Source organism: Phyllostomus discolor, chromosome 9 (assembly GCF_004126475.2).
Source record: "Phyllostomus discolor isolate MPI-MPIP mPhyDis1 chromosome 9, mPhyDis1.pri.v3, whole genome shotgun sequence".
Lineage (NCBI taxonomy): Eukaryota > Metazoa > Chordata > Mammalia > Chiroptera > Phyllostomidae > Phyllostomus > Phyllostomus discolor.
In genome coordinates this window covers 37,730,746-38,019,103 of record NC_040911.2, presented here as the reverse complement: position 1 = coordinate 38,019,103, position 288,358 = coordinate 37,730,746, and the positions used below count along the sequence as shown (strand labels likewise).

The following is a 288,358-nucleotide window of genomic DNA, read 5'->3' as shown; positions in this document are numbered from 1 at the left end:
CTGTACGTGGAAATAATACATACACTATGAGGTCAGTGTAAGCAGCAAATACATTTTATGTAAAAGAGTAATATGCAAACTAGAGTTCTATGTAGATGTTTGCCGTTGTTATTCGACACTGATTTCCTCAAAAGTAGAGACACGTGTGTTAATCTTTGAACCTACAGCATCCAGCCCAGAGCCTAGCCCACATCTTCCCTTCATGAGTGTTATTGGATTGAATTGTTGAAGGAGCCACAGTGCCGGTCACAAATCATGCTAGCTGTTTTAACAGAGATCATCCAAAACCGGAATTGGTTCAACTGTTTTTGGAGCGTGGAAAGGCGAGGTCAGAACATGGGTCAGACTCAGAGATGATCGGCACTGCAGGAAGCAGCTACCACCTCGGGGTGGAGGAGGGGCCTGGCTGGGGCTGGTAATTCTGAAGGGATGCCGGGGTGGGAGACCTGGAAGCTGAAACTTTGGGCTTCTGGAATAAACTCCGGTACCCAAGGTGAAGGTTCATTGCTGTGGTTGGTGACCATCAGGGGGAGAACTAGCAGTGCCTTCCCTCACTGCGGTCCTCCAGTCACCCTCTCGCGCCCCCTGTTGGCAGAGCCAGCAAGGATCCAGCTAGCAAAACGGAAACCTAGCTGCGGAGACCCAGCCTCAAGGGGGCCCAGTAGAGGGGAGACTGAGAAGAGCGATAGCGTAATAACCTCACGCGTCTATCTCTGATACATGCGGGGGGACTTGAGCCTGGCCTTCTGTGTGTTTGGCGAGGGTTGGGGGAGGAGGTAGGGGAGCCATGCTGCAGCCAGCAGAGAGTCACATGCACATCCACACCCAGAAAGCTGCTCTCACTCTACAGGCCAGTGCAGCACCCCAGGGGTGCTGGGGCAGGGTGGGGCGGTGGTGGGGTGAGAAGAAGAGAGGTCCTCTACATCTGCAGAAGGCGGGAGTGCCCAAAACATTCCGGCTGGTGCTGTGACCTGGCTCTCCCCGGCCTCTGTGGATTTAAAGACAAGGAGAAACAGGACTGTCAGTGATTTTTATCCCTCCCACTTCTCCGAAGAGACGTTGGTTATGCTGAGGCTACAAGAAAACTAATAGTAAGACTAACTCCCTGGCTCCCTGGCTCAAACCTGAAAAAAGTTGCTTGAGTTTTCCTGTTTAAGTCAGAATTGAAATGAAACTGTTATTTCTTGCATGTCGCCTAAGCTGATGTTGCTGTGGCCCACGTATCGCGTTGCAGCAGACAGACAGAGGACAGATGGTCCTAGGGCTCAGGAGGGGAGGATGAATTTCTACTGCTCCCTGAAGGGTCACCATCTGACACTCAGCTCTGATTGCCCTCCTCCTCCCCTCCCATGAGGAAGGCAAGAATAACTTTTCAGCTGGAACGCTTTTCCAACAGGTTGCATTTCTCTCTCTCTCTCTCTCTCTCTCTCTCTCTCTCTCTCTCTCTCTCATTCCAAGACAGGTGGCACCATTCAAGATTCTAAGAGACAGAATCCACCCTGAGAGGCCAGAGTAAAAGACGACAGTGCTGACAGCACTTTCTACCTCTTTTCAGTCTATCTGCAGGCACAATACGCCTTCCTGCTGGCCCTTAGCTACCTGGCACCCTGAACCCCTGGCCCAGCCCCACCTAGCAGTTCCCAGGCAGAGTTTTTGCACCCTGAATCCTTCACACCATACTCCTGCCCAACCATAACCAATGTCATAACTCAGTCCATCAGGTCTCTGTTACCTGTTTCCCAGGGGCTTGATTGGTTATCTCCAAAGGCAGGGGATGGGAGGGGATGCTGCAATTCAATGTTCAATAGAAACTGGAGGTGGAGCAGTTCTTTGGACCATGGCCATAGCTCAGTGTTAAGTGTTAGCACTACATGGAGGCTGTCACGTGCAGCATGCAGGACACTCCACCTGCGAGCAATGCCAGTCATCATTAAAGCCAACAAGAATCAAAAGAGAATGGGTACAATCAGCCATCTGCAGAAACAGAGCACTTCAGAGTTGTAAACATGGGCCAGCAGTTCTGCCAAATATAACCAGGGCATAAGAGCACCCCTAGAACCAATCAAGAGACCAGAGTGCCTCTAGAGTGTAGGCCCTTTGTGCCCTGAGGACTGGAATGTTTTCAAAGTGACCTAGTTTATCACGTCTCAAATGATTGGCCGATAGAAGGATGGTGCTCTGTATGGATTCTAGAGCGTGGGAGAGAGAGCCAAAGAGTAAAGTATTTGTCGGTGTTTATCCCATGCCATCAATATTATGTTTGACAGGTCAGTATTTACAGGACATTTACTATCTGAGCCAGGCGAGAGTTAAGTGAGCTTTACATCCACTCTCTCATTTAATCCTCATTAGCGAATTATGAGGTAGGTTTATCCATCAGCCTTCTGTGAGTTTGATTTCTGGGAATCAGTCTCCCCAAGCCTGATTTGCTCTGGGGACCCGATGATACTGAGTATCTGAACTTGCAAAGTTAAGAGTTGGGAACATGGGGACTCCACCAACACACAGCCACACCAGGATGCCAGGCTGGGACAGATGGCTGGACGCTCTTAAACAGTTTTGATTACAAAAGAGATCATCTGTTCCAGCCCTTGGCTGACCTGGGCAGCTTATCAAAGTCATCTGTACCAATATGGGAGACTCCAAATATACAAAACCCAGGTTGGGACAGTGACGTGACATGGTGTTGAAATGGGTCAAATGGAAACTCGAACTGTTGCCATCATACATGCTTTACTTCCAAGGGCTTGTAAACAGACACGAGAATGCACCCACTAAAGACAGGGGACTCGTCTCTAGTAACTTGTAGAGGACAAGAGAGGGGATGGGGTTGGGAGTGTGTTGTCAAGGATTGTAACTGCTCAGGAAAGAAGAGGAAACCCCTCTCCCAAAAAGGCATCTTGATGGAAGATTTGAAACTTGAATCATTGACATTATAATCTTATCATAGCATATGAGTATCTAAAAGGAGAGAATTATTATTCTGATATGGCTTTTAGTCTAATTTCAGTCTGAGCCGATCACTCCAAGACCACTGATTGCCTTGTGGCATGTGGAACACCTATCCGCTGCCACATAACCTAAACTAGCAGGGCTGTGGAGGGGCTGGCGTGCTGTTATTGCACCAAGATGAGAGTGGCTGGCTAAGTGGGTCTGGTTTGGTAACTAGACCCTTTATTATAGCTCTCAAAAGGGAAGCCCGGCCCAGCACTTTCTTTGATAGTGAGATATTCCTACCTTCTCCCAGATATGGACACTTATCCAACAGGTATATGTTTATAGTAACAAAAGGATAAAAAATGAGTATTGAAGATCAGAGAAAACTCTACAAAACAGTACATGATTTGAAAGAAATTAAGATAGCCTCCAAATATATACATATGGATGAATGAAAACAGACTCCAGGATATCACATGCACACATGCATAGGAAGACAAAGGAGCCTTTAAAAATACATGTAACAAATATTATATATTTATATTTTATAGATCCATTTCTGTACTCCTTTCCTTCCTAAACACGTCACCTTGAAGTCCATGTTCATGCAGTATCCTGGGGTTCCCATTCACTCATCCCCTTCTTTCTCCTATCCTTCCACAATCAAATATGGGAGATAAGATTGTAAACAATGAGCAGAGTATTTGTGGTATTTTAGTTTCAGGATGTGGGGAGCAGTACAAAAGGACAAGTATTTCTAAGACTGTGTCTCCACACACAGGGATAAAACAGTTTCAATGATTCCAACTGTCTCTTTCAATCAAACCAGGCGTGGTGACCTATCCACACCCCATTGTGATCAGAACATCTAATCCTCCCAGCTCTCCCTGGCTGTGTAGATTAAAAAACAAAAATCAGCATGGTGATAAGCTACACCCTTAGTATTTCTCAAAATCTTATTGCAAGTATTTTAAGAAGCAGTTTCAGAAAGGCGGTAACTGAGTAAAAATTTGGATGAGTCTGTGGGCCAGTGAAAATAATTATGGGCAATTTTTTATTCTTTTTACTGACTTTTAAGTAATTCAGCTCATTGCAGAAAATTCAGAAAACCATAATGAAAATAAGAACCACATTAACCCTCCTTCCACCCAGCTGTGAAGAACTTTTTCAGCCTAAGAGGCAGAGCAAAATGAATCTTCCATGGTGAAGAAACCTAAAATGCCGTGGTATCTGCCCTTTATTCCCAGCGTTTCTCATCTGCAGTCCCAAAGCCAACGTGGACACTTCCTAGGCCAACCCTCGTCTTAGGCACAATTGGGGGCCCCTAAAACGTGAATGTTCAGGACCCCCAAGGAGGCTTCTGCCCAGAAACACTCTTTTCCAATCTGCTCCCCAGAATCAAAACTCAGGAAATAGCAGTTGTTATTTCAGTTAAAATTATCTAAATGTAAATACATATTGCCTTAAACCCAGTCACCCTAAAATGTAAATAAGGACTTTTCATGTTTCTACACAGAGAAGGGACACTGCAGAACTCCAGGCGTCTGGGTTAGGAGGCAGGGTGCCATGAAAGACAATCATTCAGGAATGAGCCGTTCTAATGTTAGGCAGCTCTTCTCCTTAATGACTCTTTTAAAGCCCCAGTAGACCTTATGGTAACTTTAAACATGGCTGTTTTTTAAGCAAAAGCCACGGAGGGGTGCTTGCGCGCCAGTGAAATGAAGCTGCGGCATCTCCACCACCTGGGGAAGCTGGTCCAGCACACAAAAGTCAAGTAATGAACATCATCTCTTTTTTACCTTCTTCTCCTTGGAGAAGAACCCCTTTCTCTCATGCTTCCTAACTGTTAAAATTAATTTAAAGTAGCAGCGAGCCTTATCAGGCCAAGTTGTTCAGTTTCACGTGAGAATTTCTCACCGTCCCACAGCACACAGATCCTCACGCAGTTGTTTCCACGTCTGATTAGACATGGCTTTGGGGGCACTGAACCTCCAATTGATTAAATCCCTTTAATCTTCTTTGGGAAAGAGTCATCCTGTGTGTTTATTAAATAAAATTATCTAGTCTTTCAGATTCTTTTACAATGAACTAATTCCCTTGTTTTCTTGGAATTCTGTGATGTTCCAAAAGCTTCTGGCACGTTTTACATGAGGCTTTTCTAGGTTCTTCTTTAGAAACAGGAAGTTGACCAAAGCCCCAAACACTTATTTTAGTTCCCAAAATTGGGATGGGGGTGTCCAATGAGTTCTAAAAATAGCAAAAGCCCTTTAACACTGAACTTGGTCTTTACCAAAAGAGTTCATGGATTTACATTCAGTCCAGAACTCTCCTGGTCAGGCTTAGAGGCATCTGTACATCCATTAATATTTTTCGCTCTGAAAATATTTCTCCTGGAAAATTGTTTATGCCTGTTCCTTGACAGGATAAATGGTTATAGTAACAACAAACATCTCTGACAAAACAACTCTGTTTGTTGAATCATCACCATATCTCTTTTATAACAAAAATTGGCATATTAGAGTCTCTAGGCCATATCCATCCACTCTGTTGCCTTTAAAAAAATAATTTATTGAGGTTCAACTCATACAACATAAAACTGGCTGTTTTAAAGTGAATAATCCAGAGGCATTAGTACATTCACGGTGTTGTGCAATCACCTCTTTCTCAATCCAAACATTTTTATCATTCCAAAATAAAACCCTGTACCCATGAAATGATTTCTCTCTCTTCTCCCTTCCCTTCCAGGCCCCTGGCATCCACCAAACCTGTCTTCTGTCTCTATGGACTTATTTTTCTGAATCCTTCACATAAATGAAATCATATAATATGCTTTGTATCTGGCTTCTCTCACTTAGTATAGTGGAAGGTCGTCCACATTGTGGCATGTGTCAATGCTTCATTCTTTTTGATGGTTGAATAGTAGTCTATTGTAGATGCATATAATTTGTTAATCTACTTATGGACACTTGGGCTATATCTACCTTCCAACTATAGTAAGTAGTACTGCCACGAATATGTAGGTACATGTACTTGTTCTAGTCCTTGTTTTCATTCTCTTGGGTATATACCTCGGAGTAGAATTGCTGGGTCATGTGATAATTCTACTTTAACTTTTTGAGGATGTGCCAAACCATTTTCTACAGCAGCTGCATCATTTTACATTCCTAACAGCAATGAACAAATGTTCAAATTTCTCCACATGGCAAACACTTGTTTTTCTTTTTAAAGGTTTTATTTATTTATTTTTAGACAGAGAGGAAGGGAGGGAGGAAGAGGGAGAGAAACATCAATGTGTAGTTGCCTCTTTTGCACCCCCAGCTGGGAACTTGGCCCATAACCCAGGCATGTGCCCTGACTGGGAATCCAACCAGCAACCCTTCAGTTCACAGACCGGCACTCAACCCACTGAGCCACACCTGGCAGGGCATTTTTTTTAATTGTTACAGCCATTGCATTGCAGTGTCATTGCCTGTTTTGCAAATTAAGCTTTACAGGAACACATCCATTCAATTACATGTCTATGGCTGCTCTTGCTACAATGGCAGAGACTGTATGGCACCTAAACCTAAAATATTTACCATCTGGTACTTGGGAAAAAAGTTTGCCAAACTCTATTTCAGATTAGCCTTTCTTTTTTTCTGTGTCACTTCTTCCCACAGCTCCCCAAAATAACACCAAATAATATCATTGTAACCTTGGGTGAGTTGGCTTATTTTTAGTCTTAAATGTCCTTACCTAGAAAAAGATGGGGGAGGGTAGCTTTATGGGCCGCTGCTGGAGCTTCAGCCAGACAGGGCCATGCCTTAGGTCTACAGCCTGTCCTCAGGCCCTGCTCCAGAGGGAGAGGGAACCCTCTGACCAGCCCTCATCAGAGAAAGAGCCCAAAATATACAGCTCAAAATTTCCAAGAGAGGAAAGTGAGGAGGGCAAGGAAGAGAAGGAAGAAAAAGGTAAACATGATCATCAATGTCTTAATCATCAGCCCAATCCCTCTAATTCCTTAGTGCAGCTTTGCACACACGAAAAGAGCATTTAGTTAAATGGTTAGAAGGACAACCAACGATGTACTACAATGTCCTCTTATTTATCTGACTTTGTCTCAGTCTGTAGAGAAGAGTCTCATCGTGGAAGGCAAGAGGGAAAAGAAAAAAATTGAGAGGCCGACAGTGCAAGTCTCTTTACAACGAGAGCCTTCTACAGTTGCCCCAGGAAGGGGGCAGAAACCTTATGAAATTAAAAGGGTGTATTTCTTTCTAAGAAGAAAATAGACGAACTTAGAAATCTACGTCAACTACTTTACTAGGCATGGGAAGACTTTTTTAATACTTTTAACCTAGTAGTACATTTATATATTAAAATACTTCACAATAGAAGCATCATTTTAGTCCTGGAAAAGACTTTAGCCATGAACTATTTCAATTTCCAAACCATACAAGAGAGACATGTACTTTTTAAATGGCTTATCACAGGATACATAGTTGGATATTAGCAATAAGGATTGCAAAATCCAGGGCTCTTCCTACTGAAGTTCTTTTTATGACAAACTGAGATCTCATATTGTGATGATTTTAGTGATTTTTAATTGTATAAGAACTTAGGTTGGGATCTGTTTAGTCATTCAGAATAAATGATACAGTATCATTGTGAAAATAAATAAATAAAATAGTTAAAAGACAGGATAGGACAAGTTGATTTTCAAGTTTTCTTTGGAGACTTTATAATAATCTGAAACTATAAGTGGGTAATTAATTTTCAGTTTATACTTTCTTATGCAGTCTCTAACTTGGTCCACTTTATTCTGGCTTACATTAGTGGTATCTTCCATAATTCTCCATGATCCATTCATCAGGGGACAGTAGCCACTTTCTACTTCATGTTCTTTCTCTGTACCAAGTTGCAGTGATTTGGTGGGATTGTCCAGGAAGGTAAGAACCAACTATCAGGTGGAAACTCCTGGCTACTCTAGCAAAGAGAAAAGGAATCCTGTCAAAACCAGTGGCGCCATCAATGGTTTCTTAAATACACAGCTGTGCCCAGGGTAAGACCAAGGACTCTTTCTGTAGCTCCTCAACCTGGGGAGGAGGGAGCAAGAAGAAAACAAAGACAGAGGGAGTGAGGGAGAGAGGAAGAATCGATTACTTAATAGTGTGTCACTCAAGACATGCTGAAGTTGAACACCTTGTGTTAATAACCCATTCACCCCATTAGAAGGCTGTGAGGGTGAGCAAGATACTTAGCAGGCACCTCAATCTGAACATCTCTGCAAAGAGATTGAGGGTGGACAATACCCAAAAGAATATGGACCAGACCCTCCTTTTCAAAATGAAGAAACAGAAGTTAAGTTACTTGTAGAACACAGATGCAACTCAGGTGTCCTGATTCCAATCCAGTGAAAGGAAGTACCAGGCAGAGAGAAAAGCAGATGTTTTGACTCCTGATGTTTGACCTTGAGCAGTTGTAACTCACCAGGGCGAAATATATAGAGCAGCCCGGAAGTAAGGAGGATGTACTGTTGGTTCGACCATTCTGACACCAGAATAAATATTGCCACCTCACCTCAGGAAGGGCCCACCTAGTCCATAGGTAACTGTAAAACATACCTGGGCATTTTTTTTAGCTTGGATCTGTAAGATGGATTGAATGAAGCTGCACCATGAATCGATCGCTATGTTATGGTTTACTCGTCAAGTGGCTGAAGCGTGCTTAGTGAACAAGCTATAAACACTCTGGAGAGGGCCTAGGAGGTTCCTGTCTGTCCCTCCACATGAGGAATCAGTGGGCGTTCTCAGCCAGTGCCCTAGCCTGGCTTGGACTGACCCAGCTGGACCGACTTCTGTCATCAGCAAGTTCTGTGTGTGTCTCCCCTGCAGCCAGTCCTGTCAGTGCCATTCAGCACTGGGGTGACTGCTACCTGGTATGAGACTTGTGTTATTGTAGAACAACCTCTTGTTCTGAAATTGCTCGAAGTTCATTTTTTCCCACAGTGTTATTGAGATTGAGAAACAAAAAGTGTATATATTTAGATTGTATAACATGATTTTTTAAAGGCATACAATGTGATTTAATAGTGTGTCCCTTGTGAAATGATTACCACAACTGAGTTAATCAACACATCATCACCTCACATAGTTCCTCTTTTTCCCAAGCTTATTTTTAAAATCCAGGTTAGCTGCTCTCCATTCCATGCACCCTGAATCTCTTGCTGGTCCCACCCTGCTTCCACCCCGAACTTTTGCACAGGCTATTTCTTCTGCTGGAAGATACAAGTCTTATGCTTCGGCCAACTTCTGTTGAACAAATCTCTCAAGACCCAAGTCAGAGACCACCTCCTCTGGAAAGCCATCCCTGATGCCATTCTTTTTCTATTTTACTTTTACCACAGCATGGATCATGCTTTAATGTGCATTTACTTGTCTCCCTTCACAGCTAGTCTGTGAGAGATTTAAACCTGGGTGCCCCAGTTTGACTCCACAGTGTGAGCCTGTACATTAGAGACACATAATTCAGTCCCTCTGACTGATGCCACACCCGCATAGATGTCTCTTCACCCCAGTCCCTTTTCTTTTCTCCCCTCCTCTCTTTCTTCTCAGGTGAATAGATTGGAGGTCATTGGAACCGGGTTAGTTGACATACTCAAAGTTATACAACTCCTCGTGACATTTATCCTGACTGCTGTTGTGCCCTTCCTGTGACATTGCAAAACAGGAGACAATCAGCATGAAGGCAAAAGGCTGAAATTAATTACTATTCTGAGTAAATGATTTACATGACTTTATTCTCCCAGTTGTAACCATCATTCAAATGTATTAGATCTGATGGTAAAAAAAATATTTCCCTTAGGTATTATTATATTTTTTTAGTTTAGTTAATATAAGTCTGAAGTGCCTCCTTTGTTTGCTGTTATTGTTTCAATTTCTGTCCCCATATTTGCACTATGATCTTAGTTTCAATTAGATGTTGGTGTTTTCCTTAGGCCTTTCTTTGTGATGGGATGGAGGTGGGGAAGAGTGGAGTATCGAGAGTCTGACCTGTCATCTGTGAAGCTTTGCATCCCCAAACACTGTAGCCACAACTCACCGATGACATAGAGGTAGTCAAAATAAGCCCAGGGTGTGTCTCAGCTGCAGAGTGACCTTGAAAGTACAATCACACAGAGCCATCACACCAAAAACAAGCCCTGCACAGTCTTCCAGAACTTTGCTTCAAACTGACTGAGGCCACCACAACTCTAGAACATGATTCCAGGAACAGTGCTTTCTTGTGTCGAGGGGTATTCAGCCCACAGATGATAAGGGAGTCAATGCATGCTATTGAGAAAGTGGGATGTAAGTTTATAGAAGGCAGTGTAGGCAATCAGTGAGACAGGGTAGGAAGAACACTATTTGCAGATAAAAGAATTTTCCAGCTCACCTGTATGAGTGAGTGAGTTCCTCTGAGTTTTAATATCTTTATCCATAAAATGGGGATTAAAGAGAGTTCTCACCAGACACTGAAACCTGCTGGGACCTTGATCTTGGACCTTCCAGCCTCTAAAACTGTGAGAAAATGATGTCCATTCTTTAAGCTAACCAGTCTGTGATACTTTGTTATAGCAGCCCAAGAAGACTAAGACAATGATTAGTTTTCATTTTTTTACAGCTAAAATATACCCAATGAGAATGACAAAAACACAATGTTGGGGGCTGCCCTGCCTGGTCTCAAGAAGCTGTAACCCCCCGTGACTTAGGCTGAGTGAAAGACCTCCAGACCAGGAGCCACTGAAGGAGACAAAACTTATTTCCCTGGCATGAACACTGCCTGTTCATATGCCTCATTCCTCATGCTTGAACGGCAGTCAATGATGGGTAACAATTCTCTTGGATAGAGAATGAACCTAAGACAGATGCGTTCACGAAGGAATGACAGGGACAAAAACTCTCAGGGCTGTGGGAATAACGGGGTGATCGACATCAATCACCAATATTGCCAATGCCTAAGTCCTTGAGAAATCCAAGTCTCCCAGCTGCCTTTGTCTCCTCTGCCCAACTCAGGCCCGATGGAAGTAACAGGGGCCGTACGGTCCAGACCAGAAACGGTGGACTCCCAGGGTAATCAGGCCTAAGACATAGAATATGAAAGACCCTGTGAAATCTGCTTGCTGGAGGATGCTCTTTAATGAGAATATGAAGTCATGGGCAGGAAACAGAACTAAGCTTTAAGTCCTGTAGTCTTTTTAAATGATAAAACCACAAAATCTCTGGCTTAGGATCCCAGTAGGAAATCTGCCAGCACCTTTCAAAAGCTAACTACTTGTAATTTGCAAACTGTATTGGTATTAAGAATAAAGCCCTGCTTGTGCAGGGGGAGGAGGTGCTCCCCACGTGAGGAGTGGCCCTGCTGTCCCGATTCCCCCACAGGACCTGGTTGTCTCTGTGTATGTTTTTAGTATGTTTTGACGAACATCCACAGCCGAGATGGATACTGCTGGCCACTATCCACCACAACACAATTCCAGTGGAAAAGTCTTACTAAGTACCCTTTGTCTCAAGATGAAGGAAAAGTGAAATTTCGTATCGCTTCTCATCAAAATCACCATGCTCTTTAAAGACTGATTCACAAAACCATTGGATGTCGACTTGCAAAGGATCTTACATGTTACTGGTTTAGCTATCCACTAAAATTTCAATTTAATTCCTATGTTGGAACAGCTAAAAACACACACATTGGATTTTGACCACCTGAGGTCATATCCTGGCTTTCACATCTCTTGGTTGTAGAAAGCTGAGAAACTCCAAAAATCTCCAAGTTCCAATTTTCTTCTCTACCAGGTGGAAGTAAAAACAATAGCACGTGCCTCGGGCTCATTTTTAAGGGGAAATAAAATTACGTACCCCAGTGTAATGTCTGGCACCTAGTAACTGCTCAGTTAATGTCAGGTATTACTATCGATCTTAGAAAAGTTTGATGTAAAATACAAAATACTCTGCGATCAAGTTAAAACTAGACCTCCTACGGGGGAGTCAACACCAGTGCTCTGTACTCTGTACCTGCCAGCTGCCAATTAGCTAGCTATTGACCTGTTAAACCAATTAACTGAATATTTATCAGTTAGAGTGAGGGGAGGAAAAGTATTAGAAAAGAATGACCATAAAATTCACTTAAAGAAATCCAGTTCAGTAAATCTTTTCACTCGACACACTGAAGCCACCGTCGAGGTGACCCAGGAAAGCGCTGTTTCTGCAAACATGCTTCCTGCTCCGCAAGCCGAACCTGACGTCCTTGCTGGGACAGTGTGTGAAGCGGGTGTCACTGGAGAGGCTTGCATGGCCAGGATCCTTCCTAAACTGGATTATGCAAAGTGCACCCGAGGCTACAGGGAAAAAAAATATGGCCCAGCTTCCTAAACTACCAATTTTATGAAGCAGAATGTAAACATTCATATGATTTTTTTAAAAAAGACAAAATATGATACTTCCAAGAACTTTCTGGCATATCATATTTGCTTTCAATTGTGCCTTCAGTTCGGCAGGAGCTGTGAACTCTGCTCTGCCAGGGGGCTCTGGGAGAAGAGCTGGGGATGCTCTGGGTTGGAGGAGGAGCCCTGGACCAGGAGACAGTCCTCCAACCCAAATGCTCCCCTGGGTAACCTTGTAGCCTCCCAGTCGCTTTCTCCTTTTTTGCACAGGGATCTTTGTAAGCCAACCAAGCATAGGCCACCTCCCCCTGGCCTAAGGAGTGAGCTGTGTTTCTTATCTTGGCCCCTCACATCCTGGGCCCCCACACATCAAACTCCTTCCATACCTCAGCCCCTGCTGTCCATTGTGCTTTCCCCGTGTGGTTCCTCCACCGTGTCGCCCTCCCAGGCCACTCTTCCCCAAACCTTGGCTCACCTCTGAGATCTCACTCCAAGTCCCCTCCTGTGGGAAGCTCTTCCTACCTCCCCACTTGCAGAGTGCTCAGGACACAGAGCAAGGCTTTCCATGCTAATGCTGTATTTAACTACCAGCATTAACTGCCCGCTTATATTAGATTTCGTTGGTGTCAGGACCTGCTAATTACCATTTCGATCCCAACCAATTTTCTAGTTTACAGAGAAATTTTCTTCACAAAGATGAACCATTCTTTGAAACGGAATCTCAGAAGATTTTATTTCCAAACAGAATTAAAACAGGAAGTGAGAATCTAAAGTGTGCTCCACTGTGACAAAAGTCACATTATGAAACCGAAGTGTTCTCATCTCAGGCAGCTCTAGTCTCCTCAGGGGCAGAATGACATCCCAGGGATCCCATTTGGGACTCCCTTGAAACTTATTTCAAGAGGTTCTTCCTGGCCTTCACTTCACTTCCAGAACGTCTTAGGGTTTGGAAGACCAGAGAGAGCCCCTGCAGACTTGCAGTCAGATCGTGGGAAGACAGGGGCTGCAGAGAACCAGGCTGAAAGCCAGCTGGAGCTTAGAAGACTCAAAAGTGTTTCCTTCATTAAAAAAAAAAAAAAAAAAAGCCTTTGTGGAGGAAGTTCTGTGTCCCCAAGCAAGTTCTAACTTCTCTAAAGCAGCTGCGCTCAGTTCTGCCAGCCTCTTCTTCCAGAGAGGGGGAGAAGAGAGGTGCCTGGCCCCTCCACACCAGGACAGAGTGAATTAACAGTGATTTCTGTTCGTTCTTCTAAATAACCCCCAAAACCCTATTCACGTTTACTCCAAGGTATCAGTAAAACCAAAATCACAGTCACAACATCACCAGTTCCCAAATGTTGCCGCTGCTTCCGGTTCTGTCTGTTCTTGGCCATTTCTTTATTTTGTTGTTGTTTTGTTCTTCCCACAGTTGGCGGTGGACAACGATCAATAAACGAATGAACAGAGAAAAAGAAATCAGCACATCGTCCTGGGAACAGAGGAGTGTGCCAAAGTCAGCAGAGAAAGGCTGTGAGAACCAGAGTTGTTTTCTCCCATTCTTCTAAATATGCTAATGCTTTGTCCTGTCCCGAACTCCGGAACAGCTCATGCATTTTGTTGTTACTGCTTTTGTTTGGTTGTTCACCCAGTCGCCTAACAGTTATTGAGCTGTTATTGTGTTGAAAGTCATCCATTAGCACAGCATTAGTGGTTCTTAAATTTTAGAGCAGCACAGTTCCCCCCCAATGACTTGCAAAGATACAGATCGCTGGACCAAGACCCCTGAATTTCCAATTGTGTACCAAAGGGATGGGGCCCTGGAACTTGCATTTCTTAAAGATTTCCAGGTGGTCCAGCTATTACCAGCCCTAGGAGCACACTCTGAGCTCTGCATGAATCTGTCCACCACTTAATCCCTAAAATGCCCAGAATTTAGAATCTGCTCAATAAATGTTCATTAAACAAAATTGAAGTTGCTTTGAGAAAATCCTGAATTCTGAGATAACAGATTGGCTTGTGCAAATATTTACATGTTTTCCCAGCTGAGACAGAGACATAAGTGTGTAAGGACAACTTTATAGACGGGGTGCTCATTTATAGATCTAATATTAGATTAAGAACAGAGCGTTTTGCAGCTGACTTATCGGTGAGTTGACACAGGTGTGGACATCTTGGGGATTATTAAGAGGAACAGGAAAATCGTTGTATCATCTTTACCACTTGGCCCTGCAGTGGCCACCTTCTCTCCCTCCTCCTCTTTCCCCTCCCTTTCCTCTCCCTTCTCCTGCAGCTTCTACAAGCTTATCAGTCAATATGTGTACAAATACTCTGAGTTCTTTGGAAGAGAGTAACTGTATCATTGCCAAACGAAGTAATTTCTCGCTGTTAAGAAGGTAGACAGAGCAATATTATCATCCAAAAAAAATTTGTCATCTTTACAACATCCTGTTTATCAAACTTCAGGGTAAACAAAAGGCCCCACTGTTTTTGTGACCCCCAAGTCTGCAGTCTCTGGGGACTCGGGCGGGGGCTGTCCAGTTCACTGTTTTAAATAATACTTGTGAATTTATAACGGTGGCTTGTTTTCTATAGTGTCATGGCAAATGTTTCCTTGTGTTCCTGGGTTTCCTCACTATTTTCAAGTTATATTATCGCTGTTCACCAGGTGGCCAACCTGGAGAAATGTAAATGATATGGGAGTGTAGTTCAGTCTCTGTCCCCTCTAGGTTATCTTCCAAAGAGAGAAAAGTAACTTTGTAATTCTTACAACTTTAAAAGTAGGCATAAGCCATAAACATGTTTGCACTTCAGACTTCAGATTATCATTCCAGATAGTAATTGTATGCGCCTTTTAGTGCAACATGTCACTCTGACACCAGTCTAGTTGTTTTTTTAGTGCTTTGGCAAGTTTTTAAAAACTCTTGAAAATATTTATGAGGTAAACACTTCATATATGTGTATGGGGGAAGCAATAAAGGCACCTAATGAAGTGTTTAGAGGCAGATCTTTTTACTATACCGCTGTATCAGGACCACAAATCACAATTTTAGCTACAGAAGCTCTAAATTTGAATTTTAATCTTAGCTTTGGCCAAGTACCTAAGGAGAGGCTGACTTGAAGTCATCCTGTTCCTTGTTAAACAAAATAAATAATCTAGGGGTGGCCATCGACCCCTGGCAGGTTAAATGAAAAAGGAGCAGGCCTCCTCTGCTTCTGAGCACACAAAATCCAAACCAGAATCAGAACGGTGAAGGGAGGAGCCGAGGAGTGTTACCGGCTCCAGGGTCACTCCAGCCTTTGATGGGAGGTGGTAAATGAAAGAAGATCCTAGAAAATTACACACAATCTCCCAATATCTTCCTTTCTTTAAGGATAAATGATAGAAAGGAGAGAGAGAGATGATAGATAGCCTCTTTTTACCACAGTTACTGTTTATTGAGTACTTTTTACGTGCCAGGTGCTGGACCAATTGCTGAATTGATCTCTTTTTAATTGAGATATAATTCACATACCATGAAATTGATCTTTTAAAAGTGTACAATTCAGTGGGTTTTAGTATATTTACAGATTTGTGCAACCATTACCACTGTCTAATTTCAAACAATTGTATCACCCCTGAAAGTGAAGCCTCCGCTCACTGTGGTTTCAGTTTGCATTCCTGTGGTTGCAGGTGTGGGTGGGCGCCTTTGCGTGTGTTTGTCATTCTGAGGCTCTCGTTCCCGAAACCGCCTGTTGACATCATTTGTCCATTTTCTACTGGCTGTTTTATGCTTTTTAGCTGATGTGTAAGAATTCTTCATATATTTTGAGTAATCCCTTGCTAATTGTATTACAAAGAGCTTCTCCTAGGCTGTGGCTTATTATTTCCCTTTATTTATAATGGCTTTTGATGGGCAAGAGACTTTTTGTAAATGTAGTTGAATATGTAAGAAATTTGAAATAAACACAGAAGATTACTGGGCGTGTGTTCTCAATGGAAAATCATGCATTATTTAAAGTATATGCTTCCTGGTTATTGGATTTTAGCTGCTCATTGTTTTGAGCTATTTTACAACTTTCAAGTTGCAGGTACTTCAAGCAATGCAAAATCTTTCTTTTTTTAAAAGTACATTTTGTTGATTATGTTATCACAGTTGTCCTACTTTTTTCTCCCCTTTATTCCTCTCTGCCCTGTACCCCTCCTCCCACCAGCATTCCCCCCACTCCATTCACGTCCATGGGTTGTACAAAGAAGTTGGACCCAAGGAAGCACACACCAATGCACATCATTGTGCATTGTGCATTACATTACCCAAGATTAAAGATAAGGAGAGAATCTTAGAAGCAGCAAAAAAAAAAAAAGAGAGAGAGAGAGAGAGAGAGACAGTTACCTACAAAAGATTTCCCATGAGACTGTCAGCTGATTTCTCAAAAGAATCCTTGCAGGTGAGAAGAGGCTGGAAAGAAGTATTTGAAGTAATGAAAGGCAAGGACTTACATCCAAGATTAGGGTTATCCAGCAAAGCCATCATTTAGAATGGAAGGGCAGATAAAGTGCTTCCCAGATAAGATCAAGTTAAAGGAGTTCCTCATCCCCAAGCCCTTATTATATGAAATGTTAAAGGGACTTATCTAAGAAAAAGAAGATCAAAACTATGAACAGTAAAATGATAACAAACTCACAACTATCAACAACTGAGCCTAAAAAACAAACAAACAAACAAGAACGCACTAAGCAAACAACTAGAACAGGAACAGAAGCACAGAAATGAAAAATCATTCTTATGATTTTCTCTAGATGTGAAAATAAATTCTTTCTGGTGGTATTAGATCAATTCCTTTGATCCACACCCCTAAATATTCCTACCACACCCTGCCTGCAGAAAAAGCCAGCTTCACATCCATTTGTAAATGTATTCCAACATTCCTGTATTCCATGTAAATCTGTTGTTCTCGGATTTCTCCTTTTAATAATTGTAACATTCGCTAAGTTCCCTCATGAGTAATGAAGTAGATAAGAGCATTTTCTATCTGTATGACAGTCTTGATTTTACTTTTTCTGAAAATTTCCTTTAATAAATGTATTAATCTTTTTCTTTACAGTCTGTGTTTTGGGGTCTTAAGAAATTATTCCCTCCCCAAGCTTATAAAGATATTCTCATATATCTTCTTTAAGGTCTATTAAAGTTTTACATTTGTTATTGAAACTATCTGTAGTGGGTTTTGGCTTATGGTGTGAGGCAGCGATGTAATTTGATTTTCTCCCCTGTGCTGAGCCAGTTTTCCCAGCGCTATATAGTAAGCTGTCTGCCTTCCCTCACTAACTGGTAGTTTTAGCTATACTGCATGACGAGGCTTCTTTATGTGTCAGTCTGTCTCAGGGGTCCCCATGGCCCTCTGTCCCAGTGGCCTGCTTTTCCTTTTCCTGCATCCATGTCACAAACCTCCTGCCACGCTCTTTGTTTAAAACCTAGCTGCTGTTATTCCTTCCCTTATCAGCAACAATCTTGGAATCAGCTTATGAAGATCCACAAAATACCCACGGGGATTTTCATCTAAGTTCTCTTAGATTCACAGATGACTTTGGGGATTATTAACTTCTTCAGGATTTTATGTCCTCTTGACCATAAATATGGTAGATATCTCTATTTGATTAGATGCCTTAAAATATTTTTCAATAGACTTTTATAATTTTCTCCATACAAGTCTTGCACATCATTTGTTCGTTTAATTCCTAGGTACCTTGGGATGTTTTGATGTTGTAAATGGTATTTTTCTGATGTCTACTGCTGGTGTATAGTAACATAATTGATTTTTGATATATTGATGTTATGTCCAGCAATGCACATATGTTCTTACAGTTAGAATATTAATGTATGATCCTTCAGCCAATTCTTAGTCTTTCTTGGACACAAGGGACTCATTTCTCTTTTTAAAACTTCCTGCAAAAGATTTTCCAACTTAATACTTTGCAGAGTGTCAGGCACATTGCAAACACATTCAATAAATTTTAGTTAACGAAATAAATAATGGCCAAAGGAAAGCAGCTTCATTTGAAGAATTGTACAATTCTCTATGATCCACAAATTCCATACTTAGCTATGCAAGCATGAGAATATTAGATCTGCATTTCCTACCTTCCAATTTTAATATGTAAACTCTAGTTAAACTAAATATTGAGAGCAGCTATAAAAGAAAGTAGGGGGAAATGAAATATCATAAATTGTTATCTAGGGTGAGGTGATGAGGTGTTGCTAGGCAACTGACTTCACTCCCAACAGTTGTTGACTCCATTCTGCAAGGGTCTCCTTCCCTCCCTCCTCTCCTTCATTCCTCTCTTCACACCTGAGAGATCAAGAAAAAAGATCACTCAGGACAGCGAAAGGTGGGAGTGAGGTGTGAGATGTTTACCGTCCAAATCTCACATCTGGGACAAAGCTACAATCCCATTTCTAAAGTGCACATTGCAGATCAAGATTTATTTTCCCCTTTTGGAGAAGATATGCTATCATTACTTTCAGGTATAATACTACTTCAGATTCTGTGGTTACAGACTTGGATCGTTGAGATCTGGAAGGAACCCCAGAGATGCCGTGGCCATATTTTTGAAACACAATGTCCCCTGATGAGGAACTCATAACAGAATTTTGAATCAGATGGCAGCTTCGAGATAGACAGGATGGGTTCTTCTTTAGTATTTGAAGTAATGTGGGAGGACCACATACATGCCGAGAAGTGTAAGACCAGAGTTAGCTGAACTGTCTGAAGTGGAGACCAACATTTACAGCTAATTAGCTCCATGTGGGTGGAGGTTAAAACCAGGGTGGTTGGCAGATTACTGCAGGAGGTTTGTAGGTGAGAAGAGATGGGACTGGGCATGGAGCTGTAGGGAACACCACCTCTTACAGGACGGGGTGGCCAGAGGAAGACATGCCTGCTAAGGATGCCTACAAGGAGCCTACAAGGATGCCTACAAAGAGACATAAAAGGTGAAAGGGGGTGACCATGGGGACACAAACTATGAGATGTTTTGAGAAGAAAGTGAGAAAGGAGTAAATGCCAAGGAGAGATCAAGGAAGATTAGCAGAGAGTTGACTTGGACAAGATGGCCAGTGGTGACTAAGATGAACCAGTGAGTTCTGCGCTGGTTCCCTGTGTCTCTAGAGTGATGAGGTCCCAGTCTGGCCAGTTTGGTCAAGCCACTTGGCTTCCATGGGTCTCTGTTTGCTCATCTATGAATTGGTCATGATAAAAACCTTCCTTCAGGACTATTCTAAGGATTCCTACAAAGATACCTAAGGTTTTAATGATGTCTCTGTCCTTCACTCCTTCTGCCTTTGTCCTTCCGAGCCCACATCTCACCCTCAGATTTCACCTGACAATCTCCTGCCTCCCATACCATCTGAGCCTCTCTCTGCAAACTCCTTTGTCTTTAAGTTTTCTGTGAAGACCTTCCCATGGGAGCATGCATGACAGGAGAGCGCTGAACTGCTTCCCTCATCTTGTGCTCCCCAGCTCTCCTGCAAAGGCACAGTCCCACCCTCACCCCGAACCTCTGTCTTCCGTTCTGACCATGGCATATATTTCCTGGAAGCTATGAGAACAAACGAGGCAAATGTTTCCTTTGCAATACACTGTCCTTTGAGTGATTCTAAGTGGAGATGTTCAAGTGACCCCTCTGATGTCTCCACCAAAAAGATGCATGGTTGCTAGGAAACCAACAATAGGTTTTAACTGCACCTAGCTTGAAAATGTTCCCAACCTAAAGCACTTCAATTATATTCAGAAGAATTTTTAGCTGCTGTTCCATTATCATCTTTCAAAAATTTAATTTGACAATTATTTATTGAACTTGTACATGCAAAAAACTTGCAAAGCACAGATCTGATCATGTCACTTCTCAGCTGAAAAATCTTCTGTGCCTTCTCACCCACAAAAGAGAGGCAACACTGTTCAATCTGACTGACGAAGCCAGCCTCGCCTTACAACACTCCTTGCTCCAACCTTACCCGGCTACTGCTCACTGTCTCCACTCTCCCTCCTGGGTCTCCTGAACTCCCATTCTGCTCTTGCCTGCTCAAGGCCTTGCCATTCTTCAGAGCCTAGTTCAAGATACTATTAAGTCCAGACAGAATGAATTGCTCATTCCTGTCCACTGATGGTTTCAGGCATGCATGCATGCATGCATTCAACAAAGGTTCTGTCTACTCCATACTGAGCACATCTGGTTTGCCTTCTTTCTTTAGGGCACAGTTGGGAAGTGTTCTGCCTGACTTAATAAATACAGAGTGGGGAATTTTTTAATTTAAAAAGGAGATAATAATTATCCCAGAGTGGTTTTTTAGAAATTATATATGCTCTGCTACCCGATCATGCTTAACAAGGCAATGGGAGGTGTCCTCTTATATTCAGGCTGTGCTCGAATTGTATTAAATTTGGATGTTCTCTACCCAAGAGAACAAACTTTTGGAGTCAAGAAGTTCAGTCCTAATCAAATAAATGGCTTCTTCACATGACACATAAACAGCCCGCCAGCTATCAGCCATCAGGCCTGGATTATTAAGATAGCCAATTTCTGTTTCTCTTTTGACGCATGCTTAAAATTCTCCCTAAATCTCTGTGCACAAACCAGGCCCAGTTTATGCAGCTCCTGCATTTTTACTCGCTGCCAGAGCTCTCTGAAACGTTTTCACTTTGCCTCTCTTATCTATGTTCCCTTGAGTTTGGGTGCTCTTCCCTGTGTGAACTTAAATTATAACCAATTGTGGTGCCAGAGCCTAGTGAGGAAAGCAGAAACCAATTTGAGTATTTGGAAGGGAATTTAATATAGAGAATTCATTACGTAAGTGATGAAAGGGTACAGAAGCCAAACAGATTAGCAGCAGCTGGGAGCTACTAAGTCTGGAAGGGCAAAGGGAGCAGAGGGTGTTGCTGGGCCCAGGATTCAACATCACCTGGTAGAAGCTGGTGCCAAAGAGGAGAAAGAGTCATTACGGGAGATACTGCCACCCAAGGTAAAGAGAGAGGGAGACAAGTATCATGACTGACTCCTCCCCATCTCCTCACTCCAGTCTTCCAGTAGCTTTCATTTGGCCCATCACACCTCCATCAAAGCAGAGGGCAAGGCACCTAAGTGAGGTTGCCTGAAATAGCAGATAGCAGCAGGGGAGAGGCAGAGAATGGGTCTGACAGCAAAAAGGAACATGGTTCACACCCATGAGCTCCAGAGATGAAGCTCAGTCACACCGAGTGTTCCAGTCTAGGTCCAGTCACAGGTCTCATAACCCCATGGGAACAAGCCCTCACTCCCTGGGTACCATGACATATGCCCCTCTCTTCTCCAAGAGGGCTGGACAGATTTGGGAAATACCAAATGATTTAAGTTATGTTTTTTTCTAATTATGCTTTAAAATAATTTTCTAAAGGAGAAATGAATACCTCTGCATTATGACCATGTCCCATATTTATATTTCAAGAATTCATTTCAAAATGAATAAATGTCTTTCTTTTCAACATTTAATAGTCAAATACCTGCTCATAAAAATGTACCTCAGTCCTATTTTTGTCACGTTTATTCCCTGGGGGGTCTTCTTGGTTTGGTTCTATGTTTAGCGGAACTTTTAAGTAGTATGTTGGGAGCTTTAGGCAAATTTAAATAATCTCCTTTAATTAGAAGGGAACTCTTGGTGCACTGTAGGGTTCCTTGCGAGGCAGAGTCCTAGTCATTTTGAAAGTCATTGAACCCAAACATTTAACATACACTCCTGGGAAATTCTGCACATTCTGGGAAGATCTGAACTATGTAGTACAATTGAAATCCGCTTCAAAAAATACCTACAATAAGGGAAAGCAACATTAAAAAAAACAAATTTCTATTCACAATTAAACAGTACTGTTAAAATTACAGATTCACTTTTGGAGACTATAATCATAAAAAATTCTGATCTATATTTAAAACACAATATACAATTCCTTTACCATTTCACATCACCTTTTTATTATAAAAATAATAAATATTCATTATAGAATATTTCAAAAATAAAGAAAAGTATAATTAAAATTTTTGAGAAACTCATAACTACACATCCAAAGAGAACTTCTGCGTAACATTTGTCTGCACACCATTTTTGTGCGTGTGTGTAACACATCCCTGTAAATATACCACACAAACAATTTTACGTCCTGATTCTTATCATTTGCCACTTTATTTTGAGGATTTCCCCATGCTATAATTTTCCCCATTAAAAAATCATTTTAATTGACTCAACCTGTTGTATGTATGACTGCACCATAATTTATTAAGTTGTCTGTTAGACATTTAGGAACAACATGCTATTTATACCTTGACAGGCTGATAGTCTATGAAAAGTAAGTATATCATCTGGAAAAAAGCTGCATTTCCTCTTCCCAGCCTCTGGTTATCTCTCTCTTTGCTGCCTTTGGTTTCACATTAACTGCATTTGAAGGTGTCTCCTTTTGTTATACTGAAGCCTAGGAGTGAGAAAGAGGCCACCATCTAGGAACTCAACCAAAGGCAATAGGTAATCATTAAAGTGATGATTTGGAAAAAGATAAACCTGTCCTTGTTCTTTATAAATTGTGAGTCACTGCTAACATAATATTTGAGAGTACATATATTATTATATTAAAAAAATTTTGAGGCCTGGATGGTATGACTCAGTCAGTTAAGTGTCATACTGTAACCAAAAGGTCGCAGGTTTGATTCCTGGGGTCAGGGCACATACCTACATTGCAGGTTCGATCCCCAGTTGGGGCATGGGCTCTCGAAGCCCCTGGTCTGGGTGGGTACAGGAAGCAACCAATCGATATTTCTCTCTCGCATCCGTGTTCCTCTCTCTTCCTCATTCCTTTCCTCTCTCTCTAAAAGCAATGAAAAAAATTGCCTTCAGATGAGGATAAAAGAATTTCTGAATACTTTTTAAAATTAAATTTACTGGGGTGAATTAGTAAATAAAATTATGTAGGCTTCAAGTGTACAATTTTCTAGCGCATCATCCATATATTACACAGTGTGTTCACCACCCAAAGTCAAGTCTCCTTCCATCACATCACCATATATTTGACCCCCTTTTACCCTTTCCCACCTTCCCCTGTCCCCCTTTCCCTCTGGTAATCACCATAGTGTTGTCTGTATGAGTTTTTGTTTGTATTTTCAGACGCTTAGAAATCCCTGTTAAGTGAGTGATGAATTTTGGACGCCAGAGAGGGGTATACTCTAAGTGCCTGATTTGATTGATTTGGGTGCCTTCCAGGTTCTCTTGTTCTTTTTTGTATTTTTGTAGCAGGCATCAATGATTTGGAGTCACACTGGCCCAGAGCAGTTTTTATGGCCCTAACAGCGGTCTTACGGTTGCCAGAGGGGAGAAGTGTTGGGGCACTGGGTGAAAAATAGTAAAGGGATTAAGAAGTACAGATTGGTAGTTATAAAACATCAAGGGGTGTAAAGCACAGCATAGGAAACATAGTCAAATACTGTAATAACTATTTATGGTGCCACGTGGAGACTGGGAATATATCAGGAGGAATACTTCGTAAGCATATGGTTATCTGACCACTGTGCTGTACACCTGAAACTGATACAAAATAATACTGAATGTCAACTATAATTGAAAAGTTAATAAATAAATACTAAAAGCTGTCTTATTAAACACTTTTATACATTGTTTTATTTATATGATCTTATATGCACTTAAATTTATAAGGAAATAATAATTACCTGGCTGGTGTAGCTCAGTGGATGAACCAAAGGGTTGCTGGTTTGATTCCTAGTCAGGGCACATACCTGGGTTGCATGCCAGGTCTCTGGTATGGGGAGTGTGAGAGGCAATCATACGTTGATGTTTCTCTCCCTCTCTTTCTCCTTCCATTCCCCTCTCTCTAAAAATAAATAAATACAATCTTTTTTTAAAAAGAAACTAATTATTACAAAACATAAGATTGTTATGAGGATTAAACAAGGTGGTACATAAAAGATTCAGTTCAATGACTGGTTAAACTGAAAATGCTCCACAAGCATTACATGCTATTGGTGTCATCATCATGATTTTCATTTGAATAAGACTTACAGCCCATAAAGGAGTTCCACACACAGTTGCACTTTTAGTTGCCACAACAACTCAGGGAGCAGGCAAGGACGAGGATCCTTTTTGTCTCGGGGTGCTTGCATACCACAACTCAAGATGGTGACCTGCTAGTTTTCTGATGGCCATTTAAGTGGCTGTGCTGGACTGAGTTATTATAAACCGTGACTCTGGCCAAGTAGATCAAATGAGTGAACAAGGCGTGGCAAACTCTTTCTTATTCTAGAAGAGACATGGGCTGCGAACTGCAGACTATTTGATCTTAGGTAAGTTACTTAAATTGCTGTCCGTGTCTGGCCAATATTAATAATAATGTCACTGCCCTCTAATGTAGGATGAATGTTATAAGTACAGAGGAGGGTACAACAGTCAAAATTATGTGTCTTCTTAGGAGAAGAACTTAGATTGAAACGTATTCTGACAAGACTTTTCTAAACAACAGAGCCCTTATTAATTGTACGTAACAGTCTAAGCACCATCCCTTTGGAGTGTTTAATGTGAGCATTTAACATTCCCTGCCCTGCACCAGAGCTGCTTACAGCCCAGGTATACAGGAGTCATTCAAACTGTTCCTCACCCAGATCGTTCTTTTTAAAAGCCCATCTAGAGGCAGTAAGTTGGAGGGGAGTTTCATGTGGGGGAAAAATCCAACAGGATAGCCATGATTCAGTGAGAGAGTGGCTCCCAAGTTACTTTCCAGGTCAAGGTCATGACTCCCCACATACACTGAAGAGCTCAGGGGCCTCAGAGTCAATGGTTTGGCAGTTATGAATGCTCTGGGTCAAGTTTAATATTTACACGGTTCATCAATTTGTTTTCAAAGAGCTGCCCCAAAGTCAGCAGGGTTAATGAATTCTAACCACTAGGCAATCAAATAGCCAGCAAAGGCATCCCAAGGGGGGAACAAAAGCAGAAAGCAGGGCACACCATTTGATTGTCCTAATCATTTAAGAACCAGTCGTGACAGAACCAATCATTTCAATCTTCTGTTGCATGTTAACACTCAACCATTAACTGACTCAACACGTGTTCCCTTCTTTTTTAAAATACCTTAATAGATTCCATTGAAAAGAATCTCTTCAGTTTCACGAAGTGCTGGGATAGGAAATGTACATCAGCAAAAGGGTGTACCTTTTCCAAAGTAGCAGGACAGGAAAGGAACAAAACAAGAGGGTGGGTTAATCATGGATTCAGAGTGCCCAGCCTGGCAGGGAGTTTTTCAGGCAAGGCAGAGAGGCAGAAATAGATGTGATATTTGGATGGTGTTAAACTATATTTTGCTTTACCCAAATGAAGATGTGGATGTCAATTGCCTACTAATCACCAAACTAGCACAAATAAAACATGGAGCAGTAAGGAGGCTTGCATGATCCAAACAGCTGCTTAAAGTCTCCTGCTAAAAACAGAGCATCTGATAAATTCTTGATTTGTCTTGGCATTTTTATCTCAGAATATAGAGTAGGCAAGGAAAGTAGCTACAACACTGGATTCAAGTCTAGTGAACCAGAAGGGATGTGTAGGTGATATGAAAGGCTGGGGTCCTGGAGAATTAAGCAAGTGTCCTACCTTGATGCTTATTGTCTTAAAAAAAAGATACCCCAAAAAATTATCAAAAGAGTGTATAAATGAATGATCTCTGTGATTTGCTCCAAAATTATCTAGTGGCAGCAAGAAGAAGGTGGAGGGTGATAGGTGGGGGTATAGAGAGAACAGGATTTTCTATGAATTGAAAATTGTTGCAACTAGGTGATAGATCCATGGGGGTTCATTATATGACTAGTCTGTTTGACATATACCATAATAATAATAATAAAATAAATAACAAAATAAATAATAAATAATTATAACAAAAAAAACACATGACTCATTCCAAGGCAAAAAAAAAAAAAAACGTCTCTAAAAGAAAGAATGACTTCAAGACATGACAAATTTTCAAAGAAGAAATAGTCTATCACTGGGGCACAGCAATCCCATTTAGGGGGCAAGTGTGTGTGAGTGTGAAGTGTGGGGTGAAGAGTCAGCATCTAAAGCAGCGTGACTGAACCAGGGGCCGTTTGGAAATTTGTGGGAGTGGTTTTCCTTGTCATGAGCCCTTGTAGCAATGCTGGTTCTCAGTGGTAGAAAGCCAGAGATGATAGAAGTTCTTTAATCCAAGGACCATAGAATTGCCCTCCCCTGACCCCCAACCCCACACTGAACAGCACCGATATGAGGAAATGAAAGCATCAAAGTGGCCACTGAGGGAACTCTTCTATTTATTTTATCTTAAAAGTGCCTGGGCCATGAATAGGAAGGATAAATAGTAAAGGATGAATAATAAAGACCCACATGGAATCATAAGAAGTAGGTGAAGAAAGCCAGAGACTGAAGGATTGGAAGCTTACCAAAATTTAGAAGTCAACACAATATTAGGATACCATAAGAACAGAGCATTTGTAGGTTTCATAAAGAAGGGAGACTTTCCTATAATCTAGAAAAGGTAGCACAACTAAAGCTAAAAGAGAATCGGAAATGGTAAGAGGGTAAATAGTGAAAAAGTACCACCAGGAACTTATGCCCCTACCCCAATGAGGCTGTGCTGGGACCACTCACCCTGGAAGACTCAACTGTCATCAGGCTCTGGGAGCGATCCTCCCCCCCCCCCCCCCCCCAACATTCAGGAAAACCTAATAAACCTCAGGCCAGTGGTTCCTCCAATGGGTAAGCAAGTCCATCCCCCTCTCCCGCCCCCCACCCAAGAAATAGCTTTCCTGGTCTGACCTCTCTCACTATTGACCAGGTCCTAGCTTTAAGAAGCTTATCACCTGGTGCGGGGGAAGCAAGACACACTAAAACAACTTTTAAGATATCAAAAGACACCATAAGATTTAGTCCTAAATGAAATGCACAGATGGTTAACAGTGCAAATCAAAGAAAGGAAGAATCACTGTGGCTGTGAGCCAGCAGGGGTGCTTTGTGGAACAGAAGGGATGTGACCCTGCTCTTAAAAGAAGGGTAGGTTTTGCATAACCACAGAAAAAAAAGAGAGAAAACACATTTGTGGAAAGTACAGGACTCAGGATTCGGGGGAGGAACGGAAATGAACAAAGGCCTCATCCCTTGACCACATCTTGACAGAGGATTTCAACTCTGACTTCCCTAGCAGGCATGTGCTTGGAGTCTGGCCTTGTCTGGCACACACCCTGGATATTCCGGGGCTCTCAACTTCGTGGTGCACCTACCTGCCTCTGACGCATTGCTGCTGACGCCTTGGGTTTTCAGACTCTCTGGCCGCAGATTCCTGAGATCTCTGTTGGCCAAATGCCACTAGCACCTTGGCCTAATATAAGGAAGTGTCACTGGCCACACCTGAACAGACAGCCCAGACACATTCCCAAGAAATGCAGCAAGCTGGGCCATTTCACGTGGAGAAGGAATCACAATCACAGTCTTTGGGCGCCTTCTTGTAATCAAATCAAAGGGAAACTGTGTCCAAAAATGCTCTTTTTCTCTGTATGTTTTGACAGATTCCTTTTTATTTATTCATTTTTTCATTTTTTAAAAATTAGTATCAAACCTGATAGAGAAATTCACTTAAGTGCATCATAAATGATAGCCCAGAATGTTTTTGAATAGTATTTACTAAAATGTTGTACCTACAATCAGCTTAAAAAGAATTGATCCATCAGCTCTACCAAGAATCAATGAATCTACGAGTCATTGCGTAAACTGTGAGCAAAATAAACCTGCTGTGTAATTCCTACACTTGTTGGGGCTATAATACTCATGGTAGCTTGAAACAAAACATTGTTCTTTGTAAATGTGATTTTTAAGAAACTACATTTCATATTTCTTCTATACCTTAAGTGTCTGCTATTCACAGTCCTATGATTAAGGAAAAAATTAGAAATTGTACTTCCCAGTAAAATGCCAACCACACACAAAGTAGGACGACAGTTGGCTACACAGAGAAGACGCATTAGTGCCCATGGAGGCGGGGCGGGCAAGGGGAAGCACGACACAGCTTGTTGGTGTTTACAGTCTCTGCCAGCACCAGGTTTGGGTTCTTGGGTCATTGCTTGGGTCATCTGAAATCACGCTGACACAGACGTGAGTGTTCTGAATATTTGAAGGGGGTGTGTGTGTGTGTGGCTGCTATTGCTACACTTGCTGGTGTACATTTCCCTTAACGAAGAGCTTTTGAGAAGCTGTAAAAATTTCTTAATAACAAAGGCATGTCTCCCTCTAGAAAAACTGGAGATGCAGAGCAGTTGGTACTGTTCAGGCATATGTTCAATACCAAATATTTGGGGCTGGGGGAGAAATGCTGGAGAGGGTCTATGAAGACAGTTTTCTAGACAGTCTCTAGGAAGACCAAGACCACAGCTTGGATGTACTGCTTTCAGGTAATTATAATGAGTTTTTTTTTTTTTTTAAGATTTTATTTATTTATTTTCTTTAGAGAGGGAAAGGTGGGAGAAAGAGAGAGAGAGAGAAACATCAATGTGCGGTTGCTGGAGGCCATGGCCTGCAACCCAGGCATGTGCCCTGACTGGGAATCGAACTTGCGACACTTGGTTCACAGCCTGTGCTCAATCCATTGAGCTACGCCAGCCAGGGCTTTATAATGAGTTTTTATAAGGACTGTGCTCAGCTCTTTATTCTGAAGTTTCAATCTTATCCTACTCCACATTTTAATCGACTCCAATTTGCTCATACCAACATAAATCAATGAAAGGATTTTGTCTGAACACTCAACTAGAAAGAATAATTTTCTTTTCCAGAATCTGAATAAGACACAAAATAATGAATCTAGCACAGTCTCTCCTAACCTCAAAGATTCCTTAAGTACTCACTCAAATGTCTGTCGATTGATCATTATGCAAAAAGCTGATCAAAGATGAATATTAAAAGTGAATTATAAAGTTTATCCTTATTGCAACCAAAGCACATGGAGTTTCACTCATTGAAAGCAAGTGTGCTTCTGTCTAACATCTTATTTTGGTTTCTTAAAATTCTCCGGGTACATTTAAAGAACACGTCAATGACTTATTTTTGCATAATGAACACACTTTGATTCTAAGAAACGAATTATAGATATAACGTTAATTTCATCTAGCATACAGTATGTGAACATGTGTGAATAGCTGTGACTGTTAGGGGCCTACCATTGGCTTGTGACATCAGCCCCTGCGGGATCTGTCTCCTACTCTGGCTGCGGAAAGCAGGGCAACGAGCTGAGACAGACGCACAGCCGCCCCGGGCCAGGCTGGGAAAACATTCTCTGAGCCTGTTGTCTGCAGCCCGGCTGCTTGTCCAGAGGTCCTGACACGGCCAGCCAGGCCACTGCTGGACCCCAGCCTGCTGAGTCTGCCCCCCCATGACAGAGCCAGGCACATTGCAAGAATGCTGCCCAAAATGACTCACATCAGCTAACTTTCATTTAGCTTTAAAAAACAAAACTGAAAACCTCAAACAAATAACTAGTTATATTAAACAGGCTGTTTAAAACCATTTTCCTGCCTGGCTGCTGTAGGTCAGTGGATTGAGTGTGGGCTGTGAACCATAAGGGTTGCCGGTTTGATTCCCAGTCAGAGCACATGCCTGGGTTGCGGGCCAGGTCCCCAGTGGGGGCCACATGAGAGGCAACCACACACTGATGTGTCTGTCCCTCTCTTTCTCCCCCCCTTCCCCTCTCTCTAAAAATAAATAAATAAAATCTTTTTAAAAAAAACATTTTTCTTTATCAGCTTGTACATGAGTGAAATAAGAACAAAGACAGCCAGAAATTTACTAAACGTGCCCCCTCTTGCCTCATTCTCATCTCCTCCTGCTGGTTTTTCCAGTGTTCCAGAATTCTCAATCCTCAAAAAAGAACACTTGTAACAGAGGCAGAGGCGTGCTGGTTTCACTCGGACCACATCTGACTGAAAATGAGGGGTTTTTTTCTCCACACCAACCAGTTCCCCAACTATCCAGACACAGACTAGGTACCCTAAAATGGGATTTGATTTTGACACTATCAAGAGTTAGTGCAGAGCCCACAGGATTAAGGGCTCAGTCCCACAGGATGGCCCCCAGGTGAGATGCCAGCCACAAGCCCCAGGCTGTCGCTGGCACTTCTGATCAACTGGCTATCAATTTGGGGGTTCTCACAACCCCCTCCTCAGAGTTAATAATTCACTAGAACAGTTCACAGAACTGAGGGCAACCCTTTACTCATTATTTCCAGTGTATTATAAAGCATTCAACTCAGGAAGAGCAGAATGGGAGAGAGGCCTAGGGCAAGGAATGAGGGAGGGGTGCAGAGTGTCACTGCCCTCCCTGGGTGGCCGCCCTCCCAGCACCATGGGGTGTCCACCAACCCAGCAGCTCTTCAAACACTGTCATGGCTTAGGGGGTGTTATGGAGGTTTCATTCCATAGGCGTGACGGGTTGAATCATTGACCATCGATGACTGAACTCACTTTCTAGCCCCTCCCTCCTCCAAGACAGCCAACACTTTAATAATGCCTTGATTTGTCTGGATACCAATCTACATACTGAAGATATCTTGGGGCTTGCCAAGAGTCACCTAATTAGAATGAAAGAGGTTTCTGTCACCTAGGAAATTCCAAGGGATTTAAGAGCTTTCAGGGACTGATGGCAAAGACCAAGTACATCTTTCTCAGTGTAATCACACAGGTTTGTTTACTGAGTATGGGGAGGGGGGACCCACAGCTCTTTTGTTTTTTGCTTCAGTACCCTAACCCACCTCTGAAGCTTGCTGGCAGATGACAGCCTTCACGGCCACTAGAAATAATTTTGTTTTACGTCGCATTGCTTTCTAGAAGCTCCTTCAGTTTAACCTCCCATTGAGGCTCTTGTGAGCCAATTGTCTGTTGATTGGTCACTATGCTAAAAATAGATCAAAGATGTGCACTAAAAATGAGTCAGGAGGTTCAGGCTTACTCAAGCTCCAAGTGCATGGAGTTCACACATTTAAAGCTGTCCTTGGTCTACAGATCAAGACTGTTGCTCACTGTAGCTGGTCTTCCCACTGGTCACCAGCTTCTCGGGAGGTCAAGCCAGGAAACTGCTGTGGGCATTCAGCTGTGTGGGAAAGTGAGTTCTGACTCTGATGGGCCCAGCAAAGTTGGGGAGACCAGCCTAAGGGGGAGGAAGGGGGAGAAGACGCCACTCCCCTTGGACTGTTTCCACAGAAACTCTCAAGTCTCCTTTCCTGCTCTTCCCCCTCCCACCCCTGTACTCACCAAAATGTCTTATAGATACTCACCTGAAAGTGATTGACTTCACCTTGACTGGTGTAGCTCAGTGGCTTGAGCACAAGCTGCGAATCAGGAAGTTGAGGGTTCAATTCCCAGTCAGGGCACACACCTGGGTTGCGAGCCAGCCCCCAGTGGGGAGCACATGAGAGGCATCCATACATTGATGTTTCTCTTTCTCCTTCCCTTCCCTTCCTCTCTCTCTAAAAATAGATAAATAAAATCTTTTTAAAAGTAATTAATTTTGAATTTTACATAATAATAACTTCTAGAAACTAGGTCATATATTTACATATACATTTTTAAGATACCTTTTTCTCAGTGCCTTTGAAGTAGTTTCAGCTATCAGAGGAGCTGATTCTTCCAGGTTCATAACACAGCCTGAGCTCCACACTTAGGTTATTGGTTCCCACCTGAAGTGTCAGTGAGAACTGGGGGGAGGAACCAAAAGCTAGAGACCCTGGAGCAGATGTGGGCTTTGAACCACAGCAGGGCTGGGAAACATTCCAAGAGCAGAGGTCACAGATGTTCCCGTGAAGATCTTTAAAAAAAAGCACCAGGAGAAATAAAGAAACTGTGTAGCCAGGGCTAAGCCTCACACAACTCCAGAGGGCACCACTGGCATAAAAATAGTGTGTGGAAGCTGCCCCCCTCCCCCACCCAGCCTTGTGCAGATCCAGGCCTCTAAGAACAAGAATGCTTTTTTGCACAGTGGGCTGATGATTCTCCCGAGACACACACCACAGGGAGCTTCCTGGGAGAAGGGCTGTTTACTGTCCTGGGCCGGAAAGCAGATCCAACGCCCATGAATTCAAGAGGACACGGCTGTCCGTAACATGACTTAATTCTCTTCCTCATCCACTCAGGGTCCTCCCCGAGGGCCTCCCTGTACTTTGGAAACAGCCCAAGCTTTGGAATGAGGAAGTCTGAAGACTGGTTGTGACTCGAGGGCTGTGTGGCTTTGGGTAAAGTACTTACCTTCCCTAAGTCTGGGGTCTTTCCTCCGTCAGTGAGTGAACTGTATGCAATAATACTCAGCGTAATCCACTCAAGGAGAATTCTGCCTTTCCTCATAGATTCCGGACCTTTTTGTGTGGGGTAAGGGAGGAAAACGAGAAGGGCCAAGGTAGGCTGATTTGATTTACATGGGAAAGAACAAAATTACTACAGAAAGAAGAAAGAACCCATTGGAAAAAATGAGAAAAGGAGTTAGAGAGAAGAGCCAGAGCAGGCCAGTCTTGGGGAAAATTTGGGAGCGTGGAGGAAAGGAGGACAAAAATGCATGGGCAGCTGTAGAACATGTGAGCTGTATTTAGGGAGAGAGAGTTGGAGAACTTTGTATGGTCATTTAACTGCCCCTTAGCATTTTTAAAGATAATTCTGTTAAATAAGCAAATAGTTTTATCAAATAGGTCATTGAAAACCATTTTCTTCATTAGCTTGTCCAAGAGTAAAGTAAGAGCAGAAACACACAGAAGCCTATTAAATAAATGGCCTCTCCTTGGTTCATTACTCACCCCCAGCTCCATACTCAAGCAGGTCAAGGACTGGAACGCACCACCAGGGACCTGGCCCGTACTGGGTGTGGCTGCAGGTACTGGGCGTGGCTGCGGGCCCAGAGCAGACAATCAGGTGCGTCACTGAGTCTATTGTTTTCTGTCGCATTTCCAGGTTTGAAGCCTGAAGAAGGTCGAGGGAGAATTACTGCCTCTTTGACTTTGTCACAGTCACGGGTCCCAGGAGGTATGATGGAGCTGACCACTCTCTGGGAACCTGTGAGAGGAGCCATAAGCTTTCTAGAAGCAGCTGTATAGAGCTCATTTATGTCATTCAAAGCTTCCTGAATCCAAAAGAAACATTCATAAATTTTAAGACGTTTTCCAAACTTTTGAAATTAGCAATAATAAAATGGAAACAATATCGAGAGCTGAGAGAAATGTTTTCATTTATACTTATGGACAGATAGAATTCTACATAGTGAACTCACAGGTTTTAGTATTTGATACAAGCATGTAAACACACATATTTTTACAGCTTCTTCCTTTTTTTCTGTCCTGTAATATTCACTTGTTTTAGTGGTCCCCAAAGTGAAATGGTGCAGTTTTATGTAGGCATTATTTTTGGAAATAGAGTCTGAGAAATTCATTATAGCTATACCGTTGGTTTACGACTTTTAATTTTAGACGATTCCCATCAGATGTCTTTGTGTGATATTTGTTCATTTTCATAAAACTGAGAGCTAAATAAAGGAGAAGGTAAGTAAAGTTTGTTCCCCTCTTATAATCCAACATCTCTCATCCATCTCATTTTCACTGTGCTGCAGAATGTTGTCATTTACTTAACTGCCATGCCCACATGCACCGCACAGGACTGTCTGTATCATCCCTTTATTTCTGATTGAAGAAAAGAAAACAAATCAGTTAGGGCATTTGCCCATGAAACTGAAACGTTCCTGAGGGGGAAGGAGTGGCACTTAGATAAATGAAGCCCTCCACTGCCAGACCTTCCGGCTGGAGCACACAGGACAGGAAACCCGATGCACACTCACCGACTCTTCAGGATGCAAAGCGCCCATTCCCACAGTCCGAAAGGGTTACTGCAGGACAAGCTGCAAGTGCAAACAGCCACCCAAATTCTTCCTGCCCCTTCTGTTCTCCGGAGAGAGGGGGCTGCTGTGAATGCGTGCCCACGGGGCCTGGGGTGTTTTCAGAGGAAACAGCCGGAACTGGCATTCCCATCTGTACTTCAGGGGCAACTTCCACTCTGCTTAAAAAGAAATCCTGGTATTTTTTCCTGAATAGAAAAGAATGTAAGTTAGTGTAGAAAGTTTAAAAACATTTAAAAAGAGATGAAAAACCTAAAATCACAGAATCCTAAAATTCTTGGTGTCTCTCTGTCTAGTCTGCTATGAACATTTAAGTTTATGGAATACATATATGGTGAAAAATTAAATGACCTTTCATTGGTTTGTAAACTAACTTAAAGATTACCTATAGAACATAAGTATGTTCCCACTTCATTAAATATTTCATATACACATCTGAAATAGCTATATAACTAAGAGTAGTGCTATGACTTATTTAACCAAGTCTCAATTTTCTGCTATTAAAACCAGTACTTCATGGAGGCATCTTTGTATACAGATCTTGGCAAACCTCAACAATAAATATTTGGGCATAGCCCCGACTGGTGTGGCTCAGTTGGCTCAGGACGCCACAGAGCAAAAGATCCCTGGTTTGATTCTCAGTCAGGGCGCACGCCTGGGTCGAGGGCTCGATTCCCGGCTGGGACATGTGTGAGAGGCAACTGATCAATGTTTCTCTCAAACATCAATATTTCTCTTCCTCCCTTCCTCTCTCTTGAAAAATAAATAAATAAAATCTTTTTAAAACTAAAATAAATTATTTGGCATAAATTTGGGAATGTCAAAATCCCGGGTCACAGAGTGTGCCCATTGTAGATATTTTGACATGCAACTTCAACCATCAGTCTTCAGTCTCCCTAGCCTTGCCGGCATTGCTTGTTGTCTTCACAAAAGTACTTTGCCAATTTGATAAAAGACAAATGTTATTTCAGTGTGGTTCTACTGAGAATTTCTTAGTAAACGCTAATGATGTTGAAGATTTTTTCATCTATCTATTAACTTTATATTTTTTGCTTTGTTTTGAGTATTTATATCCTTCTCCTAATTTTCTTTTGAGTATTTGTTTTTTTTTCTTACTGATAAAGAAAACCTCTTCTGATATTAAGGATAGTAACCCTTTAATAATACAGGCAAATTTTCCTGACTTACTATCTTCTTAATTATATTCATGCTGTGTTTTGATCCACAGCAATGTTTCATTTTTATGCAGTTGAAACAATCAATCTTCTCTTTTTTTGTTTTCTGATTTTGGCTACCTAGGCTTTAAAAAGAGTTCGCTGAGTCCCACAGGCTTTGTTAATAAATCATAATGACATAGTGCCTTATAATACCTTTTCTATTGTTGTACCAGGTGTAAATAATAACTAAAGGCCAGGATCAGCTCTTATACTCACATTCTTCTTAAGGCAGGGGTGTCAAACTCTTTTTCACTGGGGGCCACATCAGCCTCGTGGTTGTCTTCAAAGGGCTGAAATAATTTTAGGGCTGTATAAATGTAACTACTCCTTAACTGTTAAGGAGTTGAAATTACATTCAGCCCTTTGAAGGCAGCCGTGAGGCTGATATGACCCCCAGTGAAAATGAGTTTGACACCCCTGCCTTAAGTGATCTGTATTTAGTTCTCCGCAATCCATTCATCACAAACATGTTTTAGCAGCACTTGCCTCCTCCCACCACCACATCAAAATTACAGCTAAACTACAAAACAACCATTATTCAGAACCTCCTGAAATGTGATTGACTAGAAATCCCAGAACTAGGGAATTAAATAAGAAGTCATATTGAGATTGGTAGGAGGGGTGGAAATACAGAATGGGCTGGTCCCACACCAGCATGTGGTAGATAAAAATTGGGAGTGATATCTCAGCTGCAGAGGTCCCCCATGAGGAGTGAGGGGTCCCAGACCCACACCAGACCCCCTACCCAGGGTTCCAGTGCCAGGAAGAGAAGCACCCAAACTTCTGGCTGCAAAAACCAGTGGGGACTGAGGCTGAGGGAGATGGAGGGCTTCTGGATTCCCAGGCAGTTCCTCTTAAAGGGTCTGTGCCTGGACTTACTCCAATTCACTCCCTCTGAGCTCCAGCACTGGGGAAGCAGCTTAAAAGGCACCAGGGATACATGGGGAGGAGCTGAATTGTCTGTCATCAGGGTGAGAGCTGGCGGACAGCCTTCTCTCAGACAAAAGTGCTGGCAGAGGACATTTTTCCTTTGATGAGCCCTCCCCAAGCAGAGCTAACAGGTAGATGTCATATCTGTGACTCTGTCACACTGGTTCACACTATTTTCCCTGTCCTGCTGATTCCTTGCAAGCTCACCCACCTGGCTTTCGGGACCACCCAAGCAGTTTCCAGTGGCTTTTCCATATGAATGGCCTGTCTTGGTTCATGCTTTAGATTTTCCTAAAATCTCTCAAACAAGCAGCATCCGGCCTGTGTGTGCCTGGTTCCTCTCACTAAGTGGTCCCTGATTTGGCACTAGCAGCAGCTGGCCATGGTTCACAGTTTGGTCTTACCTGGGCACCTCCAAGCCCAGCACGAGTAACAGCTGTCGGCAGATTACTCTGCAGGTCATGCCGGTTGTCCCAGACAGAACACAGGCAGAGGCTGACCTTAGGCTGCACTCCTGGGAGGCCCCACAGCCAGTGCCTCCAGTGGACAGCTTCAGATCGTGTTGACACACCACCACCCAACCACCTCCAAATGTGACACACTCAAGGGGCAGACTCATGCAGGCACCAGAGTCCCACTGAAGTAAGTCCTGTTCTGTGGGGCGGACCCCTGTACAGCTGATTCTCCATGGTGGTGGGAGGTCAGTGGTCAGTGGTCGCAGCCAGTGCTTGTAGCCAGTCAGCCAGTGGTAAATCCCTCCAATGACATGCCAACAGCAGTCAAGCCTCAACTACAATAGAGGGGTGTACACAGCCCATAAGGGGGGGCACACCTTGAATATCCAGCTTAGGTGATCAGGGACATTTTCTAATCTTTTTCTAAAGTGCCACTGGACTTTATAGAACACCTACTACTTTAGGCCACGCTACCAAGGCTGGGAGATATAGCAACTATACCTAATACATAGAAACAAACACAGGGAGGTTGCCAAAATGAGGAAACAAAGAAACAAGACCCAAATGAAAGAACAGAATAAAACTCCAGAAAAAAAACTAAATGAAATGGAGACAAGCAATCTACCAGATGAATAGTTCAAAACTCCAGTCAGAAATGAAGGATACACTAACTAAAATAAAGAATATTAAAGGGAATCAACAATAGAGTAGATAAAGCCAAGAATCAAATGGGCAATTTGGAATATAGGGAAACAAAAAAATACCCAATCAGAAGAGCAAAAAGAAAAAAGAATCCAAAAAATGAGGATAGTGCAAGGAGCCTCTGGGACAACTTCAAGTGTACTGACACTCACATCATGGGGGTACTGGAAGGAGAAAAGAGAGAGCAAGAAATTGAAAACATATTTGAAAAAATAATGACAGAAAACTTCCCTAGCCTGATGAAGGAATAGATGTATAAACCCAGGAAGCACAAGCATCTCCTCTGGGGACAAGATGAATCCAAGAAGGCCCACACCGAGACATATCACAATTAAAATGACAAAGATTAAAGGCAAATTAAAAGCAGCAAGAGAAAAGCAGTTAATTACCTACAAGAAAGTTCCCATAAGGCTGTCAGCTGATTCCTCAACAGACACTTTGCAGGCAAGAAGGGACTGGCAAGAAATATTCAAAGTGGTGAAAAGCAAGGACCACAACCAAGATTACTATGCCCTGCAAAGCTATCATTTAGAATCGAAAGACAGATAAAGATATTCCTAGACTAGGAAAAGCTAAAGAAGTTCATCATCAGCAAACCATTATTATATGAAATGCTAAGGGGTCTTCTTTAAGAAGAAGAAAGGAAAAAAGATAAAAATATGAACAATAAAATGGCAATAAATACATATCAATCAACAACCGAATCTGAGAAGCAAAATAAATGAAGAAGAACACAAACAGACATACAGATAGAGAGAACATTCTGACAGTTGCCAGATGGGAAAGGGGTTGGGGGAATGGGTGAAAAAGATGAAGGGATTAAGAAGCACACTTCGTTTTTTACAGAATAGTCATGGGGACATAAAGCACAGCAGAGGAAATATAGTCAATAATATTATAATAATCATGTATGGTATCAGATAGGTGCAAAATTTATTAGGATGATCACTTAATAAGGTATATAAATGTGTAATCACTGGGGTGTATACCTGAAACCAATATAAAAATGTATGTCAATTGTAATTGGGAAATTAAAAAAATATTTTTTTAAAAAAGCCATGTTTTAATTGAGGACCTACTATATCCTGGGGTTATTAAATATAGATGAAATAGACTCTGGTACACAACTGCTTCTTCACGAATTCCATCAACTGGTATTAAATAATTAACACTTGTGAACAGTGCAGAGACCAGAGTGAGAAGAGTAATGAATCAAAAAGTTCCCTGCCCTTTGAGAAGTTTATAGTTCAATTAATTCTTAGGGATTAAAAAGAGGTAGGATTTAAATGAAATAGGCGAGTACTATAATGGTAAGGAGGAAATTTAACTACCGTACTTTTTGAGGGGGTAAAAACTCTCAGTGCTCCCATGGTGAGGAAGTGAGCCTTTTAGGTGGTGATATAGAAGCAAGCATTCCGTTTTTCCCACTCTCAAGGAAAAGAGAAAGTGGAACAGTCAACCTAATTTCTCCCTGCAGTACTATAAAAAGGATGTTACCAGCCAAATATGCTTATAATTAACTCAGAATTCTCAGAGGAGGGGTTCAGTGAGGGGTTTAGGGGAAAAGAGTTAGCATTTCTTTATGTCTCCTTTGCATTTACATTTTGCTTGTACTTTTTGTGTACGGACAATTCTCTTACATGGTTAAGTCTTCTCAGATGGTGTGGCTGCTTGTATCCCATCTCTTGTGTTCTTCTTACAATGTGACACTAACAGGCTTCATTGAGGGGTGGAGCCTGTTTCTTGCCCTCAAACCTGGGTGGACCTTTATAACTGCCTAAATCTGTACGGGGTGGCAGAAGTGCTATATCGTGACATCCAAGGCTAAGTCCTAAAAGGCACTCCTAGCTGAGTCTCTCTTCCTCCCTAGTGATGCTTGGTCTCTGAACCCAGCCATCACACTGTGAGGAAGTCCAGGCCACATGGAGGGGCTGGATGTGAGTGTCCTCACCAATAGCCCTGTCCAGGTTCCGGGCCAGTAGCTAGATGAGGGAAGGAGTTGAGGCTCACGAGGTTACTGATATCTTGAGATGATTATTGTAGCTTCCGGACACTTGACTGGTGTTGGGGGACTACAGACCAGGCATGGAAGCAGGGTAGGAGGATCAGAGGCTCTAGCAACAGTCCAGGAAAGAGGAGATGTGTCTTGGGTCAGGGTTATACCAGTGGAGTAAGTGAGACGTCATCCTGTTTGGGAAATGTTTTGAAGGTAGAGCTGATGGAGCTTGCTGATGGATTGGATGGGGTTGGAGGGAAAGAGAGAAATCACTGATGATATCCAGGTCTTTAGCCTAGCAATTGGATAAATGATGGTGTCATTTATTGAGATGAGGACTCCCAAGGGAAGAGCAGCTTTGCAGGGCAGGGTAGGTCAATAGTTTGATCTGGAGAATGTTCTATGAAAAGCCTGCTAGACATCAGAGTGGAAGTGCTGGGTAAATGGTGGGATATGTAGGTCTACATCTCAGAGAGAGGCCTAAGCTGGAGATGTAAATTTGGGGGCCATTGACATATAGATAGTATTCCCAATACAACTGCTGTGTAAGAAATAACCCCCAAACTTAACTTGAAACAGCTATTTTATATGTCCATCACTCTTCAAGTTAGGAATTCAGGGCAGGGTGGAGCAGGAATGTTTAGTTTCTACCCCACAATTTGTGGGTCCGCAGCTTGGAAGATGTAAGGGCTGGAGGCAACATGCTATCTGGGGCTGGAATCACCTGGGAAGCAAGTTTACTCACAAATCCAGCAGTTGAAGCTGGCTATTCCATGCAGCCTTAGCAGAAATCGCCAACTGGAACATTACAGTGACTTCTCCATGTGACTCGTGCTTTCTTACAGCATGAAGGTGGCCATGGGGTAGTTGGACATACATGGCAGCTCTGGGCTCCAAAAGGGAGTGTGCCAATGAACAAGGCAGAAGCTGCATCGTCTCTCCTAACTTAGCCCTGGAAGTCATGCAGCACCATTTCCACCTCATTCTATGGGCTACAAGTGAGCCATCGCCTGCTTAGATTCAAGTCAGGCTGGGGAGGATGATGGTCATATGAACCCCTTCTCTCCATGGAAGGAGTGTGAAGATTACATTGTAGAAGAGCATGTAGGATGGAGATATTATTGTGACCAACTATGGAAAATACAATCTACTACAGATGGTATTTATTTAGAACCTTGTAATTGGATGAGATCACTTAGGAATCGAGTGAAGACAGAGAACAGGTCCTGGACTGGGCCCTGGGCATTCAACATTTTGAGAGTGGAAGGTGGAGGAGCCAGTGGGCAGAAGGAAGCCTGGAGCAAATGCCATTTCTTGCCCTGTCTGGCACTTCCTACTGTAACTCCTTAGGGAGTGGTGTCAGGACAGGACAGGTTTTTGCATCAGCATTGATTGGAAGTCGGAGCCAGAAACAGCCCTCCCCAAGTGGGCACTGCCTGGTGCTCAACTGGGCACAACTCCTTGGGCCTACCACAATGATCGGATGGTCGGTGCCCCTCGGTCCTACAGGTGCTCATTCTTCCATAACACAAGGTGGGGTGGGGTGGGGTGGGGTGTGGAGAGTGGTGGAAATAGTCCCCACTGTGGGGCAAGCCGAATCAAAGCTTATAGAAAAGCATGTCTGCCCCTTCTTTAAGAGCTAAAAAATTCTTCAACTTACTCAACTCAAAAGAAAACACCCTCAAAACAAAACAAAAAAAACCCTTAACATCCAAATAGTAGCATCTGGATTTAGGTTTCACTTCACTTCAGTTTTCTCTAACAATAGTTGTTGAAAGTTGCTTTACATCTTGGAGAATTTGTTAAACTAAGAGAGCCCAAAGGTAACTTGTTCAGCTCCAGGAAACTAAATTGTTCTCTAAGTGGCAGATCCTAGGAGACAATCCAAAAAATGAAGTCCTTTCACAAAGACCCTACCACCTACAATAGTTAAACACTCCGTGCTTTGGAGTTGAAAATTCTATAATTATACAGCTGTCTTGCTGAAATGGGCTCTGACCTCTACAGAGTTACAAAAGAGGCACGTGCTGTTCCTTTACTGTTGTTTTTGCTCATGCAAATGACGCCCTATTACACCTAGTAATGCTTAACTACTAAGTTAAAAACTACATAGCAATTTGGACCACTCCAGGGCCCCCTCACTGTTTTGTGGTTTTATGCATTTGGAATATTGTGTGCAAGAAGACCTGCCCTGGGACAGGCAGCAAGAAATATGTAATTAGAAACACTTCCCAAGGAAATTACGGTAACAAGTGAAGGCTTGAGGATTTCCGCGGGAGCCTGGAGTTGCAGATATTCATTATAGGTACTTGGGAGGCACAGCTGCCCACTGAAAACCGTGTCTAATTGCTATGCAGCTGGATGCAGGCACGGAGGACAGCCCAGAGCCAGAAGTGGTGTCTATGGCAACACACACTGCTCCATTTTTCAACTTTTCATTGCACAAGAAGAAATTGCTTAGTTTCTCCCCCTCCCCAACCCTCATTTTCCCCTACCAGTTTCAGAGTTTGTACCAGCAGTGAATACCCTCTAGGTCGAATATTCCTGGTAGCTAATAACTGGCTGGGGTAAGTGTCTTTGGCTTTTCCTCCAGTACTAGCAACTCCAGCCAGTCATTAGTAATTGCTCCAGGAAGCATTTTCCAATCAAATTATTGTTTAATCAAAACAAAGAAAATGAACTCTTATTGCTGTCAACAATTATCAGCTCCCTCCGTGGGTCTAAATGGAAATAGCGAGGTTTTACCTATAAGGAGCCTTCTCCTTATAGGAGTCAGTTAAGGACTTTCTCTTAAAAAGGTGGGGGAGGCTTTCTTAGATACAGCAAAGTTGCTTGGAATACCCTATAGTTGCTTGAAGTACAAGGCGGGAAACAGCCCTCCCCGAGGACCCGTGAGGACTGTTGGCTGTGAGTAAGGAGGAGGCTGACCCGCAGGCAGGAAGACCCAGGAGGGTCACACATGCACCACCCTGGGTCCCCAGTCTTTCTTCTTTGTCAGTATCCTAACCCTGGTGTTAAGCCAAATGCCCCACATGGTCCTATGGGAGTGTCTGAGGGGAAAGATTGCTTCCCTGAGCAGCAAACGTGAAATCTGCATGCACAACAGCAACCACGCTTTCTGAGGACTGCATGCCAGGCAGGAGCTGTGCCCACAGTTTCCATATGTGCTCTCTGGTGAACCTCACAGTCCCCCTACGAGAGAAGCACAATCACTATTTCTGTGTCACAGGTGGAGAAACTGAGACCCAGAGAGGTTCACTTGGCCAAGATTCACCACTTTGGCAGAGCCAAAACTTGATTACTGTAGCTGCAGAACCAGCTCAAGCTGGTCCTGTCTTGTTTCTAACAAGACCCCAAAGCAAAGTTTAAACCTTGGACGCACCACTTGAGAGTAACAATTGTGAACATCATTTGTGCGTATACTGTGACTCCCTAACTGCTTCCCTCCACGGAACCGAAGGACTGGGCCATCACCATCACCAGAACCTGAAAGTTCGAACTCTTTAAGAAGGGTTTGTAGTCCAGGAAAATCTGGTGCTAAAACCCCTTAAACCTGGCCCTCAGGCCTGGATCTGGGAGACAGATTTGAGCCTTGCTTCTCTCTCCTTGCTGGCTGACCTCACAATAAGAGCTTTTTTTTTTCTTTTCTCGAATGTTGTCAAAAGCTGGTGCTAGCTAGTATTGGCTTCTATGGGCCTCAGGCGGTGAACCGTTGCTTGGTAACATTTCCATCAGAATCTTAGTTTTTTCATTTATTTTCTAAATTTTATTTGTGGAAAAATACATATAACATTTACCATCTTAACCATTTTAAACTGTACATTTTAGTGGCATTAAGTAAATTCACATTGTTTACAGTCATCACCACCAATGGTGCCTAAAACTGTTTTCATCTTGCAACAGTGAAACTGTATATCCATTAAAATAACTCCCCATTCCCTCTCTTCCCCACAGCCATCCCAGGAAAGCATGATTCCATTTTCTGTCTCTCTGAATTTGACTCCTCTTGTTGGTGGAATCACACGGTATTTGTCCTTTTGGGACTGGCTTATTTTACTTACCATAATGTCCTCAAGGTTCATACACATTGTGGCAGGTGTCACAATTTTCCCCCTTCTAAGGCTGAATAGTATCCCATGCTATGTACGCGTCATATTTTGTTTGTCCGTTCATCCGTGGATACACAGACACTTGGGTCGTCTCCACCTTTTGGCTGTTGTGAATAGTGCTGCTGTGTTTTAACTCGTCATTGCTAAGATATGTTGAGACTGAGAAAAATGACTCAAAGCAGGGCACACAGCCCACAGGCTGCGTGACACACCCCAAACTCCTGATCAGCCGAGTGCCACGGGGCCCATCGGCCTATTCAAGAAGGCGCCACCTTGCTGGCAGGGAAGACAGGTGTTTGAGGCCAAAACCTCCTGTAGGTGGGCCAGTGGGACTGCCACAGATCCACTCTGGCACACCTAATGAGAAACTTCGGTGTGTAATTCCAGTCTGTTTCCCTGAGGCTTATGTTCCAGAGCAAACAAGGTCCTCCAAATCCAGACAGCTCAGTCTGCACTTGACTGGGACTCCCTAGCTAGACCAGAGCCTGCCAGCTCGTCGGCTTCTTCCACTTGGTGATTCTCAGTGGGCCGGGGATAAGTTGCATTCCCCTCCTGAAGTTACCACCATAGGAGCTTTGTGAAAATGTAAGGGGCATTTCTGGTTTTCATAACGATCAGGTTGGGGACACTGCTGATATTTAATATGTGAGGCCAGAGACATGAGGCCCCTGCCATGGGTGAGGCAGTTGCCCACAAGAGAGAAGTGCATCCTGAATCACTTTCAAACATCTCATTAAAATGTATCTTGTAAGCAAAAAGGCTCATTGTAATTATCTGAGTCTAAAACCTAATTATGTTTTACAAATGCACACAAAGTAATTTTGCATGGTTTTTATGTGCACCGCATTTTCCAGGAATGCAACGATCAATTACATTGAGGGAGATTGTATTTTTTAATATTTGGAACTTTGCTACAGTTGTTCATCATTTTGTAAAGTCACACTAATGACACTCATAGTATTTGAGTTGCAGAAAAGTACATACGACTTTATCAGCTGCATCTGAATCGCCACATTCAGGAGAGTCTACATTTAGGGACAAGAATCCAATTTATTTCTTAGGTCATCCAGTGTAGTCCTGCCCCACATTTACATATTGAAATATACAGTGTATTCTTATAAATGTCTGTTCTTTTCTACCTTCATTATTTTACACTCAGGGCCTCAGACAACCTTTATTTTTAAACACTATGTATGTTGGTCAGTTGTACTAGACCACAACTCATCGCCCAAGTATTTGGGGGGGCCAGATGTGCTTCAGAACTCAGAGTTTTTCAGATTTTGGGAAAGTAGCATGGTACACATACATCTATTATGTGATGCCTCAGTGGGGTCTGGGAGAGCACCCATAGCAGCCTATAATCAAGCACAGCAGTATTTCTACAGCAAAACACATACATAGACACATGGAGTGGGACGAATGGTCTCTATGTACCTTCAGGTTCTCTCAGGGCAGGTTTTGCTGGCAAATGGATGTTGCTCCTAAACTTTAAAAAAAATGGATTATCAATATTTTTTGGATTCTGGGTAGAGATTGTTGTTATTATCTATGGCTCTCACTCGGAAATAATAAGGGGGCCGTTGTTAGAAAGGGGGACTGGATCTGATCCGCTGAGAGCACAGCTCCGCCCACCCGCTCAAATCAGTCTGCCCTTGCGCGCTCCACTCCACCTGGTCCCTGAGGTTCTCCCTTCCCAAAGCACCGCTCTAGGTTCCAGTGACTGTACCACGCTGTTCTCTTTCCCGTCTGTCAATTCATGGACCTTTATAAAGAACCCACGACAGGAAACTGTGATCACACCTGATGGCCCCAAGGTAACCAGCCACGTGTGACTGCTGCTCCGACGAGGGCAGATAGGAGACCCATGAGCTGGCCTGGGTAGCCTTCCCTGGCCCGGCTCCTCATGCTCCAGATAAGCTGTTCTCTCTACTTGAAATGCCGGCTCGTACCCGCCTTGTCCTCTACCTGAAGACTTCCTTCTTTAAGCCCTGGGTTAAATGTTACCTATTTATGGGACATCCCTAAGGCTTCTGAACAGCATTTGTCTCTCCCTCAGGTGAAACCCTGCAAGTCTTGGTATGTTCATTCCCAAAATATAATTTTTTGAGTGCCTACTGTATGCCAGGCACTGGCCCAGGTTAAAGAACATGGATTTCATGGGATGAGGAAACCTTGGATTTCATGGGTCCCCAGAGCCGTGTTTAGGGCATGAGACACTCATCAGCCTACTGATCTTGCCAGTGGAGGGGGGTAGCCTCCAGCTCCACTCCCAGGAACAGTTCCATTCCCACAGAGACAGGAACTCACATTTGCAGGGCAGTTACTTGATGTGCCAACGCTCCAAGCTCTGCTCTCCTCAGAAAGGGGACACTTGCTGTGCCCAAAGGACAAAAGCCCAGGATGAATGAGTGCATCTTTCTAGAATGTTAATTTTACTCTAGTTTTGGGAGGGAAAGTTACTTAGTGTAAGGTGAGTGGTTTAAAACGCTCTTTTTATGTTAAATCAATCGTGCATATATTATGGAGCAGAATGCTAAATTAACACACATTTTTCTTAATTGAATTTATTATTTCAAGAGGTAATACATGTTTCTGAAAAAATTCAAAAGGTATAAAAGAGTTAAGAATAAAAATTGGCATCTCCATTTTCCAACTACCCAGCTCCACTCCCTGGAGGCAACTACTATTCCCAGATTCCCAGGATTCATCCAAGAGACAATCTATACATAGTACAAATAAAGAGCTATGGATATGAGTTGCTTTTTTTGTTTTAAGTAAAAATGATAGCATGAAACACACACTACTTTGCAGCTTGCTTTTTTCAGATCTTTCAGATCTTTATTCTACATCTTGGAGGTCTTTTCATTACACATTCATAGAATTATTTCATTAAACAGCTGTGCAATGTTTCACTGTATGGACGTGCCAGAATTCATTGGCCACCCCTATGATTGCTCTTTCTGGTATTTCCCTACTGCAAACAATACTGCAATAACTATAACCCTAATTTTTCTTCATTTGGACACGTGATAGTAGATCTGTAGCACAAATTCCTAGAAGTGGGGCACAGGGTATACTGTGTGGTCCAATCTGTCTTTGGAAAGGTCTTCCAGTCTCTCGATCACTGTATCAGAGTATCTGTCTCCTCACCCCTTAGCTAATACACAATGGACAACAATGTGCTCTCGAATTCTGCAACCTTGGCCAATCTGACGAAGGCAAACTTGTATCTCAGAATTTTTATTTATTTTTCTGATATGAAGAAATTTGAATATCTTTCTTTTTAAATGTTCAAGACCCATTTGTACCTCTTATTCTGGGAGCTCTTTCTTAATAGCATACCATTTTTCTACTGGATTGTTGGCTTTTTCCTTAATACCCAGGATCTCTTTAAATATTAAGGCAATGTGCCTTCATGGTATGCATTTCAGACACTGCCCTACAGTATGCTCGTCTTTTGATTTAGTTCCCCCTCCTCCTGCCGTAGTCATTTGTGATTTTTTTGGTTTGGTAGCTGAATCTACCTAAGCTTTTAGAAAAGCTTCTCCCCTATGTGAACTGATTTTAAAAACACTCTTTTATGAATTCATTTCACCAAAACTTTACCGAGATCCAACTCCGTGCCCAGCACTGAACGAAACAGCAGGCACACACGCTCTGAGCTACTTTGCTGAGGTTTTCAGCACTTTTCCTAAAGACTGTTATGGTTTCATTCTTGTGCTTAAATCTTTCTTTCATTAGGAATTTAATTTGCTGTAAACTGTGAGGTATCTACTCCTCGCCCCTAACTGACAACCTAGTTGTCTCAACATCACTGACTGAATAATGTATCTTTTCTTTACTGGCTTCAGATGTCAGTTTTATCACGGGCTGAATCCCCACAGATCATACATTTCTTAAGCTAAAAAGAAGACCTTAAAGCAAGGCCCTGCTTCAAGTTTCAACAACAGCCCCCTCAGGCTGTTAGCTCACCCTCTTCTGTCTCTAGAACTTGGTGGGAAGACTTAGGATCACATCTTTTAATCCTCTCTAATCTTCACAACAATAAACTCCAAGGTAAATCGTGTATCTCCATTTTCCAAGTAAGGAAAATAGGCGTAGAAAAAAAATAAGAAAATGCCTCACCAGGGTGGACCTTCTATTGTTTTATCTGCCCTACACTTCCCTTCTTTGGGGAATTGCCCACCCCACACACCCCATCCATTGCTTCCAGGAGTGGAAGCCTGTTCGTTGAGACCCAGCCAAGCTGACTGGTCCAGGACCTACTCCACACAAGCTTTGCCAGTCATGGTCTTCCTTTGTAAATTGAATAGGAACCTAGAGGGGCCGCATTCCATAAGTTACAAAGGTGGAAATCTGTCTGAGGCACCTTTCTTGCCTCCTGTCCCGGAGAACAGAGGAACCTAACATCCTGAGGGAGATGAAGGAGTGTGACTCAGGCAATGGAGAAGGTGAACGGCCAAGGAAGGGAGTCCCCAAGGGTTCACTCCTACAACTGTGTGCCTGCCAGGCTTCAGCTGTATTCCTGCTTCTGTGTTTTCTTAGATACTTCTGAATCCTTAGGATAAATCCTCCTTAAGCTGCTTTGACTTGGATTTCTGACACTTGCTATCTAAGAAGTCTTAGAATGCTGAAATGGGGCTCATCCTGGAATGGTTTATTTCCAAAACCTTCTCTCTCGGTATATTGCAAAAGGTGGGCAAAGTGTTGTTTCACCTCTGAATTGTGTCTCAAAGGACAAACTGAGTGTGTGATTATGGCCAGCTTAGGGTGCTCGAGGCCTGTGTCCTCAGCCATTCACCCTGAGAGGTCATCTGTCACCACATTGGAGGATTGTGCCACTACAGACTCAATGCCTCAACTTCTCTTTCAATCTGATACAGTTCTGATTTAGAAAAATGAGATCTTCTTAGCCTTTTTATTGGGCCACTGCCTGATGGTGTAGAAAGGAGCTCATGCCAAAATTCAGCCAGCCTTTTTTAACCCTCTCATTTGTTCTCTCCTCCCTTGGGTATTGTTGATTCTTTCAGAAGCTACAGGTGCCCCTCCAGCTTGGAAATCTGGAAACTGGTTTCTCCTCAGTGTCTCTCTCACTTGACCCTTCTTTTCCATTCTCACTGCCAATTCCAAGTTCTATTGCCTCAGGCCTCAGTTGTAACAGAGTCCTAACATTATTGTCCCTGTGCTTTTGCATGGCCCGAGATGCCCAATCTCACATGTGAACTAGAGTCCAAGTTCAAATATCACCTTTTCTGTGGGGCCTCTCTGACCTCCTAAGATTAGGCCATTTCCTGCTGACACAAACCTGCACCCTAAGATAATACAGAAGGAACTATCCCTGGATAGAGCGTGTGACCAGAGGCACATCACCATGCTTAACTTTGTTAAGCCTCTGTCTCTTTTTCTGTCAGAGAGGATAAACAGCAAAACCGTGGTGAGAATTCAAAGTATGTAGGTAGAAATAACCATTTCAGGGCTTTCACATGAAAGGAAATCCACCTTTGTTCCCTTTGCTCTCTTTGCAATATTTTCAGCTCCTGCAGCCTGAGACCTTGCCTTCCTCTAAGTGCCTAGCAGAGAGCACGGTGGAAAGCAAGAGCTCAATGAGTGCTGGATGAATTAACATAAAAACGGAAGAATAAATAAAAACCCTCACTACTCCTTCAGGCTCTCTCTTCAACCCTTTATGCATATTCGTATTTGCCAAATTAACATTTCTTCAGTTTGGTCCTCAACACCCGCCATTTCCTGTTTAAAAATTATCTATGGCTCTATAATGCTGTATGTTCAAATTCCTTATTTCAGATTCTAGGCCCCCATGATTGTGTGCTATATTTGTTTTTCAACTTCATCTCCCAATATTCACTATAATCTTTTTAATCTAGCTGTCTGGAAACTTATTCATTGCCAGCCACTTTCCAAATATCTATTCTTTTCTTATCACCTTCATTCATAGAGTCCCTTTACCAACAGGCATTTTCTTCTCTGCCTAGCCATGTCCTGCCTGTCTGTGGCAGAGAAAGCTAATTGCTTCTTACTATCCCTCAAAATTTTTTAAAATGTATCCAATAATTCCATCATTTAAAATTTAGGCATAAGTTCTTCCAAGATTTATTTCCATTAATTTTAAAAATTTTTAAATTGTTGATTGAGAAGCAATTATTTCTACTTAGATAAGCAAAAAGCAGCAAATGGAAATCACCATAATCCTACCAGCCAGTGATTTAACCTTCTGATCACATGTAGCCTTAGACACATATTAGTGTTTAACAATTCCATTCATTTTTTTTACAAAGTTGAGATATTGTGATTGATCTGGTTTCTGTTCTACTTCATTTGGTTAGCATTGTTTCAAAAAACATTTTTCATGTCATTAAGAAGGGTTGATAAAAGAATTTTTTAAAAAATAGAAGCACAATATCCAATTGAGTAAGCCATAATTTGCTTAGTTTCCCATTGTTCCATATTTAGGATTTTTTTTTCAAGTTTTCCTTATTTAAAAAAATGTTTTGTTTATTTATTTTTAGAGAGAGGGGAAGGGAGGGAGAAAGAGAGGGAGGGAAACATCAATGTGTGGTTGCCTCTCATGCAGTCCCCACTGGGGAGTTGGCCTATAACTCAGGCATGTGCCCTGACTGGGAATTGAACTGGTGACCCTTTGGTTCACAGGCTGGCACTGAATCCACTGAGCTATACCAGCCAGGGCAAGTTTTCCTTATTTTAAACGATGCTATAATGAATATTTTTGTGCATAAATCTTTGGCCATGTTTCTCAGTAGCCCTTTAGGATTATTACAGTAACTATATTCTTGAGTGTTACCTTGTAGCAAGCAAGCATTTATGGCACTATTACTTCACTGAATCCTCATAATAATGCTATAAGGTAGATATTTTCACTCTCATTTTACAGATGACAAAACTGAAGCTCAACATAGGTACAGTAACATGCTCAACACACTCAAAGCCACGATAGTGGGGCCAAAATGTAACCTGACCAGGATGATTCCAAGCTCATGCTCTCAGTCATGAACTTTTTAAGGCTCTTGATACTATTGCCAAACGACTTTCCAGAAAGGTTGTTTCGATCTACACTTCATCATCAGTATAAGAGCATCCTCCTTCTTTCAAGCAACTGCTAGGCACTTGCATTTCACTTTCTGTGAGCTGTTTCTTCATGTACCTATCAGTGAAGGTTACCATGGACTATCAATTAATCCAGCAGGCATGGGGGTGATGTGTCCCCAGTATCTGGCCATGCCCATCCCATTCTGATGTGAGGATGACCTGAACAACTGCAAACACTATATAATAATGCTTTTTATGCTGGAGACACAGAGCCCACTAGGCCTGCCTATTTGTGCAGAGTCTAGTGGAGCCTTCATCTGGGAGTTTGTGCACGTGCCTGGGGCCCACCTGGAGCCCCCAGAACTCACCATCTTGTAAGAACCTTCACTGGCATCAGACCCTCTTGTCTTCTGCTATATCAGATGGTTTCTGTTATGAGTGATATCTACCGTCATACCTAAGCTAATTTTCAGACTTCATGGTCTGCTACTTCTTTTTAAAGGGTCAGCCATTATTTGCAATTTTTTCCCTTTGTTTTTGAAATTGACCCTCAAAACAATTCATGCATGCAAAAAAAGCTTTCAGAATAGGCTCTTGGAACAGGCAGTATGAAAGTAAATGGAAAAAAACCCTTGGCTGATCAAGAGGAATTGCATTTTAAGTTTTAGTTCTCTCTGCCTGAAATCCATGAGGAATTTGTTTGCAGAACTTCCTCTCTGAGAAGTGCCCCCCTCCACCCCTTCTTTATCTCCAGGCTCTTGCCAGACGCCTTTCCCTCAGGCCTTACCTCAAATAAAGAGCTCCAGTTTTGGGTGTTTTTTTTTCATATTTTGAAGACATTTATATTCACAGTAAGATCGCTCACTTAATCAGAATCTGCCTTTCATTTTTATTCAAATGTGACCGAGCTTCTGTTTTCCACTGTTTTCACTGTCAAGGCTACAAGGCTAAAGGCCACTCTTCGTTTTATCCTTTTTGTAGCAAGGTGGCCTTGTGCCCATGAAGTTGCTCAATAAATAAATAGTAAGTTTACTATTTTTTGATCAGTAAATAAATAGGTGGAAAATAAGTGCATCTGGAGTAATTCAGGAAGTAGATTAGGATGGTATATAACAACAGACACTTTTTTAAAAGTACTTTAAGTTTATAAAATGCTTCTCGTTCAGTCTCATTTGTCCCTCCGAATAACCTGCAGAGGAAACTGGTGTAGAGAGGTTAAGAGACTTGCTCTTGACACCCAGATCCTCTTCCTCAAAAACTTCTATTACGTCCATTAGAGTTGACGCTAAAATACAAATATAAGATTAAATCCAGAGTTGGCCTCCTCCCTTAAAACATCCTCACCAGCAGAGGGCATCAGAACACATATGGGTCTTAGAATAAGGTCTGCACATGGGCCCAACCACTATCAGAGCTAGGTAACCTTGGGCAAATTATTAAATTCTTCTGAGCCTCACCTGCAAAATATTGTTGTTAATGCACTCCACCTCCAGGGTGGCCACAGGGTTAGAAACGTTCTGCAGCTGGCACCCAGTAGGTAAACAGTAAATCATATCTGTCATATCCCTAGTAAAGATCACATTAGCAGTTTGAAGGCAGTTATTAATGCTTCTTTGATGCTTTAATAAATATTTTAAATGAATTTGCATATTTGCATTTAAAATAGGCAAAGAATTATATCAAATGGGTGACAAAATTAATATTTATGAAGAAATTTTAATACTCAATGCTGACTGACAAAAGAGTAAGGAATCAGACTGAAACTTTTCTAGATGAAAAGCCTTATGAACATGATGTGCTGCTTGCCCCAGGACCTATTTAACCTAAGAAAATAACATTGAATGGTAGCAAGGCTGAGAAAAAGCAAAGGATGTCATCACTGCTCCCTATAACAAAAAATTGGAAACAACCTAAATGTTCAATGTACGGCACAGGTTTCATAATTATAGCCTCTCTTTCAAATTGAACATTGTACAGTCATTCGTATGATGCTACAGAAGAACATTCTAAATGGAAAGATGATCACAACTCAGCAAGCAAAAAATCACAAGGCATGAAGAGCCTGCTTTTGCTTTTGTTTAAAAACACACACAGGACAGAAATCAAAATTTTAAGTTATTTTCATAGGACATGAGATTGTTAGTGATGTTTCCCCCCCCAACTCTTCTTTGCTCATCTTATTCTCTAAATGTTCTGCAATTAATATTTATCACTTGCATAATAAAAAAATAGTGTTTTCCTTTACATGTGTTGAGTTGTTCTCTTTCACTGAACACTACGTGCCGGCACAGTCAGCCCAGTGGTCACAAAAAAGAAATTAATTGTAATAAAGCAGCTTGGAAGTTTCTATGTAGTTAGTTAAACAAAGTAATTAAACTTCTAATGAAATTTCACAGAGCCAGTCACCAACCATTGACTTAGCTGCTGTAAGGCTTCTACCATAAGCAGACAGCAGGCTTCACTTTTTCAAAAGGCCTAAGAGTGGCATAAAGTGAAATATCAACATTTGTTCGTGTAAAGGGCCAGGTGCCATATTTGTCCTGAGCGAATGTAACCCGAAACTCCCCCATATCTCACCCTCCAGGTTGGCTGCACGTCTGAACAGGGTGTATTTGCTCTCCATTACTCAATGTACTCTCCTGAACTTGAAATGGAGTGGAATTTCAATGTAGAGTTACCCATTAGCCCCAGGGCTAAATTTAAACCTTTAATTAAATTAATCCATTGATCTCAAACACACTGCTTCTCCCTCAGAAAAGTGTTGAGAGGTTTCTTAGATGTCGCAGAGCTTAACTCAGCGTGCGGGTCCTCATTGCATTTGAGAAGTCGCCCAAACAGCATTGGGAAGCCAGCACAAGTTTTCAGCTCGCTCCAGCCCCCTCCCCTCTCACTGCTCGGGACTGCCAGGGCGGACACTGCTTTGGGGTGGGGCTGGGGTACCGCGTTCAGCGATTCTTCCCAGATCCAGAGCTGCAGCTCTGGGCAGGAATCCACATTTTCAAAAGACATGATAAGTGCCAAACGGATGTTCTCAAATGAATGACAGAAAGTACATGTTGGCCCCAGTTTATATAAGAGGAAAAAAGATCACAATCCACAAAAATCTGCAATGTAACAAGGGGAGAGGGGTACGAGGCCATCTTAGTCTACGCGTGTCTTCACAGAAAACGAAGCACGCTTCAGGACCGAAGTAAAAATCCATGTTGGCCTTTGCTAAGAGATAAAAAGTGGCAGCCCCATCACGTTTGGACGCGTACGTTACTCTGGCCCGTCGAAAGACGTTCACGCGCCTAGGTTCCGGCCGCGTCTGTATCACAGGGGCTGCATCCTCGGCCTGAGAATGAATGAGACACAGGCTCAACGGTTAGCGACAGTTTTAAGGTGGGACAGTCCGCGTAAGGGGCTGGTGACCTACCCGTGTAACTATTAATAAGGACTTCTCGGGGCCCAACATCAGCGCGGGGGCCAGCTAACGAGCTCGAGGGCCAAGTCTAGGTGTTGCTCCAAACACTGACCTGCAGACCCACAATTCTCCCTGGACCGTGTCCTCGCGCCTTGACCCAAGGGGCTCTGCTCGGACCCCCACCTCCCAGCCTGACAGAGCCGAGGAAAACGTGCTCGCCTCCCGCGTCTGGCTGCGGCGAGCCACGGGACCCAGCAGCTCTCCCCAGGAAGCTCAAACGACCAGGACAGCCTGGTGGATCCCCTTGACCGCTCCACTTTCTCTTCCTCCTCTTCCTCTTCCTCCGGCCCTTTGCCTCCCGCAGCCAGTCTCTGTGGCCGCCGCCTGCGGCTTTGTTTTCCTCCCAGCTTTCATTCCCCACACGTGATACTGTGTTATTGCAAAGAGCGCCCTGGAGCGCGAGCGCGGGGCGCGCGCACCTATAAATACGGACACCCAGGCCAGCCGCGGGAGAACGCGGGGGCAGGGATCGCCCGCGACCGAACGCCTGGGCGGCCAGCGGGCCGACAGCGAGCGAGCGAGCCAGCGAGTGAGCCGCACGCGTGGGCCGGGGCGGCGGCGTCCTCCGCCCGATTACTGAGGGGCCAGCATGGCCCGCCCGCTGGGGGGCCGGTCCGCCGCGCACGCCGCCCGCGCCCCGTGCCCTGCCCAGCCCGGGTCGCCGGCGCTCGCGCCCGCGGCTTAGCACTCGGGCGCCGCTCGCTTGTCCCGGCGTCGCGGAAATATCGCCGCAGACGGACACAATGGCGGCGGCTGCCGCCACCCCCAGCACGGCCGCCTGCAGCAGCAGCAGCAGCAGCAGCAGCAGTGGCGGCGGCACCGACGCCGCGGGCACCAGCGGATTGCAGCAGCCGCCGCCGCAGCCCCAGCCCGCCGCCGCCGCCGCGCCGGCCCAGCCGCCGCCGCCGCCGGAGCCCCCCAGGAAGCCGCGCATGGACCCGCGCCGCCGCCAGGCTGCTCTCTCCTTCCTCACCAACATCTCGCTGGACGGACGGCCGCCGCTGCAGGACGAGGAGTGGGGCAGCAGCGAGGACAGCGGCGCGGCCAAGTCAGGCGCGAGCAGCGCCTGCGGCGCGAGGACTCGGCTCAGCCAGCTCGCTGCAGCGGAGCGGGGAGGCTGCAGCGCGCTCACGGCGGCACTGGCAGCGGGATCGGGTTCCTGCATCCCTCAGCCCTCACCGCTGCCGACCCTGGTCCCCGGTGGCCTCGGGGCGGCCCGGGTGCTCGCGAGCCCCCTGGGAGCGGGCCGGGCGTCGGGGGAGCAGCTACAGTCGCTCCGGCAGGCGCCTTTCGCCGCCTGCGCTCAGCCGCAGCTGCCCGACGGGCAAGAAGAGTTGGAGGAGGACGATGCCTTTACCAGCGAGCAGGTGCCGGCGGCCGCTTTCCTGGGCTCCGGCACCCCCGGGAGTGGAAGCGGCAGCCGGGGCCGCCTCAACTCGTTCACTCAGGGAATCCTGCCCATTGCCTTCTCCAGGCAGACCTCTCAGAACTACTGCTCCCTGGAGCACCCGGGCCAGGGGGGCAGCACCAGCGCCTTGGAGCAGCTGCAGAGGTCCCGGTGAGTCTGCGGGACCCGCCGCGCGCCTACCCCCACGTCCCTCGTTGCCGGCTCTTTGCGGCGCGACTCTGGTCGCTCCCACCTTCCCGAGCCCTTCCGGATCCCTGAGCTTCTGGCCCGAATTCCAAACCACTAGGGCGCGCGAAAGTGGGAGAGTCCCCAGGGAGCGTGTGTTCACACGTGTGTGCACAAGACCAGCACTTGCAAAGCAGAAGCACCACGGTCTTGCAGTGACTGGGTCCCGAGTTAGGAGTTGCGGGAGCCCATTAAAAAGTGGCGCCAAACCCGTTGCCAGGAGGAGATCTCGAACTTGCAGAAACAGTCCGGGTCCAGACGGGAAGACGCGTTCTCCCCCACTCTAGGCGAGACCCGATGGGGCGCAGAGTCGAGCAGTGGGTCCGACCCGCAGCTTAGAGGCGTTTGTAAGCCCGAACTTGTCGCAGGCACGCGGTGAATCCCTCCTGAGAAATTCCTGCCTGCGCCCAGGTATTCCTGTATCTCAGGAAAACTTGGCGTTTTTCTTTTACTTTCCTCAAATATTGTAAAGTCTTTCTTACAGTCCCTTAATCCAGGGGGTGGGGAACAGGGAGAAAATAGAGTTTGGGAATTCTTTTTTCCATTCCAAGATGAATTTGCTAGAGTTAGTTAAAAGCGTGTTGTGCTTGCTAGTTTATCTGCAGGTATTAAGCACTAGCAAAAACATGAAATGTTGGGCATTTGCGTATTGCTCAGGAAATAGCTGGAACTTGTCACCATATATTCAAGGGACAGCCGAGAGTTAGTCCTGTGTCAGACGGTGGGACTGAAATTGGAAGAGGACCGGAGTGGGAGGGTGGGGGATGGCTGGCCTGTTCCCTGGGAGAGGGTATTCATCCGCCCCGAGGACTTAATAAGGCCTCCTATGCAGTTAGTTACAGCCTTGATTCCACCTTTGCCCAGTTAGTTTAACCTGAGGCCTCAGTTTCCTCTATTGGGATGGGACCTTACTAATATTTTGCAGGCCTCAAGATGAGAAGGGAGAACATTTTCTGTTCGGCCTTCCGTCTTGTAGTGCTCATGTGAAAGCTCAGGCACGCTCTGGCCTAAGTCAGAAGGTGGCCTATTGGAAAACTTAACTTCCTCCCCCAAGGGACAAATGGGGAAGAACAAGCTGGACTCATCCAGAAGTTTGCTGAGTCTCTTTCTTCCCAAGTGGGTGAAATCATGACCCTGCTCAGCACGTAGCATGGCAGTGTGAGTGCACACAGCTGCAGGCAGGGGTGAGGGGCAGGCCAGCAGCCTGGTAACTGTACTGATGAATTATCAAGACTGGGCACAGGTGACTGTCTGTCCTTGGCATTTCTCCTCAGGGCACACATCTCCCCATTAGCAGGTGAGTGAATGGGAGGGAAATCCCTTGTGTTCTGGGTGAGTGGTGCGCACTCAGCAGTTTCTGGGCAGCTCAATATTACCACCTGACATCACTCACTGGCTCACAGCATGTATAGTTTGAGCATAAGCCCAGCGAGTCCATAGGGTCATGACAGGAATTGTAATAAACATACATGTTATTTTAAGCCAGTGTGCAGGGCCAGTCTGTGCCTCCTGGTAGACAGATGTGTTCTTGTGGGAAGAGCAGGGGATATCAGATTACCTCACAATTTGTTTCCAAGGATCTCATTTGAGGGGTTATGGAGGATCTTGCATGCTAGTACTTCCGATCCAAAGAATAGCTAGAATTGAATCTCTGATCCTTTCATTATGAAGCCCGTGTGTGTTCAATCTTTCCTGCAGCACACACACTGAGACGGGTCAGCCAGTGCGCGGCACCGTATTTGACCATGTATAATGTGTTCCTGTGTATAATGTGTGCCCACATGTTAGGCCCAAACTTTCAGGAAAAAGGGCTTTCATTTTACTTTTTTAATCCAATTGTTTGTTCATTTATGTTTAGATACTTGATTTTTGTATTATAAAGGAATTTGAGCATTTATTTTTTAACATATTATGGTGCAAGAAATTTTATGTAACCAATAATTACAAAACACAAGAACAGATACAAGGTATTTCAGGTACTACCCATGTATAATGTGCATCCTTATTTTTCCCTCAAAAATTTGGGCAACAGTTGGGAGCATTACACATGGCAAAATACAGTATTTCCTTACCTGACAGTCACATTCATTTTATTAGTTTGTAATTTTCTATAACCGACAAGTTGATAGGCATTTAAAAAAAATTTACAGCTGTTCAGAGAACAGCTTCAAATTTAATGTACAGAGAGGAGGTAAATGGGTAAAACTTGATTTAAGAAAGGCCTTGAAGAGCTAGCTCGGCCACCAAGAGTTGGTGTGGAAATATCCTAGGGTGCTTTGTTCCCTGCGCTGTACCACTTTCAAGAATTTTGTGAGAAGCAAGTTGCTTTTATGATTACTAAAGAGTTCTTTAACCTGCCTGGACAAAGTGGTGTAGATTACAAACTCATTCAAGGAGGCCCAGGGCCAGCTTAAAGAATGCCACTTGCTTTCCTGGTGTGCCTCACTTTAAGAAACCTTGCTAGACTGGCTAGTCCCACATACTCCTTCATGGATGTTCTCCTGGCATGTTGTTTTTAAAATCAAATTATGCTTTCCTTGGATTTGTTTCTTGCTATTTAAGCCTTGCTGCTCAGAAGTGCGGGCTCTCTGACCTTCCTGGGAGCTCTCAGCAATGGAAATTCTCATACTCCACTCTAGATTGCTCGAGTCCAAATCTGCATTTTAACAAGATCCCTAGATGACTCATGTACAGTTGGAAGTTTGGAAAGCATTTCCATAGTCTATCTGAAACCTGCCTTTTTTTTTAAAATAAACTTGAGATTTTATAAATTGGGTTTGTTATGGATATATAAAAATCAGAATTACCCCATCTGAAATACTGAAACCCTTTCTTTTTTTGTTATGTTGTCAATCTGGACACCTGTGAAACCAATCGCAATTATTGCTTAGACTTTCAAACTTTGAAATGCGACACAGAGGGAAATTTCTGTGCCCAGGCCTGGCACAGGTGTGTCGATGGAATGGGGATGACACAACCTCTGTGCTCTGGGCTGGATGCTTGACATTTATCACATTTAATCCTCACCGCCAGGTAGGTTCTTTCACAGACCCAGTTTAGCCTCTTTGTTTGGGCCCTTTTCCCGCCCAGCTTCGCTGCTACTTGCCATTCTCCGTTGTAATTTCTGGGGAACCCAGGACCGTGGGCCTCATGGCTGTCTCTGGCCCTGAGAAGCCAGCATGCTGGGTTGGCTCTTAGGCTAAGTGTCAGAGGTGGGAGGTCAAAAAGATGCCTTCTAGCTTGACACCCTGTTGTGTTTCTCTGCGTGGGCTGTGAGCTCCACATGAGAAAGGTGTTAATGGGTGAGAGGGCATGAAATAAGGTGTATTTCAAGTTTTCCTAGAGCTTCTGAATGACAGACAGCCACCCAGAAGCCCATAGAGTCTAAGCCAGTGATGGGAGGGGCGCCTGGTGACCAGGGTATTATATTTAAAATGACGGGAGGGTTTTGCATCTTAGAACACCTGAGTTACCATTGTGCTCTCCAGAGAGTTAGGCCTTAGAAGGGCGGAGGTCATGTGGTACAAAAGAGCCCCAAATCTTGGGTTTGATTTCTGATGCCACTGTGTGACCCGGAGCAAGTTAATCAGTTTTTCTGGGTCTGTTTCCTCATGAGAGACTCGGCCTGTGCCTTGGGCTCTTTCAAGTGCTAATGGCACTTACCATTTATTATTGAAAGCTGACTGTGTGTTGGGGCGGGGTGGGGGGGGGGGGGGGGGGGGTAAAAATAAATGCTTTATACATATCTGGGCTTCTCAAATGTAAATGTGTTTAGAATAACAAGGGGATCTCCATGAAAGGCAGATTCTGTTTCTGCAGGTTTGGGAGGGACCTTGATTCTGTATTTCTAACTAGTTCCCCAGGCTGCAAACGAGCTGCCCTTTGAGAAAGCAGGCTTTGCATGTACTTTCTTCCACTTGTAAGGCCAAGAAAACCAGGGCTCAGAGATGTGAAGTTACCCACTCAAGGTCACTCAGCACTGAGACACAGTCCAGGCTCGCTTCACACCCCACTGCTTTACAGACTTGGAGCTTCTACCTGCCCCCTCTTTGCATCGCCCCACTTGGGGTGAAACCTGGGCTAGTGCCGTGACTGTAGTCTCGGTCTTTACTGAAAAGAAAAATGTGAGCTCACTAGGGGATCAACAACCAGAGTAAGAGGGGGAATTGGACAATTTTTCCTGACTTTGTCACCACTTTGCTTAGTGACTTGAGGCAAGTCACCACTCTGTACGCTCCAGCTGTGAGCCACCTGACCCATCTGGATTTCAGAAGCCTATAAAAGACTTTGAACTCCTCAGCAGTAAGCAAACCCAAGTTATTGTTCAGACATTTTTTTTCCAGCAACATGAATTATGGAAACCAAAGCTGCTGCCACCAGAGGCCAGCCAGGCTCTGCCAGGACGCTCACCACCGCCCCCCCCCCCCCCCCCCCGCCCCGCTCAGGGTGGGCCGTGCCCTGCCAGGGCTGGGGCGAGTGGCCCGAGATTCACCCGCTGCCCTCTTCCTGGCAGTCACAAAGCCTGTAATGGTGTGGGTGAGCTCAGAAGGGGAAATAAATCGGAAGCCTACTTACTGCTGGCAAGTGCCCAGAAAGGGCAGCAAGTTCAAGTGTGACCTTCTGCCCTCCAGAAAGGGCAGGGAAAGCTGCAGCATGGTTCTGTACTATCCCCAAAGCTGTCCCAGGAAGCTCTGTCTGCCTGGACTGTTTTCCGTTGGAAGGAGAGTTGTGAGGCAGGGAGAGGACCAAGTGCGTGTAGCCTTTAGAACACACTGGGAAGGAAAGGTAGGTGAGTCCAGGTGAGGTGGCATGTTAGAGATCAGGAATGCCAGACCAGGACCTGGCAACCCTAGATTCTGGGCCTGAGCCTGCTGTGGCTAGTAAGCCTGGACAGTCCTGCCTCACTCCCTGCCCATTCCCAGTATCCTTGCGGAACTGAAGGGCCGGCCAGGACAGATGAACACTGCAGTTCTTCCGGGCCCATCTGAGTCCTGTGGCGTGCTGCGGAGGCTGGGCGGGTTTAGCCTGGGGGTGTTGGGATAACCTAACTTTAGAATCAGACGCAGATAGGTGTTAAGTTTGTTCCATGTGGCTTTGGTTGGCAGCACATGCACGAGGGATTGAATGAATGAATGGGTTTCCCGTGGTGTAAGGGAGATCTTTACAAGACACCTTCAGCTGTGCACCGTCTGGCAGCGGGGTGTCACAACTGGACTGACAACTCGAGGAGTCTGTCCAAGCTGGAAGCCACTGCCTGTGAGGCGGTCAGTCCTCAGCCGCCACCACTGGCATCCCAAAAGTGATTTACAGGAACTGCCTCTGTTGCCAAAGGGCCTTCAGGTTTACAAAGTACTTTAGTGGACATTGATTTCAGCCCCGAGCAACATGGAGGGGCAGGAATCCAAGGTCACAGAGTGGGCACAAAGTGACGTCGGTGCTTTGTTACACGCATCAGGCATGTTGCAGAGAAAATTCTAGCATTGGGACTTTATGCCGTGTATCATTTGTTCAGTGAGCATTGAACATAGTGAATATCAGTTACAAGTGTCGCTGGCCAGTCACACAGACGGGAAACGCGCTCCCTGTCCGTGTCGGGAGATGTGCATAAAAAGGCTGCTCATCCCAGGGAGGAGTGCTTGGTTAGTGGTGAGCTCCATGTCTGAGCCCCCGACCAGGGCAGAGATACCTCATGCTCTCCCCCGTGGGGCCTGGCTCAGTGCCTTGACACAGTATTTTTAGCTAACAAATACGTCCCAGGCATTATTCTAAGCTCTTTCAGGGGCTTAAGCAAGTTCATGTGTATAACAACCCTCAGACAGCACAACTTTATTACCCCCATTCTTAAGCACAGAGAGGTTAAGTGACTTGCCCAGGGCCCCTCAGCCCACACGTGGGAGCTGGGTTCAAACTCGGGCACTCTGGCACCGGAGTCCGTGTCCTTCTAAACCACTCCCGGTGCTGAGGTTTGTGAGTCAGGCTCATAAGTGCTTGTCAGACTGGCTTCTGCTGAACCGGGCAGAAGGTGGCCTAAAGAAGAGCAGTCCTAAAGGCACTGCTCACCTGGTGGCTTCCTTGTTTTGGTTTCTGCCTTTCTGTCATTCAAGGTGGACCTCTGTGTGTGAGGACCCTGGGGACAGTCCAGGGTACACTGAGTCTTCCGTGACCACAGTGCTCAGTGCTGCCCAGCACCTGGCCTGCTTCCCCTCTGCGCAGCCACACCTCTTCCCTGTCACCCGTGTTGCCTGTTTCATGCATCTGGTGCTTCCACGCCTCTCGGTGTTCAGGTCCCGGTTGAATGGGAGCACGGGCCTGGTGCCGCAGGGGCTGTGTCTGTGGTTCTGGCTCTGTCACTCACTTTGTGACCACATTCTCATCTATGAAATGGGAACAATAACAGCTCCTTCCTGGGCGAGTTTGCTTTGTTTGGACCCTCCGTATCTTCCCAGCTTCCCCCTTCCCCCTACTGCCCAGGGGTCCGCAGACTGCGGCCCACCCATGGGCCAGTTGTGGCCACTGGCTGTTTATAAATAAAACTTTCTGGGAAACAGCCTGCCCGTTCATTTCTGTATTGTCTTTGGCTGCCCTTGTGCTCCGAGGACAGAATTGAGTAGTTGCGGCAGAGACCACATGGCCCGGAAAGCTTAAACTATTCATTCTCTGGCTCCTGGCAGGAGAAGTGTGTAACCCCTGTCCTAGTCCAGGGCTCTGTACCCCCGAGGCGAGTGCTGGTCCCGGCCAACCCACCCACACTGTCCTTGCCTTCTGGAAGCTCCTGGCTTCTGTTTGGACCCGCCAACACCTTCTCCCCCAGCTGAGACCCACATCTGATCCCATCTGTTTTATATTCCTTGTATTTCATGGGAGGCAGCCGTGGCCACCCCTGGACCACCACTGCAATCCCTCTCATCCCTTGGGGATTATACCCATTTTAGAGCTATGGAGACTGAGGCTTATTAACAAAACATGCCCAAGACCTCATAATTGGAATCTAGAGCTAGATTTTGAACCTGGCTTCTCTGGCTTCTAAGCTGGGTTTTGTCTAGACCTGGCTGTGGGCTCTCGCTGGCTCCTCGGGACTGAGGAATCTATGAGCTGGTTGGTGAGCTGAAACCAGTCCCGATGGGAGGATTTACACCACAGGAAGCAGCCAGCTTTACAAGTCAGGTCATTTTCTTTCCTCCCAGAGAGCTGGTTTACCAGCACACGTATCCCAGGGCTACACCACTCAGCTCTCCGTTCCCATTTCCCCTGAATGGGGGGCGGGGGGGGGGGGCTGTGCAAAATGTCACCATCAGAGGAAAAGTGTTGAAAACCAGGTGTTTTTATAAGACTGTTACTTCGCAGAATTTTGTGAATTTCCCCATTACCTATATGCTACCTCAAAAAAATCTAACCCACTCAAATTTTATCCTACATGCAATTTTAAAATCCAGACATTTCATAGACATTGCGGGGTTAGGAAAGACTGCTTAGTATTACATGTAGGAATCAAAATCATTAGCCCTTACTCTTCTTTACAGACAGCGTAATGTTGTATTTTTGTTTGGTTTTTAAAAACCTCCAAGAACATACAGTCAGTCAGAATTTGTTGTCCCCCCCCCCCCTTGTTGGTGTTAGCATTTCAGATAATTGCACACTGGTTTATATCTAACAGGGTTTTCATTAATGTGGTTTGGGGTTTATTGCTGCACATTCAGTCACAAAGACAAAAGCTTATAAAACAGACCATGCGCATGTTAGAAGTGTAGGACTTGGAACATTATAACATTGTGTGGGTATGAAAGGGCCCTGCCTTGGCCCAGATTTAGAGCCAGGTGTACTGAAAGGAAATCCAAGTTAAATTGCTTGATACATAGGAGACAAGCCCTTCAAGTAGAGACGAATTAAGTCTTCAAGCATGCCACAGCTTTCTGTGCGCCTAGCACACTGAGTTTTATTTTAAAGCACTTTACTCATTGACCCAATGATTTATAAAGCAATCTGTCTGCTTTGATCATCCCAGGAAGGGTGGGAAGGGGGAAATGTGAGGGACTGGAGGAGAGGCAAAGTCTGTAGTTTTTTGCTGAACAACAAACACTGGGACGGCAGGGGGTAAATGGTTGATCTGAGGTTGAAAGGCAGTCTTGAAGTATTACGTTTTATTCAGTTGAAGAAAGTTGGTCTTGCAGAGAGACCAATGAAGAAGGGAATGAGATTATAAATACCCAAGGTAATCGTGTGGGTCATTGAGGAGTTCAGTTTATCCATCACAGAACAAACATCTGATCGTAGAAGTTCTGTTAACTTGTTTGGGGCTTTGCAGAAATTTACAAAGTGCTTTCATATATACTATTTCATCAAGTCATTTCAAAAAGGCACCGTGGTAGCTGTCTTACAGGTTAGAAAGTCAAGACCACGAAGAACTGAGTGACGCATCCGCGGTTGAGTGCTCCATTCGTGGAAGAGCTGGAATTTTGAAACCTCTGTTTTCTAAGTATAAGTTGAGAGGCTTCTTTAAATCAATTTTTTGTTGAGGTAGCATCAGTTAATAAAGTTATATACATTTCAGGTGTACAACATTATAATTTGATATCTCCATACTCTATTGCATGCTCACCACCCAAAGTCTAGTCTCCATTTGTTACATTGTATTTGACCCCTTTCCCCATTTCGCCCTCCCCCATGAGTCTTACCCTCCGGTAACCACCAGTCTGTTGTCTGTATCTATGACTTTGTTTCTATTTTGTTTGTTAGTTCATTTGTTACTTTAAGGCAAAGGTTTGAAAACAAAAAACTTTACCATAGCTGTATCACTTAAGAAAAACAAAGAACTCTATTAGGTGCTGTAAAAGTTTATTCTCCTGCCCCCAGTCCTCCACTTGTACATTAGCTAACCTCAAGAGAACAAAAAATGGCAGGGCCTCATCCGTTTCAGACCTGGGGACTAGAGCCATGCAAGGGCAGTATGTTAAAAGACAAAGAAATATTGTGCTATGGTCTTGGCCAGCCAGCACCGTCTCATCAAGCCGGATGCTGATTTTCATGTGATAACCCCTGGGGCAGGCCAGCAGAACCCGGGTCTGGGGCCCGAGATACGGAACATTTACCCAATGACAACAGCTCTCTCCAAACAATAGTGTGGTGTCAGGTCCTCCTTTCCGGCACCGTGCTGCTTGGCCTCCTCCTGAGACAGTTGGGTGAACGGGGTCAAGAGTAGAAAGCCCAGCTTTGGACTCAGCCTCTGCCACTTAGTGGTACCTTTTGGGCAACTCATTTAACCCCTCTGAACCTCAGCTTCCTCATCTGTAAAACAGAAGCAATAATTCCTGCTTCTGGATGTGTTGCAAGCATTAAAATAAGAATGGAGCGTGCAGCACCCAGCAGAGGTCTGGCCCTTGGTGGCTGATCAATAAAATTGTAGCTGTTAATTCTGTTCACAGTTGCCTTGTGCCCTATACTGTCCATCAAGAAGCAGTTGAGAGACTTGGCAAGGGCAGCCGACATCATCAGGAGGGAGCTGTTTGTTTTGGTGGTGCTAACGCTGTGGTACACTGAACAGGTAACTTGCTGCATTGTTTTAATTTTCAATAGTAGTGAAGTAAAATCAGAGCAGCAAAGGAAAACAGTACCCCCTCCATTGGGTGCTACATTGTGCCCCAAGTTACACAGCCTTGACCATTTCAGTTGTCAAAACAAAGGTCTTAGGGGCAGGAAAGCGAAAAAAGGTGAATTCATGTGTTCAGCGCTGTACCCTCAGAGCAGCAAAGCTGTGAGGGCAACAGTGGTGGCGGGTGTGGCCCACCCGTAGGCACACAGAGGAGGCTGCCCTGCCCGGAGGGTCTCTGCAGCCCCGCTGGGCATGCGTGAGGGGAATGGGCCTCTGAGGACAATTCTGGAAGGGGCACCTTGGCTCACTCCCTGTGCAGAAGCTATGGCTCTCATTCTTTGGTCTTTGTGCTGCCGGCCTGGCCTCCTTGTCTCAGCAGAATACTCCAGAATGTGAGGGCTCCTGGGGACACCTGGGGCCCATGTGGCCATGGAGTCCCTCTGGCGAGTAGGTCTTACCTTTCCCCCTCGCTTCCCCTCCCTGTCCACAGGTTCCTCTGCATCTGCCCCCCACCTCCTCTCTTTGAACTTCTGGTTAGACAGTGGGATTGTCCAGGGCTCCCAGAGGAGCCTGTTTGGCATCGGGTAAGTGGCAGCCCACACCCTTCTGTGTGCCAGGTTGTTCGCATACCTGTGTGGCAGTCCAGGGGTTCACAGATCACTGGGGCCAGTACCTGTCTGGAGGAGAAGGAGAACAGCAGCCTGAGGCAGCCAGGCTCCCAGGCAGCGGGAGTGGTCAGGGCTCTGTTCCTGCGGTGAGAGCTGGTGGCCATCCTGGATCTGGCCCTGGCCCTTGAGCTGGGCCTGTAGGTCGGCACCCCCAGGACTAGGTTGTAGAGATGAGCTTTATCTCAGAGGCAGGAGGGAGGCTTTTGAGGAGGGTCAGGCGTGAGCAGAGCTGGGTTTTTGAAAGCTGGAGGCAGGTGGGGTGGAGGAGGGAGAACCGTGCCTTTTGGTGTCCTAGTTGTGGCTTCCGAAAGAAGAACTCGTGCACATCCCAGATTTTCTGTTCTACACATTTTCTGTTCATCTACTTTTACACACATAGAGTTTCAGAAAGAGTTTCATGTGGTTCATGGATGCCCGTGAAATTCTCCCTGAGGGAGGGAACGCAGCAAGAGAGCTGGTGTGGGGGTCCCAGGGAGAGGTGTGGGCAGCACAGAGGCCTCACGGGCACTCGGCAGCCACACAGGTTCCAGGCACAGCCCTCAGCGGCACCACGGCTCGTAGTCCCTGAAGTCTGTGGGTCACACAGCTCTGCAGCTCTTGCGTGTAATGATTTGAATAGTGTCCTCCAAAATTCACATCTACCTGTGCAGATGTAATTAGTTAGGATGAAGTCATACTGGAGTAGGGTAGTACCTAAAGCCAAAGTCCAGTGTCTTTACAAGAAGGCCATGTGAACACACAGAGGCAGAGAGGGGGACACCTTTTGTAGACGGAAATGGAGATCGGAGTGATGCATTTGCAAGCCAAGGAATGCCAAGCCTTGCCAGCAAGCACCAGCATTGGCAAGAAGCAAGGCACCATGGAATCTGGTGGGGGGGAAACCCAAACGCTGTGCTGAACAATTCTATTTTTGTTCCGTTCTTTGCCCTGGCTGTAGACCAGTCATTCTCGGGATGTGGTTGCTGGACCAGCAGCACCTGGGAGCTTGTTGGGAGTGCGATTTCCCAGGCTCCACCCCAGACCTGAACTAGCCCTGGGGTTGGGGCCTGGCAGTCTGACAGTGCAGGCCCTGAGGTACATCTGGGGCTTGTTCAAGTTTGGGAACCACTGCTGTAGACAAAGCCCCATGCGTCTCAGGCTGTATTGTACCTCCTGGAAGATGTAAACAGTGTGTGGTGTTGCATGAAATATTTTTATTTTGCTTCAAGACATTTATTCTAGCACAAATCAGTGGAAAATCATCTCCTCATGCAGGTCTCTGCCAAGAGCCCAGGTGCTTCAGGTTTGAGGTTGCACACACACCCTCAGAGTCAACATTCCTTTCCGGCCCCTCCCCTGTGCCCGCCAGCCACGCTGCTGGTCTGGTGAACTTCTTCTAGACGCAGCTTCAGTGAATTTCTCTCACGTGAGCTCTCCCTGCCTCCTGCCTGGCGCATCTCTGCTCTCATTTGTGCCCTAAAGCATTTTTGAAAGGATTTTATTTATTTTTAGAGAGACGGGAAAGGAGGTAGAAAGAGAGAGACGTAGATGTGATGCACGAGAGAAACACCGATCGGTTGCCTCTCTCACGTCTCGGCCCCGCAGCCGAGGCCTGTGCCCTGGTGGGAAATCGGATCGGCGACCTTTCCGTCCGCAGGCCGGCACTCAGTCCACTGAGCCACACCAGCGGAGGCTAAAGCATTTTATGTTGGCCTCTATTTTAAGTCTTAGCAGTTTTCTTCAAGTGTTCCAATAGATGTGTTGAAAGCCTTCTTCCATGTGCCAAGGACTGACAATATGGTGGGACACCAGAGAGGTGGGGTTCCTCCCATCACAGATCTTGGGTATCTACTGTGAGAAATGGAGGGGGGAAAGGCAACTGGGGAGAAAAAAAGGCACATGAAGTAAATTAGGAAGAATGCTGTGGAGGGAGCTGTTGAGGTCTGTGAATGTCTATTAGACGTGGTAGCCGGGAAAGGTTTTTCTGAAGCAGGACATGGGTTGAGGCATTGGGAACCATATGTCCTGGGACCCTGGGGTGGGATATGCTTACTTTAAGGAAGAAAAGGAAGGCCACGGTCATTGGAGCATCGTGAACTCAGAGCCAGAACTGGGTGGGGGCCACAGCACACCGAGCCTCGTGGAACCTGGCGGGGAGTTCCCACTGTGTCATAAGTGCAGTTGGAAGCCCTTGGAGAGCGTTGCAGAGGAGGGGTGTGCTCTGGCTTCCCTGTATGTCCCACTGTGTGGTGAATGTACTGGAGGAGGACAAGCATGGATGTGGGGAGACACTTGGGAGTCTCTTGCTTCTAGGGAGTGTCCTGCTGAGAGACACGGTGGCCTGGACCAGAGTGGAGACAGCCAGGGGATGACTCAAGATGCATTTGGGAGATAGGATGGACAGAACTTGTAGGTAACTTGGCTGGTCTCTGCCATTACGGTGCTTGTTTTCACCGGAGAGAGAGACTCCTGACTGATTTCCCCAGCAACTGTGAAGAAAGCAGCTGTGCTGCGTGTTGCAGAGGGGAGGCCCTTGGTCCTGGTGGAGTCATGACAAGCGCCATGGCAGGCTTGACCTGGCTGTGGTGGGGAAAGGCTGGTTCTTGGAGGTGACTGCTGGCCTAAGGCCTGCAGGATGAACTGGGCTGGGAGGACTGGTCAGACTGCAGCACAAGCCTGGGTGGACTTCCTAGTGGGAAGACTTCCTGGAAGAAGCAGACAAAGGCCAGCGTGTCTGCAGCACAGAGAGTGAGGAGGGGAGCGGGTGAAATAAGGGCCACATTGAGGAATTTGATCTGAGTCATGAGAAGGTGGAAAGCCATCAAAGGCTTGTCAGCCATGTAGAATCAGAATAAGACTTGTGTTGAAAGGTTTGCACCACTGCTGTGTGGAAGAACCGGCACAGGAGGGAAGACGCAGAGGGGAGGACACCAGAGAATCCACTGCAGTGCCCCAGGCAGGAGATGTGGTCACGTGGACAAGAGTGGCAGTGATGGGGCTGGGGAGAAGTGGGCAGATTCCAAGAGATTTGGGAGGCAGTGGGATGGACTTGGAGATGGATTGGCTGTGGAGGATGGGGAGATAAAGGCATCAAGGGAAATACCTTTAGTGTGAGGACTGACTGGATGGCAGTGCCATCCTGTGGCAGGGAGGACAGTGTGGCCCAATCTAATGCTATGAGTTTAAAAAATAACTACCTAGAAGAAAAATTATGTAACTGAAGATTTCATTTCTTTATTTTTTCCTAACCTGGTGCCTTTATTCTCTAAATAACTCCAGGTGACGTATCTATAGGGATATAAATATCCTTTTTAAAAAAAGATTTTTATTTATTTATTTTTAGAGAGAGTGGAAGGGAGAGAGAAAAATAGGGAGGAAAACACTGATATGTGAGAGAAACATCTGTTGGTTGCCTTTCACATGTCCCCTACCAGGGACTGGCCTGCAACCCAGGCATGCGCCCTGATCCGGCATCCAACTGGCGACCTTCAGCTCACTGGATGACGCCCAACCAACTGATCCACACCGGTCAGGGCATAAATAAATTTTTGAGTAAGGACTTGCATATGGACATGTCCCCTTTTCTTCCAAAGTGGAGAATGATGTTTTTGCTTAAAGAGAGGTCATCTCAAGTTTTATACTCATTTCCAATTTTTCTTGGCCTAAAAATTTTAATACCTTTTAAGGTAAATGTCGAACGTATCAATTTCAAATAAATACCCCAATTCAGATTTGACTCATTTAATTTTAGTTAAAGGCATGTAAATTCTCTTCATTAAAGAAAAAAGTCCTTGAGTGAGGTCATGAGATATTTCAATCATTCCCTAGTTCAGCTTGCAAGTATTTGCAACTAATTACCAGGTGCTGAAGTCTGAGTGATTTTGAATGTGGAGAATAAAGATGGATTCTCCGAGAGAGGAAAACACTGGCCCTGCTGAACTGCGTTAGAGTCCGCTGCAGTTCACTGAAGGAGTACCGAGTCCGCAGGATTTCGTGCTTCAGAGTGAGGTCGGGATGCAGGCTTAATATTCCGGCCGCAATTGCATCTCCTCCTGGCTTCATTGGTGGTTTTTGTCACATGGTAGTCCCTCCTTGTCTATGGGGAATATGTTGTAGGACACCCCCCTCCTCCACAGTGGATGCCTGGAACTGTGGAGAGTACCAAATTCTATATTCACTATGTTTTTTCCTACATGTAAACACCTGTGATAAAATTTAATTATTAAATAGGCACGCTAAGAGATGAACAGCAACAGCTAATAAAAAGTTGCACAAATGTGGTCACTTGTTTCAGGCGACCCTTGCTGAAGTCTCCCTACAGGCTCAGTGCCCTCTGGCGCCACACATTGCTGCCTGCAGAACATGTTTTCCGTTCCTGTCATCCAGCACGAACTCAACTAAGCCTTTCCCGTCTTAACTCAGCACTTACCTGTCACATGCTGTGGCTGCAGCTTTTGCAGTTGGAGGTGTTCCTGCAAACCTAGCACACATTTGCCTTTCTTCACAATTTCATGGATAGAAGATTCATGCTTGCCATAGATATGAGCACCCTCAGCATGTGATTGTTTTTCTTAAGTGGAGAACTTCCACCTTGTTACTGAAAGGAAACACTGTATGGCTTCTATTGGCATATTGGAATTACCAGCATCACCACTCTTGTGCGTTGGGGCCATTATTAAGTAAAATAAGGGTTACTTGAATACAAGCACTGTGATACTGTGACAGTCCTCCTGATCACCTAGCTGGTGGCTGCTGAGTGACTGATGGGCAAGAAGTGTCTGCAGCCTAGTGATGCTGGACAAAGGGACGGTTCATGTCCTGGGCGGGACAAAGATAATGAGGGTTTTTGTCACGCTACTCAAAATGGCATGCAGTTTAAAACTTATGAATTGTTTATTTCTGGGATTTTCTATTTTAGGACCCCTTTGACTGTGGGTAACTGAGACCGTGGAAAGCAGAACCGCAGCTAAGGGGGACTATTGCAATGGCATGCTTGGTGGACACTAATGTTATGAGCTAGGCAGCCACATGGAAACTGCTTCACACACATTCCAGAGCTGCTGTTTCCTGAGTGCAACCCTAGGTAGATTCTGTAATCTTCATGAGCCTCGGTTCTCATAAGTGGGGGGGAATAATATTTCATAATGAGATACCTCATAGTACGACTGCCAGGATTAAATCTGATGACTTCTGTGAAGCACTTAGCACAGTACTGGGCACGCAGTTGGTTCTCAATAAGTATTTACTATGATGGCTGTATCCCAGGTGCTTTGCAGGTACTCTGCATACTTCGTAGGGGCTGATATCACCACATAAATGAGGGACTTGAACTGTAGGGAGTTAACTTTTCCCACCAAGTCACCGCAGAGCGCCGTAGAGCTGGCATCCTGTCTAACCCTGAAGACCACACTCCTGCCACTGTGCTTTACTGCCTTTGACACATGCAGCATTTTATCCAAACAAGTTTTGTGACCCTCTTGAGAAAAACAGGCTCTGTTTTAGGATCCAGGTGCTGTTTCTCACACGCACACTGCTTGACACTTGCATTGTCTAAGAATGTGTGCTAATGTTCGTGTCGTTTTCCCGTGCGGCCCACGTGTGCCTGCGGAGCTGTCGGAGGGGAGCTGCTGTGTGTATGTAGAGGGACTAAACCAGATTTTGTTTTTATTTGACCGTGTTCACTCCAAATGCCAGTGAATAATCGAACCCCTGCGATTTGGAAGAGATGGGAATGATATATTGAAATCCACCCACCCAATCGGTATTTCACAGAGCTGGAAAGAATTTAACCTGTACAGCTTATTAAGAGGTGCAACATTTGTTATGTGTAACTTTAATTCTTCTGGAGCCAGGAAAATAAAAGTCAAGGCTGGAATATAAGGTATGTGCAGGCTGGTGAAATCTGGATTAAAAAAAAAATATTTACATGAGAGTTCAACTTTGATTTTATATTGTCACAAATTAATACCAGATGCCTGCATTTCAGACAGACTCCCAAGCTGATCTGAGAGTGTGAGTTGGAAAACAAATTACTTTGCCAATTGGAATGCTGATTGATATTTTAGAAGTTTCTTTTTGTTTTCAAAGGGAAAATAATGCATATTACAGGCCTAGCAAACAGAACTTTTATAAATGGCAATTAACAGAAGATGCCCAAGGGAGGAAGTCTCCAGTTTCTTTTTATAACCCTGGCAAAAGTAATTGAGGTGACATTTTATTAGCATTGGCATCTCCCACTTGCACTGGGAGCTAGTTCAGCTTTGTGTAGCTATGTCCAGAACTAGTAGCTTCATTTCCAGTTTCCTTCAACCTCAGGTCAGAGGAGAAACACAAGAGCACTTCTGTCTGGGGCAGCTGGCCTCATGTGGTCTCCATGTGGCAGGACCCCAGGCTAATGGGGGAGCTCGCACATTTTCCCCTATGGTTTAAAAAAGTGGCTTTTAGTTTTGAATCTTAGGCTTGGTCTCAACAGTGTTCCTTTATCTGATAGGCCACTTTTTTTTTTTTTTTTTTTGCTGGCATTTGAATGACTCATTAAATAAGGTTCGAATGACCTGACACCTCTGCTGCATTCCTTGAATGCTTTCTAATAGGTGCTGCTGTTTAAGAATATACGCTCATTTTCCCACTTGAGTTGTTGGAGCATTGCCCAGATAACGGGGAGAGTCGAGTCTGAATTCTGGCTTAACATCTTGGAGTTCTCAATCGAGAATTGACATTCACTCGGTCGGACTTTGGTGAGAAGCACTCTCTGAGGCTCAGGCTGGAAAAGAGGAATGTCAGAGCCGAGTCGCTAGAGGAACCTGGCAGAGGACAGGAGTGAGGCTGCTCCACGGCTCCCAGGCCTGCCCTGGCATCTCCAACAGTAGCCAGGCCGTAGGCTTCCAGGTGGATGGAAAGGGGCCTCAGAGGGTCTCGGAGTGGTGAGGCTGCCTGCACTCCTGAGCTCCACGCAGGTTGAACTGAAAGGATGAGAGCCCTTGCCCCAGCACTCTGGGGATAACGTTGGCCACAGGCTGCTCAGCTCTGGACGGAGACGAATGGGGTTCCAAGACCGCGTGTTCCAAGGACTTCTATTACACTGACATTTCCTCTTTAAAGCTCGGTGTCTGAACTTTGTCCTCCTGGTTAGCTGCTTTTACTGCAAGAGAGTGAATTTGTGTTACAAATTTGTTTAGCTTACAGGGTCGACTCTCGTTACTCATGGTAGTTATGCTCTATAAAGTTGCTGTGAACACTGCTGACTTAGCTACAGACCCCAAATACTGAACCACTGCTTCTAGGGAGATTCAGGGTTCAGTTCCTGTGAGCCTCTGGTCACATTTTCATCAACCAAGCAATTAATGACCTGTTTTCTGTGTGTTTCTGTTTACAAACACCTTATTCAATCTAATGTTGTTAATTCACTGACCTTGAACTCACAGACAACAGTAACGCATGCCTGCAGGAAGCTTCTCTGGTCACACTGCCTGCTTCTTGCACTTAGCAATGCTAGACAGCACCTCAGCGCTTTGCCTGGGGGCCATTTTAAACAGCAAAATCACCAACAAAAAGCACAGAAGTGCAAAGAAGTATGCCACTAAAAGTATCTCCAAAAGAGCACATGTTTGCAGCATGAGAACTGAAACAAGAAGACAGAGCCTCGTCTTGTCATCCAAGCCATTTAAATTTTTCTGTGTTCTGCATGTGCACATGTCCACAAATGACTGAAAAAGTGCCATACATATTGATCTGGGAGTTGCAAATAAATTTTAGGAAGTAGGAGAATTTGCAGCCATGAAATCTGCAAATAATGAGAATCCAATGTACAGTAGTCCCCGCTTATCCACGGTTTTGCCTTCCGCGGTTACAGTTAACCACAGTCAGCTGTGGCTTTCAAATATTCGATTGAAAAGTCCAGATAAACAATTGATAAAAGCAAGTGCTGTGCTGAGTAGCATGATGAAATCTCGAACCATCTGCTTCATCCCGCGCGGGATGTGAGTCATGCCTTCTTCGTCCAGTGCATCCACACTGTAGACACTCCAAATATTACTCGGTCAGGAGCCGCCGTCTTGGTTATCAGATCGTGTCGCAGTATCAGAGTGTTTGAATGCAAATAACCTTTGTTTTCCTTAATAACGTCCCCAGAGCTCAAGAGCAGTGATGCCGGCAATTCAGATATACCAAAGAACAGTGGTAAGTGCTTCTGTTAACTGAAAAGATACATATGTATAGGAAAACACATCGTATGTGTATGGTTTGATACTATCTGCGGCTTCAGGCATCCCCTGGGAGTCTTGGAATGCATCTCCCACGGACAAGGGAGGACGACTGTAGCATTCAGGTGTTTCTTAAGTATGTACTGTGTGCTGGAGGCTTCCCAAGACTGGGATGCCTCGGAAGGACAGTTTTCTGTTTTACAGAGGCCCTCCCCATTCATTTTCGTATTTATTCCTGACAACACCCTTGAGGGCGGAAGTACTGGCTTTATTGCCTTCCCTTTATTGATGAGGACCAACGTGACTCAGGGCCTCAGCAGAACGTGAGTGTGCCTTTCCGGCTCTGAACGCCATTCTCTTCCCCTAAGCTGTGCAGGTGGGCATTGTTGCAAAATAAGACTAGTGTTTTAAACAACAGATTTTGAATGCCGACATTGTATTTTAATACTGTTTAAAAAGTTACCTTTACAATAATTTATTTATGATTTACTTAGATAAAGGCAGCATAGCCTTGGGCTGGAGCTGGACTTAAGTTTGATTCCTGATTTCATTGCCCCCTACCTGTGGGACTTTGGAAATTGTGAGTAAAATAAAGGCTTTCTGACTCTTGGCTTACTTATTTGTAAACTAAAGATAGTATTAACACACAGTGTGTGGGGTTAATGTGAGAATGATGTGAGTTAGTTTATATTTAGTGGTTACATCCATGCCTGGTGCACTGGAACTCACCCCCCGCCCCCACCCCAGCCCTATGCACTAGCCATGATTACCCTAGAGCATGATAGGTACTCAGGGAGTGCTTGCCGGTCCATCAGTGCTGAATCTAAAAATAAGGGAAACAGTGAAGTATGGTTGTAATTGCGCAGCTCAGAGTCAAGAGGAGATTTTGCAATTTTCCAGTCCTTTTGATCCATTTGGGTCATGTAGTTCAGACCTGGAAAATCTGTTTCTGAGCCGTGTTCATCCAGTTAGATGGTCAGCAGTCAGCAGATTAAACAGACTTTGTCAAGTCTCTGTCATTTGTGATGAGTGCACAGCTAATCAGATGAACAAATATCAGTGGGCACCTACTGGGTGCCCGGCAGCCGGCTGGGTGTTCACAGTCCCTGCCTATGAATGGTCAAGTAGCAAAAGACAAGAATGTCAGGTGTCGCAAAACAGAGTATACAATTAAGGCGTGTAAAGAGCGAATTGCTACGTCACCCCCAAACCTCTATCTTTATAGCTACTAAAGTGTATTTAAAACCGCCAGAATTTCCCTTCCTTTCCTTCTGCTCGGCATCTGGTAGAGACGTTCGCAGGAAGCCACTGCATGCCCCACGGGGATGGGGAGAACACAGCATGTGGAGGGTCCCCAAACCAAAGTCATCCCCGGGCCCATCAGACCTGTCACCTTTCCAAACAGACCTCAGGCAGCCAGCCCAGCTCCTTGGTAATGCCTTCCATGTCACCAGCAGGAGATAATTACAAAGGACATAAGAGTTATTTCCACATCTGTGTAATTACGATGTGGCAGTAATTTGGAAAATCGATTCTTTATCTTCTCTCTGGAAGCCTCACTCTTGGGCAGGCGGGTTACTTTCTGCATTTCTCCTTCCCTCCACGGACCCGGTCTCACAGTTGAATGTCACAAAATTAATCTTTTTGTGGGATGTTTCAGTTAGGAACAAGGACATAGGGCAGCAGACGGTGAGAGCAAGGTAGGAAATTCCTGTTTGTTTTCCAGAAGTGGAGTTTGGAATTTTCCACCCCTGGTGTGGGTCGGGGGTGAGGTACCTGTTACTTGCTTACAAAAAACTGCAGATGTAAATTCCTATTTGTCCTATCATCTAATATTAAGCTTTGCTCTGCCTTACCTGGCTACATTCATAAACATAAACTGGATAGGGTTTTCTTCCTAGGAAATTTGTATTTCCCTAAGAGGAAAAAGGTGCCTTTCCTATGAGCAAGTACTTGGTGACACATTTTAAGTAGACCATTTGCCCTAGGTAGTTTTTTCCACTGTATACACTTTTTATCAGTAAACAAGTGATTCTTTATTCTCTCTGTGTTTATTCAGCCCGAGGCGACGGTGCAGGATACAGTGCTAAATAGATTCCAGTCAGATGATGCTGGCTGTGCGAGCTTATAAAAGACATCTGTTTAGGTTTAAAAATAAATAATTAAAGCACACAGACAAAGGTTGTTGCTGCTAGCCTGATTAAAATTAGTCTGCTGTTACAGAGGCTCTTTATATTTTTCTGAAAAAGAATTTATGGTTTTTAAAATTTCATCTAAAGATAAAGGTAGTTATCTAGGTAGTTAAAATGGTAAAGGTTTGAATTATTTTCAACTCATTGTCAAGTTAGACAGTTGAACTCCCCTCGCTTGGTGGTAGGACCCTTTTGTGTCTCTGGAGAACTGTAAGGTTAATTCTTGTCTGTGGCTACTCTGAAATTACCTAAATAAGATAAAATTCTCCCCTGCAAGGACTTTCAAAAAGATGTGCTGATTTTCCAGTAACCGTTTTGACAGAGGATGGGTTACTAGAGTCTTGAATTGGGAAACGGGGTAAGACATAGGCCAAGTCATCTTCCAGTTTTCTTTTATGAGACCCTGTGCCCAGGTACAGCGCTGAGCACATGGTGTGGAGCACGAGGTGGCCATGCCGCCGTGGGCCATTGTGCTGTGGCCTCCAGCGGGCCCTTCCTGGGGGGACCTCAGGCACATCTGCTGTCTGCCACCATTACAGCAGACTTGGCGCTGGAGGGGAAGGTGGTCGTGGGCATTCCTCCCAAACGTTTCCCAGATGTACTGGGCGGGGGCCATATGTCTTGTCTGGTCTTCATCCTGAGACACCCTTGCCTGTGAAGGTCCCTTTGAAATACAAACAGGCCTATGGGCTGGAATAAAAATCTTGCTTTGAAAAAAAAACACTATTACTTTATCTGTCATGTCTCACCATCATACTTTCTTCTAAACTACTTTAGTTTTGTGTGTGGGCTGTGCATTTTCTGCTACACTTTTTAAAGCACCTGGGCCTGAATGGCCAGTTGCAGAAATAGAATTGATGTTCTTTTCCTGTTAGGTTTAAATACAGGCTAAGTTCCCCTGCAAGACAGGCATGACGTCAGGGAAAGAGGGGTTTCTGGGTGCTAGAAATCGCTCTGTGCCCCCATAAGCCAAACTAAGTATAGGGTGTAAACTACCACACTTAAGCTTTTATATGACATAAAGTTTACCATCGTAGCCTTTTTTACGTCTACAGCCCAGTAATGTTAAGTGTACTCACGTTGTTTTGCAGTTAATCGCCAGAACTCCTCATTTTGCAAAATTGACACACTATATACCCATTAAACAGTAACTCCTCATTTCCACCTATCCCCAGCTGCTAGAAACCACTATCTACTTCCTGTCTCTGTGAGTTGGACTCACCTAGGTGGAATCACAGTATTCTTTTATAACTGGCTTATTTCACTTAGCATAAAGTTCTTAAGGTCTGTCTATGTTGTGCAATGTGTCTGAATTTCCTTCCTTTTTAAGGCTGAGTAATACTCTATTGTGTGTATATGACACATTTTGCTTATCCCTTCATCTGTCAATGGACATTGGGTTTTTCCACCTTGTGGCTCCTGTGAACGGTGCTGCTGTGAGCATGGGTGTGCATCACGCCAGCGTCCGCCCTTCTTCCCATCGTCTAGAAGCAGTCTCATGTGCGGGTGACTTACAAGGGAAAGGGAAGGCTGGTTTGAATGCAGTGTTTCCTCATTAAACTTGATGCCTGAAAATTCACATTTCAGGGAAATGAGTGATTTCCTGTCTTTCAGAAAGAAGCAGTTCTAGGGATATTTTGAAGTGTGTGCAAGCAACTAAGAAATTACTTAATCATAATGGACTGTCTTATCAACCTTTTATTGTTTTGTTTTTGTCTTCCTACCTGTTTTCTTCAATGAGGGTGCCAAATGATCCTTAAATAATACCTAGAATACCATAACAGTACATATATACACGTATACATATTTATGTCTCTCTATATAATATGAATGCATCACTTTTTAAAACTCCGTTTTTTGGTAACAAAAAGGAATACCTGTGTGAAACATGTAGAGAAAACAGAAGTTCAGATCCCTCATAACCCTCCCGTCCAGGTGACCAGGTGACATCTGGTGTGGGACACGCACTCATGGGTGGGTTGGCCGCTGTGTGTGGATACAATATATAGTCTCTCTCTTTTTAAATACTAGACACCAAACCATATGTACCATTTTGTAAGTTTCCTTTTTTCATTAAATAATGCCTGTTGGGGCCTGGGCAGCGCCGCCCTCGCAGGAACACGCTGGCTTCTCCTGGTGGCGCTGGGTGGGAAGGTAGGTGTCCTCAGGCTCTGTGTTGTGTAGGATTTCTCTGCTGAATGTCTTCCAGAGGAGGAAGAGTGGCATTTCCCTTCACATACAGTAGAAAAAACAGAGTAGAAGTTAGCTCTGAATGACTTAACTAGGATGGGGGATGCTGGAAATAGAAACCAGATCGCTCACTGCCTGGTGCTTGATTCACTTGATAAAAACTAATCTCAAGATCACTATCAGCGGAAATTATTTTCCCTAATCTCCTGGGAGTATGCTTTAATAATTTTATGTTTGCTTAATGGTTATTTCAAATTCATGTCTTTTTTTTTTTTTCCACTCAAAAAAATGAAAACTTTCCAGGCTTCTTTGAGAGACTTTCTGAATCTTTCCCAGAGCTGGAAGCCTATGTGGACAAAGCCTGGCCCCCCGCCCCAGGCTGTCTTTACTGCCCCAGGAGGATCACCGCGTTTCCAGGGGCCTAGCTGTAAACAGTCCATCTGCAGGCCATTATTTTCAAAGGCTGCTTGGAAATGCATGGTCTGTTTATTTACTAGATGCCTCGTTTGTCATAGTTTGATTAGCTCGTTCAAAACATGCTTTAAAGCTTAACAAGTTACCATCCTTATGGAAATCATATTGGTTCAATTCTTCCACTTACAATTTATACAGTGTTAATTGTCATGAGGTTTTGGGGTGCTGATTGTTCTGGTTTGTTTAGCCATTTAAAAGGTATTTATTGTGCACCTAACATGAGTTACAGCCCTGGATGTAGGGAGCCCTGGCTTACTTACTAGGAGAGCCAGACAAGAACATCCACCAGGACAGTGCAGGGCTGTGTTGGCAGACCCATGCCCAGGATGTCATGGCAGCAGTGAGGGACCCTGGATGCAGAGGGGTGACAGGGAAGAGAGGAGGAGCCATCCCATTGCAGGACCATTGCAGCCCAAGGTGCACCCCAAGGGAGCTCAGAAGGTAGCTTTGCCTTCTTGGTGGGAAGGATGTGTCTGGGGCATGGAAGAGACTGGACGTACAGGGGCTTGTGCCCTTTTCCCCATTCCCACACTTCAAACCAATCGGCCATTTCTCACGAACACCTCAGACGGAGCGGCAGTTCTTTGGATAGCACGTGTGGCTATGTGGGGAGAAGGGAGAGAGGCAGTCCCTGGAACTGTCTCCCTTCACACTGGTGGAGGCCCCAGGGCCACCCAAGCGCAGCCCTTGGGGCATTTGACGAAACTGACCTCAGTTTTCCCTTTCAGAGTTTAAGAAAAAGAAAAGAAATCGGTGTGGAACTTAAACAGATATTTGCCTACCTGTGTTCATTGCAGCATTACTCACAATCGTCAAAAGGTGGAAGCCACCCAAGTGTCCATCAATGGATGAATGTCTAAACAAAATGTGGCCTTGAAAAATGTGGTACTTTTCAGCCTTAAAAAGGAAAGAAATTCTGACACATGCACAGAATGGATGAACCTCAGGACATTATGCTCAATGAAATAAGCCAGTCATAAAAGCACAAATACTCTGTGATTCCACTTTATATGAGACACCTCGGTAGTCAAATTCATAGAGACAGAAAGTAGAATGATGGTTGCGATGGGGGAGTTACTGTTTTGCAAAAATGCAGCTTCAGTTTGGGATGATGAATTACTAGAGATGGATGGTAGTGATAATTACACAACAATGTAGGTGTACTTATTGTCACTAAATTATGCACCTAAAATGGTTAAAATGGTAAATTTTATGTTATGTGTATATTTTATCACAATGAAAAAAGTTACTTTAATGGGAAAAAACACAGGGCATAAAGCAAAGCTGTGCCCCAGGCCAGGGCCGACTGTTGAGCCTGGAGTAAGAGCTGCTAGCTGTCTACTCCCTCTCGTCAGGAGAAACGCCCCCTCCACAAGCCCTCCCTCATCATGAGAAGAATGGTGGGATCTGCGTGCATGCCCATCCGTACCCCAGGGTTCCCCCGCCAGGTACCCGCGGTATATGATGCCCAGTATGCTCCTGTCACCTGAAGACGCGATCTAATGATTAAACACATTAAACTTGGAAGGTCGGGTATTTTACAAAGAAGCTGTGGGGGTGGGGGGACATAGTTATTTCTAGTGTTATTGGGGCCTTAGAGTTCCAGGAGTGACGACGCTTCCCCCAGCCCAATCCAAGGTTCCAAAGTTAATTTTATTTTTAGACTTGCCATTCCTTCCTGGTTGGGTAAAACTTACTTATTTCTTTGGCAAAATAACTTTCATGTGAAAACAAGCTTTGAAGTTGTTTGAAGCTAAAACAGGTTTCTTTTAAGCATAGCAGAAACAGAAAGAGCTTCACTTCTTTTGAAAGAGACTCCTGGAGAACTCATCAGAATTTGAAAGGACTATGGGACAGATGTCCTGTGGCTCAGATGAGGACATGAGGGGGTTTGAAGTGGCCTGTGACCTGCAGAGGCTCTCCTGAGATGCCTTTCAAATCCCATTGGTTTTTTCCCTAATTGGAGCCAGCCACCATGTGGGGTCATGGGCAGCTGTGGGGCAGGTGGTTGCTGCCTCGGCTTGGTGGTGGCCCAAGTGGGGCAGCCAGCCCTGTGGGAGGGAGGGACCACTGAGCAGCCTTCCTTCTTCCCTAAGAGGCACATGTTAGCTGCCAGTTCTGGAAGAAGCTGGATGCAAGTATAGGGGAGGAAAAGTCATTTCTATTCTATCTTTCCAAGTTCTTGCAGCTGGTTTAATATGCAAATATACATGGGACATGAACAGGAGAAAATGACTAAATTTGTTATGTACGTACAGGGGTTTCACAAGAATATGAGACAGGACTGGATGAGGCAGCTAAAGTTTCTATGCCATCTTGTGCTAAGGAGAAAAGGGGGAGTGTGTGTGGTTTGGGATTTCAAAGGACCAGAAGGCAATTCACGTGGGGACTGAAAGCAAATGTTTGGTAGATAAGTGTGTGCTAGGCCATCTTTAAAATGGGACAGAGAGGACTTTTATGAAATGGGCCTTGCTAGGTTCCTCCCTATCACACATTACTTCATGGTGCACTATAGTTACCTGTGATTGAGAGAGAATAGTGAGAAGCTAGGAGAATTCCTTGGCCAGTGGACTAGGGAAACCGAGACAGATAGCAGGACACAATAGCCAATCAATTTATAGCCAGATATAAAAGGTCACCTCCCTAGAGATAACATCTAGGCCTCAGCTGTGTTTCAACTTCAGACCCAGAAAAGCAGCAAGACCAGGTGGGCAATGCCAGAACCAACTGTAATGACTAAAGACCCCCAGCCCTGTCACTGACCAATCAGTGCAGACCATGACCCTACCTGGAAAGCTAATGAATGTTGTGCTGAGACCTCCCTGAAGATTCCTGCCTACAAGAAAGAGATACAAGCCTCAAGGAAAAGGACCCAGTGCGCACTCTGTCCCCCTGGGGAGCAGCCCACACCATTCCCTGTCCCTCCTTCTTCCTCCACTCCTTTCTTCGCAGGCATCTGTCTCCTGAACTCTAAGACAATGGGCAGCTGGCAGTTTGTCCCAAGCTGATTCCCTGAACCCATCCCCAAAGCCCCCTTTTTCTCTGAGTCCCCAGTGAGCTAAGGCAAGTCTGGGCTCTCTGTTGCTTCTGCTATGCCAAGTCCTTCCTTGTTTCACTGTCCCCAGCTTTATAATAAATGCATCCTCATAGTCTCCTGGACTAGTGCTGGAAATCTTTCCTGCATGAAGCCGAGAACCCACATGCTACAGCTGGCCCTGGGCAGAGCCGCTCAGGGCCGGACCCCTGTCCAGTAACATGTTGATAGCTCCCTTTCTGGGGCAGGTCCTAGAGGGAAGGAAGGTTAAAGGTTTTTCCAAGTCTGTCATTTCTTAAAAGTACCAGCTTGAAATAGTCAGTATATTTTTTAAAAGGCACATTTTGGGGTGACAAACTCCATTTCCCCTCACAAAAATGAATCTCTTTATCAAAGTGCCACCTCAGACTGTTTAGTATAGAAGTTGCCGAGTTCCTTATCTACTACCTCCTGGCTCTGTGGCCTCAGGCAAGTTACACACCATGTTGGAACCTCTGTTTCTCCATCTGTAAAATGGGAGCCAGAACAGTACCAGCCTTACAGGGGCAAGAATTAAATGCAAAGCTGTCTGCAAAAACCTTAGGAAGGTGCTTGGTATGTGTGCTGTTCACAAAATGGAAATATAAGCTTGTAACTAGTGCCTGCTGGCTTCTTGATCTATCTGGTCTGAGCCTTCCTGGGGGTCTTGGTGGTATTTGAAGGAATGTCAAGCATGCACAAGATGAAGGTCCCCTTTCATCCACATCTTTGCTCTGACCTCCGGAGGGTTGGACAGCAGGGTAGCTTCCAAGCTTTCTGCTTGGTGTTTCTGGGTTCCAAGACCACACACCCAAGGCTTCTCAGCAGCATGTTGATGGGCCTTGGGTCTGTTTATGCTCCCTGTGCTTTTTATTAGTTTAAAAGCAGAAGCCAGATTGCTGGGGTTTTATGGACCTGGGAAAATGAGCTCTTGATGATTATGAGGCATTAAATTGTAAAGCCAGTTTAATAGGCACAGTCCAGCATTGGAGTGAGCCTGGCACATCCTGACACTTGGCAAGCTTCAGTGTCAAAGGACACATTTCAAAATCCAGGAACAGAAATCTCTTAGACAGAGCAGGGAGCAAGGACCCATTGGAGGGGCCTCTCCCCATGTGTGTCAGTTGCAGAGATGAGTGGGTGAAAGACTGGGGGCTCATGGGCTCGGCTGACACATGACCTGCACAGCCGGGCCCTGTGTGTTCTTGTCTGGATCAGCGGTCTCCCCAGTCCACCCCCACTCTGACACCCAGGAAGTCTTCTCTGATTTGCTCCTGCCCTGAGGCCTGGGATCTTCCCTTCTTGCTCCCACACCACCTCAGACACACCTGTCAGTACACTCTCCATGTTTATAATTCTCTCTTAATGTGCCTCTCCCACCAGATTGTTCTTGAGGGCGGGCCCTATGCTGTATTCATCCTTGATTCCCAGCACCTTGCGGTGGGTGCTTCATAAGTGATGGGTGGGTGACTGTAGGCTCAAATGAATGCTAGTTCATACTTCTGGTGAGCCCTGTCCCAGGTGGTGGAAGAGGACGTCCATGTGTGTTGGACCATCCCGGCATGTGCTCTTCCCATCAGCCCTGGGTACCTTTATTCATGCCTCCGTTGCTTGGCAAACTTTTACACAGTCTTTCTGTTTTATTATTCTTTATTTTCCTTTGGTCAGATCAAAGTGTTATTATTTCTGCTGCCACCTTTAAGAATCTACCCAGTTTTCAGAGAGGGCCCTCACTTCTACTCTGCTATTGCTTTGACTGACATCCCTCATCTTTTTCCAACATCCCTGCCACCCACTAAAAGCGTAGTCACCTGGACTGCACGGAGCAGAGCCAAAGGCCCCACAGATCCTCCCGGGGCACCCATCCCCAACATGCGCCCTCCCTGGAACTCCGGTCCTCCACATCCCATTAGCCTTGCATCCCTGGTGGACAGGGCACCACTCAGAGCTCAGCTGCATTCCAAACTCTGGCCTGTGAGTATTTAACCAAAGTCCTAAAGCTTTTAGAGCTGTGTTTGCCGTCTCCATACTAGGTCATGAGCCACGCAGAACAGGGACCAAGTTTTACATTTCTTTATTCTCCTAACACCCAGAAGAACCGTGAATACTTGTATAGATGTAGTGGTAACAATGACAGTGACAACTTGCTTCAAGTCACATAACAGAAGCAGAATTGGATCCATAGCCCTGCCCTGCTGCCCCTCTTAACACTGTCTTTTGCCTGGTAACAGTGGTTCCTCATCTTTTCTTGGGATCATACAGACTTAGAGAAGAGGAGGAAATGGCAGAGGTACATACATGCATGTTTTGCACCTGATTTTGGAAGGTGCGCAGAATCCCTTGGAAGCCCAGGGACTGAAGTTTGCAGATCCTCCCCTAAAGAATGACACCATTGAATGTCCTTAGAAAAATAAAATGGTAGCTGATTGCATTTATTTTTGTTTATCACTTTCTGAAAACATTGGTTGAAAACTGTATATGAGGTCTGTCCAGAAAAAGTCCAGCCATTGTTAATATAATGAGAATGGTGTGCACGACATTGGTGTAACCTGACAGCCAAGGAGTGTGGACTGGAACGTGCATGTGTGAGCAATGATGACTTCACTCTGCTAGTCAGTGGGGGCAGTAGACACCATTGAGTGAGCATGTGTACTGTGTGGCCATCACATTTAAAATGACTGGGCAAGGCAGGGCAATGAATCTGCATAAAATTTTGCATTAAGCTTGAACATTCCACCATGGAAACTATTTAGATGATTCAGAAGGCCACAGCTGTGGGTAACTGGTGATTGGCAGCTTCATCACCATAACGCACCCATTTGTGCATCACATGAGAAGTTTTTTTTTTTGCAAAATATTAAATCACCCAGGTGGCTAAGTCCCCTTACAGCCCAGATTTGGTGACTTCTGGCTTTTCCCAAAACTAAAATCACCTTCGAAAGGGAAGAGATTTCAGACTATTAATGAAATTCAGGAAAATACAGCAGGGCAGTTGATAGTGATTGGAAGTACTGTGTGAGGTTCCTAAGTGCCTGCTTTGAAGGGGACTGAGACATCATTGTCCTATGTACAGTGTTTCTTGTGTCTTGTATCTTCTTCAATAAATGTCTCTATTTTTCATAGCATATGGCTGGATACTTTTTGGACAGAGATTGCATGCCCCACCTTCCAGGTTGTTAAGAATACATTATTTTCCACAATAACCATGTCGTATGACACCCAAGCCCTGATATTAAGGTACCATTCAAACCTCTTGGATAGGCTTTTGCCAAAGAATCCAGTCAGCAGTTGAATCCACATTACATCTAAGTGAATATTCATGTGGTTTTAGGCACAGTTCTCCAGCTGCAAATGCGCTTTGGAAACCTTTCCCGAACAGCCTGAACTGTGGTTGCTAATTACGTGTACAGTGAGGCAGATGCACTAATAATATATTTTCAAAGTGCTCTGAGCAAGCTGTTAAAAAATTAAACTACCTCCCCAGACGCTGACGGAAGCTCCAGGAAGGTGTATTGTCTCCTATCCTCTTTGACGCCTGAAGGCACTCCCTGGTTCTCTCCTAGAAAACAGTGATTTGCGGGGGAAGTTAGGGAAATTGACATCTCAGAGCTCCACAGAAACAACGACTGGATGAGCGCAGTGAGGAGGTTTCCTCTGCGCCCTGTGGGCCTGCAGGAAGAAAGGGGATGCACAGGTGAGCTGTCAGCAGGTGCTGGGCAATGCAGTGCTTCCCAGGCAAAGTGATGAGCCAGCCTTGCCCTGTTGAGGGTGTGCCCCCATTCACCACCTTCTGTTCTCCCCTGATGCCTGCTGCTGAAAACAGCCCCTAAAAAGACCAGTTTGACTGGCATTAGAAAGGAAAGGGACTGGCTCTGCAGCAAGGTAGGCTGGGTCCTGTGCTTGCTCTCCCTGCACGCAGCTCTGGTCCAGGCAGCTCGGTCAAGCTCTCAGTCTCCATAGCTCTGGTCAAAGGAAATGGAAGCAGAGCCATAGTTGTCAGAATTATGTTATCTAGAGCTCTAAGGATCTCAGCAAGGGCGTTAGGAGCTCTACAAATGGTTGATTCATTTTTACTATGTATTTTTCTAAAATTTAATCTTATATAGATTTTATGTATCATATAAATATTTGAACAGTTTGATCAAATGGAATTCATACAACATTAATTTCAAATATACTATTCAGTGGTTTCTAGAGTATTCAGAGTTGTGTAGCCCTCACCACTCTCTAATTTTAGAACATTTTCATCACCCAAAAAAGAAACCCCATGGCCATTAGCAGTCACTCCCCGTCCTCCCACACCCAGCCCCGGGCAGCCACTAATCTACTGTCTGTCTCTATGGATTTGCATTTTCTGGGCAGTTCATGTAATTAGAGTCACACACTATGTGGTCATTTGTGACTGGCTCCTTTCATTTAGCATGATGTTTTCAAGGTTCATCCATTTTGTATCATATGTCAGTACTTCTGTCCTTTTCTATTGCTGAATAATATTGCATTTTATTCATCCACTTATCAGTTAGTGGCCATTTGGGTGGTTTTCACATTTTGGCTATTGTAAATAATGCTGCTGTGAACATTCATGACAAATTTTTGTGTGGGTATCCTTTCATTCCCCTTGGATTACATCTAGGAATGGAATTGTAGGACACATGGAATAATTTGATGTTTAACATTTTGAGGTATAATTTATATATATATATATATGTTATGTACATATGTAGTTATATATTGAAGTGTTTTAAAAACTTCTGTGAAACACAAACTCAGTAGTGATCTATAGCAAACCCTGTCACACTGATGACCATCTATACGCTAATTACACATCATCTAACTTATTCCACCAGAGTAAGTTGATCTTGTGCAACTAAGCTTCACCTGCCACATCTATTTAATTGAATTGAGTCCTGAGATGTTTAAAAATGGTTGCCATGGGCACCTGTTTATCTGTGTCAATTGGGATTATCTCCACACTGTATAGCCAAGACCAAAAAATAAATAGATGCTGAGACTGACCTTAGACTCGAAATGTCTGTCGTAACTCCTGGTTTCAGATTCATTCATTCATCACACTAGCTTTACCGCTCCAACAGGGGCTGAGTTATATGTAAACTTTATACATTCAGCCTTATAAAATTTATACTTATTCTAATCTTTTTTATGTTTTGTAATAAGCTTTAGTTTGAAGGGAAAAAAATTTGCTGCTTAAAAAACAATTGAGCAATTGAACTTTATGAGCCCTGCGGTCCCAGCTCTGGTTTTGGACCTCCGTCTGCACGTGGGTCGGGCCTCTGCTGGCTTGCTGAGCCTCATGGAAGAGTCTCTCAGAAAAACGTTCATCTGACTCCCTGGAGCAGTTAAGATCCATTCTTGCCCCTGTGGGCCAGCTGTAGACAGTTGTCCATGTTGTACTTAAGGATTTACTGAGCACCTGCTATGACAAGGTAATATGCTGGTTATTGATGGGGATTTAAAGAAGGGAAGTCAGTACTGTGTCTTCAAGTTCCTCGCAGTTGGGTTGCAGACACAGGGTGTAAAATAAGGATAAAATCAATCATTCTGCAAGTATCTAGATATGAATATTTTCAAATACAGTAAAGTTACCAAGTATAGGAATTCAGAAAATATCAGGGACAGCTTTGCAGAGCAGGGGCACCACACTGCTCCTAAGGAGGCGGTAGGATTTGGGTGGATGAAGCAGATTCTGTGGGGGGGGAGGGGGTTTATTCCTGAAGATTTGGTCACCCTTGGGGCATTCCTTACCCCATAAACCCCTTATGATGCCAGTGATTCAGCTGCACCCATTTAGTTTACAGTAACGGGAATAAATATAGGTGGCCGAGGAGAAACAAGGCATTTTTTTAAAGTTTGCTTCCAGAAAGGAATGAGGTCATTGGGACCCTTGGTAGGAAAAGGGACTCTGTCAGCTGAAGCTGGATAGACGAGGAAACATCAGTCTTTGCTTCCATAAGCTGCTGTGGAGCCTAGTTTGAATCTGAAAAACTACAAAACAAAGATGGATGAAATCCCATCTGTCTCAAACTTGCTATAAATTATTACACGCTGTTTCTGAGCTGTCAAAAACCCTTTTCTTCGGGAGGCCCTTTGGAACAGAGAAAGGTCACAGTAGAAACCCAGGGAGAAACTCAGGGGAGCGATTATGCTGGAAGGCAGCCTCCTGAAAGGCCCCATTAAATACCTCTCAGAAGTAACCAGCCCAGCCAGACTCCTCACTGGTTCTAATCAGCTCCCAGTGACATCTCAGCTCTTTGGGACTGGGAAGCCAGGGAGAGGAGTTTGGCTTTCTACCATCCATCTCATCCTTGTGTCACAAACCCCATAGAGCAGTGCACAGTGAGCCCTCATGTTGCTTTCTAATGGGGAATAAATGTGTATCCATCTGGCTTAGAAAGTTTTCAGCATGCAAAGCATTCCTGGAAAGCACCAGTAAGTCCCAATGACTGAGCATTAAGGTGAGGTCACCAAAGCCCTTGGCCCATTGTCCCGGTGGGTGTTTAAGAGGTGGTGGCCCCACCCTGAGTACAGAGAAGAGGGTCCAGTATGAAACACGCTGCCTGAAAAGGCTGGGGATGGGGGAGGCCATGGATGCATCAGACCTGACTCAGGCACCGGTGGGCCTTCAGAAGGCTCAGGAACAAGTTGCTATCAGCCTGTCTAAGGAAGCACCTCCAGCCGACTGCATCTGCATCCCCACTCCCCGTGTAAGCCCTGCGGGTATATCACACCTCCCTGTCCTTCTGGTGTCAGAAGGAACCACACTGCATGTGTGCATGCATGTGCACACACTGATGCAATGTGTACATACATATGTGCCAGTCTCCAGCCCCGCCCTTCTGTGCGTGTTCATTTGGCCCTTGGGGTCTCTCCAGATCCTTCTAGAATTGGCTCTAGCCATGTGATGGGGGCCTGGCTGTCTCCTGGATTTTATTGGCTCCTTCCCTGACTGTGCTTGAGGGAATTCCTCTGTGCCTTGCACAGACTGGGTGTTCCATCCTGTTCAGCCCCATCCTGCTGAGCATGTATATGAGAAGTCCTTCTGGGTTTACCTTTCAAACTGTCCACACTGGTCTGGTCAGTCCTTTTCTGTGCTTTTTTTAACTGGGGCCTCTTCCAAGTTTTAAACCAGGTTCTCCTTTGAGCTCACTTGTGCCTTCCTCTGCCTCCCACACACTCCACACCTGGTCTGTCCCGACCTTGAACTCTGGGTCCAGGTGCTGGATTCCCAGCCACCCTCCCCACCTGGCTCAGGGAATCCCTTTCACAAAGAACACTGCATGTTATTCCTTGAATTCTGATGCTCACCCAGAACATGCACGAGTTGGCCCCAAAGTCCTTAGACTGGTTCTATTAGATCAACAGGGTTTTGTTTTTTGTTGTTGTTGTTGTTCAGGATGAAACTTCATTTTATTTTGAGTGCTTTTCCACTGCTGGTATGTCCTTCCCATCCTCACCCTGTCTTGGCGTGGCCACCACTACTCAGCACCCACCCCCTGCCCTTGCACTGGGCATCCAACAGGCTCTGTGGCAAGAACAGTGTCATTTACCTCAGCAGCCACACAAAACCCTAATCTTTTCTGGATCCTGATTTTTCCCCCCAACCAGTACAACTGCTTTTAGTTTCTGCTCTTCTGCACATTTGGTCAACGTGCTCCATCCAGCTGCAGGGCCCGGCACTCCCCGGGGATGAGGCTGAGCGGGAATGAGAAGGCAGCGCCGTCACTCAGCCCCTGTCCTGGGGCCAGCCCCTTCATTTGCTGGGACCCTGAAGATGGTCCAGGAACCTGGGCAGGTGTCTTGGGGGTGGCCAGGTTGCTGCGTTTGCTGCTGTCTTCCGACTTCCCCTCCAGTCCTTCTTGGGAGAGTTTGAGCTTGTTCCCAGGGGGCTTCATTGAGGGTCTTCGAAGTGGGCAGTGGCACGGTGTAAAGGGCCTTTTGCACGGTAGGGAGGGCGGCAGTGGGCAGGGTGAACAGGGAGGTCTGAGGAGTGAATTCCTGGCTGGTTTTTAACTTCTGTTAATAAAGCCGTAAACACTGAGATGACCTCACGCCTTGGTTTTCCAGAATTTGGCGAGTCTGATGAGAAACTTGAAATGAAAATAAACACAGGCAAGCCGAGTGCCTTTGTGTTCTCTGTAAACACGGAGGGTTGCTTCCCTGACCTGCGTATAAAAATGTAGAAACAGATCTTATTTGAACAGCTGATCAGCAGTTCTTGGTGTATTGATTTTAATTTGGTTTTTCCCTGATTCATCAGCTGGAGACTTTAAAACAGCCAGATTCAAAATCAGTTTCCTAGCATTATCTCTATTCCTTGATCTGTGCATCCCTCCTTTTCTTAAAGATAACCCTGGTTTTCTTCCTTTTCAAGGAAGACTCCTGTGACCTGCTCGGGAGTTTGGATCGCTCCTTTCTGTCAGGACCCTGGGTGTGGATCTGGGTTTAGGCACACAGGGGGCCACGGGGAGGGGAGGTTTTTCCTTGCACAAGCCAGCCTGAGGTGTGCCCTGTGCTCAGAGGCGTTGCGGCAGGGTGCTCTGCGGGCCACTGCAGCCTGGTAGCCTGGCCCAGCCCATCTGCCAGCGCAGTGTCAGGCCCCATGGCTCTCCCCTGGGATTTCCTCTGCAGTCAGGCTAACAAGCAAGCATTGCCAGGTGAGCAGGTAAGGGCCACACTCAGTTTCATCAGCAGCTGTGTTGCTAGACAAAGCTTTAGATCCAAGGAAAGCAGAACTAAGCACGGATCTGAAGAACGCGTCTTCAGGCTGAAGCCAAAGGCATTTTCACTTTAAGACTCGCTGTAGCATCTATTAAGAGGCAACAGCTGACTTTTCATTCTTCATCTGTGGACACATATGTATTGCTGCAAAACAGCTTGCTTCTTCAGTGAGCACAGTCTGATTTGACTTCTGCTAAAAGCGCATCTGGAATCTTGGCTGTGAGATTTGCCAAATCATGAACAAAGTTATCATCCTTTAGCTGCTGGATCTGGAGAGCAAGCTCATAGTGCTGTGGCCTCAACAGCTCACAGCCATGTGAGAGAAGCGACAGCTGTACCCACGGCGTGTTAGGGGGACATTTGGCCTTCAGAGAGCCTGGTATATTTGAAAACCGGCATTTTCACCAAAGATGTATCAATGAAAGTATAATTCTTGGATGTGCAGAGGTTGTTCTCGTTAGGGCTCCTGTCAGTACTAGGCTTCCACAATAGGTCAGCCTACAAGTTACAGATGTGCACCCTGCTCTTTAGGACCACCTTTTCCACCTGAGTTGAACACTACTTCCAGAACACAAGACGACATGCCTGTGACGTGGGGCTAGAAGAACCAGGGGATGGGATGTTTTGACATTTACCAGTGGATTTTCCTATCTGCCAAAAAGGCCAGCTCTGCTTTCTAGGCTGATAACTCTCCAGCCCTTTCTTGCTGGGCCCTGGTTGGGGCACAGGAAGCTTTGCAAGTAGAAGTCAGAAAAGGAGGCTCAGAGAGGGAGCTCCCTTCAGCTCTGGATTGAAGTGGGGCTGCTCGCTGTCCAGCTCCGACTCCTTGCAGAGGCCCTGCAGCACCCACTACCAGGTCTGCATCCTGATAGTTCTCCAGCCCCTGGAACAGTCTCAGGCCACTGCGCCCACACCTGCAGCTCCACACGGTGAAGGCTGCTGGCCCTGTGAGCACCAAGACCTGGCCTCGAGGGTGAGGTTGGAGCCCTAAACCTACCGGTGGTCCTTCACCTCCCCCCCTCAACTGGAGTTGTGAGCAGTCAAGCATGGCCCCCGTATGGGGACTGCTTTTCTTGCTAGCTCACCCATGGCCAGAAATTGTGGAGTGAGCAGGGTGCCCAGCCCTGGGGATGCTCTCTTGGCTGCTGTCCATCTGAATCCCCATTCTTCTGTCTTGCTTAGACGCTGCAAGTGTCCCCGACAGTGGAGCCAGAGGCCAGCTTTGTTCCATGGCGGTGTTCTCCCCAACAGCCTTTGTTTTTAAAGAAGCAAACCCTTCTTTTCCTTTTCACAGTTTTAATCACTGAAAGGGTAAACACCAAACTCCCAGAGGGTGCTCTCTGGGCACCAGGATTAGCAGATCATTCCCTCAGTTTCTATTTGATGCATTTCCTGGCTTGATTTTTTTTTTTTTTGCAGTGAGACATAAAAATTCCATTTGGAAATATGAATGTTTAATAAATTAAACAGAAGAAATCCATTTTAAGCAGATTATACCTCATACCTGTGAACTGCTCAGCTGTGCTTGGAGAGAACTCTCCCTCCTCCATGCCCACCCTTCCCACTAGATGAGGGTTTTCTGCCCACCTGTCCTTCTTGTTGTAATGAGGTGTTGGGAAGCTTTCTGTGGATGATTTCTGGGCTTCTGGTGGCCAGACTGGGAGCTCCTATCCTGAATAGGGGGGTCCCACTAGGAACTGAGTGTAGAAGAGCATCGAGTACAAGATCAGGAGCTCTCGGGCAAAATCCACAGACACCCATCCGCCCGGTGAGGGAGGTCATTAGTGTATTCACCCAGCCTTGTGTGAGCACCTGCTGTTTGCGAAGCATGCTCCATCCCTAGGGCTACACAGGCGAGGCAGGCAGTGTCCCTCCCTGTGCAGCTCACTGTCTAGTGTGGTTCAGTTCTGTCTGGGGGAGGGGGATGGCCAGTGGGGGAAGGACACGGCAACAAAGCACATAAATTACAAGTGTGTGGGTATCATATGATTAGGTTAATAAGTTATTTTTATGGTTGGGTTTTTTTTGGTCATAATAGCCGTCTGAACGGGTCTGAGGTCATCACAACCTCAGCTCACCCATCACCTGTATGACTGAGATGGCCGTGAAGCCGCACTCCTTCGTACCTACGCAGGGGTCAGCGTGCCCCAGCAGGAAGGGGGCTCCTTGCCTGGAGAGAACTGGAGCCACACAGGAATTTTCCCTTTTGTGAGGATGGCGGTGGTAGCGATGGTTGGCCCAGATCGCCTTGGGCCCCTTCTCACTCTCAGAATTTGTGTTTTGCTCCCAGAGATTTTCAGGGTTCCCTGGGGCTTCCACGTATGTGCAGCCAGGGTGCAGAACATGTATGAATTTGACGTCCTCGCTTGATGCCAAGGCCAAGGGGTCCTCTTCCTTATTACACGCGTCCTTCCTCACTCTCAGACTAGAGGTGTCCCCGGACAACTGTGTCCCCTGAGGTCTGCTGCCCCACGTTACCCCGTAAGGGGGTTAGCCGTGACCAGTTGGCCCTACTGGACTCATGGATGACCCTGCCCTGGCCTCACTGGTCAGCAGGGATAGCGGCGAGCCAAGTGTCCGGCTAGGGTGAGGGTCTTCTGGCCTTTGCCCCCCGCCCTGCCCACTTTACCCCTGTCTGCAAGGTGCTCCGCATATTAGGTAAAGAAGAAATGTCCTTCTTCTGGAAGTACTGATGAAGGTACCCAGAGCACAGCTCCTACCTCGCCCCCACTCTCCTGGGGCCCCCAGAATGCTGTCAGCTGGGACAGTGACAGCTTTGGCCAGCTTTCAGGATGGCCAGGCTGCAGGCCCCATTTTCTCTAGTCAGCCTGTGCAGGTGGTCCGTCGCTGCCCCTGCCCTGAAAGTGGAGCCAGGGAGACTCTTGTGCTTAAGAGACACTTTAGAGATCCTGGCCCCAGGTCCTGCCTTACCTAGTCCTCTGTCACTACCGTCACGTGCTTTTCTATGGGACTTTTTCCTCTCTCTTTCTCCCAGTGACATTCCCCTAAGCTTCCAGTGTCCATGGATTTATTGTAACTACCCCTGTGCCCAGCCCAGGGCCTGGGAGCACACAGTGACTTGTACTCACAGAGGAACCGTTAGCCCTACTGATAAATGGATTAATTTGGTCCAAGTATGTATATCCAGATACACAGACTTGTCCATGGATCATGATTTCCTTGCTCAGGCACAGCTGAACAATTAAAAGGTAATACTCTGAAACAAGTCTGGAGGCTTTAAGGAGGCCGACTTACACATGAGTATTGAACGTGAACCTCAGAAGTGCCGTGGCCAGTGTGGAAGAACCCAAAGGGTGATTGTCAGAAAAAACGGGGAACCCGAGGGCTCAGTCTGAGGACCAGACACAGACACCTCATTGGGTGATGTCAGCACATACTGCTGTTGTTTTGAGGTCTGTGGGTCTCTTACTGGATGTCTGCTTGGTTAATAAGGGGGCATGATATTTTGGTTCAAGGCTAAGTATTCTTGTCAGTCATGAAAATATGCAGACCTTTGCTTGCTTGCTGTGCCTGATGATAAGGAGTTTGCGTGGTAATGGGCATAGTTTCTGAGGCAGATCGTGGGGTAAAAAGTGCCTGGTGAAGGTTGGCCACCTGCCCTTAGCCTTCCCTTCCACTGCACGCTTTCTGTGGGTAGAAGGCAAAGGGAGAGGTTGTTGTATACCTTGGAAGGCCCTAGCAAGGTGGTGGGGGGCAAAGACGAGCACCACTGTGTTATCACCACAGGCATGACCTCGTGGCAGCAAACAAGTCTTTATCTTATGTAGGAAGGTCAGGTACGGCATCTCTGTTTCCATAGTGCCATTTGATGAATTCTTTCCTTAACAGTTGAGTGCTGGCCTGTGAACCAAAGGGTCCCCAGTTCGATTCCCAGCCAGGGCATATGCTTGGCTTGTGGGCCAGATCCCCACTTGGGGACACGGGAGAGGCAACTACATATTGATGTTTCTCTCCCTCTCTCTCCCCCACCCTTTCTCTAAAGGTAAATAAATAAAAATCTTTAAAAGAAAAAGAAAAGAAAATTGATGAAGCCCTTGAATAGTTTTCAGAAATGATCTTTCTGATTGTCTTATTAAAAAATAAAACATGAAGCAAAAGGTATCAGGGTAGATGGTCAGAAAAGGTATACATAAAACAAAACAAAAAAACCTATTTTATATTTTTGTTTCCCTTGAGAACACATTAGAAAACATAGCTATAATTGCATGTTCTTAATCTAAATTTTGTCAACTGTAATACAAAATAGGCTTATCCCTCTAATTTTAGTCCCTTTTTTTTCAAGGTAAGGAAAGACCCAGTCAGATTTTTACTGTCTTCTCGCCTCAGCCAAATCACATTCTATGAAATGATGGTCCTTGTTCAGATGAATTCGCTGTAAAGTTACTGCCGCCCCACCCTGATCCCGGGCCCAGGTAGTCTCAGTTAACAGGGGCCTGTTCTCACCCCAGTCTGGTGAGAGAAGCTAGAGTGAGGGGGTTTTAGCAGGTGTTTGCAATTCTTCAGCAGCCGGAAAGAGTAAATGTATTGTCTAAGCAGGCCCCAATATTTATTCTTAGTGGTCTCCGAGAAACTCTCCCAAGGAATAATGTCTTCCTTGTTTCCAATTGCTTTCGAAATCATGGCCATCCAGAGACCATAACTTTTCATTGCTTACTAATGTTTTTATTGCATCCTAATTGAGATTTTATTTAATATAGCTTTAAAATGTAATATTTACCAGCTAATCTGGTGCAGGCCATAATAGTTGAATACTTAACAGTAGTATCTAATGCTTGAGAAAATTGCACAAAGTACCTCAGTTGTATATAATAAGAGGCACTTTTTTTTTTGGTCTTTTGGCAGAAATTGCTGCATAAAAAGGATCAGTCACTTCCCTCATCACCACGAAGCAGCCCTATAACTAGGGAAAGCAGGACGGGCCTGGCATTCAGGGTACAGGCTGGGAAGATGGCAGCCTCTTAAAGACAGTTCTTGTCTCATCTTATTTTTAATGGACTTTATTTCTTAAGAACAGTTTAGAATTACACAAATGCCTAATCTACTTCACAATGCAGTTTTAACTCCCAGATTCCGCCCCCTCTCTCTGCAGACGTCGCCTCATCTCCCAGAGATCGTCCTTGGAGACCCTGGAGGACATTGAAGAGAACGCCCCGCTGCGGAGGTAAGTTCCTGGGATTGCTTTCGTATGTGTCGAAATGGCTTGCTGTACAAGATCACTGCCAAAGTTCACTTTTTTTTTAAGTTCTTGATCTACAGAATTAAATTTTGAAAATGACCTTCTGATCCCCAGACTCATAGTTTGGAAATCCTCACCCCAAGGACCCTTAAAGTTAAAAAACTATTAAATTCTATTTACACATTGGATAGCCAGTTTGCATGGACTTTGGGTGCTATTTTCCTTTCATTTTTGAAAGCTGCTGCTTGCTAAAGAGTCCATCGTGGCCCAGCTGTCCCCAGTGCAGTGACACAGCAGGCACAGTGCTGGGCTTCATCAGAAGGTGCCCACGGTGGCACTGTGTATGGCCAGTTGCTGGGGAAACTCTATCAGGAAAGGTGTGAGTGCTCCCTGAGGGCTAAAAGCATTCCATTTCTCCCTTGGGATTACAAAAGTGCTTGCAAGGCATCTTTTTTTGGGGTGACAGTAATTGCTGAGCTGTGCTATGCTTCTGACTGGCAGCCCTCCATCCTCCAATCCTACATCTCTTCGCCGGCCCCATGTGGACCCCGGTCCAGCCAGGCCAGCCTTGGAGCAGGACACAATACCCATACACTGCATCCTTTTCAGTCCTCACTGCAGCCCAAGCCAGGTGGCCTGTGTGGGGTTGGGGGGCTCCTCCCTGCAGAAGATGCTAAGGCAAGATGGGATGCTGGCTTTACAGGGCATGTGGAGTCCCCATGTGGACTCATACCAGCTCCTCGGGGAAACCCACATCTGTACCCCTTGTGCTCTGGCTGCTGGCCAGGATTTGGGAGTCCCAGGCTCCTTGCTTGGAGCCTTGGAGGGTGCTGATGTGGAGGGAGGAATCTCACCCTGGAGCTGGCTCCTTCTCTGCCAGGAACCTCACTCCCAGGTTCTAGGTATTATGCACAGACCCCTGGGATGAAGGATGGAGCACAGAACAGGCCTGGGTCTGGTCACGAGTGTCAGGTGACCTTGAACCTCATCACTGACTTTATTCCAAAGAGAAAGCCAGGGCCGGACAGTTTGATTTCCACCTTTGAAGTCTTTCTGAACACATTCATAACCTCTGGGCCCATCCTGGGGTGACTGGCATGTAGCTGCGTGACAATTGTGGTGTGGGTGCAGGTGCTCTCCCATCTGCCACTCTTTCGAATGCTGGGAGCAGGGCTGTTTCCTTGAAGGAGGCCCACAAAATGCTGCATTAAAAGTCAAATGAGGGAGCTGGCTCTGGTCCACAGTAATCAGCAAGAGTGAAAGAGAAACGTTCTCAGGTGGCACCAAGTGGCTTTGGCATTTGAGCAGGTCCCGCAAACGGAAAAATCAATGAGTAGAGCTGAAAAGCCCCTGGTGTTCCTACAGACTTGGAGAAACCACAGTTGTTAGGGCAGTGTGGCAGCTGTGAGCCAGGGGAACCGGGTAAAAGAAATGTCACTCCCTCTTTAGGGACTCTAGGTGGTTGCAGAAGCACCGAGGAGACACTGGGCACCGGGTTCCTGGTCCCCTGCCCCATCACCCCTGTACCTCTCAGGATCCGCCCAGGCTGGCCCTCTGCTCCTACCCCTCATGCCTCTGACTGCACGAACAAGCAGAGTGAAAATGGCTTCTCCTCTTCAACTATAACTTCATCCAGCTCTCACAGACTACTATGTGTAATTTCCAACAAACCTTGTACAAGTACAGCTTTTAAAAATAAGTCAGAAATCAAGGGACTATAGACAGTTTAAGAAGTCTTTATTTTCCCTAATGGACTTTTTTTTTAACATTAAAAACAGTTTAGGAGTCAGGGGACTATCACTTCTTGGCCTGATTCTTCTACTAACTGGTTACGTGGTCTTGGAAATTTGCTTAGCTTCTCTGGGGCCTCAGTTTTCCCATCTGTAAAATGGGAGCGGCAGATTGGCTGATTGCTGAAGTCCTTTCCAACTCCTCCAGTCTGTGAAATTAATATACCATTACTTACACTGAAATATTTGAGGAACCGGGGTGGGAAGGCAATTAACCCAACTTGCTTTAAAACTCAGTGCATTGAGCAAATGGCTCCAAGGCATCTGTTAAAAACCTTTTGCATAAGTAAGTGTATCTGTAATCAGTGCTAACAAGAAAGAGCCGATCCTTCATTAAAATTGTTTATAATTTAATTGTATCCTAATTTAATTTTGCATCACTTAAAATGTATGTTTTTAAATGGATATTTACACATTAATTCAGGCACTTTCAAAATTAATTCCTTCTTTGCTTAAGCTGCCACAGCTTGAGGGCTCAGCCTTCTAGTTTCCTTGGCAATTGTTGCTAACGCCACAGTGCGTTTCAAGCATTTCTGAGGTTCCCTGGTGGTTTAGTTGAATGCTACACACACACACACACACACACACACACACACAGAGGAAAAACAGCTCCTGGAAGGAGGAGCCCATGCAGCTAGAATTGGATGCTGATAGCAACACACGGCACCTTTGTTAGGTTCTACTTTTAAGAGTCTTGCTTTTCCTTCACAATTTGTTAGTAAGTTTCCTGTGTCTACTTAAAACTCCAGGAAGGAGTTTTTTCAAGGAGAGGGTTTACAGACCGAGCTGTTTCCACCTGCCTGGTGGTTACCTAATGCCCTAGAAATGAGGACCTAGGACTCCCCACTAGGTGTCTAGAAAACCTTTAGTTCATCTGCAGCAAATGTGACCGCCATCACCACCTGCCCCAGTTTTCCAGCCTGTCTGGGTTGGTGGGTGCTGGCTGGTGCTCTGTTAAGTGATTACTGCTCCTTCTCCTTCTCCTGCTTTGGCTGACACCTCCCTACAGCTCTTTTGCTGGTTTCCAGTTCCTGCAGAAGCCTGGGGGATTTTGTTCTCAAGCCTGAACGGTGGCAGCACCTCTCTCTGCAGGCACAGGAGGCAGGGAGCAGCTCAGGATCATCCCTCGTCTGGTCTGGGATTGCTACCAGCTTCCCCGAGCTGGAGTAGGACTGGGAAGGTACCCTCACAGTCTGGCTCACTGTCCACGGCCCCAGACTGGCTGGTCCAGGAACCTCTCCTTGTGGGCAGAAGTGGGGTTAGGATGTGCAGACACTCCTGGACACTTGGCCCTGTCCAGAGACTAACAGAAGCACACCTTTACACTCTCAAAGGTTCTCCCCTCTCCAGTGACTATGTGTTTCTAGAATCTTCTGTGTGTTACAGAAGCAGTTGGGGACCTTGAGAGGCTTGCAGACTCGAGCATTCATTTCTGGATGTAGAGCTGAGGCAGTTCGGGGTTCTGGGTCTGCTCCAGAGAGCTGCCCCGAGAAGGCAGAATGAGGCTGTACCAGGGCTGTCCAACCTTTTGGCATCTCTGGGCCACACTGGAAGAATTGTCTTGGGCCACACATTAAATACATTGCAACACACAATCACAAAATCTCATAATGGTTTAAGTAAATTTACAATTTTGTGTTGGGCTACATTCACAGACATCCTGGGCCACATGTGGCCCATGGCCTCAGGTCAGACATCCCCGGCCCTCTGAGCCCAGCAAGACTAAGTCTGGGTTTAGAACCCTAGAAGAGGGGTGGGATTGGTGGCTGCTGCCTGCTATTCAAACCCTGCCTGAAGTCCACAGGAAACATCTACTAAATGCCCTCAGGCAGGGCTCTGCAAGTCTTTAACTGAATCTATTTAAAATTAAGGACTCAGGACCCTTAATAAGGACTGCAGCTTTAACAACAGAGGTGCAGGGAGTAACAAAATATTCACCCTTTGTAACTAATGTTCTATTAATGATCACAACATCTGGTGTGTATATGTGAATATTTACATGTATGTACATATGTAGGAATATGCATATTTGTATTTGGCCATGTCACATGACAGTTTATGAAGCTCTTGTGCACATCATTGCATTGCATCTTCACAGCAGCACCTGGGAAGGAGTATTACTAGTGATAAGTCAGGGTCCGTAGTGAGTTTGGGGGTGGGGGCTGGGGGGACCGTGGTGTCTGCTGAAGCATCTCGCAGGGCCACACAGGCTGTGGACCCTGCCCTGCTGTAGTGGACATGGCCAGAAAGGGTGCCTTCCCTCCTCAAGACCCAAGGGCAGGAGAGCCCCCCTTTTCTGATGCAAGTCACCGAGTATCTGATGTTATGTCTTTGTTTTGGCTGGCACTAATTCACTTCAGTGTGATTGTTTTCAAGTTAAATTACATTTGAAGGGGCTATTTCTTATGAAAAAAATAACTTTCAGTGCCCTCTGGGAAAGGGCTTCTAGAAAGACTGAGCCTTGCTAGAGGGCGGGTGAGGAGGTCTGGGGGGATGCACACACTGCGGTCTGGACCAGGGGCGTCGCCTCGCTTCCCTTGGACTGGGGCCTTGGGAGATTGTAGAGACTGGAGCTGCTCTGCAGGTCTGTGGCCCAGTCCATTCCCTAGTCCTGTGCCCGACCTGCCCCACACCCCACCTGCCCTCACCTGCACCTCCTTGTCAGGTCACCTTGTCACTCTTGTACTTGAAGCTTCAAGTTCGACACTGACTGAACTTGGAGAACAGCCTCCCCGCCCAGACTGCACTGTGGCTTTGGGCAGCTGGGCACAGCTCTCTGTCACTTCCCCTCTGAAATGTAAGTTCTCAGGTCCCCACTTCTGATGGCTCAATCAGCCCTAGGGGCCCACGGTCGGAAAGGTTTGTAAGTAATGAACTTCAGTAGCCAAAACCAAAATAGAAAAGTCACAACTCCCTTTTCAGGAAAAGACTAAACTTCAGACTCTTGTTGGTTGGAGTTTTAGGTTTTTGGGTTTTTTTAATTTTTTACTTCTTATTGTTGTTGCAGCTGTGTGACTTAGAGTTTGCCAGGTAACTCTGAGAAAATCCCCACAAGCACGATCCGTTCAGCCCCTGGTCAGGGTGTCGGTCCTGCCATGCGAGCACGCGCCCTGTATTCCGGTGGGGGTCGGGGGGGGGGGGGGGGAGGACTGAATCCAAGTCATTTGTGCAGCAAGTATTTATTTAAAATTTATCTTAAAAGCAAAAAAGAAAAGCAAAAGCCACAAGCCAGGTCTCTGATTCTCATTCACAGTGAAGCTGTGACTTCCCGGTGCAGTGGAGAACGGAAGGTAGCTCAGGCCAGAGTTCTGCTGCAAACGAAAAATGATTCAGGGTTGTTTTTAAACTGAATTTTCCAGTGTTGTTTCCCCTCTAAATTCTTTAAATTTATAGTTTTCTGTTTCCATTACCTGTGTTGATACAGGAGAATTCTTTCTGAGATGACAAGAAAGAATAATGTCTTCGGTATCCGGGTAGGTTATGTTATTATAACTGAGGACAATAGTTTTCATTAGCTGGCTTTTCAGATACCCATATAAATTATTATCGGTATTATCAAGGAAGTTGTCTGTCGTTGGGTTTTTTTAAAGCTTCCTTGCTTCCAGCCATATTGTCCTCATTATCCTTGGGGTGACTCAAACCATGTGTCTGGTCTTTCCTTCCTGTCTTTGTGTGGAGATGTCTCAGCTATCCAGCCAGCAACTGACTGTATTTTTTAAATGACTTTGTTTTTCAGATGTCGAACTCTCTCAGGTTCGCCCAGACCAAAGAACTTTAAGAAGATTCATTTTATCAAGAACATGAGGCAACACGATACAAGGAATGGCAGGTACTACACTGGCCGGAGCTGCCCGTCGCAATTGTGGGTGGGCGTGGGTCCCGTGGGGAAGGGAGGCGGGGACCGTCTGAATGACCAGACCTCAGCCAAGTGCAGCCCACACTGCTGGGATGAACAGGATCCCCTGTCACCGTCCCAAACAGACTGTTTCCACCCCATTCCTGCCAGATCATCCCAAGAAGTCTATAGGAAATAATGCTTCCTAACACTGACCAAAGGTGAGATTTTTAGATTAACCACAAACTGAATTTTTAATAGTATTCAAATATATTTTTATAGAAAATTTTGAACAGAAAAACAATTGAGGATTTTTATGTTTTGTTTTTTTCCTTTTTTTCTGCTTTGTTGGGTTTTGTTTTCCTTTTTTCACCAGAGCTTTGTGCTTTGGTCAGGAATTGTCCCATCAGGTCTGTGCTTGAACTTGGGTTTTGTGTTAGCTTTGACGGCTTTAGGAGAGTGGAGTCATGACTCTGCCAGCAGATTCCTCCTGGGCACTGACTCATTCCAGGGCTGCTCACATGTGGGGTGTGTGTTTCTCCAGGAAAGTGCTAGCAGATGAAAATTATTATGGTTGAAAGTTCTGTGACCTCAATGTTAAAACTCTCCTGGTGGCAGACGCATGCGAATCATTGTTACGGGTGAGTTGGTGACGGAGCGGCTGAATCCATCCACGGCAGCCCTGGGCAGCACTGGAACGGAGCTCCGAGACCTCTCGGGTCCCCTGCTGCTCTGGGCCCCTCGCGCCCCTTAGGGACACCTTCTGTCTGTTAATCTGTGGCCTGGATAGTGGCGTTCCCTGAACACGAGAGTTAGAGACACCACCCAGAGCGGAGGACCTCTGAGAAAACCACTCCGTTTGATCTCCTGATTCACACAAGACCACTAATGCTCTAATCTCCACCAGATGAAAATTGCTACAAGGTCCTTAGACTCAGGGAATGACTAAGGCCCAGTGTGTTTCACTCGGTGTAAAACACACTGTGCAACGTGAACAATGATGATTACAGTTTTTAAGATTTGTTTCCTTGACGTTTATACCTCCTTTTTAAACCTTAGTTGAATAGAGAACATAATCTTATGGCTATTCGGTGATTTTAGAAGAGCAAAATTGAGCTTTCTCGTCAAATAATTTTTACATAGTCAGTGTATATTCTTATTTTAAGTACAGAGCTTTTAGTTCAGATGTACCCAGCTGTCATTTGTTAAACAGAATATTCTGAATCTCTCTGTCTCCCCCTTCCTCTCACTGTTACAGTTCTTGTGCCTCACTCATTTAACCACTGCACTCTTCTTGTCTTTTGTGGTTCTTAATTACTGAATCCAAGCCTTACTTATGTCATGTTTAGTATAATTATTCATCATTAATTTACCTTTGTGTTTTTACCCATGATCTCTTTAACCATAAAATGAGCATAGAAAGCCTTTCATTGCTACATGAAATCAGTGACGAAGACAAAGAACTGGGCTGCATGAATAGAATTCCCCACCTCCAAAGGCTGTCAAGGGTACTAAGTTGGATAATCACTTGGCAAGTTTTGGCAGTGAGAGGATGAGCTAATAAAGATTTGGACTAATGGGATTGCCAGTGTCCATTACAAAGCCACCTTCCTCGGCAAACCCTTGACCCAGGAACAATATAAACAGTCCGCAGAGCAGGCAGTCGCTGGCAGTTTTGCTGAAGAAGTTTTGGAGGGAGCCAGAAAAGACCATTAGCTTATCTGAGGATCTGAGAACTGGAATTAAGGACAGGAAAGCAAGCTCTCTGGCCTGCTGTGGGAACCACAGGCTGGAGGCTGTGGGGATGGGCAGTTGTAACTGCCCAGGTGAGACGGCTTTTCTCATGCCAACGGAGGATGAAAGGACAGGAGGTGCTCCCCTACCGCCTCTGGTTTATGAGCAAGGATGGATTGTCCTTAGATGAAAGAAGGAGCCAGGAAGAAAATACCATTTCTGAGGTGACAGAAGGAAATTGTGGTTGAGCAGATGAATGGGAGGATGTGACCCAGCCTTTCGGAAAGGAAAGGAGAATTGTCCCCATGGGAGCAGGTGGGAGATCGCCCCATGGAGGTGGCTGGGGACATGTGGACGAGCTCCGCTCCAGCAGTGGTGGGTGGGAGGGGTCCTGGTGTAGCTTTCAGAAGTCCCGACAAAAATTATTTGACAAGAGAGCTCAATTATGCTCTTCTAAAATCACTGAAGAGCCATAAAATTATGTTCTCTATTCAACTAAGGTTTAAAAAGTAGGTATAAACTTCAAGAAAACAAGTCTTAAGGTGCAGTGGCTGGGGAAGGGTCTCCGATTCCCCCCTCCGGTGTCCGGAGGCATATACACAGCTCCACACCAGAGGACACTCCTGCAGTGAGTGTCGGAGTCCCTCGACTAGGGTGTGCTGCCCATGTTGGGGAGGAACAAGGCTTTCTGGAGAAGGCTGGAGGTGTTGGTCAGAGATCTCAAAGGTCTGGACTGAAAACAGAATCGTCTGAGTACTGCTGTGTTTGCCTCTTCTTGCACCTGGGGAGAGAGACTGAGAGGAACCTGATCCAGCCCCTGATCCACCCCCGACTCCTGCTCCCTCACACACTGCACCCAGCTCCCAAGTCTCCTTGTGATCCCTGACCAGCACAGACTGACCTCTCAGGCTGCAGGTCACCCCTGGCCTGCTTGCTGCTCCAGCTCTGAAGACCCTGGTGATGAGGCTCCTCCGTTCCCCAACCAGCTGACCCTGTGGCAAAGGCACAAATGTCGAGGAGGATTCAGGCTCCCGTCTCAGCAAGGACCAGAGGGCAGCTGACATGCCGAGAGGGAAGCATCTGTTTCGATACTCAAAACCTGACCTGACTGTGAGTGTTAAGTGCAGTATAAGATTGGAAGGGAAAAAGATGCTAAAAACTGTGAACCAAACACAATAAATGACAATCCTCGTGTTATTGGAAAAACAACAAAAAATGTAAGTGAGCCTCATGATTGTATAGTCAGGGTAGCTGCTCAGAATAACCCTTGAGGCCTCAGCCATCCCTGTGTTCACCCAGTTCTGTCTGCAGCATGAGACAAAGCCCAGCCGGCGTGTGAGGTGGAGGTGAGCCTCTGCAGTGGAAGGCGTGGTACTGATGGAGGATGGAGTCCACTTCAAGCAAAAACAGTCTTCATCTGTTTAGAATCAGTGAATTTCACGGGGCTGGATTGGGGACCTGCTGGAAGGCTTTGTGTGTGGCTGTCGTGCAGAGAACCAAGCTGAGGTGTGGTCTGGAGCCATGCTCTGGGCCAGGTGGAGCTGAAGGGGGAACGAGGATGCCAGTGGCGGGCTCAGCATGAACGCTGCAACTTCACTGTTACAGCAGACGGGTGATGAGTTCTGTGCTGGCCCTGCTGGGCACTGTATCTCCTAGCCGGCAGGCGAGGCAGCAACAGGAGCTGCCGCACTCCAGTTCTTTTTCTGCCTGAACACGAAGACAGGTAGGCAGTGGGAAGTCACGTCACACTTGGTAGTTGGAAACGAAAGTAATGCATGGCTGGGTTTTAGGAAGACAGATCTCAGACAGTTCAGACTGAGAAGGGGATTCTTGTGGCAGCAACCATATTGTCAAAAGGAATTATAAAGTTGGGAATGTCATAAGGTAATAGTGGGTGTATTTATTGAGTGCTTGCAAGGTGACAGCTCTCAGTACTTGATAGGCTTTGTTTCATTAACTCAAGTCAGTGTTTGAGTAAATGAGTGGAAAGACCTTTCGAATGAGTTTCAGTGTTTAGAACTATATCTTGAAAAATGGAAAGAATTTAGAAATATACATATTCTTAAAACAGTCTTACGAGGAAGCTGTTATTATTGTTGTGTTGGGTAAAATAACATCCCCACTTCACCCCATGCTGCCAAAGATGTCATGTCATATCCCCGGGATCTGTGAACCTGTTAGGTCACGCAGCAGTGGAAAGTTGATGTGACTTGTGGAGCTGGGATTGCTGATCAGCTGCCCTTAAAGTAGCAGGATCATCCTGGAGTATCTGGGTGGGCTCGCTGTAATCATGAGGGTCCTTAAAAATAGAAGAGAGAGACAGAAAGTCTGAGTTAGGGTGATGCACTGGCAGCTTTGAGGATGGAGAAAGGGGCCGTGGGCCAAGGAATGCAGCTGCCCCTAGAAACTGGGACAGGCAAGAAAACGATTCTCTTCTAGAACTTGCAGTGGGAACCAGCCCCACTGCTGCCTTGACTTTAGCCCTGCGAGACCCATTTCGGAGTCCTGACCTCCAGAACTGTAAGAAAATAAATTTGTGTTACTTTAAGTTCCTAACTTTGTGGTAATTTGCAGCCGTAGGAAACTAATGCACTCCTCACCCCAGTTTACAAGGGCGGAAACTGGAACATGTAGCCAGAAAGTGGGGGGTGGACTATGGATCCAGGCATCAGATTCCAAAGCTCCTCCCCATAATTGAAGGGTGGGGTAGGGAATTAAAATTCATTCACTGTGAGACAGCATGTTGTAGTGGATTTTGAGAAAACTCTCCATTGAATTCTGATTTTAAAAAATCATTAGCACAAGGCCAAGGACTGATAAAAGAATGGAAAACGAGTGAAAATACTGTGAGGAAGACTCAAGTCCAGAATGAACCAAAGGTTGATAGAAAGGAAAGAAAATTGGAACCTTTGTACTTTGCTGATGGGAATGTAAAACAGTGTAGCCATTGTGGAAAGTAGTTCCGTAGTCCCTCGGAAGGTTAAATATAAAATTACCATATGACCCAGCAGTTCCCCTGCCAGGTGCACACCCAAAATAATTGAAGAGAGATTCAAACAGATCCTTGTAGCCAATGTCCACAGTACCATCATTCACAATAGCAAAAGGTGGAAACAGCCCAACTGTCCATCAGCAAATGAATGGATAGACAAGATGTGGTACGTCTGCGAAGGAATGCTATGCAGCCACGAAAAGCCAAGAAGTGCTGATACGTCCTGCAGTGTGTATTACTCTTGAAACATTGTGTTGACTGAAATAAACCAGACACAAAAGGTCACTTATTTCATGATTCCATTTACACAAAATGCCCAGAATAGGCAAATGCACAGAGCAGATGAGAGGGTCCCAGAGCCTGGGAGTGAAGGGCATTATTGCTCACTGGTTGTAGAGTTTCTGCATGAGACAGTGGCAGAGTTTTGGAGATAGTGGTGATGGTTGGTCAGCATTGTGCATGTACTTAGTAAGACTGAATTGTGCACTTAAATATGGGTAAATGGCATATTTTATGTTATATATACTTTATTCCCATCGAATCAATAAAATGCCAATGATAGCCATGGGGCTTTTAAGGCCATATTCAGAAGAGAGATGGAAGGGATGATGAATTTCTAGGGGTTGATGGTATAAGGACAGAATAAGTGTCAGTTTCTGGCCTAGTTTTAGATTCTTTAACAGGTAGAACTATGGTATATAAACTTTAAACAAAACAATGTGCTGGGCACACAGTAGGTGCTCCATAAGTATGTGTGGAATAAATGAATGAAGAAACCTTTTAAGTGAGTTTCAGTCTTTAGGAATTGATCCCAGGGAATAGAAAGAATTTAGAAATACAAACAATCATTAAAACACCGTGGAGAATAAAAGTTCTAAGTTGGATGCTAGACCAATATGGCTTTTAAAAAAGTCAAAAAGAGAACAAAGTCGTAGCAGAGAGTAAGCCCTAATAATTCCCGACTAGCAAGCCCAGGGCTGATTGCTGGCAGAGCTCTGGACTGGATGGTTGAACAGGTGGTTTGGGTGCTTTTAGAAAAGAGTAGAGGTTGCTAACCACCAATGTGACTTCCCTGGGAAGCAGTTACGTTCGCTCCATCTGCTTGTTGATGGGATGACTCGGATTTCAGCAAAGTATTCGACTGCTCCTCGTCAAGCGAATCCCCATGGGTTGAAAGGCGAACAGTGGGCTGGGCGGTGGTGAGGCTGGAGAACCTGCAGGCTGCTGAAATGTGTTAGCCAATGGTCTGAAGCCCCAAGGGGAGTTTAAGAAAAATAGCACGTGGTTTTGCCTTGAGCATTGTCTCCTCTTTGGAGGGAAGGCCAGTACGCCTCGCTGCAGGCCTCCTGGAAGGGCCGATGCAGATGGAGAGGACAGTGTGTCACAGGAGAGCCGGCACTCAGTCACTCCAATGGCTGGAAACCCGAGGCCCAGAGCACCGAGACTAACTTCAGCAGGGATAAATGATTTACGGCACAGGATGGAGACTTTTCAGGAGCTCATGTGAAAAAATATCTTGGAATTTAGATCACCCGTGTGTTCCGGAGGGGCGTCTGCAGGTGTAACCACAGACTGAGCTGATCCAGCTCGTACGGTCACAGACACGTTGCCGCTTTGCGCCCAGCCAGGGTCAGTTCTGTCCGTCGTGTTTTCATCAGCATGAGGGGCACATTTTAACACACTGGATGTGTGTTGGGGTGGCCCTATTGCAGTGAACTCCGATTTTCTAAGCCCCTCCCCTCGGGGAGGTGGGATGGAAGATGCATAACAAATGGGAATAGCCAGACCTTCTGTCTCAGTCCACTGAACCACCTGTGTATAAACAGCCATTTTTCTGCAAGGAGACGTGTACGTGCAGAGAGAAAGTGCCCGATAAAACAGTTCCTGAACTATGGAGAGTGCAGTGATACCTGCGTTTTGTCCGTTCAGCACCTACGCACTGACGCCTGCTGTGCTGGGCTGTCCTAAGTGGGGGGACGTGTCTGTAAATAAAGCAAACAAAGGCCCTGCTGAGAGGAGTCACCGGCTCCTTGGGAAGGCAGATGATAAACAAGTAAACACACCCTGTCCGAGATGGGGTAGGTCAGCTATGGAGGAAACCTGAAGTGGCCGAGGCTTCCTTTGAGCAGAGGTCTGGGGAGGCAAGGAACTAACCCTGTGCAGGGAATTACATTCAAGTTGGGTGGAACAGCAGTCACGCAGCCTCTGAGGCCAGAAAGTACAGGGTGTGCTTAAGGAACTATAGAAAGGCCAGTGTGGAGGAGGAGAAGGAGGAGGTGAGTTCTGAAAAGCTGTGGGAGGGTGGATTGTGAAGGTGTGTGCTTTTGTTGTGAGCGAGGTGTGAGCCATGAGGGTGCTGAACAGAGGACTGTGGTCTGGCTTCGCCCGTGCAGCTGGATGCTGCTGAAAAGCTTGCAGACTGCATGTGCTTGTTGCTGCTTTTCAACCTGTGCAACATGTAGGAAATAAAACGAGTCACAGAGGGAAGGTCTAGGGTTTGGACAGAATCTCCCCTTGGTGGTTATGTTTCAATTCTCTGCTTGGTGAGAGGATCTGGGACCTTGGGGGAGACCAGACCTAGGTCCCCACCGGTGGTGTGCAGCAGCCTGAGAAGACACCATGAAAACATTATGAACCTTGGAAACATTGTGGGGACTGAAATAAGCCAGACACAAAGTGGCAGTCCACTCAGGGCCAGGGCCACACCACAGGAACCAGCTACCAGTGCTTTTCTGAAGAGCAGGCAGGAGAGGGCTCAAGAGGGGACCTCCTCACTTCTGTGACAACATGCTCAGCTTGCTACCTCCCTGAATTGTGTCTCCCCAAAATTCTTATGCTGGATTCCTACCCCTACTACCTCAGAATGTGACCTTATTTGGAGATAAAGTCATTGCAGATGTATAGTTAAGATGGCATTGTCCTGGAACAAGCTTGGCCCCTATATGATGATGTCCTTATAAAGGGGAGACATATAGATACCCCCCATACACACAGAATGCCATGTGGCCGTGTGAAGCTTAGCGGTATGTTGTCACAAGCCAAGGTGCTACCAGAAGCTGGGGGGGGGGAGGCTTGGAACAGATCCTGCCCTATAGTCTCCTTCAGAGGGTCCTGTCAACATCTTGCACTTGAACTTTTGGCCTCCAGAACTGTGAGACAGTCTATTTCTATGTGTAAGCCATTCAGCATGTGGCACTTTGCTGTGGCAGCCCCAGCAAACTCACATACACCCCTATCCTCTCTCCCCACAGCTGTGAGCTCTGCTGCCCTAGTCCCTCCCCTCTTCTCCCTTCACTCCCTATTGCTGGGGAAGGGCATCCACACCATGGTCTTAGTCACTGTCACCACCTTAACCAGTCCCAGGCCTCCTGAGCCCCAGGACCGGCTCCCTCCCAGGCTCAGGTGGCCTTTCAGGGGCTCGCCTGCCAGCCTCCCCGGTGTCCACAGCCCTCCACCCCCGCGCCACCTCCAGCTCTGCTGAATTATTTACAGTAATTACCTGGTTAAGGGGAGAGGTTAGTAAACACTGGAAAAAAATACCCACAAAAATTACATATGTAGTTTCAATTTTGTGCTTTAATTTAAGGCATATTATTGATCATTGAACGGGGGGGGGGTGAGGTTTGTTGTTTTTTTCTTTTAGATTTTATTTATTTATTTTTAGAGAGAGGAGAAGGGAGGCAGAGAGAGAGAGAGAAACATCAGTGTGCTGTTACCTCTTGCACACCCCTCCACTGGGGACCTGGCCCGCAACCCAGGCATGTGCCCTGACTAGGAATTGAACTGGTGACCTTTCGGTTCACAGGCTGGCACTCAACCCACTGAGCTGCACTGGCCAGGGCAACAGTTGTTTTTTTGTTTTGAGGGGGTTTTTGATGCCAGGCCTTTACTTTGCATGTAGGCCCACAGACCGGGGTCTGCCCCGTGGTGTCAGCCTCATGTTCCATCACACCCGCCCACACTGCCTGTCCAGACTGGACTTCTACAAATGACCAGGAGTCTAACTGCAAAATTCTTTTGGATTTTTATAATTTTTCGTGTCTTTTATAGTTAGTTAACTTGCCCATACCTCAAATGCACATTTTGGTGGGTGGTGACTTGCCTCATTTGAATACTTTTTAAAGCATTCAGCATTGTGTTTTATAGAAACAGCATTTCTCCCCTCCCCCACGTCTCAGTAGTTCATGCAGTCTCTCATGAACAAGAACGAGTGTGAGTAGCGAGGACAACTGGTGGAAACATTTTGGGGTCATGTACATCTAGCCGTTGTGCACAAGGGCCAGACTCACTGAGTTCTAGAGGACAGGCTCCCAGCCTGGGCCGGAGTGTGCCGTGGGTGTTGGTCAAACTGACCACAGAGACTCAGGAGGAGAGTTTTACTGGATGCTCAAGTTCTTGAATAGGTCTTCTGCTCCTCCTCCTCCCAGCCTTGACTCATACCAGTTCCTCTGCCAGTGTATCTTCTGCTTGTAGCCTCATTGCCGTGTATCCCTCCTGCCTCGGCTTAGCTGTCACTTCCTCCAGGGAGCCAACCTTGCCTTTCTCAGGCCAAATTAGCTGTCCTTCAATGTGCTCTATCTGTAGTGCCCTCTGCTGCTCCCGACCATCACACCCCTGTGTAAATGTCTGCCACCTAGCCATAAGCCTTGTAAGGATGGAGCCCTTGTCCGTGCAGTTCAATATCCAATTCCCAGCTCCAGCACCATGTCTGGTATAGAGTGAGTGCTCAGACAATATCTGTGGAAGGGCGGGAAGAGGAGAGGAAGACCATAGAACTTGTTTCTTGGAAATATCCCTCCATCCCCTGCATTGTAGGATGAGGTCCCCCTTAGCAGGCAGGGAAGGCCTGTACTGTCCTAGTGGTAATCTTAGCCATCATGGGAGTGGCTGTGGAGATGGTGGTGCTAGGAGCAGTCATGATAGGACGATTGACGCCTCCTCCTGATGATGATGCCACATCTTATGTCTGTGGGCTACTTAGCATAGATCTACACGAGCATTTTCCCACCTGGTTTGTGCCTGCTCTGTGCCCTTAGCCTCCTCGCTCTGATGCCCTGTGTGGGCTTGCTCAGCTGTGTTGGTCATGTTCCCCTTCATCCTGGGCCCCCCATTCCCTGTTCTCACCTGTTGGGGTCCCACTCCTCCTCCAGGACCTGGCCCAGATCCCCAGCGCCTGCCTCAGGCCCGAGGCCCACCACCTACTCGGGCCTCTAGGTCCCTCTGCTCCATGGGCTCCTTCCCCCCACACAGCCCCACACACAGGAATATTACCATCTCTACGCACCAGCGGTGCAGCGCGAGAGCACAGAGCACCTGCCAAGCAGGCGATGTGTGAGACTGAGCAACTCTGCGAAGGAGTGACGACGTGCCAGCTGTGTTTGCTTCCTAGGGCTGCCCAACAAAGTACCGCAGACTGGGTGGCTTACCACAACAAAATGTGCCCTCTCAGAGTTCCGGAGTCCCGAAGTCAGAAATCAAAGTGTCTTCAGGGTCACACAGCCTCTGAAAACTCTAAAGGAGGATAATTTCTGGCCACTTCCAGTGTCTGGTGGCTGCCGATAGTCGCTAACATCCTTGCCTGTTGTGCACATCACTCCAGCCCCTGCCTCCCTCATCCCACAGCCTTCCTCCCTCTGTGTGTGCCTGGGCTTCTCCACATCGCTCCCCTCAATACGTCCAGTCACCCTACCCTGGTATGACCTCATCCTAACTTGATTACATCTGCAAATACTCACTTTTCAAATAAAGCCACAGTGACAGGTTCAGGAGGTTAGGACTTCAACGTGTCTTTTTAGGGGACACAGTTCAGCCCATGACACCAGTATTTTTAAGTGTGTTCTTTCCTGCTTCCTGGGCCCGTAGGGGATGAATTACAGAATCAGAGAGTGCATTTCTAATTGCATGCTCAGTACCTAATGTGCACTGCCCCCCCGCACCCTGCCCGCCCCTGGAAACCCCTGGGCCATGTCCATGCGTCGTTACACTCAACTACCATCGTTGTGAATGTGGTTTTGTGTGTTCTGACTTTGAAGTTGTTGCTTGTTTTCATGTCCTTAAGAGAATATTCCTGGTCTAATGGAATATTCCACCTGGAAGAGCTCGAACCTTCTCACAGCCAAGAGAGGCTCCTCAGGGTTTTGGAAACAGAACAAGATGCCAGTTTTTGGTGTAAGAGCAAGTACTTACGAGTCCTGGATGGCGCTGGATGCTGTCTGTTTAGACACGGTCAGCACCGGGCTGAGGGGTTGGAACCAGATTCAGTGAAAGTGGTCCGTGGCGCTCTGTCCACTGTGGGGACCCCCATGCCCTTCCTGGCTGTTCCGAGCACTCTGGCGTCTTGTCGGCAGAGCGCCAGCCTTGTGGCCTGAAGCTGCAAGTTCCCTCACACCAGAAACATGGAAAGGAGGCTGGGCTGGTGAAGAAGAAAGCTGGCCGGTGTTCCAGCTGCAGGACACGCTCAGTGCTGCCTGAAAGGGTTTGGAAAACACCGTGGACCCAGAGGGAGCCCTGTCCCTGTGGGCAGCAGTACTGGGAGCCTTTTCTTTCACTTTTCTTTTTCCTGCTGACAGATTCTTGTGTATGGAGATGTGACCTTTATGCCTTTAAAGACCTGTCTCTCTGGAATTACTTCTTCTTTTGAAGCTATAATATTTTATGTCCTGCTTTCTGGTCATCTTGACTCCAAGGAATCCCTGACTGTCGCAGATGGGGAGAGCTGTGTGGGCTGCGGCATGCCATGGAAGCATAAAAGACAGTGGCTGCCGTGGCTGGAAGTGAAGACACGGAGGTGGTCAGTCTCAAGGCCCAGTGGAAATGGCGTCTGGCCATCTCACATCATCTTCGCTAGCATCTGATCTACTTCTTTCGCAAATACACAGTGCTCGGAGGAGACCAACAAATGTGATTTTCTTGTGCTTGTCCCTGATGTTCATTAAAGAGCAAAGCTGCAAATTCCCATGAACCCTCCCAGTTCTGGACACCGTGGTTGGTCTTTAGATTCACACTGCTCAGAGTTGCCGCCACAGCCGTAAGAAGCAGAAGACTCGAGCTTGCCACATGTTAATATTTGCCTTCTCTGGCTAAGGCTTGACATCCCTCCCAGATTCCAGAGCCACTTCAGGAAAAACGTAGGATGTGTTCTCGGCAGCTCCATTAGCTATTTCCAGCTCCTTGTGGTGTGAATAGCTGCAGACCCATTGTGGGGCTGCTAGGCTCATCTATGCTCTGAATTGCTCCTGTGGTCCTTGCAGAAAGTGAGAGGCTATGGGATGGCAGGGCCCGAGAGTGGAAGGAAAACGCCCAAAGATGTGGTGCTCCTTGCTGACTCGTCCCCCATCCAGCTGCTTGAGAATGGCCAACCAGAGAAGTACCAACCCCACTAGCATTGCTGGGAAGCATTCCATATTCATAGATGCTAAACTTGACCTGTACATTAGAATAACATGCTTTTCTGAATGAGACTCATGTTGTCAACCTCTCCTAGACCTAAATGGTGAGGACCACACAGTGCGAGCAGTCATTTAGCAGAACAATGCAGCTCATTTACTAATGGGCACACTGTGGTTAAAACTTTGGAAAGAATGCTTACATCTCACAGGCATTTATAGTCTCTCATTTTCTTGTTCTATTAAAATGTCTAAACAAGTTTGGTGTGTGGGAAGGAAGGACACATTAGCACTAAGTAACAAAAAGTCAGTACACTAAGCCAGATGAGTTTGTTCAACACATTCCTTCCTCTCTGTTGCAGAAGACGTGCTTGTTGAGTGACTTGGGGAAGAATGAGGAGTTCCAGGCTTTTCTCCTGGGTGGATGGCAGGGTTTGGGGGAGAGAGTAGGTGTGAAGAACCTCTTTCCTTCCATCTGGAAAGGGGCCCAGGCTGAGCAGAGTGGGAGTACAGAGCTACCTCGGGCTTCAGCAGCTCCGATGTCATGGCTGTTGCTGTGATCAGTCACCCTCTGTCCCCACTCCATGCTCGGCCTGGTGACCCACTGATAAGGCTGGAAAGCCACCCTCAGAAACCTGGGTGATGGAAGAGTTCCTGGTGTCCAGGGTGCCCAGTGCAACCCACAGGAGCAGACTTTGCTGTCTTAGAGAAGAGCAGAGCGTCAGCACACAGAGGGGTAATAAAGTCCGTGGCCAGCCATGCCTGCTAGTGCATCACTTTCATCACATCACTTACTTGTGTTTCCTTAGTTCAAGTATTTAGAATCTGGCTCCACTTACTTACTAAGTATTAGCTATTATTATGTCTGCTGGAGTAATTTGACGTGGGCATTGCAATGTCAACTCATTGCTGGTTTCCATGAGTGAGACCAGGGAATCAGGCTGGTGTTTGGCAGGCTAGTGTGCTCACAATTTACTTAACCCTTGGCCTTCAGGCTTTGGTGGCCCACTCTGGTCAGGACACTGTGACCCTGCAAAAGTGACCAGGGCTTTGGTCTGCGGTGTCTGATGAGAAATGCCTCCCTTGAGAGGGGAGAGGCACCTCCATGTGCATGCTCCATGTTTGTAGACAGGCCGTGCGTGTCATCCTTCAGCCACCTTTATAGCACAGCCTAGCACGTCGGAGCACGCCTGTGTGTTGTAGCACAGAGGCCTGAAGAGGTTCTCCGTCTAAGTACTATGCTGGTAAAACTTGCCTCAACCCAAGGAGACAGTCCCCAGTGAAAAGAGTCAGTAGTTCCTATCCATTGAATGCATATTTGCAGCATTCTAAAGGCTGTCCTGTCCTCTTATTTACTCTTTGCAACATTCCAGGGACATAGTTACTAATTTTATTCTATCTTTTATATGAGGAAACTGAGGCTCAGAAGAGCTAGTAAGCTGCCTGAGTCACACAAAGGTGTCCACAGTGGTACTTGAAGTCGGGAATGTTGCTTTGGTCCTGTGAGCCACTGTGGACTCGACTCACTATGGAATGAACAGGCAGCCGCAGTCCTGTCTCCCCGTGATGGGTACTCGGGTGCTTCTCTGAAGCACAGCGCTGCCCAGACTGTGTTTATGGAGGGGCTGCCACGCACTCAGTCTTGGACTGTCCTCTAGAAGAGGAAAGCAGCAGATGGTTAGCAGCCATGTGATCAGTGCTCTCCTGAAATGGAAGTAAGGCCGGGAAGCAGCACCCAAAAACAGGGAATGAGTAACTCAGTGAAGGGGGAATGCTTCCTGGGAAGGTGACTTCTGAACTAGGCTTTGAGGCATAAATAGGAGTTCACTGACTGAACCATGTAGGCACAATAGGCAACAGAAATTGCATGCAAAGGACAGAGGTGCGAAGCAGCAGAGGATTTTAAGGTGGGGTGTGCAAGTACTTTAGCATGATGGTTCATAGGGCACAGGAAGAAACACCGAGTGTGTTAAGACCAGAGAGGAGAAAGAGCCAGAAAATAGAGGGCCCGTTTGCTAAGACAAGGAATCTGACTTTCTGCTGAGTGGGTAAGCAGTTTAATATCACAGTTTTAAAACAAGGTCAGAATCCCCAAACCCTGATACAATCAGTAGTGCTGTTTTTCCCCAGTCGTATTATCACAGTTATTGAAAGGAAGGAAAGATCACAAAAGTCCGTAAGCTTCGTATCTCATACTGTCCCGTTGCTACTGCACTGAAGAATGCTGTTTTTTAATTTCCACTTGTTTCTCCATTTTTTCCATCAGTAATTCTCTTTCGCAAATGTTATTCTCAGATGCCAGGATAAGTACTTTTGAGAGTTTTTTAAAAGTCTTTTTAAATGGCCTTTGATTGCATAAGAGCATCATGTAGAACCATTTCCAGTGGTATCTTTATAGCAGGAATGGAGGCTAGGACTGATTATGTAATTGTTCCCTCGATTTATTCTCAGAACCTAACACGCTGCCAGCATATTAAAAAAAAAACTAATGATCATAATGGCATCTGAGTATCTTTCCTACTCAGTGCTTTCTGGCACCATTGCTCTCGCACTGTGTGCTGCAGAGCAGAAATCAGTGGTTTAAATGTGGCGTGGTGTTGGCTCGGCACTGGGTGCACGGGACTCCAGAGCTGTGTCTCTCCATCTTGCATGTGTAGCCCACCGCCAGCAGATCTCACCGGAGGAAGGATGTGTGTGTACTCAACAGAGACCCTTGCCAGTGTCTCGCATGTTAACGTTTGGATAAGGAGAGGCAGCGTGTGCTGCTGTGCTGAGGTTGCATTTGGCAAGGAGCTCAGAGCACCATCTGTCAGAGGAGGTGGTGGGAGTGTGCAAATACTGCTGTGAATTCCATGAATGCTTAATTGCTGGGGGTTTTTTTAATTTAAAAGTTTTTGCATTTAGTTTGTTTGTTCTTTTGCTATTTTTTAGAATAGTCCTTATCAGTGGCAGAAGATCCTTCTGTAGTATATTTTCAGTGCTGCCGTACCGTGACAGCGCCCACGTCGGGTATGTATATGCATGCTTGCTTTGCAGTTCTCTGGGTGAAAGGTTATGATGCCCTGTGTGTGATGATGTGCTGCCCTTGCCATTCCAAAAAACCTTGCCTTGCTTTGACACTGGATATTCGGTATTTATACATTTGAAAGAAAAAAAAATTTCTACCACCTTTTCAGCCAGAAAGCTCCCTTGTTATTTCATGTGTGCATGTGTGCGCACAAATGTGTGTCTTCACCATACTTGCCAGCTGTTTCTAAATGTGCATTTTGTCATCTCTTCCAAAACTGTAAAGCAAGAGCATAGAGGGCCCACCCCACTCCACAGGGCCATGTCAACTTTTGGAGAAAGGTAGGTCAGAAAAGGAATTATGCAAACCATTTGGCAATCCTGCCTCTTTGTATCTTGGGCTTGGGGCTGGAAACTGACCAGCAAGCCAGAGCAAATGTCAAAGCAGAATGGTACCAGGAGCAGATTTAGGTGATTTGCAACAGGCCAGAGGAGCAATCACCTCTCTGGATCAACAAGTGCCCTCCTTTTGCTCTGGACAAAAGTAGGTAAGTGAGGCTCTGACTGCAAAGCCTCTCCCTCTTTGTTTCCCATCTCCGAGCTCTGCTCCCTCACCCCTCATCTGGGGCTGGTTGTCAGGCAGCTGCTGATCTTTGGGGCAGGATGCCGGACATGTTGTAGGATGTTGGCTCTGGCCTCTGGTTGTTGTGACAGCCATACCCTGTCCACCTGTGACCATTGCCCCATGGGAGGGCAGTACAGCCCCGCCCCTGGCGAGGATTCACCATTTACATTAGTCCCCCCTTATCCAGGTGAGTGATACATTTTAAGACCCCTAGTGGATGCCTGAAACTGTGGATAATATGGAACCCTGTATATACTGTGTTTTTTCTTACACATACATACCTATGATAAAGTTTTATTTATGCATTAGGCACAGTAAGAGGTTAACAACAATAACTAATAATAAAATAGAACAGTTACAACAATATACTGTAATAGAAGTTATGCAAATATGGCATTATTAAGTAAAATAGAGGCTCCTTGAGCATAGGCACTGTGATACTGGGACAGTGGACCAGCCCACCAAGACAGCTACTGAGTGACTAGCGGGTGGGGGTGGGGTGGGGTGGGGGGACGCAGCATGGAGACGCTGCAGCACAGAGGGATGACTCACATCCAGGGTGGGGCGGGGCATAGCCCAGCGGGATGGTGTGAGATTTCATCATGCTGCTGAGCATGGCACACAATTTAAAACTTAGGAATTGCTTATTTCTGAAATTTTCCATTTAATATTTCTGGATCACAGCTCCTAAAAGTGCAGAAAACAACAGCATAGATAAGGGAGGTCCACTGTGTTTCGGGAAGGGTCACCTAGACATTGTCAGTAGATGCATCTATTCTGCGGTTGTCCCAGATGAAAAAGCAAAGTAAGTGTGAGGGGTCACAGGCTGTAATGTTTCACATCTTGGACATGAACAAACGCCAAGTCACCACTCTTTCAGCTTCTATAGATAAGGAAACCAAGATGCAGAAAAGTGAATTTTCTATAATAAAACACATAGTCGGAGCCTTTATAATACCTAACAGAGAACAGAACACACCTGTTTCGGCAGCATTTGCTACTTAAGTCCTCATGTAATAAACTGTGAGCACAACTCAAAATATTGTAACTGAGCAGCAGGGTTAAGAAATGTTCTGCTTTTAAATTTTTTAATGAGCAGTTATCATACTTATTAATAACTGCCATTATCATAATTAATGACTTTTTAAACTAATTATTGGCAAACAGCTATGCCCAAATGATAAAAATTTTTTTTGCTAGTAAATGTATACATATATATTTTAAACTACTTTAGTTCACATACATATTAACCAATATGTTTTCACTGTGGAAAATTCCTCTACTTTTACACTAAAGCTGTCTCTGTGACCAGGACAGAGTCGTAGAATGGGGGGGGGGGGGGGGGGAGGACTTCGGTGACCACGTGGTGTGGCTTCCTGCTGCGCAGCTCGCGGGGGGCGGCCTTAGGCCCCGGGGAAGCTGCCCCGCTCCCCAGCAGAGCCTGCAGCACCAGAACCCAGGACTCGGGCCGCCTGGGCCTGCGGACTTTGGGGTTTCTAGCTTCCAGTTTTCTGGTGTGCTTTCGCAGGTGGTCTAGGCCGCATGTGCCTGATTATTCCAGACAGGCGCAAACCTCCCTGCTGCCGGGTCAACGTACAGTTCCAACTTCATCACAAGAAAGTTTTAAAAACAGGAAACTCAAAAGTTCATCCACTGTGTACTTGAACCTCCTTTACATGGAAAGCATCTATCAAGATGGCCTTATCTCTTTCCGGTTTGGCTTTCTGGCTTCTCAAGCTGCCCTGGAGCTTCCCAAGTCCCGCTTTCAATCCTGCCGTGCCTCGCTCCCTCCCTCACCCCAAGGCTTTGTTCTTGGTTTTAAACTGAACTTATTTTGGCTCCTGACATCTGCTGAGCAAAGCAGAACAAGCCAATCTTATGAGAGGTTTCCTCATTCATTCATTCATTCATTCATTCCTTTGTGCATTTGGTCATTCAGCTGGGTCTTCTGCCCCTGAGGAGCACAAGGCCCTGGCGGAGGCTGGCAGGGTGCAGAGATGAGTGAGACCTGCTCTCCACAAGCATGCCATCCAGCCAGGAAGCCAGGCATGCAAACTGCCAGGCCAAGACAACCTCAGGGGCGGAGGGGGCCAAGAAGCACCACAGAATGCTTTAACTGCCCCCAAATCTTTATCAATGTTCAGGTTTACAATAAATCTGTAGTCCTTGGTGAAAGCCAAATGTGTGCATGTAAAGTTTTATGATCCTCCCTCACCCTCTAAGCACATTACCATCCCTGCCTGCCTCCTATGTAGAAATCGGGTGTGGGTCTTAATCAACCCGGGGTTGAGGACAATGAAAAGTTTGGGGTCATTTTGTATGCCACCAGATTTATACTGAGCTGACCATAGGATTACTCACAAAGTGATTTTTAGAGTTTCCTCTTGAAGCCCACTCCCGATTGCTTAACTGGCCTGGCCTCCAAACTGTCTTGACTTACAGAGACAGATATTTAAGAACAGAGCGTATTTCCTCAGGTTAGCTGATCGTGTGGTAACCTGCGTGTGAATGTGACATGTATAGTTGGTTGGGTGAGCTGAAACTCAAATAATGCTTACAGGATGGCAGGCACTGTTCTAAGTGTTTTGTATACATTTGTTCATTTAATCTTCACAACCACCCCGTAAAGTAGGTTCTCCGGTGATTGTTTTACAGACGTGAGGCTGCAGCAGAGAGGCAGAGCAGCAGTGGCAGAGGCAGGGGGCAGGCTGGCTGCAGGCTCTGCGAGGTGCAGTGTTCTGTGCTTTGTGCCGGCTGCCCCACAGGACAGTCCCTGAAGCGCTGATGCTCACTGCATGTAGAGTGTATTTCCTTTCCCCACTGCCCTTTTGGGGCCGGGCTTGCTGGCTTGAGACCAATGACAAGCAGGTGGCACCAGCTGACAGGCGTGCATCTGGGTGATGACAGAGCTTCATGCATATGCCACAGGAGGGTCACCTCCTGGATGGTGGCCTTCCGATGGCCTTGGGGGTTGCGGGTTTACACTGAAGCGTGAGCACCTCCAAGAGCAAACCCCAGGCATCTTTGGGTAGAATGCTGGGCGAAAAGTAATCTGTACAATTTCTGCATCAGGGTATTTGTTCGTTATAAGTGGGAGGGAATGAGTTAGAGTTATAAAATAGGGAGGTGGTCACATTCTCTAGGTGTTGACACAGTGGGGACAACCCAGCTGTGCATGGGTTCCATTGGTTCTGGACCTTGAAATGCTGCAAGCTTTCGTCTCCCCCACACCTTCCCACCCAGCCACTCCCACACAGCCCCACCAGCATCCCAGGGAAGCGATTGAGGGACGGGGGAGGGTCTCCCTCCTGCCTTTACACCATGCGTGAAAAATACCTGTCTTTGAGAAAGTGTGCAAAACAGTTACCTTAGAGAGTGAATATTCAGTGCCAAATGTGCCTTCACTTCACAGCAGGATTCATGACAGAGCTGTTTAAAATAAAGAACTTCCTTTCTTTCTTAATAAGCTTTCTTATTTTCTTAAACTATTGCTTGATTTACAGCTTGCTTTTCTCATGGAATTATCCGTTAGATGAAATGAGGTGCTTCTAACAACTATCCTTTCTTCCTGTTCTTTCACTGTAGGAACTCATTCTTGCCTGTTGTGTGGTGGGCAGGGTAGGGGGCACTCAGACAATGGCACCTGGCTGCTGCAATCTCTGAGACCACACCTGGCTGCTCCAGTCTCTGTCCAAGCCCCTGCAGAGTTCCCTGGCTGTCAGCAGTTTGCTTACCTACTCAGTCGGCTCAAGTTGTCAGAACACATCCAAAACCAAGCATCATGTGGTCAAAATGTAGCTAACACACAGCCCCATTTTGAACAGCTCAACACACGATTTTCTTTGTACATATACTGGTTTGCACATATGCTTAAAGCAACAGACATCTTTGGACTGAATCTAGTCTAGAGTGAGAAGAGGGTGGTTTCCCCAGGTCAGTACTGGGTGGGTGCTAGTGGGGACCCTTATCCTGTCACTGGGGCCCTTCTCAGTGTCTGGGGGTAATTGAAGCCCCTGCCTTGGGCCTCCTTAACACATGCACACACAACATGGTCCTCACTGTCCCCCCTTCTGTGTCCCAGCATGGCCATTTCTAATCCCATGCACATGTGGGACGATGTTGGGACTTACTGGCACTCTTAAATGAAGACTGGCTGCAGGCTGTGTGTACTCCTTTCCAGTAACACAGCCTGGAGTCCCACTAATCATTACCAGGAAGGGACTGTACTTCATAACAGCAGGCCTATGGGCTGAGCTCCACGAGCAACCACCACTTCCGAGGATGTGGAAGCCTTCCTGGACATAAGGGCACTACCATTTCTCCTTGGGGTGTCCCAGAGCTGAGTGATGCAAAGATATTTGACATGGACAATTTGCCTGGTAGTGCCGTTCGCACGAGTGCATTGAAAGGGAGCACCCTTCAGCTCTGAGGATAGACTTTTAGAGTTAGAAGGAACTTGGAGACTGTCTAGTCCTGTGGTTTTCAGACTTTTTTTTTTAGCTGAAATAACCATTCTTCCAGCACAAGTGTACATAGAACAGCAGTAAATAAAATAGCTAACCACAGAGCTATTCCAGAAAAGCGGGAGTGGGGACAAGAAGCCCACTCTTTCTCCATCTCTCATGACCCCAGCTGGGACACCGAAGTTCTTATCCCTGCCTGCCGTTGGTGCCGATGGGCCTCTGAGGCCTGGGAGCAGGGGATTGCGTGGGAGAGAGCTGAGAGGCAGGCAGAATCCTTGGTCCTGGCACATTAACCAGCCTTGCTGGTCCCAGACTTACTCATCTGTACGATTGACTCTAATGTCATTCTCGGGGGGGTTGAGAACATTAAGTGAAACATGACATGTGAAAGCTCTCAGCACCCTGCCCCCTATGTGAGGTCCTCATGAAATGTCACCTTTGGTTCCATTTATGATCAGTCACAAGAGCGATTTCATTGCTCTTTCTAGATCTGCTCCAACACAGCTAATCTCCAACAGGTTCACGATGACTTGGCCAGCTGTGCATTTCTTGACTTAGCCAGCTGTGCATTTCTACAAACGAGGGGTCCTTCTTCGAATCTGCATGTATTTGGTATTTAAATTGGTTTCCTCAGAGGTACATGTGGAGTAATGAAAACCTGGAAAGTACATACAGTGAAAGGAAGATAGAAATTACTGAGCCCCACCTAAACAAAGCCATCATTAACCTTTAGGTCTACTTCCTCATGGTCTTTTTTTCTCCCTAGTGATTGTACTTTGTGTGGACTATGGAGAAGTGATTGTTTTGTTTTGATCTTTCTTGCTGGTGGGAAGAAGTGTGGCCAAATCCCACCTTTTAAAACAAGCTAATGGAAGCGGGTTACAAAGAAGAGGAACAGATGTTGCTTGTCTTTTTCACTATAACTGTAATATCAAACCTTCCCATAGCTGTAAACACTCTTCTCAGATTAAGCTTGTAAATTATACCATTTTCTGGGAAGAGTCCCAGCCTTAACCCAGCTCCTCTTCTCTTAACTGACAGTTGCCAAGGCCCATCTGAGTCTTTTTGCCTTTTAATCACATTAGTCACTGCCTTCTCTTTTCTAGTGTGGCTTTGTGGTTTGGCTTGGCGACCCTCCACTTACAAAGTGAGTTGCAAGCAAGTTTCTCGACTTTTCCTAACTAGGCAGACCCCACACCTAGTCCACACCTCTAGCTAAGACCACCACCCCCTCTTGCTCCCAACCTCCACCCATCCTCTGGGCTGCCATGGACCTGGAGTGGAAAACCTACGAGCTGAAAAAGAATCTATGGGCTCAGAAACAGAGGAAAGAAATCGTGAAAAACTGCAACAGCTAAGGAGGATGGATCCTGGAGTCCTGAAAAGAAAAGGTTTGGAGAGTGAGTTAGAAATAATGCAAACTTGACCTCCTTTAAAATGCTGCTGAAGGTCAGCCCCAAACCAAGATTCACCTTTCTCCTACTTCTTCTCCATCTACTACCCTCTAACCTGTTACTCCTATGACCAGACCTCTTGCTTGGACTCTTGGGCTAATGCAATTACATTATAGGCTAAAAGGGCATTGGGTGGGACTGACCTCCATTTATAACTTTGTGTCAGTGGGAACATGCATTCCCAGTTCCAGCCGGCCAACTTAAAAGCTTTTGGAATGCAACCCACTGGTGAGTGAGACACTGCAGGCATTACATTGAGGGCCAGTCCCAGGATTGTCTCTGTGCGTATGGGGGCTGACATGAGTGCCCAGATGTCCTTTATTCCTGAAACACTTGGGCATTGGTAGGTATTTCTGTCTATACAGGGTGGGGCAAAGTAGGTTTACAGTTGTTCGTATGGAAAATAATATAATTAATGAACAATAACACAAGAATAAATTGCATTTTGTGTACTCACAGCTGTAAACCTACTTTTGCCATATAGATCCTATTGGAAGGAAGTAGGAATGAATCCCGTTAACTCGTGGTTGGGGATTATATAAAATAACCAGGCTAGCGAATCCAGCAAAATAGCTTCTGTGATGTGTGTGTGGGAGGTACCAGCCCACTGAGATAAGTGTTCCTCATTGACTGAGTGTCACCAGGTTGGTTTATGGCAAATGTATCGGAGACCGTGTGGTGAAGAAAATGGCTTCCCCGTGGAGCCCGAGGCATCTCCGGGGGCATGTTCTAAAGTAGCAGCTTCCATGTGGTGTTTATGTCCTCAGCTTTTGGCGTTGGGGCGTTGCAGATGAGGTCATCCTCTTGGGTCTATTTCCTGAGTGCGAATCACTTTGTGACACAGAGAACAGCTTCTGCTATTCTTAGGGCCTCCGAGCCCGAAGCACCCCCTCCCTGGCCCGGGTCCGTCTCCCTTCCTCCCACCCGCTTTTCCCCAAAACACCTCTTTTTGTTGTGGAAAATTGTACATTGACAAATCGTGTTTCTTTCCTCACACCAAGCATATTCCCACACAGACAGATTCTGGAATGATCTCACAGATGAATCATGCCGTTACCGGCTGTTTATAGGAGCTGCCTTTAGACAAAGGCTTTGGTGTGAGCCACGTTATTAAGGCCCCTTCATTGTCTGCCAGTTGCCCTTGGGGGACGGCTTATCCATGAAATGCTAAGTGTGAGACTGGGAAGGACCAAGACTGAAAGCTGCTCTGATTTCACTTTTTCCTGCCAGCCCTCGGCCTTGCCCCATTGAGTCTGAACTCTAGGGGGCGCCGATACAAGCAAACAGACCGCGTCCACGATGGCAGCTGGACCTGCGGCAGGGACAGCAGGACTTCTGAACTGACTTTAAACGCTCAAGCTCGAGTTGTTGAGTTCCAGTGGACGTGTAATCTCTTCATTAAAGTGAGCTCACAGGTGGCATTTCCTTTCCTAATCCAGTTTTCAAACTTTGCTTTCTGTGTAGTAAATCTCTCTTTTTAAGGATCTGCAAATCCTGTTAATATTTAATTAGCTTTTAAATTATATGCACATCAGAGTATTCAACCTATTATTGTCCTTCAAAGAGCAACTGCCCGTTGGATACTCCAGCTGGCGTCCCAAGGTCTTGAGTGAAGAGCACCATTAGAGAAACAATCGCCAATGGAAGGGAGTCAGGCCATCCCTGTCTTGGAAGCAGAAAGCCCTGGAAACTAGTTAATTGGTCATACACACACTTTTTTCACCTACTTCCTAGGTGTTGATTATTTAAATCCCATGTCCTTTTTTTATTAAGAGGAATATTGGCTCATTAACCATAAGCTCCCTTAGGAAAAGGTCTCAGCTTGAACTTCTCGTTGTCTAATAGGAAATCTTGTTTGAACAGTCCCATGCATTACAGCTCAGTGAGCTTTCAGAAAAGGAAACGAAAGATCATTTTGTCTGTTACACAAGATGAAATCAGGAGTTGGCTATTGTGTGGTTACTAGCGACTTGGGTAACCCCCTTTGGGCACCCAGATATCTAGATTGGCCGTCTGCTCTGACCAGATGACTCCACAGCTGTGAAATCATGTACATTTGCTTTATGCCGCGAGAGTCAAAACCGAGACAGAGGTCCAGGGGGTTTCCAACCATGAAGTTACATGCTTTCAAGGAGATCGACAAGAAGTGAACTGCAGTGCTGTCCTATGAAGGATGGGTTCACACCCCCCAAAAGAGCCAACCTGTGTTTCTGCTTCTTGCTTAAAGGTTTAACTGCTGCTTGGCTATCTCCCAAATGCATTTTCACCTCCTGCTTTAATCCCTCCCCCCAGTCTTCTGAGACACCCCCCTGGACCTCCTTAAACTATCTCCCATCCCTCACACTCCCATCATCCAACTTTTGTATAAAAGAAAGAATTTCTCTGTGCTGGGTTTTCAAAGTGCATTTGTTGCTTATGGCCTCTTTAAAAGTTAAGGAACTTAAATAGGATGAGAATGAGCTCCTGTAACTAAATAAGTGTGAACTGTAGTGTCACCTGGGGCCGTAGATGAGAAGGACTCAGACCCCTGGTCCTGTCTGTGCATCTCCCCAAATGAGATCATTTTCTGCAAACTGACTAACAGTGTTCATCTTTGAGCTCAAGCTACAGCATGTAAACCTTTATGAACACAATTTTGGACAATATATCTACATATGGTATTTGAACTTGCCTCCAATCCATTTTTAGAAGGAGGTGGAACATAAATAAATTAGTATTTGAACTCAACATGTATCTGGGAAAAAAGAATCTTGTAGGCTTTTCAAAGAAATTGAAAAGCCCATCTTCAGTTTGCTTTTAATTACTTTCAGCTGCAGGTCCCGGATCTCCGGCTCTGTCTCCTGGCACTAGAGGGTTAACACCGGCATCTGAGCCAAAGAAGATATTTCTATTTTCCTACACCATTTTAATGAGAGTTTAATGATCTTAGAAAGAAGCAGCAAGATTTTATCACTACTCCAGTGGAACTTCTGCTTCATTCTTTTCCACTGGATTTTTTAAACACTCTCTCTGGGTGAACCAATGTCACCATTCAGAGTTCCTTTTTGCAGGCGACTCCCACCCTCTCAACTCCCCTGAAAGTGGGACATCAGGGGTCACGGTCTCTTGCTTGCTTTACACTCACATGCAAGGCCTGAACAGTTACCTTATCTGTAAACTAGGTGAAATTGTGGTTTATGAAGAACAAAATGGGCAGGTAATGGCAATGTCACGTGGTTCACGTTACTACAAGTTTTCAGCAACACAACAGTGCTTAGCTAAGGGTGACCCTAGAGGAACTTGTGAGCCTCTTTGTGAAAGATCCCAAGAGCCTTGAGATACACAGCCTCAAAAGCTGTTCAAACAACGGCAGTTTGGGAATAGATGAGATGGGTTTCATTGTCCGCGGACACGTGGCTGCGCCTGTGGATGCGTGTGCACGTGTGCTCTTACTTCAGACCCACCAAAGTGGCAGCCGCCAAGTGAGAGGCAACTTCTGCCTGATCTGAGACAGAAAAAAGTGGGGAAGCGGGCCCTTATGAAAGAGCCAGTTTTCTAGAGCAGCCGTGACGTTTAAGCAAAGTGCATGAAGTGTGAATGGAGCAGATATGAGGGGGTCAGCGTTGGTTTGCAAGAAATGTCTCGTTTCTATTTTTTTAAATCTACTTCATATGAACTACTAGCCTCCCACCCCTGAATTTCCAGAGGGAACTTCAAACTTATCACTAGGCATCCCTCCCACCACCCCTCCAGAGTCTCCTGAAATGCCTTGGATTTGGGGGGCACACACCAGTCATTGCTCATCGGCGTGCTCTGGCACTGCCCTGCCCTCACAGCCTTTCTTTGCAGAATCTGCTGTGTGTCTCCTGTAGGATGTGAATTTTAATCATGGCTGGGATTCTTGTTCGCAGGGTGCTGATGGGCTGCAGGGCCTGGGTCCCCTTTCAGGTGGACCCCGCAGTCATCATTTCCCTCCCCACTGTGCTGGCTCCATCCACCGGGTCTGCCTCTCTCCTACCTCCTGGGGCTCCCAACATAGTCTCTTGGGTGAGCTGGGGCCTGGCATTCCCCGAGACAGTGGGCAGAAACGGCCTGGCCACTTCTGGGAAGAAACCTGGGAGATGAAATCCAAGTCACTAAATATATTATCTGTACTATCTTATACGTTAATGGTAGCTAAGGTCCTGACAAGTGAGCACTAAGGCTTAGTCCAATACAGTGGCCACTCTCCGTATGTGGCTATTTAAGTTTAAATTAAATAAATTCGGTTCCTCAGTCAACGCGTCACACTTTAAGTGCTCAATTGCCACCTTTGGCTAGTGGCTACCACATTGGACTACTTGGAGAAGTTCACCACAGGAGGTTCTGTGAGTAGCCCTGAACAATATGTGTGTTTTCTAGTAGCAGTTAAAGGTGGACCCACTCCTCTCCTAGCTTATTTTGGTACTCAGTTTGGTGATTTAGAAAGTACAGTGATAGAAATGAAGAGCCAGTGGGAAGGGGCGGCTGCAGTAAGCAGACCAGTACATTAAGTCTTGGGAGATCAGTTCCCATGGTTAGGTGTGACAAAGCTTCACCCATCATGAAGTGTGGTCCAAAGCATCCCTGACGTACTTGGACACTCACCAGCTCTAACAATCTCTGTTTCTTCTAAGTAGGGTTTGGGGTTTATCTCATGGAGAGGGGTCTTGGATATGATGTGAGCACCAGAAGTATACTCTTCATTATGGCTCCATTTGCCTCGGAGGAAGCATCAAGAAGGGGAGTGTGGGGTGAGCACAGCTGGCTTCTGTGAACTGGGATGTGTACATTCAGCAGCTGGGGCCGGCTGGCAAAGGCAGGGCTGCCCACAGAAACGATGAGCCTGTGAACAAAGTGAGGTGGGTGAAAAGGGACACGATGGAAAACACCCACGTCCCCTGTCGTCTTTATGAGACAGCACCCACGAGACGGCGATGCACCAGACTCTCTTAGCTCAGTGAACCCTTGTTTACCCATCTCTGTGTATCACACACCATGTAGACAGGATACAAACGTGGACTGAGACTCCTTTGGCCTGCAGCCAGCACTCCATCCAGAAGCACTCTTTAAAAAAAATTTTTTTATTTACTAAAGTATAATTGACATACTTTATTATATTAGTTTCAGGTGCAAGGAGGCCTCTATTTTTAATATTGTTTATAATACTCCTTATATTTTTAATACTCCTTATTTCTTTTGGTCTTCTCGCCCCATAAATACATTCCTTGCTTTTACATTAACTTCAGCCCCAAATAGCATTCTCAGTCTGGTGAGGTGGAAACAAGGAGACAGTTGTTTGGAGTTGGGAATGTGAGGCACGTGCTTGCCGGGTTTGGCTTTGGGCAAGCAGGAAGTCCGTGGAAGCGAGCTGTAGGTCTTTAATGAAATGCATGGTGCTACTGTCTCTGTGTCAGCTCACGTCCTGGTCTTCTCCCCATGGGGCTCCTTGCTTCTAACCCAGCTCAGCTGTGTTAGCCTCATTGCCTAGATCTTGCTCAGTAGGCTTTTCTCCTCGTTAGCGCCCTGATGCATTCATCATCTCTGTCCTTTATTATTGCTGGAGGAAGTCTTTTGAGAGCCAGGTGGCAGGGCACCAGGGCAGGCCGTCTCTGGTACGTGTGGTCCTAGTTCTGGAGGCCTTGCTGAGCCCTGCTCTGTCCCAGCCCACTTGGTCCTTCCAGCTGCAGATTGGAGGTCAATAATGGGATGCAGGGCTTTCTGTTTTCACCACATGTTTATCAAGTGATGTGACTGAAACTGCCCTCAGAGCGCCCAGTGAATGTGGTCCCCAGCAGAGGAGGCGCCCTCGGGAGAACTCAGACATGTTTTGAGAGCACGTCTGTGGCTCAGAACATTTTGGAGCTCTTGGTGGGATGATCTGCACCTTCTACTGAAGTGTTTACAGTTCTGTGCATTACTCTCCTATTCTGTATTGTCTTTAAGGGGTGAGTTTGTATTTGGCATTACCTGAAGTCATTTACAGTCAAATCTGGTCAGTGGGAGGGGAAAGGACACTGATTCAACTATTTTTATAAAGTTTGAAGACTGGGATGGGTTGGCTAATTGCCCTTTTGTTTGTCTGTTTCTGCATGACTGTAGTGTCAGTTCCAAAAGGAGCTCCGTGGACATTTTGAGCATGGCAGAACTGTGGCCTTCCAAGGTGATGGCCTTCAAAATGCAGTCTTGCATTAACTGATGTGGCTCAGCTGGCTGGGCGTCATCCCACACAGCAAAATGTCGCTGGTTTGGTTCCCAGTCAGGGCACAGTGCCTAGGCTGCGGGTTCAGGCTCCAGTCAGGGTGGGTACAAGAGGGAACCAGTCAGTGTTTCTCTCTCACATTGATGTTTCTCTCCCTCTCTTTCCCCCTCCCTTCATTTCTTTCTAAAAATATAAGTAAAAAATTCTTTAAAAAAATGCAGTTCTCACTGGGTACAGGTCTTAGGCATTTCTTCCAAAAATAGTTATTAATCACATTCTGCGTTATAGGATTAGGGAGCCAGTTTCATGGCATGCCCATAGATGAGGCTGATTGCTCAACAGAATCAGAGAATCCTGTGTTCCTCCGTAGAGGGTGTGGAGGGGGTAGGATTCTTGTCTCTCTCCTCTCCATTCACCTGGCTCCATTTTCACTCTCTCTTTCATTGGTTACTTTACCTTTTTATATTTTCTTTGTTCTTGATTAGAGACTACCCCTGAGTTCATAGAGAAGACAGCCCCCAAGTGTGGCCCCTCTCCAGGCCTCGCAGCAAGAACACTATGACCTGAGGTGGCTTTGACTAACAAGCACTGTGTCACAGAGACAGGAGCTGGAAGACAGTCCTTCCCAGATGGGGCTGCGACTTAGAATCACCTGGGGAGTGTTTAAAACTCGTGCCTCCTGGGCTGTACCAGAATCAGCCGAATCAGGATGGCTGGGGTGGGAGCCGGACAGCAAGAGTTTGTCAAAAGTCCCCTGCTGATTCCAACGTGCAGCCAAGCTTGAGGACCTCTGTAAGGAGAGAGGGGTTGTCCCTGAAAATATGAGCAGTCACGTCTGAGCAAAGCCTCAGCCAGCCCATCGTGCATCTTCAAGGCAACCGGGCGTACTAGAGACATCATTGGATGCAAAACCAGTCTCTACAAACCACTATCCCAGTGGCCTTGCCAAGCCATCGGCCTACTCTGGGCCTCATTTTTCTCATCTGTAAAATAGGATAATAATAATAGCAATGCCTGTCTGATAAGAGCATCTTAAAGACTGAAAGAGATGATGTGTGAAAGTCCGTAAATTATGATGTGTTCTGTAAGTGCTTATTGTTAACACCGTAGGTTTGTTGTTGTTGTTGTTTAATAGAAAGATACTCATTTTCTTTCTCTAGGTGGCCTGGCAAGGTACCTGGGGTGACTACTGTGGCATTAATTTTTTCATTACCAGCAATAAATCTGAGAACATCTTAGGATGAGAATTTATTTCTCCTGTCTAATAAATGGGGAGTCAAGGAGGGGTGGTCTCCCCCAGATTTAAAAAGAAGCCAGCAGCTGGTGCCCAGGAGAACCATCTATCCACTGTGCCCAGGGTGTGCTCCCTCTGAGATGGTTCGATGACCAGCTAAGAGAGGAGGGACCTTGCTGAGCAGGAAGGGATGTTGATGACCCGCTGGCTTCTGAGCCTGACTTTCCTCTTCGGGCTCTCTGCTCATTTTGATGTCATTCAGATCAGAGTGGGTGGAACTGCCCAAAGATTGCCACTGGCAAGTCCCAAAGAGGAACAAAGGGAGACCCTGACGGCCAGGGCCTTTCAGTCATTTTGGTCAGTGTGACTGGTGCCTCGTGTGATGAGCATCATCATGTCTCTTTTGGGTGCAAGCAACAGCATTTTTGCTTTGGCTTTTCCTCTCCAGGGATTTGAAGTTGGATGGAGTGAGACAATCAGCAGGTGCCGTGAGCTTGAAAGAGGTCATTGGCCTTGAAGGTGTGGAGCTGGGAGCTGACGGGAAGGTAAGGCCGTCTGGCTTCCAGTCAACCAGTTCGTGCCAGTACCACAAGGGCCAGGGGACAGAAGCAGTGTGGCAGACCCCGAACCTTCCTGGTGGTGGCGGAGCCAGCTGTGGGCACCTTCCTGGGCCTGCGAGGCCAGTCTTCCTGCCCCACCCCCAGCCTGCAGATGGAAGTCCATCGAGGCTGCGATTAAAGAGCAGCTCTCCCTGTGCTTTATACAGTGGAAAGCGAGATGCTGGCCAGTGTCTCAGGCACATGCACACGCACACGTCCACATGCATGTTCTGGGGTGGAGTGATAATAGGTAGTTTGCACATGCTTTAACTGATGGTGTCAGCAAGCAACATTCCCACTCCCAGGAAGTACTTTGGCTTCCTGTGGTCCTGAGAAACTAAGAGCCCCTCGGCCTTAGATAGTGACCCTGAGCAGCAGGGCTACCACATTCCTCTTTCACCCACAGTTTACTCAACTGCTGGGTTGAAGTCTGAGGAGTGAAGGTTGAAATGTGAACTTGACCTCTTGTGCTGGATCCAGGCAGTCTTCATAAACCCTCCCAAAGCCATTTGGTGGAGACCATGCGCATGTTTCTTTGGGAAAGCTGTCCCAGCATAGTTTGCATACAGGTGAAGCTGATGGTGGCAAGTTACCTCCCTGCCACCCTCCCCCAGGACAGCTTGTCGCCACTGTGCCCAAACGACATCAGCCCTGAGCTCACAGCACATGAGCCATGAGTCCCCAGGCAGATGAAAAGGAAGATACTTGTGCTGTTTTCATTCTTAAAGGTTGGGTGTTTGCACAGGAATGAGAGAGGACAGCACAGTGATGAGCATCAAGGATGGCATCTGCCCAAGGGCCACAAAGGAACTGCCAGAGGTCGCAGTCCCTTATCAGAGACTCCTGGGGCTTCATGTGTCCTGGAATTCTGTGCTTGCTGGTTTATGAAAAGTAATAACAGTTTGTGCCTCAGGTATTACACAACATCCCAACAGCTTCTAAGATTACACATTCTTATCAAACACACTTACGTTTCGGCCATATAACTTGAGTATTCTCACCAAGTGGGATAATTTAAAAGCACAGACGGCCAGTTCTGGCACAAATTTGGCACACAATTTCATTTCATCAGATCTCATTGATTTTAGAATTGCAGATAGGAGACTATAGACCTGAACTTAGGTAGCAACGTAGCTTGGTCAGAATGTGAGACTAACATTGCCTGGGAAAACATCACTTGCCATTTTTGTCTTCACCTTTTAGACTGTTTCTTACACCCAATTTCTGTTACCCACAAATGCCTTTGGAGCCCGGAGAAATACCATCGACTCCACCTCCTCCTTCTCCCAGTTCCGTAACCTGAGCCACCGCAGCCTCTCCATAGGACGGGCAAGCAGCACCCAGGGCAGCCTCGACACAGGTAACCTGGGACCTGGCTGGGCCTGGAAGCTGGCGGCAGGAGGTGTCTCAGTGTACAGTGTGGCTTGGGCCTCGCTGTATGCAGACTGGAGGACAGGGGTCCCTGGAGCGTGAGCTCATCCCTCAGGTGATGTGACTTTGGGGCACGCACAATTCCAGGCTATGCAGGCTCACAGCCGGGCCCCAGGGTGATCTCTCTAATGCGATGCCTCAGTCGCCAAGCCCGGAGCTCCCACAAGGAGCAGTGCCAGGGTCACTCATCTCACCGGACACCTGCTTCTGGCCCACATGTTCATAGGGCTCAGGTTTGATTGTCTTCAAATAATTGGGCCAGGAAACCCAGGATCCTATGTGAGAATTTCCCTTCTGATTCTCACCGTGGGTGAGCTAACTTGGCTACTGAAGGAAAACTTGAATGCCTCCAGCTTTGCCTGTACAAAGCTTTGGAAGAATTGGCATGAGGGAAAAAGCTCTTTAGAAAGCAGTATTATTGCTGTCAGAGAAATTCCAGGTGAACGTAAAGTTCCTCATGCCTGTCCAGGTGCCGAGTTCAGAAGACCGTCCTCGTGTTCCAGCCACCTCTGGCCATTCACAGCTGCTCGCATTGGCACCTGCTTTGGGTTGTGTTTCTGTGGACACAGTAGTCTGTCCAGAAGCATCCACACCAAAAACGTGCTTCTCATGTGGCTCAGCACCTCATGGGTCCTCATGCAGGTTTAGAAAAATGAGCCTTTTCGGCACCACGTTTTGTAATCTGTGAGCGTTCACTGCATTTTTCATGCTCTGTGAGGTTTTGTGCTCTCCCGGGTCAGGGAGATTAACACATACTTTTCTAAAATGGAAAAAAAGTCTTAATGTTGAGGATGTGGTGCGCTCTTTGAGGGGAGGATACACTTCATTGGCATGCAGAGACATCTACTGAAAGTCAGAGCAAGCGCCCCGGACTGTGACTCTGAGCTAAATGCCCTGAAGCCAGCCGTTCTTCATTCTAACTCTGTCCTTGGCATTCACCCAGCTGCTTCTGCTTCGGAGAGCCCGGGGCTCCTAATTATCGCTTTGCGTGTGATCCCTAGGCAGTGACCTGGGAGACTTTATGGACTACGACCCAAATCTCCTGGACGACCCCCAGTGGCCTTGCGGCAAGCACAAACGGGTTCTGATCTTCCCTTCATACATGGTGAGTAGTGATGGACAGCTGATTGGTTCGCTCCCCCCTCATCCTGCAGGGAGCAGCTTGGAAGTGGCATGCCCTAATAGAGGGCTGCTCTGCCTGAAACTCAGGGGCTTGTTTAAACACTGCTCAGCCTGGAGACCTTCTTGAGGGCTGTCCAGTCCTCACTAGGATGTTGCTTGTCCAGGATTCTGCTGGTCACCTGGTCTGCATACATCACGTTAGCTACTAGCCCAGGGTCAGGGACCCTCACCTTTGAGGGGGCTCACCAAACTGGTATACCCAGAGACCCCCCACTAGGAGAGGACCTGAGACATCACTGACAGGGCTGAGTTCAAGTTCAGCCTGTGTGGAGTTCCTCAGCGAGTGTAGGCTTTTACATGCACTTTGAACAAACGTTTGACACTGGGCTCAGGATGGCAGAATTGTCTCCTGGGAAAGTGAAAGTAGGACATTGTGGGTGTTACATGCAAAACCTTTCCTTGCTGTTTTTATTTCTTGGTCTTTTCCTGTTTTTCCCTCTGTGTCATTTTGCTTTCTGCTTTCGGCCGAACACTGTCACCCACCAGTCTGGGCTGCTGTCTCTCCAGACATCCATGGAGCCTGGCAGGGCCCTGTGTACTTTCTTGGGGCAGGCTTGCCCTGGCTCTGCGGCAGGCCGAGCCCGGGATGCTGTGGGAGGAGAGGAGAGTGGGGCTTGCAGGGAGACCTGCCGCCCCGGGCCTGCCATACCTGATATCAGGTGGGAGAGCACCGGCCCAGAATGCCCCACCACCTCCCTGCCAGGTGGGAATAGCTGAAAACATCTCATGTGGCTCCCTTGCCCCTCCCAAGCCTATGCTGTTCTCAGCAGCCACAGCCCCAGCAGTGAGCAGAGGGTCCCTTTTCTGTGATTAGCTCTTCTGTCTGCAGAAGCCAGAGTGGGACCCAACCCTACGGGCCCAAAAGGCACCTGAGCACTCAGTCAGAGCTGAGACTTCCCGCCAGTGGGGGTCTGCCCTCCAGCCTCTCCCCTCCTGGAACATTTGGCAAGTAGCTGACATCAGAGAAACACCAGGCAGAACTCAGGCCCTGGCTGGTTACTTTCAGCATATATCCCCTTGTAATGTGGCAGATTGCTCAGGGGTCGCTCTGATGTGCCACATTGGGTCAGAATGAGTTACCAAAGGCATGTAGTTCTAAGTTGCCTCCTGTTCCTCACTGTCCCATCCTTATGCCCCAGATGCTAACTCAGAAAGCAAGACCAGAGCCGTAGATAGTTATTTTTTTTCCACTTGTGACCCATGAGATTCTTTCTTTCTTTCTTTCTTTTTTTTTTTTTTTTGAAAAAATTTTTAAGATATTTTATTTATTTTTCGGGAGAGAAACATCAATGTGCAAGAGAAACATCAATCAGTTGCCTCTTGCATGCCCCCAAGCAGGGACCCGGCCCACAACCCAGGCATGTGCCCCGACAGGGAATCAAACCAGTCACCCTTTGATTCACAGGCCAGCACTCAATCCACTGAATCTCACCAGCCAGCGCTACTTTGTTTTTGTTTTTTTAAACAGAACTTATTTATGTAAGCTAGCACATAATAAGTGTTAATAAATGGCCAGAATCATTACCCTAATGTGAAGGAAGGAGCAACGGAAAGGTCATGACTTGTGTAAGAAGAAGGATTCTTTATGCTCACAGCTTTATTTATCAAAGTTCACTTTATTTATTAAGTAACTTGGGCAGGAAGCTGTGGCTCGGGGAGCCGGAGTGAGGCTGTCACCGTTGACAGACAGGAAGTGGGGTGTGGAGGCCAGCACTCCTGGCTCAGAACGTTTCTCACTTCGCGTCTGGATCCCACATCCCGCAGCATTCAGTGGCAGAACTGCCGACTTCAGGACTTGAAAATGATTCTTGGGGTCAGCAGTTTAACAGATTTCCAGGTGCCCAGGAGAATGAGAAGGCACACTATTTGTTATTGACATTGCGGTTTCGTGGGGAGCTTGTCCACCATAGACAAGCAGTGTGTGGTGGTAACTCTGACTCCTCCTTTCACAGGCCCAGTGTCGGGCTGCTGCCAGGTCTGGGTTTTGTTTTTGTTTTTTTTGTTTTTTCTTTAAAATATTTCACTGTGAGCTCCAAGGTTCTGGGCTATAGCACACACGTGTGCACCTGTGCACAAGGGTAGTTTATCTTCCATGTTAAGTGACTTGCCAAGTCAGCATATATGTCCTGGCCTCCTCGTTCTGTGTTCCCACACGCGTCATTTTTCATTTCACCACATTGAAGCTATAGCCCATGCTTCCTGTAATAGTCCATTTTTCAGAGAATGAAATTGCTCACCAATTGCATTTGCCAGGTCAACTCCGTAAGGCCCGCATCTCCTTCGCTTCTGGCCACAGATATTAGCACATTGAGAAATGTAAGAGGCCCATTCATCAGCATTCTTGTCTGAGTCACTGATGTGCGTGCCACGTGTTACAGAGAACCTCAGACCTGCTCTCAGGAGACCTCTTCCCTAGAAGCAGGCATGGAGCACAGGGCTGTTTCACATGCATTTTACACTGGCAGGGGTAAGAGTTTGGGGGTTTTGTTTGTTTGCCTGCTTTATTTTGTGTTGGGTAATAGGTGTAGAATTTGTCCAGTCATCCAGTACTGACTGAGGTCCTACTGTGTGCCAGGCCAGGTGCTTCTTTATGCGGTGGAGATTACACCAGCCACAGTCCCCACTGTCCTCAACCTCGTAGAGTGAGTAGGGAAGTCAGGCCATAAACAAGTAGAGAAACCACTGTTGTCACAAGCAGATGTAGTCATGCAGGAGCTGACGGGGGTGTTGGAGGTTGGAGCCGGGCCTTAGGAAGCTCCTCCTGAGGAAAGGGCCCTGAACACAACTGCTGTGGAGTGGCCCTGCTGGGCCTCGGGGGAGAGCCCGTGTGCGAGACCTCAAAGTGTGAAAGGGGTTCACTGTGTAAAACAGATACTTTTAACAGTAAAAGTCACTGCCGTTCCCTCTGCCTGTGTGTGTGTGCGCGTGCGCGCACACACACACACACACACACACACACACACACACACACAGAAAGTCGGGCCTATAGAATGATGATCCTGACAAACTGTACCCACTATCCCAACCCCAGGTGCAGGGAGCTGCACTTACAATAGGCACTGATGGCCAGGGTGGACAGAAAGAATGACAGATTATTCAGCCCAGGCTGTTGAAGGTCCTCTTCGAGGGTCAGTGGTACATCTTGGCCCTACATCTGCCCAGACACGCCTAGCTCAGACTCTACTGGGGTTCGAACCCTCATTGTTGGCAGGGCGCCCCCTGCAGGCAGACTTCAGACCCATGTGGAGCCTGTGCAGCCCCCTCTCCGGGTTCTCTGCTGAGACCTTTGCTTGGAGATTGGGGAGGGAGTGGCATGCTGGTTTGAAGGGGACTGTCTGTGCAGCACAAGGAGTCTGCTGAGGTCCTGCTGCTCTTGTCTGTCTTCCTAGGCCCCCAAGTTGGCCAGCCCAGTGGAGGCCTCGAACCTGAAAACCGGGGCTGTTGTCTGGTGTGTTGGGGTGTCCTGTAGCTGTGGAATTTTAGTGTGAGTTGTCCCTGTGGCCTCTGCAGAGTCAACTGACCCTGAAAATGATGAGCTATTCCTTTCACCCCGTCAAATCCTGCTGCAGCTGTTTTTTTTTTCCTTTTCGTATTAAGGTGTAATTTATATATAGCCAGATGCACCCGTTGTAAGTGCACAGTTCCATGAATTTTGCAACCTCCTTCCTGAGCAAGATAGAGAACATTTCTATCCCCTTAGAAAGTTCCCTCCTGCCCGTCCCCTTTGGCTCTCACCCCCTCCCCACCAAAGCAAGGCTGTTCTGACTTCTGCTGCCATAGGTTCTGCTTATTCTAGAACTTCATATAAATGGAATTATATACTGTGTACTCTTTCATTGTTTTGGTCCATCTTATCCCAAACGACTTACTATCTGAGACTCACTGTGTAGCTTGTATCAGTAAGTTTTTTTTAATTGCTAAGTAGGATTTCTTTGCATGGCTACACCATAGTTTACATATCCATTGTCCTGTGGATGGACATTTAGGTTGTTTGCAGTTTAGGGATATGATGAATATTGCTTCTACAAACATTCTTATATAAGTCTTCTTGTGGACAAATATTGTTATTTCCCTTAGGCAAGTAAATTTCTAGGAGCGAGTTTTCTGAGTCGTGGTGTAGGTGATGTAGCTGGGTGTGTATGTTCATTCATGTTTGCTCTCAGTATATGATAAAAGGGCCACAGTTGGGGCATGCCTTAAGGTGGGAGGGCTCCAGAGGTGAACATTTTTCCTTGAGACTCAGAACGGATCCTGTCATTTATACAGATTGAGTGGCAGCCCTTTAAAATTGGCCTGGCAGTCATAGTTCCCACCGTGCTTTTTGACTTTGATCCATGCAGGTGACTCCCACCGTTAGCCAGTGTGGAAGGGCAAAGGTGACATTTTGAACAACAAAAAAATGTCCTAGGGCAGGTATGGAAACCAAATTGTCACAGCCCCTGTGGTTTGGCCTCAGAGTTTCTAGAAGGCGAGCGCAGAGCGTGAGCGGATGTGGAGCCTCCTGGCTGCATGCAGGTCCCTGCAGGGCCTGCGCTAATGACAGCATTCTTAGGGGCCGCGAGGGAGGGGAGGCTCGTGTGGGACCTGGACGCCGCCTGCTCTGTGTACCGCCCGGCTCGTAATTAAAGTTTCACCACAGACTGGTTATTTGTCATTAGAGCCTGGCAGCCGAAGTCGGCTGTGGTTTCTTCCCCCACTTTATGGGTGCAGAGAGCAATTAAGAAGAGAAAAATGAGTGAAAGCACTGACTGAGAGAATGTCAACAAAACTTCCTTTCCCAGGAAGAAATCCCTCTCAAACTGTTTTGACAGAAGGAACTCCACTAACAGCCCTTCTGACATCTATAGGTACATAAATCTCAAGAGGACATCTCTTGGACTGTTCTCCATGATCAAGTGCCTGTTCTCAGATTCACTTAATATTACAATCTGAGTACTCATAGAAAAACCCTTCTTTCTACCCCGTACCTCCCCAGTGTTGTGGGAACATATCTTAGAACTTAATTTTTCAGACAGTGTGAGATGCTGAGCAGCAGGAAATAGAAGACAATAAAACACAGTTCAACCTACCATATGGTGGGCGATTGACACTGCCCCTCCCCCCACATATATTCTTCATTTTCTTTGAATGTTGTCTTAATGACGTAAGCACTTATTTACCTGTCTGCAGGGTAGGCTTATGAAGAAGTGAAAGCAGCTGGAACCCCCGCAGGGCCCTCAGATTTCGAGGTGCATGAGCTCATTCCATTCAGGAGACCCTTGTGAAGAAAAGTCATACCACATGACAAAAACTCCATGGGTGGGCCCCCCGCTGAGACCTGAAAGGGCTCTGGCGCTGCCCCAGTGCCGGGGACAGTCCGCCGAGCACCGCACGGGAGCTGAGCTGCAGGGTCTCTGAGGCCTGCTGGCTTTTGGTGTAAGTGTTAAACATAAAGTGCCTTAATGCCTTACTGCATTAGGATGGGGTTTTTCCTGTTGTCTTTTTTTTGGGGTGGGGGGGGACAGCTTAATTGGATATAATGCACATATCATATAATTCACCTTTTTAAATGTACAGTTCAGCAGTTTTGGTATATTCACAAACGTGTGCAACCACCACCACAGCTGCTTTCAAGGGCCATTTTCATCATCCCCACAAGAAGCCCCGTGCACCCTTATCCTCAGCCCGTAAGCCCTAGGTAACCCCTCATCTACTTTCTGTTGCTGTAGACGCATCTGTCCTGGCCGTTTCATAAAAATGGAATTACACACTATGTGGTCTTTTGTCTGGCTTCATAAGATACTGTTTATGTGTGTTGTAGCACGCATCAGTATTGCGGTGGGTTTTTAGATCTTTCTCTTGTAAAAATAATACAAAATGAAATGTTAGCTTTAAATTTTACCTAAGATGTTGCAGTATCCACTCCTTTTCTTTGAATGTCTCAGACTTTTTGTAATCATTTTTGTGATTTTTAAGATGACACTTCATATACAGTTCATTGGCTCACGCTCTGAGCCCACCGTTTAAGAAGCATGCCTTCAAAAGCGCATCCAGCCCTGGCAGGGTGGCTCAGTTGGTTCAAGTTTTGTTCTCTATACCAAGGATTGCAGGTTCAATTCCCGTCAGGGCGATGTGCCTGGGTTGTGGGTTTGATCCCTGATTGGGGTGCATGCAGGAGGCGGCCAATACACTCTCATATGGATGTTTCTCTCCACCCCCCTTTCAAAAGTTGATAGACACATCCTCGGGTGATAATTTTTTTAAAATGTGCGCCTGAACTCTGTCTAGGTGCATGTGAACTCGGGCCACGTTCACCCAGCGGCTTCTCAGGTGGGTGCAGAGACTACTCCAGAAGTGTTTGTAGCGCCGGGGAAATATGTGACAGATATCTGAAACTGTGAACGCCCTTTGCATCACCTGTTAAATCCACATGGCCTTGCAAAAACCTGAGGCAGAGGCAGTTTTTCCTGTGTTTCTCTTCTCAGTTTTATTTCAGTGAAGGAAACTGAACACCTGTTCCCCTGAGGAGAGGGGAGGGAGAGCGAATCTAGGATTCTGTATCTGGAACCCGGTGGGTAGAAATAATAACAAGTGCGGCCCAGCCCAGGCAGACTGCCCATTCCCATCATTTCCTTGTGATTTACGGTCCTCTTAGGGAAAAGGATTAAATGCCCAGAACAGCTAAAATGCCCAGCTGTTCGTGGTTAGATAGATTTAGTCGAGGGTCGCCGCTCTGCTTAATTACCTTAGGGAGCATGTAACATCTGTTTTCCCAGCGCCTCGCTGGGCTCCGAGCTCGGAGTGCCGATGGAGGAGGCCGGACAGGTGCGGCAGGAGCAGATTAGCTCTGGTTGCTCCATGGCTGTTGGTGCTGGAAGGAGCCACACAGATCCCTGTCTTGGCTCCCTCCTTCCTTCCGCAGGCGAGGAAACGGAGGCTTAGGGAGGTCACCTGCCTGCCTGTCCCTGGGCTCCATGCTGGCTCCAGGCACTGGAACCCAGGCTCCTTCGGAATGGTCCTCCCACCAGGGACCCCTCTGACCCAGAGGGGAACAGTAGCAGAGTCTACAGCAAGCCTGTACCTGTTCAGAGCTGCTCATAAGAATTCCCCAGAAGATGTGGGGAAGGAAGGAGGAGAGACTAAGCAGGCCCTGAGGTAGAAGTACCTTTTATGTTGTTTCTATTCAAATCAGATCAGCAGCCTGTCAGCTCTGAACCCCTCGTTGTTCTCCATTGTTATTAGGGTCTGTGTACCTCCCGCCTTCCCCCAACACACACCCCTGCGGCCTCAGTTGTCTCCTCACTAGCCCCAACCCCCTCCCACTGCAACCCCGCCCCAGCCCAAGAGGCCTTCGCTTTTCAGCATCGAGACTGTTATCATGGACCAGGATGGGACCCGAGTTCAATTCTGTGGGGGCCCCCTGCCTACTCTCCGAATGAGTCAAACCTTTATTTGTTTTTAAAGCGAAGGATGTCTCAGTGTCTCCACAATAGATGTGGTAGACAGTTGTGGTTTCACCATCTTTTCCTGTTATCTCAGAAGGGATTCGTGGTGTCCGCGCCCACACTGGCCCTTCTTTTCCTAACTCTGCCTGCAGCGGGGCAGGCCAGTGGGGCTCCTTTCTCTGTTGCGTCTCTCTGGACTCTGCATTTTGATAGTCTCCTCTCAGCCAGCCTTTCCCTCTTCCCCTTTACACAGCTGTGCACACACAGCTTTCCTGCAGCCAGCAGCTGCAAGAAACTCATTTAAGCGATCTCTCACCACAAACACAGAACGGCTCCCATTGTGACAACACAGGCAGGGCTGGAGCTGCCAACCCATCACACAGCCTGGCTCAGGTTCCGGCCACTGCCGGGGCTGCAACCAGCCTTGAAACTGGCAGATCTCATGGCCTGGAAGTAGGTGGCATCAAAAACAATGGCCACTCAGTCTGTCCCAAACCAGGAAGGAGCTATAGCCTGTTTATTAGCGCTTTGATTCATAGTGACATAAGTGCATTGGCAAATTGTAGGCATTGCAAGTCTTTATAAACCGTACAATTAGACTGAGAGATATCTAGAAAAAAGCAGTGGCCTCACTTTTAATTTATTCTGTCTCAAGCCAGAATGAAGGAGTGGCCGGGGGCCCAGGGTTATCCCACAACACTCTCTCAGGATGGTGGGGACATCCAGCTTCTCCAGGATGCCCTCAAGGCAGAGAGGACCATGCAGAGGAGTTGTGGCTGCTCTGTTCCAGGAAGTGTTTCTAGGAGGGAACTGCAGCTGAGCACAGCAAGGACTGTCATCCCCTCTGGAGTCTGCCTGAAGCGTGCACGGCCCTGGGCTGAGGGTGATTCTTCCAACACCCAGAGCCTGGCTCGGATGGGGCTGGTATGCGGCAGCGGGCTCCGGGTGCAGGGTATATTCGAGACCCTGCCTGAGCCAGGGCCTGGGGTCAGCCCGTTGCTTTGGGGGCTGCACCCCCAGCTGCCCTGACTGTGTACCCGTGCCGCTGAGTGTGAGTAGGTCCTGGAGCAGCCTTGCAGATCTGGTGCCCCCTAGTCATCAACAGAAAATGGATGATGGAGAAGCCAGATGAAGATACTGAGGCACAGAGAACCTAAGCAGTTTACACTAGGTTGTCCAGTTGCTTTATGGTAGAGCCAGGATTTAAACCAGGGGCCAGGCTCCAGAGTCTGGGATGTTTCTCTCAGAGAAGTAGAGACAAAAACCAGACTGAGGGAAGAGCTGTCTCAGCAAGCAAAGGGGTCAGGAAAGAAGAAACGTGAAAAGTGTGCCCTCAGACCGAGGCCAAGGCCAAAACCTGCTCGCCGGGGCAAAGCCGGGCTGGCCCGAGTACAAGGTGGCTGCATAGCAGCACTGTTACAAGCCGGCACCACTGCTGGGGGTCGAACTGTGTTCCTCCAAAAAGATGGGTTGAGGTCCTAACCCCCAATACCTCAGAATGTGACCTTATTTAAAAATAGGGTGTCTGTGTTTATGAATTAGTTAAGATGAGGTCATGCGAAAGTAGCGGGGCCCTAATTCAATATGGCTGGCGTCCTTATAGGAAAACACAGGGAGAAGATGGCTGTGAACACAGACACACAGGGAAAGCCCGGGCGAGGCAGAGGCAGAGACTGTAGTGCTACGTCTCCAAGCCAAGGGCTGCCTGGGACCACCAGAGGCTGGGAACAAGCAAGGAAGCCTTCTGCAATCTTTAGTCTTCAGAGAGAGCGTGGCTCTGCTGACACCTTGATCTCAGACTTCTAGCCTCCAGCACTGTGAGACAATCAGTTTCTGCTGTGGAAACCACGCAGTCCGTGGTACTTTGTTACAGCAGCCGCAGGAAACTGATACAACCACTTCCACATTCTCACCAGCCTAAGGCGCTCAGACTGCCATCCACAATTTACCTCCAACCTTTTATTGCCCCGGTAGCTGATCTACCTTACTCCCAAAATAGACATAAGCAAACAGAACAGACGGTGTTTTGATGCACTTGCCTCAGGTATGAGCAGTGACAAGCCTCCACAAGCAGTCAGCATGCACAGTCTCTTTTTCCAGATGCCCTTGGATTTCCCAAAGCAGCCACCCTGGGAGTGGTGGGCCCAGCTGGAAGCAGCTTCCCTGAGAAGGTCCTTTCCCCTGCCTCATCTCCCTGAAGGCTGAGGAGCCCAGGGCCACTGGCCACTTGGAGTTGAGGGAGTGGGGAACCTTGACAGCAAGATGAAAGTTTGCTCCTCACCCCAAACTGTATTGTGGCTACTTTAGGAAACACTCAGAGTGGCCAGATGACAGCCAAATAGATAAGAAAGAGGAGGCTCAGGCTGCCAGTAGGCCTTCTACTCAGTGCTGGGAGCAGCCATAAGGACGTGGCCCTGTGGCTGACAAGTCCACAGAGACCACGGGGCGGGGGGGGGGGGGGGGGGCGAATGCCACTTTCGTGCCTCTGGGCAGCTGAGCTGGGGTTTGAAAGAATTCTGTCATTTAGAAGATGAACTTGAGGGCTTGGCCATCCTTGAAGCTGCCATGGAGCGTCAAGCTCACTAACCATCTCTTACCACCCTCTCTAGGGGCTAATCTGGAAACAAATATACACGTCCGCTCATCCCTGTGTCAGAAAAAGAGGCCCCAGGTTCATACCCTAAAGAGTCAGGATGAGGCTTCTTGTAGAAATAAGGGTCTCCTGCAAGACCCAGGCTGGGCCTGAGCCCTCCTTGCCCCATCTCCATGGCTGCAGACTGAACTACATTGTTGGTGCTCATGAGGTCAATCAGAAGTAAGAACTGGTCAGGAGGTAGCATGCTAGGGCCCCAGGGCAAGACGTCAAACCCTTGGGAACTGATGACACAGGTGCCTTTAGGAGAAGTAGAAGCTCTGTGTACACCCATGTCTACCCAGTGGGGTACAGTTATGATAGTGGTAGGTGCCGTCAGTGAAAGTACTGTGTGCGTCAGTCACGGTTCAGCATCCCCTGGAGCTAATTTAAGAAGAAAAGTGTTTATTACATACGAATACTCAATAGATCGTAGAATCACTGGGAAGTCTGAAGAAATAGCCGGGAATGACCCCAATGCCATGCTGCAGAGCCAGGCCACCACGGGGGCTGCACCAGTCCCCAGCTCCAGAGGAGGCACTGGTGCCTCCTCCAGGTCAGGAAGCTGCCACTTGTAGCCACCAAACAGCAGAAGTGCAGCCTCTGCTTCACTTCTGCCTTCTCACGCTGGTACATTGGATGGGAAGAATTGACGTTGTATTTGGAACGCTAGCTGCAAAGGAGCCAAGAGGTACAGAAAGCGTCCTGGAAGGGGGCCAGATACCCAAACCATGTGTAATGAAGGGGAGTGTCTGGAGGGCACCCCGACCCCCAGGGTTTAGGGAAGATGATCCTGCGGAAGTGGGTGTCTGTCAGCCAGACAAGGAGGGTCTGATGCACATAAAAAAATCACCTGGGCAACTTCACGGCACAGGGAGCAGGGGCCCGGCTCAGACACTGACTCAGTGGGACTGGGCCGAGCCCAGCTTGCTGCCGTCTTCCCCTGTGATGCTCTCGGTAAAACTCTCCAGTGTCCTTTAGGTACATTCTGTTCTGCTTGATCCTCGAGATAAACTTATGAAACAACCCGTCAGGTATTCTTACACTGTGCAGAGAAGAGGAAGGTGAGGCTCAGGGAAGTTAAGCTAGCTTCTCAGAGGTGACTGATGTGCTGGAGTGGGAGCCTCTGACCGCCACCCCGACCCTGCTCTCTGCTGCTCAGTTCAATCTGATGAAGAGGAGGAAGGCAGAAGGCAGTGGGCATGTGACCTGGGAGACCCGAGTCCCAGCACCGGCCCTGCCCCCCCTCCCCCCCGCCGAGTTCCCCAGCAAGCCTCTTCAGCTCTCTGACCCTCTCTTTCCTTATCTGTAAGGTGAGGTGGCATTTGCAAGAAAATTCTTGGCTGTGGGAGCCTTCTTTCAAGAGAAGAGTTGCATGTGTCTAAATATAAGACAGAAACAAGCAGAGCAGCTGTGGTTGCCTCAGGGAGGCATGCACCCCTCTTTGCCCCAGACATCCTTGCCTGGGGCTCCCAAGGCTTCAGACCCAGCAAAGGGCCATGCCCCTTTGCCTGAGCCTTCTCACATCATTGCAAACCTCATGACCTCCATCAGCACATGATGTTGGAATATGTGCCAACATTTATGAGCACATATGCAGGAGGAGGGTCCAGGAGGAGGCCGTCTCTGGGAGTCCAAGGTGTCTGGAGGTGGGCAGGGGTGGGAGAAAGGGGAAGAGGTGCTGGGTATTTAGGAATTGACTGACTGAGTGATGGGCTGACTTGAAGTAAGCATGTGAGATGTGGTTCCCCCATCCCGCTGCCTATTTCCTGCATGAAAAATCTTACATCCTGTTCAACCAGGGGAGGATATTTGCTTGAGATGAACTAGAGCTGTTTTGAAAAGTGGGAAGAGCAATAGGCCCACCTTGGAGGAGAGCAGAGGCATCCACTCTGCTGGACCTTGGCAGTGAGTGGCTCTGAAATCCCATGTGCCCCCTCATGGGATTTCCCCCCACCCCCGGCAGAACAGCACTCACGCATGCATGCACATGTACATGTCTGCACGCCGGTGCTGCACAGGGGTATTGCCCCCTCTCTGCTCCTTGTCAGTCAGGTGCCAGCACCTCACAGCCCGGACCAGCTCAGAGAGCGCCTTCTTGAGCAGGCCTGAAGGAGCCAGCTCCAAGGAAGAATTCTAGGCATCGCACTCACCGTGTCCAGCTCCACCCAGAATTCGGGGAGCTCTAAGCAACTTTGGTGGGATCATATGAGTTAATGCTGCCGTTTGCCTTCATTCACCAGAAAAGCAAAAAAGGTGCTGTTGAGATCAGTGGGAATTTGGACATGCAGACTCTTTGCCTGTTCTTGGTCATTAGCAGATGCCAGAGGCATCATTCCATGTGCCTCTTCTAAATGGTGTCCAGCCAAGGGTCTGCTGAATGTGGGTGTGCGCGGAAAGCCCCTGACTTCTTGAGGAAACCTTCGATGCGCCTTCTAGAGCAGGCCAGGCTTTGCCTGAGAAGAGGCCAGTAGTGCTGGCCGCCATGGGAACGGCCCTTCTCTCAGAATCTGCGGTTTCTCCTTGCTTTGTTGTTGCCTAATGAAGATCATTGCCTACAGCCAGCCAGATGAGGCATTGCTTTAGCCTCAGCCCTTGAATGGTGTGCTCCCTAGCCAGGAACCGTGTCTGATTCAGAGTTAACCGGGTGCCGCAGAGAGGAGCAGGGAAGACCAGAGTACTCAGAAAGGGCTCCAGGAAGCCAGTCACCGAGGATGGATAGAATTAGAAAGGGACAGGGGACGAAGAGGAAACTCAGGGTTAAAGGACTATTAATAGCAGCTAACATTATATACATGCCATGAAATGTTACTCAGTCTCAAGGGGAATTCTGACATACGCTGTAATATGGATGCATGAACCTTGGGGATGTTATGCTGAGTGAAATAAGCCAGTCCACTAAGGGATAAATACTGTATGATTCCATTTGTTTGAGGTACCCAGAATAGTCAAAATTACAGGGGCAGAAAGTAGATTGGTGGGTGCAGGGGGGCCTGAGGGGAGGGAATGGGAGTTGTTTAATTGGTACAGCGTTTCAGTTGTGCAAGATGACGGCAGTTCTGGGCACAGATGGCGGTGATGGGAGCACAATGTGAGTGTGCTTAATGACACTGAACTGTTCACTTAAAAGTGGTTAAAGTATAAGTTTTATGTGTATTTTCCCACAATTAAAAAAAAAGCTAACATTTGTTGAGTGCTTGCTGTGTGCTAGGCACTCCACAGAGCACTTAACTTCTCACGTGGTCCTTGAAATAACCACACGAAGGAGGCATGTTACTGTTTTCACTTTGTGGATGTGGCACCTGAGTTTGGGGGTCATTACATACGTCTCCCGCAGCTGACGACCAGTGTTGGTCAAGTGCAGATTGCACCCAGGTCCGTGTGAGTCAGACTGAGTGCGGAGGACAGGCTGAACCATAGGAGCTGAATGGGGGGCTCCCCTCCCTGCCAGGCACTGACTCGTGAAGGTTGAGAGGCCAGTGTCTCTGAATGTCACTGGGCCCTGCTAAGAGCAGAGATTTGGTTTCCCTCTACCCCCGAGGCCGTGGCCTTGTTCAGGCTGCAGGATTCAGCGGAACCCTTGTTGGGGAGCTCTCCTGGGTTCCCCATTACGTGGTGGTATTGGAAGGCACCTGTTGGCCATAAATTGCCCATAATTATTGCCCAGGATCCTTATTGTAAGGAGTGACCTGATCTGTTGCCTGATCTGTTACAGACCACAGTAATCGACTACGTGAAGCCCTCAGACCTCAAGAAGGACATGAACGAGACCTTCAAAGAGAAGTTTCCTCACATTAAGTTAACACTCAGCAAAATAAGGAGGTATGTGGGGATCGACATCCACTTGAACTTGCCCTTCACTCCCCTCTCCCAGTACACATTAAACTCATGCTTTGTATGATGGCTCAAGTGAAATATGGGCACATTTAGCAAAACGAGGCTCACAAGATGCTGGCTGTTCGGTGCCTCCATGTGAGAGCCAGGGGCAGCGGGGCAGAAGCAGATCTCTGGACCTGGCTGACAAGGATCTGCGGGAGGTGTCATCAGTGAAAGAATCATCCCTCACCATCTGCAGCTCACCAGTTCAGTAAGATTTATGTTATGGAAAACTTGGAGAGAACAGCTAACAGTGGGTCCCTGCTTTCTCAAATGTAGACAAAACAAGCAAGAAGAGTTGGTATCACAGGGTTTGAGATAACTCTTTATCCACTCGCCCAGAAGTGATAGCCAAGCCCTATCTTTGAGCATCGGCAAACCAGCCAAAGCACAATCAGGCCCGTGTCTCCCCTGCAACGGAGTGGACCCACACTGCGGTGACTCATGTCTGCTAGCCGAGTGGTCCCGAGGACGGGCCTGGCTTGGCCAGAGAGAGCCTGGCTTGTGGTGTCTGCATACCAGGCCAGCACAGCACAGTTTCTGTGTGTGTGTGTGTGTGTGAATAGGGGCTAGACTGTATACAGCAACATGATGTTGGAATATGTGCCAACATTTATGAGCACATGTATCTTAATACTGATTTGATTCTGGCATGTTTGGTTTCAGAAGTCAAAGCCATAAGAAAATGAAGTATTCACACTTTGTCCACTCACTGGGCAGCTTTCCTCAGCTCTCTGTTTGCCGTGCTCTTAGCTTAACCCTTCTTCTTACTACTCCTGATGTAAAGAATGAACATAACCGATGTTCAGCAGAGCTAACACCTCGTACCTAACTTATTTTTCTATGTTTGTCTCTCTGGAATGACTGTAGTTCCTTGTATAGCTGTCCTCTTTCATTTTTGACAGCTCTCCAGGTTTCCAAAGAGACCCTCAGACACCCACTAGGGTTCAGTGTGGTCCCCTGTGTCCCGTGTCAGCAGGGTCTATACAACGTCGCTGGCAAGAAGAGTCTGACGCCAGCAACCTGAGTCTGTTCCTCACACATTATGTAACTGTCTCACTCGCAGGGATTCAGTCCCATTCCACATCACCCTTCTGGGAATGAGAACGGAAATGCTTGCTAGATGAAGCAGACTTTTTCTTCGGGTTCGCTGAAACTCCAAGTTCTAATAACAGTTCCCTCCTTCCTGTCTTTCTCTAGTCTGAAGCGAGAGATGCGGAAGCTTGCTCAGGAGGACTGTGGCCTGGAGGAGCCCACAGTGGCCATGGCCTTTGTCTACTTCGAGAAGCTTGCCCTCAAGGGAAAGCTAAACAAACAGAACCGGAAGCTTTGTGCTGGAGCATGTGTGCTGTTAGCAGCCAAAATCGGAAGTGACCTCAAAAAGCATGAAGTCAAACATCTAATTGATGTAAGTGGCCCATGTACTGATGGCTGGGGTTGCCCACGCTCCAGCCCCATGTTATTCTCACAGCCACGGAAACCACCGTGATGGCAAAGGGTCACGTGGGTGGTGGACCTGCAGGGTGTCCAGCAGACACTTTGGCTCAGCAGACCTTGGCTTCCTGTGACCTTGGCTGCCTTCTCTTGGCGTGAGGCTGTGGGTATCCCCTTTCTTTTCAAGGACAGCCCCATCAAAGTAAGGAAACACTGATCTCCGTAGGCGAATATATGAATGCCTGTTTCAAAATACTGTGCATTCATAGAAATTTTGAGTTACTTGGAAGCCAGCAGATTAGGACACAGTTGCTAGTGAAGAGACAGTTGGTTTCAGCTCCCAAGATGATAAGTGTCTTAGCTCACACTGCCACAGCAAAACGCCATCCACTGGGCAGCTTAAACAACAGACATTTATTGTTCACAGTTCTGGAGGCTGCAAGTCGAAGATCAAGGTGCCAGCTAGTGGTACTTTAGTGTCTGGTGAGGACAGTGGCTTGCAGATGGCCTCCTCCTCCCTGTGTCCTCATGTGGCAGAAAGGGAGGGGCACACTTTGGTTTCTTCTTAGTAGTCACATCACGAGGACTTCATGCCTGTCAGCCCCTCTGCACATAATCACCTCCCATAGGCCCCACTCCCTAATATCATCACACTGGAAGTTAGGGTGTCAGCATGTGCATGGGGTGGGGGGAGACACAAGCATTCAGTCCCACCAGCGTTGGGGTCACACCAACGTAGCAAGGGGTCACACCAGGCCATGGGGTCATACAGGGAAGCACCAGCGTTGGTCAGGGGTCAGAGAGAGAAGCATGGGCAGGAGCCTTATTGTGGTTTCTGCAGGAAGCCATCGGCAAGGCAGGATAAGCAGGCTTAAGACTGGCTAGCTGAATAATATCAGGGCGCCCTGGGGCACAGGGCCCGATTAGTGGTCTGGTCCCTGGCCCTGGTGATTAGGGCGGGTGGATAATGGCCCAGCAAGTAAGGGCCTGTAGAGTAAGTAGGTGGCTGGGGCGTGGGTTCATGGTTGTTTCGTTTGCATTTGAAAAGTGTACTGGCAGGGGAGTTGTTCACTTCCTCCAGTAACTGGCTCACCCTGGGAGGGTCACTCCCCAAATGTCCAAGTGTCAGAATACAGAAAATAAAATGCATGGATACTACAATGCCCCGTATGTCTTGCTGTGCAGCTGTCTTCAGTAGCAAAGGAGAAAAAGCAGAAAGGGAGCTACTGTAGGTACTCCCTACATAAGAAAGAGCATTCTTTTTCTCTTGTTAATTTGCCATTTTAATTATTTTTAAGCATATGGTCCAATGGCATTAAGTATATTCATATTGCTGTGCAGCCGTCACCACCATCCACCTCCAGAACTCTTTGATTTGGCAAAACGGAAACTCTGTCCCTGAAGCGCTGGCTCCCCTAGCAACCACCGCTCCACTTTCTGTCTCTGGTTTTGACTTCTACCTGCCTCCCATACTGGAATCCTACAGTATTGGCCTTTTTGTGTCTGGTTTCTTTCGCTTAGCATGATGTCCTGAATGTCCATCCATGTTGTGGTATTATCAGAATTTCCTTCCTTTTTAAGGCTGAATAATATTTTGCTGAATGTATATACCACATTTTGTTTATCCATTCATCCATCAATGGAAGAAAGAGATTCTTTAGGTCAAGACTTTACTGATTTTAAGAAATGGTGCAGATCATCTAGCTTGTACCGTAAATATGTTTAGGAACATGGAGATGACCTTTCGATACCAAATCTAAGCCAAAAATCAAATAGTTTTACATAGATATTTGCTGAACTAATGAATCTTTAGAAGTAGCAAATATTCACAAAAATTGTAAGTTTTATTATGCACATTTAATCACAGTCAAGTATTATACAACCCAGCAAAGGCTGATAGTATTGATGCAGAATATGAGGTTTGTCCAGAAAAAGTCCAGCCATTGTTTATATTGCAAGAATGGTTTGCACAACATCGATGTAACCTGGCAGCCAAGAAGAATGGACTGGAATGCACATGTGTGAACAATGCTTTCACTGTACTAGTCAGTGGGGGCGGTACCCACCGTTGAGTGAGCATGTGTGCTATATGGCTGTCACATTCAAAATGACTGAGCGAGTAGAGCAACGAATCTGCATTAATGATTCAGAAGGCCGCAGCTATGGGCCACTGGTGATTGGCAGCTTCATCACGACAACACACCTGCTCATGCATCACGTCTCTTGTAGAGTCTTTTTCATGAAACTACCAAAATTACCCAGGGGACTCAGCCCCTTACAGCCCATTTGGCACCCTGTGACTTCTGGCTTTTCCCAAAACTAAAATCACCTTTGAAAGAGAAGAGATTTCAGACCGTTGATGAGATTCAGGAAAATCCGATGAGGCAGATGATGACAATTGGAACTGTGTGAGGTCTCTAGGTGCCTACTTTGAGGTGTCATTGTCCCATGTACAGTGTTTCTTGTATCTTGTATCCCCTTCAATAAATGTCTCTATTTTTCTTGTTGTGTGGCTGGATACTTTCTGGACAGGCCTCATACAACGATAATGTTTTGACAAGCTACTTGCTGTAGCAATTAACACAAGATCCCATCCCAGGTATAATCTGGATGCAGTCACCAGACTCTTTTAGTGAGGTTGTTCTTTTGTTATTGAACTGCTGAGTTTAAGCCAAAGCAGAATGTAGCGCAGCAAAACTGAGGCCTTCCTACCCACTCTCACCCTGATCATTCTCCTCCCTCCCTAGCCCAGCCGCCCCTACAGCTGCGGGGACCGAGGGCCGTGCGGGAGGGGAGCCCCCAGGCACAGAGCCAAATGCTGGGCGCTCAGCTCATGCAGATATGCTCAAGCTGTGTGACACTCCGAAAGTGAAGTGACCTCACCAGGCAGGGTCCTCATGTACCAAACAAAAGACCAAGCTGTGTGTAATATGCTCACGCAATTCCACTCTTTCCCTGAGGCTGCTGCTGTCAGAAGTGATTTGCTGTGGTTTTGGTCACAAGCTTGAAGAGCCTGGTTGTAACGGTAGAGTTAGAGCCCAGCTAAGTGTGAGTCTCGGTGCTCTCCCTTGCTGCCCATGCCGTTGTGGACAGGTCGCTTAACCTCACGAGCCTGTTTTCTCATCTGTGCATGGTGATAAATGTAACATCAGCCTTGTAAGATCGTGGAAAAATTCCATGAAGTCATGGGATGTGTGAGACCCCTGCAGGCGGTGCGTACTCGGAAAGGTTCGACTCCTTCTCCACCAGGGCCAAGGGCTGGAAGCATAGCTGGTGCCTCCACAGTGTTGCCCACAATTGGTTTCTCTATAAACACTCACTGGCTGTTGGGTAGAGACACTGTATATGGAGAAAGCTTGGGATTTTGATTTTAAAGCTAAAATACTATTGGTTTTCTTTCATTCTGTTACAGAAACTGGAAGAGAAGTTCCGGCTGAATAGACGAGAACTGATTGCCTTTGAATTCCCAGTGTTAGTGGCCTTGGAATTTGCCCTTCATTTGCCAGAGCACGAAGTCATGCCCCATTACAGACGGCTGGTCCAGAGTTCCTAGCACAGGCCCCCGAGGAGGGTCGGGGCCCGCTTCCTCTGAGCTCGGTGGAGCTGCACTCACTACGAGAAATGCAAAAATAGAACTGAACAGACCAAACTCTTTTCGTCACACTATGTTTTTGTGTAGAAACGGCACCAGAAACTTTTCGGGGAGTCTTCGGTTTGGCTTGCAGAGGTGAGCTGTGAGCTGTTTACTGCTCAGCCAGGGGAGGGGAGAGACCCGTGCTGAAGACACAGAGGCCCTCTGGCTCTCGACTGGCAAGTTCCTAGCCGTCTGCACCCCAGCCTTCCTCCCGAGCACACACAAACCTTGCAAACGCAGTCTGCCACCTTCTCTCCAGACCAACTCCAACTCCAACTCAGAGTGTGACGTTCCAGAGCATAAAGTGGAAGACAATTTGCGAAGTTGGGGGGAAGCTTTTAAAAGATGCCCTCACCGTGTCAAAAGAGCGTGCCAATCCATTTTTGTATCAGCTGTTGAAGTGTACTTCCCCCAGGGACATGTGGCTGAGCGAGTGTGGCAGTGCGTGCGTCTGAGGTGCCACAGCAGCCCTCGACCCCAGAGCCAGCGCACCCTCTCAGACCTGACCTCCGCCTGGGGTCTGGAGCCAGGCTGACCTTCGGCAATCATTTCTAGATAATCTGCAGATAACCATCACTCTCTCTGTCCCGGATTATCTGACATCCCCTGCCCTTAGAATATGACATTGTTTCTGTTACTTCTTCTACCCACGGGACGAAAGTTCTTGGTGTTGGATGGGTCTCGCAAGAAGGCGTGGCACGTGCGCTCTGTACCTTCCTGCCCTCACACCGTGTGCATATACTCAACCTTCGCACTTTCCCACTGTGGAGACCGCTGGGGTTGCACTCCGCGCTGTGTGTGTATTCCTGTGCTCTACGTTAGAGTGCATACTGAGCACATTTGTTGTGCTCTCTATATATTAAAAAGTGTTTTATAAAAATTGAGCATAAGGGCAAGACACGTGGTTAGTGTTTTGAGGCTTTTGACAGCTAGGACCAACTGCATCTTGAGCTGAGGTGGCGTCCACTGAAGAGGCAGTGACTCATCACTACATATGCAGGTTATTATTATTGCAGAACTTTAATTGTGACTTGTACTGACTTGCTGGGACCACGTGTGCGTCACCACGCCATCACTTTGTAGCCGCAAGAGAGAAGTGCCCACTGGGGTTCACTGGACTGAAGGAAGCCTGTGGCCATGTAATAAGAGAATTAAAGTATCTTTTTGTTTCTATATACATGCGTGTGTGTGTGTTTAGACACGTTTCACTTGTCACCCCTAGCCCTGCATTAGCAATTCATCTGCCCACTTCAGATTTCACACACAGACTGGAAGCTTCTGACATCAGCCAGAGAAAGGGCGATGAGGGGCTGAGGCGATGAGGTGCAGCTGTAGTGAGGGGAGCCGGAGAGAATCTGAGTCACACGGGGTAGATTCAAGGAGCTGCTGGGGAGACAGCAGACACATACTCGCCTCGTCCAGAGCCATAGATTTAGGTGAATTGAGTCCTAAATATTTTGCTAACGAATTTCCTTAGCTGGATTCAGTTTAAAACAATGATTTTGATGAATGTGATTTCTTCAGCTAAATCAACCAATATTTAAGGGGCACCTACTGTGTATGAGGCAGGTTTGGGAAGAAAGCACAAAGTATTCCAAGCCTCTCCGTCACCTGCAGCCTCTCTGTCACGTGCAGCTCTCTGACAGCCCACCCAGCTCCCTGGTGAGCGCCTGGTGGGTGGAAAGCTTCTGAGAAGCAGGGCCACTGACATCTAGAAATTGCCCACAGGACTCCCTGCGTTGGTCTGCCGTGAGTCTCCTGCCAGGCTCCAGGGGACAGCCGATGGATGACACAGGCCCCCAGTGCAGGCGTGGGGAGGACACCCTGTGTCCTTCCTGTGTCTTCAAATCAAGCTAACATTCTTCAGTGTGGGCCAGTTTGTTTGGTTTTGTCTTGTACTTGTTAGACTTAAGTTGTTCATTGTTTTAAGAATATTGATCTTAAATTTTACACTCTATTTTGGCCTGGGGATTTGTTGAGTGAGGAGTTTTATTGGTTTTAATTTAAGTTGGGGGAGTTGCTGAGGCTGAAAGATTTTTGTCCAGAGGTTTCCTTTTGTTTGACCATAACATGAGCTTTCTGAGGCGAGAGAAGGCTGAGACAGGCAGGGTGGAGGGGGTGCTCCCTGCCAGAGCCCCTCAGTGATGTGTGCACCTCGGACACGCCCCAGCCTTGGGCTGAGCGGGGAGTCAAGGAGGCCTGAGCCTGTGTGGAGAGAAGGGGGCCCCTCAGCCCTCTTGTAGAAGACCCTGAGGCTCTGCCCTTGCAGCCCACCCCCCACTCCGAGGGCAGCTTCAGCTCCTGGCAAGCTTCACTCCCTGTCAGGCCTGCCCCGAAGTCGCTCCAGCTCCCCAGGCACAGATGTCTGCGGGGAGGCCCTGCCCAGCACATGCCCCTGGGGACAAACTCGTCTCGCTCTGCCCGACTGGTTTCCCCAGACTGTCCCGGGGGTCCCACGGCTCCTCTCTCTTAATCAGCCTTGACTGTTAAGTCAGGTGAGACTTGGGAACAGACCAAGCACAGGCTGGTGGCGCCCCCCCTTGGGAGGAAACAGGGCAGCCGCTGCTCTGTCCTGAAGCAGTGGGCCCGCTGTGTGCCCTGCTTAGGAAGGGTCAGATCCCCTCCCCAAGGGAACCTGCCCTTGGGGCCTGAGCTTGGGCCAGCCCAGTGACTCTTAGTATAAGCCACTGCTTCCCCTTCTTTTCCTATGTTAAAGCAGGAAACCCACACCAAAGCTGTTCCTTTTCCTCACTGTAGGGAAGGGCGTGTTTTGGTTTTGATCAAGAATCACGCTACTGTAGTTTGTCATCCTCACCCAGCAGGCCCATTTTGGGTGATCCTCTACCCTACACAAATCACTTCATACTACAGACCCTGTTTTGCTGATGTGGGAACAGGGGGCTTCGGGGTCCTTTCCTCTCTTGCTGTTGCTCCATCCTGTCCCCTTCCTTTCCCCAATAGCAAGTAAAACTGTTTACTGCCCCTGCTGCTGAATTCTTTATCTCTTTCTTAGGCATTTCCTGTTCAGTGCTCCAGGCCAGCCCTCTCCCTCCTAGCCCGGGCTGTCTCCACAACTCCTTGGAACCTGGAGCCTCGGGCCTCCCAGCCCCCACCCTGCAGTCTGCAAAGGCAGAGGAGGTGGAGGCTGGAGAGCATGCACGTTTGAGCCAGGAAGTTTCGTTACCTGTTACTTGTGTTATGTCCAGCTACAGAGGAAGTCCTTCAGAGAAGGGTCTGTGGAGGGGAGCATCCCAGGGGCTCACCTCTAGCAGAGGCGGCCAGAGTTCACATCCCAAGGGCAGTGGGGCCACTTGGTTAAGGACAGTGCTGGCCAGGGCACAGAAGAGCCTATTAGGAGAGCACTGAGGGCCAGGGAAGGGAGGAAACATCCAGACAATGAATCTGGAGTCACATATTGTTAAACAAGCCTAAAAAGGAGGCTTCCAGTGTGCAACTGCAAGGCAGAATGGAGGTAAAAAGCTATAAAAAAAGAAAATGATAGTTGATGAAAATGATAGAAGTTCCTCTTCCTGCCAAAGGAACCCAATGCGGAATGTGGGAGGGCTCCCTCAGAGAGCCCTGTCCTCATAAGGGACCAATTTGAAATAGATACTCCGGAAAGTCTGCGAACTCTTGGTTCAGACCAAGGATTGTTTGAACCAAGCCTGTTGAGGACGGTGCTTGCTGGTATACCATCTCACAAAACCATCAAGAGTTCATGTGCCCCTTGAAAAAACAAATACAAACACAAACAAACAAACAAAAACTTGTCCACATAAACCTGACCCTGAGGCAGCCCTCCTCAGGGTGCTGGTGGTACTGAGGCCCCCTCCCCGCCAACTGGCCCTTCATTCCCTCGGAACCCCAGAGTTCTTGGGGGTCCTTTTGTGAGGGACCCCCTGAACAGGAGCTGCTCATGAACGATGACCAAAAAGAAAACTCAGTGGGTCCAGCCGGGAGGCTGGTGGCCTTTCCTGCCAGAACCACTCACTATAAATTAGTGTTTTTTAAACGCTGGCTTAAGAAAAAGGAAAGTGGTGCCTCTTGAGGCATCTCTGAAAGTCCCGGGTGAAACCTACATACTGTTTTATGAGATTCTAAGTCAGATCTCAATTTTTCCTAAGGCAGCTGCCTTCTCCCATGAAACCAACTTCCATTTTTATTTGCAAAAATAAAAACAAGACACAAATGGAATAGATTACTCTCCCCTCTCCTTCCTTTTCTGTGTTGGAGAGAGTGGCAGAAGCGGTTTTCGAGGAAAGCCAGAGGGGCAGAGGTTTTTCTGGGAGGAGCGTGCAGCCAAGAGGCAGGAGAGGGCCCGGGGCAGGAGGGACAGGTTTCAGCAGCGGCCCTGAGGGAGCCTGGAGGTAGCGGCCCTGGGAGAGTGCAGGAAAGGGAAAGGGGGGCTCCAGAGCAACAGACAGACCGTGTGGCCTCAGCCAGTCACTGAATGGTGCTTGCCTTCGAAGGGGGCCTTCCTGCCCCCCACCAGGGGGGTTCTGGAGGACCACGCACGAGATGATACAGTAAACACCTGAAGGAGCTCAATAAATGGAAACAATTATTACTATTACTTCCCATGAACTTTACTGACTTAGCAGGAAAATATAAATGACAGTCCCTGCCTGACAGAGGAAGCCACTGGAGCATAGATATGGCATCTAGGGCCAAATGGGGAAGATAAAATAACACATTTGAATTCCCTGGTCTAGGCCACCCAGGGTCACTGTGGAGGCACAGCCCTACTGGCCCTGCCTGCCTGGGGTGCCCAGCTAAGGGGGTGCTGGGAGGCAGGCTGGAATCCAGCCCTAGCTTCACTTGACAAGTCATGCTATGGCATAAGCCTAGGGAAAGGGACGCTTTTTGATTGCTTCACTCAGAAGGGACAGCATTGTGCTATGCAGCTGGAGAAAGGTATGTCTGCCCCTGAACCTTCAGAGGGGCTAGGTGGTGGAGGGGAGGGAATGGCAGAGGGCAAGGGGAGAGGGAATGCCTGGTCCCCTTATGAGCCCAATGTGATGAGCTGCACCCCCCACCCCCCACCAGTCCCATGGTGCAGCTGGATGCTGGACGGACCCCTCAAAGGACTAGTAAGCCACACAATCTATGGCCACGGGTGAAGAGGGTATGAGGGTTACTTTAAATGCTGAGAAATGAAACAGGTGCAGTGCAAGACGATCAGGGGTGGTCAGGAGCTGCAGTCCAGAGGGGCAGCAAGACCCAACTGCCCCGGCCACTGTTGCAGAGGGGAGAGGGTGCTGGAGAGGCCAGAGCAAGGGGGTTTGAGCAGGGGGTGGAAGGTGCAGGGATGCAGCTCTCTAACCAACTCTACCCAGTGGAGGCCTAGAAGGGGGCAGGGTAAGGGCTTTGGAGAGGCCCATGAACACCTGGAAGTCATGTGCCACATTGATTTCCAGAGCCCTCTCTAGCTCCTGTCCCTCTTTGCCGCACAAAGTCACTTTCAAGCAGGACAAACTGCTGGGGAAAGATGAAGTCACAAGGGGCCTGAAGCCAGAACCTCACTCTCTGAGCTTCACACGGGAATGGGTGGCACAGCTGGGCTGAGACACCTGGGTCCCATCGCTGGCCTTTCCATCGCCACAGTCTCTGCATTTCCAAGAGAGGGGCTTCTTGTCCATGAACCTTCGTAAGTCCAGCTGGAGTTGCACTTGGCCCTGGATCTCTTGCATGCAAAATTTAAGGCCTCACCCACCACCAGCCTGGCCCTAGCTGCATGGACCACACCAGTCCTGGGCTGCAGACCGTGGGGTGGGAGGCTGGGAAGGGCTGAGACCACCTGTTCTTGTCCTGCAGTGGAACCCCAGATGTGGGGGAGTTCGGATATCAGGACAGAGATGATAAGAATGCATCTTTCCACAGCAAGTTGCCAAGTGCCCTGATTCCATTTCCTGCTCCCAGGAGATTCTTAGGTTCCAGGCTATAGTCTCCTCCTGTTTTCCATGGTGTTTCTCTCATTTACTCACACCCCACCCCACTGCAGGCAGTGGCTACGGCTCCCTAGAAGGGCCACTCCACTCCTGTCCCCACTGCTGGGCAGATGGGGTGCAACTCAGACCCAGGATCTGGGAGAGGCGGCACATGGACTCTGGATGCCTGTTGCTGCCTTAACCCAAATTACCCCCAAGTGCTGATTCCGGGAACTCAGTGGGGAGATTATGAGGCTCCCGTGGAGCCCAGGCTTCCTCCTGGCCACCATCACCAAAGGAGAATTCCACACCCTGGCCAAACTCACCTGGACAGCGGTCCTTGCAGGTGGCCCTTGAAGAATCCCCAGTGTGGTGCCCGGCCAGACAGAAGTGCCTGTTGGCTTTGCCTCCTCCAGTGTCCTCCCTCCCAGAGGTTTCCCATGGGCGGTGTCAGGAAGTGTCACACTGGGTGAGCCGGGCTGCCTAGCCCACGTGCCTGGGCCCCCAGTCTGGGGCAGAGCATTCTGACCAACGACCCGGAGAGCAGGAGCCCCTGACACTCTGCCCTACAACTGTGTCTGCACAGGGCCTGACACAGTGCCTCATGTCAGACAAAGGTGCCCCAACCGCCACCCGTTAGCGAGATGACTGAATCAGAAATGGCATCAAACATGCTGCTGGCTCCCTCGAGACTCCCCCTGAGAACCCGAGGTAAGTCTCTGGGAGAAGAGACATGGGCCCGCATGTTCACTGGTACGACTCCACCTTACCCATCGCCATCCTCCACAGGCGGGAAAAGCAGCTGGTTTCTCACCACACCCTGCACCCCCCATGCCTCTCTCCAGCCATCCCGCCCACTGCCCCAGTGCAGGCTGAGCACCACGGGCAAACTCCGGTGTCGTTGGAGTTTGCTAGGGCCACCACCATGGAGAGGGAAAGGTCAGACGGCCGAAGGAGAGATCTGGGGTGGGGGTGTTCCTGAGAAGACAGGAGGGATCCTCCCCCGTGAAAGGAAGGGGAGAGCCGTGCCAGGGGGAGCAGCGCGTTTGGAGGAGTGGGAAGTGAAGGCTCCGTCTGACAGCTTCTATTTCCCTTTTAAGTAAAAGGCATGACCCACTACATGGGGGAGGGAAGGGCGCAAAGCAAACGGAGAGAGGGCTTTGGAGAGAGTGAAAGTTTGATGCCCTAGGACAAGGTGAAATTTATTACCTGGTGCCCCAACCAGGTTGATCAGAGGAAACCTGAGAGTTCCTGGAGGCACCTGACAAGTGACAGTCCTTCTGCATCCCTGTCGCTTCCCTTTTCCCCATCTACTTCCCCCACCTTCTTGTGCATCCACAGTCTCTGATGCCTCTTGAGGAGACCTGGCTACCTCAAGGGCCACTGCTGCCCGACACAATAGCCCCCAGGAGCTGTCCCCAGTACACCAAAGGGCCAGAGCAGCAGCGCAGTGTTCTCAAAGTAGTGAGAGGAAAGACGCACTCTCACCCTCAGTTCACCTTTGATTCTGTCGCTCATGTCCCCCAGGATCCTCTTGAAAACATCTTCCTTGACTTACGTCTGGAGCAGTCCTCTCACCTCAGCCCTTAAAGCATGAGGCAAGTGTGTGTGAGTGAATGTGTTGTGAGAGTGTGTGGTGTGTGTGTGAATGTGTGTAAGGTACAGTGAAAGAAGGCAGAAAGTGAAATTTTAGTAATATTTTGCATTTTCCTCATCATTTTCTTTACCTCATCAAGTCATGGAAACAGGCTGCCTACAGACCTCAGGGGCCGCCAGACTGTTCTGGCCCCAAGGCATAGGTCTGATTCCAACTGACCTCCAGCCAGGGCCCCTCAAGCCAATGCTTATTTGCCAAGCTTTGGACCCAGGAGTGGGCAGGGCACCTTGGGGTTACTGCAGGAATCGGAGCCCTGTCCTCTGAGGGCTGGGGAGAAAACCTGAGGCCCATAGTGACTAGAGGGCGAGCACGCTGCGGGCACAGAGTACATGAGAACAGCTGGACTCGAGGGCAGAGAGGAAAATGCAGAGTGGGGTGCCCGTAGCCCCCGCTGAGGAGCTTGGCCAGGAAGAGTGATTTGTTTCCTTTGGAGATTTGGTGGGCAGGGATAAACATACCCCAAGGCAAGGTCATATGTTCCAACTCTTATGGGGGGGTGAGGTGGGGGTGACCAGTAGTAAAGAAAGTACAATTCTCATATCCCTAGTGGGCTGCTTTTCAGGTGCCTAAAACCAAACCTTTGGGGAGAGTAAAGGGCTTAGAGACAAATGGACAAGTAGGTGATTCCACGTATATGAGGGACCTAAAATAGGAGAGTCCATAGACACAGAGAGTGGAAGAGAGGTTATCAGGGCCTGGAGGGGGCAAGAGTAGGAGTTACTATTAAAGGGGGACTGAATTTCCATTTGGGATGGAAAAATTCCAGAAATAGATAGTGGTAATGGCTGTACAACAATGCGAATTAATGCCACTGAACTGTATACACTTTATAATGGCTAGGATGGTAAATTTTAAGTTAGATTTACTTTACCACAATTAAGCAATACCTACAGGGCTGGGGAGGGTAGAGAAGCTGTGGGAGAACGACAGGCCCGGGAGGGGTGGCGCCCAGACTGGGAGCAGAGTGCTGGAGTCAGGCTCCTAGGTGCAGGGTGTCATGGAACTCATATTTCAGAGTTCTTTAGCCTCCATCCTGGTGCATTCACATGAAGTGACCAGAATATAGGACTTCATCGTTCCCCAGCTGGTGCTATCCAAGCGCCAGCCAGCCCCTTCCCATGAAGGGGCCATCCTCCCTTGACTCTCAGTTGCTGCCTCATGACTGTGGGGTCCAGGACCCCCATGGCCAGCTGTGGCTTCGTTCTCTGCCTACCCGTCCTCAGGAGTGGCAGCCAAAGAGACAGGACTCTCCCTCACTCATACTACAGGGACCATAAAATATAAACCCTGCAGGACGTGGGGTATTTCACAAGATCCTTCTGGTCTACCTCTCTTAACATTTCTTCTCTGTACCTGCTATTCTTTGACATACTATTTCGGCAAATCAAATCACCTCAAATCTTAGTGGCGTAAACTGAGACATTTATTATTTCTCCTGAGCCCCAGGGTTGAGCCGTGCATTCTGCTGATCTAGCCGAGCTCACCGATCTCAACCAGGCTCATCCTGTGTCTGTGGTCGGCAAGGGCAGTCTGGTCTAGGACAGCCTTGCAGGGAGGATTTAGCTCTGCTCCATTTGGTCTCCCATCCCGCAGCAGCTGCGTCCATGCTCGTCCTCATGGCGGAAGAGCTCCCACAAAATGTGCACCAGACAGAGAAACAGGCCAGGAAAACTTTACCCAAGACTATTGCAGTTGGGGTCAAGATTATTAACACAGGGACCAAGATGACATTTGTAGTAGGGGACAGAGATTAAACTGGGAATACACCTGAGGCATGGGGGATAGGTCGCCAGTGGGCCAGATGAGGGAGTCTGTGGGTGGAAAAGCGTCAGGAGGAAGTTGGTTTGATATGGGGTGGGGGTGGGGGGAGTCTTGCTAAACTGGCTCGACAGGAATCTTGTTGAACTGAGCTCAGCAGGCCAAGAAAAAGGCCTAGTCAAGAAGAGGGCTCAGAGTCCAAAAGCGTGGAAGTGTACAAATCTTCGTAAGGCCTCAGCTCAAAATTGTCAGCATCACTTCCACAGCCTGTGTGAGCCCAACAAGTCGCAAAGCCGGCCCAGGCCCAGCCATGGGGAAATGGCCCCATTGCATTGCAAATGGCACGGGCACCAGGAGCGGTGGGACACTGGGGCAGTTTTGCAACTGATTTCCTACTTGCTTCAGTGGAAGACCCTCTTACACTCACCAGGACTCCAGGATGTAAACCCCCTATGCTCCCTGTATCCCGACCTATTTGGTAACCTGGCTGAGCACGGAAGGCTTACCTGAAAGGAGTAGACTGGAAGGCAGCAAAATTGGAGCCCAGGCATCCAAGGGACTCAAGTACTGATGAGGTTCTCAGGACAAAATGGAGGCAAAGAGGGTAAGATGAGAAATAATTGAATACAACACGTATAAGTCAGAGAACTTGGTTTTAAGAAAAAGCAAAAACTGGAGCATCACACCAGCACCGAAACAAGGATTTACTAGAAAATGTCATCATAATGCTGCCCTGACTGGTGTGGCTCAGTGGATTGGGTGTTGTCCTGCACACTGAAAGGTTGCTGGTTTGATTCCTAGTCAGAGCACATGCCTGGATTGTGGGCCAGGTCCTTGGTTGGGGGCGTGCAAGAGGCAACCCTGCTTTCTCCCTCCTTCCCCTCTCTCTAAAAATAAAATCTTTTTAAAAATGTCATCACAAATCTGATAATGGCCACCACGGCTTGGGTATCCAACACGTGCTAGGCACTGTGTTAAATGCTATACATTTCACTGTGTTTTGTCTTTTAAACAGCCCTGGTATTATAACCTCCATTTTTACCAATAAGGAAATTAGACTCAGAGTCCAAGACCACAGAACTGGAAAGTGTAGCGGATTTAAAATTCACTAAGGTCAACGCTCACTGAGTACTCTCCATGCGCAGACTTTGTGCATGGACCCCGACCTCAAGGAGCTTACAGTGTAGGAGGGCAGCAGACACGTAGAGAGGTCACTTCTGCGCTGTAGGACACTGTGTATAAAGAGGGCAGGGGAGGGGCACTCAGTCAGGTCTGTCCTGCACTGAAGTGTTAGTACATGCCTTTCCCACTGCACCAGACTGACTCCTCACTGGCTGTTTCTCTCAGGGTTGCCTTGGCTGCTAGTAACAGAGACTAGAAATAATGAAGGAGACCCTGATTATTTTCTCTCATTTAAAAGGGTTGGAGGTGGGCAGCCTGCAGCTGGCACGGTGGCTCTACTGTCTCATCAGAGACCAGGCTCCTTCCAGCTTCTGTTCCAGTATCACTAGACCACAGCTTCCAACTTTAAGGTTGCCTCAAGGCCAAGATGCCCCCTCCCACTGCCTCTCTTGGAAGTTCCCACACCTACCTGTAGGTGCCTGGGGTCCCTTACTCGCATGTCCGGTTTTTCATGCCCTGTGTTCAGAACACCCTCTCCCTACCCCCAGGCAGAGATGTGGCTGCTAAGGAAGGCAGCCTTTGCTAGAAGTATGTGAACTACCATATTTTGCCATGGATAATATGCTCCCATGTACAATGCACACCCACATTTTTTGGCCCAAACTTTCAGGAAAAAAAATTTTTGTTTTAATTTTTTAATATATTTTATTGATCATGTTATTACAGTTGCCCCATTCTTTTCTCCCCTTTATCCCCTCCACCCTGTACCCGCCCTCCCACCAGCACTCTCTCACCTTAGTTCATGTCCATGGGTCATACACAGAAGTCCTTTGGCTTCTCCATTTCCCATATCATTCTTTACCTCCCCATGTCTATTTTGTACCTACCATTTATCCTTCTTAGTCCCTGTACCCTTTCCCCTATTCCCACCTCCCCCTTCCCCACTGAAAACCCTCCAAGTGATCTCCATTTCTGTGAATCTTTTCCTGTTCTAGTTGTTTGCTTAGTTCATTTTTGTTTTTGTTTTTTTTTAGGTTCAGTTGTTGATAGTTGTGAGTTTGTTGTCATTTTACTGTTCATATTTTTTATTTTCTTCTTTTTCTCAGATAAGTCCCTTTAACATTTTGTATAATGAGGGCTTGGTGGTGATGAATTCCTTTCACTTTAGCTTGTCTGGGAAGCACTTGATCTGCCCTTCCATTCTAAATGATAGCTTTGCTGGATAGAGTAATCTTGGATGTAGGTTCTTGCCTTTCATGACTTTGAATACTTCTTTCCAGCCCCTTTTTACCTGTAAGGTTTCTTTTGAGAAATCATCTGAGACTGTTAAGGGAACTTCTTTGTAGGTAACTGTCTCCTTTTCTCTTGCTGCTTTTAAGATTCTCTCCTTATCTCTAATCTTGGGTAATTTAATGATGATGTGCCTTGGTGTGTGCTTCCTTGGGTCCAACTTCTTTGGGACTCTGAGCTTCCTGGACTTCCTCAAAGTCTATTTCCTTTGCCAGATTGGGGAAGTTCTCCATTATTTTTCAAATAAGTTTTCAATTTCTAGCTCTTCCTCTTCTCCTTCTGGTACCTCTGTGATTCAGATGTTGGAATGCTTAAAGTAGTCCCACAGGTTCCTAAGCCTCTCCTCATTTTTTTGGAATTCTTGTTTCTTCATTTTGTTCTGGTTGAATGGTTATTTCTCCCTTCTGGTCCAAACCATTGATTTGAGTCTTGGTTTCCTTCCCATCACTGTTGATTCCCTGTGCATTTTCCTTTATTTCACTTTTCATAGACTTCACTCTTTCCTCTTTTTTGCAACCATACTCAACCAATCCTGTGAGCATCCTGATTACCAGTGTTTTGAACTCTGCATTCTGTCAGGTTGTCTATCTCTTCATCACTTTGTTGTACTTTTTCTGGAGTTTTGATCTGTTCTTTCATTTGGGCCATATTTTTCTGCCTTGGCTTGCCTGTTACATAGTAAGGGGCAGAGCCTTAGGTTTCACCTGGGCTGAGTGGCTGCATTGTGACGCTGTACATGGGGGAGGGGTCTGAGAGGAAACAATGCTGCCTGCTCAGCTCTCCCCTGGCTTTCAGTCACTTTCCCCACTTCCCACAAACAAATCAGGCCCTTCTGGTGCTGATTCCAAGGTGGGTGGGTTTGTGTACATTCTAGGACCCTGTGGGTCTCTCCTTCAAACTCTCCTGTGAGGCTGGAGCTCCTCCAACTGCCACAACTCCCACAGGGTTTTCTAGTGAGAGGCTTTGAGGCTTTATTTCCCTGCACTGGAACCCTGGGTTGCATAGTCTGTCTCACTCCCCAGTTTATCCACACATAAATGTGGGGCCACCCACTCCACCAGCCACCTCCTTGCCTCAAGTCCTCTCTGCCCCGGCCGCCTGTCTCTGCCCCTTCTACCAGTCTGGATGAATATTTCTTCTTTAACTCCTTGAGTTAAAGAGTTCCATACAGATCAATTTTCTGGCAGTTATGGTTTTTTGTTTTTAAACTTGTTGTTATCCTTCTTTTGGTTCTGTCTGGAGGCAAAGTGTATCTATCTATACCTCCATCTTGGCCAGAAGTCCTCATTTTAATTTTTTAATTCGATTTTTGGGTCGTTTTATATTTAGATACTTGGTTTTTTATATCGTAAAGGAATTGAACATACTACATTACAAGAAATGTTATGTAATGAGTAATACAAAACACAAGAACAGATATAAGGCATTTCAGGCAGTACCCATTAATAATACACATCCTTATTTTTCTCTAAAAATTTGGGCAAAAATGTGTTCATTATACGCAGCAAAATACGGTACTTAAAAACCTGAGTCTAACACAAAAGGCTGCATATTGCACGATCCCACTCCTCTGAAGTGTCCAGAACAGGCAAATCTGCAGAGATACACAGTGCGTGGCCTGGGTCAGCAGGAGCTGGGAGTGAGGGATGACATGGGTATGGGGGTGGGAAAAGGGGAGGACAAAAATGTTCTAATTAGGTAGTGGTGATGGTTGCAGAATTCTGTGAATATACTAAAAGCCACCAAATTATAAACTTTTATTGGGTGCACTTTAAGGCATGTGAATTATATATATCTCAATAAAATTATTTTTTAACTTGTTTTATCCTCACCCAAGGATGCTTTTCCATTGTTTTAGAGAGAAGAAGGGAGAAAGAAACACCAATATGAGCAACATCCATGTGAGAACAGCATCGATGGGTTACCTCCCATACACACCCAGACTGGGGATCATTCCTGCCTGGACCAGGGGTCAGACTGGCAAGCCAGGCATGTGCCCTGACAGGGAATTGAACCCATGACCCTTTGGTTATGGAATGACACTCCAACCAAATGAGCCACACTAACTAGGGTAAAGCTGGTTTTTTTTTTTTTTTTTTTTTTTTAATTTCAGGCTGTGCATCTTCTTGTAGGCTCAGGGCCTCCTTGGGAACAGGGAATGTGTCTTTTCTTAGGTCCACACTCACGTATAGAAAGTCGCCAACACTGCTCTTGCCAGAACGAGGGAGATTCTGCCTCAGGGACAGCTTCCCACTCCTCTCTCTGGGATGCAGAGTCTGCCTACAGCCTCACCTCTTTGAGCAGCCCCGCTTCCGAACAGAGGGGCCGGCTTCTTTAGGATGGCGGATTAGCTCTGCTGGAGGAAACAAAGAGTAGTCCCAGTGGAGACTCGGCGTGGATGTGCTGAAGGCAGCAGCGAGGAGACGAATGAAGGAATGGTGAGCCGGCAGGGACAGAACCCAGGGTTCTATCTCCAACTTAGAGCCCTTTGTACTAGGCAGCTTCCCTTAACTTCTCTGTCATGTAAATCCACTGGCCCAGGAAAGGTGACTCCATTAAATCCCCCAATTTCCTGGGCTTTGCTGTTCTCCCTGAGGTGCACTCAGATGAGGTGACAGGTGTGGAGACAAATGGGCACAATAGCCTTGCCTTTGCCAGCCCCGTGGGCCGTTTCACACAGCAAGAGGGCAATAAATGACTCGAATGTTCCTCTGGGCTCAGGCAATTACTTAAATGGGATTCCACCCTCAGCTGCCAGGAGTGGGTGAGACAGTTCCTTCAGACCCCTCCCCCGTGGGTCCTGGATGGAGCTGGATGAAAGCTCACAGCTACTGTCTGTCTGACTGAGGGGAGCCAGTTGGGCCACAGAAAACCAGCTCACAGTAGGAGCAAAGAGACCCTCGTTTCACCAGAGAGCACGGGAGGTGCTGTCTCTGGAATGTGTCCAGGACAAAGGAACCTTCGGGCAAGCTCCAGAATGGGCTTGGCCTTCCCTGGGGTTTGCTGCCCAGAGCAGGAGACCCAGGAGTGTCCTTGTGGGCAGCAAGCGATGCGGGGTGGGGGGGCGGGTTGAGCAAACTGCCCTGGGCCCTGTGAGAGGCCGCCCCGGGGAGAGGGGGCACCTAGCTCCTCTGGTTTGCTCAAAGCCCACAGCCCTGGTGGGGATGGCAGGGGCAGGGTGGGGGGCAGCGAGGTGGCGGAAAGTGCTCACAGACAACCCATCACCTGGGGAGGGACCAGGGCAGAGGGGTTGGATTCTTGGCTTAGCAGTGGTGAGCTTGGGGAGGTTTCCTGTCCCTCCATTCAGGGCATGAAAAGCCGATGACATAATGTGTGGAAGGCACTTGTGCCCTGTCTGGAGTGTCACAGGTACTCACAAATGTTCTCTGCCATTCCAGTGTTCAAGTCACACCCCAGCTGGCCCAACTTACCTCCTGGCCTCTCACAAGCCGTGGCTTTGCCACTCCGAGGTCACAGCCTGAGCATGGCCTGACTTCCTCACCTCCACCTCTGCTCGCTCGGGTCCCTTTCCACTTTCCTGGGCGGGACAAACCACCACAGGAGCTGAGAGGCAGGGCTGCGTGGTCCAATGGCCTCCTTCGAATCCTCCTGCCCCTTCTAACTGGCCAAGGACCTCAGGGAACTCACTCCCCCTCTCTGCCTTCTCCTCAAGTGAGGCCAACAATCCCTCCACTGGAAGGTCCTGGTGAGGATTAAGTGAGACACACAGGAGAGAAGCAGCACGTTGGGCAACACTGCATGGCCCACAGTAAGCTCACCGCTGGCAGGGACTTCCCTCCTGGCATTTCCTTGGGAACCTGTCATGCGTGTCATGCCCTTGGAATTGACCAGGAGGGCGATTTTAAAGTCTGCACATCACCTGTCCCACACGAGATTAAGGTCATCCCACAGGCAGGGCCAAGCCTTCTTTGACTGGCCGATGCCTGCCCAAGGCCAATTCGTTACCTGGTTGACCTGACCTCCCCTTCTTGGAACTGGTGGGGAGAGAGGGTAAGGCAGTCCACTGTGGGGATCATTGGCTTCACCCTGTGTTCCCCAGTGAGGTTCTTAACCTGGAATCCATGGCCCTACGGGTCCAACAGACTTCAGGGAGAATAAATCCCCTCAACTGCATGCTTTGTTTTGTGTGTGAGAGAGACACTGTACATTTTGGAAAAGAAATTCCAAAATTCCATCCTTTCCTCAGATGCTCAGAAGAACCTGCATTTCCCTTCTTGGCTTTATTTTCTTAAAAGCACAAATTCCATTATTTACAGTATTTGTTTATTGTGTCTCTAACCCTAGAAAGTCAGCTTCAGGAGCACTTGCCTTGTTCATGTTTATATCTGCAGAGCCCCATATAGAGCCTAGCACACAGCGGGTTCTCCTCCGTATCTTTAAAATAAATGAATGAGGAGGTACTCAGACCCAAAGGTGCAGACACTGCCCTGAAACTGGGCTCTGGGCAAGTCGCGGCCAGCCTGCCGGGTCCCCTTTCCTCAGGGCAGGCCCAGGGCTGGCGGCCAGCTGGACTGGTTCTCCTGGCACGAGGGGCTCTTCAGGGGAAGGGCTCCGAGTGCTCAGATCGGATCCACTTGAGAGGAACCACATTCAAGGGCCTCTGCTCTATTGCCTATTGCTGTGTGACAATTTTCCCCAAAGCTAGCAGCTTAAACAATTTTACCGAATTGCATGATTTTGTGGTCAGGAATTCATGGGAGCACTGCTTGGCCGGGTGACACTTCTGTCTCACCTGGCACTGACTGACGTCACTTGATGGGACTCAGCTGCCGGATGGGCTGTTCCTGAGGGTCCAGGGGGCCTTCCCTCACAGGCGTGGTGACCCGGTGGGGCAGCCAGAGGGCTGGGCTCAGTGGGACGGCCTCCTGGCGCGCCTGAACCCTGGTCTCTCCCACATGGCAGCCTCAGGAGGGTCAGACTTTCGCAAGGCAGCTCGGAGTTCCCAGAGGCTGTTCCAGAAAACCAAGGCAGATGCAACAAGGCTGCTTTTGATGGCCTTGGGAGTCATGTAGCCTCACTTCCACCACATCCTATTGGCAACAAGCAAATCACAGAGCCAGCCCAGATTTGAGAGACGGGGATAAGAGCTACACAGGGGCATGAATACAGTTGGGGTGGGGGTGGAAGCACCTCTGGGGACAAGCCACCACAGCCTCCCTCTGTGCTGGGTGGAAGGACACAGCCTCAAGTCAAGGATGCTAGAAGGGCTGGAAGAAGCCCAAAGCCTCACACCTTTGACTGGCTTTCCCTGGAACAGGGATCAAAGGACCAGTGACCCCCAAAAGTCTCAACAACTTGAACCTCCAGCTGATTTCATATTCTATTTCAATGCTTTGTCCCAGGCAACCGCTCAAGCAAGATACCACGTTCCAAGCATTATTAACCACATACTGTGCTCTTACATGCGTACTGTTTCACCCAGATGTGTGACTGCTTCCTTTCCGGGACGTGCACATCCAGTGAAGAATGGGGACGCCTCACCTGGCACTGCTGTCCAGGCTGCTTCAACCTTCAAACCCCTCAGCCCTCTGAGCAGGCCAATCCCCGGGACACCGAGCCTGCGTGCTCCGCAGGGGCTGGCTGTTCTGCAAGCATTTAGAGTGACAGTTCAGGTGGGAGCAGTGCCATTCCCAACTGCAGGCAGCGGGGTCGGGGTCCGGTCTCAGCAACAACCGAGGGGAGGTGGTGGGGGGAAGGGCTGGGCCACTCTAGGAAGGCAGCTGAGACTCAGGTCACAGACCCTGCCCTTCGGCAAAGGGAGGGAAGGTGGCCTCCAGGAGAAAAGCCACAAATGGACTCACAGATGAGAGCACTTCACATGGAAGCACTTACTGCAGAACTGACCACCCCCTGTGAAACACAGGGGCCTTCATTTCTTCTTAATGGAACTCTCTAAAGTGAACATGCTTAATCAGAAAGAGCTGGGTTCAAGTCCTAGCTGGGTCACCCTGGAAGAGTTATGAAAACTCTCTGAATCTCCTCAGTAAAATGGAAATGTTGTTTGCCCCAGCATTGGAAAGAATCAGTGACGAGAGGCATCGGAAGTTCCCAGCACAGCTCTTGGGACATAACAAGTAACCAGTAACGAACTTAGGTACTATGACTGGTCGGTAGCCCCCAAACTACATCCAGCCCTGCCCCCATGCCCCTCCCTGGGCCCGATGTGGAAGGCCTGCTCTACATGAGCACTGTCCAGCAGGAATATCGTGTGAGCCAAGTGTATAAATTAAAGTTGTGTAGCAGCCTCCTTAAAACAGGTACAAAGAAGCAGAAAAAACTAATTTTGGTGATATATTTTATTTTACCCCATATGTCAAAAATATTATTTCTATATATGTAATCAGTATGAAAATGAGTATATTTTACATCCTTTTCTAAAATCTTCAAAATTGGTGTGCACTTGCACTTACAACACATCTGGACTTGGACCCGCCCCCGCTTCAGTGCTCAGAGGCCACACGTGCCCCTGCGGTTCAGAGCGGTCTGGACGGAGGACTTGGGTGGCCCCCCGACCAACAGATGAGTGGCCTGGATGTTGGTAGAAGCCTGGACCCATGTTTAAGATGAAAGAACTCCCTCCCCAAGGATGACAACATTTTCTGCAATTCCCTCCTGCTGGGGTTAAAGAGAAGAGAAAGGCAAATTACCAATAAGTAAAAAAATATATGGTTTATTTTCCTTATATCCATAGTAGATTAATAACAATGCACAATCATACACAACCTTGCCTCTCTCGACAGAAAGCACATTCTTCATTTCTACAAACGAGAAAACAAAACACCCTGGCTTTGACTTGCGGCCAACAAGGCCTCAGGTAACTGGGACCCAGAGAGGACATGACCAAAGGGATCATCCAGGTAACTGGGAGTGCTGGGGTGACCTGGGGATTGCCCGTCCAGGGGCCCTGAGGCCCCGAGAGCTCCAGGAGGTGACAGCGACGATGTGGCTGCAATGCCCGGGGCCAGCCCCTGGTTTTGCAGACCTCTGGGCTCACTGCCCATTCAGAGCTGAGCATGTGAGCTTGGGCATAAGAGGTGGCGGTTGAAGGTTGAATAAAAAAGCCCAAGAAGAGGTAGAAGTTGAAGGAAACATGATGAAATGTGGAAGAAATACCTTATCTATATTCTGCCTCTTGCTAATGTCAAAGTAAAAACAATGGGGCTCTGGAATATGATTTTTAAAAAATCAAGCAAACAAAAACAAGAGCAGCAACAATAACGATAGCAACAAAAATCCCTGGCTAGAGACTCTCTAAAAGAAATGCCCACAGCTTTTCAAAGTGTTGGGAGGTCAGTCCTGCTGGAAGCAGCGGGCTGAGCTTGTGAACGGCACACGGATCTTTCCAGCCTTAGGAATCTCCAATCGCATAACGGCTGCTCAGAGAGACTGGTATGAGATGCCAGTCGGACAGATGCCACGTGCCACACATGGAAGAGAGCTGGCCTCAGTTATACAGAGAGGGTCTTGTGGGAGCAAAAGGACAATGAAATTTCCAAACCCAAACTTTCTATTTGATCCTCAATTTATAGGAAGTCGGACATCCCAGGTGCAGAGCGAAAGGAAACTGAAACTCCCTACGTGCAAAGATCGCTCTGAAGATCTTTACCGAAATGGCAAGCAGAGGTCAGGAAAGGACAAGGAAATTAATTTGACGTACGCAAATTCCACATATACAAATCCATTTCTATTTGTTTCATTTTCTCTTCTTCTCTCTACACGTTGGAGAAAACGTGTGGAAAGAATGGCTGCTGACTGAGCTGATGCCGCTCTTCACAGGGCAGAGGATGGGCCAGGCTCACCTCCCAGGCACTGGGGGATCTCTCCATCGGTGATGCGGGTGAGGGTGTCCAGCACTCCAGGGCCTGGCCCTGCCTGGAGAAGGCTCACTGGAGTTCACTATCGCCTACATCTCAAAATGACTGGCAGAGTGGTAAGGTACTCAAAAAACCTACTCTGCAGAGAAGTATTTGGAGTTAGACATTATTTTCTTAAACCTCCACTGTGGGTTCACAGTCAAATAACCATTTCATGCAAATTCATTTCTTTTGATACCCATAGAGGCAAGGTTTAGAGTTTTAATCTAATTTGTAATCAGGCCTGAAAAATACACTTCAGTATTCAATGGTTTGCAACTTACTCTAAGATATTGGTAATCACTAAATGGGTTAAAAGCTTTTTTGGGGGGTGTTAAAAGCTTTAAGGAATATAAATATAAATGTGCACATACCCATATGTTAAAGGGCTGTTTCTGTTTTCACCTGCCCAGGGAGGGCATCATCAGTGCTTACGTACCCTAGTCCCTCTGGTGATCATTTAGTATCAAGTTAATTGAATGGCAGGTAAAAAAAATAAGTGCGCAGAATTTAATACAGCACAACACAATAGAACACACTACCACAAAAAGGCTTCAGCACTCACTCTAGAGTAATAGTGTCCTTGCTGGCTTCGTACCCCGCCGAGTGGGAGACCTCTTGAGGAATTCGCATGAGTGGGTGCGTGAGGGCTCTAGACAAGCCAGCATGAGAGCAAGGAAAGGACATCCCCAGGAGGCTCCCACAAAACAAACACAAAAACAAAACAAAACAAAACAAAAAATGCAACCACATACCTTGGGCTGCTACCACAGAGTGAAAGCAGTGTCTGGTGAAGGGTGTTTAATGAGGAGGCCTGCACGTCAGTGGAGGTGAGCGGACCCGGCCCCCCTCCAGGGGAAACCCTGCATCTGTTTCTGCACGACTGGGAACAGCAGGGCTCTGGTGAACCTCTCAGAGGGAAGACACAACACAGTCCAGTCTCTGCAGCAGCCCAGAGACCCTCAGAACGTTCCTGACGCAATGAGAAGCAGTGGTCTCACCATCCTTGTATTCTTCTTTCTAACACATGTAGCAAGGACCTCTGCAGCCTGGGCCTGTCCTCTCTGGTAGGCAGCTGGTGGCTCTCCTTCTCCTGCGGTCATCTTTAGGCACCCTTCCGCTCTGAGAACACCAGCAAGGCCTCTCCAAGTCCACTGAGCAGGAGGCTGCAAAAGCATCAGGAGGTCAGCTTTTCACTCCCTAGATTTGGGTGGCTGCCTGGTGCTCACATGCAGCAAGGTGAGGGATGCCCCCTCATTCGGCTGCTGGGGCTCTCATCCCACTTCCAGGTCACGCCCAGGAACTGCCCAATCATCCAGAGTAAACTCAGCCATGTGGAGGGAGGGGAGTGGGCTGCAAGGTGGGTTTTGATCCTTCCCTAGAGGAAGGAGGTGATGAGTCCACTCATCTAACCAGGGGAGGGGACTGCGCTTCGGGTAATGCTCTCTGTGCAAATATCAGAGGGGGCTTTCCACAGAGCAGCCTGGTGCCTTTTGCTAAAGAGGGTTGAAGGCTATGAGAGCATGCAGGTATCCATAATCACAGAATTAGTCAGGTGACAGTCTCTGAAACCCTTTGATTAATTTAGACGAACTGAACATTTAAAGATGAAAAGACCAGGGGGGAATCGTGAGTTTCCCACCAGGGCAGAAATAAACATGGTCAGGGGGTTGGAAATGAACAGGGAGTGGAAGAACTGAAGGTTGTGTGAAAACAAAGAGCTGAACATTTTAACACACCTAACACATAATACACTCAACGGTCTGGACATTTTCTATTTTAAACCTCTCAGCAGACAATCTGGTGTCTGTCTGAATTCCCTGTCATTCTTCCCAAAAAGCACTTCTGAGGATGGGGTGATCAATAAAGGATTATGACGGAGAGGGGACCCCCCAATGATGAAATGCTGTGGTTCAGAGGAGCCAGGAGGAGCCCTATTAATTCTACCCTCTTCTTCCTTCCACCCACACACAACACACATGCGTTCAGGCTACGACATCTTTATTTTTCTAACATCTGTCTGGGGTCCTGAATGGATGAAACACACGCAGGCTGTGCACGGCATCTTCCCAGTGAGAGACGTCACCTATGCAGGTGACCTTGACGTGTAGATAACTTGTACCGTGTACCACTTTTAGTATAGGAATGAATTGAGAATTCATTTTATATTCTAAGTATGAGAATATAAAAACAATAAACCCATTCAATAATGGCACAGGTGTTTATTAGCTGTGTAATCCTGTGCATGTCATTCAGCTTCAATTTCCTCATCTGTACCACAGGAGAGGTCACACCTACCAGTCTTTGTGAAACTTAAAAGGATACACCTGAAGCAATCTACCCCTGAGCTTGCCCTATAATGGACAAGTAATAAAATATTATTTTCTAGTGGACCGCCCTCCCAGAGCAGCACCAGCCCTCTCAGCTGGCTTCCCAACCTCTGCTTGAAGACTTCTGGTGAGGGGCAAAGCCGGCCTGTCCCGCTGCTGAGCAGCTCTAGCTTTGGGACTCCAGCACGCATCTATGGCCGTCTTGCTCACGGACAGCCGCAGGCACCTGGCTCCTCCTGCCACGAGGAAGCCCATTCTCTCACTGACCCAATAGCTACTTCTTACAGCCTCACCTGTGAGTCCAAGTTCTGTTCTCTGGAGCAACAGAAAACAAACTCTACTCCTTCTGTCAACCCCACAGAGTGGGAAAATCCTGAACCACCAGTGTCTCCTCTCCCTGGTGACTGACAGCTTCTGGGTATGGGCAGAGAGCAGTGCCGTCAAGAAGCCGGGCTCTGGGGGAGGGGGCTGGGAGGATGTTCCCCCACTCAGGCCAACAACTGGGATGGGAAGGATTGGGGCGTGAGAGGGTTGTATGCCTAGTGCTCAAGCTCCAAGTCAGAATGTACTTTCCGTTTTCCTACAGAAATACCAGAGCAACAGTAAGTCCATAAAATCTCTTTAACACATATTTAGTTCATGATAATAATGTAGGTGAAGCTGGTGTTACGTTATGAACCGAATACACTTCCGAGGACTTTCTTAGATCTACAATCATCGTTCATAGGGTTGTTTCTGTGCAAAGCTGGGGTCCAAGTTCCAAAAGACCATATTTTGAAACACGATGCATTTGTGCCTGTGCCTCGTCTAGCTCAGGATGCAGACGCCGGAGGATTCGCTCTTGTGAAAGGGAAGCCACAGGCACTTTTCCTTTCAGGCAGGTCTGCTGTTCCTTCAACACCCCTTAAAGGAGGTACCCACTGCACACTGTTGCCTTGAACACTGGAGCGAGCACAGAGTCGCCGTGACCTGAGGAAAGGGCCGCAGAGCGTTTGGGGTTTGGGAGAGTTTTACTTCTGCGAGTGTGCCAGGTGGGGGGCTCCCTGTTTCCTACAGTTTCCACTAATCCTCCTTAATCACTGGGGAGGAGAACAGGCCCGGGCTGGCTCTCTGCCACTCTTACTCCCCCAGTCTTAGAACATGCTGAAGTGTAATAACCTTGCATTTCATCCCTTTGGCTTAGCTAGTTTCTGAAACACCAAAGCAGCTTAGTGAATGCTAAAATGAAAACAAACCTTGGTTCAGTTGACTGTTAGGAGAGCCAGGGAGGTGAGCTTTGATGTTGTTTTCTAAACAGCAGGAGAAGCCGACATGGGGTGCAGGAATCTTAATAGCATCACAACTGTTTAAGTCAGAGCGTTACTGAACTGTTTGCAAATGCTGTAATCCCCATCATTCCCAAAATGAACAAACTTCATGTAACTAAGACATAAACATCAGATTGCAGAGCATACCCAGCCAGAAATACTCATCACTTGCTTCTCTTCCAGGCGGTTATTTTCAGTGTCTCTCCAGTCCTCTCTTTCTCTCTCATCAGGAGCCAAAGGCCTCATCTCAATTGTACATTTATTTATTATTGTGGTTATTCGAAGAATTCCAACCGAACCCACTAGACAGAGGACAGAGACATCCTTTTCCCAGCTGTGTGCCCAGCACTTAATGTAGCACCCGATAAATATTTACTCAATGAACAATGTATGAATGAGAAAAATGGCTACATAATAAACCCACCAAGCTTGGGGGAATGGGGACAGGGGGACGCATGGCAAGCCTGACAAGCTCAGTGACCAAAAGTAACCACGCAGGATGGTCTGATTCCTAACCGGGCAAGTCATGGGGGTAGTCACGTCCCAGGCCTACAGCTTCCTTAGCAAAGGTCAACCTTTACCTCAAGTGAGCTCCGTCCATTATCTTATGCATCTAGGATCACATACCTTTGAAATGTCAGAGTAATTTTCTCGTCTAGACCCCCTGAAGGCACAACTGCCGGCACCAGAGCAGGAGACCACAGAACCCCTCCTTGCTGTCTTGTTCCCCATCTCTGTGTGCTGCAAATGTTCACTAACCACCCCGTACCCGCTGATGCAAAAGAAGCACGTTACTCCATTTTGCTTTTTATCTAATCCTGGAAACTTCCTCGAGTCGCTTTCTCCTGCCTCCTCAGTCTGCCTTCGGTTGATTTCAATACCTTCCTTATGTTTGTTTCCTCCTTGGATTCTACTGCAGAAAAGGAACTGGAAAACTGCCACTCTCCAGAGACTTTCCCCAGTCCCTTGACATCCTGCTTCTGGGCATGTCCCCAAAATTTGGCTCAAATAAACTCTTGTGAAACTTTTCTATAGGTTTGGATGTTCTTTTGTCAACCGATGGAATTCTTATACTTGCTCTTCCTTCTCCCATCTATATTTCAAACTATTTTTGTTTTTTCCTCTTTCCCTCACCAAAATGTATTTGCCTAAAATAATGTGCAGTTCCCTCGGGGATGTACTGAGTGACAGTTCATAACCTGATGAATTATTCCTGAGAGGTAATAAGCAATAGTTATTTAGAAGGCCCTCCTTAGCTTTCTAAAGATGAAGTTACAAATTTTTAATTCAAATGGAAAACTAGAATTTCAGATATTGTGATCCTAGATGCATTTTGCAGTGTATCAGGAGAAGTTTCTTCTTCACCCCTAAATTCACTCCTCCTATAAATAGTCTTGGGCAGTCTCTATGCAGTCCTTTAAACGAAAGGTATAAGACAACTTTACTCAAAGATGATATAAGGTCATTTTCTAAAGACTCTTGGTTTTAGTGAGGTTTGTGCTAGGACCAAGTTCAAGTTATCCTCGTATTGATAACCCATGATCAATGGCAGGGTCGGCTGAATGACTGGCGAGGCTAGATTGATCATGGAATCCTGGGAACAAAGTGATTGTGTTTCAGTCATTCCTTTCTCTCTTTGTCCCTAAACCATTCCAAAGACAAGAGTGACGCTCTAGCCTGAAAAGGATTCAAAGAGGAGACACATACAACTCATTCTGCTTGAGAGGGACACTGCTCACAGTTCAGAATTGTTCTTTTCTCTCGTATGTACTAAATCCTCTTTGCTGACATTTTGAAAGAGGAAATTCATATTGATACATACCACAAAACTCTGTTAATTAAAAAATGAATAATTAAATATTAATCTAGATATTTAAATTACTGGGCTTGCCATAGATTGTTTTTATAAAATTAAAAACAAGATCATTAGCTGGATAAGAGCAGTTGCTTTTAATTAAAGATGTTAAAAGACCAAAATCAGGCACTTAAATTCATAATTTTTCTTGGGTATATATTTAGAAGGCTGGCCACTCGTTTATTCAGCAAGCACCCAGTACTTGGTGGAGACACGCAGAGGTGAATAAAACACGGTCCGTCTCCTGGAGGTGCTCCTGGGTCCTCCTGCATCAGCAGGAGGCCGGAGCCACAGAGCAGCCTCCACCCATTCCAGCCACTGCTGCCTCGGGGACATGCCAGCCCAACCTAACAGCTCTTCCACATTTTCAAAAGAAATGTAGAGGTCTGGACTTTATGGAGAAATCACCTGATTTCTAAATGTTGACCAATTAAAAATTTGAAAGGCAAAACACAGGAAACAATAACTATCCAGGCAAGCAAAACAGGCCCTGGCCCAGGGCCTTTGTGACGCCTGAGCGGTCTAAGCTCCCAGGAGACAGGGAGCAGCCCCGCCCTCGCCCAGGGCCGAGAGCTAGTCACCCAGTCTCGCTTGAAAAACAACCAGTCTACGGATAATGCAGACCAGCTCTGTATAAGACAGAAAATCTGAAATACAGTCTGACACTCCTCTTCTGGTGGTTCACTTTGTGGTTGGAAAATTCTTGGAGGCTGAAAACACGCCATCCTTAAACTCAAGAGTTCTCAAAAATCAGGAAATTCCAAAGTCAAGGTTCCTTTTGCAATAATCACACATTGCTGTTTCCTTGATTTGGGTGCACACAGCCTTTCTCTCCATTTTGTTCGGGACATTCCATCAAGTTCACAGGATGTGGCACAACCCAGAGACATGGCCCCTCACAGACTGCTGCTGATCGCGCAGACCTGGCCTTTCCTCCCCGCTGCAGCGCCCTCTCCTTCTCACTTCTCACACTCAGTTCCACACCTGGGCTGGGCTGGGTTTTGTTTCGTTTTTTTTTTTTTTTTAGTTCATTCTGTAATGCTGTACAAAATGTGGGAGATGAGGGCCTATTTGTAAGAAAGAAAACTACTGTCAAGAATGTAGACCATTACTTATGAAGGTTAAGACACAGAAATTTGGGGAACAGCAGTTTCATGAATGTACCACAATATCTTGACAGTGGGGTTTTTGGATGTCACTGCCCACCATTTGTGTCACATCTTCCCAGAAGGACAGATGAGGAGGAAGAGGAAGAGGAGGGGAGCATGGATTAGCTTCCTGCCGCTCAGCCCAAGCTCTGCTTATAAATCACTGTCTCACCATCAGCACCTCCTGCCCCTCCTTCTTTCCCTGCCTTCCTGGGGCCAGAGGAGCCAAATCTTCTTCTACTCAGAACCTAGCTAAACCTCTCCCTTCCACATAAGGTCCATTTTCAAGTCAGTTCTGAGGCCCTGGTCACCCTGCGCTCCCTCCCAGCTTCAGTCTTCACACTCATTGTGCATTCAAACAGTTACTACCCCACCCCACAAATTACCTTTATGAGTTCTCCTTCCCCTGAAAACTCTGTAAGGGTTGGGCAATGTCTTATGCTTCTTAATGACTTCACACACTTTGCATAGAGAAGTCACTCAAGTATTTTTAGCTGATTGATAGAATTATTACTTATAGCATTAAAAATCTAAGACAATGAGGTCTTTTTCCTAAAAATGTTCTACTGGAATTCTTAGTCTACCAGGTCAACCCCTGAACAAGAAATAGAGCTGTCTTGTCTTAGGTAACACTGCTTCTCTTTGCTGTCAGACTATCTAGATGCTCTTTATGGATGACCATACTGGTAGGAGAAGGAACATTTAGGTCAATTTTTCTTCTGCCTTCCTTATGACCCGCTTCTACCTGACATTATCTGCACTGCCAGTAAATTCTTGGTGCTTCCCAAATCAGTACCAGAATGGTATATGGCAGGTTATGAGGCCTTGGGCACATACACTCCAGTTTGAATATTGGTCCAATCACCTAGTAGCTTTAAAATCTTGGAGAAAATCACTTAAATGTCTCTGAGGCTCAGCTTCTTCATCTTTACAATGGGGATAACTTGGAGGGTTGTGGTGAAACTCAATGAGACAATATTAATGCAAAAATGCCTGAAACATAGTAGTTGCTCAATAAATGGTCAGTTATTATTATTAAAAGGAAGTCAAGATCAGGAAAAGAGAAAAGAAGGGTATGGACGTATTTCCTAATTTTTCTTTTTCTTCCACTTCTTCTCGGGTCTGGAAATGCCCCCATTAGGGGCTCCCAAGAGAGGATGAGAGTCCTTTTTCTGAATTCTGTAAGCCAAAAGATTCATTTCCGTCAGCCTGGGGTGGTTCAGATCCGGACCTGCCTTCAGGCAGGAGGATGAGCAACTCCAGGCACCGCAGGGGCAGTGATTTTTACTTTAATCCAAGAACAGTTCCTGAGACATATGAGACCCTCAGTGAATATCTGTTCAGTGAATGAACACCTTCCAGCTCAAAGCCGCATGGGATGCAGAGTTGCTTCCTGGACGTCCTCATCATGGTATCCACAGAGCCTGGTCCTACCTCTCACTTGCCCTGCAAGAATCTGCCACTGATGTTTAAAAATAATCCTGTAGTTTCTGTGGCTGTGACACACATCAGAGGCTTATTCACAAGAAATCCTGGGAGCCCAGAGGCTGCCATGGACACAATGGGCCCCAGCACCAGCCGTCACCAAACAGTACTGAGGCCTTGAGTCCAACAGATGACAATTCTGCAGGTCCAACTTGCAGACAAATGCAAAAATGGGCGGGGGGGGGGGGGGATCAGCTCTCAGGACTGCTCTGATCCCAAGCGTGAAAAAAAACACCAATTTTCTAAAATTACGCCTCATTGGAGCAAAGCTAAGCAACAAAGTGCACTTTCTTTCCATAACACTGGTAGAGAAATGTAAAAACCAATTCTAAAACTTGTCTATACTTCAGTTTTGAAGTGTCACTCTAGAGGGTGGGAGTTGGGGGGGAACCTGCCAAACAGTATCTCAGAACTGGAGTGGAAACAAGCATTATCTTCAAGTGGCCCTAGGCTTGTTTTTCTTTCTAAAACCAAGGATAGGAGACAGTAAGCAGCCACAAAAACACGAATTACCCTCTCAAATGTACTGCATTAGTGATTCGGGCCAGGCGGCAGGCGGCCATGGTCACAGGGGGAGGAAAGCTGCGTGCATGTCTCCAGGCCAGCAGCCTGCAGGTGGGGCCAAGACTCAGCCAGGACTGAACCATTCCCAGGTGACAAGGAAAGCACCATTCTCTGTGGTTTCATTTTGGAGACAGCAGAGCCCATCTCATTGGCATATGCATCCTTGCATCAAACACTCCATTTCTCTCACAGTTAAACCAAACTGTTATGACTTCTGGCAAATGGTGATAGTGGGAATGGAAGACAACAGCCCTCTACTTTTACTCAGTGCACGTCTGCATTGTTTCAAACATCTCAGAAATAGCACGTATCACTATACAGTTGGAAAACACAGCATATTCCCCCAAATGAGAAGTTTTCACACTTTGAACTTGCTGTGACTCCCCCTTCACCTCCTTCTCCCTGGCTGAAGACAACCAACAGCCTTGGTAATGACGGCACTGACTGGTCTGCAATAATGTTCCAGGGCAAGTAACACTCTGGGGTAGATGGATCTTAACTTGGTCAGCTCCTCAGTGAGCAGAGCCTGCGCAGAGAGTTCAGAGGTGGAACACACGGGATCGCCTCATGCTGTGCCCGGCATGGCTGGGGCCACCTGGCCCTGCAGCAGAGCCACAGGAGGCACAGGGCCCTACCAAGCCCAAAGGACCTATTGCCTCTGTCACAAAAGGGAGAGCTCCGAGGTCCGTTTTTATTTTTTAAATCCTCACCTGAGGATATGTTTTCATTGACTTAGAGAGACAGGAAGGGTGGAATGAGAGAGAGAGAGAGAGAGAGAGAGAGAGAAACATCGATGTGACAGAGAAAAGTCAATTGGATCCCTTCCGTGCGTGCCTTGGCCAGGGATTGAACCCGTAACTTAGGTATGTACACTGACTGGGATTTGAACCCACAACCTTTTGGTGTACGGGATAATGTTGCAACCAACTGAGCCACCCAGCCAGGGCTCCACGGTCTGTTTTTAAAGAACAAGACGAGGAGCTCCAGTTGGGCTGTGGTGCTATGGCAATAATGCATTCGAGCAGCTTCCACATGTCCTTGTTACTAGTCCACCAACTGCCCTTTGTGAGTCACAGGCTCTGAGGTTACACTGCAGGGTCATGTGGCCTTTTCCAGGAGGTGTGACCTGAAGTTGTCATCGCAGTCACCACATCTATCTCCTGGGTATCCTCTCCACAGCCACTGTTCCATGCAGCTGCTTCAGCCATTCTTCTAAAGTGGCCACATGCTCAAGTCAGCTGCCATTGAATACCCTTCACCAGCTCTCTCCTGTATCCAGCATGGGGTACTAAGCAGACCACAAAAAGCAGGGCAATGGACAAGCAAGGGAACAACTGTCAGAACTGCCAGGAAGGGAAGAAACAAGGCGACAGGAAGTAGCCAGGGGACTTTACACAGAACGTGGTCAGGGAAGGCCTTTCTCAGGTTGCCTGGATGTACAGACCTGGAGGGTGAAAAGCTGGTGGACACCTGCAAAGCACTCCAGGCGGGAGTGTGTCCACCATGGGCAAGGCACAGAAAGGCTCTCCTCTCTCCTGACCTCTGGGCTAGTTTAGTTAACTACCCACTGATATTTCAACTCTCAGATGTAATGGGCATCTCAATCTTAATATATCCAAACCCACTCCTAATAACCCTTCCCCACCAAATTGCAAAACCCTGTTCCTCACATATTATTCCCCATCTCAGTGAAAGGCAACTGCATTTTTCCACTGCTTGGGCCAAAATCATAGACGTCATCCCAGACTCCTCTTTTTCTCTCAAAACTTATTGCCTTTACTCTCAGTACACTATGGGCACCCTACCACTTCCATTGCTGTCAGCCTGGTCTCAGCCATCTTGTAACTAGATTATTGCCAGAGCCCTTATTTGGTCTTTCTGCTTCCTCCTGCCTGCTGTATGATCCAGCCCCCACACAGCAGACGGAGGGATGTGTGGCTCTGACCACATCCCCTCTCACTCAAGGTTAAGCCAAGACCTTACAATGACCTTTAAGGGCCTACAGGGTAAGCTGCCAACTACCTCTCTAGCTTCATCTCTTGCTGCTCTCCCTCTCATCACACTGCTCTGGTAACATCGCTTTTCAAACAGACCTAGCACACTCCCTCCTCAGGGCCTTTGTATTTGCTGTTCCCCTAAATTATCCCATGACTCACTTCTTCAGTTCCTTCAGGTCTCTGCTCAAATATCAGAGACAGAGGCAGTGCTGTCTTTGAGCAGACGGGTGAGGAGTGCGTTCTAAACAAGGATGATCTGGAGCTTGTCCAAGAGAAAATGAATTGAAGGGTTAAAGAAAAAACCCAAACGCAGCCATATACATGACATAGTGGTTCACCAGTAGTGGTCACTCTTGTGTGGATGAGTGGCTGTGAGGTGTACTGGTAATGTTCTAGGGCTCTGGTAGGTACGGTACACTCAGCTTGTGGAAAGGCATCAAGTTGTATATTCATAATATATGCACTCTTCTAAATGTATATTTAAAGGCCAATAAAATGTAAACCCAACACACACAGCCCTTCTTCAACATTTGAAAGCAAAAAATAGTATCCTGATGAAACCCAACAACTAATTTTCATTTTCTCGCCCTATGCAAATAGACTTACCACCCCACGGTAGCACTGGTCAGGATCACATCAAACAGCAGTATGGATAAACCAGCTGTGATCACCTGCAGAAACAATTCCAACAAAAGGTCATCAGAGTGGCAGGACTTCGGTAACTGCCTATAGGGCCATTTTTCACAAGCTTAGCTCGTGTTAGCTCAGATCCCCAGCATTAACATTTCTTTCCACTTCACATCCTTTTCCCCACACTTCCTAGTCCGCTGTATTTACTGTTGCCTCTGAGCCAAGTGTGTGGTGTGGAAAATGTTAAATCCTAGTCTATTTTGGAGGTGGGAATCTTCAAAGAAGTATTTCATTTCCAAACCCTTCAAAAGAGGAGGCACAGGGCCAACATCTCACTCATCTCCCTCCAGGGCAGGGCACAGTAAGAACACTTATTTCCATCTTCTCTCAGGCTGTGCGGAATTAATTCCTAAGGTCAGTGGTGCTCATTAACCTGTTCCCAGCTCCTCCAGATAAAACTATCTGTCAACCTGCCTTTGCCTTCAGCACCGTCCTTCCCCTGTCCTAATGCCTCGGTCTTTTTGGCCTGTGTCACACATTCTGAGAAACCAGGTGCTTCCCAGGGAAGAGAGCAATTAAATCATTAATTATGTGTGAATATCTAGAAGATAGGGAATGGGGTCGGGGGAGAGGTTACTCCCACATCTTTCTGAGCTAGAAATTACAGAAAAGTGTCTTAGGAGTATCAGTAACAGGATTCCTGCACTACTTCTCAACTGTTGGCACAGAGAATGTAAGTAAACCAAAGATCCAATTTTGCCAACACTTAGAACGTCTGCTCAGAAGATTTTTTTTTTTACCCAGACTTCTGCATTCTGGAATGCCAAACAGCTCCCACTGGGAAGGTCACCCTGAGGACTGGCTAGCTTTTGTGCAAAAAGAAGTGAGAAGCAGGCTGCACTGGGATGGGTCACTCAAGCTGGGTGCCCTCAGAAATGTCAACCACCGCCTCACTCAAGGGGACTTCACGTGCCATCATAGAGATCTCTTAGGTTTCCACGCAAAAGGATGGACAGAAGGAAGGAGAACGTTTATAGAGTCTTGTTGTCATTCACTTACGACCTCAAAAAGAAGTCTCAAAATATAAACCAGGAACTCGGGGTAGGTAAACTTTGTGTGATTTGTTGCCTTTGTAGTTTACCCATTTGGGGTCACTTTCTGTTTGCTTCCCTTCACTGATTTGCAGCCAAAAACTTTGACAACAAAAAAGACCTGTGTTGTCTTCAGGAACAAAAAAGAAGTGGCAATAAGGTCAGAGAATCAATTGCAAAGCAAAGCCCAAAGGACAAAAAAAGAAATTTTTCAAAATGCTGGGTGGTGGGCTTCATCTCAGAAAGTATGATGAATGGCACCTGTCCCTCCACCCCACCTTCTTTTTGGTTTATTTAGGACTTTTGCACCTATGGTATACATAAAGTGGGCTGAAAATTTTATTGTCTTGCAATGCAATTGTCTGGTTTGGGAAACAAGGTTAACTAGCCACATGAGTTATTTCATCAGCTTCCCTTATTTCCCAGTAAAGGGGTAAAGATGATCTTTACTACAGAAACTTCTAGGTGGAGGCGATTGTTGAGAGCCACTGTCCTAATCAAGTCTTCTCTTTATTTTTATTCCAGTTTGCCATTTTCAGTTTTTTCAAATATGAATTTCATTTAGGTTTTCCAACTTATTACATTTAGCTGTTTGGAAAAATCTTATTTTTATCTCACTTGTACCATTTTTATCACCTTCCCTTTTATTCTTAATTGTCATTTTACCCTTCTTTTCCCCCACTTTCCTTAATCTTAACCAAAGTTAGTCTTGTGAACTCCACTCTACTTTGGAAACTTCTTGGACATTTCCTGGGATGGTGCTAGTAGAGATATACTTCTTGGACTTGCTGAAGAAGGAAGGCTCCATTCTACTGAAGGGTGTTAGTGATGTTGGAGCCTGGGGTAACGGCATACTTCACTCAGTTTCTGAAAGTTTCCTAATTCTTCACCGTTGTTTTATCTCCTTTACTCCTTTTTACCAGCTCTTTTTTCTCTTTCCCCTTTGACTTTGTTGAGGAATACTTGACAAACATAATTGTGTATCTTTAAATATATGTGATTAGGACAATGTGATGATTTGCTACACATATATATTCAAGACCTTTCTGATCCATTTCTCTCATTATTCTCTGATTGGCTCTTTCATGACTTTCAGTCCAGTTTGTGAAGCTCACGCCCCTCAACACCCTGAACAGTCACAGCCTAGGACTTATGCCTCTGTTCCTCTGTGAGTTTCTTTAGCGTAGGAAAAACTTCATCTGCTGTGAGACAGACAGCTGGCCTGCTTGTACCTATTGACTGCACCTTTTGCCAAGAAAAACACATCTTAAAATTTTCAGACCAGCCCTTACTTGAAAATAAGGTTGGTTTAGTAGTCACACTGGTGCCTTTGCCATCTGTTGCTTCCTGGAAATGTTTGTATAGTCTCCTGACTTTCTCCCGGGCCACCGTTTCAAACTTTTCTAAATTTTTCTCCCTCAATGAGCAAATGTTCTGCTGTCTGATTCACTGAAACTTCACAAATAGGCTTGTCTTATTTCCATAGAGAATGTATAGTGAATTTGCACAGTCCAGCTCCTGTGGAGTTAGATGGGCCATCTAGTAATCTATTTCAGCAAGAACTCATAGTTTCTTAGGCTTCTCTACTGTATTTTCATTACCAGCCTGAGCAGTCAGCTTTTTGGAGTCTCTCTCTCTCTCATACACACACACACACACGCACACACACACACACAAAGTCGTCCAAGCTCTACCACATAAGAGTGAGCAGCAGCCAACAACATCTCGCTGAGGGGCAGCTGGTCGGCCAACTTACCCACTTAGTAACTTGTACTCACACCCACTCACTGTATGAGAGGTTCAAATTCATGCCTCAGAAAAGTGACAGATTTCTATGAGCCATGGCTGGCTGTCAGGGTTGCTCAAGAGAACTCCAAGGTGAGAATGATAAACCTGCACATGCCAAGAGCCCACTCCACTTCTAATTCCACTGAGGAGCAAACAAAAGCCAGGGGAGGCTGAGTGTGAAAGTCTGGGTACAGAATGTCTCACACACAGTCACCTAAGGGTGGAGCCTGAGAGGTGGAAGGGACTCCCTACGCTCAGAGGTGGGGAAACTGCAACCCAGAGATGGTGTGTGATTTGCTCCAGCGGCCTGGCTCCTTCATGCAGTGAGCAGCAGGACCAACGCCCCGACTCTGAGGTCAGCCTTCTCTGGAAGCCAGAAACTCACGGGTCTGCTGAGCTGCATGCAGATTTTTGGTGGGGAAAAGAATTCACTGTAAACAGGGACTCAAATGGGTATTTGTAACCCCATGTTCATAGCAGCAATACACTATCCAAAATGTGGAGTAACCCAAGAATCCATCAAAGGATGAATGGACAAGCAAAATGTGAAGTATATGCACAATAGAATATTATTCAGCCTTAAAAAGGAAGGATATTCTGCAATATGTTCAATAAATGAACTTTGAGGATATTATGCTGAGTGAGTTAAGCCAGACACAGGACAAATACTACATGATTCCACCCACATGAGATCCCAAGAGCAGTCAAACTCAGAGATAGTAGAATAGAGGTTGCCAGGGTTGGGAGGAAGGGGGAGTTAGTTGTAATGGGTGCAGAGTTTCAGGTGGGATGATGGATGTTCATTTCTGGAGATGGATGTCAGTAAAAGCATGAACTTTCTTTTTAAACCTTTTAAAATCTGTTCATGAAAAAACTCCACCGAGTTACTCTTAGAATTTGACATTCAAGAGACACAAAAGTAGCAGCCATTACTACAAATTGTTCTTGTTTACATAAAGCATTTTTTTTAAATACAAACTTTTCTCCAAAGAAGAAAGAGCTTTGCGGTTTGAGGAATGTCTCCTTCGCACACGCAGATCTGAATAACAAACAACAGGACCTTCCACGGGTGAGGGTGCCAGCAACGCAGAACAAAATACATTGTGTCTGCAGTGGGGCTTTGAACCTCCTGGCTTTGTCAACGGATGTCACAACCTCTGTGTTATTTAAACAGAGTTTGGTATTTAAAGCAGGTCGGGTTTGTTTTTTAAACATTCATTTCAATCCTAAAACAAATTTTCTGTTTGTTTAAAAGAAATACAGGGGAGTGGATGTTAATGGGAACCTGCCAGATAGTTGTGTCTTTGGGGGAGAATCAGAGATTCTGGCCTGTTATTTGGTGCTAAGCTTTTTGTTTGTTGTTTTAAATACATATGAATTTCTTTAAAAAGTGACTGCAGCATGCATAGCAGGCCCTTCACTGTAACTGCCTCAGTCAGAGGCAGTGCCTTCCCTGCCTAGACCGGCTGAAATGTTTCAAACACAGTTTCATACCATCGTCTTGCTTTTGCTCAGCAAGTTCTCTCTGCCTGGAATAATTTCACAGACCTCCCCAGGTAATTCCTACTCACCTTTTGAAAATCCTTTTCTAGAAAACTTTTCCTGAACCTGGCCTACCCACACATCGAGGGGATCAGGCACTTCTGGGGCCTCCCATAACTACCTGCCATTGCACATGCCAACTACTGACCTATGTGGCCCCTGCCCCCCGCCCCGCTCAGGGTGCGCCCTATCTGTCTCTGTGTGTTTGGGGCCAGGGTGCGCCCTATCTGTCTCTGTGTGTTTGGGGCACGTACCATGTACAAGTGCCTGATGGTTGCATAACCCCAAGGGTCACAGTATCGTTTATTTTAAAATTCCTTTCCATGTATTAGGGATGCTTGGAGCCTAGATCTGAGAACTATGGGGACACTCCCTTTGCCCCTAATCTCTGCTTTTTTGACCATCACCTCCATGAGGCTAGAAAGAGCTCCACAGAGAAGATGGAGATGAGCTTTCTGGTTCCTAGTCCAAAAATGCCAGGGAAGATTCTGATTGGCTCCTGGATCAGCTGATCGTGGCCTGGGAGGCAGAGTCATGTAAGAACATGGAAACTCACCCTTCAACTTCATAGTTGGAATGGAGAAGGGAACATTTCCCTGGAGCAAGGCAGGGAAAGTGCTGGGCAGACAGGACAAGAGATGTCTTCTATTCCATTGCCATAAACATCACCTGGGAGCTTGTAGGAAATGCAGAACCTCGGGCCCCACCGCAGTCCTGCTGGAACAGATCCCCAGGTGACATGCACACATTAAAATGTGAGGAGTTCCGCTCTACGCCCTCCAGAGCCAATGCTGTCTCCCCACCTGCTCTGTCCAGCTGGCATTGCCTCATCTTCTGGGAAGGGCAGACTCTGGCTTTCTCACGGGCTGCAGAGCCGGAGGCGAGTGTCAGACTGTCCTGGAGTCTGTCTGTGTCGCAGAGTCACATATGAATGTTACTAACCCAGCCTTCCTTTTGGGTTAAAGAGTAAATCTAATAAAAATTTAGGAGCAGGCTCTCTTCCCCCCCCCACCCCAGAATCTAAGGAACTATTCCAAGTCCACCAGAAAGAAACCACAGCTCAGGCTAAGAACTCTATTAAGCATTTAGAAAATACTCAAAGAACCCTCATTACCAATTCTATGATTTATTAACATAACCAGTGTAATTATTAATTGGAGACAGCTCACGTTAAACTCTGGGTATGGTTGCCTGGTGTGGTTGGTATCACCTCATTGAAATACACAGCTAGCTATCAATTCTGTCAGGTATCAGGAAAACAACACTTACTATAAACTCAATGGGACTGAGAACACAGAGAAACAGAAAGAGATGAGGGTCATGTAACAGAAGGATACGTTTCAAACCTACAGAAAACTTAGATGACTTTTTTTCAATTACGTTTACTTAGATGACTTTTCAACAAACTCTGACATTTTACAGAAGAAGAAACAAGAGAACAATGTTAGAAGAAGTGTGACATGAATATCTGGTTCGTGAAAAGTGAGGGAGGGAAGTAACCAACATTTGGAGAGGGCCTAAGAGGTCTATGGCCAACCCCTGGCTCTGCAGCGTCACAGGTATCGTATGCGCTCAGGTGCACACAGAGGGGGCTCGGCCCTGTTTTCCCGATGAGGACACTGAAGCTCCCAAAGGTTAAAAAACCTTCTCAAAGCAGTCACAACAAGGGAAGAGTTGGGGCTAACACTCAGGGTGATTCTCCTTTTCCAACTCAAAACTACCCTTGTGGGTAGCTTTGCTTAATCCTGGTGATTTCACCTTGAATTCAGTAGTTCTCAAACTTGTGTGCACATCAAAATACCCTAAAATATTCTGGAAAAAAAACAAACTACTGTTCCATATCAATCAAACTGGCATATCTTATAATGAAGCCTAGGTATTGGCATTTTAAAAAAAAGATCCCCTATTAATAATTCTTACAATAAACAAGGGTGGAGTCCATGATTACTGATGTATTATTAGTCTGAGCAGAAGTGTCCATCAAACTGCCAAACATTCTTAATAGGACAGAGCCTGGTTACAAAGGCATCATCATTACTGTCACCTTTATCACCACTCTCATCATGGGTCTCATTTGCTGCACCTGTAACATTCCCAGCGGCAGTGTAGGAGGGCTCCAATTTCCTCACACCCTTGTTCTTATCTGTCATTTTCATTATCACCATCCTAGTGGGTGTGAAGCAGTGTCTCGTTGTGGTTTTGATTCACATTTCCCTGATGAGAACATCATTTCACAAGCATACTGGTCATTTATTTATCTTCTTGGGAAAATTGTCTATACAGATCCTTTGTCCATTTTTCAATCAAGTTATCTATTTTTTTACTATTGAATTTAAGAGTTCTTTATAGATTCTAGATACAAGTCCCTTATCAGGTATATGAGGGGGCACCAAAAAACCAGAATTTATTTATAAAAAGTTGTGTATTTATTCATACATGTTTAAAGTTCAATCACCTTCACAGTACTCTCCATCTGATGCAATAGTCCTATTGAGACTTTTTCCCACCGTTCAAAATAGTTTGAACTCTTAGATTTTGATGGCTTTTAGTGTTTCTGATTTCTTTTGTTTTACAAAACAAAAAACATTGGCAAAATGTTTCCCTTTGAGGACTTTTTTCATACAGGGAAACAAAAAAAGTTGCTCAGGGCAAGACTGGGTGAATAGGAAGGGGGTCATGCCATTTTTGGTCCAAAAACTAAAGACCACTCAGTGCAGTGTGGGCAGTTGTGCTCATAAATCACCCATCACAGAATGGGCAAACACTTTTGAATCTTCAAAAAAACTTCACTGAAGCCAAACACAGCCTCTCACAACAACGCCAGCTAGTATGCTGATCCAGATGAGTCTCTAAAACACTAACCTCATGGGGGAGGCCCCCCAGAGGATCTCAGTGTTTTTGGATCCCCCCTCATATGATTTGTCTGTAAGTTGTCTTTTCATTTTCTTAATGGTGTCCTTTGCAGCACAAATGGTTTTAATTTTGATGAAGTCCAATTTATCTATTTTCTTCTTTTGTTGCTTGCATTTTTTTGTGTTAAGATCACATTCTGAGTACAAAGGAATTGTCTATCGCTATTCCATCCAACCCCATAACTAACATTATACAGGTATTATACATTTATATCCTGGTTTCCTTTTTATACAGTCATTCATTCATTCTACCTTTAAATGTTTATTTTCTATTTTAAAACATTACCCAAATTATGCACTGCATTATTTGATTTATAATGAGTTTCTAATGTGATTTTAGGAAAGACACCAATATCGTGCATGCTATGTGACATGAATCTGAGGTTTTGTGATTCAACAGATATCCGGAGATTAAGAGATCTAATAGGCATACACAGAAGACCCTCAGATAACATCATTTCATTCTACATTGTTATAATGTTGATGAGAAAAAAATTGACTCCCAGCTGTAGCCACCGCCTGTGGAGTTTTCATATTCTCCCCATGTATATATAGGTTTTCTCTGGGTACTCTGGTTTTCTCTTACACCCCAAAGATGTGCACTTCAGGTGTACACGCATGTCTAATCGTTTCAGTATGAGTGAAATGTGGTGTGGGTGTGAGTGTACCCGGAGATGGAATGGCATCCTGTCCAGGGTTGGTTCTTGCCTTGTGCCCTGAACTGCAATAAGCAGGTTGGAAAATAATGGTCTTACTTGCTTTTATTAATCTTTCTTGAATGTATATATAGCTCCTATTTACTTATTTATTTATTTTATTATCTTCCTCGTGGCATTAGATATCACCTTTATTGTACTACAGAAAAAAAATGGAAAAAAACATAAGATTTTAAAACCATTTATCTTATTTTATTTTTTATTCCCACCCAAAGAATTTTTTCCCATTGTTTTTAGAGAGAAAGGGATGGAGAGAAACATCAATGTGTGAGAGAAACATTGATTGGTTGCCTCCTGTACACACCTGGAGTGGGGACCACACATGCCCAGACTGAAGATTGCATGCACCTGGACTGGGGATTGAACCCTCAGCCTACATATGTGCTCTGACTAGGAATTGAACCTTTGGTTATAGGATTGCTCCTACCAACTGAGCCACATCAGCCAGGGAGAAGCCATTTTTTGTGTGTGAAATGGTTATTAACAAGTATAGATAAGCTTACGATTCCAATTAAAATTTAGTTCACAATTATTTCAATGTTTAATATTAGTAGTGTTTGGGGTCTTTATTTAGAAGTTTGCTGATGTTTGGTGACCAAGAATATGCTGTAGGAACTTAACTCTTGTATACATCAATTAGTCTGAGGTAAAAACTGGTTTCATTATATGTCATTTCACTTAAAGTTGCAGTTTCCAAGAATCTATTGACAATGTTAAGTGAGGATTTACTGTATATTTAATGAAAAAATCTAGAAAAGTGTATGTACTAATTCTTCCAATAGACTCATAGTAATTTTGAAGAGACTGGTGACCAGTTTTTAAATGAAGGAACAGAGGAATAAAGTGTTTAGGTTATCTAATCTTTCCCCCAAATTTTAGCACTTTAAAGATGTCATTCCATTGTTTATTGGTACTCATAGTTTCACCTGAAATGTCAGTTGTATTTTAAATTTAAGGTAATTTTTTCTGTGGTTGATTTGAAGACTTTATCTTTGGTTTTCAATAGTTTGACTGGGCTCTGACTTGGAGTGTTTAGGCATGGTTTTATTTATGTTTTTTTGTTTGTTTGTTTGTTTGTGGGTTGATGTCTTTCAGCAGATTTGGAAAATCCTCAGCCATTCTCCCTTCAAATATTGATTCTCCTCAATTTCTCTATTTAGCTTTTAGAACCTCAATTACACATATATTAGACTTTTTAAAACTATTTTCCACATGTCTCTTATGCTTTGTTTTCTTATTTCCATTATTTTTCCCTTTTCATGCCTCACCAATCCAGCTACACAGTGTCCAGGCTGTTCTTAGATGCATCTAATAAGTTATTAATTTCAGATATATTTTTCAGTTCAATAATAACTATTTGATTTTTTATAGATTCCAATTTTTCACTGAAATTCTCCCATGATTTAATATTTTTTCCTCTGCTTTTTAAAACATATTATTCATAGTCATTTTTAAGTTACTGCTGGAATTAATATCTGGATCATTTACAATTCTGTTGCTATTATTTTTTCCACTTAGTCATATTTTCCTGACTCTCCACATTTCTATAAATTTGATTATATGCTGGACATTGTGTATAAGAAAACTGTAGAGGCTCCAGCTGATAGTTTCAGCCAGAAGTGTTGCCCCTTTCCTCTAATAGGATGATGGGCTCAATCTAGTCAGTGATTGGATGAACCACAGATGGGCTGCAGCTTTGGTAAGACTCAGTCCTTCTGTATTTACCTTGTCCTTCAGTATGACACTCAAAGACTTGTGTTTAAAACCTTGCTGGATCTTTATGTCCTCATCCCAGAAAGCTCTACCTTTCAGAAGTTTTTATCTTAGCTTTTCAGCCTCCCATCCCACAGAGGTTCAAAATCTGGCATTTGTACATGTGCTTAGAAGATAAAATCCCAGCCCCCTCTTTATAGCAAGATTTTATCTCCTAAGCACCTCAAGGAGGTAAGAGTTTTCATGTCTCCTTTCTGGGCTGGCCTGTAGCCTCCTGAACTGCCCCCAAGGACTCAGCAAATGTCTCATGGAAAAATTGCATTTGCCTTTGGGACTCCTCTAGTTTCCAATCTATCAAACCAGTTCCACATAACTGCCAAAAGCTCTGGTAGTCTCTTTTTCCTGCAGAATATTTCCTCTTCTTGAACCAAGCCAAATCTTTAGCCCATACCCAGTACCAACAAATACCCTCCCCTTTTTCTACCCCCATGGAAAAAAATAGCTTGTGTTACTCAGTATACCTAGTAAGGGTTCTTCTTTTTCTAGAAATTTACTTAATTTAGTTCTCACTACTGTCACAGATCTCCAGTTTCTTTTAAAATGATTTCTGAAATTCTTCCCACCCCATTGTTTTAGTTAAATGTTGGTCTGTCATAACATATAATATTCTACTCTGAAATAAAATGTTTCCCTTCAACATGTACATGAAAAAGTAAGACCCAGAGAGGTGGTTTAAGCCACCGTTTTTCAATCAGCGTTGGCCATCCACTATTTCCCTACAGCCTCCTTGCATGTCATACTGAGGCAAGGAAGGAGCCTTTACTACATTTGTTCTGTACATCTCCCTGGTTAGTGACAATCTTGTTAACTTATCATTACAATTTTAATTAGCTTTGTTTTTTATTTTTGTCTGGGACTTTATATATAACAGCCTGGAGCAACAGGACTTTTTGATGGGTACAGTCCCTTTCTCTTCAGACCGAGTCTCTGATATGATGCACCTGAGGGTGATTACTAAGGTAGGCTGGAGGTGAGGAGAACATTCAGTTTCTTCCTATTCTCTCTGCCTACAGGGAGGGAAACTCTTCTGCCTTCTATCCTTTCTCTCTCTTCCAAGTTCATTCAATGGAAAGAGTTATTCCTCTACCTGTATGTTTACTGAGGCTCATTACACTAGTTAATGGGACTCTAGTGCTTTAAAAGCAAGAACCAGACTCCACATGCTTTCTTTTTTCTCTTGTATCCATGAAATAAAATTATCTTCTGTCTCTGTCTCCACCTGTTGGAGGTGGAAGTGGAGGATGGGGAGGAAGCCATACCTCCTATAAAAGAAAAAAGCTTTTAAATCTCTAAACCAAGGTTGAGTTATTCAACTCAACTTTTTTCCCACTTGCATATGATTCCTTGTCCATATGTTCTCTTAGTCTATATCCAAAGAAGGAAGAAAGAGTGGGTAGTAGAGTTCAAGTACCAAAACTCTGAACACTTTAACACATACTATGTTCTGACTTTTCCTACCATCTGACACTGGCCCTTTGGTTATAACTTCAGAATTCTATGAACCTTTAGAACTTTCTTTTTTCTCTTGGACTTGCGATTTTTCTGGAACAGTTGTATAGAAGGTGTTAGCTGTTTCCTGAGCTGGGTGTTAGGCTTTTCTCAGTACTACTCACATTTCTCAAAAGGCCACAGCAATATCACGTTTGCCAAAGTGATATTTTCCGGTACCTTTGGAAGGTTTCTTCCTTTTATCTCTCCTTGGGTATACCACTTCAGCTCATCCTAAAATACCTGACTTGGGTGGATTTTGTTTATTTGCTATTTTCTTTAAATAAAGAGGTTATAAACTTGCCAAGTATTACATCTTTGCCAAGTAGTATAAACAGCCAACTAATGTAGACAGCTATTCAACTGCAGAAGACAAATGGGAAACTTGGCACCATTCTATTTTCCCCTCTAACTCAATTCATTGACAGCCTGGTGTGGAGTCAATAGATTCTTCATTCTAGTACTTTTCACTTTCTCAGCTTTCTGGGTTTCATTTTATTCAGTAAATGTACTGATCCACTGTCAAATTTATTCTGAGAATGATGAGTTTCTGCCAGTTATTTTTTAAACTTTTGTCCTGCTAATTAAAATGTTGTATCAGTCTTCTAAGTTAAGCAGTACTCTTTCTGGAAAGGAAGGGCATGTGGCTAAGGTATTTTTATTTTCTAAGTTGTTTTGATTCACTTAGAGGGTAGATCTAATCTCTGTAGCTTATTTTTAGAAATGAAATGAATTTAAGCTCAAAGGAGCTTTAAATAAAAGCACCACAATTATACTTACTCCAAGGCTGTGAGGATTTTTTCATCTCTTTTTGATATAACAATAACTTCAATTTTTGTTATACTTAGCAATAATAGAGGTGAAAGAATACATTTGCCATAAGATATACATAAAACCTTGAAATGTTCAAACATAGGAAATGTGGTGCTACCTGCAACCAGCCTCCTTCCTTATTCCCAAGAATTCCTGAATTAGTATCAGTTGGGAGAAGTGAGCTCATGATGTCAAGGGCAGTGTCCTGGCTCTGGCTCTGGTCACACTCAGTTTAACATGACCAGAGAGAGAGAACTCCTTAGAAATGTGCAAAGCTTGCACAAGTCTCACTCCACCAGCTTAGTTCCACTTAATGGCTTACACAAACCATGAAGATTTTCTGAAACTTGTCACTCAACTTGGCACTCACTGCAAAATGTCAGTAAGTCACCTGTGAACTCTTCTGCTATGGACTGAATTGTTTCTCCTCCCCCTCCCCAACTCATATGTTGAGACCCTCACCTCCAGTGTGGTGGGCCTTTGGAAATTAATAGGGTTAAATGAGATCATGAGGATGGGATTAGTGTCCCTGTAAGAAGAGATCAGAATGGTAGGTGTGCATTCGTGCTTGCACTCAAGCGCTCTCTCTCTCTCTCTTTCTCACTCCCCCCAGCCCCCGCACCATGTGAGAACATAGCTAGAGGGCAGCCATCTGCAAACCAAGGGAAGAGTCCTCACCAGACACTGACTCTGCTGGCACCTTGATCTTGGATGGCCCAGACTCTGAAACTGTGAGAAATAAATGTCTGTTGTTTAAGCCACCCAGTGTGTGGTATTTTGTTTAAGCAGTCTGAGCTAAGACATTATTCCTTGCTCTTTTGGAGAGTTTTAAAAAATGAAAGTTAAAAAAAAGCAATGAGTAACTGTTTCAGAAGTGAAACTGACTTGGAAGTAAAAAAGGATAAGGGCCTTGAGTTATTGCTGTAATGACGGTGAGGCCAAATTATGCTCACTGAATACCACACTAGGCACCAGAGAGGCAAAAATGAAAGGCAAGAACCTGGCCTCCCAGCACCCCTATGCTAGCTCAGCCAATTCTAGAGGTCACTAAGCTAATAATTTTAGTGTAATATGCTAAGTGCTAAGAGATGGGTATACTCTGAATGTTATGGGAAGAAGGCCCACAGAGAGATGGTGCCTGTGCTAATCTTGAAGGACAAATAAAAATCACCCAGTGAGGAATGGTGGAAAGGGCTTTCTACATTGAAGGAACAACATTAATAAGCTCAGCAATCTCTAAACCGTTGAGTATTAATGAAGCATGAAGGGTAAAGCAAGTGGTGGCCACCATTAAAGCAGAAGGAAACCTAATGAGAGAAAAAGAATCAATAGCTGGTGGGGGGCCAGGGACAACCCTTTCCTAGCAAGTTACTGAAAAAGTCTTATGGAGAATCCTACTTACTTCAAGACAGATAGGCAGCTAGTCCCAGGACAACTGGGCTTGTAGTTTACCAGCACACCAGAGGTAATGCTTGACTTGACCTTCAAAAGAGCTTAACCCAATCTCGTGCACACCTGTTCTCATGCCATGGCTGTGGGCCAGCACTCAGAGCCCTGGGTGTCCCTCGCTGTGTTACAAACTCAGAGAGTAACTTCAGGCAGGCCAAGGCCCTCTCTGGATTTCTATTTTTTCCTCTATTAGACAAACGAATCATCTATAAAATATTTCTCAGGGATTGAATTGTTTTCTCTCACAAAATATTTTTTTGAAGGTTACAGGGGCAATTTTATTCATTACCTGACTTGTTCCAGTAAGAATTTTCAAGCTTAAAAACATAGTTGTTACAATGAAAAGATGCTCAAAGTCACTGATCATCAGAGAAATGCAAATTAACACCACAACGAGATATCACCTCATATTTGTCAGGATGGCTGCCATCAATAAATCCACAAACAACAAGTGTTGGAAAGTACGTGGAGAAAAGGAAACCTTTGTGCACTGTTGGGGGAATGAAGATTGAAAAGAGTATGGAGGGTCCTCAAAAAATTAAACAGGGCACTGACTTACAAGCCAGTGATTCCACTTCTGAGTGTATCCAAAGAAACCCAAAACACTAATTCAAAAGAATGTGTGCACCCCTATGTTCACTGCAGTGTTATTAACAATAGCCAAAAGTGGAAACAACCCAAGTAGTCATCAAAAGACAAGTGGATAAAAAAGCTGTGATATATATTTGGCCTGTCCAGAAGGTATCCAGCCATGTAATATAAAAAATAGAGACATTTATTGAAGAAGATACAAGAAACACTGTACATAGGACAATGACACCTCAGTCACCTTCAAAGTAGGCACCTTGGGACCTCACACAGTTCTCCCATTTGTCATCAGCTGCCCCGTCATATTTTCCTGAATCTCACTGATGGTCTGAAATCTCTTCCCTTTCAAAGGTGATTTTAGTTTGGGGAAAAGCCAGAAGATGAGGGCACCAAATCTGGGCTCTAGGGGATCTGAGTCCCCTGGGTAATTTGATGTTTTGCCAAAAAACTCTGCACGAGACATGATGCATGAGCAGGTGTGCTGTCGTAATGAAGCTGCCAATCACCAGTTGCCCATAGCTGTGGCCTTCTGAATCATTAATGCAGATTCGTTGCTCTACTCACTCAATCATTTTGAATGTGACAGCCACATAGTACACATGCTCAGTCAATGGCATCTACTGCCCCCACTGACTAGTAATAGTAAAGTCATCATTGTTCATGCATACACATTCCAGTCCACTCTCCTTGGCTGCGATGTAAACTATTCTCGTTATATTAACAATGGTTGGACTTTTTCTGGGCAGACATCATATGTATATAAATAACTTGGCCATAAAAAAGAATGAAAGCTTACCATTTGCTTGATGGACTCAGAGAGTATTATGTTAAGTGAAATAAGTCAGAGAAAGACAAATACCATATGATTTCACTTATGTGTAGATTCAAAGGAAAAAAACAAAATTGAAACAGACTCATAGAGAACAGACTGATGGTTGCCAGAGGTGAGGGTGGTTGTGAGACTGGATGAAAAAGGAAGGTATTGAGAAGTACAGATTGATAGTTACAAAATAGTTGCAGAAATGTAAAGTACAGCATAGGGAATATAGTCAGTAATATTGCTATCACTATGTATGGTGCCAAGTGGGTACTGGAAATACCAGGAAGAACACTTTGTAAGGTATCTGATTGTCTAACCAGTATGCTGTACACCTGAAACTAATAAAAAATAATACTGAATGTAAACTGTAAATTACATAGACAGTCATTACAGACAAAAATACAGAGTCCAGCACAAATAACGCCCTTTGTTATTACAAAATCATAAGCATGTAATTCTGCAACATAATAATATCACGCTCAAGCACACCATATGACATTTTAGGTGAAATGTTCAAATTGCTGTCCATCTTATGCAAGACATTCATATACCCTACCAACCACACTCAAGCAAGCCTTACTTCTGCCAGACCCTGTATATCAATTAGAAGTAGATAAGAAAGATGAAGGAAAGGGGAAAACAAGGATAGGGAGGCAGATATGAGGCTATGACCCCACATCCATGCCAGGGATGTCTGCCTACAAGGCGGGGAGAGGGCACAAATTTGGCTGCACACTTTCCAGCAGCCAAAGCCAGGAAGGTACATGATTGGTCACGTACTGGGTGTCCCTAAGAGAACCTGCAAGCATGTCATCTTGTCTCTATTCAATTTATAGGGTGTACCCCTTAGAAAATATAGGAAGCTAAATATAGAGAAATCTGAACCATGGTCTTTGCCTGGCTTCCATGACAGGAACCAGAAAGCCAAAGCGCAGGGTGCAGCCCACCCCTTCTCAGTTGCAGCCAGAAGCCCATCAAACACCTCCCTCCATCAGGAAGACAGTGCTCATCAGTGGCAGCTTTTCACTAAAGAAACGGTAAAATGTGTGGTCCAAAGCACATGCAAAGATTCTGAAGGCAATGAGCATGCACATTTCGGAATTCCCTGGCAGTACCCCAAAGAAGCTGGTTTATTCATTACACAGTAAGAATCTGCTGGTCACCGTCTTGTGCCACAGTGGCAGCAATACCCCTGGGGGGCCCTGCCACATTTCACCAGGTCATCTCCTAAGCATCTACTCCACGTGACAAGACTCAGACTCTGGTCTCCAACAGAGAAAAACCGACATTCAAAACTGCTCTGGACTGCCCTTGGGACCGCTCTCAGCACTTCAAACAACGCTACCACCATGCCAGCCCTCTCTCTGGTGGTGTCAGAGGTCACATCCCTTCATACTCAGGAGGTCACCTGACCCGGAACCCTGTTCTCTCTCCCCTAATGAGACCCACCCCATATTATTTCTATCTTCTTTCTTTCAGATATAGGTGTCTAGAAGTCAGTCAACTCTTTATGGCTCAAAACCCTCACACCCAGGTTTAAGGTCTGTATAAGCAAAAGTATAACTATTTCCATGACATTTCGGGGGTACAGTGCAGTCTATCTTATTTTATTTTTCAAATTTCACTTTAAAATAGGTAGTATAATTATGGTTCTGAAACCACGAACCATAAAACTATTCAGTGAAGCACCTTCCTGACCCCCAGTCCCCACCTGCTCAGTTCTGACTTCCCGCAAGGGCTAGCACGCTTCTCACAGATTAAAGTTTCTTTATGCTTATGTAAGTAAATATGAATACAGATTCTGTTTTTCTTCCCACTAGAGCTAGCATATTACATACAGTTTCAGTCTTTGCATTTTTCACTTAGTGATATGTCTTGGAGCTCTTTCCCTGACTGTACATAGAAAGCATCATTGATTTTTTTTTTCAGTATTCCGTTGACCAGATGGCCCCCAGTTCCTGCTGGTGAACACTGGGATTATTCTGTCTTCTCTCCTATAAATAGTGTTGTTTAACAACACTACACATATGCCATTTGGGGCTGGTGGGAACACATGTAAATGGTACACTCTCACAAGTGGAAGTGCTGGGGAAAGGGCAAACACACATGTGAGCCTAGTCAGTCCTGCCAAGCAGCCCCCATTGGACTGAGCCAACTGGCATTTCTACTAGTGAGGGGCAGAGTGCCAGCTCTCTCCACAGCTTTGTTAGCCAAATTTTTTTGTTTATTTTTTTACCCTCACCCAAGGACATTTTTTCATTGCTTTGAGAGAGAGAGAGAAACATCAATCAGTTGCCTATCACACACACCCTGACCAGGAATCGAACCCTTAACCCAGGCACACACCCTGACCAGGAATGAACCTGCAACCCTTCAGTGAATGGGACAACCCATTGAAGGGCCCAAATTTGGTTTTTTAAACTTGGAATTACCCCTCCAGACAGAGGCCCAGCCAGTGGAAATGCAGCCAGGCTAGAGGTGGCAGGGGAGTGGTACCATGGCTGGGTGCTGGCCACGGGGGCCCAAACTGCAAAAGCAGAAACAATGAAAGGCACCAGTGGGCCCTGGGGCAGGCTCTCCCATGCACAGACTCATGGCTATGGGTGCCTTGACACTTAAGGACATACCTGTAAGCACCATGGGGTCAGGGCTGTGGCCATCTGAATCACCCCTGAGTCCCCAGTGCCCAGCAGGGCCCAGAGCCTACAAGTGCTCAGTACATGTCTGCTGAATGAATGGGTCCCAGCAGAGAGGCCAGGAGCTCCTCCTTCTCATCCACCAAAAGGCACGGGCCTGGGCTAAGAACAGAACATGTGAGGTGCAGAGACAGGGCTCCTCCCTGAGGTTCCAAGCAACGTACTCCCAAGATGCACAGAGGGAGGATTTTACTGATGGATTTCATTTGGGATGTGTGTGACTTTACCTCTTCTCTCACGTGAAAAGGTTGTCACCAAGAGAAAGCAGTTGGGGAAGAGGGTGTTCGTGCATCTGTTCCAATGAAGACACCACAAAGCCCCTGTCACACTGACCTCCAGGTTCACTCAGATGTTCAGTCTTCTCCTTTTCAGTTTCAGCCAAGAAATGTCACCTCTGCAACTAGTTAAATGGGAAGATATAAACGGGTAGCTAGCCTTCATGCTGATTTCCCCAGGTGAGGGACTGAGCAAAGGACTACTAGGATCTGGAAAGAGCAGGGCCACCACCTGTCATCTGCCGACCTTCTCAGAATGTAAGGCTGGGTCAGCCTGTGGCATCCAGGAACCCAGATTACATATACAACAAGCCTCATGTGTAACTGTAGGACTTCTGAGCCACATCACCAAAAGAATGCACTGAATTAACTCCGGTTTGCTCAGGATCTTGGCCAAGAGCTCCTGTTAACTGCGTGCAAATCCGTGGCCTGCCCCTCAGCTGCCCCCTGAACCTGCCACGGCCCTCCGGGACTTCGTGGTGTGTTTATGAAGTTGGGGGAATGTGATCTGCCCTACAACCAGGATCTCAGCTGCTAGAATGTGCATACTGTCGTTGTTCTGCAGCTGCCAAAGGGAAGACACGGTCTTTTCTGCAAACTGACCACCGGAGGCCTCTGAGTTCACCACAAAGGCGACGACTGTGTGAGGCTTGGGAAGGGGGGCTGTCGGGGGAGCAAGGGGGCTGCTGAAAATGAACTCCTGGGCAGCCCAGGCAAGGAGACAGGGAAGGGCAGGAGAGGCCTCGCTACAGAGCCAGCTTCTTTCAACCTTCTTCCCTTTATCAAGGCCTGCCACTCGTCAGCCACTGCGCTACATGCCCGTGCCTCTGACAGGCCTGGTGCTCTGCACTCACAGGTCTCAGGCCTCTATCCGGCCGAAAGGCTCTGTACTGGGCAGCTGTATGTCATCCACCTCTCTGGGCCTCAGTTTCCTCACCCACCCCAAGTAGGGGGAAATAGCCCCAACCTTGTTACATAAAAACCGACAGGTAGAGGATGATCCTATTTCCGTAAAAACAGACAAACAAACCCATTTACATGTATACAGAGAAAAGTCCCAAAGAATACCTCAAAACATCCACAGTGGTAGGATCACCTAAGCTTTTTCTTTTCATTTAACTTAGCTTTCTAATTTTTCTATAGTAAGCCTTTTGAAATGTTTTAAGTGAAAGGAATTAGACTAGTGATTTCTAAGGCTTTTTTCTGGGGGATCAAAATTTAAGTCATAGATCAAAATTAAAGTTACAAATTAAGAAAAGAGTCATTTGCTTCAATAATGGAGAACACACCCTATGGTTAAACACCTACAGGAAAATTCAATACCTACCCAAGGAACCACGCCATTCACATTCCCACAGCCAGCCGGCCCAGCTGCTCTGACGGTGGTCCTAAGTCACTCCTGACAGCGTGGTTCTGCTCTGCCCAGGCGGCAGGGTGAGCTCCTTTCCTTTCATCTGTTTCACGTTGGTCTCCGCCAGCCTCCCAGTTTCCCGGAGGTGTTTTCTATACTGTGCGGTTACTCATTAAGGAAAATTGTAACAACAACATGTGGGGGGAGTCCCTGGGGATAACACAGACCATCACACTCAGCCTCTAAGTGTCACCCACATGACAAAGGAGACCCTCCACCTCTGAGCCTTTCCAAGAAGACCCACTGGGAGGGGCACCTCCTACAGTCAAGACCAGGCTTCAAGTCCGAGCTCCTTTGTTCTGGCTTAGACCATCACGTAACATCTTTGCTTCCTCTTGTCTAAAGAGGTAAGAGAAGCACGTAGTTTGGGCCACACAAGATCATGCTAAGAATTAAATAAGAAATGGTCTAAGCACCAACCACCCAGATCCTCACATTGGGAATGCACCATGTTACCTGTGACCACTGTTCATAATTTTATTATTTCAGGTATTCAATAAGTATTAAGTAGATCTGAATCTAAAATCTGACTGGTTAATGAGCTGCTGCCTATGGAGCTAAAATCATATATGTTTTGCCAATAGCACAAGAGAGGAGGGCAGGGTTTCTGTCTGCCAGGAATCAGGAAGGCACCCTCATGCTGCACAAGGCTGGCCAAGGACGCCCCTCACCCTCTCTCTGCGGCAGGAGCAAATGGCCTGACCATCGAGTGCGCGTTAGTCTGCAGGCCTTCCAGCGGTGGTCACCACCCCTAGCGCCTCGGGCATCTGACCTGTTCCTCCACCTCCACATAAAGCTTCTCCTCTCCTCACCACCACTGCAGCCACAGTGCATGTTAATATGCACATGCATCCAAACACACTGGGACTAAGGGAGCCCCAACTTGGTAAGCATGTTCTAAACATGACCGACTGCCAGCTCCAAAACCATAAGGCCAAGGCAGCCTGAGAGGCGGGAGGGAGGTGAACCCACGTGGCAAGCCTGAGAGCGCCCCCCAGGGAGGCTGCTTGACCGGGCTCAGCAGGAGGGCCCAGCAGTGAGCAGAGTGTTCATTTGTTCAAACCGCAAGGCCGGGGAGCATGGCGGCTCTGCCCTTTTCCTTAATTAGTTCATCCCAAAAGGGAAAAGTATACCTGACAGGGCATGGGCCTCACCTGTGGAGCATAAGCGCAACAGTAAATACCTCTGCAATGCTACCAGGAAGCCTGAGCTCACTGTCTTTACCTTGTCACTGAGCTGAGTATTTACTGGAAACCCTCTCCAACCACGACATTCAACAGAACTGGTGGCCACTGCCCAGACGAGCAAGACACCAGCTGGTGGGTTCTTTCCTTCCCGTAGTGAGTGCAACCCCAGACCATCTGCAGTACATGACAATGTCAAAGCCAGAGGTAGGTTGGGGGCTGATGGAGAAGCTGCTGTGCCCAACACCTGGGCCTTCCCAGTGCTGACAGGAGAGGAGGTTCAGCACTGTGGGCTGTGCTTTCTGAGGACGGTGCCATTCCAGCACCAACATCGTATTTTTGAAATTGAAATAAAACATAATAAAGTGCACAAAGGGCCTGAATCTTAAGTGCACAGCTAATTGAATGTTTACATCTGTAAACAGCCATGTTACCATCATTAGACAGACATGGTACCTTCCAGTGTCTCACAGGGCTCCTGTCACACTACTTCCCAATCAGCACTCCCCCAGCCCGAACCACCCGCGTGGCTGCCTGCTCTTTCCTACTCCCGTGCAGTGTTCTATAGTACTACGGAGAGATCGCCGTTTATTTCTCCTGGACTGCTGTATGGACTATTTCTTCTGGTTTGAGGCTGCTATGAATAAGACTACCATGGATATTCTTGAACATGTCTTTTTAAAAAACAAGTCTCACTGTTTTTTCAAATGCACATAAGGCAGCAGTAGTTTTTAGTGTATTCAAAAGTCAGGCAACCCTCACCTGTATCTAACTCCATCACAGTAAACACGCCCTGTGGTGGATGCACGTCTCCGTTTCTCTGGGGCACGCACCAGGGGTGGGACTGCTCGGTCACAACACAGACCCCATTGAGCTGTAGTGTTTCTAAACCGGGAATGTCATTCCACGTGTTCACCAACACTTGGTACTGCCAGTCTCTCATGTTTTAGCCATTGGATCCACACCAGATTTAATGCCCTTTCTGTCTCAGTTCCCATTGTTTTACCACCAACCTCGTCCATACTGAAAACTGCGCTTCCCTACTGAAGACTTAGCCGGCAACCTTTAGGGTTGATGCTTCTGTCACCCCCTTTATCTGAAAGTGAAGTGCTCCTGTGAAATCTTTGAAAGGCCAAAATGGCATAAAGTGAACAGCGCCCCCACTTTCTGAAAGTTTGCCACTTAGCTTTTACAAAAGACCTACATTCATATGGTAACAGCTTTTTCCATAAAAGTGAAAATCCTCTTCTGAAGAGAAAATCTCCTGACATGGAGGTAAAGAAAAATGGTGGGCATTTTATCTATCAAATGTTGCCTGATCACCAACCATATTATGGTCCTAACATAACGACATACCCAGAAGTTTATGCAGAGATCACACGAAGCCCCAAACAGGGAATAATGGCTTAAAATGAGGCAGGAAAGAAATGAGGTGAATTCTTCTGGGAGACCAGTGCACCTGTGGGCCAGCTTCCCCGTGCACCCCGCCCCCTCAGAAGTCACAGGACAAGACCACACGTGGAAATGTAGCCAAGGACAGCCTGTTCCCCATAAAACCTCCTGCCCCAGCACCCTCCAGAAAAGCACATAAACAATCAAATAAAGTTGTGAACGCAAATTACCAGCTAACTGCAGTTACACGGTGTCAGGCAATGCACTGTTGACTATAAAAGGGTTTTTTTTGTCATATATTTGACCAATTGATGGCGGCTATTCTGGAGTCATACAGACTCGCACAACCTGCTTGTATTTAACCATCTGGCCTTATAGTCAGACGCAGTCCACTAGTATAGGAACAAAAACATCAGAAAACTTAACCTGAAGAATGACTGGGTCAGTTCAAAAAGCTGATGCAGAGTCAAGAGAGGGGAAACCAGTTTGGACTACCTTTTGTAAGAGAGAAATGTTGAACAGTCAAAAATGAGCAAATTACTACTTCCACTCCAGGTACACTTCAGAGGATGAAACAGGAGAACAGTGTGGGGCGGGGGCCTGTGGGAAACCAGGCCACCAGGATCACAGTTTCATACCAAGTAAGTATCTACTAAGTCTTTCAGGTCCACATGTCGTTTTTTCTAATTATGTGTCAAAAGCTAGCGTCCAAGTAATAAACATCTTCTCTTCAGATTCCCCGGTTACTGTCCCGTTTTATTAGCTTTGCCTATGGCAGCTCATTCTCTCCCGACACAGGCACGCAGTTCCGCCCATGGCGCACCCTCTGCTTTGGGCATGTACAGGACCCGAAGAGCTATTTGCTGGCTAGCTGGTGTCTGGCCACACCTTGAAGAACTTAGTTCTAGGGTCTTTATAAGGAAAAGTGGTCTCAAACAGTAAAGAAGAAGGGCATAGTTGAGGGCAGTTGAAGGTCCTTCATGAGATACATGCAGAATTCCACCTTTCTCAATTAAAAAAAAAATTATTTTCATCCGAGGACATTTTTTCACTGATTTTAGAGAGAAGCATCAATTGGTTCCCTTTGATACACATGCACCAGGACCAGGCATCAAACCCACAGCCCAGGTATGTGCCCTGACCAGGAATCGAACCCCAACTTTTGGTTAAGAGACAACGCTCCAAGCAACTGAGCCGTGCCAGTCAGGGCCCAACTTTCTCAATTTCTGATATGGGGGCACAAACCTGCCAAGGTATATAAAATAAGATCAGCGTATTTAAACATTCACTCAACACTCCCTTATTCAATACTATCCTCCAGTAAACTGAGTACACATCAATTCATCCCCGAAAGGAGACCTTCTAAAACTTTTCCAATTAAACTTTACGTTGCAAAAACCACTTTAATTTTAGGTACTTTAAATTATCTTGGATAATAATAGTGCCCATAAAAAACCTTGCAGTCAGGAAATTTACAGAAATTCCAAGTATTTCCTCAAAAAGTAAACTAAAGCAAATTCATTCAGGTCAAAAGTTGTGAAACCCAGAATTGTTATCATATTTCTTGCAGCACAGAACATTGTGATGATCAATGGCACTAAAAATAGCCCAGAAAAAAAATTAAGAGTTCATAATCAGAAACAAGAAAAACAACCTATCCAAAATAGCAAGATGTCTATTAACATCACTCACTTCCCCATGAATTATTTTGACAATAGGAAATGGAATTTAATTTTTTTCTTTAATCCAAAACTGTATTTCCCTTCTCATGTGCCCTCTGGGAAAATCTTGTTCACAAACGAATAATTCCCAGATAACTAACTTCTGTGCTGTTTCCATACGGCTCAACCACAACAGCGCTGCTCCCTGACTTGCCGCCTCCCGTTCTGCTGCTTCCACAGCGATGTCACGGAAAGATGGCGGTGTGCTGTCATTGCTGCCCAGCCTGTGACTGCAAAGGAAATTATGCTGCTGCCTCTAGTTTTTAATTTTCCATGAAAAATTGTTCTCCTTGCCACAGCTGCTTAGACTGTGAAAAAGAAAAATGATTTAATTAGGAAGCAGCCATAATTAGATTTTTTAAGCATACTCTTTCAACATAAAAGTTACATCACAGCATGGCTTCACTGGGTTTAATAATTTACTTTCCTCAGACCATTCCAGGACACATGAAGGTGCTGAGTGACAACTGAAGGAAGAAAATAAAGAAAATACTAAACTGCTACACGGAGAGTTATATCTTCAAATGAGTTTTTAAATGTAACAGGAGGAAGGGGTGAGGAGTCTTATGCAGCTGAGAAAATGAGAAGAAATATGAACAGTGAACTAAAGAGGAGTAGTCTTCTCTTTTTTGATTAACTTTTACTATCCAGAAAAAGAGCAAGTTTCTCCACACCCAACAAATGGTGACAATGATGATGAGAATGATGATGATGAAGGTAATAAAGGAAAGGAAGTCTAGTGCTCACCTGGGCAGCACAAACACTAAAACTAGAACGATACTGAGAAGATTAGCATGGCCCTGGAAAGGATGACTCATAAATTTGTGAAGTGTTCCACTTGTTTTTGTAACCACGTAGGGTACAGGTGGCAAACACAAGGCCCACAGGCCAAATCGGACCTCCACCTTGTTTTATCCAGCCTGGCACCTTGTTTCTACCTGGTGGCAGTGCTGAGCTCCTTGCCCCTAGTTAAGGAGTATTACACTTATACAGCCCTAAAATGACATTTGGCCCTTTGAAGGCAACCGGGAGGCTGATGTGACCCACGGTGAAAATGAGTTTGACACCCCTGATGAAAGGTGATGGATGTTAACTAAACTTATTGTGGTGATCATTTCACAATGTCCACAAATATCAAATCATCATGTTATACACTTTAAACTCATATGATGTTCTATATCAATTACATCTCAATAAATCGAGACAAAAATAATAGTAGTAAGAGTAGGAAGTAGAAGGGGAAGAGAACTAATACTCTGTTTAGCACAGGCATGGCCTAGTGAGAGCGAGATGTAATGGGCATTGTAACGACACTGGCAGGGTTTTTCAATAGCCTTTTTTGTGTGGGGTGGGGAGGAAGGCAAGGGTGTGAGTGCCACACATGATCAAGTGCCAGGAATTGAACCTACAAGAAGTCTAATTCCACAACCTGATATATCTGTTTACTTGTCATCTCCTCAGAAGTTCCAGGTATGATTCCGTGTTATATGCTTTAGAACTTCCCTACAAATGTATCTAAAACAATCAGTGGAAAGTGAGAAATTACGTTATTTGGAAATCATGGAATCTGTGATTCCACATTAAGAAAGAAGAAACTAAGCTGCTGTTTCTTTTTCTTTCTGTCGTTTAATTATACCAAGAGTTTTACCAATGGTCTTGGAGACATTTAAAAATTCCAAATATTAAACTCTAACTGACAGTGGTTTTATAAGTTCATCCTATACTTGAACATGTTTAATTTTATCTTGTAAACTAACAGAGCCAAGAGTCCTTCGTAGTTCAATATCTTGGCAAAAGCTCCAGAGAAATGTCAACATGTTCTGAAAAAAAGGAAGACATTAGGCCATGCTCCAAAGACCCGGCACAACAGCCTGAGGGATGGGCAGTCAAAACTCAGAAAAATCCCTGTCCAGCTAGGAGTTCTTCACAAGGATAAATCAAACAGATGTTGAAACTTACCAGCAGAATCTTCTCAACTTTTTTAAGAGACACTCACTCCTATACGGGAAATACAGTGCAGTACAGCAGACATGTTACTACACAAGGAGGTGTTGTTATGGAGATGGTTTTAAAGGCTCCCAGGCAATCCCAGTGTGTAATTAAGGCCAGTGATGGCAGAACAGCCAGCAGGGTAGTCTCCATGGAAACCATCAAACATACTTTTTCACAGGCACAGCAACTGTTCTGAATCAATGGCTCTTTATATAGGTTTAAAAACATTGTGAATGGTGCATCAATTGCCTCTTTTGTTAGACAATGTCTGGTTAAAAGACCTGTGAGAGACCCTGTTCTCTTGCATGCTGGACTCGGAGCACTGTCTAAAGTGGGCAGTCCACCACTAATTCACCACCTAGAACCAGTAAATACAAAAGGTAAATTCAGACTCAGGAAATCACTGGTTAATTTGGTGAAAGAATTAAACTAGTGGTTGACACTGCCAAGCAGGGCCTACCAACTGCCAGCACTCACTATTCAAAAGCTGTCTAAATATTATTCAACACTCTCAGTAAGACAGACATTATTATTATATGTGTGTACAGATGAGAAAATAAAGTATACACTAAAGAGTGGCTGACTCAGGATTTTAAGTTACATCAAAATCACACGAGGGCAGACTGCTCTGTGCTCGTCCAGCACTTCCTCCCGCCCCAGCTGCTTTCGCACACATTATCCCGTATGTGCTGTTTCTGTCTTCATGCATTATGGAGTCCAAGTTCTAGAATATTCTGATTTTGTAATACTCTACATCTTGCTCCTGTTCTCCTCACTCCACTTCTGCACCCACCATACTCTCCAGGTTTGAAGACTCACAAGGCACCAAGTCTCAGAAGGCTTCTCCATCTTCCACCTGGACTGTGAGAGCTGCAGTCTCTCCTAGGCATCATTCCGTAAGCATGAATTTTGACTGTCCCTGTTCTAAGTAAAGACAGGGGCACATTTGGTAATAGGGATGGAAGAAGGTCTGATTGCTGAATGGTTTCCTACTTTATTCCATGGTTCTATTAAACACTTAAATCTGGTAAATGCTTTGATAAGCAGGCACTGGTAATTCATGATATGGCTCCTAGCAGATCATCATTATATAAAATCCTGCAATTGACTATAAATGCCATCAGCATTTAGTATTAAATATCAGACACAGCCATGGCTGGTGCAGCCCAGTTGGTTGGGCACATGCCTGGTTTGCAGGTTCCATCCCGTGGGGCACGTGCAGAAGGCAACTGATCGATGTTTCCCTCTCACATCAATGTTTCTTGCCCTCTCTTTGTCCCTCCCTTACACTCTCTCTAAAATACAAAATAAAATAGATTTTAAAATCAGATACAGATGACACTGTTGGGCTCATTAGAATCCTTCTAGCCCAGACTCCTTGCTTCATGGATGGAACAACCGAGGACTAGACGGCTTCAGCCCACCAAAGACAAACCATGCGTGCTCTCTCTGTTCCTTTTCCCCGAAATCCCAGTCTCCTGCCCTGCGCCTCATGGAGATGCCTCCCTCCTGTCTATCACTGCCTTTCTCAGGAAAAAGGCTTTCCGTTTTCTCTAAAACTAGCTACCCACACTCCTTCCACCTCCCACTGAAACGTGTTCTCCCAATTTCCCCTCATTCTCTAACATCTTTAAATATTTCTGCCCATGGGGGTCTTCTTTTCTAATTTCAAGCATGCCAAGTCCTCTGTTCCTAGAAGAGACACCATCTTCACTAGATCCGGCTATCCCCCTGCCCATCACCAATCACAATCTTCTAGCCACTTCTTACGTGTCCTTCAGTATTTATGATCCATCTTCTGCCCCACCCACACCCCTACTCTCTTACTAAAAGTAGTTCCTCAAAGACTAGCAATGTCCTTGCTCTAGTCGTTTCTCATTCTGGATCTCTCTAACCTCATAGTGGCATTTTGCTTTTTCTCCTTAAAATTCTCCCTGAGACTCCACACTGAACTTACCTGGTCCCCGCTTCTACCTCTTGGCTATTCCTTCTCTTTCTTGTTCATTATTGGTCACCAGCGAAGTCCTAGGCCCCCACCCTGCTCTCCCGAAATCCTTTCACTCTCCCAGTGAGCTCGTTTATTTATTTATTTTATGATTTCAATCTGTCTCTCTCTAGGTGAAGAACATGCAAGTCCTGAGTTCTCGCCTACATTTTACCCCACATTTCCAACACAGCACGGCTCCATTTAGATGTTTTTCACCATGCACATTTGTCAGAAATGGATTGCACCAGCTTTCCTCCCCAAAGATGTTCTTTCACAATCACCCCCATTTCTGTCTGAAACGCTCGCCATGCATTTCCCAGGGCTCTGGCTGCAAACCCTGGAGCCATGCATGATCCCTGCCCATCACTCCCTGTATGCGAACTATCATTACCTATCATTACCCATCCCCTGCTCTAAAGTGTCCTGGAACGATGAGTCTATCTAGTTCTTGTATCACATCAATTATGGGATAAATTCTGTAATTAAAATGTATTTTCCTTCAAATTGTTAGACTGACAATTTGAAGGAAAATTTGACCTTTTATCTTTATCCTTGCCATCACTACCTTGGTTCACCTCCCTCCCAGATGCTTGGAACTCATTTCCATTTGTTTTAAGTGCAATCACATATCACCCTGCTTGAAGCATTACCTTCAGCCAGTCTCCTTCAGAGGGTCACAGTGGTCTCTGTGGCATGGCTCACAGGGCTTCCCGTAATCTGACTATGAGCCCAGTTTGTCCTGTATTCCCCTCCTCTGTATGGCTCCCCACCTGCACATCCTGACTCAGGGCCCCTGTCCCCTTTCCTCTCTCCCACCTTTCCCAGGCAACCAGCACTGACTGGGGCCAGTCCAGTCACTCTGCGGCTTCAATTCCCTTCACCTGGCTCTGGAAGCAGTGATGCCTGGCTCAGCAATGGTCTCACCTTGTCATGCTGACCTCCTCTGGATCGTAAGACACCTTACGCAAACATTTCACCTACCCAGTACATCCCCCCCCACCCCACAACGTTCAGATACTCCAAAGTTTCCAAAGTTTTCTCTAATAGATGTTGACTGATGGGTAGAACCTTGTCCAAAAAGGCCATTCAAAGACATTTCCACAGAAACAGGGTAAATCGAGTATACCTTAAAATCCCACCGAATGCACAGCTGTCTCAGGCAGGCCATCCACCATGGCAGTGTCAGAGAAGGGCCTGGGAAAGGGGGCAAGTGAGGCACGCAGGGTGCAACGTTTGAGGTGGCACTCATTCACTCTCAGCAGACCCCGAGAATCATACCGCACGCAGACGTCCAACTGCTCAGCCCAGGGAGCGACAGCCACCCTGGTCCTGGCCTTGAAAGATGAAACTCCAACAATCAAAAAACAAACTAAACCTAATCAAGAGACACGTCCTAGGCAAGCTACCAAGAATTATTTTCCCAGGGTCATACAAAGAACAGGCTAAGAGTTGGTTTTCTGGTCTGCCATGGCCCTCGGGATATGAAATGGTGGCAGCAGCTATGGCATTAGCTTAAAGGAAGAAAGCTGTCTTTCTGGGGAGACATTTCTGAAATGGGGAACACACACTGGATCCTCGAGAGCCTAGTGGGCCGGTGCTGCTCTCTGGGGATGCGTCTCCCTTGCTGGCTCGACCTCAACATAAACTCACTCTGGCCTCAGTTGCCTCTTCCCAACCGATGCTGAGGACTGCTGTCATTCTGCAGGATGAGACAAAGCACTACTCAATCCAGAAAGAATTCTCATGAAAACTTAATCTGCTGGAAAAACCCACTAGCAGAGAAATACAAACTCTTACCACATCTTCCTTATATGTCTGCACATTTCATTGCTTTTCTCTTAAATTCAGTCACTTTTTTCCTGCATCAATGCTTTTCATTACCAGTGGGAAGGGATCCCAAGATAGTTAGATTTCACATAGTTGACTTTACCAAAATAAAGGGAGAAATTTAAAAAGGTTGCTAAATGTTGCTATTTTTAGATTCTTAGAATTTTACTGAAATTCCAAGGAAGAAAAAACAATAATAATAGTGATAACAATACACAGTGACTGAGAAGGCACTTTCTTTTCCTTGCTGAGCATTCTGAGACCCAAGAACGGGACCAGAAAGATGGGCCACAGAGAGAAGCGTGCTGCCTTCTCTCAGAACCTGGAAGTGATGGAGCCGACATGACACCTCCTTGGAAAATGGTGGAGAATGGATCCTTTTGGTGAAAGGAAGAAGGTACCCCGGCTGACTTCTGAATGACGTCCCTGCCTGTGTATCTATCAGTTTTTCACTAAATCCAAATTCTCTTTTGTGGCCAATGGAACATCCTTCTGAGTCACTTTCTTTTTTTTTTTTTTTAAGATTTTATTTATTTATTTTTAGAGTGGGAAGGGAGAGAGATAGAGAGAGAGAAACATCAATGTGCGGTTGCTGGGGGTTATGGCCTGCAACCCAGGCATGTACCCTGGCTGGGAATCGAACCTGGGACACTTTGGTTCCCAGCCCACGCTCCATCCACTGAGCTATGCCAGCCAGGGCTCTGAGTCACTTTCTGAATATGCTGGCACCCAGTGGAGTCACCATGACATCACGGAGAAAGGCTGTACTGCTAAATGCCACTATGTTGCACTCCAAATGCCAGCACATTTTGTTTGGTATGTAGGTGGCCCAAAGAATGGGTACATGTTATGCCATTGAGGATAACAGAGTTTATTTTTAAATAAAAAAGAAAAAGGAGAGAGGGTGGAAGTATCCTGAGGTACTAAGGCTAGACGAATCCTTAATGGCTCATTTTATCCAATGTCTCACACTTAAGAAGGATTAAAAATCCTTCTATTTTTTTAATCAACTACAGAGAAGGTAATTATAAGCCTCCCTCAGAGTTTAAGAAGAAAAGAAAAACTACGACAAATAAAAAGAAGACTCGTGAAACTAGTGGCCAAACAGGCAAAGCCATGTACATAGGAAATGTCTTAAAAGACAAGATTTAAGCACCATGCTTCAAGTACTACTACTTTACAACTTCGGGAATGATTTACATGGCATAAAACCCACCCCTGTAAATGCAAAATTCAATTACTTTTTTAAATGAACAAATTTAATAAATCAATTTAAACGACGGTGCAACCATCACCACAACCCGGTTTGTGGACACTTCCATCACCCCATCTGCAGTCAGTCTCTGCTCCAAGTAACCATCAGTATGCCTTCTGTCTCTGCAAATTTTTCTTTTCTGAAAAATTTCACATAAATGGAATCCTATGTATTCTTTTGTGAGCAGCTTCTTTCCCTTAGTGTAATGCTTTTTGAGGTTCATCCATGTTGTGGCAACATATTAATAGTCCATTCCTCTTCGTTGCTGAATAGTATTGCATTGTATGTATATACTACAGTGTGTTTATACATTCACCCGTTGATGGACATTTCAATTGTTTCCAGTTTTTGGCTACTAGGAATAATGCTGCAATATGTATTCATGCTTAAGTCTTTTGTGACATATATTTTCATTTCTCTTAAGTACATTCCTAGGAATAATATTTCTGGGTTGTACAATCAGTTTGTGCTTAATCTTTCAAGAAAATACGAAGCCATTTTCCAAAGTGGCTATACCATTTTACCTTCCCACCAGTAATTTGAGGGTACCAGTTTCTCCACATTTTAACCAATTCCTTTTTGCCTATTTTTTAAAAATTATAGCCACCCTGTGAATTATAGTGCTATCTCGTCATGGTTATAATTTGCATTTCCCTAATGACTAATGATACTGAGTTACCTTTCATGGACATATGAACCATTCATACATGTATCTTCTTTTCGTTTATTGCCTAAAGAAATTACACTAGCCCAAGTTAAAAGCAGACCCCAGATGGTTATGGGGGGTTGCTTTGAGGTTTTCAAACTCATGACAAGGGACAGAAGGGAAATTCTACTCATTGCAAGGAAATCCTCACTTATGCTCCAGTGAGCCCAAAGCACTCAAAGCCCATGAACTTTCAGCTGGTCATCCTTAGCCAGTCCAGTCTCTAGGATGAACTGGCCTATGTTCTTAGGCTGGTCACCCTGTAGCTGAATTAATTCTCCAAGTTCTGGATGCTCAGTAACAGTACCATTGCAGGCAAATTTCTTCTTCACTAGTTTCTTTTATCACAATCATTAGCAATGGTCTTCCTGCTGTTTCTCTTTTGAATTTCTATCTGGATATAGTCCTCACTGCCAGCAGGAGGCAGATCATCACTCTTACCTGCACCAGCAATGGCTTCAGAAAGCTGCGGGGGAGGGGTGGGGTGGGCACAGAGAGAGCTCCAGGAAGAGGCTGCTGAGGCCTGGAGCAAGCGGCTCAGTGAGTGGGACCTATTGAAGTCTTCTGACCATTTCAAAATTGGGTTGTATTTTGTCTCACTGAAGTGTAAGAATTCCTTATATATTCTGGACATAAGTCTTTTACCAGATATGTGATCTGCAAATATTTCCTCCTAGTTTGTGGCTTATCTTTTCATTTTCTTAAGGGTGCCTTTTGAATTGCAAAATAACTTCATTTATCTATTAAGATAAATTAAGTGGAATTTTATCAATTATTTTATGGCTCATGCTTTTGGTGGCAAATCTAAGAACTCCGTTTAAGGTTCTTCCCATTTTCTTCTGTGAGCATTCTAATTTTAGCTGCTACATTTAGGTCCATGATCCACTTTGAGTCAACAATGAGAAGCAAGGGGCTAAGTAGGTTTCTGTTGTTTTGGCCTATGGCAGCGATTTTCAATCTTTTTCACCTCATGGCACACACAAGCTAATTACCAAAATTCTGCAGCACACCAAAAGATATTTTTGCCATTCTGACAAAGAAAAATAGGTACAGTTTTGATTCATTCACATTGGACAGCTATTGTGTTGGCTGTTGTCATTTTTTATTTGCCAATCTAAGGTTAATGCCCCTGACTAAATAGTCAGGTATTGCATGTTTTGAAAATTCCTGTGGTGCACCAGTTGAAAATCGGCCCATGGATATGACTATTCCAGCACCATTTGTTCAAAAGAAACTTCTTTCCCATTGCATGGCCTTGGCACCTTTATCGGGAATCAACAGATCATAAATGCCCATCCTTCCGCCAGTTCCACAATGTCTTCATTGTTCTAGCTTCATAGTGAGCTTTCAAACTGTGAAGTGTAAGTCTCCCCACTTGGTTGTCTTCTCAAAATTGTTTTGGCTATTGCATCACCAATAAATTCCAGGATCAGGCTGTGAATTTGTACAAAGAATCCTGCAGGGATTTTGATAGGCATTGAATTAAATCTATCAGTCAATTGAGAAAGAATTTTCATCTCAATTCATCTTAACAATATTGAATCTCTCCATTTATTGAGATCTTTAATTTCTCTCAGGAAGTTTTTGTAGTTTTCAGTGTACAAATCTTGCACTTCTTTGTTAAATTCCTATTTTTTCTTTTTGATGCTATGGTGAATGAAACTGTTTTCTTAATTTCATGTTGATGAATATGACTGTTCATACCAATATACAAACCTACAATTGCTTTTTATACAAGATCTTGCATTCTGAGACCTTGATAAATTATTGATTAGTTCAGTTAGTGTTTTCATAGATTCTTTCATGTTTTCTACATATAGGATAATGTCATCTGTGAATACAAACAATTTTTTTCTTTACTGCACTCTCCCAAACTTTCAGTACAGTGATGACTAAGTGCTAAGAGTGAACATTCTTGTGTTGCTTCGGACCTTAGGATAAAAGTGTTCAGTGTCACCATTAAGTACATTGTTAGCTGTGGGTTTTTCACAGATGCCTTTATAAGGCTGAGGAGGTCCCCTTCTATTACTAGTTTTCTGAGAGTTTTTATCACGAAGAGATGCTAATTTTGTCAAGTTGTTTTTCTGTACCTACATGATCACATACTTTTGTCTTTTACTTTATTAATAAATATATTACATTAATTTACACATGTTAAGCCAACTCAGTTGATCACGGTGTATGTTACCTTCTATATATCACCAAATTTGGTTTGCTAATATTGTGTTAAAGAGGAACACTGATCTGTATTCTTCTTACAGTTTTTTTGTCTGGCATTAATATCAGGGTAATTCACCTTGAAGAATAAATTAGGAGTTATTCCTCTTCCTCTACTTGCTAAAAATATTTCCTCTTTAAATGTTTGATGGAATTCATCAGTAAAGCCAGTTGGGCCTGGGCTTTTCTTGTGGCAAGATTTTTATTTACTGCTTAAATTTATTTACTTTTTATGAGTGTATTCAGGTTTTCCATTTATTCTTGAGTCAATATTTCTAATTTGTGTTGTTCTGGTAATTTGTCCCTTTCATCTAAGTTGTCTAAATTCTGGCATAAATTTATTCATAACATGAATAATATATAATGCTTTTAGTTTCTATAGGATCAGTAGGGATAACCTTTCTTTCATTTTTAATTATGACAATTTGTATCTTTTTTCTTATTTTCTTAGTTAGTCTAGCTAGAGGTTTGTCACTTTCGTTGATGTTTTCAAAGAACCAACCTTGACTTTCTCTGTTGTTTTCGTTTTCCATCTCATTAATTCCCACACTAAACTTCATCATATGCTTCCTTCTGCTCCCCCTGGGTTTAGTTTGCTTCCCTTTTTCTAGTTTCTTAACATGGAAGCTTAGGTTATTGATTTAAGACCTTTCTTCCTTTCTGATATGAGAGTTTACAGCTATAAATTTTGCTTTATGCAACAATGTAGCTGCATCCCATAAATTTTGATATAGGTTTTTTTTTTCATTTGGTTCAAAATATTGTCAATTTCCTCTGTGATTTCTTTTTTGCTTAACAGATGATTTGGAATATGTTATTTAATTTCCAAATAAGTGGATTTTTCTAGATTTTTTTTTCTGTTGTGAATTTCTAATTTAATTATGCTTATGGTCAGAGAAGATACTTAATATGACTTCAATCTTTTAAAATATGTGACTTGTTTTGTGACCCAGGATAACATCTATCCTGGAGAATGTTCCATATGTGCTTGAGAAGAATACACACCCTGTAGTCAATCAGTGAGACATCATATGAATGGCAGTTCCGTCAAGTTGGTTGACAGTGTTGTTCAAATTATCCATACCCTTCTATAACCTTGCTTTTCTATCTAGTTGTTCTATCAACTTCCAAGAGTGCCGTATTGGAATCTTCAACTACTATTGCTTTTCCCTTCTACTCTGTTGCTTTTTGCTTCATATAATTTGGGCTGCCGATGTTAAGTGTGTACACATTTATAACTGTTGTATCTTCCTAATGCATTAACCCTTTAATCATTATTAAACGTCCCTATTTTTCTCCAGTAATATTTCTTGTCATCAAGTCCATTTTATTTGATTTTGGTATAGTCACTCCAGCTTGCTCTCTCATGGCTGCTGTTTGCACCGTTATCCAGCTTTTTACTTCCAGCCTATCTGTGCCATTGAATCTAAGGTGTGTCTCTTCTAGACAGCATGCAGTTGGGTCTTGCTTTTTATCCAGTCTGACAATCTCTGACTTTTAAGTAGGGTATTTAGTGTATTTACCTTTAAATGTAATTAATTATTGACACGGCTGCTAGATATGAATATCCCAGCCTTTAAATGGGCATATCTTTATTTCTGGTTCGTATCACATCTTTGCTGTATATAGAACTCCTGGTTGGAGATTTTTCTTTCAGCATGTTGAATGTGTTATTTTTCCATTGTTTTCCACAATTTTTCCATTGTGAGAAGTCGTCCATTAATCCTAATTTTTTCCTATCCCTCTTTCCTCTTCATCCAGAATTCTTATTACATGTGTGTTGCTGGACTTGATGTTGCCCTGCATGTCTCTACACTCTGTTTGTATTTCTCCAATTAAAAAAAAGAACCTTTTTCTTTAGATTCAATAATTTCTTTTGTTTTACTTCCTGGTTCACTTAATTTTTCTTCTGCCTTCTCAGATCTGTTACTGAATTCCTCTAGAGAATTTTTCATTTCATTTCAGTTATTACACTTTTCAACTCCATATTTCCCATTTCATTCTCTTTTTAAAATCATTTCTATCTCTTTATTGAGATTCTGTATTCATTGAGTCTTTCTTTGAATTCTTTAAACATGGTTTCCTTTATATCTCTGAGCATATTTAAATAGCTGTGCCATAATCTTTTTCTGCAAAGTTCCGAACATGGGGACACTCAGACACAGTTCTTATTGATCACTTTTTTCCCATGTATAAATCATGCTTTCCTGTTTTCTGAATGCCTCTAATTTTTTGTTGAATACTGGATGCTTCAAAAAAAAATACTCTGGATTCTGATTTTCTCCCAGAGCACTGTTGTTGGTATCATTGTGCTTGTTTAGTAGTTTGCCTGGACTAAGTCTGTAAAGTCTGTCTCCCATACAAGGTACAGTTGCTGAGGTCTTCACCCGCCTTTTTCCTTGTTTTTATTTTGAGCCCACTTTCCTAGGGTCATCCCCATATCTGCAGAGCTTAGTGTTCTGGAGAAGGCTGGTCAGGGGGTTTGCTCACACTCCTAGAGCCAGAAAGACTTCTCTCTGCTCTTACTGTGTGTGGATGGGAGCACATTTGAATTTCAGGGGGTTTTCTTGTCTGCCCCAGCCTTTACTTTCTGCTGGCTCCCTCACACCTCCTCCCTGTGCACTCACAGGCTCTGTCGGCCAGAGGTGCGTGGATGTCTTCGACGCACTCCACCTCTGCTGCTTGTGCGCACAGACGAAGGTCAGTCTGCAATACGTGGAGAGTCGTCAAGCTCTCTCATCTCCGAGAACTACCTGGTAAGTCCCCAGCTAGACCACTGGTCCATCGCTTGTCCCAAAAAGGACTATAAAGTCCAGAAAGTGGAGTTACTGGCTCTTCCTGTTCATTTACCACTGACGTGGCCACTTTAACTGAAAATACTCCAAATGGAGTGTTCTGGAAGCACCGACAAGGCTGCTGGTTTCCACAGCCCGCCCTGCTCTGGTTAAACATCACACTGACAGAGCTGGGGAGGAGGGACTGGAAGCAACCTTAGGCAAGAATGCCACAAACTGACGCTGTTCCTACCCAAAGCTTAGAAGTTTTCATGAACAAATAAATGCTTCTCAGACTGTATGTCTTTGGTCAGTTTTCAGAGCGCTAAAATGGATGTATTTGACAGTTTTTGTCTAGCTTTCTAGTTGATTTGGGGGGAGAAGATTTGTCACCCGACTCATTCCATCATCCTGAAAGTCAGTATCTTAGCCATTCTTCATGTTCTGCTGGAATTAGGGTTATTAATGTGTTTTAAAAGTAGACCATGCAGGTGAAAATATCGCTGTGAAATCTTATTTTCAAAGAAAAATGTTTACCTTTGTTTTCCAGGGTGGAAAATCAACCACAAATATAGAGGCGCAAGTTTAAATGATTATTTCATTAGATTAAATTAATTAAGAAATACCACTTGTCAGAAGCAGCACCTAAGGGTCCTGCAACTCGACTCCTTCACAGGCACTAGAGGAATAAAGTGCCCCACTAGAGGAGCCAGCCCCGGGCGTCCCAGCTAAGGTCGAGTTGCCACAGCTGCCTTCCCGCTCCTTCTGTTTCTTCTTATTTCCCCACCGTCCCTCTCACGCTTCAACCATGGGTCAGTCAGATATACAATGGGCATTCTTACAATCATCCCATTTTTGAAGTCTTCATCAAAGTCCCCCAAACTGGTCATTTGCCTGTTTTCCTTCCTCTATCACCTCTGATGGGCTGAGGCCTCTTGGGCAAGTCAGTTGTGTTCGGAACATCCTCATGGCTCCCGGGAAGGGACATAAGAACAGCCCCGTGCATCCAGGGGCCCAGCCTCCTAGAACTGGAGAAGCTTTAAAGATTTTTTTTTTGGCAGAACCTCTCATGTTCAGATGCAGAAATGAGGCTCAGGAAATTAAGGGGGCTTCTGCAGGTCGCCTTCCAGGAGCATGACAAAAATGGTCTCAGAAATTGTTGGCTGAATGAGTGCGGAGTGGGCTGAGGGCCAACGACTAGAAGTGATTCCATGAAGACCAACCCTGTCTTTACACAGGCTCCAAGGACACTGGACACAGAGGGCCCTGGGATCGTTTTCCCCACCCCTCCTTCCCTCTTACCTTCGCAAAGAAAATCCAGGCCGCACACTGCCCCGGGGCCATAAGGCTTTTTAGCTTGGCTGTGCTGAACATGAGGAAGAATCCTAAAAACCCACTGAAAGGAGAAAATAGTTTTTTTGTTAGTGAGGCTTGTCTTCTTTGAGCCAATAGGTAACTGTTTTGTTATTTTACCAGTCAATTTCTAACTGTTACACATCTATTTCATCAGTGGTTTATAGTGACCTCTAGATAAAAACACCCCAACCTTAAAAACCCATTAAGCTCTACTTTTCTAAGAAGCTATGATGAGAGCATTGTAGTAAAGGTGGGGGAGGGCACAGAAATTTAAAAGAAAAAAAATGTGGAGGACAATAATTATGGGGCTTGCTGCTTGCCAAGGTAGAGCTTCAATCTTTTTCCAAGCAGAACAAACTGCCAGGAAGAGAAATCCAAAGGGAAATTCACTGTATGAGGACAGAGGGTCTAGCTGTAACTGTCCCTGGGTTCCAGGGGAGAATTTGAAAGGGGAGGGCAGCCCCAGTAACAGAAGTCCCCCAAACCAGGCCCACCCACCCAGAAACTGCACTTCAGAAATGATGCCTACGCCCGGTGTGTGACCTGAAGGAGCCCCTGCCATGGGGGCCTGAGGCTGGGGCAGCATCTCGGGACTATTCAGAGGTCTGCACCAGCAAGGCACGGACATGGCAGTGGGTAGGGCAATCATGGCCTGCACTGGATCCATTTTCAAAAGTGACATTGGGTGGCCAAGGCCAAAGCAAAGGGAACTCCAGCCAGAACGGTCACTCTTCCTGACATTTGGAGGCATGGTGACTGGGGAAGAAAGTATAGCAGAAAGACTGATTTCCTGTGTGTAACTTTCACTTGGAATTGAAAATTGAAAAGCAAGAGTCCCAGCTGGTGTGGCTCAGTGAGTTGGGTGTCATCCTGCAGACCAAAAGATCACCAGTTCGATTCCCGGTCAGGGCACATGCCTGGGTTGCAGGCTAGGTCCCTGGTTGGGGGCGTGTGAGAGGCAACCAACTGATCCATGTTTCTCTCCCATATTGATGTTTCTCTCCCTCTCTTTCTCTCTCCCTTCTCCTTTCTCTAAAAATCAATACAATCTTTCAAAGAAAAAAAATTGAAAAGCAAGAGACACGACTGCATTTGCACCCAAACCAAAGAGGCAAGTCTTATGAGCTGTACCTATTTGCACTCCGGAGGCCTCAAGTGTCACACTGCCATTTGACATTTATCGCAGGCACTGGTGTGTGGCTCCAACTTGAGCCTGAGCTCTGAGAGGGTGGGGCCTGACCTCAGGTTTCTCTGTGTTTTCCCCAACAGGGCCAAGCCTGGAGCCTTGGGCATCGTAGGTATTACATCAATGTTTCACAGGCTTACTTGGAAGCAGCTTGAATTAAATTAAGGCTAAATTTCACAGAAATGTGTGCCTTCACTTCATTAGATTAGATTAGTCCACAGCCACATTCTTGGGGCAGCCCCAGAGATACTCATTAGGCTTCCCTTGTGTGTACATCAGCCTGTTTGGCCTGGCTGACCCGCAAATTCGTTCGCATTGGCATCTGTAGTGATGGAAGGCTGGGCAGTTATGGGTCAAGACACTGAGTCAGTCATACCCAAAAGGCAAGGAGGCCCCTGTGGGTAAGCGGCAGGCTGAAAATCAAGTGACCTGAATTTCTGTTCTGGGCTGTGCTCATGACCCTAGTAACCTTGAGCACATCCCCCACTTATTTTTCCTTTTTCCCTTTTTCGATGGCCTCAGGTGCTGTGTTCTTAAAGCAGGAATGAGATAGTGGTCCCCATCCTACCTTTTGGAAATCAGAGATTTTCAGAACAGAAAGGTTCACCAGCCCCAATTCTCACTTTATTAAGCAAACTGAGGCACAGGTACAATTATAATCCAGGTTTCCTGGCTCTTTGAATAATTCTCCACAGCTCTTCAAACCTCACCACAGATGATCCTGACCAGAGAGGCAGTGTGAGATGGTGCAGGTGCGGTGGCCGTGAGGTTGGGTGTGGACAGCAAGACAGAGAGCCTCCAGGACTCTTCTCGGCGGCATCCACCCACTGCGTCCTAGGAGCTAACAACTTCACAGGCACGCATCCAACTCCCGGTACCGCCATCCCCTCCGGTCCTTTCCTCTCCTCTCCACCATGCCGGAGGGAGGGCACAATTCCGTGCTGACCACGCCCCTCAGCACAGACTGTTTTCCGGAACTGAGCGTCCCCTGGGTTTTGACCCACACTTTCATTTTCAGCTCTCCTCTTGCTGTAGAGGCAGATCTTAAAATCAACGGGGGAGTCCCAGAAGTGGAAGAGCCTGGGTTCCTTCTTAATGGGGTATCCAGATCTTGGCTACTAATACCATCCCCTCTGACCGCCACGACCCCTTCTAAGCTCCCCCAGAACCTGGAGGAGTCATGAGATGAGATGTGCTTAAAAGGGGTTAAGCTTGGTACTGAAGCCAGGGGGCAAAATGTGACAGAGAATTAAATCAATTCAAATTAACATTTCCAAACCTTTCAAATAAAAATTCCTGATTTTTCATGTTGGATTATGAGAAAGTTTCAGATTAAAAGAGGCAGAAATGGAGCCAGAATGCCATCCCACAAAGCCAACAACGATGGGCTGTGGACCGCGTTGCTCTGTTCCGAACAACCACAGCCCATCCCCCACCCGCTTGCCTGTGCTGCCGAGGACCCAGGGCACACAGGTCCACGGCACTGGAGCAGCACTGATACCCATGCCACACAATCCACGCCAAGTGGCAAGGCCTGACCAAACTGACAGGAACGGGGAAGATGAATTCTGTCAGCGTTCTCCTGAATTTTTCCTAGAATGATTGGCAAATCATTCTGAGGCTCATATGCAGAAGCAGACTCTGTATCATTGATTCCTTTGGTCCTAATACACCCCCACTGGAAATAGTGCCCAGCTACATGTGGGCTTTTTGACTCTCTGTGAAGAATCACTGCACGACGAGGTACAGTCCTATGAGTGTGAACACAGGCGGTTTGACTGTTATGTAGCAACTGCTCACGGTTTGTTGGCATTTTATGTGCAGGTGACCTGAGCAGATAATAAAATGGCCATCGTTTATTGGGCCAGACCCAATGCTAGGGCTTTAAATACTTTACTCAGTACATACGGTTACCCTGCATTGCTTTTATGTTTCCATTTTACAGATGAGAAAACTAAATGAAGGCTTGGGAGAACTAGGAAAACTTGACCAAAGGCCACACAATTAGGAAGCAGCAAGGCTGGACGTCAACCCAAGACTGGTTTCCCACCATATCAGAATACATGCTTTGAGACTGTCCACAGAACCCTTTCCATTCTGAGTGTTATAAAGTCAAGCAAAGGGAGTGCGGCAGGAAAGGGAAGTAGGATGGTTATAAACTTTTGTGTCTGTGATTCTATCCACTGAATTGGTCTAGATCCCTGAGTACTTCCCAAGGCCAACATTAATGATCACAGTGTTGCCCAGACATCTCCTAGTCAATGGTTTCCAAAATCTGTCCCTCATAGTTTTGGGGATCAGTTGAGGCTTTTTTTGGAGATTGTTCCCTCTCAGGAACAAGAGGAAGGCCAAGGTGAAAGCTGACAGGGCAGGACTATGGACCCAAATCTTCCCTTGAACTCTGCCAGTTTCATCAGTGTTACATACTGAAGTTAAAAGAATTGCTCATGAAGAAAAAACGAGTCGGAAATCCTCGCTCTTCAGCCAGTTTGAAACCCATTGCTGTGGCCTAAAATCCTCTGCAGGACAGGGGTCCTCCAAGGCCCCTGGCCAGCCCTGAGCACCCGAGGGTGTTCATAACAACCCACAGATGGCCCGGGGAGCTGCTCTCCTGCCCACCACCACTGCTACTCACCTGGATGACAGCAGTGACCCTGAACTTCAGGGAAAGGAAGACACCGCTGGTAGTACAGAAATGCCAATTAATAGAGCAAGGGTTTTGCGAGTTGAGATTACCTGGCACAGCAGCTGCCGTGGAATCTGTAGAAGTACAGGAACGGGAAGTCCAGAACGCTGAGGAGATCACCTGAGGGGCACAGCAAGGGAGAAACAGTGGCCCACATGCCCACAGCCCCCAGCAGCCCCACAAACTCGAGGCAAGGGCCTCGGGCACAGCAGCCCTGAGCTGCTCCGCACTGAGTTCACACTGGCATCCTTAAGTTTCTATGTTGTAGGCATTTTCTTATGATAATGATAATGCCCGTTTAGTGAGAGTCTGCCTTCGACAGGGCCCCATGCTAAAAGCTTTATGCACATTATCTCCTCCCATCCTTATAACAACTCTGTGAAGTTTTATTTCCTGTCTTTTCACTGGAGCTCAGAGAAGTTAAGAGATTTGTCTAATACTGCACGATTCTTGACCGATGGAGCCACAGTGCGAGCCTGTCACTTGCAGCCCTCGGGTCTGCCCTCTTTGCCAAGGCGGCCATCCCGCCAGCGGCAGAGTGCAGGACCCAAAAAAAGGCTTGTCTTCAAAAAGTTCTTCTATTCTTTTCTGCCTTATGGCTAAAAAAAGATTGTGAAAGCATGCCTCTGACATCTTTTTTTTTTTTCTTTCCATTTTTGTGTTTAATTACTGCACAAATGGTGCAGGGCCAGAATGACCATGCACACTCATTTGAGTTTAAGGTCCAAAGGGTACATTTATTTCTAGTGAAGTAAGTTCATTCTTTTAGTTCCACTTGATGCAAGAGGAAATAATCACACATATTGGCTGCTTCCCTCTCTGGAATTTGAACTTGGTCGCAAACAAGAAGTCAGGAGATTAAAAAAGCAGAAAGCCTTCCAAAAATGTCCAGAGAAAAGGAATTAAGCATTTCCACAGCAGATAGCTTAATCCTTCCAAATCTGGAATTTCTGAGGCCGGGAGGAGCCAGGCTGTCCAGGCCCCCAGCCTAGGTCTGCCTCTCAGTTCTGGACGGACTGGAGCGAGCGGGGATGAGTTTTCTGAGTGTTCACAGTACGTGAGGTGTGTGGTAGGATGTATAGAGAGTATTTCCTTCATCACCACTCTTATTAATCAAGAGTTTCAGGTCAAAAGACACATGGCCTGCCGCACTTCCTCAGAGACCTAGAGGACTGCGAATGACTCAGCCATCCAGTATTGGGAAGGAAAGTTCTAAATGCCATTCCTCTGGAAGGTTGGGTTATTTTTTTAATCACGACTATTGTTTTGACGCATTTATGCATATGTGTGTGTGTTTAACTGAAAGGAGAGGGTCTCATGGGATCTGGTTTTCATGCATCACGACAAAAGGCTAAGAGTTCTTGTTCTCTTTCTACCATGATTCCACTGGGTACCTTTGTTGTCCACTTGGGACCTATATTGGTGGAGGGACTTTGGAAAAGGCATCATCAGGCTCAGACATCTTGTGCATGAAGACCACCATCTGGAGTCCCCTTCCCCACAGAAGTGACGGCTAAGGTACCCTTGGGCACCCCAGTCCTAGAGGGAGGGCAGAACCCCCTGCTCAGGTGGTGGAAGGGGCGCCCGTGGAGGATTTGCTCAGTCCCTGTGGCAGCTATTGGTTGCCAGCCCTTTCCCAGTTCCCTCTCAGTGAGAGAAACTGCGGCGCGGTCCGTGTGATCACGAGGGACGGGCAGAGAGGGAAATGAAGTAAACGCAGGACCTTGTGATTCCTGGGCACTGCCTCTTCAGCACCCAGCTTTAGTCAGGCGGTGAACTACACTCACGGTGCATTGGCAATCTTTCCAGCCCAGCCCAGGCTGGGGGCAGGGGTCAGAGGTAGACAGGGAGAAGGATACAAAAAAAAAAATCACCAACCTAAGGAATTCATCAGTTAGATTAAAACCCTCACCAAAATCCTAACCACTGATCCTGTAAATTATTAAGAGAGAGAATAGCTCACTCTCTGAGCCATTGCTAAAACCGCCACATAGCTCTCACATGGCACTGAGCTGATTTCATGCCTGTTCTTCTTCTGAAACTATCAAGTCCTTAAGAGAGAGTCCAGCAGCTCTCCCTTAACTCATCACTTGCACCCACTGGGTTAGGACAAGCCCTGACACACAGGAATCACTACTCAACTGAGAGTATCCGCTTGTTTCCTTTGGACACAATGTTCTAAACACCCTCCAGTTGAATGCACCCTCAAGTTTTCTTGTGCCTTGCTGGTCCTCAATTTCAAACTGACCCAAATGCCTGACCTCTGATGCCTTCAGCCTGCCTTCTCTACTACCAAAGTAGCACTCTTAGCCAGACAGGGTGCATACCAACCTCTAAACAACCAAGGTTAACAACTGTGCTACAAATAGCCCCGAAACTGTTGTAGTGTGTGGCTGGCTGACCCCAACCACATGAAAACTAGATCCAGGAGCCTTAAAAATTTGTAAAGATGCTAAAACAACAACAACATCCTTGTACCATCTAGGGTAGAATTTGTGCACAATTTAAGCACAAATTAGGTGGCTCAAGAATCGTGACCATGTTTTGTGGCATCAACATGCAGCTGATGCCAAAGTCCGGGTTGAGCCTTCATTCCTGTGCTCCACAGCCAAAACTCTGCTGGATCTCTGAGTGAGGGAGTGAATCCTACTTTTCTGAGATCACAGACCATGAAATTGCCACGGTGAAAGTGTGGCACAATCTTACCGCATTCAAACATAATTGATATCTGAACATCAAGAAAATTTCCTCTCACCACAATTAGCCCTCAGAACTGGCAGGAAAATGGAAGGTCCATTCCAAGAAGTGATTAGTGCTGCTTGCTTTATCTCACACACGAGCAACAGACACACCAGGTACCAAGGTCATTTCTGGGTCAGATTCCTGTGGTTCTCCCAGCTTTTCTTGTGCCTTGCGATTCTCTCTCCTGACCACCACAGCTGAGGGGCCCCATACAAATATGAAATGCAAACTTCCAAACACGGGGGAAATTTCTCTTCTTTATTACTGCTTAAAACAGTCCTAGGGGAAGCAAAGTCCCCAGATTCTTGGAGACTCTGCATGAGGTTGAAAGTTTAGAGGGGGAGAAAGATTCCACCCAACAAGAAGGAAACCCAGTGCCTGAGTGGAAAAAGTGGCTGGGTCTGCACCTAGGACATGAAGAACTATCATCGACCTGATCCCAGCCATCACGTCCCAGTGCATCCCAAAGGTTGTAACCTAAGCCACATCATCTGCACCTGTAAGAAAGCATATCTTTCTGGTCACTTGTGAGCAAGTGAGAAGGGCAGCTAAATCAAATATGCCATTGAGTGACCAGGATCCACACCAGAAAAGCTAAAGTAAGACTGACAACAACAAATGTTGGTGAAGATGTGCAGCAACTAAAACTCTCATACATTTCTGGGTGGGAGTATAAAATGGTACAGCACTTTAGAAAATTGGAATGTCTTTAAAAGTTATAAATATATCTACTCTAAGGCCCAGAAATTCTACTCCTGGGTATTTATCCAAGAGGCAGGAAAACATGTGAAGGGGGGATTCAAAAAAACTATAATTATCTTCTGGAGGGTGGGCCTTTGTGGTACAGGCTTTCCCCACTAGCTGAGTGTTATAGGAACCCATCTGTATCAGTGTGCCAGCTGGTGTTGTTGTGAGAGGCTGCATTCTGCTTCAGTGAATTTTTTTGTTTTTGAAGACTCTTTCAGTGTGTCTGCCCATTTCATGATGGGTGATTTAGGCACACATCTACCCGTGCTGCACTGAGTGTTCAACAGTTTTTGACACAAACCTGCATGACCTCCATGTCCCACCCTCCCCATTCACCCTATCTCACCCTAAGTGACTTTTATTTTTGTTTCCCTGGATGAAAAAGGTTCTTGAAGTGAGATGTTTTGCCAATGTGGAAGAGGTGAAACAAAAAATGGCAGAAGCACTAAAAGACATCAAATTGACAAGTTCAAAAACTGTTTTGAGCCATGAAAAAAAGTCTTGACAGGTGTATTGCATCGAATGGAGAGTACTCTGAAGATTGTATGTTCATACAATGGCACACTACTCAGCAATCAAAGGGAATAAATAAGTGATATACACAACAACCTGGATGAATCTCTGAACACTATGCTGAATGAAAGAGCCGCATATGATTAAATACTTCCTATGTCACTCCATTTCTATGATGCTCTGGAATAGACAGAACTTTTCTATAGTAACAGAAATCAGATCAGTAGCGGCTTTTGGTGTTGGGTGAGCAGAGAATGACTAACAAGCAGTATGAGGCAATCTTTGTAGTGACAAAAACGTTCTATGTCTTGATGGGGAGTGACTTACACAGGTATGAGGCCTGTCCAGAAAGTATCCAGCCACATACTATGAAAAAGAGACATTTATTGAAGGAGATACAAGATACAAGAAACATTGTACAAAGGACAATGATGCCTCAGTCTGCTTCAAAGTAGGCACCTTGGGACCTCACACAGTTCTCTCAATAACATTCAGCTGCCCTGTCCCATTTTCCTGAATCTCACTTATGGTCTGAAATCTCTTCCCTTTCAAAGGTGATTTTAGTTTTGGGAAAAGCCAAAAGTCACGGGGCACCAAATCTGGGCTGTAGTGGGGCTGAATCACCTGGGTGGTTTGATGTTTTGCCAAAAATCTCTGCACAAGACACGATGCATGAGTGGGTGTGTTGTTGTGATGAAGCTGCCAATCACCAGTGGCTTTCTGAATCATCTGAATAGTTTCTACAGAGGAATGTTCAACCTTAACACAAAATCTGATATAGATTCATTGCTCTACTTGCTCAGTCATTTTTAATGTGATGGCCACACAGTACACATGCTCACTAAATGGCATCTACCACCCCCACTGACTAGTACAGTGAAGTCATCATTGTTCACACATGTGCATTCCAGTCCACTCTCCTTAGCTGCCAGGTTACATCGATGTTGTGCAAACCATTCTTGTTATATTAACAATGGTTGGACTTTTTCTGGACAGGCCTGTATATTTTAGTCAAAATTGGTCAAGCTGTACATTTAAGATATGTGCATTTCGTATATGTAAATTATATCTCAATTTTAAAATGTTTTAAAGGTGCTATAAAGTAAGATGCAAGTAAAAAAGAAGAGGTGAGAATAAACAAAAAACAAAAAGCCTTGTTTTAAAACGTCAGCAATTACTAATAGATCATTCAAAAAGGGACTGGACCTGTGGTCCCTGACTCTTTCTGTCTTAATTGCTGCAGGTGTGGGGAATGAGGGAGGTGCTCTCCCCGACCCACACTCAGTCCTGGCAGTGGACAGTCTAGGCAGAGAGCACAGTAAGCAAGTGGGAAGAAGTAAAGTGTTGTTCTGTCATAACAATGGGTAGGTTACCCACGGGTCCGATTAGAAAGTAGACAAATTGGCAGGAACTGGAATTGCCCAATCCCAGCAGCCCTTGAACACTTCTGTAGAAAGAAAATTTTCTTCAACCGTTATATTTGCTTCAACTTCACAGTCAACAGTATACTACTAGGAGAAAACAATACCAGGACCCATCAAAGAGTTTAGGGCAATGAACCTGAGTTTATAAAGCTCAGAAAACTGATCTCCCAGGGGTATTCTATATTGTGAACTTCTATCAGTGCGCATACCAAACCCCTACCTTAATCCCTAGCTGCCTTAGTTATCCACACTCACAAACGTAAGTGCTTTGCTGTGCCAGAATGCTTTTTGAAGTGCTGGGTCCTGCCTACAGCTGCACAGACTGGGTACCGCGAGACCTCAGGGAGCAGGACCACAACTGCCTGTGGTGGCCCAGGGGGGTTCTAGAAGTTAAAGCTGATCAAAACCTGGACAGTCTCCTTCCCAACAGCCAAGATATGGAAACAACCTAAATGTCCATCAATGAGTGAATGGATAAAGAAAATGGGGTATACACACAACAGAATATTTAGCATAAAAAATGGAAATCCTGCCATTCGTGACAATATGGATGCACCTTGAGGGAGTTAAGCAAATTGAGTCAGACAGAGAAAAACAAATACCATAGTATCTTACTTATATGTGAATCTAACACAAAAACAAAGCGAAAACCTGAACTCATAGGTACAGAGAGCAGACTGGTGATTGCTGGAGGTGCGGGTGCTGGGTGGGTGAAACGGGTGAAGGTAGTCAAAGGCACAAACTTCCAGTTATAAGATAAATGAGTGTGGGTATGTAAAGTACAGCATGGCGACTATGAGTTAATGATACTGTATCATATATTTGAAAGTTGCTGAGAGAGACCATAAAAGTTCTCATAAGAAAAAATACTGTAGCTATGTGTGGTGATGGATGTTAATTAGCTAAACTTACTGCGATCATTTCACAATATATACATACATCAAATCATTATGTTGTATATCCAAAACGAATACAATGTTAAATGTCAATTATATTTCTTTTTTTTTAAAGCAGGGACAGTCTCTTTTTATGTGGATTTCACAAGTAGATCCCACCTCTAGTCAGGATCATTTTGTTACTCAGCAGTCCTCATCCAAGCAGCATTCAAGGACCAGCCCCACCTCTACCAAGGTTTCAAGCTGACGATGCTTCCTTGACAGGGGCTGACAGGAGAAGCAGACACTCGTGTTTAAGACACCTCGACACACAATTTGTAAAAGTTCCAGGAACCAACAATCATGATCACGGCAACCACACACAGAGCACCTTTATAAAAAGAGCGCCTTTGGGTTACTTAACACACCTAATTTGAGGTACGGGGCCCTCATGGGTTAGATACTGAACTTGGTGCTGGTCTGGGTGGAAGTCTCCGGACTCTTCTGGAAGGCTGACACTGGTTTGTTTGTACATAACTCCCACCTGCCTTCCCCAGGCCCATGCAGAGCCCTGCTATGGTGGTTACTGAGGCTCACTGGACTTCAAGGGGGAGCCTCAGCAACAAACAGCAAGGTAGGCCAAGGTCACCTCTGCCACTGACAGAAGACTCCCAGCCAGGCCCATCAGCCCAGCAAAATCCTTCTCAGAAGCCACTTCCTATCTCCAGCCTCTTCAAAGCTACCACCCCAGCTACCCGAAAACTGCAACAAACCAAAGCCCCAGCCAGAAGTCCTTCCAGGGCACACCACACCTCTCTCTGATGAATCCCACACTCCCTGAGTGTGGGACTCCCTCTGATGAATCTCAGACTCCCTGAGCTGCCCACCAGAGACCTGCCGTCAACCATCCACCATGTGACGTGATCAAAGCCTGCAGGAGAAGGCATGAGAAAAGAACATCTGATGTCTAATGTCCATTCTTTTTTTAACTTAAAATATAATTGGGAGAAAAATTAATCCTTGCTAATATCATTTTCAGGCATAAATGAGCTCCAAACAGGTTCTCAAATAAAAGAGATTTTCTTTTTTTAATCCCCTATACAATTTTTTGTTGAGATATAATCCAAATACTATAAAGTTCACCCTTTCAAGGCTTACAATTCAGTGGTTGTTAGTGTGTTCACAGGGTTGTACAACTGTCACCACCACCTAATTCCAGGACATCTTGCTCACCTCCAGAAGAAACCATTGCCTATTTTAAATTACTCTTCAGCCCAAGCCACTCTATAACTTCAGGCTGCTGACTGCTTCGTGTTCAGGGGGTAACTAGGTGCTCAGGGTATTGTAGCTTTGACCTGAAAGTTTAGCAATTACTCAAAGTAAAATGTGGGAATGTTGCCTAAAATGTATAAATGATTCCCAGCAGTCTTCATGTTTGGGCACTGGTGAACACCATGCCCTCCTAACCAAGAGAATCTCCAGAAAGAAATTTAGGGACATCGGACAGAAGTATTCACTCACTCAAGAGACTTTTTAATAAAGTGTAAGGTCACTAAAAAGGAAGTGTTTAAAAAGAAAAACCTGGACAGAAGGTCAGGAGACAGACCTAAACTCCAGTTTCCCTCTGCTGCTCGCCTCCTCTGCATTATCTCAGTCACCTCACTGAACAACTCCGCGTTTCACTGCCTCGTCGGTGGAATGTGGTGGTGCCCTGCGTAGTCAATCACCAAGGTTCCCTCCAGCTCCGATAATCATGAGTAACCAATGAACAGGCATAACCTGTTAGGTGAAAGGCAGAGGGATTTCTTTAGGTGAAAATGATTCACCAAACCCACTAGAAATCACTCAGGGAATAAATGAACATATCAACCAAGGAGAACCAGCAAACAGAACTTTCCAAAGGCCATTGACTAAAACGCATGTCAATGGGAGGATGCTTAGTAGGCTCTTAAGTATCTGTCGGGTGGCTAGATGAAGGAATGATGTGAGGCATGATTGCAGGCAGGTAACCAGCAGTGTGGGCAAGCAAAAACTGTTTAGGGATAGCACCATGGTTTCGTATGATTTCTTCTTTTACAATACAAGTGACAGGCTTTCACCAAATAATCGTGGAGAAGGCACTCAACAGCAAACATCACAGCTGTGAGACAGCGCCCAGCTGTGGAAGTGGGCAGAAAATAGCAGATGTGTTTCAGTGTGGGCACATGTGGAATGATGCGTTGAGAGAAAAGTAATTCTAATCATCCTTACACAACACGAGTTCTATTTTGTCACGTACAATCTAGAAACAGTATCTGAGTCACTACCAGCAATTCCCTACGGATACCAGTTCGAATAGGGTGAAACAGCTCAAAACACAAACAGAATGCTGTCATTGTTTTGGGGCACAATACAAGAGCCAAAAGAAGCTTTAACTATAAAAAGTCCACTTTTTTCATCTTACAGATAAGGGAACTGAAGCCCTGAGGGCTTGGGAAAGGCCTTACCATAGCAAATGGTCAATAAACATTAGTTTAAGGAGGGTGGCCAATAAAACATGTATTTTTAGCTATACCACACACAGATATTATTGCTTTGTCTTTAGCATTGACTTCAAAACCTTTCAAGGAAAAAAAATCACAATGGAATAGAATTATTGTGGGCAAATCCTGAATCTGAAAAACAAGTATGGAGTAATTAATGCACCAACAAAGTGAAGGAAAGTTTTAATACTTGACTTTCATCTGGAATTATGAAGATGAGATGATAACAGGCCCTGGGTAGCTCAGTTGGTTTGAGCATCGCGATCCGCCAAGGTTGTGGGTTCAATCTCCACCAGGGCACATGCAAAAGCAACAAACGAATGCATAAATAAGTGGAACAACAAATCACTGTTTCTTTCTCTCTCTCTCTCTAAAATAAAATTAATAAATAAAAAAGATGAGATGATAACAGATGGTAAAAGGATGTCAATTAGAAATAAGGTAAATTTGTACTTTTTCACCAAATCTTTTGGCATTACAACTGAAAAGCCATTCTAGATGCTTAAAGAAGAAATCAGAAGAGGACACACAAGCCCTAGATTACTTGGCAGTTATGAAACTTGTCTGCACATCTGAGATTGCACCAGATGAAACCATATACAATAAAGCTCAAGAAAGGATAAAAATAAATCCATGAGCAGTAACTCCCTAGTGGGTTATTAAGAACAGTTTCAAGTATGTGGCTATTTCTAACCCCTGAGTTTGACATCCTCGAAGGTGACCACGTTCTCTTACAAAATGCCCCTGAGATATAACCAGGCCAGGGCACTGCACTGAATGGGCAACGTAAAACAAACAAACAAATAAAATAATGTTTACCTGTGGGATGAGATGCGAATGCCAGAAGCACCACACTGAAAGAGAAAGAGCAGAGTAGTGAGGAAAAGCTTCCCTAGCACTGAGATAACAACATGCATTTCCAACCATTCTGCTTGGAACTATGAAATTGGCCTACAAGCAAATTACCTGCACCGAATGGTCTCATTCTTCCTAAACCTAGCTCCTCAGTGAAAGAATGAGAATCTCTTGAAATGCTTTATTTAGGTTTGGGCCAGCGGGTTGAATCTACCCTGTGACGGACTAAGGACCCATACCCCACTCTGAGGGTCAGCCGTGCCGCTAATTATCATCGTACTCGCCTAATCTACAAATGGTATTTGCAAGTGAAACATAGCAAACTCTAAATTACAAGCAGGCTGCACTCTAAAAGCTAGCTGTTGAACATGAGCTGAGTCTCTTTTTGCCACAAAATTAACTGCATAGAAGGTAAATTAAATGTCCAAGAAGGTAGCACATGAAACTAACCATCCATCCACCATGTGCCTGAAAACCACCTGGGCTGATTGGCAATTGATGCCAAAAAGGATGGGAAAGAGAAGGAGGAGTTTTCCTCGGATGTGGGCCCTGTTTGTCCTTGGCACCCTCCCATCTCCCTCCCTGAAAGTTCCTCCCACCCGCCAGCGCCTGTGTGCGGCACCTTCGCGGGGCCTGAGCCCACCGTGCAGACTCCCTGCCACCACTGTGCCATGCCATCCAGGCCGTGGACCCAATTAGAGGTTAGGAATAAAACGTTCTCCAATTCTGATACAAGAGGCATATCCTGTCTGATAAATAGCATACCTTTTAATTCATTCATTCAACAAATATTGATTGAGTGCCTAGTAAGTGCCAGTGCCAGACACTGCTCTAATTTGAAGATACAGCAGTGAACAAAATAGAAGACATTCCTACACTCATGGGAAATAAAATATGGAAATATAGTCTCCATAGGCTAAACTCCAGTACATTGTTCTATTTTACAAATCCTACCCCAGAGAGAATACCTGTCTACTTCCCTTTGGCACACATGCACACATATTTCATCAGCAAAATAAGGAGGTGGGTATGAATAGAGAACATTACGGTAATTTTCTGTTTAGTAGATGAGGAGAAATTAGTGTCTGTTCATGTTAAAAAGAAAAAGTGCTATCTATGCACCCCATAATATTTATTTCTCATAAATTACCTAAATTCCTCAAAATGCTGATCAAAGCCATAGCATTTTTAGAACATTCCATTTATTTTTAGCTCCATATACAACTTCCTTCTTCAGTCCTTCCTTCATCCTTTCCCCCCTACCTTGGGCCCTAGACCTCTACCTATAAGAGAAACAGCAAAGAGTCAGGACAGGGAGCAAGTACATACTCAAAAAAAACACGAGTATGTGCCAAAGTAGAGAACCATCCAACTACTTGGCTTTCTCAGAAGAAATGAAGAGATCAAACCAGCTCTTGGCCGTGGTAGGCAGAGCTGCGGGCTGGCTCCTACCAGCACAGCCGCCGCACAGATCTGAGCCGCCACAGACTGGGTGGGATGCCCTCAGCGTCCAGTGCCACAGTAAACTGAATAGTGTCCTTCTTTCTAATTCACACACCTTCCTCACTTGTGCTGAAAGAAGACTTAGCAATAGAATCGTGGCTTTAGCCACAGGCTCAGCCATGGGCTCAGCCTGGAAGCCTCGAGCACCAGGCTCAACCGGGGTGAAGGAGCTGGGAGGGAGGGAGGACAGGAGAACTAGCAGAGGGTCACACAGGCTCGCTTTTCCATCCCCTTGCCCCTCTCCTGCTCAGGTGGGCTGTGAGTGCCGTGGAGAAAAAGAACCGCCTAAAGGGGTCTCTTAAAAAAGCAGCCGGTGGGTCTGGGCAGAGTGGAACCGATTGTTTCCCACTGAGCACAAAAGCCTCCCACAGCCATGCTTGGGGTGAATCCTGTTTTCAAAAAAGTGTTTTACTAAATACTAAAATATTTATGAGCTTTATCTGCAAATGGAGAATACAGCTAATGCTGAGTGTTTTAAGCTGAGCAACTTCCTCTAGAAGTGCTGAAAGGCCCCTCTCTGACCTTGTGCTCCCTACCGAAAGCCACTGCATCAGGCAATCGTGGGCTCCCAGCAGCCAGGCTCACCTGCTTGCTGCTCAGCAAGGCCCCACAGCACAGTCAGACACTGCTGAGGCCCAGTACCACTGCCCCCCTATTACAGTTAGCAGGCAGACCCCTACTCTGCTTGGCTTGGAGCAAGGGTACAAATGGAAATCCATATACCATATTTCAATGCTATAAATCAAGTTTCAAACTTCATCCTACCTGAACTAGTATGCCCTCGAAAGAACCCGTAGGGCCAGACTAAAATGTAGAATTCCTGGTGTCCTTGAAGCTTCCTGTCAGAATGTGGCACCATGGGGGGATCCGGGCTCTGGCTCCCGGCTCCCAGTGCACCCCCCTCCCACCTCAGGTGGCATCCTGCACCCAAGGGCCTCACACACTGCACGTGGACACCACACCTGCAAGTGTACCCTCCACCCACATGACCCCCACAAACAGCCTTTCCTTGGACAGTGCTGGGCCTAGGAGTGAGTTGGGAAGACAGACCCAGGGAGGCCTTGGAACTGAGCTCTGAGCAGGGCTCAGAGCAGGGAATTCTAGGGTCCAGACTAGAATGGAGGTTCTGCAAAACAAATGTCCCCTTAGCCTTACAGCCTCCATACCCCACGGGGAGAGACACGGGTTTCTGAGGTGTGGGGCTGGACAGAGGCCCCTCTTTCTGGTCAGAGGGCATCCTGCTATTGCGTGTCCTCGGCTTCTGGTCGCCTCACAAATTACTTAGTTTGCCTCCCTGGCAGGCACATCACTTCAGAGCCCCCAAATCAAAATATTACTGGAAAGTAAAAACCATTAGCTCTAGAAATAAATGAGTTACTCTTTGAAAATGCAAATTACACCTTACCTGAATATATAGTTTAAGTACTGCTGGTCAATGTCACTAAGGAATAAGAAGAAAAGGATAACATATAAAATAATAGAAGTGTTTCACATACAAAAAGTAATCATTATCTTGTCAGTAAACTATATCTATATATTAGTTACCACATTTATAAGTTATCAATAAATAGCATGAAGAGCACTTCATACTCAAAACTAGTTCCTGGCTCATGTTAAAAAAACACTTGCTAGTTTAGTGCCGTCACACACATTTGCACTGGTGGCTGGTTGTTTCTTATGTGTTCATTTGCCATTTTGAAGGAGGGCCAGCTATCTGGAACCACCAGACTAGCTTCTAGGGCTGCTGTATTTGACAAATAAAACACAGGACAGCCAAATAAATCAGAATTTCAAATAAAGAATAATGCTTCAGTATAAGTATGTGCCAAATATTATATAGTAGGTAATTACACTAAAAAATTATTCATTACCAGTACTTATCTGAAATTCAAATTCAACTGGGTATCCTGTGTTTTATCTGATAACTATACTGGCTTTTTGCTGCAAAATCTCTTTATTAAAAAAACAAAACAAAAAGTGCCCTGGGGACCCACAGCCACACACCCTCAGAGCACGTAAATGCTCCCAGGAGCCACCCCCTCCGGGCCTTCTCTCTCGGCCTTCAGGAGGGTCTGGGACCCAGAAGGCAGGTGGCCAGAGCAGGGGCTCTGGCCTCACCAATCCAGCCCAACCCAGGCCTGAGTTCTCTTGTTCATTTACATTCGCCAAGGCCGGTCCAGTGACAGCGGGCAACAGAGGGCTCATGTTACCCCAGCACAGAGCTACCGGCTGGGTACACTTGTGCATCTAAAGCAAGTCAAGTTAGAAAGGGGCTGATCAGAGGAAGTAAACTGGGGCCCAGGGCCGCTGGTCACGTGATTTTTGTAAAATCCTCACCTAGATGATGCCTCTGAAGGCGGAGGGCAGACTTCCCTGCTCTTTGCTTGTCACTGGTGGCGGCACAGTCCAGATCCCGGTGGACATGGCCTGAATGGCTCATAAACAAGGGAAAGGGCTTTGGGAGTCAAGCCTGCTGCCCCCACTGCAATCCAGACTTGCAGGGTGTCTGGCTGAACAAAAGCAGCAGCTCCTGGCACCGTAGGTCTCACCCCTTTCCTTAACCAGGTAACAACTGACCCAACTCTCAAAGCTTACCTTAATGCATTGGGTTTCTGAGACTTCTGTAGTATCTTATAAGCCCCTGAAAATGGAGCAACATGTGTTACTGGCACAGGGCATTCTGTGTAAGGGGCTGCCTGCAATTCCAGGCAAGCACAAAATGCACGTGGAGAAAAGCCCCTCTTCCCTAGGAGGGTCCCCCACAGCCAACAGGGAGCAATCAACACTTTGGAGGGTTTCAAGGATGCAGACTGGGTTGTCCTGGTGATAATGCCATTCAGCACAGAAAGAGTGCTGGGTGGAAGGGCTCATGATCAACAGAAGGATGCAATTAACAGGAGGCTCTGGTTGCCTCTGCATGGAGCGCAGGAGAAAGAAACCCCACTGGGTTCCTGAACAGTGCGCAGCAAGGTCAGGGCACTGCTTCCCCCCAGAACATCAGACAAGAAACACTAAATATGTGACTTGAAATACAGTCAGATGGTCCTTTTATTTCACCCAGCCACATTCTTTTATGTTTTTGTGCACCGATGAGAGTGTCTTTGGCACAAACTTCTGGATCTCTTCCCACCATGTTTAGAGAAGACCAACCAGCATCCCACAGATGGACTTGAACAAGGGGAACCGGAGCTATGGTGAGTGCATTAATGTTCGTCACGAAAAAGGGGAGACTATATTGGAAATGGAACGTTTGAGGAAAACTCCAAAACAGGAAAATCAAAATGGAGAATTTCCATTTAATTTTAACCTCAACACCCGGTATTTAACTTCCAATTGTCTAACATCACTAAAAAGTAGATACACAATAAGGTCTAAACAATAAGCCTGAATTATTTAAGTAAGCATTCTTTCAAAACTTACCCATGCAGAATAAGTGAATTACAGCCCAGAAATATCCATCTGGATCAAACTGTAACACAGAATGTTTTTTAAAAAGTGGCTATAGACACCAACACACAGACACCAGTGTGGCGATAAGAAGCCCTAAATGTCAGTGCACAGTGCCAAGCAAGGGTGCCAGGATGGGACCTTTGGGGCCTTGAGTTAGTCCCTCCTCATTTCTCATCCCGATGTTATGGCATCTTCTTAACAAGCTCCTGCTTCCTGCACCCCCTTCCCAATTCCCCACGCAGCCCCAACCTGGGGTCTCTAAAAGGCTGATCTGATGATATCACCTATTGCTGAAAATCATTCAACAGTCCTCTAGTGACTTCAGGATAAAATCCACTTATGACACCCAAGGATGTCTATGACAAGCCCTTGTCAACCCCTCCAGTATCCCCCTCTCCTGAGGAAAAAAACTTTCACTTCCCCAAGCACGAATGCCCCCTCACCACAGCTCAGCCCCTGGTCATCTTCCCTTCCTTGTCTCCACAGGAGTTTGTCTCATCCACACACTCTGTTTTACTTCTTGCCCGTCCCTGACTGCACCGTGCCCCCTAGTTGATTGTAAATTCCGGGAAGCCAGGAAATGGCAGAGGAGCACACACAGACGTTGTAGGTGCTCAGTAAAGCTCACTCCCAGCCTGCTTAGGACTCTGCCCACACCGGCTGTCTTCTCCTGGCTAATTCTTCCTCACCCTTCAAGACTTAGGTCTAGTAAGCAGAGCCTGGCTCTAGCAACAGGAAGATCTGGGTTAAATTCTAAAATCCCACTTATTTGTTGGCTGGTGACCTTTTGGGCTGCCTTATTCTTTAGCTATGAAATGGAGATAATAATAATCCCTTGTGGAATTGCTGCGAGGTTTTAAACAAGACACATAAAGCACCGGCACAGAGCCTGGCACACAGTAGCCTCTCTGGAACTGTTAGCTTTCCCATTTCCTGAGTCCCCACATCATTGTAGGTGCCTCACAGTACCCCATACCTCCCGGGACAGAGCCCTGGGGTCCTCCTCCCCCTTGCTCTGACTAAACTCTGACTTCTGTCTGGACAAGGACAATTCTTCTTTGTGTCCCCAGAGCCTGGCTCAGTGCCTGATGCTTAATGGAGACTTAATAAATGGTGGGGGGCAGGGGAGAAAAGAAAAAGACCCAGCTATGAAATGACTACTGGGAGTGAGGGTGGGTCCTCAGTGCCTAATAAAGGAAAACAGGATGACAAAGTGAAAATCACTGTGCAGATGAGGCCCCTGGGCTCAGAACAAAAAAATCAATGTTTCTAAATGGGTGAGGATGGGGCAACTTCCCCAAGGCTTGCAGGTTCCCCAAGGTTCCCCAACGTACAGAGGGGACACTGCCCCCAGCACAGCCCCCAGAGGCCAGAGCTCTGCAGGCCACACTGCCGCAGCCCTGGGGAGCAGGACCTGAGGGGAAGTGTTGGCTTGGCAAAAAGGTGCCCCGCCTGAAAGTGTTAAATGCCTTTGCATAGACCAGGACTATTCTGATTCTAAAAGGAAGGACTAGGAAATTCCGCTCACACACGCAAGTTTTGGATAGTAAGAGATACTTGCAAGATAACATGTGTTCAGCTGACCTTACCTGGGCGTCATTAAAGGGAAGGCATCCGGCAGCGGCCAGGAGGAAGAGGGCACTGTGGAGAGGGAAATTAGAAAGCAACTTCAGTTTTCAACCTCAAAGAATTTCTCAGAGTGTGGAGGCTGAGATACATCCCCTGGAGCTTAACTGAGGCAATGCTCAGCCAGACCAAGCCCAGCCCGCCCCCCCTTCACCCTCTGAGAGCCCTCCTGCTCATGCAGCTTCCATCGTGAGCTCCCCGAGAACCAGCCACTCGCCCAGAGACAGGCATGTGCGGGACATTTGTGAAACCAAAGCTGGCTCACTCAAGAAAAACAGAGTGCCTGTGAAACGTATAATGAAAGGAAGTTTTTAAAAATGACAGACCCCATTCTATTTCTACTGAACTGCGGTGTCTTAGAAGACCGCCTCCCTTTTCCTTTTTAAACATATTTTATTGATTGTGATTTTACAGTTGTCCTAATTTTCCCCCTTTTGCCTCCCCCCAACCAGCACTCTGTAAGGAATATAAAATTATTAATAAAATATTTTGTATTTTTAAAAACTACAGATCTCCAAAAATACACTAGTGGAAAATTGGGATTTCAGATTACAATTATGCCACTTACAAAAAGGAAAACACCATGAAAAGCTCATTAAAATCTTTTGCATATCACCTTAACCAAATGCTCAACTGCATGTCTCCAATAATAAGGCAGGACTACATCATGTGCCCCCTGACCAGATGTACTGAGATGAGCACATCGCTCGAGGGGCATCCTGCCAAGTATGGCGAACCTGAGCTTAATCATAAGTAAACACTAAGACAAACTCAAGTTTAGGGACAGTCCACAGAACAGTGAGCTGACCCTCTTCAAACACGCAAACGCAGTGAAAGATGATAAAAGGCAGCGGAACTGTTCCAGAATACAAGAGACAGAATGTCTTTGGGGGAAGAGATTGCTATAAAAGAACATTGGGAGAAACGGCCGATTTTGAACGCAGACTCAATATTAGATAATAGTATTGTACAAGATAATTGTTTTCTAAATTTAGTAATTGTACTGTTTATACAAGAGATTGTAATTTTTAGGAGATACACTTTGAAGTATTTAGGGGACAGGTCACAACCTCTGCAACTTATCCTCAAATGGTTCAGAAAAAAATTAACACTAATTATATATTTTTTCTTATTTATTTTATGTGATATATGTGTATATCTATGAAGACAGAAAAGCAAATGCAAAAAATATTGTCGCTGGGTGAATCTAAGTAAAAGGTGTATGAGAGTTCCTTGTAATATTCTTGCAACTGTTCTGTAGGTTTAAACTTTTTTCCCAAATAAAAGGCTTCACTAGGAAAATCTCTCATCCACACCGGAATGCTCACGGATGGAACGCTCTGGTGCCTGCGGTTCGCTGCGGCGAGGAGGCGCTGGGTGAAGGCGTCAGTTGAAAACTGTTGAAGCTGGTGATGGGCATACAGGTCCTCCTTATACTAGTCTGTCTACTTGTATATATGTTTAGAAACTTCCATAATAAATTTTTTATAATTCTTGCCCAAAAAAGTAACATTGCCAACAACAGATACTTTCAGAAAGCTACCCTCACTCACTGCAAAGTCAATTTAGAGCTATCTTTTGGAATAATCATTGGCTCTTCTAGGTTTCATATAGCAAGACATCTTGCCCTCTAGCTTTCCTCTCCTCATGGGGAAGCACCAGAAACCACAAAACCCTAATTATCACACACTCTCTCACCCTCTTTCTTTTTTACAATGCAACAAATGTTGGGCCTCTTCACTACTAACCGTTCCATTAGCCAGCAAATGGCAAAGGATCAAAGGCATGAACAGAAGCAGAGAATACAGCAATTTTACTTTTAGAGGCCTTTGTGGTTGGTATCTACCATCGATTTAGAGGTCGTATGGTATCTCATACCAATATACATCCTACATAGAAGTAGAATTCCATATCTTATATGTACACATATATGTAATATACAACAGAGGCAAAGGGCGGGATGAGTGGAGGGACCTTGTCAGAAAGGGTCTCTGGGACTGCACAGGCTCAGGACACTTCCCCGTCTGCAGGCAATGAGCATTAGAGATCCCCTCAAACAGACTATCCTCTGGGGCTGAGGGGAGATGAGGACAGCCTGGTGTGAGACAGCCCCTGGTTTCCCACCAAACTGGCCTTGAGCAATACCTGATTCTACCAGGTATTACTGGGCTTTAATGACTCTCTCTCTTTTTTTTAACTTTTTAATTTACTGATTCCCTAAATACAGAAAGGAAAGGGAAAGGGAGGAGAGAGAGAAACATTGATTTGTTGCTCCATCCATTTACGCATTCATTGGTTGATTCTTGTATGTGCCCTGACTGCGGATGGAACCCACAACCTTGGCTTATTGGGACAACACTCTGACCAACTAAGCTACCTGGCCAGGGTCTACCTCTCTTGAATACCTGCTAACCTTGTAAACAAGTAGATAAATTCTGATGTTTCTTTTTTTTTTTTTCAAGTAGCAGTCTGTAATAAAGCAAAAAAGAGAGGAGAGAGAGAGACTGGACAAAAGCCCAGAAATATTTGAAACAAAAAGTCCTAAATTCATGTACCAAAGCATCTCTGTTGGTTTTCGGTCTAGGACTGAGCTTCCTAGCTCCTGCAGAGGAGGCAAGAAGCAGTCAGAGAGCAAGGTGCTCAGGTGGGGTTCAGCACAGGGGGCACAGGGTGGGCACAGGGACCTGCCTGAGAGTCCAGCCGAGGAAACTGAGGCACGAAGGGTGATGACGCTGCCCACTGTCTCTTTGCTGTGGCCCAGGACCCAGCTCAGATCCCTGGACTCACAGGCTGGTGGTTTTGCACCATGGAATTCTCAAAAACCCAACAAACTGCAAACATTACTTTTAAATGTTTAAGTCATTACCATGTTTTCCATTTTCATTCTCCATCAGAATTGCACAACTCTTAGTAACGTTTTGGGCATCGATGCCTGAAATCTAGCACAGGCTGTGTTTGCCTTAGGAATACCACATTTCACAAAAAGAGAGTCAATTTTAGAATTAGACACAAAATTGAGAAATACGAGCATTTATAATAAATTTCTCTGTTAACTCTCAAGCACAAACCTTCAATAGTTTATCATCGAAGTTAAAAATCTGGTTGAATCTTGTATTTAGAGGTTTGTGGGTTTGCTTTTTCTTAACTTACCTACAGATCCTCGCAGGAGACGTTTTCTGCGTGAAAATAAAGAGATATAATTAGTCTTTAAAAACATTTTATTTCTTAAAAGAAAATAGCTAGATCAAGTTTATTGGGGACTTAACAGCTTGTTGTACTTCAGTGTTTGTCGAGGCTTTTTCTTCTTGGACTCAGCAAAGAATGACTCAGAGATCCGGAGCTGAGTCACCTCGGCCGAGCGCCCTGGATGTGCAGTTTTACTGTCTCCCCGTTCGAACGGTGTTTACTCGTGAAAAACCGAAATGACGCTGGGCCGAGCCTTCCCATATTTTACACGCCAAGGAGGGCACAGCGAGAAATCGCTGTGGCCTGTGCAAGATCAAAAATTAAGCTCGTGTTCAACTTCTATTCCAGTCTGTCTCTTTAAATTTTCCCTTCGTTAATCCCGCTCTGACTCTCAGCGGTGCTATAAATTCTCTGGTATGATGTGTGAATTAAGAAACAGGAAAAAAGAAGGGACATTTGACTCCACCCATACAGAGAAAGGGAGAAAAGAGCAGATTGGGGAAATCTCGACTTGGCACTGGCAGCTCCCTGGAACGAAGGAATTCTATTGCAGACTCTACCTGATCACCTCCTTTCTGTGAGTCATGTTGAAGGAATTAGTCATTGCACTCAGGAAGAAAGTTCTAGCAGAGAGAAGCATAGATTGTTCTATATTTGACAGGGGCAATGGTCCAATAGGATAACAAATTAATTCTGAACATTTCAGAAGGGTTACTTTGTTGGTTGAGGACAGACTACAGTTTTTTGACTCCACTTTAGATGAAGTGTGAAGTATGACCATATTGTTTAAAAGGGAAGAACTAACAAGAGAAACATGTGGTTTGCCATGAAGGAGATCTTAAGTCTCCACGCATTAGTAATTAATCCAGAGTGCGCTGTTCTAGTAAGCAGAGACTCTTTGTGTACAAGCGGTGGCCTGCATCTCTAGATCCTTCCATCTCTTATCCGTAAGGACCCTGCCCCAGTGGAGTACAGAGGACATGCCAACCTTGACTCCACTGCCCCCTGGTGGGGACACCTATCTCTTGGGTACAGAAAGGACGACCCATGGATAACTGCCCCCATTATGGGGAAAATGTATCACTAAAAGAGTCTGAGCTACACAGAACCACATCTCAACGGACTGTGCAACAGAGGACTCGAGACAACAGGCACGCCCCCCGACTCTTGGTAACATGATCCCCCAGCAAACGTTTGGGGGCTTCTGTCACAGAGTAGCACACAAGTCCAGTAGCTGGAAGAGGTCGCCCCTTCCACAGAGGAGAGGGTCCTTTTTTATTTTAAACCCCCCAGACTGAAGGAGACAAGAACCTGAGATATGCGATAAATTCATGACTGAACTGCATAACCCCAGGGCTCCAGAAACACCTGGGGAGTTCATGACAGGGTATTCACCTTTTCAAGCCCCTCAGTCCAAAAATCACCCAGGAATAAGTCCTGGTGCTACTCGGGGTTCTGATTGGGTCAGTATACGCCTCAAGTCACATTGCCCCAAATCACGATAAACATGTGACATTCCTCTGGTCAGCAGCTCACTTAGCCTGAGGGCCACTTGCTCTGTGCCCGTACTGCTCTAAGTGCTCTTCGGGCACCGCCTGCCACCATCATGCGGTAACTAACACTCTTGGTTATATGCTACATGACACCGCCGAGCCACTGGGAAACCGGGCCAGTGGCCCAAGGTCAAAGTGCCTGGGTCCAGGTGACCAGGCTCCAGAGCGTGACTTTTTCTGACACTGTTCTGCCACAGCCCCCTGCCGGCCCTGCAGTGACACTGCACCGGCCCCTCCAGGCCCCCAGCCTTCACTGGCTGTTTCTGGCTTGGGAGATGATGATCAGGGTTGGGATTAGCAAGTGAGAAGCCAGCCTGGAGAAACACATCCATCAGTTCCATTTTGATCCCCTTGCATTTCAGACACCCGGGAAACAGCGAGGCGAAGAACCGGACGCCAGGAGGCCAGGGGGTCTGGGCTGAAGGGACAGGTCTGGGCTGGAGGGGGGACCTAGGAGTCACCAGTGAACTGAAGGTAGCTGGTGTCGTGGTGTGGACGAGACTGTCCAGTCAGTGTGGCGTGGGAACCAAAGACTCCAGAGACAGGGCCTTAGGAGACTCTGAAGGGCAGACAAAAGAAAAAGAAGGACAGGCGGCTATGAGCAAAGACCCAGAGACTCAGGAAGAGACCAGCAGGGACAGGGAAATGCGGGTCAATTGTCAAGAGAAGGCTGTAGGCTGACGAATCGTGCAAAAGACCAACAGAGTCGCATAAATGAAGCCATCAGTGACTGAGCCGGAGCGATTTCAGGTTAATGGGGGTGGCAGAAGCAGGAGTGACTGCTGGGGAGAGGGACATGACAATGTGGTTGGCATGGAGGCTGACCCTCTGTTAGCGCTGTGGCAGGGAAGGGCAAGGATGGCAGGAGGTGAAGGGTGTGTGGGCAAAGCAGCGTGCTGGCTGTCCTGTGGGATTCAGGTTCTGTAACACAGCGCCTCAGGGCTGGATGATGTGAGTGGGTACCCCAGGGCCTGCTCCACCCACGGAGTACTGAGAACACTGAGCATGTTTACGGGCCAAGGAAAAGAAGCCAGCAGACAGGGAGAGATTAAGCATCCACAAGAGAGGGGGGTGAGTAACCCACAGAGCGCCTCGAGGTAGCCAGCAGGGATGACAGAGGGCGCACAGGTGTGCAGGGAGGCCTCAGCCAGGGGAAGGACTCCTCTCTCTCCTGTAGCCCTGTAAGAAGCATGCTGCCTGGTGGCTGACCAGCGTCTCCAGTTTAAAAGTTCCAAGATTTTGATATGAAATCATTCCAAAAGGGTAAATGTTAGAAAAAAAGGAACTCCTGAAAGAGGAAGCATATTAAAACCACCCCTAATACTGTTAATAAATACAGCTAACATGTACAGAGCACCTACTATGTGCCAGAAACTGTTGGAAGCACTTAACATGTACGCCATGGTATGTCCTCCCAACAACTATGCATTGGGTGAAGTTACTACCCCTTGTCACAGATGGAGGCATAGAGGCGAAGAAACTTGCTCCAGCCAGTCTGAGGCTGACTTGGGGCTGGGAAGAAAAGGCAACATCTGTCCCCAGGTGGGCTGATGCCTCCAGCACCCGCTGTGAAGCTCTGACATTGGCGTCCATGTGGCGCTGGGACGAGCTTGGGGTGGGAACCACCAGGCCCACAGTCAATGTGAAAACCATGGTTCTTGAAATGAACCACCACTGCCAGGCAGTCCTGACTGGAAACAGATGTCAGGAAAAGGTAGACACTAATTTGAGCCATGAAAAAAAAAAAGGCGTGTTTTTGAAATTTAAAGCAAGGGAAGTGAAACTAGCATCCTACAGTATTGTTTACCTCTTTCCGAAAACACTTCTGGTGCCCACAGATAATAACTTCAGCTGCATTATGCAAAGTGAGGAACACAGGAATGGCCTGAAAGAAAACAGAGTAATACACCTGAAAATATTTCCTTTGATCTCATAATTATAGAATTCTTGATTTCCACTTGATTTCCATTTAAAAATAAAGCTCTGTGGAAATTTTTGGCATTCACATATGTAATCCTCCCCAGCAACAACTTTTTTATGTGGATTGGTGTTCTTGGTTGCAGTGTTATGCTGGGTAGGGTGCGTGTAAAGGTTCCCTTCCTATGGTGTTCTCATTGGTACACATTTATTAAGCACCTGCTCTATGTCCAGCACTGTGCCACATGCAGGGGATATCCCGTGAACCAGGCAAATGCATGATAGGGAGACTGTCCCTATCGCCCTAAAAGCTCTGTAACAGAGTGCACAGAAAGGTGCACCTCACCCAGTGAGGGGAGAGCAAGTCTTCTCGGAATAAGTGAAGTCCAAAGTCTAACCAAGAACTGAATGTGAACCAGAGTGAGCCAAACAAAAGGGAGCAAGTGGCAGGTGGAGGAACATTTTTGATGGCCCTGAGGAGAGCGTGAACTCTGCTCCTACAGAACTGGGGGGTGTTGAGCGGGGTGGAACATACATGTGAGGGAGAAGTTGTGGGGGAGAAGGTAGAAAGGTAATCGCTGCCAAACAGGGAATCAGGATGTGCCCAGGGCCATAGGAGCCGCTGAAGAGTTTGGAAGCAGGCAGTGACATGATTTGAGCTGTGTGTTCAAGGCCGTGTGCAGGATAGGGGACAAGAGGCAGAGACAGTTGCAAAACCGAAGGGTATGTAGACTGAACCCCTCCCCTCCCACAATGGCCACATCCTAACCCATGAACCTGTGAATGCCGCCCTCCCCGGTAAAAAGGGATCTTTGCCAATGTAATTAAGTTGAGAACCTTGAGCTGAGGAATTACCCTGGGTTACCTGGGCAGGCCCTGAAGGCAAACACATGCATTTATAAGAGAAAGGCAGAGATTTGAGGCCCAGAGAGGAGGAGGTGGCGTGACCACAGGGGCAGAGACGGGAGTGATAAAGTCACAAGTCAAGAAAGGCCACATTCTCCCCTAGAGCCTCTGGAGAAAGTGGGGCCCTGCTGACACACCTGGACTGCGGCCCAGTGACACTGGTTTTGGACTTCCTCTGGCCTCCAGCGCTGGGAGAGAATAAATCTCTGCTGTTTTGGGACACCCAGATTACCACCACTGAGGTAATTCGTTACAACAGCCACAGGAAATGAAGACGAGGAATGGCAAGGTGGCAACATGAACTTGGTAGTAGCGGTGAAAATGAAGAAGAGTGCCCACATTCAGGAGATGTTTAGGAAACCGAACTGAGGTTAATATTTGAATGTCTGGAATCAACTTTGTGCCAAAAAACAAAAAAGGGGTAAAATATATTTTAAAAAGTAATACTCCAGTTATCAAGACACACAGAGTACCCACTGCACACTGACTACAGCTGGACTGTTTGCTAAGAGTGGCAATCTCTCTTAATTTGATAGATAACCTGGACAAGGTGAGGGGAGGAATTAAGGGGAATGGGATTTTGTTATTGTCTTTTCTGTTGACGGTGATTATTTTCCTAGAAGGCAGAAAAAGGTAAATAACATGCATAGGTTCCTTCATCAGACCGAGCTTCAGGCCCCAGCTCCACCAGCTGCTAGTGCAACAGGACACTTACCAAACCTTAGCCTTCTCCTCTTGAAGGGTGAGGATGTCAGGAGCTACTGGGAGGAACCACTGACACAACGTAGGTGAAGGGCCTAGTGAGTGGTTCGGGTGCACTGATGCTCAGGAGCCTGTTTGGATCAACTGGAACCAAGCCAGCCCTCAGCGCCTCCACAGGACCCTGAACTGGGAAACTGTCCCAGCGTAGAGTACCTGCTTAAAGTTCATGCTACTCACCTACCTCCAGATTAATTTAGTCTTTACTTTTTTGAAGGATATACTGGGTTGGCCAAAAAGTCCATTTAGTTTTTTTCCATAAAATAAAAGACACATTGTTCATTTTCACCAATAACTATTGATTTGGATATTTTGAGTATGTTGGCTACCTTCCACGTGGTATAAATTAATGTCTCGATTTGATTGCTAAAAAAGCTTCAGCTGGTCTACCTGGCTGTGGAGCATCATCCAGCAAGAAATCTCCAGCACGAAACTTCGCAAACCACTTTTGACACGTTCAGTCAGTCACAGCACCTTCTCCATACACTGCACAGATCTTTTTTTGTGTTTCAGTTGTGTTTTTACCTGCCTTGAAATAACGAAGCATAATATGCAAAAATGTTGCATGTTTTCTCCCATCTTCAATTTTAAAATGGCTACACAAAAATTCACCAATTTTGGTAATTTTTTTTAAATGCATGCTGATATGACACATGTCACAATACAATCAAACAAAATTGCTTCAAATGAAGTTAAAGACAACTAAGTGCCACTAGAGCCATCTTATGGGAAAAAAAATCAAATGAACTTTTTGGCCAACTCAATATTTTTACCTTGGTTTTAGAACTGAACTTCATAACTTCATAGTGCTGCCCTATTTTAGCATTTTGTTATTTCACTGTTTTATTTCTTTTTGAGTTCTTGCCTTATATTTTCTTTGCCTTTTTAGTGTCTTCTATTCTTATTTTGTCTTCCATTAAAAATTCAATTCAAACTGCTTTTTCCTGTTAAAATTATACTTCATTTTTATTTTTACTCTCTTTTTATTTGTCTTTTGTGCTTACTTTTAGTCCTTTTAAAATTTTACATTTTGAATTATTTTTATAAGTTTCAAGATTATTAAACAGGCTTTTTCGTTTGTTTTGTTTTGGGAACTGGCTTTATCCATTACACCCATGTTTAGCAAACTTTGGCCCTGGACTTCTAGTCCTTGGCTCGAGAAGATAGCAAAGAAAATCTTGGACAGGTTTATCACGTGGCACAGGAGGGTAAATATAAAAGGGCAACCTGGATCTTTATTTATTTATTTACTTTTAGTCCTCACCCAAGGATATGCTTATTGATTTTAGAAGGCGCCGGTGGGAGAGAGAGAGAGAAACATTGATGTGAGGGAGAAACATCGATTGGTTGCCTCCCATACACGCCCTGACCAAGGATCAAGGCCACAACCCAGGCATGTGCCCTGACCAGGGATGGAACCCACCACCTTTTTAGTGTACAGATAGTGCTCCACCCAGCTGAGTACTTGGCCAGGGCTGGATCTTATTTATTTAAAATTAAGGCCTTATTTTAAATACTTTGACTCCTTGACTATAAAAGCAGCAATGAGACCAGATGTAGGATTGAAATTATGGAACCCTAGACCCTAAATCTAGACTTCAAGGGGGCTTAATTTCCACAGTTTTATAAACTATGGAAACGTCTCTTAATCTCCCTAGGTCCTACTCTGATTAGATACAGATTCTGGAAAGGAATCTATCAACACACCTAAGATAGATTTTAAACTACCCTAATAATAGCTACCGATAATGTGTTAGGCACTGGGGTAATTATTTTCATTGTGTTGTCTTATTTGAACCTCTTCCCGACAACTGTATTAGTGGATTATATCACCTTGAGTTATAGGCAAGGGAGGACCTGAAGATTAGATGGAGTAACTTGCTGGAGTGCTCACAGCAAGTTCAGGGACAGAGCCGTGACTCCAGTCCGGGCGGTCCAACTGCAAAGCCCACATTCCTGGCCGCAGTGTTATAATCCCCGAATCACGTCGAGCCCCAGTTTAAACTTCCCGGACCTACAGCTACCCAAAGTCCGGTACAACTGGTGTGCTCCAAATCCTGCCAGTCTGCTTCCTCCAGGAATAAAACTGATATGATCTCAAATGCTTGAACACAAGATAAACTCTGACATTTGTAAAGGAGTATATTCCATTTCTACTTAAAAAAATTAAACGTGAATTCCTCAAGCCATTTTTTTCCCACTTGAGAAACAGTAATCCTACAATTGACTGCATCAGCCTCCACAGAGATCTGTCAAAAACAATATTAAGGCGGTGTGCAGATGGAATTACTGGTTGTTTCCTTGGCCTCTAACTCTGGGCGCCAGTCTCAGGCTGATCTCTACAAACAGTTCAGGGACCCGCTCAAGACTAATTCCTTTAGAAAACCAGCCCTTTGCTATCTTTATGGAATGAGGGTCAGCAGGACTTATTTTGTCAAATCTGACAAAAAACTCTGAGAAATGGTAACAGTAATAACAATAGCTAAGACATATTGAATGCATATTATGTGCCAGACACGGTTCTAACTGCTTTTACATATTTCATCTTCATAATGCCTCTGTGAAGACAATACTGTTACATCACCACCACACAGATGAGAAAATAGAGGGATACATCCTGGATCTTTTTGTAACCTCCCTCTTAATATTTGGAGGATCTAGATACTTGCTTCCTGCTGAAGGGAACAGAAAACTGAGTGTGTCTTCCACATTGTCGAGACTCTCAGAATGACCTCAACAACAAAAGGTCCTAGTCTCCTTCCCTGGGGAAATGGCCCAAGATCAACTACCATAAAGCCATCATTTTTGACACAAAATGTAATCAACCAAATTAAACTGCACTGTGGGCCAACTCCTTCGCAGTTACTTAAGAGCACAATTTGAAACTAATTTAGAGTCTGTTTGCTTAAAATTCGATATTTCATTCATGTACCATTAGAAATTTTTCCCTGACTGTTAAGAGACATTGGTAACTATTACTTTAAAATGTTTATTATTCCCATGCTTCCCAGAATAGGATTCTGAAGACTTGATTGTTATTTGCTCAGGTGTTAGACTGACTTAGAACAGTTTGCTCTTTGCTATGAACGAGCATGGCCCTACTCACAGGCACAGACTCGGGTCACTCTGCAGAGGTGTGGATGACCCCTTCTAACATTTGTATAAGAATGTCAACCCTGCCTTCTTTTGGGGGGACTTTTCAATGTATGGGTGCAGTATTAATCTACAATATAGAAGAGTTGCACTCCAGGCACTTGACCAAAAAAAAAATGTAACTGAACCCTCGGCTGCCCAATTTTTATAAAAATTGTGCATGCCAGAAATAATGCTCCTAAAAGACCACCTAAAGGGAGCCTGCCCCCCTGTGAAGGGAGCCAGAAAACTAGAAAGCAGTGGTTTTACCTCCAGAAAACTGCTCCTACTGAATTGCGCTAGATCATCATGCCTCGAACACGCATCATGAATCCTAGAAACTAGGTTAGCATTGTGTTCGTTATAAAGTCGTTACTGAGACCCCACCTCACTGAGCAGCCCTGTCTACCCTTTATGAGGACTCAGGACCTCAGAGCAAGGAAGAGCTTTGCTCATCTTCAGCAAGCCCCTGCTATTGTCTTCCAAGCACCGAGAGTCCGTGAATCTATCTGGCTACAGAGAGCTGAGAGCTGAAGTCAGGGCCCAGCTACATTTATTTTGTAAAATGTGACAGCATAAATTCCTATGTGTTAAGTATCCCTGTGACATCATCTAGTTCTTCTGTTCGCCTAGACTTCTTTTAAAATTCTATTTATAAAAAATGCTTATCTTATTTTAATCACAATTACTCTTTTAAGCCACCAGATTTCCCTTTTGAAGGATGATATGGTATTAGTACATACCTGCACATGTGTATGTATAAATGAATACATTTATAAATTGATTTGCATGAAATAAATGTGTTTATTTACATTAATTTTATTATTCTGTCATTAGATGGCAAATTCCTTAAGGGCTGAGGACCAGGCTCCCCTCTTTCTCAGTGTGTCCCCAGCACCAGCTTAGAGGCCATCTCAGTCCTTCATGTGGTCATCACCCACATTTAGGGGCCTTGCCATATGAAAAACAGGCATCTTAAAGCACCAGGAGCTCCTCCGGCGTGGCCAGGTGCATGGGAATGAGAAAAGGCCAAAGGGGCGCATCAGTTCTCCAGCGGGCTCACCTGGGAACACAAATGCACGGGACGGAACAGAGGGCAGACTGGCCGGCTCTCAGTGAGCCACTATTTCTCTCTCACTTTCACCCGGGGACGTAGACATAAACACACGTATCCTACAGCACTCAAAGGAGTTTTGAGTGAGGCAAGCGAAAGAACTTTATCATCCCCTCCTTTTCATATAATCCTCAAGAAAACCTCAATCGGATCCCAGGGTTTTTACAAATAAATAAATGTTTTAAATTGCAGTAAAATACACATATGAAATTTACAACTTTAACCACTTTAAGTGTACCATTCAGTGGCATTAAGTATGTTAACACTGTTGTGCAATCATCACCACCAACATCCACCTCCAACAATTTTCCATCTTGCAAAACTGAAACTCTGTACCTATTGAATACTAACTCGCCATTCTCCTCTCCACCCCACTCCGCCCCTGGCAAGCACCATTCTACTCTCTGCCTCTATGAGTTTGACTACTCTAGGCACCTCATATAAGTGGACTTACACAGTATTTATCATTTTGTAACTGGCTTATATCACTTAATATAATGTCCTCAAAGGTCATCCAACATGAGTGTCCCATCTGTGACCCACAGGCCACATGCAGCCCAGGATGGCTGTGAATGTGGCCCAACACTCAGTATGACATGTTTTGGTGATTATGGGTCTCGATGTATTTAATGTGTGGCCCAAGACAACTCTTCTTCCAGTCTGGCCCAGATGTGCCAAAAGGTTGGGCACCCCTGTAGTATGTGTCAGAATTTCCTTCCTTTTTAAGGCTGAATAATATTCCCTTTTGTACATCTAACACATTTTGTTTATCCATTAACCCATCCATGGGCACTTGGGCTGCTTCCACTTTTTGACTATTGTGAATAATGCTGCTATGAGCATAAGTATACAAATGCCCACTTTTAAGTTTTTGAGGATCTACTGCACTGTTTTCCACAACAGATGCACCACTTCCCTTTCCTAACAGCAATGCATGAGGGTTCCGAGTGGCCCACATCCTCACCAATACTTCTCATTTTCTGTATTATTGATAATAGCCAAGTAACAAGTATGGAGTGGTACCTCATTATAGTTTTGATTTGCATTTCCCTAATGACTAATGATGTTGAGCACCTTTTCACGGGTTTATTGGTCATTTGACTATCTTCTTTGGAGAAATACCTATTAAGTCCTTTGCCCATTTTTGGATCACGTTGTTTGGTTTTTGTTGTTGAGTTTCCTATATATTCTGGGTATTAATCTCTTATCAGATAAATGATTTGCAAATATTTTCTCCCATCCTGTGGGCTCTGTTTTTACTCTACTGACAGTGTCCTTTGGTGCACTGAGTTTCCACTTTGATGAGGTCCAATGTGTCTATTTTTTCTTCTGATGACTGTGTCTTTGTCATCGTATCCAAAAAAACATTGCCCACTCCAATGTGGTGAAGTTTTCCCCTTGGAGCCACATTTTAATAAGTCATTTTAAAGGGATTATGGAGAACATCTTTAGATAGAACAAGTAGATAACTCGAGTCCAGAGGAGGGGGTCACTGACTTGCCAGACAGCCCGAAGCTACTACGCCATCCTTGCAGTCAGACTCTGTTCTGCCCTGGGAAGAAAACAGCAGGAAAGAAGAGAGCTGCCTCTAACCAGCAGGGACAGGGAACATTGGGGAAGAGTCTCCACTCTCCACCCTCATTTACATTCTTCTCCTTTGTAGCTCTAAGCTCCTTTACACGATCTATGGGCTCCGGTTTGCTTAACTGAGTAACTTGCTCCATGTGCGTTTCCTCACCAACACCCCCATCTAATCTCCATCCCAACGTGTTGAGTGAATGTTGTGCTCACAGAAGACAGAATCCCTGACAAGCAATTAGGGAAGGACCAAGATCAAAGAGCTGCGTAACAGACCAAGCCCAGGCCTGTCAGGATGCCTTAACTTAGATTTGCAGAGTCTCTTCAACCTCTGACCCTGCTTCCCCCAGCATGGACACAGCACGGTGTGAGGAGCCGAATCGCCACCACCAGCACAGCCATTCTCTCCCAGGCCGGCTCCCTGATGCACGACTTTGCACATCTGTTGGTTCTAAACACTCGCCAGCACAGGCTTGGAGGCAACCCTATCTTGCTGAAATGGCTCTGACCAGAAAATTATAACCAGAGTTATAACAAGACTGTCCTGTCCCGCCAAAGACTGGCACTCATGCCATCAGAGCCATCATCATTGTGGCCTTATTCAGGCATAGGGAAGCTGGAGGAGCAGACTCGAATTAGCCCCAGTAGAAGGGAGAACAACGCAGCTCCTCTCCCCTTTACCCTGCTCAGTCCAGATGGCTGATCTCCTTTGGTTTGTGAAATCTAGGGAGGAAACAGAGCCAGCTTTGGAGGTGTGCTGTAAAGTTGAAGGGCTTGGGTTTTATATCTCCACTTCAACATTTACAACTAGCTATTGACTTTGGCCAAATAATCTGCAACTCAGTTTCCTCATCTGTAAATGGGAATAATTAAGTCCGACTTTATATAGTCATGAAAGTTGGCTCTGGGAAGTGCCCAACACATACCAACACTGAATGGTGGCTGTTCTTACACAGCTGTGGGACTCCCCTTGAAGTTCCTCAAGGTCAGGAACCAGGATTTGTCATTAAGCCCCCAGCACATAGTAGATCCTCAATAAATCCTTGTTGAATGGATAGCCATGAGAAGACTCTCTTTCCCTTACCTCCCTACAGCATTTAGTTGTGAGTTTCAGGTGGAAAAATCAATAAAGTGCTGTCCTCACTGGGCCTCGGCAGTTAAACCAGTTTCCTCTCAGGGACTGCACATCAGGACAGAGCTTCAGTTGTCAGAGAAAGGAGGCCCTGACCCAGCAGAGAGTGTTGTGCACCCATGGATTTTAACTGAGCACTTTCCCCGCAATTCCTCGTGGCTCCATTAAACTGACAGCTTGTCACCAGCACACTGATGCCTGTTTTCTGTCTACCACAAGCTGTACAAGTGCCTCATGTTTAATCCACTCTGAATTTTTAAGCAACTGTGTGAAAACAAAAAACTCAGAAAACAAAAAATAGGCCGGGTTAAGTTATTTCACCTACAAAACAATGTGTGTCTCCTCTCTGGCGCCCTCTTCCCTAATTGGTGTATTTGAGTTTTGGGCTGTTTCCCCTTTGCTCAAAGGGCTTGACCTGGGGCAGCTTGGTTTTGCCTATAAAGGGGACGTTGCTCCAGGTCAACCCACCCAAAGTGCTGGTCCACAAGAAGACAAGCAGCTCACACTAGAATGTAAATCAATTCTTTGCTTTCTTCTACAAAAGGTATTGGTGTAAAAATAAAAGTCAGCTCAGCTGAACAGTACGGTCAGTGCAGAAGTTGAGGTACCTGTCCTGTGGGCAGGTAACACAGAGCCCACAGACCCACGCCACCTGGGCGTCACACTTCGAGAAGCATTTTCCAGAACATGGAACTGCCCATATCCTGAGAACATACCAATCTGACATTTATGATGGACTTTTGAGGGGTTTTTTTTTGCCACCTTGTATCCTTATCCCTTCTTTTGGTAAAGCTCCGAATATTAAGGCTCTGTCACACCCTCTCCCAGTCTGTGGGACCCAGGTGGGGATCCCGTATAGCCAGGCATGGCTAAACAGCGTTCTGAGTCTCTCCAGCCACAGTGACTGGTTGAGGGAGGCCTTGGTCCAGGGCCAGACAATCAGCATGATTCCATGTTCCTGGTTACCTTTCAGACCTGGGATGGGTAGTGGTCCTGACTGATCCAACCAGTGTGAATCCAGGAACTCACACAGGAGCTACAAGGAAGAAAGTCTCTTTCTACTACACTTAAAATTATGAGGATGTGAGTCTGTAGACAACAAAACCCATGAGGGGAAAGCCTGGCAAAAGGTCAGAAATGGGGCAAAGACATAGAGGAATTAAAAGACAGAGAGACAGAAACTGGATTCTGAGTATGCCATTGGAGCTTCTGGATCAAGTCCTGCCTGAAGCAGATATCTACCATCTGACTTTCCACATGTGTGAACCAGTAAATTTCCCTTTTACTTAGACCAGTGTATGAACTTTCCAACACTTGCAACCAAAAGAGTCTGAACTTATGCATGACTAGGAAACCCCTGGCCTGTTCTAAAACCCATACACACTGATCCTAAAGAGGAAATCTGAAAAGGCAAAGGGTCAGAAGAGCTGCCACTCTCTAGAACCAGAGGCAGATGACCAAGACTCTCCACACCTGAGTTCCTTCCTCTGTCAGGTGGTTAACATCGGCCTCACCCATCACCAATCAGGTGACTATGAGATACAGAAGAAAAAAAAATCACTCTGGAAACATGAAAAGCACCATACAAATGAAAAGTGTTATTATTAGCACAACACCTCATTCAAACTTCAAAATTCTAGCATCAATAACTATGCAGATCCTATAAAAATTTTAAAGGCCTTTAGACAACATGCTGTTTTTTTATCAAATGCTCTGCTCTGCTATAGGACAAGAAGCACCCTCTGCAGGCCACAGGCTGTGAAGTAAAGCAACAGCCCTGCAGGGGTCTGACCGCCCAAGGCCAGCGCAGGCCTCCGGGTCTGGGCTGAGTCCCAGCATGCACTGAGGGTTATTTCTTAGGCCCACCCAGGGCGTTTCTCCCCCGCTGCATGCATCATCCCTTCTACTTAAGTAGTTGGAAAGCTCATAAGCTTAAAAATCATGGAAAAAATGTTGATTTAATTTATAAATTACTGCCATTAATTCTCAAACACTATTTTGCAACTTTGGAGTTGTCCTAACAATAATATTGTGATCCAGTTAGGCAGATCTTGTTTGTGTGTTTTTTTACTGTTTTCATATCTGAGAGCTAAGGCACCAATATGACAACACACTTTCCATGAAAGGACTGAATTTTTTTGCAAGTTTTGCATTTTTCCAAAAATAAGAATGCACTCATTTTTTGATACATAAAAACAGTTAGTAGTCAAGATAAAAACAGGGAGAGGCATTACCACAATTACTGATTTTTAAGCTATCCTCTGAGTCTCTGGTCAATGGTGGTACTAATGGATTCTCTTTTGATGGGAAAATAACTAAATTTTTGGAGTTCCATATAATGAAGCTGGAAGAAGTTTGTTCTTCACAGTGACCATCTTTGAGGACCTCAATCCTGAGGGGGATTACGGTAGGAGGATAGAGACTTTTCTCACTAGCCTCCCCTTGTTACTGGATATCAACTCTGTGCCAGGTGTGTACACGCACGACTGAACCAGCACGCGCCAGGTGATGGGACCAATGGGCAGGGTTCCGGTTCCCCAGGAGCAAGGAGCAGCCTCTCTCCCTGCTCCTGAGGATGGACCATGTTCAGGCAGAGCAGGCTGTCCATCTCTGTGACGGACCCCAGAAATGTCGCTGTTCTTTCTTCCAGCATCTCCATGTGTGCCTCTCTGTCTTACAAAGCAAGCTGGCCCTTCCCTGTTCTCTGTTTGTCCTCAATTCAGGGAGAGGAAGTGAAAGTTCCCATGTTGGCCTCAAGTCCAAGGCTTGTTCTCCAATCTAGCTATGCCACCATTAGAGCTAGAGCTTTGTTCCCCATTGATCACAGCAAGGCACAGCAAGTTAGAAGGCAAAGGGGCAGAAGGCAGAAGCTCTGTTCCCCAAGACCTCTGGCACTTACCAGTCTGGACAATGCTCTGGAACCAGCATAGATAATGCCCACAAACAGCACTGAAGCAGGAAGCCATGTCAAAACATTAGATCTAGAAAGAAGAAAAGAAGCAAAAATACTTCTGTTACTTTATGTTCAAAAGACCTAGCTGGAAAGTATTACCCTTCAGATGCACCAAGTACAGTGACAGCAGCTACCTAAACATCCCTGAGTGACGGGAGAAGTGTGATGTGGCCTGTATCTATTGACAGAAATGGGAGCTAACAGAGCTGCCCTGCCTCCAGCCCGCCACTCTGCTCCCCACCAAGCATGACCGATCCCCCAACAGGGCACGGAGAAGCGGGGCAGGGAAAAGCCTTCCTGCGGGTTGGGAGAGAGAAAACATCTAATTTTTTTTAAAGGGACAGTAAACATTATTCTTTGGATTTTAAGTAGCCAGAAGTGTTAGCCAAATTATTAAAAATGTTAAAAGGCTATTTACCTAGGCAATACACCAAATGGCCCTGGGCTTCCACAACAAAAGGACAAAAATGTCAAAGGACAGAAGTGAGAAATTAAAGTGTGCTAGAACTTAGGCTGGGAGACCGCGTGCTGACTTCTTCAACTATTAACCTGGGATGCCGGTTCCAGGAAAATTTAAGGACTTGATTCAATTGTGGCCACACCAAGAACTGCTTTTTCATTACAGTTTAGAATCTTGCTCTCCTCAAGAAAAGCAAAATCCTAGTTTTTATAGGGAGTGCATATCCCTGAGTCTGCAACTTGCTTCCCCCCATTAGTTACAAAGGCATTCGGTCCACTGATTCAAGTTCCCAGAGTTATTCTACTAGGAGATATAAATAAATGCAACCTCTCCAGCAGGATATAACATAATAATCCCAACTAACTCAATGAACTGCTCTTCAGGGATGGAGCCTGCTCAAGAATTGATCTCTGTTAATTTTATCAGCATGACCATCCCTGGTCAGACCTGCTTTCCAGGGTACATGGCATTAAAATGTTTCCATTCTCTTGTAAGGCCTTTAACCCCTACTTCCTGTACACATTCATTCAGCAAACACTTAGAGCAACGTGGAAGGTGCTGACAGCACCATAATTATTCTTAACAGCGACATCACCGTTGACATCTGCTTGACATTGTAGCACGAGCTACAAACCAGACACCGTGCTCAGTGTTTTCTGCACTGCAACCTTTTAAAAATCTGCACAGCAGTCTCATGAGGAAAGTATCTGGTTATGATCCCCACTGCACAGATGAAGAAACTGAGGCACAAAGAATTTAAGTAATTTGCCTGTGGTCGGAAGAGTTGGTAATGGCAAAGCCAGAATTTGAATTCAGGTCTGCCTGATGCTAAAGCCCCAGATTTTAACCACCCTTTTGTACCTCAGCCTCAAGGACCTCATAATCTAATGGCAGCAAACACAACATGCTCTTGCTCCGGTAGCAGACCAAACAGCTAACGATCTGAGGAACCTTACCAGTCCTGCCGCAGTAATTGATGTCTGCACTTCCAACCAAGAGGTGAACAGAAACAGGGAGATGTTATCCTCTAGTCTAATGGGTCAAGTGTAACACCAGCCAAGTGCTTCTCTTCTAGGAAGAGGTTTTTCCATTGGACATTAAGGGTCAGCAGAGACAGGATCCAGGCCCACTGCCTGCTGCACACTGGAAGGAAGCCCAGAGTATACACTGCAGGCAGCACTGATGAGGAAGGAAGGAAGAGGGCGCTGGGTGGAGAGGCAGCTGGCCTAGCTGCAGCAGGCCCAGGACTTTGGGATGTGAGGTCAGGGAGGCCCCAGACATTTGTGCTCCATTCCCTCTCGAACAAAAAAGCTCCTGCTGTGTCATGGACTCCAAGGGACATTAGGGTATCTGAGCAGCCACAGACAGGAGACAAAGAAAACAGGGCTAGGGAACATCGTGTATTTAACCCTTCTCCCTGAAAACACAAAGACATAAATTTAACTATAAAAAATATGCACAGGTCTAGCTGTATCAAAGAAACATCTGGGAGATAGATGCTACAGGGCAGCATTGTGAGCATTTGGGGACTGTGAGGCAGGCCCAAGGGCACTCATGCCTGTGTCCTACCCCATTACCTCACTCGGGGCCCATCTTCAAGGTGGATGCAGAGCAACCTGCACTTATGGTAGAACTTCAGACACCTGCAGACGTGGTTGGTTGCAGAGCCATTTCTAGGCCCAGCTCCCAATCTCTTAGCAGTGGGACAGCTGCCTTCCCCAACCACACACCAACATAAACTATAACTGCTATTAAGAATAATGAATGTGAGCCCTGACTGGTGTATCTCAGTAGGTTGGGCGTTATCCCACAAACCACAAGGTCGACAGTCCAATTCCTGGTCAGAGCACACGCCTGGTTTGCGGGCTGGTCTCCACTTGGGGGCATGTGAGAGGCAGCTGATCAATGTTTCTCTCTCACACATCAATGTTTCTCTCTCTCTCTCCCTTCCCCTCTCCCTAAAAAATAAATAAATAAAATCTTAAAAACAATAACAAATGTCAATCACTAGAAAAATTGCTGCCGAACCAGGTGTGGGCAAGACAAGTGTGAAAGGATAGAGAGAAAATAAAAAATAATGAAAAACTGAGAAGAATTCTGCACACATGTTGTTTCAAAGTATCAAAGTGCTTTTATATTTTATTGAAATATAAAAATCAGAGTAAATGTTCAGTGTCGTTTATGCAAAAAAAGACTCAAGGAAATACGAGTTGACAATTCATATATAAAAGAAAAGCCTTACCAAAAGATGAGCAAATTAATGCATAATTCTACATCTTACTTTAAAATTGTCTTGCTTTCCTATGGGAGCCACCGGGCTGAGAGAAGTGTGGCCCTCTCCTCTCCACGCCCCGGCATGTGCCCGTCCACAGCCATCGGTGCACTCGCAAAAGGTCACTTTGCCCGCTGTGTTCAAGGCCCCCAATAGACCGGATATTGTGAACTTTGTTCGCACTGACTTAGGCCAAAACAACAGCCAGCTCTATGCTGTCAGTGAATTGGCAGGTCATGAAACCAAAGCTGAGTTGTGGAGTATTTGGCAGAGCTGGGCCTTGAATTCCCAGAGTTCAAGGTGAGACTCATCATTCTGGCCACGGTGCTTTTGGAAAAATCTATCATGGGGCCATGCGTTTGCACCAACAAGAAGCTGGTGTCTTTGGCATCGCAGAGTGGATACAACACAGAAGTGATATGCCATCTGCTCTGCCCTGGCTGCTCGGCCTTTCCAGCACTGACCATGTCTAAAGGTCATCATATCGAGGAAGTTCTTGAACTTCCTTTGGTGGCTGAAGATAAAATTGAATCCTACAAGAAACTAAGAAGGCTGTTTTTCTTAAGAAACTTAAGGGCTGGGATGACATTAAAAAGGCCCATGCCTCTCAGCCAGCGAGAGCTGGCAAGGTAAAATGAGAAACCACTGTTGTGTCCAGCACAAAGAGACTTTTCATCATCTCTAATGTGGACAACATCATCAAAGCCTCCAGAAACATCCCCAAAACTACTCTGCCTAATGTAAGCAAACTGAACATTTTGAAACTTTCCTGGTGGGCATGTGGGCCCTTTCTGCATTTGACTGGAAATGCTTTCTACAAGTTAGATGATCTGTATGGCGCTTGCTGTAAAGCTGCCTCCCCCAAGAGTGACTACAGACTTCCCATGCTTCAGTCCCCTTCAGAGCAGGCACCTGGGGACCTCACACAGTTCTCCCTGCTGCCATCAGCTGCCCCATTGTATTCTCCTGAATCTCATTGATGTTCTGAAATCTCTTCCCTCTCAAAGGTGATTTTAGTTTTGGGAAAAGCCAGAAGTCTCAGGTCACCAAATCTGGGCTATAGGGGGGCTGAGTCACCTGGGTGATTTGATGTTTCGCCAAAAAATTCTGCATGAGTCAGCGCATTGTCGTGATGAAGCTGCCAATCACAAGTTGCCCATAGCCAAGGCTTCTGAATCATCCAAATAGTTTCTGCAGAGGGCTGTTCAAGCTTTACACAAAATTGGATGCAGATTGATTGCCCTACTTGCTCAGTCATTTTCAGTGCAGTGGCCACACAGTACATGTGCTCACTCAACAGTGTCTACTGCCCCCACTGACTAGTACAGTGAAGTTGTCATTGTTCACTCATGTGCATTCCAGTCCACTCTTCTTGGCAGTGAGGTTACATTGATGTCGCACAAACTTTTCTTGTTATATTAACAATGACTGGACTTTTTCTGGAGAGACCTTGTATAATCTAATTTGCATGTTGGAAATATTGGCTACAGTACGGAGAATAGATTGAAATAGGGTTAGGGATGTGAGGGCAGGAGGCCAGGTAGGTGTACATTGCAGTGGTCCAGACAGGAGAAGATGGAGGTGGGGAGAGCGGACCAACTTGAGAAATCAATAGAACTTGGTGATAATTTCTACTGTGAGGTGAGGAACAGAAGACACCAAGAATGACTTCCAGGCTTCCAACCTGAATAGTGGCTGGATGGTGGTGCACTAACATGAGAAACATTGCAAGAGACCTGACTGGGGAAATCATTAATTAACTCAGTCGTGAATATTACGAACTTGAGGTGCAAGTGGAGAATTGGATGAGAGGGTCTGGGGGCCTTCCCCTGTTCTCTAGTGAGCAAGAACACACTATTAAACGTGTCTTACATTTGATGTTGCAGTATTCCCTCACCCCCTGGTTTTGAAGATAAAATTCAAATGTATTTTGTTCAACATAAGTTCCCCCCCCCTTGGTCCAGTATTCTCAGCAATAAGAGCCTATTAAGGTTTGGTAAGACTTTGTCACAAACTTATTCTTCATTAACTGTTTATTCCCAAATTCTAGGCAACACTGAGCCCATGACATTTACAAGCTAGTGGCACAGGCGGGAGGGTGGCAAGCAGACTGGCAGTCATGGAAGCGCACAGTCAGGCCTCCCTCCAGCAGAGAACCCGCTCTGCTGCGAGGAGTGGGTCAACTGACAGCTGCACTAACACAATCTGAGCAATTGTTTCCACCTGCGGCTTCAGGAACTAGACTGTAGCTCACTGCCCTGTAAGGTTTCCACCATTGTTAATGCACCATCACAACACAGAGGGGTCAGACCTTTCAGCCGTCCCCCAGGGAGACCAGACACCCTACTTTGCAGTAGGGTGGAAACAAGGCAACGACATGAGCCTCAAGGGCAGTGGTGCTTCTTTGTGCTTTTGCCATCTTGGCATATTTTTAAAACATCATTTCTTTAGGAAGAAATAAAACTATAACTTTAAAATCCTAGTTAGCTCTCAGGCACCATAACTGAGGATTATTTCCTAAGGAGATGCAGTAATAACAGATGGAAATCACACCTGGTTTTGGGCACTGTAGAGTATGATCTTATAACATCGACGTGGTTATGCACATCACTGGAAAGAATAAGTAGCTCCCTTCACTCCCAAGGAACATCCCATCGATTAGATGACTAACTGCAACCAGTAGCTCTAAGGGATAGACAGACTTCACACTTTTCTCTGGGCTGTGCCCTTTCTTCTACGCCAGGTTATCCAGGGCTGGGGCCACCTAAGGGTCATCTAGGTCATCTGGGGGCAGGGGGGCAGAAGCACAGGGCAGAGGTTTTGTGTAGTGGAAAGAATGTGCCTTTATGGTCAGGCAAACTTTTATACAGAAGGTTTATATCCCAGCTCTAAAGCTAGTTGATTCATATCCCAAATCTAAAGCTAGTTTGCAATAAGCACTCAGTTTAGTTTTTTCATGTATAAAATGGGGATAATAGTGCTCAGACAGCTATTGAGGAGACGAGCCAAGAGGACACACATGCAGTATTTGGGGCAGTGCGTGGCACTTGAGAAGCAACGACACTCAATAAATGTTCTCCTCTGGCTTTTCTACACGTGGCTCCAGACAGAAATCATCAAGAAAGGCTGTCAGATCCATCTACATAAAAAAGCCAAAGACACCATAAAGAAAATTGGGAGATGATTAACAAACCAGGAAAACATACTGGCAACATATAAAACAGGCTGGAGTTTAATATCCTTAATGTATAACGAGTACTTACAAATCAATAAGAAAAAAATCAACTCCCCAAAAGAAAAAAAAATCAAGGGAATTTGACTGTGGGTGAGAAGGGTGGGCTGGGTGGAGGGGTGGGGGGCAAAAGGGGAAAACATTGGGACAACTGTACTAGAATAAACAATAAAATAAAGTAGAAAAAAGAAAAACTCAGTGGACAAACCCAGGTAATTTTACGTTTCTCTCTCTTTCTGTGTCTCTGTCTCTCTCTCTCACGCACACACACAATATAAATGGCTAGTAAACACATAGAAAGTTACTCAACCTCCCTAATAACAAAAGAACTTTAGATGAAGACAATGATTTATCAAGTTTTTTCCAAGACTAGGAATTTTTTCAAGTTAGTATCTAAGATGAGGCCCATGAAATCAATTTCTTCATGGCTCTGAGATGTAAACTGGTATCTTTCTGGAGGGTGCGTATGTACTACTTGCCTACACTTACCAAAAGCCTTACAAATACTCTCTGAGGTATTTAAAGGTCTCCAAAATGTTTTCATTTACAAGCGGAATGAAAGCATTCTGGCCTCCTTGTTCACCAGAGACGCCAGCACCTCAGGGTTTGTGACTGCTTTCTCTGCCTGGAACCCTCTCCCTCCAGCCACCTGCACGGCCCACTCTCCCACACATTCAGATCTCTGCTCACAAAGTCATCTTGTCCATGAGTCCTTCTTACCCACGACACACAAAATAGCAGCTGCCAGCCACACCCGCAGGCACCGGCACGCCGGCACACGCATCTATCCCCTTACCTGGCATTATTTGTCTCCACACTTATCACCCTCTGAGACATCACATATTGCCATTTGCATTTGTGTCTTGTCTGTCTACTTCCCTCAGAATATAAGCTATTTGAGGGCAAAGACTGTTGTCTGCTTGGTTCATTCTGCACCCCCAGCACTGAGAAAAATGCCTGGCATATACATAACAGAGCCTCAAATATTGGTTGAATAAGTCACCATGTATTACTTTTGTAACTTACCCTTCTCCCCCTAGATTGGTTCAAGGGGAAAACAATAGCAACAAAATATATCAGGAAACTCCAGTCATGACCCTACTTCACGTTTCTTCGTCCGCTTTTCTCACACCCTGAACAGAATCACTGGTGCTTACAGCTACTCAGTTTTCAAGGGCAGGGGTGAGGGCAAAATTGACCTACCTCCTGCCAGCTGCCTCTCCGAATGGCACTTATGGGGAATTTAAACAGTTTCAAATTCAATAAACATTTATAACAATCATGTTACATCCTATAACTATGACAACAAAAAATTGACTGCATTGAAAAACAACCAAGCATGTTTAATAGACATGAACTTAGAAACTTAGAATGGAGGCTATTTTATTTTCTGTAATAATTTATCTCTTTTTCTTTTTTGTTCAATTTATTGGGATAACATTGGTGAATAAAATCATATAGGAATCAGGTGTACAATTCTATCATATATCACCTGTATACTGTATTGATTGTCTTAATAAAAAGTAGTACCTATCCATGCTACAAAATATTGAAAAATATTATAATTACAATCCCACTACCCCAAATAACCACTGTTAAGACCTTGTTATGTCTCCTTCCAAACAATGCCACATGCCCAAATATAAGCACTTCAATGAAAATGGGGTCCTACTGTATATATTGCTTCATAATCTGTTTACCACCTTTCCATGTCAAAAAAAAATCACAATTTATAAATCATTTAATACTAAGTTACTGCTGCAAATTTAAGTTAATCCTATTTTTCACTATTCTAATGCTGTAATGGTTATCCTTGAATATATTCTCTTCTTATATTCATGATGTTTTTGCAATATTCAGGATAAGTTCCCATTAGAGCAACTGCTGTTCAAAGATACATGCACCACGTGTGTGACTGGTTATAAAATTGCCTTCCAGAGTGTTGGGAACCGCCTTGCCTGGTTTCAGAAGCTGTAATCCCACAATGGCTAAGGCTGAGTAAGACTTTGGGACCATAAGCTACTAAGGAGACAAAGCTTATCTTCCTTGTAGGGGCACCGCCTCTGCCCCCTTCACTTCACCCTGCTTGGCCCCGGGTGGATGACGGATTAGCCAACGATGGGTAAGATTCCACAAGGGAGGGACAACCTAAGACAGGTACAGTCATGAAGGAGCCCTCAGGGAAGGACTTGGGAGGCTATAGAAAAAGGGGGTGATGCACCCTCATCCCTCAGCTTTGACATAGCCTGAGTCCTCATTCTGTCTGTGAGAAGTCTCCTAATCTCTTGACTGCCTTACTTCCTCTGCCTGACTTAAACCTGAAACCATGTCAGAGGGTGGTACATCCCTGGGCAGGAACAGGCGGTTCCCCGAGGCAATCAGATCTAAGAAAAGAATGTATAAAATCCTGTGAATCCTGCTTTGCTAAGAATTCCCTCAATTTTCTGATAAGGGTCCAAGCGTAAAATGAGTTTGTTTCCCAAAGTTTCATGGCTCTTTAGCTAACTGACCCTGACTCAAAATAAGCCCTCATAGTTCTTTAAATATTATCCATTGTTTTATCATTACTGTCTGACAATGATTGAAGAGCTTTACCTGTATTCCTGTGCAAACTGAACCCAATAAAAGTCCATTGAAGAACAGGCTCCCGGCCCTTCTCCTTTGAGAGATTGGCTACCTCTCCTCCCCAAGCAGATCATGTCTTGGTAGAATTATTCTCATCTGCGACAGCTGGGGGTGCTCTGTGGGCGGAGCACCCCTCCCCACCAGAGGTCATACTGACTCACCCTCCACTGTGAACTACATGTTTGTGTCCCCACAAAATCACATGTTGAAACCCTAATTCTGGATGGCATTTGGAGGAGGGGCATTCAAGAGGAAACTTAGCTCATGAGGGTGGAGCTCTCATGATGGAATTGGTGCCCTTATAAGAAGAGCCCCAAGAGAGCAGCTATCTGTAAACCAAGAAGAGGCCCTTGCCAGAATCCAAGCAGCCGGCACCTGATCTTGGACTTCCCAGTCTCCAGAACCATGAGAAATAAACTTCTGTTGTTTAAACCACCTAGTCTATGGTATTTTTGTTATAGCAGCCCACTCTGACTAAGACAGCCTCCTTTATAGCTCTAACTCTGTATGATTCTAAAATAGCCAATGGCCTCCACAATAGGAACAAAGGAGGCACACACTATTTATTAATGCACTCTTTCTCTCTCCAACTTTCATTCACAAGGTGGCACCACTTGGATTTCCCATGCTGGTTTGTCTTACATTGCCCTTTGTGCCAAAAAAGGAGGCAAAATATAACTAAACCCTGAGGTGGTCCTGGCAGAACCTGGGATCTCTGTGGTGCATGGGTCTTTGGGGAGCAGCCAGACCAGTGAGTGTGTGTGCATGTGTGTGTGGGAAAGGATCTCACAGCAACTCCTAGGGCACAGGTGGCAAACACAAGGTCCACAGGCCGAATCCGGCCCTCCACTTTGTTTTATCCAGCCCAGCACCTTGTTTCTACCCAGCGGCAGTGCTGAGCTCCTTGCCCCTAGTTAAGGAGTAGTTACATTTATACAGTCCTAAAATTACATTCAGCCCTTTGAAGGCAACCACGAGGCTGATATGGCCCCCGGTGAAAATGAGTTTGATAGCCCTGCCCTAGGGGGAAAGACTACAGACCGTACAATTGCAGACAACTGCAGTCCCTGTTGAAGGACTATTTGCCACAGGGTCTGGCTTGAAAATTGTGCTGATACATAATTATTATTACAGGGCTTATGATTTATATCTCGCAGACTTATAAGCACAAATATTGTCTTGTTTGAGCTGTGGACTCGCTTTTTGTGTGTGCATTCTCTACTGTCCCTAAGAACCCTGATCAACAAAGCATTTTACAAGAAGCATGTAAAATGTTGACATGGCTTATAGAACTGTTATTATTGAGGTGAAGGCTAATTAAATTAAGTCACTTGCTTTTCAAATAGAGCATGCATTATTGAGGGAACATCTGCTCCCTGAGAACAGTTTATCTGATCGAGAGTGCCAGAAGGGCTTCTGGAGCTGAATTCTTGAAAATTCTGTGTGTTATACTGACACCCAGTGGACCTATAAACTGTTTCCAAACATGAAGGCAACATGCAACCAAGATACCAAGGTTCACGTGTTGACTGTTGGCATTGCCTAAACAGTACTGCCTTCAATTGCAAAGCCAACATTTGTTTTATAGTTTACAAGGACTTCTGGATATAGTAACTCAATATGCACGGAAGATACCTAGCTTTCTTTTTTTTTTTTTTTTTGTCCGTTACTGGTGAATGTGGTCCTCTGAGTCCTATTCCCTTTTCTCCTTCCTTCTTCCTTTTCTTAGACCTTTCTTCTTCCTGCTTTACTCTTCCCCTGACTCACAGAGGGCCACATGCCCTTGACAAAGTTCAACCCTCATGTTACTTGAACCCAAGAACCCTGTGATGGTGCTATTTGTCACACAGCATACCTGAGAGTTAGAGTCAGCAAACCACAGCCCATGAGCCAAATCCCTTTCTGCTTCCTGGTTCTGAACACAGCATTTTGTTTGTACACAACCATTCCTGCCTGCTTATGTACCGTCCATGCCTGCTTCGTGTGACAAACGCAGAGTTGGGTAGTTGTGACAGAAGCTGTATGGCCCATAAGGTCTAAAATATTTATTCTCTGTCTCTTGTTTGCTGGCTCCTGATTTAAAGTAAGGCAGCTTGAGTCCCAGCCTCCAGGACTTACAAGCTGGGGTGCCCAAGGCTCATACATGAGGCAGTGTCACTGGCTAAACAGAAAGGACCCTGTTACCATTTTTTTTCTGGAAAGTTCAATTTTTCAGGACATTTTCATCAGTGGTTCTTCCCACTCAGAATCATCACTTCTTTCCATTTCCCACTTCATTTACTAGCCCGAGATTCTCAAAGGTAACCCCATTTTGTGCTGAAATGTCACCTTTAGTGAGGTTCTGACAATCTCTGAAGGCCAAACAAGGGCTTCAAAGAAGCCAGTTCCCAAATCCCAACAGTGTCTGAAAACCACTATTCTCCCTCTGTTGTTCCAGTCTGGACCCTGCTGCAGCCTTCAAGCTGCTACCTGTAGCCTTGTCGGTGTGGTTCCCCTCCCCCCAACCCCAGGCCACCCCCCACCACCCCTAGAGGGCCAAGGCTGGTGTGCTGTGAGCCTTCGGAGACAGGCTGAAGAGACAGCATAGAGAAAAGGAGACACTAGTACTAAGGGACAGAGACCAAAAAAGAAAAGAGTAAAAAAAATATAAGTCTCCCGGGTCCCCGAAAAATAAGTGAGACAGGCTAGAAGACATATGGATCTCATTTCTGATACATATGAGAAAAGAAATTCCAGTACAAGCACCTTGCCAGTACACAGTCCACCAGTGACTAATGATCCAAACTAAGGTGCAAGTCATCCGCCTCCCCCCTCAGGTCTGGGGAGTGGGACAGTTCACAGCTCGGCCTGTGATGAGGCCAGAGCAGGCTGTGCTGACACAGACTGATGGGACCTGCAGTGTGGTCAATAACAAAGCTCGAGTCCAGTAGATTCCTAGGCATGAGGAGGTACAGGCATGACCTGCAGGTATCAAACGTCAAAAATCCTGTCCTGAAAAAGACAAATATAATAATTCAGGGTATCACTTACATGAGAATCTTAAACAAGAAAAAAAAAGTCACTCATAGAAACAGAGAGTAGAAAAGTGGTTGCCAGGTGCTGGGGGGAGGGGAAACAGGGAGGTTGGTAAAGGGCACAAAGTTTCAGCTATGAGATAAACAGGGTCTGAGGATCTATGGTGGCTGCAGTTGATAACACTGTGTTTATATGACTGAAACTTGCTAAGAGAGTAGACCTTGAATGTTCTTACCATGCAAAGGTGAAGATGTGAGGTGATGGACACATTCATTAACTAGATGGTAGAAATCTTTCATAGTATATACATATGTCAAAGCACCACAATGTGTTGGGTTAGTCAAAAAGTTCATTTGGCCCTGGCTGGCATAGCTCAGTGGATCGAGCGTGGGCTGCGAACCAAAGCATTGCAGGTTCAATTCCCAGTCAGGGCACATGCCTGGGTTGCAGGCCAGGTCCCCAGTGGGGGCCATGTGAGAGGCAACCACACATTGATTCTCTCTCTCTCTCTTTCTCCCTCCCTTCCCCTCTCTAAAAATAAATAAATAAAATCTCTTAAAAAAACATAAATCTTTAAAAAAAGATTATGTTTAGAAAAGTTCTTTTGTGTTTTTTCTGTAAGACGGCTCTAGTAGCACTTAGTTGTCTTTCACTTCATATGAAACAAGCTTGTTAGATTGTATTGTGACAGCTGTCATATTAGTGTGCATTTAAAAAAGAATTCTCAAAATTGGTGAATTTTTGTGTAGCCATTTAAATACTGAAGTTGGAAGAAAATACACAACATTTTCAGCATACTATGCTTTATTTATTTCAAGAAAGGTAAAAACGCAACTGAAACACACACACACAAATTTGTGCAGTGTGTGGAGAAGGTGCTGTGACTGATGGAATGTGTCAACAGTGGTTTGTGAAGTTTCGTGCTGGAGATTTCTCGCTGGACGATGCTCCACAGTCAGGCAGACCAGTTGAAACTGGTAGTGATCAAATCAAGACATTAACTGAGAACCATCAGTGTTATACCGCACAGGAGATAGCCAACATACTCAAAATATCCAAATTAATGAAGTTACTGGTGAAAATGAAAAATGTCTCTTTTATTTTACAGAAAAAAACATATGGACTTTTTGACCAACCCAATACAATTTAAATATCTTCCAATTTTATTTGTGAATATACCTCAATGAAGCAGAGAAAAAATCCCTTGCTTTTATCATCCCTGGTCACATGGATGCTCCCCCTGGGAATGCCGCAGCCCCGCGCCGGCACCGACCAGACCTCGTTTGGTATTTTGTCCCCTCAGTGTTGTTCAGCATGTTTCCTGAGGAAGTTTGGGAAGCTGGTCTTACTATCCCCCAGAAGTAATTTCTACAGACATACTTACCGCATTCCTCTGGAGAGAAGACAACAGGGGAAGCATCAAAAACACATGAATTTGAGTGTTAACTTTCTCTGTGAGCAAAGATGACTTTTTCTAAAACTACAAGAGTCACTCGAAATGCTAGACACCTTAAAACATATTTGAGACATTCCAACCACCAGCAGTTTTGATGACGGAGGGCTATCTCACTTAAAAACAAATAACCAAACCTTAAAAGGAAGTACAGTCTAGACTCCAATTGATTGTCTCACTGTTCATTTCTTTAGGGACAAGGCTGAGTTAATTTGGAGGTTTTATCAAAGATATTTGTTATGCTTCTCCACAAAGACTCTCAATGGAAAATCGATGAGTGGGAGCTTCTCCCTCATCTGTTAGAAATCTCTGGTCACAGCCCTGGCTGGGTGGCTCAGGTGGTTGGAGCATTTTTCTGTACACCCAAAGGGCTGTGGGATCAATCCCCACTTGTGTACAGGAGGCAAGCAATAGATGTTTCTCTCTCACATTGGTGTTTCTCTCTCTCTCTCTCTCTCTTTCTTTTTTCCCTTTCTCCCACTTCTTCTCTCTCTAAAAAACCCCAATAAACATATATCATTGGGTGAGGATTCAAAATAAAATTTCTAGTCACAAGGGTGTTTTGGAACAAGATTTCTAACTTTGAACTTCTCATACTTGAATACTTGAGAGTTAAAGTGGCGAGTAGGTTAAAAAAATACTTTCAAAGTGTTTTTATTTAAACATGTAGCCTGGTAATTCAGAATCTGGAAGATGAGGTCTTCAACTCCAATGGAATCAGCAGTGGTTCAAGAATACAGTAAACAGCACCCTGTTCCCGCTGTGCCATCTACCGGATGAAAGGTCACAAGGCTCTTTTAGGAGCACGTTTTGGACAGAAAGCCTCAGCAAAGGACTTCAACATCTGCTGGAGAAACCACGTCCACATTCTGCAATGGCTTGGCAACAACAGTACCTGCCATATAATGAACGACAAGCTTGTAGCTGGGAACCAGTGCTATCTTTCCTGAGACAGAGCCTTCAAGGGCATCATCTAGCACTTGGTGGTAATAACCAGTTTGCCAGGAAAATATCCTGGAGGAGAATGATTTCATTGGGTTGCTTGGTGGAGTCAACATGACATGGCCAGAGGCTGACTGACACAGCAGATGTGGCCTCTTTGTGACATAGAAAATATGGTGCCCAGCTCTGTAACTTGTCTGAGAGGGAATCTGAGATTCTGCTGTGCTCCAGGCTATAAGCACAGTCTGAATGTGCTCTCTGTGGCATATGATACTAAGTACCCATTTTGGACTTACCCTCCAGCCCCACTATTATAATCCCTAGTCCACGACGAGCTTGGGAACGCCAACCAATCTTTCTTCTGCTGTTTTCATTTTTGTGGAACCCAGCCTCTGCCTTCTCTATACAAGTACACAGTCACACAGCAAAGCTGGGCTTGGGCTTCCGATGACATCATCAGGTAGCCCAGCCTAGTAAGCAAGAGCAGCCACAGGAAACACAAACCCAGCCCAGGCCCATACTAGAGACACCGGTGTTGTGTCCTTGCTCTTTGCCATCTGGTAATGCTCCCTTGTCAAGGGACTATGACAACTGGGAATTCCAAGCTGTGCCACAGTTATTAACCACAACAGCAGCTGATAACTCTAAGGCATTGAGGTCTTGGACAAGAAGCTTAAGTGAGCTCACATCATGTGTATGGCTGTGAAACCACCTAAGGAAGTCCAGGAGATAGAGGTGAAAAAGTCTCTAAGAAGTTTAGCAAGAGGACTGAACGGGCTATGATTGTGGATCTCCTGAGATTAGTGAAACCTGGCATCATGTGAGTTCAAGGGGCAATAGTACCTAGTGGGTCTCAAAGTTGCACTGTCAGAGGACCACTTCTTTCAGGGACAAAATCTTGAGAGCTTTTGACCTCATCCAGTTCTACTAGTCATATCCCATCCCAATAAAAAAAGCAATAAAAGTATGAAGAATTCCATCAACAGATGAATGGATAAATAAAATGCGGCATATAATGTGGTACACATACAAAATGTGGTACACATACAACATATTCAGCCTTAAAAAAGGAATGAAATTATGGCACACGCTACAACATAGATGAATCTTGAAACATTACGCCAAGTGAAACTAGCCAGTTGCAAAAGAAAAAAATATTGTCCAAATCCACTTAAACAGGGTACCTAAAATAGGCAAATTCATAGAATACAAAAGTAGATCAGCAGTTTACCTGGGTCTGGAGGTCAGGGAGAATGGAGAGTTACTGTTTAATGGGTACAGAATTTCTGTTGGGCATGATGAGAAAGTTTTGGAAATGGATGGTGGTAGTGATTGCAAAACAGTGTGAATGCCCTTAATGACAATGAGTTGTACTTAAAACTCTTTTTTTTTCTTTTTTTTTTCTTTTTTTTATCAGGAGGTATCCTTGGACCTCAAGGCCTAGCCCCGCCCCTTCATCAGGTGGTCTAGACTGCTGAATTCACACTGTCTGTAATAAGAGGATTAGGGCAGGATCACTGCTTTTCATTTTGCTCAGGTAGGAAGGTGCATGCCTGTGCTCGTGCACACGCATGCAACACTGATTATCACCCTCTTCTATCATAGAACACATTTTACCACCAGAAAAGCAGAAAGGACATAATTTCAGAATAAAGGGCAGGCCTGTAGAGTCAACAAATTCACCTTTATAAAAAGCTTATTACACTGTCCTAACTCTTGTCGTTTTTGTCGGGGACAAGTGAAAATTTCAGCAAGCGGTCACTGGGCCTCTGACCGATATTTGGGAAACCCTGCCTTGGAATCAATCCCCTGATCTCAAGGCTTGGGAAAATAAAAAGCAGCTCTTCTTTACAAAAAAAACAAAAACAAAAACAAAAACAAAACCAACCTCAGGACCTACAGATTGTCTCTGACCTCACCAACAGGTAGAAGTTATTGAGGCAGGATTTCTCATCAGTGACATGCTTCCCTTCATTCACTGATCTAGTCATTCAATATCCGTAGATTAAGTGCCCGATTCCACTGGGTAGGGGCAACTAATGGTCCACAGAGGAACATGACAGAGCCCCTGCCTTCAGGGAACCCACAGCCTAGTGTGGAAGAAATCCAAAACAACTGAGGTCAAATGTAATTTAATATGAAAACTATGCATTTTTACAATTATTCTTGAGCAATCATTTCCCAAATTCTTCATGAATTCACAGTCTGGAAATGGCCTAATCCACAATACCCTTTCTCCTTTCAAATTCGAATAGACTTTTGATTTCTTTTTCTCCTTGTGCTGCTGAGGGGGGAAAAAGACAGCACTGACAAAAATGCCTCAACTGCAATATTTTCACATTTATCAAATTTCTGAAATTTAAAGAAAATCCATGGGCTTCTTGACCTTATTTGGCCCTTATTTTTAAATCAATTGTAATTACAATGTTCTAAACTAATAGATGGAAATGAAGTGTTTCAGATTTTTTGAGAAGGCAGAAGTTAAAGAATTGGAAGTTTCTTCTACCCAGGCATTGCTTCTAGTAGATGCTTAATAAATACATTTAAATGTAAGTAATGTCAAGTTTTTCACACCTCAAGTCCTGAAAACCAGGAACAGCTTATCATCAGCCAAACAAGGGACTGACTCCCATTATCCGTTCACTTTTCCTTTACATTTCCTTCGGTAAACGAGGGCTGAAAGTTTGACTCCCCCCACCCCCAACCTTTGTTAAGTGCCCTGTTAGCTGAGGTTTGATGCTGAAACAAGAGACAACAGTGATATGGCAAGCAGCTTCTGCTTCCTTTACTGTTTTTCTGCCGAGACTGACGCCCGCGTATAGATTTTAAAGTCAACTCTCAGGAATGTTAAAGAAAGGGACTGACACAGAAATTGAAATGACCTTCTGAACAGAACAACAAAAGCCTAGCCTTTCCCCCTCCCCACACGTGCTGGGCTTCCCCTCTGCAGCGGGTCTGGAGCCGACACCTCTCCATCCTATCTCACTCCACCCCAGAGCCGGGAAGAGTCTGGGGCCCAGCCCCAGGGTGGGTGGGAGCAAGAAGCTAGGATGAGCCACTACCTGGGGGCCGCCCACGGGGGCTGAGCCCAGAGCCAGCGGCCTAGGGGAAAACCGGGGACAATGACAAACGCTTCCCGGGACCCCGGCTACCACGCACCGGTTGGTTGGCCGCTCCTAAATTATCCTGGAGATGCTCCAGGATTAGCCGACCGGGCCGTAGGGCCAAAAACTCTTAATAAATGGTAAATTTTATGTTATATAGATTTTACATACAAAAAATTTTTAGGCATAAACAATGGCATTGCTTTCAAGGAAACATGACTAAGGTAGTGTTTAAGAGACTATTATCAATAAGTAAATAACTCACATCAGAAATTATAGGATAATTACGGTCAGGAACACTGTGAAAGTAGAAGACCCACGCACCACAGCTCAAAATCTGACAGCAAATTCCTTCATTCTCGTCCAGTCTCTTGCTTCTTTGGAGGAACAAATTCAACCATTTAGAGTCGGAATGCTTCATTATTTAACTATTAGAACATTAGAACTATCACAGGCCTTGTCAATTCAGGGCCCATATTTGTTTAAATGAAGACCCAGTTCTCACTGAACTATCCGGCATAACAATGGAGTAGAAAGTGACATCACATATAAAATCCCCAAAGTATCTTTATTTTATCAAGTTGAAGGCACTATATCATGGAAATGCAAAATTATAACTTAATGATCTACTCCTTTGGATTAGTTAGGCATCTTGTGTGGAATATTCTTTCAGCATATGGACTAAGAGAAACTAATCCCCAGCTCTGTTCCGGGGTCTCTCCTTCATAAAGCCTCTTCATACTAGTTTTTCCTCTCTGGTTTTATATCTTTGGGAGAAGACTAGTAATATTTATACTAGACATGTCCCCAAAGCTTCTCCAGGGTGCCAAGCACAGGGATGACTTTGCAGTCAAGCGGTTAACCTGACTATCGGGGAAGCTGGGCAGATGACCTGGATCACGAGGCGAACGACTTGGCTGGATCACTCAGTTGGGATATTCACCTTATTCGTGTAAAACTTAACTTTATTTTCTGTTAATTTTGTGCCTCATTTCAGGAGAGGCATGCTGTTCTCAAAGAATCATGAGAATTTATTTTGATGAGGCAGAAAGTGAATAGCCAATTCAGATGATAATTTTGGCTGAAAAACGACATAGCCTTTGAGATTTCTTTTAAATATATTTGAAAAGCTGTCTTAATAGAATCAAGAGATAATGCAATGTATGCTATGAATTGGACTCTGGATCAGAATGAGGGTGGGGAGAGGATTATAGAGGATATTACTGAGAAAACTGGCAAAATATGAAAATAGTTTATAGATGAGATAATAGTATTGTATCAATGATTAATTTCCTGATTTTGCTAACTACACTCTAGTCATGTAAAAAAGTATCCTTGCTCTTAGAAAATGCATGCTAAAAAATTTAGAAGAAAAGAAGCATCTTCCTCTGAAATCTGAAACTTACTCTCAAATGCTTTGGAAAAATATTATATCATTATAAAAAAGGAAAAAAATATAAAAGTGCAATAAAATAGTAAGTTGGGAATCTGGTAAAGATTATGGAAGTTCTTTATAATATTTCAAATTCTTCTATAGGGAAATAATTTCAAAATAAAAATGTACCAAAAATTTTTAAAGTTTATTTAAAAATTCATTCCTACTAGACCTATGATATAAAAGAAAGTTCAGTTAACCTGGTATCATACATTGCATATCTCAACTAATTTTAACATTAGATTAGTGGCATTATTAACCACAAAAAACACGGCTCAAGTTCTGTTTGGTTATAAAATCACTGAATCTCAAGAGTAGAAGGGAACTAAGAGACCAAACAACTCAGACACCTGTGTTTCCCAATGTAAAACTTAAGAAAGTAAGTAGTGTGAAAAGGAAGCGGGTATGACTCATGAAGCACAGAAGAGGCTCTACCTTGAACTGTGGTTGATCTCCACCCAGCCCAGCTTCCAAGATACATGAAGCAAAAGTCCACCGATTAACGTCTGCCACCTGAAAAGAACAAGGGCCACTTTGAATTTGTTTTATTTATTTTTTTTCCAATCTGAATTTAATACAGTGTCATGGTCTCGAAAGTCATCCAACCCCAGAAGATCTGTCAACTGACACAAATACACACATCCAATCCTTCTTACTTTTTCTCCCACTCTCTCCTACGTGTCCTCCCAATCTCAAACCTGTCCTTCCCAACTTCTACTGATTCCCTTGAATCCAGCTGCACCATTAAGTGCCGGCATTGGTACTCTTCTTCTAGACTTCCCCTGAACAACCTCACTCACAGCCACCTCTTTTCCCATTGCCTCTGCACTGATCATTCCCAAATCCCCCTTTTCACCCAGACACTCCACAAGCTCCCAAATATAACAGGCCTAAAACATTACCTTAAACTCCCCCCTCCCCATGCCGGTTAGCCTCCTGCTACCCCTAATCAGCCAACCCAGAAAGCTAGATGTCATCCTAGCCATTCCTCCACCCTCACCTCCTTCATTTACTTGCAAAATCCCATTGATTTTTATCCACGTAACAGCACTCAAGTCTGAAGCCTTCCCTTCCACCCCTTGCACCTCTGCACACTTTAGACTTTCATCATCCCACAGCTGAACCACAGCACCTGTCCCCTCTCTCCAGGGTTGTCCCGCCCCAGCCAGCTTCCACCTTGAAGCCAAAGGGTTTGTTCTAAAATGCAAACTTAATCGTGCTACTCGCTTGTTTAAAAATAGTTGGTTTTGCCCTGGCCAGGGGCTTAGTTGGTTAGAGTGTTGTCCCAATACACTTAGGTTGTGGGTTCGATCCCTGGTCAGGGCAACAACAAGCATCAACCAACAAATGCACAAATAAGTGGAATAAAAAATCAATGCTTCCATCTCTCTCTCTTCCTTCCTCTCTCTAAAATCAATAAATTTTTAAAAATTTAAATAAACTTTAAAATTTTAATAAAGTAATAAAAATGGTCGATTCTTCCCAGTGCTTCAGGTAGCAGTTCTCAGCCTCCATTCAGCTGCAATATACTCGGGGTTAGGAAGCTCACTTCCTCAGCAGGCCAAGTCTGGGGGAGCACAGGTTATAAAGTAAACATGCCCCCCTTTTCCACTGCAGAAGGTTAAAAAAAAACACCAAATGAATGAGAGGGGAACTATAAAAATAACTTCATCCTGTTACATTCTAATTGATTTTTTTATTTTAGGTGAATCATTCATAAATTTTAAAACTATTTTTAGTTATGACTTGAAACACTACCTCAGAAATGATTACGTCACACCTCTGTACTGCGACACCACAGGTGAGAACCCCTGACTTACAGGATAAAGTCATTTGTGCATGACACACGAGCCTCCTGCAACTTGCCCCCGCCCCACTCCAGGATCAGCTCCTGTCTGTCTGCCCCAGGCAGACACATTCTGGCCACGATGAACAGCCCACAGCCTCGGGAATGTGCCAGGCCATTTCATACTTCTAAGAGTTTGTCCATATTGTCCCCTTATCCCATAATGTTCTTCCCATCTCCTTGCATGTCAGTGTAGAGTAAGAACACCTGCTTATTCTATAAGACCCAGTTTTAAGTCTCCTGTGATGCCTTCACTGACAGGCAGAACACAGATATGGGGCATGCCCTCCTGCAGCTTGGTCGAGAGCAGTGGTCCTCAACCACGTGGTTCTTCTCCCCAGGGGTTATTTGGCAGTATCCGGAGACCGTTTTGGTTGTCAGAACTGGGAACAGGGGAAGGGAGGCTTGCTACTGGCACCTGGTGAGTTGAAGCCAGAGATGCTGCTGACCTTCCCACAATGTTCAGGAGAGCCCCACAACAAAGAATTCCATTTTGGAAAGCTCCCTCTCTTTACAAAGGAGAGAACATCTTTGAGAAAAGCAAGTTCAGGGGCCAGGAAGCAAGTTGGACGTTGTTAATTTGAGAGATGACAATGACCTGGGAATGGGCAACTGGATGAATAAGGTGGACAGATTCTAACCATGTCTAGGAGGTCCAGTGGTTAATTGCATGTTAGTAATGAAGGAGACAGAGGAATCAAGAATAACTATCATGTTTCTTTTCTTTTTAAAAATATTTTATTTATTTTTTTGACAGAAGGGAAGAGAGAAAGAGAGGGAGAGAAACATCAATGTGTAGTTGCCTCTCACATACCCCCTAATGGGAACCTGGCCTGCAACCCAGGCATGTGTCCTGATTGGGAATTGAACCAGCGACCCTTTGGTTCACAGGCTATCGCTCAATCCACTGAGCCATACGGGCCAGGACATTATCAGGTTTCTGAGTCAGATAACTGGATAGAGGATATGGTGGACGGCAGGTAAATTTAAGGGATAGGCAAAAGAGAAAAGCAAGTTCCACGAGGACAGGGATCTTCTTCTTCACTGACATCTAGAAGTGTCTAGAATAGTGCCTGGCACATAGTATGCACACAATTAATATTTGCAGAATGAGTTACTCTGCCCTACTGTGTATCTCACTGTATTCGTGGTGAATATTCCATAGGCATTTGAGAAAAGGACATAATCTCTATTTTCAAGAGACAATGTTTGATATTTATGTATTAATTATATTATGGAGCACATATAAGTACATATACCCATATTTAGCATAAATACATATGAGATAAATAATATAGTTAATATACATATGAAGTTTTTTTCGTCCAATTGAACTAACATGAAAATACAGCAGTAAATTTGTCTCCTCCTACTAGCACGTTCCTATTTATCACTGGTGTGCCTGCACTTCTTGGTTGATAAATGGTGATGCCCGATTGCCTGAGTGGTATAGACATTCATCACCATTTTATTTTCATTTTAAACTGCATGCTTCAGCATTATAAAACATGGCTATCTTCACTTGTTTAATGATTTCCATCCTGAATTCTGCCTTATCTGACATTCAGATCAGGGCCCCTGCTTTTTTGTTTGCATTTGTGCAATATTAAAAGAAGTAGTAAAAATGAGAGAGGAAGAGCTCTCCCACATATTTAAGTGCTATAATAATTAAAATTTAGCACAGCCACTTTCCATAAAAGTTGGCAAATAAATATTCAAAAATAGACCCTATACTAGACTTATCTGGGTGATCACTTCATGTTATATATATGTCTATACACTACATTGTACACCTGAAACGAATATGTTGTCAACATTGAGTTTTTAAAAAACTTAAAGAAAAAGAAATTTATTACCAAGATAATTTCAAAAAAAGCTAAAGAAAAATGTTTATTATCAAGGTAATAAAAAATAGCGTCTAAATAAATAACTTTATATGTTATATTAATAATGCGCAGGCAAAGGATCATACAATAAAACATAATAAATGGGGCCGGAGTAAATGAAACTGTTAGGGAAGGAGTGATTTCTTCACATTGCACCACACACTAAAATAAACAGCCGATGCTCAAGAACTGAATAAAGCTTTAATAAAATATCAGCATAATCTTGTGATAGAGAGGGATAAACATAAAAGCGGTTGTGAATCACAAAAGAAACAATCAATATATTTTTCTACATAAAAATCAAATATTTAAAAAATGAAAAGATGGGGGAGGGAAGGTGAAAAAGAAAAGCATGTCAGAGCACTCCGCATTGCTCCCGTGGTACCCGGGCTACAGACCTGACCCATGCCATCCTTTCCTCCTATTTTGTTCTAGTAATAGCATCCCTGCATCACAGGACCACACACCTGATTCATCTCGTATTCTCTCTGTTGTTTCGTCTTATGCTCAAACAATGAATTTTCTATGATGTCACTTTTTAAAATAATTAAATAATTAAAATACTTATAAACAAAATAAAAAGGCAAAGAACAAATTGCAAAAAAAAAAAAGTTCCAATAAACATAATGGACAAGTAGGTGGCACTCTTAAAATATGAAGAATTCATTAAACTGCTAAGAAAAATACTAAAATTCCTGTAAAAGTAAAGGGGTAAAAGGCACAATTAGAAAATTCACTGAAAAAAAAGATACAAGTGAGCAACAAACATAAGAAAACTGTCCAATTCATGAATAATCTAAAAAATGATAAGTAAAACAATATGATGCTATTTGGGGCTCATGAAATAACCAGAAAGAAGAAATAATACACATGGTTCCAGAATAATGGTATAGGAAGTTTCATATACAGTCTGATGACAACGTAAGTTGGTAATATATTTTTGGAAAAGATTTTGTTAATATTCAAGAAGAATACTGAAGAAGTTCAAATTCTTTAACCCAAATTTCTTATATAGGAATCTATGCCAATATGTATTGGCATATATGTCTTTGTTGGAAATTTGGCAGAGTTAAATACCAAAAACATCTGATAACATTGTGGTGTTTATAGTGCCCAAATGAGACACAATTTAAATGCCCATTAATAGAATAGCTAAATAAATTACAGCATGTCTATTTGGTGAAAAATCCATGCAGTCAGTGAAAATATTTTAAAGAGAAAGGGTAAAGGGGGTCAAACATATGGCGACAGAGATCTGACTCTGAGGGGTAAACACACAACACAATATAGAGATGCATTACAAAACTGTGTCCTTGAAACCCATATAATTATATTAATCAATGTCACCCCAATCCATTTAATTTAAAAAATTAAATATATATTGTAAGTAACATTTAAAGACAATGGTTGGATATTTCCTACGAATGTATACAAAGAGTATAAAAAATACTCACCCTTGGAACAACGTAGGGTAGGTAAATTTCAACACAGACAGGACATACTGGAAAAACAAACATCAGATTAATGCACATTTTCAAATTATAGAGAATTGATAGGCCACATAATCAAAGAAATCCCTACCTAAGAAATTTAAGTACACTCAAGTTTCAAAAGGGTCTTTATTCCCATCCTCTCCCCACCAAAATCACACACTGCCCCCTCCCAAAACAGACCTTCCAAGTCATACCAAAGAAAGTGGGCCTGCTTTCCCCCAGAGTCACCAGAAGCCTGACCACCCCAGTGCGGAGTGGAGCTGGTGCCACAAGCAAAGTGGGACAGCAGCTGGGTCTGGTGCTGGGATGGCTGACAACTCGGCATCTTCCCGGACCCCAGAAGTGTCATGCTGTAACTGCAGCAACTCCAGAGAAAACCACACACACCCCTGAAGACAGTCTGTTTTCTCAGGGTATCCACTTTATCTACTGTTCAGTTTACCTAAAAATCCTACCCCCTTCTTCGTTTCTGTTCAAATAAGAAGTGCATGCTAGTCTGTCCTTTGTTTTTCATTTTTAGGGTTTTGTTTGGTTTTCCCATTCTAAGAATTTTTTTCTGATTCTGCTTAGGTGTCATCATTTTTGCTGTGTTTTAGCATTTTAAGCATTTTTTTAAAACCAAGTCAGCTAAGGTCAACTTGTATTTCTATTGTCTTTAATCAAGTTTACAGCACTTTATGAATGGGGGGATTGTGTTGTGTCCTTCTGGATATCTTTTGCTTTTTTTCTATTATTAAACACTTTAAGAATTGTTTTAAAGCCTAAAACCATTAAATGGCTTTAGGAAGGACTCCGATTCTTCACATGGCCTAAAAAATAGAGCAGAATGGTGTTGGGCAAGTTTACACATCTATTTTTCCCTCATGGATCACCCTGCACATAACTGTCCTTGTATGAGTTCCTAAACGTCACAATTCTGGCCAGATGCCTGTGCACTGGTATATAGTTATTAGAAATTACCTTCATTCTACTCTGGTTTATTTATTCACATAATTCAATATGTTCTTCCTCACTTTTCCCTGATATTTCCATTCTAAAACTGAGATAGAGAAAGCATTGAGTGACTACCTGGGCCATAACCTGCATCACCCTTAACAAGTTTCATGAAGATAATAAATATTGACTTAGTGTATTGTGTGCTGAGCTTTGTACTAGACACTGCAAAAGACAGAAAATGCTGAAGCTCTCACTTCACGTTCCTAAAGAACAATGAAAAGACTAAGAAATCTCTGACAAAGGGTATCTAAGTCCTAAACTTTTGTCCTTTCAGCAACACCTCAAATCACTGAGAAGTGTCGCTCAGAGAGAGCAAAATGCTCTTTGGAAGAAGAGCAGTGAGAGCTTCTCAAGGAAAAAGGAGGAGCAATGTGGGAGTCTATAAAGGAGAACAGATACAGACTTTGCCTCCCTCCGGATGGAAAGCTGCACATCTGTGAGGGGAAGGACAGGACGCTGCCCGGCCGAGGTCCGGTTGCTGCCAGAACCCCCGCAGCATGGAGGGCACGCTGCCCTGACTGGGCCAGCCAGGCCCGGAAAGCCAGAGCACTTGCTGTTCAAATGCTGAACAAAAATCAACCATCTTTTAAACAGTAATGAGACTAAGGTATGAAACAAAGATGTACAAGATTTTCTTAATGAATTTTCTTCATACGAATAGAGAGGGAAACAGTCTGAGGAGAAAACTACAGAGAAATAGGAAAATAAAGAAACTAGCATAGTGTTCTAAACACCCGAAGAAAAGATCCTCGATGGCAGACACAAAAGGACTTCACTAATTCAAAAAATTTCATCTGGCAGAGCCTAGATGCAGAAGACTATGCCCATAGGGTCAACGGGACAGGGCGAGGGGGCTTCCCCAGCATCCTTTTAACATACTGAAGACATCCACCCATCCTAAGAAAGACAGTGTGAGGAAAAGCTATTTGTTAATGCTTCTTTCCCAGGAACAAGAGGTTTTGGCAGGGAGGGGTCTGGGGGAGTGCGGAGGAGGGAGCAGTAGAGGCTGTGTTGGGGAAGGCGGTCCTGGGCCTGTATCACCACTTTGGCTCGGGTCTAGCTCAGAGTCCAGGAGAGGGGGCAACTCCCCGCCCTCGCCGACGTTCCCCAGAGCCAAGGCCAGCGTCCACGGCTCTTCTGCCTCTTCACACAAAGGGTTTCATGATATTACTTTAGAAAAATTAAGTTTACATTTTATTTTAAAGATAATTCCACGAAAAAACTACTGAATGTACTAGAAGTGCCAGGGATGGTAACATATATTTTGAAAAATCAGTTTGAGAATCAGTGGTGTGAGGCGGAGATGGAGATGGGCTGATCTCTTCCGTTTAAAGCCTTCTGGAATCTTGCGGGGCTCTGGGGCAGGGGCATGTTTAGAAGAGAGGGCAGATGGGTCCGACTTCTTTCCCTATTCTTCCTTCCTCGAGGGAATGGGAGCCAATTGCTTTCTTTCCCTTAAAAGTAGTCCATACTGCCAAAAATGAAGTTCCTGCAAAATCCCCCCCCAAAAATCCGGTTAACCAGGAAATCTACAGAATGCTTTACAGAGCAGGAAGTGAGGCAGCACAGTCCAACCACAGCTACTTCTAAAAGAGCATCCCGCACACAGTCGATTTCTTCTCTATCACCATCAGGAGGGAAAAAACACAGAGGAAAAGCTGGACGCTGCATTTGTTCCACCTACAGTTATGGGACTCAAATCTCCCACGCAGAATCCTCGCTTCCCCGCGCCCGCCCTCCTCACCTTGTTCGTGAGGTAAAAAGCCAGGTAGCAGGTACAAAAGGAGAGGCCGACCAGGCCCCTCCTCATGCACATCTGTCAAACTTGCAGCCCTTCCCGGAGGTCGCCTTAGGAACGCCGCTGGAGCTGGGCCGCCGCCGCGGGGGGGGGGGGGGGGGGCGCCACGTGGCAGCGAGCTCCACCAATCCGCACGGGGACCGCCCCCCACCCCGCCCCGCCGCGCTGGGCTCTTAAGAGGGTCACGCCTCCGTAGGGTCGGGCCTCCTCGAGGTGGGTGGGGTGGTACCCGACTGGCAGAATGACCTTGGAGGAGAGACTAGGTCACCCAGGGCTGCGACCACCTGTAGAGAAAGAATGGGCAGTACTTGTAAAAAAGTAGAAAGTGGAAGTAGGAAAAAAATGCAGTTGACAAAACTGTTACTACACCCCATTACCATTTAAAGAAAATGTTCAGAGCTATCTCTGTACAGTGGGACTAAAATGTTGTTTGTGCTTCACTGAATTTTCCCAAATTTCTACATTGAGTCTGTATTACATTTACAAACGACACGAAAAAACTAACAACGATAAATGTTATTTTAAAAGAAGGGGGGCTGAGGGAGAAGGAACTAGAATGAATGTAGCTTGTAGCGGTTTTTTCTTTAGGAGAAGTAATTCCATTGTGCTGAGATTTACATAAGAAATTCCTCCACAAGTGAGGCTTCAAGCACAGCCCCTGTTCCTAGTTTCTGGAGTGGAAAATTGACCTTGTTAGGCTTCTGGCAAATAGTAGCGAACAGACACGAAAACGTAGCGATAGGCTCTGTCAGGAACTAGAAGTGTAACTGAAGTGTTCACACATGTAGAAACACAGATTTTTAGAAATACCACACACACCAGAAACCTTTAGCTTCTTTTCATTTGTATTCCCTATTTAAACTGTGTATCAAGCTATGTTGGTGAAGTAAACACTGGATGTAAGTCTCTACGTTAAAGACAAATAAACTAAGCAGTTACTTTCCCTTGACATTATTTTAGAAAGCCTATTTCAGAGCTAAAAAGAAAATTTTTGCTCAATAGCATTTGTTTGAAACCAATGGTAGGTGTGATTTCCTGAGATTTCCCTGAGCTCTTCTGGTAGATGAACAAATTCAATTCAAGCCTTTTATTTTCTAGTTATTGCTTCACTTTTTTCTTTGACAGAATTTGCTTAATTTGTTTCACAAGCAGAAACAACCAAAACAGTTAAGAACCATGTAAACAGAAGATGACATTTGCAGCAAAAGTGCTACAAATCTTGCCAGAGGTATTGATTTTTCCAAAGCTGCATTATTCTGTTCCACAAAACAAAGTAAAATAACAATGAATCAAAATAAAATAACCGGGTCTTGCACTGACAAACAATAAGCTACTACATGTGAGCTTGAAGCAGACGTCTTATACACGAAAAGATTTAACTACTTATATTGTTCATTGAGATCTTTGAGACCAAGAGATACAGTTAATTTATTTTTTGATCATGAATTCATTAGTGCTCAATAAATGTTGAATAAAAAAGAGGAGCTTGTGTAAAAAATAACCTGTGAGCTTTTCCCCATACAAATCTTTTTAAAAATGTTTTTTATAGCAAACATAGAGAATTTTTAAAATATGGCAGAAGCAGCTGCATACTTTTTGAGACTCCCTAAGTTCCCTTAAAAACAGATAGAATATCAATATTCTTGTGAATATACATAAAAAACTCCTAAACAAAACACTAGCAAAGGGAATTCTTTAACATAAAAAAGTATATG

At 45.6% G+C, this 288,358-nt stretch overlaps 2 protein-coding genes, 1 non-coding gene and 1 pseudogene across 6 annotated transcripts; 3 read left to right on the top strand and 1 right to left on the bottom strand.

Moving 5' to 3' along the window:
• The first annotated feature begins 54,302 nt into the window (after window positions 1-54,302).
• CABLES1 (Cdk5 and Abl enzyme substrate 1) lies at window positions 54,303-154,185 on the top strand. 2 transcript variants are annotated; one of them, XM_028524829.2, is made up of 10 exons: window positions 54,305-55,731; window positions 95,995-96,066; window positions 101,608-101,700; window positions 116,749-116,826; window positions 131,247-131,343; window positions 132,601-132,757; window positions 133,830-133,933; window positions 147,782-147,888; window positions 149,143-149,350; window positions 152,789-154,185. In XM_028524829.2, the coding sequence occupies exons 1-10, from the start codon at window positions 54,917-54,919 to the stop codon at window positions 152,927-152,929; spliced, it is 1,872 nt and encodes a 623-aa protein (XP_028380630.1). In that variant the 5' UTR covers window positions 54,305-54,916; the 3' UTR covers window positions 152,930-154,185. The 2 variants fall into 2 exon arrangements, with proteins under 2 accessions (XP_035865105.1, XP_028380630.1); XM_036009212.1 differs by lacking the exon at window positions 116,749-116,826 and having other exon boundaries at window positions 54,303-55,731.
• A 17,278-nt stretch (window positions 154,186-171,463) lies between these two features.
• On the bottom strand, window positions 171,464-286,746 carry TMEM241 (transmembrane protein 241). 3 transcript variants are annotated; one of them, XM_028524386.2, is made up of 15 exons: window positions 286,590-286,746; window positions 283,811-283,857; window positions 279,060-279,137; window positions 260,033-260,114; window positions 248,403-248,480; window positions 245,007-245,032; window positions 241,820-241,871; window positions 240,201-240,249; window positions 239,376-239,421; window positions 238,186-238,221; window positions 235,242-235,276; window positions 225,650-225,719; window positions 221,674-221,767; window positions 183,931-183,995; window positions 173,617-173,804 (listed from the first exon to the last, which is right to left on the bottom strand). In XM_028524386.2, the coding sequence occupies exons 1-15, from the start codon at window positions 286,659-286,661 to the stop codon at window positions 173,744-173,746; spliced, it is 891 nt and encodes a 296-aa protein (XP_028380187.1). In that variant the 5' UTR covers window positions 286,662-286,746; the 3' UTR covers window positions 173,617-173,743. The 3 variants fall into 3 exon arrangements, with proteins under 3 accessions (XP_035865103.1, XP_028380187.1, XP_035865104.1); XM_036009210.1 differs by lacking the exon at window positions 183,931-183,995 and having other exon boundaries at window positions 171,464-173,804; XM_036009211.1 differs by lacking the exons at window positions 173,617-173,804; window positions 183,931-183,995 and adding an exon at window positions 207,617-207,921.
• Window positions 208,353-208,457, top strand: LOC114507121. Its single transcript, XR_003685399.1, has one exon. It is a non-coding gene; the product is annotated as a U6 spliceosomal RNA (small nuclear RNA).
• Window positions 262,470-271,206, top strand: LOC114506510 (annotated as a pseudogene).
• Window positions 286,747-288,358: the final 1,612 nt, after the last annotated feature.

Coding starts and splice junctions, on each gene's coding strand:
- TMEM241 (XM_036009210.1), bottom strand. CDS start 286,661: ATGTGCATGAGGAGGGGCCTGGTCGGCCTCTCCTTTTGTACCTGCTAC. Junction 279,138..283,810: donor TACCCTACGTTGTTCCAAGG/GTGAGTATTTTT, acceptor TGTTCTTTTCAG/GTGGCAGACGTTAATCGGTG. Junction 225,720..235,241: donor ATTCGCATCTCATCCCACAG/GTAAACATTATT, acceptor TGTGCCCCTCAG/GTGATCTCCTCAGCGTTCTG.
- CABLES1 (XM_028524829.2), top strand. CDS start 54,917: ATGGCGGCGGCTGCCGCCACCCCCAGCACGGCCGCCTGCAGCAGCAGC. Junction 116,827..131,246: donor CGTGACAGCGCCCACGTCGG/GTATGTATATGC, acceptor TTTCCTCTCCAG/GGATTTGAAGTTGGATGGAG. Junction 147,889..149,142: donor ACACTCAGCAAAATAAGGAG/GTATGTGGGGAT, acceptor GTCTTTCTCTAG/TCTGAAGCGAGAGATGCGGA.